The sequence below is a fragment of the Podarcis melisellensis genome, assembly GCF_964234715.1.
Source record: "Podarcis melisellensis genome assembly, chromosome: W".
NCBI lineage: Eukaryota > Metazoa > Chordata > Lepidosauria > Squamata > Lacertidae > Podarcis > Podarcis melisellensis.
This window is the reverse complement of record NC_138535.1, coordinates 27251960-27540317: the sequence shown is the minus strand read 5'-3', so window position 1 is coordinate 27540317 and position 288358 is coordinate 27251960.

The following is a 288358-nucleotide window of genomic DNA, read 5'->3' as shown; positions in this document are numbered from 1 at the left end:
AAGGCAAAATAATAAACAACCCTAAAGAAATAGAGAAATGATTTCTCGAATTCTTTAGAGAAATCTATAAGGAAGGAAATGAAACAATAGAAGAAATTAAAGAACATTTAGAACAGAACTGTCTTCCGAAACGTACTAAAGAACAAAAAGAACTGATGAATGACCCTATCACATCGTACGAAATTCAAAGAGCAATTAAGGAAGCAAAGATAGGAATGCCACCAGGGCCAGACGGCCTACCGGCAATATATTATAAAAAAATGAGGAGTTACTGTCTGACCCATTAAGAAGTATCTTAGAAGACGGAACCATGCCGGATTCTTGGAAAGACAGCCTTATTGCATTAATTCCAAAACAGGGAACGGACAATCTACTTATTAACAACAATAGGCCTATTCTAAATAACGATTATAAATTATATGCTAATATTTTAGCCGAAAGATCAAAAAAAGTCTTCCAGATGATGATACACAATGACCAAGCTGGCTTTTTGCCTGGGAGGCACATTTATAGCTGTGATGGCCTGGGAATCCGATTTAGAGGCTCAACCGGAGGAATCCCAGCCTGCACAGGAGTCCCCGCCTCCAGGGCCGGCTGAACTGGGGCAGGGCCTTGGATCTGAAGAGCCTGCACCTGTGCCGGATCCTCAGGAGCAGGCACCAGGTGATTCCACTCTAGCTCCAGAGGTGATTAAGGACACAGTGCCTACAGGTGCGCCTCTCCCGGCCCTGCCAGAGGAAGGAGAGTCTCCCCCTGGGTCCAGTAACTCCCCAGCCTCTCCTGAACTGCAGAGGCTTAGGGCAGAGAGGCGGAGGGAACTGGTTTCTCCCAGGAGGTGTGCTCGCCTTAAGGCCAAGAGAGGCGGGTCTCCTGGGGGCCGGGGCCGCCCCTGGCCTCAGAGAAGATAAAGGCCAGTCAGCCCGGTCCCAGGTTGTGGGAGCAACGTCGTTGAGTACCTGCTCCTGCCCGGACCCAGACCTGACCCTCCAGTGTTCCTGTCCCCGCCCGGCTTCCTGCTTCGGACCTCGCCCCGCTCCTTGTGAACTGTTTCCAGGCTAGTGACCCAGGACCGGACTTTGACTACGCCAACGGTAACCTTCCCCCCGGGACCAGCAGTTTGCTCCCACCACACCCGCACTCCCCCTTCGTTGGGGTGCGTTCGGGACGAGCCAGAAGCCATGGCCGACCAGGCAGCTGCGCTGGTGGCATTGGCCCAGAAGAACCAGGCCTTGACTCACACCGTGCAGCAGCTCAGCAATGCGGTTACGGCACTTCAGCAGCGGTTGGACGCCCTACCGGCTCCTGGGGCCGACGCCCCGGCTCCTGGCAAGTACCCAGTGGCTTTGCCAGAGAAATTTGATGGGGCCCCGGCCAGCTTTCCCATGTTCCTTGCCCAGGCCAAGTTGTATATTCAGGGGCGAGCCCGGAACTTCCCTGACGACCGCACCAAGGTGCACTTTTTGATTAGTTTGTTAAAGGACCAGGCGGCCAAGTGGGCGTTGCCGCTGCTCAGACAAGACTCCCCCTTGCTGACAGACTATATGGGGTTTTGCAATCATTTGGAGGCCGCATTCGGCAACCCCCAGAAGGGGAGTCAAGCCAACCGGGCAATCAGGCGGTTGAAACAGGGCAAGTCCACTGTGGCTGCATACACCACGGAATTCCGGCTGCTGGCACAGGACTTGACCTGGAATGACTCTGCTCTTCGGGACCAGTATCTCGAGGGGCTTTCAGACGAGATACTGGACCAGCTGGCCACAATGGAACGCCCCACCACGCTAGACACCCTCATTCAACGGAGTCTACAGATAGACGATCGGCTGGAGGACCGTCGTCAGGCCCGGGGCCACCGGCACTTCCAGTTCTCGGCGCCAGTTTCTACCAGCACCTCCACGGCCACAGCCAAGTCATCGGAGGAGCCTATGCAGCTTGGGGCAGTGCGGCCACGCCTCTCCCCCGCGGAGAAGACGCGGCGTCGGGAGGGGAATCTATGTGTCTACTGTGGCGGAAGCGGACACTACGCCCGGTCCTGTCCTGAGAAACGCCAGCCACAGGGAAACCGCCAACCCCAGTAGCTGATGGCCCTGGCTACCTGGGGTCCCAAACAGCGCAGAATGGGCCCGCACCAATGAAATTGCAACACCTTATGTGTTAGGATATTTTCGTTCCACCTTAAGAGAGAGCAGGCTTGTGAGTCACAGAGCCTGCACATTTCCTTTTAGAGGATGTTTATGTTTGCTATTGCTTTCGTTTTCTCTCTCTCTGCGCCAGAACACGCTAGCAGGCGGTCATGCTTTTCTTTGTTCTGACCAACGCTGAATAAACATTCTAAATGATACCCTCCTGAGTGCAACTTTTGCTGTGTGAATTCTGCTGACAGAGTGTGCACCAGCCCAAGAATGTGGCAAGCTATTTCTTAGGCTTCGTGTCGCTAATTGCTGATACCTACAATGGATCGTCAATGGATCGTCCGGCAGCCGGCTTGGGGGCTCAGATGGACTTTATCTCCCTGGCAGTATCCCAACAACAGGTTTCGGGCCCAGATTCATGGCATTTACAGGAGGATAAGACTGTGACTGCGACAGACTGCTGAGGTATGTGGAAAAGCAAAAGAGGAGGCTTTTCTGTGAGCCGCGGAAGAGTCTCTGATGTCCGGCAGGCTTAATTGGCCTGGGAGCCGAGCCAGAAGGCTTCGTGATTAATGAGCTGCCAAGATAATAAGTCTTTGAAGGCATAGAGACTTGGGCTCACGTAAAGACGTGAGATGGATCTTTTACAATCCTCAGAAGCTGCTCCGTGTCCACCAAAGCTAAATGGCCACAACTATCAGACCTGGGCAAGGTACTGTGAGGGCCAGATGAGAAGGCTTGGAGTGTGGAATACCGTTACTGAGAATCCCCCAGCCCCTGTGACAGATGAGTGGAAGGCACAGGATTCGAGAGCCATGGGGATAATTTTGCTCTCAGTAGCTCCTGAAGAGTTAATCACCCTGGCTGGCAAGCCCAGTGCACGTGAGATGTGGAATGCTTTGAAAGCTGCCCATCTGCCAATCATCCCAGCTCAGAGTCTGAATGCCCAGGGTGTGAATGCATCGGAGGTCCTGGCTGTTTCCCAGAATGCGAGTGAATGCAGGGATGCAGAGGGCACCGGTTGCAAGCTGCAGAGGGAGCAGACTGTGATGTCAGCCCAGGCAGCATTCCAGCCTCCAGGGGGAGGCAAGGAGCTGGCAGCTGAGAGCTCTGTATCTCGTGGGAGCCAAGGTCATCGTCTTTGCAGAGGCCGGAAGGCCAGAGGTAAACAAAGACAGATGCCTGCAGATGGCCCGAAGCAGAGGGGGGGGTGAAGAGCCCACGCCAGTGGAAAACAAAGCGTTGTTTGCTGGCACTGCTTCACCAAAGGCTAAAGGCAAGTCTGATGGCCAGGAGCAGGGGGGCAAGCTGCAAAAGCCCACGCCGGTGGAAAACAAGGTTTTGCTTGCTGCAAAGACTGCTCCAAAGGCTAAAGCCAGGTTTATTGTGGACTCAGGCGCCAGGCGCCATTTATCGAAGGATAAGCACCTGTTTATCTCCTTCACACCTCAAGACGGAGAGATCCACCTGGCTGATGGAAGGACGTTGCAAATTGCAGGAGAAGGGACTGTTAAACTTGCAAGTTTGCATACAACCATCAGTAATGTACTTTATGTTACAGGAGCTGCGGACAATTTGCTCAGTGTCCCACAACTGACTGGGCGTGGTTTTGAGATTTCCTTCAAGAGAAGCATCTGTGTCATCAGGAAAGGCAAAGAGGACATTTTGCATGCAAAGTTTATGGATGGTTTATTCTGTATAACTTATGATGACAATGCTGTTGTGTCTAATGTTGATTCTTGTTGTGTTGCACAAACTAACAAGGTTCTTCATGCAGGATGTATTCATGAAGCACATCGAAGATTTTGTCACACGTCTTGGCAAGCGCTAGCCAAGATGCCAGAGTTGGTTGAGGGTTTGAACATCAAACCTTGTAAGTATCACATGAAATGTGTATCTTGTGCAGAGAACAAGGTGAAGGTTGCTCCAAAAGGCAAGGAGTCTAGCAGGCAGGCTTCCAAACCCTACCAGCTAGTGCATGCAGACCTGGTTGGTCCACTTGTGCCCTCTTTGGGAGGAGCAAGGTACTTCATGGTTCTAATTGATTCTTTTTCTAGGTACATCCATGTGTTTATGCTTGAGCAGAAATCGCAAGCATTCCCTAAGTTCAAGGCATTCTGTGCTTGGTTGGAGAATGTTCGTGGTAAACGTATCGGCTGTCTTTTTACCGATCGGGGCGGGGAGTTCACTTCTCAGCAGTTTGAAGCTTTCCTGACTGAGAAGGGAATCCAGCATGACTTGTCAACGCCTAGATCGCCATGGATGAATGGACTTGCGGAGCGAGCAAATCAGACTTTGCTTCAAGGCCTGAAAACCTTGTTGCATGATGCCAACCTCCCTGAGAAGTTTTGGGGGGAAGCTCTGTCAACGGTTGTTTATACCGTTAATCGGAGACTGTCATCGCCCATAGGTTGCACTCCGTACGAGAAGATGTTTGGTAAAAAACCGAACGTCAAGCACATGAAAATCTTTGGTTCTGACATGTGGGTACACACCCCACAAAGCAACAAGCTTGGGAAGTGTGGGGCACATGGTTTGTTCATGGGGTACGAAAAGGGTGCATACAGGGTATGGATGACTAACTCTAAGTCCATTAAGTTCACCAAGAGTGTTGAGTACAATCCTAAGTGGGGGGGAAATGTGGGAATTTTCCAGAGTTACCCAGAGCAGGATGAAGGTGATGTGAAAAAGGCAGATGATGTTGAGGAAGCTGAGGATGATGATGATGATCATCATCATCATCAGAGTTCGGATTCCAGTTCAGTTGGTGGCGCTGCTGCTGGTGTCAGTGACAGTGATGACACAGCAGACTACAAGAGCGCAAAAGCCTCAGTCAGACCATCTGATGCGTCTGACAATGAACTGGAAGAACCACTGTTCACCATTGGTCACTTTTCTCCTAAGAAGGAGAAGATGAGTCCAGAAGACTTACGTCTAGTTTGCAGGTCTGAAAGGGCGACCAAAGGCAGACCTCCAAAGAGATTTGCTGATGAGTTTGCTAAGACAGCAACTGCTGTTCTTAGTAGCTCAGAGAAGGTGTGGGAACCTTCAAGCTTCAAAGAGGTTCAGGAGTTAACCTCTAAAGATGCTGAGCCTTGGCTTAATGCCATGAAGGCTGAAGTTGATTCCTTGAATAGGAACCAAACTTGGGAATTGGTACCGGTAGTCCCAGGAATGAGACTGGTTGGCAGCAAATGGGTCTTCAAGGCCAAGACAGACCAGAATGGCAAGGTTGTCAGACACAAAGCCAGATTGGTTGCCAGAGGTTTTTCACAGGTACCAGGACAGGATTACCACGAGACCTACTCGCCCACTGTCAAATATGAGAGCATTCGACTGATGCTCAAGATCGCTGCAGAGGAGAAACTGCATGTTTCCCATCATGACATTAATACAGCTTTTTTATACGGGATTTTGGGGGAGGAGCTGTATATGCTTCCACCTGATGGAATGCAGATACAGAAGGGAATGGTCTGTAAACTGCGGAAATCCTTATATGGTCTCAAGCAGAGTGCCAGGTGTTGGAACACAAAGCTCACTGAAACATTGCTTTCTCTAGGTTTTCACCAGGGCAAAGCTGATCCATGTGTGTTTGTGTCAAGGAGGAGGGGCAAAACAAACACTATTGTTTATGTTTTGTTGATGATCTTCTGATGTTTTGGAAGAATCAGGCTTTTTACCAAAGCACCCTAGCTCAACTGAAGGAGCACTTTGACATGAAGGATCTTGGTGAGGTATCCAACTATCTTTCTCTGCAGGTGGAGAGGGACCAAGCAGGTAATTTTCTGGTACACCAAACACAGAAAATTGCTGATGTATTAACCAGGTTGAATTTGGTTGATGCAAACCCAGCAGACACACCGATGGTGACAGGTTACCAGGTAGATAGTACTGCTGAAGCGTTTTCTGACACTACGCTGTAGAGATGTATTCTAGGCAAGTTGAATTTCATTGCTAGATGCTCAAGACCTGACATTGCTGTAAGCACTAACCTGCTTAGCAGACATGCTAACAATCCTCCTGTTCAGGATTGGAAAGCTCTGAAGCGCATAGCCCGCTATCTGAAAGGGACAATGCACTACAGGCTGAGGTTCACCAGTCAGAAGACTGGAGGTCTTGAAATCTTTGCAGATGCAAGTTTTGGAAGTGACACCACGGATGGTACATGCGCTTCTGGAGTGTGCTACATGTACAACCACTGTCTGTTTGACTGGCTGTGCAAGAAGCAGACGACAGTGAGCCTAAGTTCCTGTGAAGCAGAACTCAATGCTCTGTCATTTTCACTCATGGATTGTGAATGGTTGATGCAACTGTTTAAGGACATTGGGGTTTCTGTGAAATGTCCTATACAAGTGTATCAAGACAATAGATCCTGTTTGGCTTTGCTGAACTCAGAGAGTTGCAAGCAAAGAACCAAGTACTTGCAGATTAAGCTACATCGTGCAAGAGAGTGTATTCAGAAAGGACTCATTCAAGTGTCCTACATGGCAGGAAATGAAATTTCTGCTGATCTGTTGTCTAAGGTTGTTAACAGAGAACAACTTAAGGTTTACGTACAGAGGTTGCAATTGGGTTGAACCACAGGTACTACAGGTTACACGGAAAGGGGGAGGATGTTAGGATATTTCCGTTCCACCTTAAGAGAGAGCAGGCTTGTGAGACACAGAGTCTGCGCATTTCCTTTTACAGGATGTTTATGTTTGCTATTGCTTTCGTTTTTTCTCTCTCTGCGCCAGAACACGCTAGCAGGCGGTCATGCTTTTCTTTGTTCTGACCAACGCTGAATAAACATTCTAAATGATACCCTCCTGAGTGCAACTTTTGCTGTGTGAATTCTGCTGACAGAGTGTGCACCAGCCCAAGAATGTGGCAAGCTATTTCTTAGGCTTCGTGTCGCTAATTGCTGATACCTACGGGAGGTCGATGGATCGTCCGGCAGCCGGCTTGGGGGCTCAGATGGACTTTATCTCCCTGGCAGTATCCCAACATTATGGTCCCGGTATGTCTATACCCTCCAGGTGGGCCCTGGATTCTTACCCATGCTCTGGTGGATTCGAGGGCAACCCGCTCCTATATGGACGCTGCTTTTGCTGCCCATCACCAGCTGTCGGGAAATTCAAGCCCTTCTCAGGAGAAGCTGGCAGCAGTCCCAGGCACCCGGCTTGATTCCCTGTTGACCTCCCTGGCTGCATTCCCCAGCAAGCGCAGCCAAGGTCTCGATCGGCGATTCTTCTCAAATGTGAGAAGAACACACCCCCTCTTCCCCTGGCAGGGGAAAGAGATAGACAGAAACGTATTTACATGCTTTTATTTCTGTCTTTGCAGCGTTACAAAAAACATGACTGCTCTCTCCATACTCCAGCAGTGTTGAGACAAAACACTTCCTGTACTTCCTGTACAGCTCATATTACACTCTGAGGTAATTCCGGTGCTTCGCACTGTGAAATGACTGCCCCTCTGTTCCCACAGACAGTCCCAACATTCCCATCATGTTTACTCTTCAAGCAGCATTGCTTCATTATCGTAACATACTCCCCCATAAGAATCAATGTGCGCTGCGAACATAGCTTGATCCAGAGAAGAAAACAAACAGTTGTTATACATATAACACTCCCCTGTTGTTTCAGTTCCACCCTTGGAACTACCCGCCACTGGTTTCCCCAGTGTACCTCTCTGGTTGTCTGACTTCCAAGGAATGAGTGCATCTGCATTACCTTGGTTAGGGAATGTAGTGTTACGCTTAGCAACTCCCCGTTGTAGTTACAGATAGGTAGCCGTGTTGGTCTGCCATAGTCAAAACAAAAAAAATTCCTTCCAGTAGCACCTTAAAGACCAACTAAGTTAGTTCTTGGTATGAACTTCCAGTGTATCTGAAGAAGTGTGCATGCACACGAAAGCTCATACCAAGAACTAACTTAGTTGGTCTTTAAGGTGCTACTGGAAGGAATTTTTTTTGTTTTAACTCCCCGTTGTGTCTTTGTCTCTGACTTAGACACAGCTTCAACCTGTCTTGAGTTGTCAACAATAGTAACACATGCAACAGCTGAGTTAGCAAACTCTTTTGAATACCTCTTGGGTGGTACACCCTTTGTAACTCTCTCGGACCTGTGTATGAAGTGCTGATCCTCTCTGCTCACTGGTTCAGTCTCAGGACTCTTTGGAGAACCAGTTCCAATAGTAAACAGTGGTTCGTCCTCTACCTGTGAAGGTCTAGCCATTGTGTGAGATTTCTTCTCAATGACTGTGTCAACTGAGCTCCTTGAGCTATCACTGTCACTCTCAGTACCACTATAGTCAGTAAAATCATCATCATCATCATCTGAATTTTCCTCAGTGGGAAATGTGTGAACAATTACTCTCTCCTGTTCAGGAGCACTCTCTATAAATTTTGTGAGAATCACCTGACCAGATTCAGACAAAATTACTCTGTAGAGACCCTTTTCATAACCCATAAAAATGCCTCTGGCATTCTTTACTCCACCTGGAGCTTCAGTCCTGACTTGAGACCCAAAAACCTTAAAATGGGCTACAGAAGGTTTTCTGTGAAATAGCTTTTCAAAAGGAGAACATCCCAAACCTTTTGAAACCTTTCTCAACCACGAGTAACAAAAACACAATAGCGATTCCGCCCAAAACTCATGTGGCAAATGTGAACTCAGCAATTGCGCCTTCATCCCATTTTGCAATTCTTTGTTCACTTGCACACAGACACTTTTGTTCCATGCTCCTGCAGAAACAGCAGTCTTGTGCCTTATCCCTTTCTTATCCAGGAAATCCTGAAAATCCTGTAAAAGAAAAAAACTGGCTTTTCATCTGTGAAAAGACAATCAATGTTAGCATCATGAACAGTTTTAACCTTGTCACAAAACTCTTTAAACCTTTCTAAGGCTTCTTGTAGTTTCTGCAATATGTATATCCATACATAATGAGTGAAATAATCCACACACACAAGATAATATCTTGCATTGCCTCTAGATGGGGCTAGAGGACCAATCACATCAGCATACACTCGCTGAAATGCACTGCTAACTTTGGTCGCCTTCCGGACGTCGTTCGCCATACCTGCAAGATAAATTATGTTAGATTCAGATGCATTACACTTTATGCAATCACTTTGATCAAAAGTCAACAAATACAGTCCACCTTTCTCTCTGGCGGAAAGATACAGCTCTCCATCTTTGAAGATTTTGCAGCTTTCTCTATCATAGGACAAAGTCAGTCCTTTCTTTGTGATCTGTGAAACACTCAGCAGATTGAACTTTAAATCAGGAACCAAATACACATTGTTAATAGTCAAGTTCAGACTTTCAAGATACACAGTTCCAAATCCGGTCGCTTCCAGCTCCTGGCCATTGGCCTGTTTCACAGTGAAGCTTTGCTTCTTAAACGTAGAAAACAGTCCTCGGTGCGACGTCATGTGTTGTGTCGCTCCAGTGTCCAAAACAAAAGTGTTTTCCACTTCTGGTGTGGCTTTTAGTGCCATCAAAGCCTTTGCAGGTTTCACCTGGGACTTGGTACGACTTTTGCCTGACGCCTCAGGCTTTGCAGAGCTCCCTTTAGCTCCTTTCTGTTGACGTGGCCTCTTACAGTTCCGCTGAAGATGCCCAGTCTGTCCACAATTGAAACAACGGACAACGTTCAAAGCAACAGCCTGTTCTTCACTTGCACTAGCAGTGGGGGTGTCAGAACTCCGAGCTTCTCTCCCCCTGTCTTTGACATCTATTGCAGCAAGTCTGTCTCTTTCATTGAGAATCACAGCACAAATTCTCTCCGCCGTTAGATCTCTGGCTGGTAGAGAACCCAGCTGACTTGCAACCGTTTTATAAGTCCGATTAAGGCTGTTAATAATCATGAAAGAGAATATCTCTTCCTGTAGAGGAAAATTGCGTTACGCCATCTGCTGGCGTAAGAATTTCATCTCTGTCAGATGCTCTTGTACATCTCCATCAGGCGTTAGCCTAAGATTGGTCAGCTTTTCAAAATGCAGCAACGCTGAAGAACCAGCATCTCTTTGATGTATTCTACGCAGCGTTTGCCAAATCTCACGCGCGTATTCCAAATCCTGAATATGCACAAGTTCATCATCCAAGACACATAGAATTATGGCCGCCCTGGCTTTCACATTCTGTGAATTCCAACCTGGTGTTGGTGCAGGAGGGATGGGGTTATCAATCACCCCCAAAATCCTCTGATTCTGAAGCAGGGCTTTCATCTTTACAGACCATGAGGCATAATTGTCATTAGTCAGTGGAGGTGGGTAAGGTAAGCCTCCCCCCTTCTTGGTATCCATTTTGAATCCAAGTCTGAGCTCTCACTCTCGAGCCTTCTAAAATCCAATAGCTGGCTGTTTACTCTTTGCACCTGGCAGGTAAACGCAGGCTGCTTTGGAAAGTCCCTCCAAGAGCAGTGAGATTGGCAGACAAAACAAACGTTGTTTTTCTTGCCTCTTACAGTCCCAGCCTCACTTCCGTGTTGGCTAGTAACTTTCCACTTTTCAAGCTGAAAAGACTGACGTCTCGTTGCTTAGCAACTGGACATTCCCGGCTTTGAGCAGCAAACCGTTATCAGCCCCAAGAATGCGAGGAATGTGGCACTCTCCCAGTGCTGTTTCCTTATCCAAAAAACAGCTTTTGTGAACCAGAGAAGAATCAATCTGCGTTCACTCTTTTTTTCCATAAATCAGCATACCTTGGGGGTTCCGTTGCTCCTTGCTTATCAGCAAAAACGTCTGCTCCGGTGTTCAGCCGTTCGTTGTAGCCTCCATCCGCATGCTACCACAAACTCCTTTATCTCCCTGCAGAGGATGAAGTACGATCCATCAACCTCTTTAGCTGCTTTCATGGATCGATGCCATCGGCTCGGTGCTACCATATGTCGGGAAATTCAAGCCCTTCTCAGGAGAAGCTGGCAGCAGTCCCAGGCACCTGGCTTGATTCCCTGTTGACCTCCCTGGCTGCATTCCCCAGCAAGCGCAGGCAAGGTCTCGATCGGCGATTCTTCTCAAATGTGAGAAGAACACACCCCCTCTTCCCCTGGCAGGGGAATGAGATAGACAGAAACGTATTTACATGCTTTTATGTCTGTCTTTGCAGTGTTACAAAAAACATGACTGCTCTCTCCATACTCCAGCAGTGTTGAGACAAAACACTTCCTGTACTTCCTGTACAGCTCATATTACACTCTGAGGTAATTCCGGTGCTTCGCACTGTGAAATGACTGCCCCTCTGTTCCCACAGACAGTCCCATCACGTTTACTCTTCAAGCTAGGACTTTGCAGCAGCATTGCTTCATTATCGTAACATCAGGTGCCACTTCAGAACAAGCCAGAACCGGTACAGGTGGAGGCAATTGACGGACGGCTCCTGCGTTCAGGTGCCATTACTCAGGAGACCCAGCCCTTGGTCCTGTGTCTCCAGCAGCACCGGGAGATGCAAACTTTGGACATTGCCTCCATGCCCCGGTTCCCCCTGGTGCTCGGGATGGACTGGCTGGAGGCTCACAATGTTCAGATTGACTGGGTCAAACGGACTGTGCACTTCCCAGACCCATGTTCCCATGCTCAGTCCGAGATGCTAGCAGCTGCGCCCACTGAGGAGGCTGCATCAACGCTCCCCGCCGAGTTCCGAGACTATCACGACGTGTTCGAGGAACGGGGGGCAGACCAGCTGCCGCCGCATCGGTCTTTTGACTGCGGCATAGACCTCCAGCCCGGAGCGCCCCTGCTGGTGAGTCGCTTATACTCTCTAACAGAGCCAGAGCGCGAAGCTTTGCAGGACTTCCTGCGCAAGAACCTGGAGCGTGGTTTCATTAGGCCTTCTACCTCGCCCACCGCTGCACCAGTGCTCTTCGTTAAGAAGAAATGTGGGGAGCTTCGCCTTTGCCATGATTACCGGGCCCTGAACAAAATTACCATCCCAGACCGGTACCCCTTGCCCCTTATTTCGGAGTTGCTGGAGCGGGTGCAAGGGGCGCAGGTGTTCACCAAGCTAGATCTCCGGGGGGCCTACAATTTAATTCGGATCCGAGCCGGGGATGAGTGGAAGACAGCATTCGGGACCCGGTACGGGCAGTTCGAATACCTGGTTATGCCCTTCGGATTGTGCAACGCGCCCGCTGTGTTCCAATGGTACACAACCACATGTTCCAGGACTTGCTAGACAAGTACGTGGTGGTGTCCTTGGATGACATTCTGGTTTTCTCCCGTGACCCGGCTCGCCATGAGGGTCAAGTCCGGACCGTGCTGCAGCGCTTGCGGGAGCACCGCCTGTATGCGAAGCTCAGCAAGTGCGAGTTCCATCAGCGGTCAGTGGACTTCCTTGGTCACCGACTCTCTCCAGATGGGGTGCAGATGGATCCTGGGAAGGTGGCAGCGGTTCAGGATTGGGCAGCACCTCGGAACCGCCAGGACCTACAGCGATTCCTGGGGTTCGCCAACTATTACCGGACCTTCATTGCAGATTATGCTCATCGCACCACCCCGTTGACCTGGCTACTGCGCCCCAAGATGCCGTTTTCCTGGGACAAGGAGGCAGAGGAGGCGTTTCAGGGGTTGAAGGCCTGTTTCCAGAGAGCGCCGATCTTGCAACATCCTGATCCCTCTCGACCCTTTGTGGTAGAGACCGACGCCTCCAGTACAGCTCTCGGTGCCGTCTTGTCTCAGCAGTACGGACCTGATGCGCCACTCTTACCCTGCGCCTTCTATTCCCGCCAGCTCCTTCCAGCGGAGCGTAACTATACCGTGTGGGAGCGGGAACTACTGGCCATCAAGGTGGCCTTTGAGGTCTGGTGCCACCATCTTGAGGGGGCACGACACCCGGTGGAGGTGAGAACCGACCACCGGAACCTGGAGTACCTCCAGACCACCCGCAAGCTGAACCAAAGGCAGATCTGGTGGGCGTTCTTTTCCCGTTGCCAGTTCCGGATCCGCTACATCCCTAGCTCCCAAAACCAGAAGGCGGATGCCCTGTCCCGGAAACCTGAAGACAACGCAGACACGGTACAGCAAGCAGTACCCACCACAATCCTACCACCGGCTGCATTCCTGGCCACCCAGGAGGCTGAGCCACTGCAGGCTCGGGTGCTGGAACAGCAGCGGGTTGACGCTTGGGCCCAGGAACGACTCCGGGAACTGTCCAAAGGGTCATGCCCTCAGTATCCAGGGCTGGTCTTGCATCAGGGCCTTCTGCTGCACCACGGTCGCCTGTACATCCCGCCAGGGCCACTGCGGGCTGAGGTTCTCCGGATGACCCATGATGCCCCAGCAACGGGACACTTTGGGCGGTATCAGACCACCCATCTGGTAAGCCGTGAGTTTTGGTGGCCCCGCCTGAAGGCTGACGTGGCTCGCTACATCGCTGGTTGTGATGTCTGCCGGCGGGCCAAGGGCCCTACCGGGCGACCCCCCGGCCTTCTTCAGCCGTTGCCAGTTCCACCACGTCCTTGGCACACGGTTTCTCTGGACTTTGTAGTGGACTTACCCCCGTCTCGTGGCTGTACCTGCCTTCTAGTTTTTTCCGACTATTTCACTAAGATGGTGCACTGTGCCCCCTGCCCATCCGTACCCTCAGCTCAGGAAACCGCTCAGCTGTACCTTCAGCATGTCTTCCGCCTGCATGGCCTACCTGTGCGTGTGGTGTCCGACCGGGGCGTTTAGTTCACATCCCGGTTCTGGCGAGCTTTGCACCAGACCCTCGGGACAGAGGTCTGTCTCTCATCAGCCTACCACCCACAGACCGATGGCCAGACGGAACGGGCGAACGCGGTGCTGGAGCAGTACCTCCAGTGTTACTGCAGCTACCAGCAGGATGACTGGATCGACCACCTAGCATTGGCGGAGTTCGCCTACAACAACGCGGTGAATGCGTCCACCCAGCAGACCCCATTCCAGGTCAGTTACGGTTATCATCCACAGCTGTTTCCGGATGTGCTGCCGGCATCCGCGGTCCCTGCTGTGACGGAGTGCCTACAGGAGCTCCAGTCCCAGCAACAGCTATTGATGGAGCAACTGCGCCAGGCCAAGGAGGTGTACAAGGCCCAGGCTGACCGCCACCGCCAGGTGGGGCCGGAACTCCACGTCAGTGTCCTGGTATGGCTCTCCACTCGCCACCTCCACCCCTCTCGACCTTCGCGGAAGCTGGACGCCCGTTTCACCGGCCCGTTTCCTATCGTGGACCAGGTCTCGCCTGTGGCATTCCGTCTCCGTTTGCCCACTACCCCCCTTAATTTTCATATTAACATTGGAAGTTTTATGTAAACAAATTAGGGAAGAAAAAGAAATAAAAGGGATTATGCTAGGAAATAGAAGTTACAAAATGAGGGCATTTGCTGACGATTTAATTATAACTACGGAGCAACCAAAACAGAGTTTAAGAAAGGCGTTGGAAATAATATATGGCTACGGTAAAGTTGCGGGGTTCAAAATGAATTTAAACAAGACAAAACTATTAGTTAAAAATATGTTGCCAGATGAAAAAGCAGAATTAGAACAAATAATACGCATTAAAATCTACCCCCAAATCAAGTATTTAGGATTATGGATAACACCAAAGAATATTAACTTATATGAAGATAATTATACCAATTGTTGGAAAGATATCAAAAGACAGTTGGAGACATGGACAAGGTTAAATTTATCATTCCTGGGCCGTATTTCGGTAATTAAAATGATAGTTTTACTGAAGCTACTCTTTCTATTCCAAACAATTCCAATTACAGGAAAGACCAGCAGTATCAACAAGTGGCAAAAAGAAATTTCTAAATTTTTGTGGAAGGGTAAAAGACCAAGAGTAAAGCATAAGATATTAATAGATACTGTAGAAAGAGGTGGCTACGGGTTACCGGATTTGAAGCTATATTACGAAGCCTCATGTCTTCTCTGGTTGAAAGATTGGTATTTATTAAAAAATTGGGATATTTTAGATCTAGAAGGTCATGACACCCGTTTTGGGTGGCATGGCTATCTTAATTATGGGAAAATAAAGACGCATAGGAGTTTTTCAAATCATATAATAAGAAATGCTATATATAAGTGTCAGGGAACTGCCATCGGAGCCAAGAGGAGAGGTAAGGCTCCCCAATGATGCCGCAGAGGGAACTAGCAAGGAGAGAGGGAGAGCTTCCGCTGGGGAAGGAAATCAAGGTGACACCAGGAAGAAAAGGGAGGCTGAGAGTACTTCGGAGGGAAGGCTCCGAGACTCTTCCAGTGAGATCAGCGGGGAGAGCACAGGACCTCCGCTTGGCACGCCTACGCTGCGCAGAAAGCTTCCGCGCAGAGAAGCTAGGCGGAGACTTGGAGTCAAGGAATTTTGATGTTGGAAGAAAATCAGGAAACGCCCACTGACGGATTCTGCCAGTGACTGAGACAGCCGCGTTGTAAGGGCTGTCAAGCCAGGGAAAGGTTTAGCCATACAACCAGCTTGGAGCAGTTTGTGGCTTACGCACAAGCAACCCCAATTCCCATTACAGCAATCCGTCAGTCTTCTAAGTTGTTTGTGCGCAGAGCAGAAGAGGCAGCATCATGAGTCAAACAGGAGGAGCAGGCGCCGGAGAGGGGGCCAGGGGAGGACCAACTCTGGAGGAGAGAAAAAGAGATTTGGAACAGCAACTGGCTCTACTAGCGGCGCGGCTCGATGAAAGGCGGACTCAGGATGCCCAGGGGAAGCCCACCCCCCATCGCAAGGAAGGTACCGGGACTAGTGCAGAAGTTTGGGGGCAATCCCAGAGATTATGATGCATTTAAGACAGAGGTGCAGTACGCGCTGGACCTGCAGTATGATGACTTTGTAGACGATGGGGGGAGAGTCGCTTTTGTGATAGGGCATCTGGAAGGCGGTGCCAGAGAATGGATCAGACCCTTAATGGCATCGGAGAATGCTGCCTTAAAGGATTTGAGAAAAAAATTTAGCGCCATGGACCATATGTTTTCGAGTGATGTGGAGCAGAGCGTGACGCGCAAGGAACTGATGGGGTGCAAACAAGGGAACCAATCAGTGAGAGAGTACTGGTCGCGATTTGCGATGCTTATCCACAAACTCGGTAGGGAACTGGGTTCAGAACCAGTGCAGATGTTATTTGAGGAAGGCTTATCCCCTTGGGTAAAAGACGAACTTTCCCGCTTGCCCCGCCCGCAATCGATGGACCAGCTGACTAAAATGGCGCTTGCGTGGCAAGGAATGGTGGGGGCAGCTGGTGGTGAGGAGGAGGGGAATAAGGAGCAGGGAAACGCCAATGCTTGGCTGCAGAAGAGCGGGCACAGCAGCCAGGCGAGCAACCAGTAAAAGTGCCCAAGCCAGACCCCCCCCCCCCTGGGCAGCCATAGCCATAGAGGTGGTGCTAGAACTCCCTAACGGACACCCAATTAAGGTGAAGGCATTGCTGGATTCAGGCAGCTCTTGCAACTTCTTTAGCAGGGATTTTGCACTAGAACACCAGCTCCACGTGGTGCCTCTAGAACACCCCTTGCAAGTAACGAACATTGATGGGAGAGAACTGCTTACAATTCATGAAGCTTTTCGACGCTGGAGACATTTTCTAATAGGCGCGCAACACAAGATCCAGGTGTGCACGGACCATAAGAACCTGGAATATTGGAGGACTGCACGAGTCCTCAACCAGAGACAGGTGCGATGGGCACAGGAGTTTTCCAAGTTCTTTTTTGAAATTCGGTACGTGCCGGGGAAAGAAAACGTCAGAGCAGACGCCCTCTCCCGGAAACCGGAGTACTTGGAAGGAGAGGGAGCGCCAGAACTACCACATGTGATACCGGAGGACCGAGGGGTGTGTGGGGGAGTAGTGGTAGAGAGACGAGAACTAGCCGGGTTGACGAGGAATGACGAGTACGCCCAAACAAAAATCAGGGAGATCAGAGACGCAGAAGAAAATCAGGGGGGTTTTGAGGAAAAGGAAGGGGCACTGTACTATAGGGGAGCATTGTACATACCAGAAGGGGACTTGAGGAGAAGAGTACTCAAACAACTACATGACAACCCCACGGCGGGGCATTTTGGTCAACACAAAACCATGTTGCTTGTCACCAAGCAGTTCTGGTGGCCAAGGGTGAGGGAAGATGTGCGGAAATACGTACGGGGGTGCGAACGCTGCCAGCGGGCTAAAGGGGAGAAGGCAGCACCAGCGGGGTTACTGGAACCCTTACCCACCCCGGAAAGACCATGGGAGGTGGTATCCATAGATTTTATGACCGATTTACCCAAGTCCAGGGGGAAAACAGCAGTCATGGTGGTAGTTGACTTGTTGACCAAAACGTGCCATTTCATTGCTTGCTCGCATGCAGTGACGGCAGAGGAAACAGCTAGGCTGTTTGTAGATCACGTCTTCAGGTTGCATGGCGCCCCCTTGAGGGTTTTGTCCGACAGAGGAAGGCAATTTACTTCCAGATTCTGGAGGAAGCTCGTGAGCCTGCTGGACGTCGAGGTGAGCTTCTCGATGGCCAGACACCCGGAGACCAACGGACAAGCAGAAAAAGCTAATAGCATACTCCAACAGTACCTACGCTGCTACGTCAACGAAAGGGAGAACGATTGGGTGGAAAAACTAGCGCTGGCCGAATTTGCATACAATAACGCTGAACATGTGTCCACGGGGATGAGTCCGTTCATGGCAAATTATGCGTGTCACCCAGGGCCTTCCCAGGGGAGGGGGACGGGAGGTGGAGTGTGCCGGCGGCCGAGCAGTTTGTGGAAGAAATGGAGGCTTTACACCAACAACTTAAGGTTAACCTGGAGAGGGCGAAGGAAGCGTACAAGAGGCAGGCAGACAAGCACTGCAGAGAAGGGGAGACAATAAGGGTTAGGGACCGGGTGTGGTTGTCAACCCAAGGGCTACCGTTCAAAGGGGGTTGTAAGAAATTACGGCCAAGGCGACTGGGACCTTTCGAGGTAACACAACAGGTGAATCCTGTGGCCTTTAGACTCAACTTGCCCACCAACATGAAACTGCACCCGGTGTTCCACAGGTCATTACTCTCACCGTACCGGGAAGGGAGGGAATTTCTGGGGCAAGAAAGAGAAATCCCCATGCACCCACAGGTGGAGGAAAGGGAACTCAGTGGTCAAGCCGCGGAAATTCTCGATTCAAGGTGGAGAGGGAGACGGGTGGAATATTTGGTGTCTTGGGAGGGGGAGCCCGAGTCGGAAAACACTTGGGTTCCTGCAGAAGAGATCAAGGATGAGTATCTGCAGGAGGAGTTTCATCGCAGGTTCCCATGGAAGCCGAAACCACTAGGGAGGTTCTGGGAGGAGCAATTTGGCACCACGGATGATGAAGAAGAGTTTATGGGATTTCCAGCCTCTGAAGAGGAGGAAGGGGGGGTATCCGAGGGAGAGGAATCCGACTGGGGAGATTGGGCAGCGGAAAGAGACAGCAGCAGGTGGAGAGCGGTGTTTGAATCATCTGAGGAAGGGGATAGTTCCTTCCAGGGATTCCCCGCATCACTGTCCAAGGAACGGACGGGGGGAGAGGAGGGCCCTGGGGGGGGGAGGTGGATGTCAGGGAACTGCCATCGGAGCCAAGAGGAGAGGTAAGGCTCCCCAATGATGCCGGAGAGGGAACTAGCAAGGAGAGAGGGAGAGCTTCCGCTGGGGAAGGAAACCAAGGTGACACCAGGAAGAAAGGGGAGGCTGAAAGTACTTCGGAGGGAAGGCTCCGAGACTCTTCCAGTGAGATCAGCGGGGAGAGCACAGGACCTCCGCTTGGCACGCCTACGCTGCGCAGAAAGCTTCCGCGCAGAGAAGCTAGGCGGAGACTTGGAGTCAAGGAACTTTGATGTTGGAAGAAATTCAGGAAACGCCCACTGACGGATTCTGCCAGTGACTGAGACAGCCGCGTTGTAAATGCTGTCAAGCCAGGGAAAGGTTTAGCCATACAACCAGCTTGGAGCAGTCTGTGGCTTACGCACAAGCAACCCCAATTCCCATTACAATAAGGTATGGGGAAAATACAAAAGAAAACCCCAAGATGGAACTCTCCACTAGAAGCAATTGCTGTTAAAAAAAGGAACAACATCAAAGAGAACTGGATAACGTATAACACAATATTAAGGGGGGAGGAGGAGGGTCAAATAATATTGATAAGTTAAGAGAAAATAAAAGATCACTTTTCTAGTTGGCTAGATTACGTCCAGGTGAATGAAGTGTTCAGACAGGATAAGCAGATAGGTTTTGAAAAGGAGCCTTCAATATTTCATAGAGAACTACTGAATAGTAAAACCAAAATAATCGCAAAAATCTATAGACTTCTTTTAGACTACGAAGTAATGGATGAGGAGGTTAAGGCTTCAATGATAAAGTGGGCCCAAGATGTGGGCCGTCCAATTATGCTAAAAGATGGGGAAAACTGATGGAATGTAAATTTGAAATTTACAGCCAGCTATAATATAAGAGAGAACATAATGAAAATGGCTCATAGGTGGTACCTCACTCTGAAACAGTCTGAAACAGTCCTTGATAGAGTGCCAGAGCCAGAGCCAGAGCGAGACCCTGAATCAGTGCCAGAACCAAGCCCTCATTCAGAACCAGAGCCTGAGAAAGAGCCAGAGCCAGAACCAGAGCAACAGCCACAGCCACAGCCTGAGTCTGAAACAGCCCTTGATAGAGAGCCAGAATCAGAGAATCAGAATCAGAGTCAGAACCAGATCTTCGGTAAAGACGTGGTCTGGTCTTAGCGCAACTGCTCCTCCCACCCGCGATAACAGAGATTGGGTGTTCCAATACATCCCCCCGTAGGGAACCTGCCCCAGCCATTCTGTTGGCTGAGGCCCCCTCCCAGGCAGCCCTGACCCTTTCCCCTTAAAAAGCAAAATACAAACTATACAATAACCTAAAAAAATAGTAAAAGAAAAACAAAGCAAGAAACAATTATGCTAAACTTAAAATAATCCCCGCCCCAACTAAACATTTGTCCCACCCCAGAAAGAAAATAACAACAACAACAACAACAACAAACCACCGTTTGTTTGTTTGTTTTATAATAATATTTTATTAAGTTTAAGGAATAGTAACAAGCAGAAAAAGGAAAAAACACATACGCAAAAATATAAAGTTACAAAATACAAAAAATACAGACATTTAACTTATAGAAAAAGAAGAAAAGCAGAAAAAAACACTAAAAAGAAAAAACAAAAATCCCTCTTTTTAATTTCTCATCTTCGATTCACTTATTTTCCTGACTTCCTCACGTCTCCCTTTTTTGTATCCCTTTTGAAAATTAATTCAGCAAATTCATATCCAATTAATTTATCTATTATCAATCCAATCTTATTTTTAACCTTGTTGCTAGAACCCCTTCAGTTCATTTCAATGTCATCAACATTCAAAAATTTTGCAATATTTCTGTAAATAAATTTTAAATTTCCTCCAATCTTCTTCCACCAACTCTTCTCCCTGGTCTCGGATTCTGCCAGTCATTTCCACCATTTCCATGTAGTCCATTACTTGCATCTGCCATTCTTCCAGAGTGGGTAGGTCTTGTGTCTTCCAATGCTTTGCAATAAATATTCTTGCTGCTGCTGTAGCGTACATAAAGAAAGTTCTATCCTTCTTTGGCACCAATTGGCCGGCTATGCCCAGGAGAAAGGCCTCTGGTTTCTTAGGGAAAGTGTATTTAAATACCTTTTTCAATTCATTATAGATCATCTCCCAGAAAACCTTAATCCTTGGGCACGTCCACCAAAGGTGAAAGAATGTACCTTCATTTTCTTTACATTTCCAGCATTTATTATCGGGCAAATGATAAATTTTTGCAAGCTTGACTGGGGTCATGTACCACCTGTACATCATTTTCATAATATTCTCTCTTAGGGCATTACATGCCGTAAATTTAATCCCGGTGGTCCACAACTTCTCCCAGTCAGCAAACATGATATTGTATCCTATATCTTGTGCCCATTTTATCATTGCCGATTTTACTGTTTCTTCCTCAGTGTTCCATTTCAGCAGCAAATTATACATTCTTGATAGAATCTTAGCATTGGGTTCTAGCAATTCTGTCTCTAACTTCGATCTTTCCACCTGGAAACCCACTTTTTTGTCCTGGTTGTACACCTCTCTTATTTGAAAATAGTGTAACCAGTCTCGCACCTTCTCTTTAAGCTTCTCATAACTCTGCAATTTCAATTTGCAACAAACCACCGTTTGAGGTGCAACAGAGACACAACCAGAGACAGAGCGAGACCCTGAATCAGTGCCATAACCAAGCCCTCATTCAGAACCAGAGCCTGAAAAAGAGCCACAGCCCGAACCAGAGCAACAGCCACAGCCTAGAGCCACAGCCTGAGTCTGCAACAGTACTTGATACAGTGCCAGAGCTGGAGCTGGAGCCAGAGCCAGAGACACAGCCAGAGCCAGAGCCAGAACAAAACCCTAATTCAGAACCAGAGCCTGAAAGAGAGCCAGACCCTGAAATATAGCTGGGTCAGAGGCAGAGGAAGAGCCATCATGAGACCCTGAATCAGAGTCAGAACCAGATCTTCATTCAGAACCAGACCCTGAAACAGAGCCAGAGCCACAGCCAGAACCACAGACGGAGCCTAGAGCCACAGCCGAGATCCACAGCCTGAGTCTGAAATAGTGCTTGATAGAGTGCTGGATCCTGAAACAGAGACACTATCTGAAACTGAGCCTGACGCTTAAACGTAGCCAGGGGCAGAGGGAGAGGCAGAGCCTGATACAGTGCTTGATACAGCATAGGAGCCTGCAGCAGAGACACAGCCAGATCCAGAGACACAGCCAGAGCCAGAACAAAACCCTACTTCAGAACCAGAGCCTGAAAGAGAGCCAGAGCCAGAAACAGTGCTTGATAGAGTGCCAGAGCCTGAAACAGAGGCAGAGGCAGATACAGGGCTTGAAACAACGTCGGAGGCTGAAACAGAGAGCCACATGTGGTGGACCTGTGAAAAGATTAAGATTTGGGGGGGGTGGATATACGATGAAATTAAAAAGATGATGGGGATAACTTTTACGAAAAAAACGGAGGCATTTCTATGAAGTATTTTAGATAAAGAGATCCCAAAAAATCTAAGAGAGGTATTCTTGTATGCAACCGCAGCAGCTCGTATACTTGTGGCCAAGGGATGGAAAGATCACGAGGCTCCAAAAATAACAGATTGGCAAATCAAATTACAGGAATTGGTGGAGACGGCTCAATTGACTAGCAAACTCAGAGGAATCTCAAAGCAAAAATTTGCAGAAAAATGGGATGGTTATACAAGATATGTTAAAAAATACGATAATAGTTTTGACTCCGTGCTAGCATTTGAGTGATAGAGGACCTAAAAGGAGGTGGACAACAATTAGGGATTTATTATGTTTTCAGAATGTATTGGAAAATTTATATAGAAAGGATTATTGTTTTGTGTACATTCCATTGTAAGAATGGAAACAGAGCCAGAGCCACAGCCACAGCCTAAGTCTGAAACAGTCCTTGATAGAGTGCCAGAGCCAGAGCCAGAGCGAGACCCTGAATCAGTGCCAGAACCAAGCCCGCATTCAGAGCCAGAGCCAGAGCCAGAGCCAGAGCCAGAGCCAGAGCCAGAGCCAGAGCCAGAGCCAGAGCCAGAGCCAGAGCCAGAGCCAGAGCCAGAGCCAGAAATAGGGCTTGATACAGAATCAGAATCAGAATCAGGGCCAGGGCCAGATACAGGGCTTGATACAGGGCCGGAGCGCAAAACATAGCTGCAGCCACAGCCTAGAGCCACAGCCTGAGTCTGCAACAGTACTTGATACAGTGCCGGAGCTGGAGCCGGAGCCATAGACACAGCCAGAGCCAGAACAAAACCCTAATTCAGAACCAGAGCCTGAAAGAGAGCCAGAAACAGTGCTTGATAGACTGCCAGAGCCTGAAACAGAGGCAGAGGCAGATACAGGGCTTGGAACAGCGTCGGAGACTGAGACAAAGCCTAATAAAGAGCAGAAGCCTGAGCCTGAGCCTGAAACAGTGCTTGATACAGTGCCAGAGCCTGAAACAGAACCAGAGCCACAGTGACAGCCATAGCGCCACAGCCTGAGTCTGCAACAGTGGTTGATACAGCGCCGGAGCCTGAAACAGAGACACAGCCTGAAACAGTACCTGAGCCTGGTTATTAGCATGGCAATTAAAGAAGAGAGAGGCAGAAAGGCTTATAAATAGAGTTAAGTGCGAAGGCAAAATAATAAAGAACCCTAAAGAAATAGAGAAACGATTTCTCGAATTCTTTAGAGAAATCTATAAGGAAGGAAATGAAACAACAGAAGAAGTTAAAGAACATTTAGAACAGAACTGTCTTCCGAAATTTGCTAAAGAACAAAAAGAACTGTTGAATGCCCCTATCACATCGTACAAAATTCAAAGAGCAATTAAGGAAGAAAAGATTGGAAAGCCACCAGGGCCAGACGTCCTACCGGCAATATATTATTAAAAAATTAACAACTTCCGGCGAACCGCAGCCACAGGAAAGGAGTGTGAGGCTGCCCTCCGGGGGGGGGGGGGGTCTCAAACAATGCGGGGGTCTAGAGGTGTCACGAAGGCTCCGTGGACCTCGAAACCCCAAGAGGGTTATCTTGGGGGACAGGTACCTGGTGGTGCTGCTGGCGCACCCCTGTTTTTCGGACATTTTAAATCAAGTTTGAGAACAGGATTGGAGCTGCAGCACGAAAGGGAAGCAACAGACCCCGTGTTGTGAAGCCTCAGGCTTCGAGTGAAAGCGGCAAGCCTCCAACAACAATTAAGAAGCTGGGTCATAACTAAATCAATAACAGATTGAATTTAAGTTAAAGAAACCAGCGGAACAAAGATACTATGATATGAAAGAAGAAGGAATTTGCTTCAGCGGTAAGAGTAAACGGCGTGTGACGGAAGACTGAGAGAGGAGAGGGAGTAAGACTGTAACTGCTGAGTGGGCGTTGTGGAGAGACCTCAGATACAAAGTGTAAAAATCTGAGGCAATGGACTGATTGAAAACAGTTGAATATTTGAAAAGCGGATAGAAACATTTCTGCTCTGTCCTGGTCGGAGCGCGCTATGCCAGCGACCGAAAGGGACTGTAATTTTTTACCCAGTCTAGGATATATAAGTGAGACTTTGTTCCGAGTTACTGTATTTTCTATATACCTCCCCCGCCTAATGTGTTCAAGCTGAAACTGTTTCTCTTTATTATTTGGGGTGCTTAATTGACTGAAAGCTGAGTTTGTTATTGAGAGGAGCGGATACGACGAGAGGTCTGGGAGGAGAAAGTGAACTGTAAGAGGAGAACTTTGGAAAACAGCGGAACCTCTCGCCGCCATTGTGTGCTCCATTTCCTGTTTTTCTCTTAAAGCGGCACACAGCTGTAATCATTTAGGAGAAGATAATCTTGGCGCCTTAAACATTTAATCTATTGCTACAGAAAACGGGGAGTAAACGGCTAAGTCGAAAGAAAAGAAAAGAAGACTTAAACACAGTACCTTGGCAAGACTTTACGTTCTCTCTAGACCCTGCTGCCTTCCCGTGGCAATCTGTTGGTGTAATTTTGACTCTCCCCCCCCCCCCCACCTTTTCTGTTCCGGCTTCGAAACCTGCCCCGTATTTCATCCCTACTTCCTGGAAAGTATTGAGCTGGATGTTCCCCACCTCCTTTTCTCCCCCCCCCCCCCTGTGTCTTGATGTTCCCTACTTTATTTACTCTCTAGGACTTAAATCTCGAGAACTTTCTTCCTCCTTCATTTGCTTTTTGTGACTGTAAACGATCCATCTAACTGGTCCCCTAGCTGTGCGTGGAGAGAGACTTCATACTGAAGAACTAAAAGGGTGAATGCAAGTAAAGCGCCACCGTGTGGGGCCAGAAAGGAACTACATTGGGAAAACAAAGAAATTTTTTAAACTACAGTTGAGCGACCCCTGGGGTGGGGAAAAACGTTTTTTTCTCTTTTGTTTCATTTTTATTTTTTATTTTTAGTTAATTAAGACAAATAGAAATACAAAATGAAAAAGGGGGCGGGAACGCCTGCTGACAGGAGACCATCCAGACAAGAAAATGGGAAAGAGGGGAAGGAAATTAAGGACTATGATAATTTGATGGCTGAAATAAGGAAAGAATTTAAACATAATGAACAGTATATTGAGAAAAAATTATTGGAAGTACTCATTGAATAAGAGATTAGAGGGGGGGGGTGGGAGAACTAACAGGAAAAGTAAAAGATTTATCTCTAAGATCCAAAGTACTTGATGACTCAATGAAAAGGGTTCAAAAAGATATCAAAGAAAATAGGAAAGATATGGACAGGATTAATACAGAGGTGAAGGAGATAAATAAAATACAGGAAGAGTTACTGGATAGTGTGGCGATGACTCAAATGAGACAGAAGCAATCAAACCTGAAATTTAGGGGAATCCCTGAGGAACCAAATGAAAATATACGATCTAAATTGGTTAGAGAATTGGCAGTTTGGTTAGATATGAAGGAAGAAGACATAGGATATTCAGTTGCAAATATTTTTCGGATAAAAACAAAATCAGCCAAAGCCAGAGGGAAGAAACTGCCAGGAGATGTCCTGGTCATGTTTAACTCTCTGGATATGAGAAATGAAATACTAAAGCTAAACTATAATCAAAAACTATGTATTGAAGGAAAGCCAATTATTATATTTAAAGAGATTCCTTCGAGATTTCTTTGTAAGAGAGATGTTTATAAAAAACTAACTAACTAACTGAAGAAGAACAGGATCCAAAATAGATGGGAATTCCCGGAAGGGATTTCATTCTATTTCAAGGGGGAAAGATTCGAACTATCCAGCTCTCTGGAATTGGATAAATTTGCAAGAAGATATGAGAAGGAACTGGGAAGGTTGGGAGGGTGGGAACCAGAAGGGGAGCAGATGGGGGAAGAGAGGGTGGAGGTGAAGGAAGTGGAGAGGGAGAAGGGGAGGAAAAATTAGACGAAGAAAAAGAAGAGGAAGAGACAGATAACAAAGAACAGTAGATTTAACTTAGATTCGACCACTTACTGATTGTACATTAAAAATGACTTTAAAAATTACCTTGTGGAATGTGAATGGGCTAAACAATAAAAATAAAAGGAACCAAATTGCTCATGTATTGCTTAAAAAGAACTTTGACATAATCTGTCTACAAGAAACTCATGTAACAAGAAAACATAAAAGAATTTTAAGTAATAAGAGATTAGGGTTAGACTTTGTAGCATCGGATAATGTCAAGAAAAGAGGAGTGGTATTATATATAAAAGAAAAACTTGATCCAAAACTAATACATAAAGACGAAGAGGGGAGAACGATAGTAGTACAGATCACCCAATCAAGGAGAAAAGATAAATGTGGTTGGGATATATGCACCCAATGACAAAAAGTCAGCATTCTATTCTGAACTAGGTAACAAATTGTTAGAATGGATGGACCAACAATTGATATTGATGGGGGACTTTAATGGAGTGGTTCTCCCAAACTTGGATAGATCAATAAGAAAACAGGAAGTGAGGGAGGGCAAATTACCGAAAGCCTTCTTCGAATTAGTGGAAAATTTGGGACTAATTGATGCTTGGAGATTTAAAAACCCCACGATAAAACAATTTACCTTCTTTTCAAACCCAAATCAAAGCTGGGGGAGAATAGACCATATTTGGATTTCGAAGGAATTGGCGCAAAGAGTAATTAAGACGGAAATCCTCCCACAAACCCTATCTGATCACAATCCAGTATATATGGAGGTAAAAGGAAAAGACTTTAGGACATTAAGATGGAAAATGAATGAAAATCTATTCAATGATCAAAAGATAGTAAATAAAGCAAAAGAGACAATTGAGGAATACTTTAAGTGGAATTTGAATAAAGAAACATCTCTAGAAATGGTGTGGGGCGCTGGGAAGGCCGTCATGAGGGGTTTCCTAATCCAGAAAAATAGCATCTTAAAAAAGAAAAAAAGAGAAAAGGAAAGAAGAAATCTTATTGCATCTCATGGAGAATGAAAGACAATTAACCATTAAACCAGGAGATGAAATAATAAAACAAAACATAAGGATGCTACAAGCTCAATTTTCTATGATAGTGAACCAGGAGATTGAATGGAGGATCAAAATGATGAAACAAAAGAACTTTGAATCAGCAAATAAGATAGGGAAATACCTGGCGTGGCAATTAAGAGAGAGGAAAAAACAAAACACGATATGTAAGATAAGGGATGGAGAAAGGATAGTGGAGGACCCAAAAGAGATAAAGAAGATATTTCAGAAATACTATAAGGAATTATACAAAAGAGAAAAAGAGATAGATAATGAGATAGAAGATTACTTAAAAAAATACCAATTGCAACAGATCACGACTGAAGAAAGAGAATATCTAAATCAGACAATTACAGAGGAAGAAATTAGGAAAGCAATAAAAAAAAATGAAAAGAGGAAAAGTGCCAGGGCCAGATGGTATCTCGGCTAAATATTATAAAATATTAAGTGATCAACTTTCCCCAGTGCTATGTGAAGTCATGAACAATGTACTAAAAGAAGGGAGAATTCCAAACACCTGGAAAGAAGCGTATATTACCTTAATCCCTAAAAAAGATACAGATGGCTTAGAGGTAAAAAACTATAGACCTATCTCATTATTAAATAATGACTATAAACTATTCGCAGACGTATTGGCGGAAAGGTTAAAAAAAGGTCTTAAATAAGAGAATCCATAAAGACCAAACGGGTTTCCTCCCGGGGAGACAATTGAAAGACAATGTAAGAAATGTGATAGACATTATTGAATATCTGCATAGTAGAATAGACAAGCAGGCGGCGCTGATCTTCATTGATGCCGAGAAGGCATTTGACAACGTCTCCTGGCGTTTCATGAAGGAAAATTTAAAAATGATGGGAATTGGTGAAGGATTTAAAAAAGGTATTGAGGCTATTTGTCAAGAGCAAAAAGCCAAACTTATAATAAACAACAATATATCAGAGGCCTTTGATATTACCAAAGAGAATAGGCAAGGCTGTCCCTTATCCCCTTTGTTATTTATAACAGTGTTGGAAGTGTTTAATAAAAGGTTAAGGGAAACACCGGAGGTTAAAGGAATTAAGGTAGGAAGCAAGGAATTCAAAATAAAAGCATTTGCAGACAACCTGATATTAACACTGGAAGATCCTAAGAACAGTTTACAAGAAGCCCTACAGAAACTAGAAGAATTTGGAAAAGTGGCAGGTCTCAAGCTCAACAGGAATAAGACTAAAATGATAACAAAAAATATAACCAAGGAAGATATAGTAGAGATAGAACAAAGGACGGGAATTATGGTTGCTAAGAAGGTAAAATATCTAGGAGTGTGGATCACAGCAAAAAATATAAACTTATACAAAGATAATTAATAGACTACTTGGAAGGGTGTCAAAAAAGATTTAGAAATCTGGGAGAGATTGAAACTTTCCTTCTTAGGGAGGATATCGGATATTAAAATGAATGTCCTGCCCAGAATGTTATTTTTGTTTCAAACTATACCAGTAATGAAAGGACTAAAACAGTGTAAAGATTGGCAAAGGATCTTAGTGAGATTCATTTGGCAGGGGAAAAGATCACATATAAAAATGAAAATTGTGCTGGTCCCGGGGGGAAGGTTACCGTTGGCGTAGTCAAAGTCCGGTCCTGGGTCACTAGCCTGGAAACAGTTCACAAGGAGCGGGGCGAGGTCCGAAGCAGGAAGCCGGGCGGGGACAGGAACACTGGAGGGTCAGGTCCGGGTCCGGGCAGGAACAGGTATTCAACAACGACGTTGCTCCCACAACCTGGGACCGGGCTGACTGGCCTTTATCTTCTCTGAGGCCAGGGGTGGTCCCGGCCCCCAGGAGACCCGCCTCTCCTGGCCTTAAGGCGAGCACTCCTCCTGGGAGAAATCAGTTCCCTTCGCCTCTCTGCCCTTCGCCTCTGCAGTTCAGGAGAGGCTGAAGGGTTACTGGGCCCAGGGGGAGACTCACCTGTAGGCACTGAGTCCTCAACCACCTCTGGAGCCAGAGTGGATTCACCTGGTGCCTGCTCCTGAGGATCCGGCACAGGTGCAGGCGCTTCAGAATCAAGGCTCTGCCCCAGTTCAGCCGGCCCTGGAGGCGGGGACTCCGGTGCAGGCTGGGATTCCTCCGGTTCAGCCTCTGAATCGGATTCCCAGGCCATCACAAAATTACTTGTAGATAAAAAAGAAAGAGGGGGTTTTTTATTACCAGATTTGAGTTTATATTACGAAGCGGCTTGTTTAACGTGGGTGAAAGACTGGCTAAAGCTAGAGAATACTGATATCTTGGATTTAGAGTGCTTTGATAACAGGTACGGGTGGCACTCGTACCTGTGGTACGAAAAGGTGAAAGTTCATAGAGGCTTTCTAAATCATATAATTAGAGGACCATTATTTCAAGTATGGGAAAGAAATAAGAACCTGCTGGAAAAGAAAACCCTGTGGTGGATCTCACCAATAAATGCCTTAACTGTCAAAAAAAACTAACATGGAGGGGGGGAAAGCTACCTATGAAGATCTTATCAATAAAACTGATCAGGGCATAAAACTTAAGCCCTATGAGGAGGTAAAGAATGTACTCACAGGGTGGCTGCAATACCATCAAGTGAATGATCTGTTAAAAGATGTTAAAAAGAAACTGGGATTTGAAGATACAAAATCTAAATTTAATGTGGAAGTCATAGAAGGTAAAAACAAAACATTATCTAGGATGTATGACCTCTTACTGGATTGGTATACAAAAGACGAAGAGGTGAAGGAGGCCATGATAAAATGGGCCATAGATATTGGTTACAAAATTGACTTTGTGAAGTGGCAAGAATTGTGGAATGTAAATATGAAATTCACGGCGTGTACGGCACTAAGGGAGAACCTCTGGAAGATGATTTATAGGTGGCATCTCACACCAGTGAAATTGGCTAAGATTTATAAACCGAAGATTAAGAAATGCTGGAAATGTGGAGAGGGGGATGGTGAGTTCTATCATATGTGGTGGACATGCAGTAAAGTAAAAGGCTTTTGGGAACTGATTTACAACGAACTTAAAAAAAAAATTAAGTATACTTTTCCCAAAAAGCCTGAAGCTTTCCTGCTAGGAATAGTTGGCAAGGAAATCAAAAGAGGACAAAAATCTTTTTCTATATGCCACAACGGCCGCTAGAACTATGTTAGCCCAAAGCTGGAAAATGGAATTAATACCTACTATAAATGACTGGCAGATCAAGATGATAAATTATGCTGAACTAGCTAGAATAACAGGAAGAATAAGAGACCAGGATGACCAGAAGTTTCATGAAAATTGGAACAAATATCTGACGTATATAAGAGATAGGTATAGAACTTCGATGACTCTGGCAGGGCTGGAACAACTCTAACAGTGTTTGGCAAATATGTAAAGGAGATAAAACACCTAACTTTAGAAATTATCTGATACTTACCAATGAAGTGAAGAGACGTCCGAGGCTCGGCGGAGCCCAAAATAACGGTGTACTATATAAATGATTCTTGTAACAGCTATTTATATAGAAAGGATTATTGTTTTGTGTACATTCCATTGTAAGAATGGAAACAGAGCCAGAGCCACAGCCTGAGTCTGAAACAGTCCTTGATAGAGTGCCAGAGCCAGAGCCAGAGCGAGACCCTGAATCAGTGCCAGAACCAAGCCCTCATTCAGAACCAGAGCCTGAGAAAGAGCCAGAGCCAGAACCAGAGCAACAGCCACAGCCTGAGTCTGAAACAGCCCTTGATAGAGAGCCAGAATCAGAGAATCAGAATCAGAGTCAGAACCAGATCTTCGGTAAAGACGTGGTCTGGTCTTAGCGCAACTGCTCCTCCCACCCGCGATAATAGAGATTGGGTGTTCCAATACATCCCCCCGTAGGGAACCTGCCCCAGCCATTCTGTTGGCTGAGGCCCCCTCCCAGGCAGCCCTGACCCTTTCCCCTTAAAAAGCAAAATACAAACTATACAATAACCTAAAAAAATAGTAAAAGAAAAACAAAGCAAGAAACAGTTATGCTAAACTTAAAATAATCCCCGCCCCAACTAAACATTTGTCCCACCCCAGAAAGAAAATAACAACAACAACAAACCACCGTTTGAGGTGCAACAGAGACACAGCCAGAGACAGAGCAAGACCCTGAATCAGTGCCATAACCAAGCCCTCATTCAGAACCAGAGCCTGAAACAGAGCCACAGCCCGAACCAGAGCAACAGCCACAGCCACAGCCTAGAGCCACAGCCTGAGTCTACAACAGTACTTAATACAGTGCCGGAGCCTGAAGCAGAGACACAGCCTCAAACAGAGCCTGAGCCTGAAACAGAGGCAGAGCCACAGCCACAGCCTGAGTCTGAAACAGTCCTTGATAGAGTGCCAGAGCCAGAGCCAGAAATAGGGCTTGATACAGGGCCGGAGCACAAAACATAGCTGCAGCCACAGCCTAGAGCCACAGCCTGAGTCTGCAACAGTACTTGATAAAGTTCCGGAGCTGGAGCCGGAGCCAGAGACACAGCCAGAGCCAGAACAAAACCCTAATTCAGAACCAGAGCCTGAAAGAGAGCCAGACTCTGAAATATAGCTGGGTCAGAGGCAGAGGAAGAGCCATCATGAGACCCTGAATCAGAGTCAGAACCAGATCTTCATTCAGAACCAGACCCTGAAAGAGAGCCAGAGCCACAGCCAGAGCCACAGACGGAGCCTAGAGCCACAGCCGAGATCCACAGCCTGAGTCTGAAATAGTGCTTGATAGAGTGCTGGATCCTGAAACAGAGACACTGTCTGAAACTGAGCCTGACGCTTAAACGTAGCCAGGGGCAGAGGGAGAGGCAGAGCCTGATACAGTGCTTGAAACAGCGTAGGAGCCTGAAGCAGAGACACAGCCAGATCCAGAGACACAGCCAGAGCCAGAACAAAACCCTAATTCAGAACCAGAGCCTGAAAGAGAGCCAGAGCCAGAAACAGTGCTTGATAGAGTGCCAGAGCCTGAAACAGAGGCAGAGGCAGATACAGGGCTTGAAACAGTGTCGGAACCTGAAACATAGAAACAGCGTGAAACAGAGACAAAGGCTGAGACACAGGCCAAGCCTGAAATAGAGCTAGAATAGACTAAGAGGTTAAATCGGTAATGATACAGTGGGCAAAAGATTTTGGGTATAATATCCAATTTGATGAATGGGGAAACTTGTGGAAAGAGAATATAAAATTTACTGCATGCACGATATTGAAAGAAAATGTTATGAAAATGTTTTACAGATGGTACATCACACCTGTAAAGTTAGCAAAGATGTATAAGACGTGTAACAAATGTTGGAAATGTAAAGAAAAAGAAGGGACGTTTTTTCATGTGTGGTGGGAATGTAAGAAAGTGAAAAGCTTTTGGGAAATGATATATAATGAAATGAAAAAAATGTTAAGATATACTTTTGTAAAAAACCCGGAGGCCTTTCTTTTAGGGATTGTAGGAAAGGATATAAGAAGAAAAGACTGTAAACTCTTCCAATATGCAGTAACGGCAGCCAGAATCTTGATGGTCCAGAAATGGAAACAAGAGGAAATAGAAGAATGGAGACTGAAAATGACAGACTATGCGGAATTGGACAAATTAACTGGGAAAATCAGATACACCAAAGACCAAAAGTTCATCGAAGACTGGGGAAAGTTTGTAGATTATCTGAAAAACATATGTGGCGTGAACACAACGCTAGTGGGATTTCAAGAGGCACTGTAAAAATGGAGAAGTATTGTTAATATGAAATAGTGGGAGAAGGGAAGTATAATGGCAATACGAAAGAAGGGAATGTGTAACCAAAGTTATAAATACGGATGATTGTCAGAGACGCTGAAGGAAGTTCAAAAAAGAAACAATTTGTTGTATTTTGGGTAAAATTGTATAACTGTTTGGAAAATCAATAAATTTATTTATATATATATATATATAAAAGAAATAGAGCTAGAATAAGACTTCCGGATATAGCGCCATCGGTAATGGCGGAATCCTTCTGACTAGGGGGGATTTGCCTCGGGGGAATCGGGTCTTACAGCTACGGCGAAACCGGAGACCCTTCAAAAACCACAGGCAGGCGAAGCCTGTGAGCGTGGGATTCAGCGGGCACCCTTTGCGCCCCCCAAATTCGCGGGGAACCTCGACTACGGGTTCCGGAGCGAAGCGGGTGAGCGGCGCGGTGCTGTGAATTGATTGCTTCTTCCCCGGAGTGAAGCCACACAGCCGTTACTGGAGAGCGCTGACTTCTTCTTGTGAAAATTATAAAAGCAACTACCTGTGAGTAGGGGAAATTTGGAAGTATAAGAGAGACTTAATTTGACACCGAAGTGGGGAAGGTTTAAACAGGAAGTCCGCCTTCCTCTTTTGTAAATAGATCAAAGCAAAGAGAAAACAAGCTAAAGCCTGGGAAAACTGACTGGAAAGGACTAAATTTCTAACACTAAAATATCGTAACCCCCCCCCCCCCAAGGAAGCAGGGGCAGGAGGGGGGAAGTTTTGGACCGTATATACCTACAAGAGAGAGGGGAAAAACCTAAAATTCACCGCTCTAAACTTGGGAACGGCTGCCAATAGACAAAGACTGCCGTGCTTTGAACTGAGCTTTGACTGTGAACAGGGGACTTGCTGACAGTTAGTTCAGCAAGAGAGATACATTGTGGCCAGTTTCCTCTGCTGCTGCTAAGAAAGAGGGAAAGTAACTGAAAAGAGGGAAAGTAACTGAAAAGTAACAAAAATTTGAACTGTTTATTTCTTTTATTGCTTGAGTTTAAAAAGAGTTTTTCCTGGATTATTGCAACTGTTTCCCCCTAGAGGAAGATTCTGAAACTGTTAAACTGTTACCAGGGGAATTTTCCACTTGTAAAGACAAACTGCGTAGCTGGGATTGACCTTAGCCTCTCTATTGTTTAAGTGTTATGGCAGATGGGAGAGAAAAAGTAGATTCACAATTCCCAGACAAAACAACAAGATCTGGGAAGAATTGGGCACGAAGACAATCAGTTGCTGGCCTTCCCACTTCATCAGTGACTGTACCATCACAACCTAAACCTAGTGGAATGTCATCAGAAGATACTCTGGCGGCTGCATTGGCTAAGATTAATGAATCTTTGGAGAGACTTAATAAAAGGGCTGAAGAGACAAATAAGAGGGTCGAAGAGACAAAGGTGATAGTGGATGAGACAAAATCGAAGGTAGATGCAGCAACTACTAAAATTGATTTAAATACAGAAAGCTTAAATAGTTTGGGACAAAAGGTGAACACCAACACATAATCTATTCAGAAATTGCTGCAGGAATCAACTCTGACCCGACAGACCGCAGAGGAAGCCAAGAAGAAAGCTGATGCCGTGGAATTCAAGACAACTCAATTGGAAACGGAGAAAGTCCCAGATTTGGAGAGGCAAATTAAGGATCAGAAATTGACGCTTTCTATGATTGAACTCAAGGGAAAACAGACGAACTTAAGGATTAGAGCAGTACCTGAATTGGAGAAGGGCAGTTTGATAGACTTTTTGACACAGGAATTTGCAGAGTTTTGGAAGTCGGATTTGAAACAAGAAGACTTTAAAATCGTGAGGGCCTTCAGACTGGGAAGAGGAGGAAAGAAGATTAAAATAAGAGATTGTCTGATTACTCTCCGATCTAAGGAAGAGAGAGATAAAATCTTGGGTCTGCACTTTCAGACTCCTTTGACAATTCTGCAGTAAAGAGTGGAAATCTTTAAAGATATACCGAAACATCTTTTGGATCTTAGGTCCAACTTTGGAGATTTGGTTGCCCTTCTGAGAAGGAACAAAATTATCTTCAGGTGGGAATTCCCCCAAGGCCTATTCTTTAGCTTTAAAGGAAGGAAGATAAAAATAAGATCAGTTGAGGAAAAATACAAGTTTTTGAGAGACCACGGAGAAGATCTGCAGAAAGAACTTGGAAAAGAGCCAGGAGTTTTGGACAGAAGCCCACCAAAAGGAGGGAAACCAACATCATTGTTAGAACTAAAGCAACTACTAGGTGCTGAAGGAGGAGAAGCAAAGTAACTACATCATGGCACTGCAAGTATTAAGCTGGCATGTGAATGGACTTAACTCCCCAGAAAAGAGACGGAGAGTCTTTCATTTTTTAAAAAATGAACAATTGGACCTGATTTGTTTACAAGAAACACATGTGATAAGGCTACACAGGAAGATTCTAAGTAATAAAAGATTAGGACATGAAGCCTATCACCGAAATTTTTATTTAAAGATGATCAAGGAAGATTTGTTGCAATTGAAATTCAATCACAGGGAGAGAAATTTTTGATATTAGGTATTTATGCACCAAATGAGGGGAAATCGGAGTTTTTCAAGAAGCTACACGAGATTCTGATGGACTATTTGGACTATAATATGATTTTGATGGGAGATATGAATGGAGTAGTGTCCACTAATATGGATAAGGCACAGAGACAGGTAGTAACAAAAGATGGTAGACTACCAAAGATGTAATTTGATATGACTGACAATATGGACATAGTTGACATTTGGAGAACTAAGAACCCCATGGGAATAGAAGGAACTTTCTATTCTGAGGCCAAAATGACATGGACAAGAATTGACCAAATTTGGCTAACTAGGGGGCTGGCCCCGAAGATTAGAAAAGTGGAAATTTGCCCTAAAACTTGCTCCGACCACAATGCGGTGAAGATGGAAATGAAACTAACACCAATTGGTTCCTTTAGATGAAGGATGAATGACACATTGTTTAGGAATGAAGAAGTGACTAAAAAGGCTCAAAAGAACTTGAGAGACTATTTTGGGATAAATTTGAACACCACAGTTGAAAAAAGAGTAATCTGGGACGCCAAGTAAAGCAGTCATGAGAGGGTTTTTGATACAGCAGAACGCAATTAAGAAGAAAACCCAAAATGAAAAAAAAGGATAAAATTCTGGAGAAAATAAAGGAAGGAGAAAAGAGACTGAGAGCAAAACCAAAATCACAGGAAATCCTGAAAGAGATAAAGTTATATCAAGTACAATACACGAAACTGATCAATCAGGAAATCAAATGGAAGATCAAACAGATGAGACAAAAGACATTTGAATCGGCAAATAAATGTGGGAAATTGTTGGCCTGGCAAATGAAAAAAAGACAAAAGCTTAATACTATTACCAATTTGGAAGTGGAGGGAAAGAATATACAGAATCCAGTGGAGATTAGGACGTGCTTTCAGAAGTATTTTAAACATTTATAGACACAAGAGACTCAGAAAGAAATTGACATTGACCGATTTTTGAAAACAAATGGATTACAAAAAATCTCTCAAGAAAATAAGCTAATGCTGAACTATAAAATAACAGACCAGGAGGTTGAAGGAGCCATTCAGAACATGCAATTGGGCAAATCCCCAGGGCCGGACGGCTTGACCTCAAGATATTACAGATCCTTGAAAGAATGGTTAGTACGGCCTTTAAATGATATCTGCAATGAAATACTGGAAGGGGAAAAGGCACCAGAGTCGTGGAAGGAAGCATATATTACACTTATACCGAAAACGGAGTCTGAGAAGACACAGCTTAAGAACTACCGCCCTATATCATTGCTCAATGTGGATTACAAAATTTTCGCTGATATCATGGCTAAAAGGTTAAGAAAGATATTGGTAGAAGAAAGCCATAAAGACCAAGCGGGCTTTCTCCCGGGGAGACACTTGTCTGACAATACGAGGAATATAATTAACATCTTAGAAAAATTACAAGTGAATATCAATACAAAAGCAGTTTTGATATTTGTGGACGCGGAGAAAGCCTTCGGCAATATTTCTTGGAGTTTTATGAAGAAAAATTTACAGGGAATGGGGGTAGGCCAAGGTTTTGAAAACGGTATAGGTGCAATTTATTCAGAACAAAAAGCTAAATTGATTGTGAATAACGTAGTTACAGAAGAGTTTAAGATTGAGAAAGGAACACGACAGGGGTGCCCATTCTCTCCATTGCTTTTTATATCGGTCCTGGAGGTTTTGCTAAATATGATTAGAAAGGACCAATTGGTTAAAGGTATACAAGTCGGAGCTAAACAGTACAAATTGAAAGCATTTGCGGATGATTTGGTATTGACATTACAGGAGCCAGAATCTAGTACTAAAAGAGTATTGGAATTGATTCAAGAATTTGGTCAGGTAGCAGGTTTTAAGTTGAATAACTTGAAAACTAAGGTCTTAGAGAAAAATCTAACACCGGTTGAGAGAGAGAGGTTTCAGAAAGAGACAGGATTAACATTGGTTAAGAAAGTGAAATACCTTGGGGTTAACATGACTGCTAAGAATGTGAACCTATTTAAAGATAATTATGAAAAATGTTGGACGGAAGTGAAAAAGGACTTAGAAATATGGTCAAATTTGAAGTTTTATTGCTAGGCCGAATTGCAGCGATAAAAATGAATGTATTGCCAAGGATGTTGTTTTTGTTTCAAACATTGCAAATTTTGGACAAAATGGAATGTTTCAAGAAGTGGCAGAAAGATATTTCTAGATTTGTCTGGCAGGGCAAGAAGCCCCGAATAAAATTTAAAATACTAACTGATGCTGAAGAAAGGGGTGGTTTTGCCCTGCCAGACCTTAAACTATATTATCAGTCAGCCGCATTTTGTTGGCTGAAGGAATGGCTATTTCTTGAAAACACTGATGTATTGGATTTGGAAGGGTTTAATAATGTATTTGGTTGGCATGCATACTTGTGGTATGATAAGGTCAAAGCACATAAAGTGTTTAAAAACCATATTGTCAGGAAAGCTTTGTTTATTGTTTGGATAAGATTGGTTGTCACCAATGGAAGCAAAGGCTCTGAAAAAGCTCAATATGGAGGCCAATTGGCCGAAATATTGGGAGATATTGGAACAAGAAGGATACAGGTTAAAGCTGTAGAGTTTTGAAAAATTAAAAAACAAAGTATGGGATTGGCTTCATTATTATCAAATAACGGAGGTTTATAATTTGGATAAGAAAATTGGGTTTCAGGTGGAGAAATCAAAATTGGAAACAGAATTGTTAGATCCTAAAACTAAGAATTTGTCAAGAATGTATAACTTGCTGTTGAAATGGAATACTCAGGATGAAACGGTGAAATCAGCTATGATTAAATGGGCTCAAGATGTTGGACATAACATTATGATGGCTGACTGGGAACAGTTATGGACCACAGGTATTAAGTTTACGGCATGTATTTGTTGATTGTGCAGAGTCCTTTACACAGCAGAAGAATGAGTAGTACATGCTACATGCTTAAGTTTTAGTTTATTTACACTTCAATGCTGAGAGATTACAAGCAGGCATCTTGCCTCTGCTAGAGCAGAGAGGCAACCCCTCTCTCCTCGGAAAACAAAGAACTCCGAGAGAACTGTGAAAAACAGGAAACCAGTGTACGTCACATCCAGTCTCCTCTTCCCGTGGGAAACCAACAGTGCATTTACTGTGGAATGTAAACAACCTGTCTCGTGACAAGCACTTCGCTGCACAGAGAAGAAAGCAGAAACCAACATCCTCCCCCTTTCTGTGAACATCACTGGGCAGCGTGTTCGTACAATATCAGTACAAACCCAACTTCTGCACATAGGTACAGTGTTGATCCCTTGATACAATCTTGGACAATACATCAGCAGGAATTTCATTACCTGGCATATAGGACACCGTTACGAGTCCCTTCTGAATACGTTCCCTAGCATGTTGCAACTTCAATTGCAAGTGCTTCGTGCTTTGCTTACAACCTTCAGAATTCAGCAAAGCCAAACATGCTTTGTTGTCCTGGTAAACCTGGATTGGACATTTGACAGGAATTTTCATATCTTTGCACAATTGTAACAACCATTCACAATCCTTACGTGAATAAGATAGTGCATTCAGTTCAGCTTCACAAGTACTTAAGCTAACTGTTGTTTGCTTCTTGCATGACCAATCAAAAAGACCCTGATTGTACATATAGCAAACTCCAGACGTACTTTTCCTGTCTGTAGTGTCACTTCCAAAACTTGCATCTGCAAATATCTCAAGACCACCAGACTTCTGATTGTTAAATCTCAGTCTGTAATGCATAGTGGCTTTCAAATAGCGCGCTATGCATTTCAGAGCTTTCCAATCCTTAACACTAGGATTGTTGACTTGTCTGCTTAGCAAATTACAGCTAACAGCAATGTCAGGTCTTGAACATCTGGCAATGAAGTTTAGCTTGCCTAGCACACTTCTGTACAGTGTAGTGTCAGAAAATGCTTCTTCAGTGTCTTCTACCTGATAACCTGTTGTCATTGGTGTGTCTACAGGGTTAGCATCCATCAGGTTTAGTTTGCTTAACACATCAGCAATTTTCCGTGACTGGTGTACTAGAATGTTACCATCTTGATCTCTCTCTATTTCCAGAGATAGGTAGTTGTTTACCTCACCAAGATCTTTCATGTCAAAGTGCTCTTTCAGTTGAGCTAGGGCGTTATTGTACATTGTGACATCTTTCCAAAAGAATAATAAATCATCAACATAAAACAAACAATACAGTTTCTTTTGCCCCTCCTCTTTGACAAATACACATGGATCAGCTTTCCCTTGCTGAAAACCTAGAGAAAACAACACTTCAGTGAGTTTTGTGTGCCAACACCGTGCACTTTGTTTGAGACCATAAAGGGACTTCTTCAGAGCACAAACAAATCCCTGTTTTACCTGTACGCCATCAGGTGGAAGCATATAAAGTGATTCACCTAGAGATCCGTACAAAAAAGCTGTATTCACATCATGGTGACTAATGTGTAGATTTTCCTCTGCAGCTAGCTTGAGCATAAGCCTAATGCTCTCATACCTCACTGTGGGTGAGTAGGTCTCGTGATAGTCTTCACCTGGTACCTGTGCAAAACCTCTGGCTACCAATCTGGCTTTGTGTCTGACTATCTTGCCATTTTGATCTGTCTTCGCTTTGAAGACCCATTTGCTTCCAAGCAGTTTCATTCCTGGAACTACTGGAACTAGTTCCCAAGTCTTGTTCCTTTCTAAGGAATCAAGCTCAGCCTTCATGGCATTTAACCATGGCTCAGCTTCCTTTGAATCCAAATCCTGGATTTCTTGGAAACTTGAAGGTTCAAATACCTTCTTGGAGCTTTTAACAGCTGTTACTGCTATCTTAGCAAACTCATCAGCAAATCTCTTTGGAGGTCTGCCTTTTGTGGCTCTCTGTGACCTACGAATTAGCCTTAAGTCCTCAACACTTTCCTCTTCCTTCTTAGGAGAAAAGTGACCTATTGTGAACAATGGTTCTTCCAATTCTTGATCAGAGCTTTCAGAGGGTCGCATAGAGGCTTTCGCACTCTTGAAATCCTCTGAATCACCCGATTCAGTTTCAGACTCAGAATCAGAACCTTCATCAGTGGGTGTGGGTTGTTGTGGCTGCTTTTGACTATCCTCAGTCTCATTACTGTCATCAGGATAACATTGAAAAATTCCCACATTCTCCCCCACTTTGCATTGTACTCAACACTTCTTGTGAGCTTAATTGTCTTAGAGTCAGACATCATTATTCTGTAAGAACCTTTCTGATAACCTAGAAAGATACCATGCAATCCACGCTTGTCTAACTTGGAGTTTTGTGGTGAGTGAACCCACATGTCAGAACCAAAAATTTTCATGTGTTTGATGTATGGTTTCTTGCCAAACATCTTCTCATAGGGGGTACAACCAATCGCTGAAGATAACCTGCGATTGTAACTGTAAACAAAACACGAGAGAGATTCGGCCCAATAACTCTCTGGAAGATTGGCATCATGCAGCAAGGTTTTTAACCCTTGAAGCAATGGTTGAATTGCCCTCTCGCAAAGTCCATTCTGCCATGGCGAGCGAGGACTAGACAAATCGTGTTGAATTCCTTTCTCAGTCAGAAAAGCTTCAAACTGCTGAGAAGTGAATTCCCCCCCCCCCCCCGCGATCAGTGAAAAGAATCTTTATCTTCTTACCATGCACATTTTCCAACCAAGCACAGAATTCCTTGAACCTAGGAAAAGCCTCTGATTTCTGCTTGAGATTGTACACATAAATATACCTGGAAAATGCATCAATGAGAACCATGAAGTACCTATTTCCACCCAAAGAGGGCGCTAGTGGTCCAACCAAATCAGCATGAACAACCTGGTATGGTTCTGTAGCTTGCCTACTAGACACCTTACCTTTCGCAGCCATTTTCACCTTGTTTGCTGCGCATGCTTTGCACTTCATGTGGTACCTGCAGGGTTTAATAGTCATACCTTCAACCAAGGCAGGCATTTTAGATACTGCCTCAAAATGCAAATGACCAAATTTTCGGTGAAAATCGTGAATACATTCTGCATGCAAACTTTTGTTAGAACCTGCAATGCAACAAGTTTCATCCTGCACAACATCATCATAATACAAAACAAACAAACGATCAACATATTCAGCATGCAATACATAATCGTTTTTCTTTGTGATGGTGCACTTCTTGTTCTTGAAGGAAACGTCAATGTTCCGTTCATTCAGCTGCGCAACGCTGAGTAGATTATGTTTGGCATCTGGTACATAAAGCACATCTCGTATCGATAAGTCCAAACTGTGAAGAACAACAGTTCCGTAGCCTTTACTGGGGATCGTGTTGCCATCCGCCTGGTGAATCGCACCTTCCTGCGGTGTAAAAGACACAAACAGTCGCTTATCGTTGCACATGTGATGCGTTGCAGCCGAATCCACCACGAAGAAAGATCTAGACGTCTTCTGGACCTTTGCAACCTTTGGTGTGAAGCGTGAGACCATTGCCTTGTGCTGCGTTGTCCTGGACACCGGACCTTTGCCTTTGCTCTGGCCTTTTCCACGCGATGAGCTTCCGCTGCGCTGCTCTGTCTTGGCCCTGAGATATCTGCATTCCCTCTTCATATGGCCTAGACGTCCACATGAGTGGCATTTCACTGCCTTCAAAGCTTTGGCGCCATCTGGTGGTTCCACTGCACTCTGGGATGACGTCTGTGAAGACTTCCCCTTACCCATGCAGCTATCACCCTGGCGGTCTGCTTCATTCAGAATCACGGCAGTATCACAGGCTACTCTGAGCTGAGCATGTGGCTGATTGGCATCAGATTCCCCACTTGCATCAGCCAGCCTTCTGCAGCTAGCCATCATGACTCTGGCATTAGCCTTCTGCATCATCTCTGCTGCTTTAAATCAAGCTGCTTTATACAAGCTGCTTCTCTGCTGCTTCAAACCTCATTCCAAAGGCACTTTTAAACGTTACTTTCGCTTTCCCCCAAGCCTCTACGCTTGTGCCGTGGCAAACGGCCTTAAAAAGTTCAAAGTCCAGCCATAAAGCCATTAATTAGGAGCTGGCAGGCTGCCCAGAGCATGAGCACATACCTCTCAATCAATCAACTTGACGCAGAGAAGATAAGACCGGTCCGTTTCTCTGTTCCTTTGCCGGAACTCCCACTCGACCCACGGAGTCCATCCGTCAGATTGATCGCGTTTTTCTGGGCCCAGGACCAAAAATGTTGATTGTGCAGAGTCCTTTACACAGCAGAAGAATGAGTAGTACATGCTACATGCTTAAGTTTTAGTTTATTTACACTTCAATGCTGAGAGATTACAAGCAGGCATCTTGCCTCTGCTAGAGCAGAGAGGCAACCCCTCTCTCCTCGGAAAACAAAGAACTCCGAGAGAACTGTGAAAAACAGGAAACCAGTGTACGTCACATCCAGTCTCCTCTTCCCGTGGGAAACCAACAGTGCATTTACTGTGGAATGTAAACAACCTGTCTCGTGACAAGCACTTCGCTGCACAGAGAAGAAAGCAGAAACCAACAGTATTGGCTTAAGAGAGAATATAATGAAAATGGTGCCAAAGAAGGATAGAACCTTTTTTATGTATGCAACAACAGCAGCAAGAATACTCATCGCAAAGTATTGGAAGACACAAGATTTACCCACCCGGGAAGAATGGCAGATGAAAGTGATGGACTATATGGAACTGGCGGAGATGACTGGCAGAATCCAAGACCAAGGTGAAGAGTTGGTGGAAGAAGATTGGAAAAAAATTAAAGTTTATCTACAGAAACATTGTAAAATTCAGGAATGTTAGAAGGATGTTGGAATGAAGTAATGTGGTATTAGCAGAAATGATACAAAAGATTAGGTAAAAATTGATTTTTTAACTGTTGAAAGATCAGAATGTAATATTATACTACATTAGGATAAACTATTAGGATAAAAACCAAGTTGGAAAGGATTTGCTGGAATACTTAAGTGAACTAGAGTACAAAAAAGGGAGGTGTGAGAAGGTCAGGGAAATAAGTCAATGAAAGATAAGACATGGAAATGTTTTTAACTGCTTTTATTTTTCTGTATTTTGTATCCTTTTTTCTTTTTTCTTTTTTTCTTTCTCATTTTTGTAACTTTTTTGAAACTTTAATAAATATTTTTTAAAAAATGAAATAGAGCTAGAATAAGTGCTAGAGCCAAAGACTGAGACAAAGCCTAATAAAGAGCAGAAGCCTGAGCCTGAGCCTGAAACAGTGCTTGATACAGTGCCAGAGCCTGAAACAGAACCAGAGCCACAGCTACAGCCATAGCGCCACAGCCTGAGTCTGCAACAGTGGTTGATACAGCGCCAGAGCCTGAAACAGAGACAGAGCCTGAAACAGAACCTGAGCCTGGTTATTAGCATGGCAATTAAAGAAGAGAGAGGCAGAAAGGCTTATAAATAGAGTTAAGTGTGAAGGCAAAATAATAAACAACCCTAAAGAAATAGAGAAACGATAAGGATAAATCTATAAGGAAGGAAATGAAACAAGAAGTTAAAGATGTTCTGTTAATTGATTCTCATGGGAAACTTGCAGATTCTGGCTTCAAACAATTAACTCAAGGCAGTGTCAATTTACTCTTGGCAGAAAGCCCAGGTCAGCTTGACCTAGAAACTGCTTACTCTGATTGGTTAACGACCAGCATTCAACTCTTAACTAGGGATTGCTAGCTCAGTTTGATGTGAGGTGTGTTAGGAGTAGAAGTGCTGTGTATGCTTTTGAGAGAGAGAGAAAGAGAGGATTTATTTTGCTTTTTTTGTATGCAGAAACTCTGCTGGTTTTATTTTCTCCTTTTTAATAAATCCTGTAAATAGTTATTCTGAGTCTAGCTGACTAGTCATTACTGCCGCAACTAGCTTCTTCGCTGTGCAGGAAAACTCTGCTACGTTTGGGCTAAAGCCAATAGGGCTATGCCTGACACTTCAAAGTTTCCAAGAGGTTATGGGCATTGTGCTGCCATCCTGAGTTGCGGTGGTGTCAGCATCAACGGCGTTGGTTCCAGTAGTTCCAGAAGTTGTTGTTCCTGGCTGGTTCCTGACCGTGGTGAGCTGGTGACGCAGCGGACAGAAGGACAACAGCTGCAGCGTGTGAGTGCTGGGTGCTGTGGTTCCTGTTTTCTCTCTCGGTGGTCGTGAGTAGCTGGTTCCGGGTTCCAGGGACATCGCTCTCAAGATGGCCTCACAACCAGTTCAGATGGCTTTTGAGCGTCTGAATGACACCAATTACTTGCTGTGGTCGGAACGCATGCAGGCAGTGCTGCAGAGGGATCGTCTCTGGCAAGTGGTGAGTAAGTTTCCTGTGAAGCCTGATGATGAAGACCTCGATAAAGACCAAAGAGCAAGGGCCACAATTGTCTTGGGGCTGGAAGATTCCCAGTTGCCGTATGTGAGGGGAATCAAGACAGCTAGAGGTGTGTGGCAAGCACTTAAAGAACTCCATGTGCGTGAGACAGCGGTCTCTAAGCTGTTCATTCGCAAGGCATTGTACAAGGCAATGTTACAGCCTGGGGTTACAATGCAGGAACATCTACACAGTTTACAGTTAAAGTTTACTGCGCTACAGGAAAGAGACTGTGCGTTAGACCAGCAGGAGAAGGTGGCTATTATTTTGAGCTCTCTCCCGGAAAGCTGGGATAATTTAGTTTTGTCTCTAGAAGGCATACAGGAGAGTGATTTATCAGTCAGTTACGTTACTGGGCGTTTGATTGAAGAATGGCAGAAGAGGCAAGAAAGGTCGGTTGCTGCAGAGGCTTCTACAGGCAGGCGGTTTGGAAGGAGTTCTCATGCCGTGCCAGAGGTGAAGCAAAAGCAGCGTACCGGTGAGGAGTCAGCGTTTGCTGTTAGGCGTTGTTTCCGATGTGGGTCCTCAGCGCATCTAAAACGACAATGTCCGGAGTTGGTCAAGTCTCAGTGGCCGGTGCAGGAGCAGAGACGAGATCAGCAGCAGCGGAAAAAGAAATTCTTCAAACGAAAACAGTCGGCTCAGCTGGTGACCGGCGAGGTCAAGATTGCTGATGAGAAACAAGCGGTCTGGGTGGTCGATTCGGGAGCATCTCGCCACATCGTAAACTCAGATGAATTGTTTGTTTCTAAGAACTCAGCACAGCGCAGCCAGGTGGCTCTAGTAGACGGAAGTACTTCCGAAGTGATTTCAGGGGGTGCAGTTTTTGTTCCTTGTCTTCGTGAATGTCTGCAAAATGTACTTTGTGTGCCTTCATTAAGGAGCAATCTGATGTCTGTAGATTGTTTGCTAAAAGCTGGGTTTAAAGTGTATTTTGAAGGAGACAGTTGCATTATTAAGAAGGCTGGTGAGATTTTAGGCACTGCTAAGTCAGAGGGAGGCTTGTTTTGGCTTAAAGCAGGATCTCAAGTTGCAGCAGTAGTCAGTAAATCTCAGCCTGCAGTGAATAACAAAGCTATACATGACAACTGTGTGCACTTATTGCATAGGAAACTGGGGCATGCTGGCTGGAAAAGTGTACTAAAAATGTCTGAATTGGCTGATGGGGTTGATTTAAAGAGTTGTAACAAGTACCTTGATTGTAATGTGTGTAAAAAGGTTAAAACCCACAGAGTCTCTTACCCCAGAAGTGACAGAGTTAGTGAGTCACCGCTACAGCTGGTTCACATGGACGTAATTGGTCCATTTGCTGTAAGCAGGGGTGGATCGCGTTTTTCACTAACAATTGTGGATGACGCCACACGTTATTCTTGGGTTTTTCCCATGAAGAACAAGGGTGACGTGTTCACTAAGTTTAAAGGCTGGGTGGCATCTGTGGAAAGATTTCTGTCCACTAAACTTAAAAGGATTCAGACGGACAGAGGTGGCGAATTTATGTCAAATGCCTTTAGAGATTGGTTACAGAAGCGTGGCATTGGGCATAGAAAAACAAACGCTTTTTCCCCAGAGGAGAATGGCGTTGCAGAGCGAAAAAACAGATCTTTACAAAATATGATGTTTGCCATGCTTGATGATGCTGATTTGCCCATGTCTTATTGGGGGGAGAGCATGCTCACCGCGTGTTATCTCCAAAATAGGCTCTTTCATCAAACAATAGGTACAACTCCATACTTTAAATTGTTTCAGAAAAAACCCAAAATTGACCATTTGCATGTGTTTGGATCAAAAGTCTGGGTATTAATTCCAAAACAAATGAGAAAGAAGGGAGATCCTAAGACCAAACAGTTAGTGTTTGTGGGCTACCAGGAGCTGGGAAAAGGTTTCCGCTTTGCTGAAGGGACAAATGGCATTGTGATCTCCAGGAATGCCAGTTTTTGTGAACATAGTGGCTGGGAGAGACTACATGCCAATACTGAGGTTTGGTTTGAACCTTCCCAGGAGCTTCATGACTCTGAAGGTAGACACAGGGAGTCAGAGTCTGAGGGGGAGGAAAGTTCAGATAAGAGCTCTCAAGAAAGTGGAGTTAGCCAGAGACCAGTTGCTAAGCAACAAAAGAGAGGTCGTAGTTCTGAAGAGGAAAGTGGGTCAGAAGAAAAATTTTCTCCCAGAAGATCTAAAAGACAAAACAAAGGAGTGCCTCCAGTGCGTTTTTCTCCTGATACTGCAAATGTTTTTAGTGTGATTGCAGAACCCAAGAGTTTTCAGGAGGTGTTAAAGTTACCAAAAGAGGAGGCAGAGCGCTGGAAACAGGCAATGGAGGAAGAGATGTCCTCTCTGAATGAGCACAAGGTTTTTACACCAGTAGCAGCGCCTGAGGGGGCAAAGATTGTAGGCTGCAGGTGGGTGTACAAACTTAAACCTCTGGTGACAGGAGAGTACAAATACAAAGCTCGTTTAGTGGCACAAGGATACTCTCAGAGGCCTGGAAAAGATTATGACGAGACTTTTTCCCCTACTGCTAAGGCGGACAGTGTAAGGCTGATTCTAACGCTTGGAGCAAAGAGAAAACTCCTGTTAAACCATTTTGATATCCAGACTGCATATTTACATGCATCAATATCAGAAGACCTGTATCTAGCCGAACCGCCTGGTTATGAGACAGGTTCCAATAGAGTGTTAAAATTAAACAAAGCTCTATATGGTCTCAAACAGGCTGCAAGATCTTGGAACAAATGTTTCCATGAGGCCTTAGTGTCATTTGGTTTCAAGCAGAGTACAGCTGACAATTGTGTTTATGTACGTGGTACAGGCAGTGATCAAGAGTTTTGTCTGATCTATGTAGATGATGTATTGTATGCTTGCAAAACAGATAAACAAACTAAGAGGTTTGCCAAACAATTGTCCAGTAAGTTCAAAGTGAAAGACTTAGGCCCGGTTAGGACATATCTAGGGTTGGAAGTGTGCTGGGCCCAAGATGGCAGCTGCCTAATTAGTCAGCAGAACAAAGTTAAACAACTACTGACTACATACAGAATGCAGGATTGCAAAGGGGCAGTGGTGCCTATGGATCCAGGTTTCATAAAAACACTTCATACAGATGAGAGTCCTGAATTTGAACATCCTGATGTATATCACTCTGTAATTGGAAGTTTATTGTATCTAGCACAGTGGTCCAGACCTGATATTAGTTATGCAGTAGGCATATTAAATAGATTGGTCTCAAAACCCACACTAAATGCCTGGAAAGGGGTAAAACAAGTTCTGAGGTATCTCAAACAGACAATTGGCTATATGTTACAATTAAATTCTTCAGAGGATGAAATGTTGAGTTGCTTCTGTGATAGTGACTGGGGAAATTTGCCGGATAGAAAATCTGTCACAGGACTGGTCATAATGGTCGGTGGAGCTTTAATCAGCTGGCGGTCACGCAAGCAAGACGTTGTAAGTGTGTCATCAACGGAATCAGAGTACGCCGCATTGAGTGAATTGTGCAACGAGGTGATTTATTTCAAGCATTTGTTAGCAGATTTAAATGTAAATTATGGAGAACCAGTACAAGTTTACATTGATAATCAAGCTTGTATAACTTTAAGTAAAACAGAGGGTTTCAAATCACGTTCTAAACATATCTCTGTAAAATACCAAAATGTGCGTTGCTGTGTACAAGACAATATAATCACCTGTACTTATGTATCAAGTGAAGAAAATGTAGCAGATGTGTTAACTAAACCATTGGCAAAGGTAAAGAACAAGCGAATGTGCAAGGGTTTAGGATTGCTGGAAAAATGATCTTCTACATAGGTGTATTTGATGTTAATTGTCCAGCAGAATCTGTGAGGGGGTGTTCTGTTAATTGATTCTCATGGGAAACTTGCAGATTCTGGCTTCAAACAATTAACTCAAGGCAGTGTCAATTTACTCTTGGCAGAAAGCCCAGGTCAGCTTGACCTAGAAACTGCTTACTCTGATTGGTTAACGACCAGCATTCAACTCTTAACTAGGGATTGCTAGCTCAGTTTGAGTGAGGTGTGTTAGGAGTAGAAGTGCTGTGTATGGTTTTGAGAGAGAGAGAAAGAGAGGATTTATTTTGCTTTTATTTGTATGCAGAAACTCTGCTGGTTTTATTTTCTCCTTTTTAATAAATCCTGTAAATAGTTATTCTGAGTCTAGCTGACTAGTCATTACTGCCGCAACTAGCTTCTTCGCTGTGCAGGAAAACTCTGCTACGTTTGGGCTAAAGCCAATAGGGCTATGCCTGACACTTCAAAGTTTCCAAGAAAAGAACATTTAGAACACAACTGTCTTCCGAAACTTACTAAAGAACAAAAAGAACTGTTGAATGCCCTTATTACATCGTACGAAATTCAAAGAGCAATTAAGGAAGCAAAGATAGGAAAGCCACCAGGGCCAGACGGCCTACCGGCAATATATTATAAAAAAATTGAGGAATTACTGTCTGACCCATTAAGAAGTATCTTAAAAGACGGAACCATGCCGGATTCTTGGAAAGACAGCCTTATTGCATTAATTCCAAAACAGGGAATGGACAATCTACTTATTAACAACTATAGGCCTATCACACTTCTAAACAACGATTATAAATTATAGGCAAATATTTTAGCCGAAAGATCAAAAAAAGTCTTCCAGATGATGATACACAATGACCAAGCTGGCTTTTTGCCCGGGAGGCACATTTATAGCAATACTAGAAACATTATAAACTTATTAGCGTATTTAGACTTAAGAATAGAAAAGAAGGCTGTCTTAATGGCTATAGATGCAGAAAAGGCTTTTGACAGGGTATTCTGGAAATTTATGAAAGGTCTATTACACCATATGGATTTTGGTATACAGTACAGTATATAAAAGGGATTGAAGCAATATAATCAAAACAAAAAGCTAAAATCATAATCAATGGAAATTTATCACAGGAGTGTGAAATCAGTAAAGGGGTCAGACAAGGTTGCCCACTATCCCCCTTAATTTTCATATTAACATTGGAAGTTTTATGTAAACAAATTAGGGAAGAAAAAGAAATAAAAGGGATTATGCTGGGAAATAGAAGTTACAAAATGAGGGCATTTGCTGACGATTTAATTATAACTACGGAGCAACCAAAACAGAGTTTAAGAAAGGCGTTGGAAATAATATATGGCTACGGTAAAGTTGCGGGGTTCAAAATGAATTTAAACAAGACAAAACTATTAGTTAAAAATATGTTGCCAGATGAAAAAGCAGAATTAGAACAAATAATACGCATTAAAATCTACCCCCAAATCAAGTATTTAGGATTATGGATAACACCAAAGAATATTAACTTATATGAAGATAATTATACCAATTGTTGGAAAGATATCAAAAGACAGTTGGAGACATGGACAAGGTTAAATTTATCATTCCTGGGCCGTATTTCGGTAATTAAAATGATAGTTTTACCGAAGCTACTCTTTCTATTCCAAACGATTCCAATTACAGGAAAGACCAGCAGTATCAACAAGTGGCAAAAAGAAATTTCTAAATTTTTGTGGAAGGGTAAAAGACCAAGAGTAAAACATAAGATATTAATAGATACTGTAGAAAGAGGTGGCTACGGGTTACCGGATTTGAAGCTATATTACGAAGCCTCATGTCTTCTCTGGTTGAAAGATTGGTATTTATTAAAAAATTGGGATATTTTAGATCTAGAAGGTCATGACACCCGTTTTGGGTGGCATGGCTATCTTAATTATGGGAAAATAAAGACGCATAGGAGTTTTTCAAATCATATAATAAGAAATGCTATATATAAGGTATGGGGAAAATACAAAAGATATTTGGAACAGAAAACCCCAAGATGGAACTCTCCACTAGAAGCAATCGCTGTTAAAAAAAGGAACAACATCAAAGAGAACTGGATAATCTATAACACAATATTAAGGGGGGAGGAGGAGGTGAATTACTTCCAGGTTGCTTCCAGGTGAATGAAGTGTTCAGACAGGATAAGCAGATAGGTTTTGAAAAGGAGCCTTCAAGATTTGATAGAGAACTACTGAATAGTAAAACCAAAATAATCGCAAAAATCTATAGACTTCTTTTAGACTACGAAGTAATGGATGAGGAGGTTAAGGCTTCAATGATAAAGTGGGCCCAAGATGTGGGCCGTCCAATTATGCTAAAAGATGGGGAAAACTGATGGAATGTAAATTTGAAATTTACAGCCAGCTATAATATAAGAGAGAACATGATGAAAATGGCTCGTAGGTGGTACCTCACTCCTTCCAGATGATCAAGAATGTATAAAAATTTGGCGAATGCTTGTTGGAGATGTGGAGGAAGTAACGGTGACATGAGTATTTTAGATAAAGAGATCCCAAAAAAATCTAAGAGAGGATTATTGTTTTGTGTACATTGCATTGTAAGAATGGAAACAGAGCCAGAGCCACAGCCACAGCCTAAGTCTGAAACAGTCCTTGATAGAGTGCCAGAGCCAGAGCCAGAGCCAGAGCGAGACCCTGAATCAGGGCCAGAGCCAAGCCCTCATTCAGAACCAGAGCCTGAGAAAGAGCCAGAGCCAGAACCAGAGCAACAGCCACAGCCTGAAACAGCCCTTGATAGAGAGCAGTCTGAAACAGCCCTTGATAGAGAGCCAGAATCAAAGAATCAGAATCAGAGTCAGAACCAGATCTTCGGTAAAGACGTGGTCTGGTCTTAGCGCAACTGCTCCTCCCACCCGCGATAACAGAGATTGGGTGTTCCAGTACATACCCCCGTAGGGAACCTGCCCCAGCCATTCTGTTGGCTGAGGACCCCTCCCAGGCAGCCCTGACCCTTTCCCCTTGAAAAGCAAAATACAAACTATACAATAACCTAAAAAAATAGTAAAAGAAAAACAAAGCAAGAAACAATTATGCTAAACCGCCCCAACTAAACATTTGTCCCACCCCAGAAAGAAACTAACAACAACAACAACAAACCACCGTTTTTGGCGCAACAGAGACACAGCCAGAGACAGAGTGAGACCCTGAATCAGTGCCATAACCAAGCCCTCATTCAGAAACAGAGCCTGAAAAAGAGCCACAGCCCGAACCAGAGCAACAGCCACAGCCTAGAGCCACAGCCTGAGTCTGCAACAGTACTTGATACAGTGCCGGAGCCTGAAACAGAGACACAGCCTCAAACAGAGCCTGAGCCTGAAACAGAGGCAAAGCCACAGCCACAGCCTGAGTCTGAAACAGTCCTTGATAGAGTGCCAGAGCCAGAGCCAGAGAGAGACCCTGAATCAGAGCGAGACCCTGAATCAGAGCCAGAGCCAGAGCCAGAGCCAGAGCCAGAGCCAGAGCCAGAGCCAGAGGGGGTCAACCTTGTGTCGGAACCAGTGACCTTCCCAATGCCCAGAATTGATGACATTTTGAGCAGGGTAAGGAAGGGGAAGGTTTTTACCAAGCTGGACCTTCGGGGGGAGTACAATTTGATAAGGATGAGGGAGGGGGATGAATGGAAAACCACCATGTTCACCCCTCTGGGGGCCTTTGAGTACTTAGTTATGCCCTTCGGATTACAATCAGGCTCGGCCTGCTTTCAAGCTTTCATGCACCACGTGTTGGGGTCCCTGCTGTACAAGAATTGCGTGGCTTTCCTAGATGACGTGTTAATCTACTCGGAGAACGAGGAGCAGCATGTTAAGGACGTCAGGGAAGTGCTGAAAAGGCTGCAGGAGCACCAGCTGTGGGTCAAACTGGAGAAATGCCAATTCCACGCCCGAGAGGTTGAGTTCCTGGGCTACAGGTTGTCGGACAAAGGCTTAGCCATGGACCCAGGCAAGGTGCAGGCGGTGCTAGAATGGAAGACTCCCAAGAACCGGAAGGACGTGCAGAGGTTCCTGGGGTTTGGGAACTTCTATAGGAAGTTTATCAAGAACTTCGCCCACTTAACTGCACCCATCACCGATTGTCTCAGCAGCAAAAAGAAGTTTGAATGGACAGAAGAGGCACAGCAGTCCTTTGAAAGGCTAAAGAGGGCGTTCGCTTCGGAAGAGCAGCTCTTACACGTGGATCTGCAGAAGGCTATGAGGCTGGAGACCGACGCGTCAGACAGAGCGGTGGGGGCCATACTGCTTCAGACGGGAAATCAGTCCGAGTGGAGGCCGTGCGCTTTTTTTTCAAGGAAGCTGAACAAGTCAGAACAGAACTACACGGTGTATGACCGGGAACTGCTTGCAATTCATGAAGCTTTTCGACGCTGGAGACATTTTTTTAAAAAAAATATTTTTTATTGCTTTTTAACATACATATCATACATATCACAAACATACTTACTGTGCTGGTCCCGGGGGTAGGTACTGTGGGTGTAAGCAGAGTCCACACAAAGAGGGGCGAGGTCCAAGGCGGAGAGCCGGGCGGGGAACAGGAACGCTGGAACAGGAGGCTGAGCAGGGAACAGGAGCACCGGATAGTCAGGAACAGGAGGCCGAGCAGGGATCAGGAACACCGGATAGTCAGGAACAGGTGGCCGAGCAGGGATCAGGAACACAGGAAGGTCCGAAGCCAACAACGACGTTGCTCCCGCAACCTGGGGCCAAGCTGACTGGGCTTTTATCCTCTTCTAAGGCCGGGGGCGGTCCCGGCCCCCAGGAGCCCCGCCTCCTTTGGCCTTAAGGCGAGCACTCCTCCTGGGGGCAACCAGTTCCCTTCGCCTCTCTGCCCTAAGCCTCTGCAGATCAGGAGAGGCCGAAGGGTTACTGGGCCCTGGAGGAGGCTCACCTGTGGCCACTGAGTCGTCAAGCCCCTCTGGGGCCAGAAGGGCTTCACCTGGGGCCAGCTCCTGAAGCTCTGTCACAGGTGCAGGCTCTTCAGCATCTAGGCCTTGCCCCAGTTCAGCCGGCCCTGGAGGCGGGGACTCCAGTGCAGGCTGGGATTCCTCTGGTTCATCCTCTGAATCGGAATCCCAGGCCATCACACTTACACAGCCAAGAAAAAAGAAAAAAAGAAAAAAAAAAGAAAAACGAAACATGTAATACATAAAAACATAGGCAACTCAACTTACATTGACAAACACTCATCGACTTCCCTTTATCTCGATTTCGGAATAAAGTTATCATATTTTTTATCTGCAGTGTCTCATTTTACAAGCAATTTTTACGTAGTAAGCGTTATCTCATACCTACTGTGAATTTTTCAAATATATATTTTTATCAACATTTTTATTTTCCTTTTATTTCTGATTCCATATATAACTTAAATTTATCCCATTCATTATTAAATTTTGTACTTTTTTTATTTCTTATTTTCTGTGTCAATTTTGCCAGTTCTAAATAGTCAAATAGTTTAGATTGCCACTCTATTATCGTTGGGATTTTAGACGTCTTCCAATACTGTGCTATGAGGGTTCTGGCAGCCACTGTTGCATATTGAAAAAATGTTTTATCTTCCTTTTTAATTTCTTCGCCAATTATCCCCAGGAGGAAAGCTTCAGGTTTTTTGCTAAAGGTGTATTTGAGGACTTTTTAAAATTCATTATAGATAGATTCCCAAAATTTTTAAAGTGTCTCACATGACCACCACATATGTATAAAGTCGCCCTCCTTACTCTTGCATTTCCAACACATTTTATCACCTGTTTTATAAATTTTATCCAATTTTACCGGCGTCATGTACCATCTGTACATCATCTTATACATGTTCTCCTTGAGTGTTGTACATGCCGTGAAGTTCATACCTTTACACCATAAAGCCTTCCATTTGTCAAATTCTATATTATAACCCAAGTCCACTGCCCACTTCACCATCACCTCCTTCACTTCCTCATCTTTGGTGTCCCACTCAAGTAACTGGTTATACATTTTTGATAATAATTTTGTTCTTCCTTCTATTATTTCAATCTGAAATCTAGATTTCTTCTCATTTATCCCAATCTTTTTATCTTCCGTCCACATGGAGTTAATTTGGTGATATTGAATCCAGCCAGTCAACTTGTTTTTTATTTCTTCATATGGTCTGATTCTCCACCCGGATTCATTTCTAACTAATAGATCTTCATATGTCCATCTTTCCCCTTCAGTGTTTATTTTCTTTTTTGTCAGTATATCGATTGGTGATAACCACCAGGGGGTTTTCTGTTCCAATAATTTTTTATTCCTTTCCCACACTTCTAACAGTGGCCCTCTAATAATATGGTTAGAAAAATCTTTATGTTTCTTTCCATTATCCTGCCACAGATAGTCATGCCATCCAAATCTTAAGTTAAAACCCTCTAGATCTAACAAATCTTTATTTTTAATGACAATCCATTCTTTTACCCAACAAAGGCATGCTGCTTCATAATATAACTGTAAATTTGGGACAGCAAATCCCCCCCTGTCTTTTTGGTCTGTGAGCAATTTGAATTTAATCCTTGGTCTTTTTCCTTGCCAAATAAATTTAGAAAGTAGTCTCTGCCAATCTTTAAATAGTGAAACTCCCCTAATTATCGGTAAATTTTGGAATAAAAAGAGTAATTTTGGTAATAGATTCATTTTGAGCTCAGCCATTCTCCCCAACCAAGAGAGGTGTATTCTGTTCCAAGTATCCAAGTCCTTTGTTATTTCTTTCCATGTGTTCTTGTAGTTATTTTCAATCAGATTTATGTTCTGCCTCTAGGTCCCAGCTCACAGAGGGCTGCCTCTAGGTCCCAGCTCACAGAGGACCAACGCTAGTCAGTAATAACGTACAAAAGTCTTTATTGATGATTAGTTTCCATTTCCAAACCGCAGCGTGCAGCTCTACGTCTAGAAGCTAGACCGGCGAAGCTCCATCTGAGTCTCCGCCCCCTGTACACCAGTTTAAGACTCTAGCCTTACTCCACCTCTTCCGTTGCTCTTTCCTCCTCTGGGTCCTTCTGCCCCCTGGGGTTTCCTCCTTTCTGGACTCTTCTGACGCTGACCCCCCTGATTCTTGCCCCTCCTTTCGGCGGGCTTTAGGACCTGGCTCCCTATCCGGGCTATCTGCTGTGCCGCTCGCCTGTACATTTGAACTTGGCGCGCGCGCCCAGCCGGCAACCTTCCTCTCGACCGTTTCCCCGCTCTCCGATGGAGGCGTGGTCAATCCTGACTCATCTCCTCTCGCTGGTGGTGGGAACACTGATCCCGATGCCTGGGATTCCTCCCCCCCACTGCGCTCTGGTGGGGAAGCTGGTCCTGATTTCCAACTGCTGCTCTGGGAGTCCCCGCTGGCCCCTTCCTTCTGGGGTGTCCCCCTTGGCACCCCTCTTGCCCTGGCCATCGGCGCTCCCTTCTGCGAGTCTTCCGATTCGCTGGACAGACTCCAGGAATCCCTCGGGCCACTGTCACCCCCTACACTGCCCTCGGATTCCTCCCCCTCGCTCTCCATTTCCTCCCTCTCCTGTGCCTCTGCTCCTGAGCCCCTGACAACCAGATTCCGAGATATTTTACTTTTTTGGCAATTTTAATCCCTGTTTGAGTTTCAAGATCATTTTTTGTCTTTTCTTCCAGATTTTTGGTCATTATTTTGGTTTTTGCTCTGTTCAATTTAAAACCGGATAGTTTTCCAAATTCCTCTAGTAGTCCCACTACTTTACCAACACTCTTTTTTGGGTCTTCCAGCGACAACATAAGATCATCAGCATATGATTTCAATTTGTGTTCTTTCACTCCTATTTTTATACCCCGAATATCTTGAGTTTTCCTTATCTTATTTGTAATTATCTCTAGCACCATAATGAACAGTAACGGGGACAGAGGGCACCCCTGTCGGGTACCTTTCGCTATCTTTAACGGATCTGTCAAATTGTTATTTATGATTAGTCTAGCACTTTGTTGTGTATAAATCGCTTTAATTCCTTCCAGGAATGTGCCCTCTATCCCCGACCTTTCCAAACATTTTATCATGAAAACCCAAGACACATTATCAAATGCCTTTTCGGCGTCAACGAACATTAAAACTGCTGGAATTTCATTATGACATTCTAGATATTCAATGATGTCTATTGTATGTCTTATGTTGTCTTTAATTTGTCTATTGGGTAGAAAACCGGCCTGGTCAGTATGGATGAGATTACTCAGACACTTTTTAAGTCGGTGTGCCATTATATCGGCAAAGATCTTATAATCATTATTCAATAATGAGATCGGTCTGTAGTTCTTGATGTTAAGTTTGTCTGAATCTGGTTTCGGAATCAACGTGATGTATGCTTCTTTCCAAGATATTGGTGTTTTTCCTCCTCTTAAAATCTCATTCATTACATCACATAATACCGGTGTTATATATTCTTCTAGGGTCTTGTAATACTTAGCAGATAACCCGTCTGGGCCTGGGGCTTTCCCCAGTTTCATCCTCTTAATTGCCTCTCTAATTTCCTCTACTTTTATAGGTTTATTTAAATCGTTTCTTTCCTCTTCTGATATGTTATTTGGGCTGTTTTCTTCTAAATATTTTTCTATACTTGTTAAGTCTTCTTCCTCTATTTTATATAACTTTTCATAGAATTTAAGGAAGTTCTTTTTTATTTCGTTGGGGTCCTCTAGCACTTGCTCTTCCACTTTTATTTTGTTGATAAGACTGAGTTTTCTCCTTTTTCTCAATTGCCACGCCAGGAACTTTCCAGTTTTGTTTGCAGATTCAAAAAACTTTTGTTTCATTAACTTGATTCCCCATTCCACTTCTTGATTTATTAATATTGAGTATTGTGTTTGGAGCATCTTATATTCTTGTTTATAACCATTGTTGTTCGAATTTTTTATCATGTTTTTCTCACATATTCTCATTTTATTAATTACTTCTTCTTTTTTCTGTTCTTTGGCCTTTTTTCTTTGAATATTTTGCTGTATCAGGAGGCCTCTTAACACTGCCTTGCTAGCGTCCCACACTACATCTATGTCTGTCCCTTTATTCATATTTAGGTCAAAATAGTCTTTTATAGTAGTTTTTGCTTTTTCAATCACTTCTTCTGTTTCAAATAAGTAGTCATTCATTCTCCATCTGTATAGCCCCTGGGTGTTCCACTTTAGTTGTAGTGTTATTGGGTTATGGTCCGACAGAGTTCTGGGTTGGATCTCACAATTCACCACTCTTGTTGTTAATTCTCTTGAGATCCAGATCTGATCCAACCTACTCCAGCTCTGGTGTGGTTCAGAGAAGTGGGTGAATTGTTTTGTCGTAGGGTTTTTGTATCTCCATATATCTATTAGATCTAAATTTTCCTCAAGGTCATTGAAGGATTTTGGTAATTTCCCTTGATTTAACTTCTTTTTTCTTACACTTCTATCTAGTTCTGGTGTCGGTACTCCATTTAAATCTCCAAGTAAGACCAATTTGTTGTTATCTAAGTCTAATAAGATTTGCTCCAATTTTTTAAAAAACTCCAGTCTATTTGAGTTTGGGGCATAAACTGTAACCACATTTATTTTTTCTCCCTGGTATTTAATTTGTACTCCTAGGATTCTTCCTTCCTCATCCTTACATATTTGCTTGGGTTCTAATTTTTCTTTCACATAAATTGCTACCCCTCTTTTCTTTTTTGAGTCTGAGTTGATAAATTCTATTCCAAGCTTCTTATTTATTAAAATATGCTTGTGTTTTTTGGCAACATGAGTTTCTTGGCAACAAATGACATCAATATTTTTTTTCTTTATAATTTTTTCAAATTTATTCCTCTTGGACTTATCGTTAAAGCCATTCACATTCCACAATATAAACTTAATGGTCATTTCAAGTTATGACTAAGTACACTTTATCCTACTTTCTGATTTAAAGTCTGGCGCTTCCCTTTCTGTTGAACTCTCTGTCTTCTCCCTCCTCCTCTTCCTCCGATCTAAAATCCTCCATTTCCTCCTCTGACTCCCCCCCTCCTCGACTCCACCCCCTCCACTCCCCCCTGTGACCAAGTCGCCTCCTCGCTGTCCTACTTCTTCTTTACCCAGGTCTTTCTCGTATCTTCTCACGAACTTTTCTGCTTCATGAATATCTGTCAGCTTGAATTTTTTATTTTTATGATAGAAGGAAACCCCCTCTGGGAATTCCCATTTGTATTGTATTGCGTTCCTCTTCCAAACACTTGTTAACTGTCTGTATCCTTCCCTTTTGCGCAGGATCCTAATTGGAATTTCTTTAAAGATGGTGATTGGACGGTCTCCAATCATCAACTTTCTTTTAAAACTATTTCTTAATATTATATTTTTCATTTCAATGGAGTTGAATATTACTAAACAGTCTCCGGGGATTCTTTTGGACTTAAATTGTTGTGGTTTTCCTCTTATTCTAAACGCGTTCTCTATTGTATATGCTATTTGTTCTTCTTTCATCTCCAACCATTTTGCAAGTTCCTGAACTATTTTTCCTCTTATGTTTTCATTTGCTTCTTCGGCGATCCCTTTAAATTTTAAATTAAGATTTTTTTGACGCATTTCTGTCATAGCTAAATTGTCCAATAATTGGTCTTGTGTTTTATTTAATTTTTTTATTTCTTCCTTCAGCTTTTCTGTTTCCTTCTTTTGGTCCCTCAAATCTTTTTGTGTTTTTTTTATTGGAGTTTTCAATTATTTTTGATTTAACTGTCAAATCTTGTATCTTTTTCGAGAGTTCGCCTACAGCACTTTCTATTTTCCTATCAATTTGCTCCTGTATTTCTCCTAGTTTGTTTTCCATGTGTGTTTCCCTTTGCTTAAATTCCTCTTTAATCTTAAACCACAAAAAGTCTAAGTCTTTAATTTCCTCTTGTCGAGATGTTTTTCTTTCTCCCGGGGTCCCTCCAGCTTTTTTACCATTTTTCCCCGACATCCTGTGGTTTATATTTCTCTCCCCTAGAGGGCTCACAATCTGTTTTCCCCCCTTTTTTATGTTTTCCAAACCATAAACACCTTAAACTGTATTAGTTTAAAACTCTTGCCCTCCTGACCTCCTATCCTCTTTTGTTTTCTTAATATCAAGGGGGCTTCCAATACCTTATTTCAGTTTACTTACATCAATTATTCACACAATATTAACCAGTCCCACTTATATTTCCAGAAACTTTTTGTTGTTAAATATTTGCTTTGTATTAGTATATTAGTATAATTGTTTCAGAGACAGAGGGGGGATGAGCAAAAAATAAGAAAGCGTAAACAAAAATCGGTGTCTTTCTGTTATATTCCAGGGGGGGGAAAGAAGAAGTTGTATAGTCTCTATATATTCAGTAGTTTCAGCCACTTGTATAATCCTGTAATTTTCAGCCACTTATTTATTTAGTCCAGTTCGCGGGGGCTGTGCAAAGTTTTATTGCACTCTGGGGGCTGTGCGAAGTTTTATTGCACTCTGGAATTTCCAGTTCCAAATTCCAATGCGTCTCTTTGTTCGGTCTTGGTGAGGTGTAGTTATATCCAGGAAACCACACTGGGTGCCTCAGATGTTAGCTGTTATCCCATTGGTTGTGTTTTCAGGAGATAAGGGATCATCCTAAATTAAATGTTATGATTCCGATGATTTAGAGTTCCTCCAAAAATTGGTGAGTAGAAAATAGGTTGGATAAGTTGTTAGTTATGTTATTAAAATAAAGAGGAAAGAGAAACAGACAGTAAAACAGAGTTGGAGGGGAGGGAGGAGGGAGAGAGGGGACAGGAGAGGGGAAGGAAAAAAATATAGAGTAACCAATTTTTTTTTTGACTTAACGCAAAAATGTAAATGTCATAAATGGTATAACAGAACGTGGGATAGAAGGGGGGACCAGGGGAGGGGAAAAGAATGATAATCACGAACTTATGAGCATGGTATATGTACAGTTTTGACAGAGGTAGGCTGGAGGAATATATTTTAGCTTCGTATGGTTTTTAGTTTCAGTCGTAGAGGCCTTGAGCAAACCTCCAGCGTGTCCACGAGAGCCAACAAGTTAGGGAGAGTTCTTTTTATTAATATTTCCGACGGTTTTCTCGAGCCGTTTTTTCTGTGCCCTTCTACATAGAGTTCCATAGGCAGCTCTTCTCTCCTGATCTGCAAAGCTCCATTTCAAACTGCTCTGCAGCCTTCCGATTTTACACTCTCTTTTTAGATTTTAGATTTAAGCCGCTCCTCTCCAAAGAGGCTGGCTGTCCAGGGTTGAAGAATGTTTCAAATTTTTACGTTCGTTACATTAGAAGTCCAAGACAGTTACTTAGTAACTCACACAGTCGGGCGGAAAGAAAAAAAACTTCCTGTCGACGCTGGAGACATTTTCTAATAGGCGCACAACACAAGATCCAGGTGTGCACGGACCATAAGAACCTGGAATATTGGAGGACTGCACGAGTCCTCAACCAAAGACAGGTGCGATGGGCACAGGAGTTTTCCAAGTTCTTTTTTTGAAATTCGCTACGTGCCGGGGAAGGAAAACGTCAGAGCAGACGCCCTCTCCCGGAAACCGGAGTACTTGGAAGGAGAGGGAGTGCCGGAACTACCACATGTGATACCGGAGGACCGATGAGTAGTGGTAGAGTGACGAGAACTAGCCGGGTTGACAAGGAATGACGAGTACGCCCAAACAAAAATCAGGGAGATCAGAGATGCAGAAGAAGAAGAAGAAGAAGAAGAAGAGTTTGGATTTGATATCCCGCCTTTCACTCCCTTTAAGGAGTCTCAAAGCGGCTAACAATCTCCTTTCCCTTCCTCCCCCACAACAAACACTCTGTGAGGTGAGTGGGGCTGAGAGACTTCACAGAAGTGTGACTGGCCCAAGGTCACCCAGCAGCTGCATGTGGAGGAGCGGAGACGCGAACCCGGTTCCCCAGATTAGAGACTACCGCTCTTAACCACTACACCACACTGGGGGGGTTTTGAGGAAAAGGAAGGGGCACTGTACTATAGGGGAGCATTGTACATACCAGAAGGGGACTTGAGGAGAAGAGTACTCAAACAACTACATGACAACCCCACGGTGGGGCATTTTGGTCAACACAAAACCATGTTGCTTGTCACCAGGCAGTTCTGGTGGCCAAGGGTGAGGGAAGATGTGCGGGAATACGTACGGGGGTGCGAACGCTGCCAGCGGGCAAAAGGGGAGAAGGCAGCACCCGCAGGGTTACTGGAACCCTTACCCACCCCGGAAAGACCATGGGAGGTGGTATCCATAGATTTTATGACCGATTTACCCAAGTCCAGGGGGAAAACAGCAGTCATGGTGGTAGTTGACTTGTTGACCAAAATGTGCCATTTCATTGCTTGCTCGCATGCAGTGACGGCAGAGGAAACAGCTAGGCTGTTTGTAGATCACGTCTTCAGGTTGCATGGCGCCCCCTTGAGGGTTTTGTCCGACAGAGGAAGGCAATTTACTTCCAGATTCTGGAGGAAGCTCGTGAGCCTGCTGGACGTCGAGGTGAGCTGCTCGACGGCCAGACACCCGGAGACCAACGGACAAGCAGAAAGAGCTAATAGCATACTCCAACAGTACCTACGCTGCTACGTCAACGAAAGGGAGAACGATTGGGTGGAAAAACTAGCGCTGGCCGAATTTGCATACAATAACGCTGAACATGTGTCCACAGGGATGAGTCCGTTCATGGCCAATTACGCGTGTCACCCCAGGGCCTTCCCAGGGGAGGGGGAGGGGAGGGGGAGTGTGCCGGCGGCCGAGCAGTTTGTGGAAGAAATGGAGGCTTTACACCAACAACTTAAGGTTAACCTGGAGAGGGCGAAGGAAGCGTACAAGAGGCAGGCAGACAAGCACCACAGAGAAGGGGAGAGAATAAGGGTTGGGGACCGGGTGTGGTTGTCAACCCAAGGGCTACTGTTCAAAGGGGGTTGTAAGAAATTACGGCCAAGGCGACTGGAACCTTTCGAGGTAACACAACAGGTGAATCCTGTGGCCTTTAGACTCAACTTGCCCACCAACATGAAACTGCACCCGGTGTTCCACAGGTCATTACTCTCACCGTACCGGGAAGGGAGGGAATTTCTGGGGCGAGAAAGAGAAATCCCCATGCACCCACAGGTGGAGGAAAGGGAACTCAGTGGTCAAGCCGCGGAAATTCTCGATTCAAGGTGGAGAGGGAGACGGGTGGAATATTTGGTGTCTTGGGAGGGGGAGCCCGAGTCGGAAAACACTTGGGTTCCTGCAGAAGAGATCAAGGAGGAGTATCTGCAGGAGGAGTTTCATCGCAGGTTCCCAAGGAAGCCGAAACCACTAGGGAGGTTCTGGGAGGAGCAATTTGGCACCACGGATGATGAAGAAGAGTTTATGGGATTTCCAGCCTCCGAAGATGAGGAAGGGGGGTATCCGAGGGAGAGGAATCCGACTGGGGAGATTGGGCAGCGGAAAGAGACAGCAGCAGGTGGAGAGCGGTGTTTGAATCATCTGAGGAAGGGGATAGTTCCTTCCAGGGATTCCCCGCATCACCGTCCAAGGAACGGACGGGGGGAGAGGAGGGCCCTGGGGGGGAGGTGGATGTCAGGGAACTGCCATCGGAGCCAAGAGGAGAGGTAAGGCTCCCCAATGATGCCGGAGAGGGAACTAGCAAGGAGAGAGGGAGAGCTTCCGCTGGGGAAGGAAATCAAGGTGACACCAGGAAGAAAGGGGAGGCTGAGAGTACTTCGGAGGGAAGGCTCCGAGACTCTTCCAGTGAGATCAGCGGGGAGAGCACAGTGTTGGAATTCTGCCTGGGTCAGAGGAATGTGCCACAGCGTAGGCACCGGCAGATATTCCTTGTCGACCTCCCTGCTGCGCCACTCTGCTGATAAGCAGGCGAGGTCTCGGCGATTCATCTCAGATGTGTGAGAGGAACACACCGTTCTTCCTCTCTCCCCTTTGGTGTCCCCCAGGGAGGGGTGTAGGAATGAAAAGCACGGGAGACGAGTAGTAGGTGTCATGTGAGAGGCGTCTGCCGGGGAAGTCCCGGGAACTCTCTTTTATTGAATATCACAAACATTGCCACAGGTGTACTTGTGGTTGATTGGTTGATACAAACACAAAGAAACTCATTGCCTATTGGTTAATGCAAATGCAAGGCGGGAATTACATGTGAGGGGTAGGAATTACATGTGAACATTAATCACTGGTAGATTAAAGGCTGGGAAAGATTGATCATAACATATAACAATCGAGTTCCGTAGATGTGGTCAGCTATGCATTGAGAACAGGTCATCATGAACCTAAGATGAACTGGGCAAGGAGGGAATGTCTTGGTGTTTGGAACAGGTTCGTACAGTGTGTGCAAAAACAGAGAGAAGATTATAAGCGAGACTTCCCAGAATGCAAGAGGAAAGAAGCAAGACTTCCCATAAGGCCACAGTTATGTGCAGAAGGAAAACTTCCCTTTATCTCCCCCTTTCTTTTCTTTTTTGCGAGGCGTTCTGGGTAAATAAGGCAAAAATATTTCGGGATTAGTGGTGTGCCAGCGAATGCCCAAAATAAATCCGCCAGGGAGGATGGGACAAAAAATACTACGAGATACGTGGTTTGCCAACGCATGCTCGAAATAAATCTGCCCATATCTCCCCTTTGGTTTACTGTTGGTGTTGCCATTTCGCAAAATAAGCAGCAAGGATTTTATTGGGTGGCTGAGGGGGAGAGAGAAGTCGAGAGAAAAGACTTATGAGGCCAGGAATGCATTGGAGGAAGCAGCATAGTAGAATCAATATACAAATTATGACAATAGCATATTGAAAGAGATTACGAAGCCAAGTAAGGTTTGGCAGCCAAGCAGTAAGCCACTGGGTGAAAGAATCCCAGAAAGCAGGAAAACCAACATCCTGTTTGATATGATGTGTGAGATTTTGCAAATGAAAGATTTGTTTTTGAATAGCCTTAGAATTGTCAGTGATATTAAAGCAGCACATGTTTTCCACTTGTTCGCATCCGTAATGATGGAGCATCAATAGATAATCGATAGCAGCGCGGTTCTGCAGGACGCCATGTTGGAGTTCACTCTGCTCTTTATTCAAAAGATGAAGGGCTTGCGATGTAAAGTTCAGAGCCTTTGCTGCGGAGCAAGCTAAAGAGTTAATATTCCTGCTATTCCGGACAGCCAGTCCAGGGACTCCTAGAAGAGATACAGCTAGAGAAATATATTCAGATCTGCTAGGGAGAGAGACAAAATCGTTATAATCATTAGTCAATTGCACAGGGCGTCAATATCGAGAGCGGGACAAATGATGCTTTTTTGGTAAAATAATAGACATACGGCTTAAGCAGCAGGGCGTGCCATGGCTAATGTTTGCAGGAATATAATTAAACGTGAAGCCTGGACACGACCAAAACCAGCCGTCAGGCATATATATATGAAATATTTACATAATCAGAACAATTGAAGTTATCCTTGCCCATTTTTACACTGTTGGTTTTTGTGCAGCTCACCATACGGGCACAAGTAACATTAAAGGAAGCCACGTATGGGGTCATGGAATTGGCTGCGTGGAGAAATGATGCAAAACTTTAACAGCAGCTGCCAGCTCAGAATGCTGGGCAAACTTCTGTGGAAGAATGTAGAGGCTGTGCCATTTATCATTTTGTAGCCATGCAATGACCCCCCTGGAGGGGGCTCCATTAGTAAACACAGTAAGGGCATCCAACAGGACAGAGCTACTGCGCTATGCTTAAATTCACTTTGGTTGGCTGCCAAATTTGGATTGGCTCTGGCAAGCAAGGACATGGCATGGCTCTGGCTGCCAAATTCCGCACAGGATTGAATCCTCTGAGCCAGATCGTATTTAGGACGGTTAATGATTGACTGCAAAGCCTTCTTACAGTAGGTGTTTGCATTTTCAAAAGGCAATTTTTCCATCAGTTCATTCTGGGCTGTAGTATTATCAACCTGCCTGGTGACTGCTTCTTTCAATCTATCTATAAATTGATGGTAGGGCTCTGAATGTTGTTGTTTAATATTAACAAAAGAGCTAATAGGGAAAGCAGAAGGCAATTCCCCAGCCCACACAGATTCTTCCTGCAAGGACAAAAGCCCTTTTCGTCTTGCCTGAGAAAGTGCACCACGCACGGCTCCAGGAGGAGCAGGCAAAGGAGGAGGGGGGGGAAAGGGGGATGGGGGGGTGGAAGCAGGTTGAGATGAGTGAGAAGCAGGAGGAGGTTGGCCGGGCTGTGAAGGAGAAGGAGGCAGGAGCAGTGGATAGGGGGGATAAGGGGGGGGATTGTCTTTTGCAGGCAGGAGAGCAGGGGCCGAAGGAGACGCCTGTGGGACCTGGGGTCCAAACTTTGCAACGGCCTCTGCACATTTCTGCCAGGTGAGCAGACAATGAATTGAAGCCCTCGGTTCTGCAAAGAGGGTCTTCCCGATCTTTTGCCAAGTCCCCACCTCAAGGGACCCCCTTTCGGGGTAGGAGGGACATTGGCAAGCAATCTCACCAAGGAGCTGTTCAATTTCTTTTAAGGAAACATTAACACCCACAACTCGCTGTCTAACTAGAGAAAACAATTCCCTGGCATGTTCTTTCTGTAATTTTGTCAAATCGCCCCCCATACTCACGAAGTAAGCGCGCTGAGACTTTTCCAGTCGAGTGAAGTACAGGTGCTAGGCTGCGTAAGGGATCTGGCACGTCCGGGGTCACCAGATGTAGGAATGAAAAGCACGGGAGACGAGTAGTAGGTGTCATGTGAGAGGCGTCTGCCGGGGAAGTCCCGGGAACTCTCTTTTATTGAATATCACAAACATTGCCACAGGTGTACTTGTGGTTGATTGGTTGATACAAACACAAAGAAACTCATTGCCTATTGGTTAATGCAAATGCAAGGCGGGAATTACATGTGAGGGGTGGGAATTACATGTGAACATTAATCACTGGTAGATTAAAGGCTGGGAAAGATTGATCATAACATATAACAATCGAGTTCCGTAGATGTGGTCAGCTATGCATTGAGAACAGGTCATCATGAACCTAAGATGAACTGGGCAAGGAGGGAATGTCTTGGTGTTTGGAACAGGTTCGTACAGTGTGTGCAAAAACAGAGAGAAGATTATAAGCGAGACTTCCCAGAATGCAAGAGGAAAGAAGCAAGACTTCCCATAAGGCCACAGTTATGTGCAGAAGGAAAACTTCCCTTTAGAGGGGAAAGATTCAGACAGAAATCTATTTACATCCTTTATTTCTGTCTCTTTACATCAGTACAGAGAAACATGTCTGCACTCCACAGCAGTAAGAATAAACTCCACCCATGCACTTCCAGTACGGGTCATCTGACACACACACTGAGCTAACATCCGGTGCTCAGTACAGAATGGACTGCCCCTTTGTTCCCATGGCAACAGTCACAAACATCCTGTTTGGCTTTCCAGCCACAAGCAGCTGACTGAGCTGCTAGAGCCTTTGCTTGCTGCAGCTTTGGTGCTTTATGGTAACATACTCCCCCTAAAGTATCAATGCGTGCTGCGAGCAAAGCGTCATCCAGAGAAGAAAACAAACAGTTGTTATACTTATAACATTCCCCTGTTGTTTCAGTTCCACCCTTGGAACTACCCACCACTGGTTTTACCAATGTACCTCTCTGGTTGTGTGACTTCCAAGGAATGAGTGCTTCTGCATTACCTTGGTTAACAACTTTCTGTTGTGCCTTTGTCTCTGACTCAGACACAGCTTCAATTTGTCCTTGGTCGTTTACAACAGCAACACATGCAATAGCTAGGTTGGCAAATTCCTTTGAATACCTCTTGGGTGGTACACCCTTCGTTGCTCTCTCAGACCTACGTAAGAGTTGCTGCTCTTCTTTGCTTTCTGGTTCAACCTTTGAACTCTCTGGAGAACCAGTACTAAGCTTAATCAGTGGTTCATCCTCCTCTTCTGAGGGTCTTGTCATTATGTGAGATTTCCTCTCAATGACTGTGTCAACTGAGCTCCCTGAGCTATCGCTGTCATCATCAGTACTACTGAACTCAATAAGATCAAACTCATCATCATCATCATCATCATCATCATCAGAATCATCTGCAGTGAGAAATGTGTGATCAATCACTCTCTCCTGTTCAGGAGCACTCTCTAGAAATTTTGTGAGAATCACCTGACCAGATTCAGACAAAATTACTCTGTAGAGACCCTTTTCATAACCCACAAAAATGCCTCTGGCATTCTTTACCCCACCTGGAGTTTCTGTTCTCACATGAGACCCAAAAACCTTGAAATGGGCAACTGAAGGTTTTCTATGGAACAGTTTCTCAAACGGAGAACATCCCAACTCTTTTGAAACCTTTCTCAACCACGGGTGCAGAATGCCGCAGCGAGACTCCTTACGGGGTCTTCGCTTAGAGATCACATTCATCCGGTGCTATACCAGCTGCACTGGCTCCCGGTGGAGTACAGGATCAGGTTTAAGGTGCTGGTTTTAACCTTCAAAGCCCTATACGGCCTAGGGCCCTCGTACCTACGGGACCGCCTCTCCTGGTATGCCCCACAGAGGAACTTACGGTCTTCAAACAAAAACACCTTGAAGGTCCCAGGCCACAGAGAGGTTAGGCTGGCCTCAACTAGAGCCAGGGCCTTTTCGGCTGCGGCTCCAACCTGGTGGAATGCTCTGTCACAAGAGACAAGGGCCCTGCAGGACTTGACATCTTTCCGTAGGGCCTGCAAGACAGAGCTGTTCCGCCAGGCCTTTGGTTAGGGCGCAGCCTGACGCCCTCCTTTGGCAACCTTTACAAAACTTTATGGCTGCCATCAATCTTGATTTTAATTAATTTTTATAATGTTTTTATAATGTCGCACTATTTTGGTGTTGTTAGCCGCCCTGAGCCCGGCTTCGGCTGGGGAGGGCGGGATATAAATAAAATTTATTATTATTATTATTATTATTATTATTATTATTATTATTATTATTATTACAAAATGACATTAGCGACTCCGCCCAGAATTCATTTGGCAGATGCGAACTAAGCAATTGCGCATGCATTCCCTTTTGCAATTCTTTGTTCACCCTAACACAGACACATCTTTTCCAAGATTCTTCGGAACTAGCAATTTTGTGTCTTATCCCTTTCTTCTTCAGGAACCTCTGGAAATCCTGTGAAAGAAAAATTGGTATCTTATCTGTGCAAAGACAATCTATGTCAGCATCATGCATATTTTTAACTTTGTCACAAAACTCTTTAAACCTTTCTAAAGCTTCTTTAGGTCTCTTCAAAACATAAATCCAGACATAATTTGTGAAAGAATCCACACACACAAGGTAATATTTTGCATTGCCTCTAGATGGTGCTAGAGGACCAATCACATCAGCATACACCCGCTGAAATTCTCTGTCGACCCTCGAGGTCACCTTCTTGGTGTTCTTCTTGGTCAGACCTGCAAAAGAGATCATGTTAGAATCACAAGAATTACATTCCATGTAATCACTTTGATCAAAAGTCAACAAATATAGTCCATCTTTCTCTTTGGCAGAAAGATACAACTCTCCATCTTTGTAGATCTCGCAGTTCTCATCATCATAGGACAGTTTTAGTCCCTTCTTGGCAATCTGCGAAACGCTGAGCAGATTGAACTTCAACTCCACTTTTGGCGTGGTTCCTTTCGACATCAAAGCCTTTGCAGTCTTTGCCTTTGGGATGGTATGACCTTTGCCTGACGCCTCAGACTTTGTAGAGCTCGCCTTGGCTCCTTTGTGCTGACGTGGCTTCTTGCAGTACCGCTGAAGATGCCCAGTCTGGCCACAATTGTAACATCGGACAACGTTTAAAGCTACAGCATTTTCTCCAGTAGCAACAGCAGTGGGGGCGTTAGAACTCCGTTCTTCCCTCCCCCTGTCCTTGACCTCCAGGGCAGCAAGTCTGTAATGTTCATTCAGAACCACAGCAAAGACCCTCTCCGAAGTTAACTGCGCCGCCAGTAGCGAACCAAGCTGACTGGCAACGGATTTGTAAGTCCGATTCAGGCTGTTTATCACCATGAAGCAAAACACTTCCTCCTGCAGACGGAAATTACGTTCCACCATCTGTTGACGCAGATATTTCATTTCCGTCAGGTGCTCTTGAACATCTCCATCAGGCGCAAGCCTCAGATTGGTCAGCTTCTCAAAATACAGCAACGCTGAAGAACCTGCATCTCTCTGATGTGTCCTTCTCAGCATGTCCCAAACCTCTTTCGCGTGCTCTAAATCCTGAATATGCACAAGCTGCGAGTCTGACACACACAGAATTATAGCCGTTCTGGCCTTCACATTCTGTGACTCCCAAGCACGTGTTGGTGCTGCAGGGATGGGGTTCTCAATCACCTGAAACAGTCTCTGATTCTGCAACAGGGCCTTCATCTTAATAGACCAAGATGCATAATTGTCATTGGTCAGGAGGGGTGGAGAAGGCAAGCCTCCGCCCTTCTTAGCATCCATTTTTGAGTCCTTGCATTAACTCTCAAACACAAGCCTCTAAAATCCAAAAGCTTGTTTGTTTGCACTCTTGTGCACCTGGCAGCTCTTAACGCTAGCTGCTTTGGAAAGTCCCTTTCCAAAGGGACTTCATGAGAGCCTAGTCACAACAAACTTTGTTTTTGCCTCTCTGAGGCATAGCCTGACTGTCCAGCCCTCTCGAGTAACTTTCCACTTGACTGGCGGGCGTTGCTTAGCAACAGTGCATTTCTTCCCTTGTACAGGAAACCACAAGAATCTCTGGAATGCAAGCCTCTTCCCACTCGGAGCTGTTTTTCCTAAACGCTGCTCCCCGTGAAGCAGAGAATAACTCAATCTGCGCTCACTCTTTTAAGCCCGAAAATCTCATACCTTGGGCTCCGTGGCTTTGGCTGTCAGCTTCTTCTGGTCAGCTTCTGGCTGCAGAGGATCAGCTTTCTCACCTCAGGCTTCCATGGAGTGATGAAAACAGCAGCTCTGCTACTCTTTTTGCAGACTTCCATGGATCGAGGAAACCAGCAACCGGCATTTGCTACCACTGTTGGAATTCTGCCTGGGTCAGAGGAATGTGCCACAACGTAGGCACCGGCAGATATTCCTTGTCGACCTCCCCGCTGCGCCACTCTGCTGATAAGCAGGCGAGGTCTCGGCGATTCATCTCAGATGTGTGAGAGGAACACACCGTTCTTCCTCTCTCCCCTTTGGTGTCCCCCAGGGAGGGGAAAGATTCAGACAGAAATCTATTTACATCCTTTATTTCTGTCTCTTTACATCAGTACAGAGAAACATGTCTGCACTCCACAGCAGTAAGAATAAACTCCACCCATGTACTTCCAGTACGGGTCATCTGACACACACACTGAGCTAACATCCGGTGCTCAGTACAGAATGGACTGCCCCTTTGTTCCCATGGCAACAGTCACAAACATCCTGTTTGGCTTTCCAGCCACAAGCAGCTGACTGAGCGGCTAGAGCCTTTGCTTGCTGCAGCTTTGGTGCTTTATGGTAACACACAGGACCTCCGCTTGGCACGCCTACGCTGCGCAGAAAGCTTCCGCGCAGAGACTAGGCGGACTTGGAGTCAAGGAATTTTTATGTTGGAAGAAATTCAGGAAACGCCCACTGACGGATTCTGCCAGTGACTGAGACAGTCGCGTTGTAAGGGCTGTCAAGCCAGGGAAAGGTTTAGCCATACAACCAGCTTGGAGCAGTTTGTGGCTTACGCACAAGCAACCCCAATTCCCATTACAATAAGGTATGGGGAAAATACAAAAGATATTTGGAACAGAAAACCCCAAGATGGAACTCTCCACTAGAAGCAATCGCTGTTAAAAAAAGGAACAACATCAAAGAGAACTGGATAACGTATAACACAATATTATGGGGGGAGGAGGAGGGTCAACTAATATTGATAAGTTATGAGAAAATAAAAGATCACTTTTCTAGTTGGCTAGATTACGTCCAGGTGAATGAAGTGTTCAGACAGGATAAGCAGATAGGTTTTGAAAAGGAGCCTTCAAGATTTGATAGAGAACTACTGAATAGTAAAACCAAAATAATCGCAAAAATCTATAGACTTCTTTTAGACTACGAAGTAATGGATGAGGAGGTTAAGGCTTCAATGATAAAGTGGGCCCAAGATGTGGGCCGTCCAATTATGCTAAAAGATGGGGAAAACTGATGGAATGGAAATTTGAAATTTACAGCCAGCTATAATATAAGAGAGAACATGATGAAAATGGCTCGTAGGTGGTACCTCACTCCTTCCAGATGATCAAGAATGTATAAAAATTTGGCGAATGCTTGTTGGAGATGTGGAGGAAGTAACGGTGACATGAGTATTTTAGATAAAGAGATCCCAAAAAAATCTAAGAGAGGATTATTGTTTTGTGTACATTGCATTGTAAGAATGGAAACAGAGCCAGAGCCACAGCCACAGCCTAAGTCTGAAACAGTCCTTGATAGAGTGCCAGAGCCAGAGCCAGAGCCAGAGCGAGACCCTGAATCAGGGCCAGAGCCAAGCCCTCATTCAGAACCAGAGCCTGAGAAAGAGCCAGAGCCAGAACCAGAGCAACAGCCACAGCCTGAAACAGCCCTTGATAGAGAGCAGTCTGAAACAGCCCTTGATAGAGAGCCAGAATCAAAGAATCAGAATCAGAGTCAGAACCAGATCTTCGGTAAAGACGTGGTCTGGTCTTAGCGCAACTGCTCCTCCCACCCGCGATAACAGAGATTGGGTGTTCCAGTACATACCCCCGTAGGGAACCTGCCCCAGCCATTCTGTTGGCTGAGGACCCCTCCCAGGCAGCCCTGACCCTTTCCCCTTGAAAAGCAAAATACAAACTATACAATAACCTAAAAAAATAGTAAAAGAAAAACAAAGCAAGAAACAATTATGCTAAACCGCCCCAACTAAACATTTGTCCCACCCCAGAAAGAAACTAACAACAACAAACCACCGTTTTTGGCGCAACAGAGACACAGCCAGAGACAGAGTGAGACCCTGAATCAGTGCCATAACCAAGCCCTCATTCAGAAACAGAGCCTGAAAAAGAGCCACAGCCCGAACCAGAGCAACAGCCACAGCCTAGAGCCACAGCCTGAGTCTGCAACAGTACTTGATACAGTGCCGGAGCCTGAAACAGAGACACAGCCTCAAACAGAGCCTGAGCCTGAAACAGAGGCAAAGCAACAGCCACAGCCTGAGTCTGAAACAGTCCTTGATAGAGTGCCAGAGCCAGAGCCAGAGAGAGACCCTGAATCAGAGCGAGACCCTGAATCAGAGCCAGAGCCAGAGCCAGAGCCAGAGCCAGAGCCAGAGCCAGAGCCAGAGCCAGAGGGGGTCAACCTTGTGTCGGAACCAGTGACCTTCCCAATGCCCAGAATTGATGACATTTTGAGCAGGGTAAGGAAGGGGAAGGTTTTTACCAAGCTGGACCTTCGGGGGGAGTACAATTTGATAAGGATGAGGGAGGGGGATGAATGGAAAACCACCATGTTCACCCCTCTGGGGGCCTTTGAGTACTTAGTTATGCCCTTCGGATTACAATCAGGCTCGGCCTGCTTTCAAGCTTTCATGCACCACGTGTTGGGGTCCCTGCTGTACAAGAATTGCGTGGCTTTCCTAGATGACGTGTTAATCTACTCGGAGAACGAGGAGCAGCATGTTAAGGACGTCAGGGAAGTGCTGAAAAGGCTGCAGGAGCACCAGCTGTGGGTCAAACTGGAGAAATGCCAATTCCACGCCCGAGAGGTTGAGTTCCTGGGCTACAGGTTGTCGGACAAAGGCTTAGCCATGGACCCAGGCAAGGTGCAGGCGGTGCTAGAATGGAAGACTCCCAAGAACCGGAAGGACGTGCAGAGGTTCCTGGGGTTTGGGAACTTCTATAGGAAGTTTATCAAGAACTTCGCCCACTTAACTGCACCCATCACCGATTGTCTCAGCAGCAAAAAGAAGTTTGAATGGACAGAAGAGGCACAGCAGTCCTTTGAAAGGCTAAAGAGGGCGTTCGCTTCGGAAGAGCAGCTCTTACACGTGGATCTGCAGAAGCCTATGAGGCTGGAGACCGACGCGTCAGACAGAGCGGTGGGGGCCATACTGCTTCAGACGGGAAATCAGTCCGAGTGGAGGCCGTGCGCTTTTTTTTCAAGGAAGCTGAACAAGTCAGAACAGAACTACACGGTGTATGACCGGGAACTGCTTGCAAATATAGCTGGGTCAGAGGCAGAGGAAGAGCCATCATGAGACCCTGAATCAGAGTCAGAACCAGATCTTCATTCAGAACCAGACCCTGAAAGAGAGCCAGAGCCACAGCCAGAGCCACAGACGGAGCCTAGAGCCACAGCCGAGATCCACAGCCTGAGTCTGAAATAGTGCTTGATAGAGTGCTGGATCCTGAAACAGAGACACTGTCTGAAACTGAGCCTGACGCTTAAACGTAGCCAGGGGCAGAGGTTCAGCAACTTCTACCGGAAGTTCATCAGGAACTTCGCCCACTTGACAGCGCCTATCACAGATTGTCTCAGTAGCAAAAAGAAGTTCGTCTGGACAGAAAGTGCCCAGCAATCCTTCGAAAGGCTGAAGAAGGCGTTCGCTTCGGAAGAGCAGCTCCTGCACGTGGATCTGCAGAAGCCAATGAGGCTGGAGACCGACGCGTCAGACCGGGCCATCGGAGCGGTACTGTTGCAGCCGGGGCCCCAGCAGAGCTGGAGGCCGTGCGCCTTTTTCTCGAGGAAGCTGAGCAAGTCGGAGCAAAACTACACGGTGTATGACCGCAAACTGCTTGCAATTTATGCAGCATTTTGACGATGGAGACATCTGCTAATAGGGGCGCAGCACGAGATCCAGGTGTGTACGGATCACAAGAACTTGGAATACTGGAGGACTGCGCGAGTACTCAACCAGAGACAGATTCGATGGGCACAGGAGTTCTCCAAGTTTTTCTTCGAGATCCGGTACGTGCCGGGGGAGGAGAACGTAAGAGCAGATGCTCTCTCCCGGAAGCCGGAGTACATGGAAGGAGAGGGACCGCCGCAAGTCAGACACGTGTTCCCCGAGAACCGATGGGTGTGTGGGGGGGGGGAGTGTTGGTTGGGAAACGAGAACTAGCCGGGCTTACTAGAAACGACGAATTCGCTCAAACAAAAATCAGGGAACTCCGGAACGGAAGGGAAAACCAGGGAGGGTTTGAGGAAAAGGAAGGGGTACTGTACTACAAGGGAGCGCTGTACGTACCAGGGGAGACCTTGAGGGGAAGGGTACTCAAACAACTCCACGACAATCCAACAGCGGGACATTTTGGTCAACACAAAACCATGTTGCTTGTCACCAGGCAGTTCTGGTGGCCAAGGGTAAGGGAAGATGTACGGGAATATGTACGGGGGTGCGACCGCTGCCAGAGGGCAAAGGGGGAGAGGGCTGCACCCGCAGGGTTACTGGAACCCTTACCCACGCCGGGAAGACCCTGGGAGGTGGTATCCATAGATTTTATGACAGATTTGCCCAAATCAAGGGGGAAGACAGCAGTCATGGTAGTAGTCGATCTGCTAACAAAAATGTGCCATTTCATAGCTTGCTCGCATGCGGTAACGGCAGAGGAAACAGCCAGGTTGTTTGTAGATCACATCTTCAGGCTGCATGGGGCTCCCTCGAGGGTCATCTCGGATCGCGGGAAACAATTTACTTCCCGGTTCTGGAGGAAGTTCATGGGCTTGCTACAGGTCGAGGTGGGCTTCCACGGGAATGAGCCTGTTCATGGCCAATTATGGGTGTCACCCCAGGGCCTTCCCGGGGAGGGGGGAGGAAGGGGGGAGCGTACCTGCGGCAGAGCAGTTTGTGGAAGAAATGGAGGCCTTGCACCAGCAACTTAAGATGAACTTGGAACGGGCCAAGGAAATTTACAAGAGGCAGGCAGACAAGCACCGTCGGGAAGGGGAGACCATAAGGGTGGGAGACTGGGTGTGGTTGTCAACCCAAGGGTTACCCTTTTAGGGGGGGTGTAAGAAGTTGCAGCCAAGGCGGCTGGGACGTTTTGAGGTAACACAGCAGGTGAACCCCGTGGCATTCAAGCTCAAGTTGCCTGACAGCATGAAAATACACCCGGTGTTCCATAGGTCCCTACTCTCACCGTACAGGGACGGGAGGGAATTCCCGGGGCGAGAGGGAGAAGTCACCACACACCCGCAGGTAGAGGAGAGGGAACACCACAACCAAGCCACGGAAATACTCGATTCAAGATGGTGAGGGCGCCAGGTGGAGTACTTGGTAGCTTGGGAGGGAGAACCCGAGTCAGAAAACACGTGGGTTCCAGCGGAGGCTATCAATGATGGGTATCTTGCGGAGGAGTTCCACAGCCTGTTCCCAGATAAACCTAAACCACTAGCGAGATTCTGGGAGGAGCAATTTGGAACCACAGATGATGAAGAGGATTCTGTGGGTTTTCCTGCCTCCGAAGAGGAGGGAGGAGAGGCGTCAGAGGAATCGGACTGGGAGGGCCACCCGGCGGGAAGAGATCGGAGCGGGTGGGAAGCGGAGTTTGAATCATCAGGGGATGGCGACAGCTCCTTCCAGGGATTCCCCGCAACGTCGGCTGAGGAAAAGGACGTAGTTGGGTCAAAAGGTCCTGCCGGGGGTGGAGGGGGTCCTGGGGAGGGTGGATGTCAGTGAACTGACATCGGAGCCAGAAGTGGAGGCAGGGCTCCCAAGCGCAACCCCATATAATCATTAAACACAATATTAAGGGGGGAGGAGGAGGGTCAACTAATATTGATAAGTTATGAGAAAATAAAAGATAACTTTTCTAGTAGGCTAGATTACTTCCAGGTGAATGAAGTGTTCAGACAGGATAAGCAGATAGGTTTTGAAAAGGAGCCTTCAAGATTTGAAAGAGAACTACTGAATAGTAAAACCAAAATAATCGCAAGAATGTATAGACTTCTTTTAGACTACGAAGTAATCTAAGAGCAGAGTCAGAGTGAGACCATGAGCCTGAGCCTGAGCCTGAGCCTGAGCCAGAGCCAGAGCCAGAGCCAGAGCCAGAGCCAGAGCCAGAGCCAGAGCCAGAGCCAGAGCCAGAAATAGGGCTTGATACAGAATCAGAATCAGAATCAGGGCCAGGGCCAGGGCCAGATACAGGGCTTGATACAGGGCCAGGGCCAGATACAGGGCTTGATACAGGGCCGGAGCGCAAAACATAGCTGCAGCCACAGCCTAGAGCCACAGCCTGAGTCTGCAACAGTACTTGATACAGTGCCGGAGCTGGAGCTGGAGCCAGAGCCAGAGACACAGCCAGAGCCAGAACAAAACCCTAATTCAGAACCAGAGCCTGAAAGAGAGCCAGACCCTGAAACAGTGCTTGATAGAGTGCCAGAGCCTGAAACAGAGGCAGAGGCAGATACAGGGCTTGAAACAGCGTCGGAGACTGAGACAAAGCCTAATAAAGAGCAGAAGCCTGAGCCTGAGCCTGAAACAGTGCTTGATACAGTGCCAGAGCCTGAAACAGAACCAGAGCCACAGCTACAGCCATAGCGCCACAGCCTGAGTCTGCAACAGTGGTTGATACAGCGCCAGAGCCTGAAACAGAGACACAGCCTGAAACAGAACCTGAGCCTGGTTATTAGCATGGCAATTAAAGCAGAGAGAGGCAGAAAGGCTTATAAATAGAGTTAAGTGCGAAGGAAAAATAATAAACAACCCTAAAGAAATAGAGAAACGATTTCTCGAATTCTTTAGAGAAGAAGGAAAGAAATGAAACAACAGAAGAAGTTAAACAACATTTAGAACAGAACTGTCTTCCGAAACTTACTAAAGAACAAAAAGAACTGTTGAATGCCCCTATTCAGTGGCGTAGCGTGGGGGTGCAGGGGGGGCCGGCCGCACCGGGCACAACACCTGGGGGTTAGGGTTAGGGGGCGCAAATCCACGGGTTAGGGGGCGCAAATTACTTGCCTTGCCCCGGGTGCTGACAACCCACGCTACGCCACTGCCCCTATTACATCGTACGAAATTTGAAACCACAGATGATGAAGAGGATTTTGTGGGTTTTCCTGCCTCCGAAGAGGAGGGAGGAGAGGCGTCAGAGGAATCGGACTGGGAGGGCCACCCCGCGGGAAGAGATCAGAGCGGGTGGGAAGCGGAGTTTGATTCCTCAGGGGACGGCGACAGCTCCTTCCGGGGATTCCCCGCATCGTCGGCTGAGGAAAAGGGCGTAGTTGGGTCAAAAGGTCGGGCCGGGGGTGGAGGGGGTCCTGGGGGGGTGGATGTCAGTGAACTGACATTGGAGGCAGGGCTCCCAAGCGATGCCGGAGAAGGGACAAGCAGGGAGAGAGGGGACTCAGCAGCTGGGGAAGGAAATCAGTGTAAGACCAGGGATAAAGGGGGGCGGATGGGGGAATCGGAGAGAGGGCTCCAGGACTCTTCGCTGGAGACCAGCGGGGAGAGCACAGGTCCTCCGCTATCCACACCCACCCTGCGCAGAAGACTTCTGCGCAGGGAAAGTAGGCGGAGACTTGGCGTCAAAGAACTTCTTTGCTGGAAGAAGTTCAAGAAACGCCCACTGACGGATTCTGCTAGCGACTGAACAGCCACGAAGTGAAGGGCTGTACAGCCAAGAAAGGTTTAACCAGGCTACCTAGCCAGGAGTGGTGGCATCTTACGCACGAGCAACCCCATATAACCATTACACACAATATTAAGGGGGGAGGAGGAGGGTCAACTAATATTGATAAGTACATCCCCCCGTAGGGAACCTGCCCCAGCCATTCTGTTGGCTGCGGACCCCTCCCAGGCAGCCCTGACCCTTTCCCCTTAAAAAGCAAAATACAAACTATACAATAACCTAAAGAAATAGTAAAAGAAAAACAAACCAAGAAACAATTATGCTAAACTTAAAATAATCCCCGCCCCAACTAAACATTTGTCCCACCCCAGAAAGAAAATAGCAACAACAACAACAACAACAACAACAAACCACCGTTTGAGGTGCAACTGAGACACAGCCAAAGACAGAGCGAGACCCTGAATCAGTGCCATAACCAAGCCCTCATTCACAACCAGAGCCTGAAAAAGAGCCACAGCCCGAACCAGAGCAACAGCCACAGCCACAGCCTAGAGCCACAGCCTGAGTTTGCAACAGTACTTGATACAGTGCCAGAGCTGGAGCTGGAGCTGGAGCCAGAGCCAGAGACACAGCCAGAGGCAGAACAAAACCCAAATTCAGAACCAGAGCCTGAAAGAGAGGCAGAGGCAGAAACAGTGCTTGATAGAGTGCCAGAGCCTGAAACAGAGGCAGATACAGGGCTTGACACAGCGTCAGAGCCTGAAACAGAGAAACAGCGTGAAACAGAGACAAAGGCTGAGACACAGGCCGAGCCTGAAATAGAGCTAGAATAAGTGCTAGAGTCAAAGACTGAGACAAAGCCTAATAAAGAGCAGAAGCTTGAGGCTGAGCCTGAGCCTGAAACAGTGCTTGATACAGTGCCAGAGCCTGAAACAGAACCAGAGCCACACCTACAGCCATAGCGCCACAGCCTGAGTCTGCAACAGTGGTTGATACAGCGACGGAGCCTGAAACAGAGACACAGCCTGAAACAGAACCTGAGCCTGGTTATTAGCATGGCAGTTAAAGAAGAGAGAGGCAGAAAGGCTTATAAATAGAGTTAAGCGTGAAGGCAAAATAATAAACAACCCTAGAGAAATAGAGAACTGTCTTCCTCAACTTACTAAAGAACAAAAAGAACTGTTGAATGCCCCTATCACATCGTACGAAATTCAAAGAGCAATTAAGGAAGCAAAGATAGGAAAGCCACCAGGGCCAGACGGCCTACCGGCAATATATTATAAAAAATTGAGGACTTACTGTCTGACCCATTAAGAAGTATCTTAAAAGACGGAACCATGCCGGATTCTTGGAAAGACAGCCTTATTGCATTAATTCCAAAACAGGGAACGGACAATCTACTTATTAACAACTATAGGCCTATCGCACTTCTAAATAAAGATTATAAATTATATGCAAATATTTTAGCCGAAAGATCAAAAAAAGTCTTCCAGATGATGATACACAATGACCAAGCTGGCTTTTTGCCTGGGAGGCACATTTATAGCTGTGATGGCCTGGGAATCCGATTTAGAGGCTCAACCGGAGGAATCCCAGCCTGCACAGGAGTCCCCGCCTCCAGGGCCGGCTGAACTGGGGCAGGGCCTTGGATCTGAAGAGCCTGCACCTGTGCCGGATCCTCAGGAGCAGGCACCAGGTGATTCCACTCTAGCTCCAGAGGTGATTAAGGACACAGTGCCTACAGGTGCGCCTCTCCCGGCCCTGCCAGAGGAAGGAGAGTCTCCCCCTGGGTCCAGTAACTCCCCAGCCTCTCCTGAACTGCAGAGGCTTAGGGCAGAGAGGCGGAGGGAACTGGTTTCTCCCAGGAGGTGTGCTCGCCTTAAGGCCAAGAGAGGCGGGTCTCCTGGGGGCCGGGGCCGCCCCTGGCCTCAGAGAAGATAAAGGCCAGTCAGCCCGGTCCCAGGTTGTGGGAGCAACGTCGTTGAGTACCTGCTCCTGCCCGGACCCAGACCTGACCCTCCAGTGTTCCTGTCCCCGCCCGGCTTCCTGCTTCGGACTTGCTCCTTGTGAACTGTTTCCAGGCTAGTCACCCAGGACCGGACTTTGACTACGCCAACGGTAACCTTCCCCCGGGACCAGCACAAAAGCAACACTAGAAACATTATAAACCTATTAGCGTATTTAGACTTAAGAATAGAAAAGAAGGCAGTCTTAATGGCTATAGATGCAGAAAAAGCTTTCGACAGGGTATCCTGGAAATTTATGAAAGGTCTATTACACCATATGGATTTTGGTGTACAGTATATAAAAGGGACTGAAGCAATATAATCAAAACAAAAAGCTAAAATCATAATGGAAATTTATCACAGGAGTGTGAAATCAGTAAAGGGGTCAGACAAGGTTGCCCACTATCCCCCTTAATTTTCATATTAACATTGGAAGTTTTAGGTAAACAAATTAGGGAAGAAAAAGAAATAAAAGGGATTATGCTGGGAAACAGAAGTTACAAAATGAGGGCATTTGCTGACGATTTAATTATAACTACGGAGCAACCAAAACAGAGTTTAAGAAAGACGTTGGAAATAATATATGGCTACGGTAAAGTTGCGGGGTTCAAAATGAATTTAAACAAGACAAAACTATTAGTTAAAAATATGTTGCCAGATGAAAAAGCAGAATTAGAACAAATAATACGCATTAAAATCTACCCCCAAATCAAGTATTTAGGATTATGGATAACACCAAAGAATATTAACTTATATGAAGATAATTATACCAATTGTTGGAAAGATTATCAAAAGACAGTTGGAGACATGGACAAGGTTAAATTTATCATTCCTGGGCCGTATTTCGGTAATTAAAATGATAGTTTTACCGAAGCTACTCTTTCTATTCCAAACGATTCCAATTACAGGAAAGACCAGCAGTATCAACAAGTGGCAAAAAGAAATTTCTAAATTTTTGTGGAAGGGTAAAAGACCAAGAGTAAAGCATAAGATATTAATAGATACTGTAGAAAGAGGTGGCCACGGGTTACCGGATTTGAAGCTATATTACGAAGCCTCATGTCTTCTCTGGTTGAAAGATTGGTATTTATTAAAAAATTGGGATATTTTAGATCTAGAAGGTCATGACACCCGTTTTGGGTGGCATGGCTATCTTAATTATGGGAAAATAAAGACGCATAGGAGTTTTTCAAATCATATAATAAGAAATGCTATATATAAGGTATAGGGAAAATACAAAAGATATTTGGAACAGAAAACCCCAAGATGGAACTCTCCACTAGAAGCAATCGCTGTTAAAAAAAGGAACAACATCAAAGAGAACTGGATAACGTATAACACAATATTAAGGGGGGAGGAGGAGGGTCAACTAATATTGATAAGTTATGAGAAAATAAAAGATCACTTTTCTAGTTGGCTAGATTACTTCCAGGTGAATGAAGTGTTCAGACACGATAAGCAGATAGGTTTTGAAAAGGAGCCTTCAAGATTTGAAAGAGAACTACTGAATAGTAAAACCAAATTAATTGCAAAAATCTATAGACTTCTTTTAGACTACGAAGGAGGTTAAGGCTTCAATGATAAAGTGGGCCCAAGATGTGGGCCGTCCAATTATGCTAAAAGATGGGGAAAACTGATGGAATGTAAATTTGAAATTTACAGCCAGCTATAATATAAGAGAGAACATGATGAAAATGGCTCATAGGTGGTACCTCACTCCTTCAAGAATGTATAAAAATTTAGCGTATGCTTGTTGGAGATGTGGAGGAAATAACGGTGACATGAGCCACATGTGGTGGACGTGTGAAAAGATTAAGATTTTGGGGGGGGGAATATACGATGAATTAAAAAAGATGTTGGGGATAACATTTACGAAAAAAACGGAGGCATTTCTATGAAGTATATTCCATTGTGTACATTCCATTGTAGGAATGGAAACAGAGCCAGAGCCACAGCCACAGCCTAAGTCTGAAACAGTCCTGGATAGAGTGCCAGAGCCAGAGCCAGAGCCAGAGCCAGAGCGAGACCCTGAATCAGGGCCAGAACCAAGCCCTCATTCAGAACCAGCGCCTGAGAAAGAGCCAGAGCCAGAGCCAGAGCAACAGCCACAGCCACAGCCTGAGTCTGAAACAGCCCTTGATAGAGAGCCAGAATCAGAGAATCAGAATCAGAGTCAGAACCAGATCTTCGGTAAAGACGTGGTCTGGTCTTAGCGCAACTGCTCCTCCCACCCGCAATAACAGAGATTGGGTGTTCCAATACATCCCCCCGTAGGGAACCTGCCCCAGCCATTCTGTTGGCTGAGGCCCCCTCCCAGGAAGCCCTGACCCTTTCCCCTTAAAAAGCAAAATACAAACTATACAATAACCTAAAAAAATAGTAAAAGAAAAACAAAGCAAGAAACAGTTATGCTAAACTTAAAATAATCCCCGCCCCAACTAAACATTTGTCTCACCCCAGAAAGAAAATAACAAGAACAACAACCCACCGTTTGTTGTGCAACAGAGACACAGCCAGAGACAGAGCGAGACCCTGAATCAGTGCCATAACCAAGCCCTCATTCAGAACCAGACCCTGAAAAAGAGCCACAGCCCGAACCAGAGCAACAGCCACAGCCTGAGTCTGCAACAGTACTTGATACAGTGCCGGAGCCTGAAGCAGAGACACAGCCTCAAACAGAGCCTGAGCCTGAAACAGAGGCAGAGCCACAGCCAGAGACTGAGTCTGAAACAGTCCTTGATAGAGTGCCAGAGCCAGAGCCAGAGAGAGACCCTGAATCAGAGTCAGAGTGAGACCAAGAGCCAGAGCCAGAGCCAGAGCCAGAGCCAGAGCCAGAGCCAGAGCCAGAAATAGGGCTTAATACAGGGCCGGAGCGCAAAACATAGCTGCAGCCACAGCCTAGAGCCACAGCCTGAGTCTGCAACAGTACTTGATACAGTTCCGGAGCTGGAGCCGGAGCCAGAGCCAGAGACACAGCCAGAGCCAGAACAAAACCCTAATTCAGAACCAGAGCCTGAAAGAGAGCCAGACCCTGAAATATAGCTGGGTCAGAGGCAGAGGAGGAGCCATCATGAGACCCTGAATCAGAGTCAGAACCAGATCTTCATTCAGAACCACACCCTGAAAGAGAGCCAGAGCCACAGACGGAGCCTAGAGCCACAGCCGAGATCCACAGCCTGAGTCTGAAATAGTGCTTGATAGAGTGCTGGATCCTGAAACAGAGACACTGTCTGAAACTGAGCCTGACGCTTAAACGTAGCCAGCGGCAGAGGGAGATTCAGAGCCTGATACAGTGCTTGATACAGCGTAGGAGCCTGAAGCAGAGACACAGCCAGATCCAGAGACACAGCCAGAGCCAGAACAAAACCCTAATTCAGAACCAGAGCCTGAAAGAGAGCCAGAGCCAGAAACAGAGGCAGATACAGGGCTTGAAACAACCCCCAAGAAGTGCTTCCTCTGCCAACGGCCAGGACATTTTGCCAGGGTCTGCCCTCAAAGAAAGGCATGGTAAGGGATGGTGGGAGCCGCTGGCTGTGAGGAGGAGGGGGAAAATCCCTCGAGGGTCATCTCGGATCGCGGGAAACAATTTACTTCCCGGTTCTGGAGGAAGCTCATGGGCTTGCTACAGGTCGAGGTGGGCTTCCACGGGAATGAGCCCGTTCATGGCCAATTATGGGTGTCACCCCCATATAGTTTGCAAAATACAAACTATACAATAACCTAAAGAAATAGTAAAAGAAAAACAAAGCAAGAAACAATTATGCTAAACTTAAAATAATCCTGGCCCCAACTAAACATTTGTCCAACCCCAGAAAGAAAATAGCAACAACAACAACAACAACAAACCACCGTTTGAGGTGCAACTGAGACACAGCCAAAGACAGAGCGAGACCCTGAATCAGTGCCATAACCAAGCCCTCATTATAATAATAATAATAATAAATTTTATTTATATCCCACCCTCCCCAGCCGGAGCTGGGCTCAGGGCGGCTAACAATCAAATAATCCGACATTCTAAAAACATTCAGAGCCTGAAAAAGAGCCACAGCCCGAACCAGAGCAACAGCCACAGCCACAGCCTAGAGCCACAGCCTGAGTCTACAACAGTACTTGATACAGTGCCGGAGCTGGAGCTGGAGCCAGAGCCAGAGACACAGCCAGAGCCAGAACAAAACCCTAATTCAGAACCAGAGCCTGAAAGAGAGCCAGACCCTGAAATATAGCTGGGTCAGAGGCAGAGGAAGAGCCATCATGAGACCCTGAATCAGAGTCAGAACCAGATCTTCATTCAGAACCAGATCCTGAAAGAGAGCCAGATCCACAGAGAGAGCCACAGAAGGAGCCTAGAGCCACAGCCGAGATCCACAGCCACAGCTGAGATCCACAGCCTGAGTCTGCAACAGTACTTGATACATTGCCAGAGCCTGAAACAGAGACACAGCCTCAAACAGAGCCTGAGCCTGAAACAGAGGCAGAGCCACAGCCAGAGCCTGAGTCTGAAACAGTCCTTGATAGAGTGCCAGAGCCAGAGCCAGAGAGAGACCCTGAATCAGAGTCAGAGTGAGACCATGAGCCAGAGCCAGAGCCAGAGCCAGAGCCAGAGCCAGAGCCACAGCCTGAGTCTACAACAGTACTTGATACAGTGCCGGAGCTGGAGCTGGAGCCAGAGCCAGAGACACAGCCAGAGCCAGAACAAAACCCTAATTCAGAACCAGAGCCTGAAAGAGAGCTAGAGCCAGAGCCAGAGCCAGAGCCAGAAACAGTGCTTGATAGAGTGCCAGAGCCTGAAACAGAGGCAGAGGCAGATACAGGGCTTGATACAGCGTCAGAGCCCGAAACAGAGAAACAGCGTGAAACAGAGACAAAGGCTGAGACACAGGCCGAGCCTGAAATAGAGCTAGAATAAGTGCTAGAGCCAAAGACTGAGACAAAGCCTAATAAAGAGCAGAAGCTTGAGCCTGAGCCTGAGCCTGAAACAGTGCTTGATACAGTGCCAGAGCCTGAAACAGAACCAGAGCCACAGCTACAGCCATAGCGCCACAGCCCGAGTCTGCAACAGTGGTTGATACAGCGGCGGAGCCTGAAACAGTGACACAGCCTGAAACAGAACCTGAGCCTGGTTATTAGCATGGCAATTAAAGAAGAGAGAGGCAGAATGGCTTATTAATAGAGTTAAGTGCGAAGGCAAAATAATAAACAACCCTAAAGAAATAGAGAAACGATTTCTCGAATTCTTTAGAGAAGAAGGAAGGAAATGAAACAACAGAAGAAGTTAACATTTAGAACAGAACTGTCTTCCGAAACTTACTAAAGAACAAAAAGAACTGTTGAATGCCCCTGTCACATCGTACGAAATTCAAAGAGCAGTTAACGAAGCAAAGATAGGAAAGCCACCAGGGCCAGACGGCCTACCGGCAATATATTATAAAAAATTGAGGACTTACTGTCTGGCCCATTAAGAACTATCTTAAAAGGACTTCCTGGCGTGGTGCGCTCAGCGTCGGGTCAGGGAAAGCGCTCTGCTGCAGTAAGAACACTCCCAATCACGGCTACGGGATAAAAAGGCGGGGAAGCGAGGGCGACGCAAACCCTGAAGAGGTCTGAGAGGAGGTCCCAGACTGAATTCAGAATTCAGTTAGAATTCAAGCCCAGTCAGAGGTATGTGCCTATCTGTTCAGGCACCGGCTGAATTCCTTAGACCTCCCTCCGGCGACTCCCGGCTGGATAAAACATACGAGGTCCGTTCCGGCGATTTTCCTCAGGCTGTGAGGAAAACACACCAACTGCTTCTCCTCCTTCTCCTCCTCCCTGCATATCCCCAGGGAGGGGAATCAGACACAGACAGAAACGTATCTACATGTCTTTATTTGTGTCTTTTAGCAGTCATACAGTAAAGATGTCTGCTCTCTTCAACAAACAGAGAGAAACTCAAACCTCAAAACTCCACCCATGTACATCCTGTACAGGTCATATGACAAACCCACTGAGCTAACATCCGGTGCTCAGTACAGAATGGACTGCCCCTTTGTTCCCATGGCAACAGTCACAAACTTCCTGTTTGGCTTTCCAGCCACAAGCAGCAGACTTGGCTGCTATAGCCTTTGCTTGCTGCAGCATTGGTGCTTTAGAATAACATACTCCCCCTAAAGTATCAATGCGTGCTGCGAGCAAAGCGTCATCCAGAGAAGAAAACAAACAGTTGTTATACTTATAACATTCCCCTGTTGTTTCAGTTCCACCCTTGGAACTACCCGCCACTGGTTTTACCAATGTACCTCTCTGGTTGTGTGACTTCCAAGGAATGAGTGCAACTGCATTACCTTGGTTAGCAACTCTCTGTTGTGCCTTTGTCTCTGACTCAGACACAGCTTCAATCTGACCTTGGTCGTTTACAACAGCAACAGCTATGTTAGCAAACTCTTGTGAATACCTCTTGGGTGGTACACCCTTCGTTGCTCTCTCAGACCTACGTAAGAGGTGCTGCTCTTCTCTACTTTCTGGTTCAGCCTTTGGACTCTCTGGAGATCCAGTACTAAGCTTAATCAGTGGTTCATCCTCCTCTTCTGAGGATCTAGTCATTATCTGAGATTTCCTCTCAATGACTGTGACAACTGAGCTGTCTGAGCTATCGCTGTCATCTTCAGTAGTACTGAACTCAATAAGATCAAACTCATCATCATCATCATCATCATAATCATCATCACCTGTGGGAAATGTGTGAACAATCACTCTCTCCTGTTCAGGAGCACTCTCTAGAAATTTTGTGAGAATCACCTTTCCAGATTCAGACAAAATTACTCTGTAGAGACCCTTTTCATAACCCACAAAAATGCCTCTGGCATTCTTTACTCCACCTGGAGCTTCTGTTCTCACATGAGACCCAAAAACCTTGAAATGGGCAACAGAAGGTTTTCTGTGGAACAGTTTCTCAAAAGGAGAACATCCCAACCCCTTTGAAAACTTTCTCAACCACGTGTAACAATATGACATTAGCGACTCAGCCCAGTACTCATGTGGCAGATGTGAACTAAGCAATTGCGCTTCCATTCCCTTTTGCAATTCTTTGTTCACCCTAACACAAACACATCTGTTCCAAGCTTCTTCGGAACTAGCAATTTTGTGTCTTATCCCTTTCTTCTTCAGGAACCTCTGGAAAACCTGTAAAAGAAAAATTGGCTTCTCATCTGTGCAAAGACAATCTATGTCAGCATCATGCATATTTTTAACTTTGTCACAAAACTCTTTAAACCTTTCTAAGGCTTCTTTCGGTCTCTCCAAAAGATAAATCCAGACAAAACCTGTAAAAGAATCAACACATATTAGGTAATACTTTGCATTGCCTCTAGATGGTGCTAAAGGACCAATCACATCAGCATACACCCGCTGAAATGCCCTGTTGACCCTCGAGGTCACCTGCTTGGCGTTTTTCTTGGCTACACCTGCAAAAGAAATCATGTTAGAATCACAAGAATTACATTCCATGTAATCACTTTGATCAAAAGTCAACAAATACAGTCCATCTTTCTCTTTGGCAGAAAGATACAACTCTCCATCTTTGTAGATCTCGCAGTTCTCATCATTATAGGACAGTTTTAGTCCCTTCTTGGCAATCTGCGAAACGCTGAGCAGATTATACTTTAACTCTGGAACCAAATAAACATTGTTTATAGTCAAGTTCAGACTTTTAAGATGCACAGTCCCAATTCCGGTGGCTTCCAGCTCTTGACCGTTGGCTAGTTGCACAGCGAAGCTTTGCTTCTTAAACGTAGAAAATAGTCCTCTGTGTCCTGTCATGTGAACTGTGGCTCCCGTGTCTAGGACAAAGAAATTCCCCGCTTCTGGTGTGGCTTTTAGCGACATCAAAGCCTTTGCAGTCTTTGCCTTTGGGATGGTATGACCTTTGTCTGACGCCTCAGACTTTGCGGAGCTCGCCTTGGCTCCTCTGTTCTGACGTGGCTTCTTGCAGTACCGCTGAAGATGCCCAGTCTGGTCACAATTGTAACATCGGACAACGTTCAAAGCTTCGGCGCTTTCTCCAGTAGCAACAGCAGTAGGGGCGTTAGAACTCCGTTCTTGGCTCCCCCTGTCCTTGACTTCCAGGGCGGCAAGTCTGTCATGTTCACAAAGAACCACGGCAAAGACCCTGTCCGACGTTAGATCCGCTGCTGGGAGAGACCCCAGCTGACTGGCAACCGTTTTGTAAGTCCGATTCAGGCTGTTGATTACCATGAAGCAAAACACTTCCTCCTGCAGACGGAAATTGCGTTCCACCATCTGTTGACGCAGAAATTTCATTTCCGTCAGGTGCGCTTGAACATCTCCATCAGGCGCAAGCCTCAGGTTGGTCAGCTTCTCAAAATACAGCAACGCTGAAGAACCTGCATCTCTCTGATGTGTCCTTCTCAGCGTGTCCCAAACATCTTTCGCGTGGTCTAAATCTTGTATGTGGATCAGCTGCGAATCTGACACGCACAGAATTATAGCAGTTCTGGCCTTCACATCCTGTGACTCCCAAGCACGCGTTGGTGCTGCTGGGATGGGGTTCTCAATCACTTCAAACAGTCTCTGATTCTGCAGCAGGGCCTTCATCTTAATAGTCCAAGATGCATAATTGTCACTGGTCAGAAGGGGCGGAGAAGGCAAACTGCCCTTCTTTGCATCCATCTTGAGTCCTTGCATTGACTCTCAAACACAAGCCTCTAAAATCCAATAGCTGGCTTGTTTACACTCTGTGCCACCTGGCAGCTCTGGACGCTAGCTGCTTTGGAAAGTCCCTTTCCAACAGTTCGTTTTGGGCCTAAGTCATAACAAAACCTTGTTTTTGCCTCTCCGAGGCAAAAGCCTGACTTGTCCAGCCCTCTCGTGAAACTGGCCTTCGTTGCTAAGCAACAGCATTCCTTTTCCTTGAACAGGAAACCACAGGAATGTTTGGAATGCAGAGCTATTGTCTCTCGGAGCTGTTTTTCCCAAACGTTTCTCCCTCGAAGCAGAGAATGAATCAATCTGCATTCACACTTCTAAGCCCGAAAATCTCATACCTGGGCTCCGTTGCTTGGCTTTCAGATTCTTCTGGTCAGCGTCTGGCTGCAGAGAATCAGCCTTCTCACCTCAGGCTTCCATGGAGGCCATTTCTTCTGCAGAGGTCGATGAAAACAGCAACCATCCTCTGCTACCACTGTTAGAATTCAAGCCCAGTCAGAGGTATGTGCCTATCTGTTCAGGCACCGGCTGAATTCCTTAGACCTCCCTCCGGCGACTCCCGGCTGGATAAAACATACGAGGTCCGTTCCGGCGATTTTCCTCAGGCTGTGAGGAAAACACACCAACTGCTTCTCCTCCTTCTCCTCCTCCCTGCATATCCCCAGGGAGGGGAATCAGACACAGACAGAAACGTATCTACATGTCTTTATTTGTGTCTTTTAGCAGTCATACAGTAAAGATGTCTGCTCTCTTCAACAAACAGAGAGAAACTCAAACCTCAAAACTCCACCCATGTACATCCTGTACAGGTCATATGACAAACCCACTGAGCTAACATCCGGTGCTCAGTACAGAATGGACTGCCCCTTTGTTCCCATGGCAACAGTCACAAACTTCCTGTTTGGCTTTCCAGCCACAAGCAGCAGACTTGGCTGCTATAGCCTTTGCTTGCTGCAGCATTGGTGCTTTAGAATAACAGAAAACAGATCCAAGCAGCGCATAAAGGGGTTTTCTGCCGTCCCAGCACAAAAAGTGCAGGGAGGTGGAAGAACTTCAGCGCAGAAAAGATCGCACACCCGACCGTGAGACGCCCCTGAGACCCGAATGAGAAAGCACCAGGCTGCTCCAAACTAAAACTGCAAAATCAAGAGTACTCCTGAAGGAACAAGGTAATAATGCTGGCTTAAATTAAAATAAAAGGAGTACGGACTAACTTAATATTATAAAGGACAGTAAAGCTAATGGAGAGAGGAGCTTCAGCGTTCTGAGACTTATCAAGTTGTGGAAAATAAGCCTTGTAAAGAGGCAGAAAATAAAAACTGAGACATACTGAGTACCTGCTTCTACAGGGGGACGCTCTGTTGAGAGAGACAAGGAGCTGAAATAGCAAGCAGCAGCAGCAGCAGCGGTGACAACAAAGCAGCGGCCATTAAGAAGGAGATCAGCGTAAAACAAAGGGGTGAGTGGAAAAGAAAAAGGAGGGGGAGAAACGTGGAGGATACAGTGGAAAAAGAGAAGGAATAGAAAAGATTTGAAGACCAGGCAGCGGTGGGAAGATAAAGATTAAGATAAAGAAGTGAAAGGGAAGAGGAAGAGGAAGAGATATACAAAGGGAGAGAAAGAAGGAGGAAAAGACTGGAATAGGGAAGAAAGCAGCTGGCGAAAATGGCGCTGGGAGGGGAAGAGTGAGTCATCGCCCTCAGAAGGGAAAAAGCCGGAAGAAGAATAGTGGCGGAAACCGTCACTGCAACAAAGAGAGGCTAGAGAAACAAAACAAGAAGGACCACCTCACAAGTAAATTGGAAAATTGCGCCACCTAGTGGCGGAAAATAAAATTACTCCCATAATTTAAAAAACGCTGCTAAGACACAGGCTTGAAGTACAACCATAAAGAAAACTAGCTATACACGAAAGGACATTTGAAATACCAAGTTCAGCTTCTGGAAAATAAGTTCTTAAGACGGATGTTAAGTACTTCGAAGGATTTTTTCTCTGATCATTGCCAAAGTAATTTAAAATTGCCAAAGTAATTAAAAAGACTTAACTATTTTTTAAAAAAAACTTGGACTTTTTTTTTTTTAAATTAAATATTTGAGATGAACTGATAACAACATAGGGTAAAACCACCGGAATCTTAACTGACTTTCAATCCCATCAGGCAAAAGGACCAAATTATAGACTATAAACAGAGCATTTTCAAAGTTTAGGAATATATATATTCTTGGTTTGAAATAAAGACATCTAGATCAGAACCAAAAGGAAGAATGACAAATATGGGTTCTAAAAAATACCAAACTACACTGACATCTGGGTCAGGTCTACAAGTGAGAAGACAATCAACAGCTGAAACAGACCCCAATGCTGACATAAAAGACCCTATAATGGGGATGGAAAAGAGCCTAAATGATAAGTTGGACATACTAACTGGCAACATCCAACAAAACTCAAAGCTAATAATAGACCTAACAACACAAATAAGTGACCTCTCACTTAAAAACAAAGAACTGGATAAATCTGTACAAGAACTTAAGAGTAAATCTACCAAACAAGAGGAAATGACGAAGAAATTTCAGATGGAAAATAAGGACATTAAAAAATCACAAGACTCAACGAAGGAAGAAATAAACGACCTAAAGAGAGCCCATGAAGAGCTGCTAGATGATATATCATTGATGGAGATGCGTCAGAAGGAGATGGTCCTTCGCTTCCGAGGCGTCCCACAAACTCATGATGAACAAATTCAAGAGAAACTATCACAGGAGATTGCAAACTGGTTGGGAGTAAAGGTAGAAGAGATGCTATTGGATATTGATAAAATTTTCAGGATCAAATCAGAAAGATCGGACACTTATAAAGGGCCAGGAGATTGCTTAATTTTTTTCTACTCAAGACTTTTAAAGGATAAAATATTACATCAAAAAGGACAAGTGAAGTTAGTAATAGATGATAGGCCTATCAAAATATTTAAGGAAATTCCAAAAAGAATTCTGAAGAAAAGGCAGAATTATAAGACAGTAACAGAAGCACTCAAGAAGAATTCAATTAGATTCCGGTGGGAATTTCCCGAGGGTATCACCTTCACATATAAGGACAGAAGAAAAACTTTTAAATCAGTAGATGAGCTGGGAAAATTCTGGAGGAAGTACAAAAAAGAATTAACTGGAGAGCCAACATTGGAGCGAGAGGAAACAACGCAGACAACCACAAGAAGCATAGAGAGACAAGCGCGTATTAAGGGGGGGGGGAGTGGAAGAAGCAGATTATCAAAATCCTAAAATTTCTGAGTTTTTTCTCTTTTTTTCTTTTCTTTTTTTTACTTACCCAACGAAACTACTGTAGATAATAAATAAAAATTAATGAATCTAAAAATTATATCTTGGAATGTTAACGGTCTAAATGATAAGAGGAAGAGAAATAAAATAGAACATGTATTGAGGAAAGAACAATGGGATATTATATGCTTGCAGGAGACCCATGTGACTAGAAACCATAGAAGGGTTTTAGAAAATAAGAGATTGGGTCAAGAATTTATATCCTCAGATGTAAAAACGAAAAGGGGAATTGTGATCTATGTGAACCCTAAACTAGATGCAAAAAAAATCTTCAAGGATGATGAGGGTAGAATACTAGGGGTAAAAATAACAAAAGGTAAAGAACATTTAATTATAGTAGGAGTTTATGCACCGAATGGTAACAAAACAGAATTTTTCAGAAAAGTAGAAGCTAATTTACTGGAATTTATAGAAGAGGGAATGATTTTGACGGGAGACCTAAATGGTGTCACATCAATAGAATTGTCACATCAATAGACAGAGAGAGAAAGAAAATCCAAAAAAGGCAGACTCCCAGACACCTTCTTTCAGATGGTAGAAAACTTAAATTTGATTGATACATGGAGATATAAAAACCCAGGAGAAAGACAGTATACACATTTCTCGGAAGTTAAAAAATCAGCCGGCAGAATTGACAGCATATGGGTATCAAATAACTTAACAACTAAAATTAAAAAAGCAGAAATACAGACCAAAATTATTACAGATCACAACCCAGTCACATTAGAATTAAAGGAACACAAGAAAACTAATACAAGATGGAGACTTGATGAAAGATTATTAAATGACGAAAAGATTGTGAAAAAAGCGCAAGAACTATTGAAATAATTTTTTGAATTAAATAAAGAACAGGATACAGACTTCAGGACAATATGGGATGCAAGTAAAGCTTTCATAAGAGGCTTTTACATACAACAAAGTGCAATAAGGAAAAGAAACAGAGAGCAAAAACTGGAACAAATAAGGAAGGAAATAGGAATAAATGAAAAATTATTAGCAAAACAACCAAAAAATGAATTAATAAACCAAAAACTAAAAATATTACAAACTCAGGCTTCAGCAATATTAAATAGTGAAATTGAGGACAATATTAAATGGATGAAACAAAGGTCGTTCGAATTTGCAAATAAACCCGGAAAGAGGCTACCCTGGCAACTGAAAAAGAGACAAAAGGAAAAACTGATTGATAAAATAGTGGAAGAGGGGAGAACTTTAGATAACCCTGAGGAAATTAAAAAGTGTTTTACAAAATATTATAACAAGCTATATGAAGCAGGAAATGAGACAGAGGTTGAAATAAGAGAGTATTTATGTGGAAAGGATATACCTAAAATTAAGAAAGAAAAGATTCAAGAGCTAAACTCCCCAATAACCACGACAGAGCTTCATCAAGCGATAATTAAGATGAAACTGGGAAAATCCCCAGGCCCAGATAGTCTTACCGCAATACATTACAAAAAATTAGAGGAACCATTATTATCACCTATGAAGACACTCTTAAATAAAATATTAGAAGACGGGAAGATTCCCAACACCTGGAAACAGGCGCACATAGTAGTAATCCCAAAACAAGGACGAAATAAAGAGTTTATAACCAATTATAGACCAATATCATTACTAAATAATGATTACAAGATCTATGCACAAATATTGGCAACAAGATTAAAGACAGTTTTGCAGGATTGTATAAATAAAGAGCAGGCAGGGTTCTTGCCGGGCAGGAAAATGAGTGACAATATAAGAACAGTGATTGATATGATCAAGTATTTAGACATGAAACCAAGTAAGAAGGTAGCCTTTGTTTTTGTGGACGCGGAAAAGGCGTTTGACAAAGTATCATGGAAATTTCTAAAAATATTATTAGACCAGATGGACATGGGAGACCAAATCACAAGAGGGTTAAAAGCAATTTATGAACAACAAGAAGCAAATATAATAATAAATAATGACACGACTGATTATTTTAAAATACAGAAGGGCACCAGGCAAGGGTGCCCACTTTCACCTTTGTTATTCATTTTGGTTTTGGAAATATTAAATCAAGAAATCAGATTGGATCAAGAAATAAATGGAATATCCCTAGGAGAGAAAATATACAAAATAAGGGCATTTGCAGATGATTTAGTTTTAATGGTGGAAAATCCAAAGGAAAGCATAGCAAAGGCTCTAGAAAAAATGGAAAACTTTGGATGGGTATCAGGTTTTGCCTTGAATAAAGAAAAAACGAAACTAATGGTAAAAAACATGGGAGATCAAGAGAAAAAGGAACTGGTAGAAAAATTTGGATTACAAATTGTAAAAAAAGTGAAATATTCAGGTATACAAATAACAATGAAAAATATAAATTTGTTTGAAGATAATTATAAAAAAATTTGGGAAGTAACAAAAAGAGAAATGGAAACTTGGACAATATTGAAATTAACACTCTGGGGTAGAATTTCGGCTATTAAAATGAATATCTTACCAAAACTTCTGTTCCTTTTTCAAATGATTCCCATAATAGGTAAAGATGATTGTTTTAAAAAATGGAAAATGGACCTAACAAAGTTTATATGGCAAGGCAAAAAGCCACGGATCAAACATGGAACTGTTGGAATCAAGCCTTGTCAGAGGAATGTGCCACTCTTCAGGCACCCGGCTGATTTCCTTGTTGACCTCCCCGTCTGCGACTCCCGGCAGGAAACAGGCGAGGTCTCTAATCGGCGATCCTTCTCAAACGTGAGAAGAACACACCACTCCTTCACTCTCCTCCCTGCTATCCCCAGGGAGGGGAAAGAGACAGACAGAAATGTATTTACATGCCTTTATTTCTGTCTTTTGCAGCAGTACAGAGAAACATGTCTGCACTCTCTTAACATCAACAGCAGAGAGAGATTAGACTCCACCCATGTACTTCCAGTACAGGTCAGATGACACACTGAGCTAACATCCGGTGCTCAGTACAGTGAATGGACTGCCCCTGTCTTCCCATGGTAACAGTCACAAACATCAACATCCTGTTTGGCTTTCCAGCCAGCTGCTGAAGCTGCTGCTCGCTGCTGCATTGCTCCTTTTTGGTAACAGGAACAACAGATATGGTTGGCATGCCTATCTAATTTATAACAAAGTGGCAGTCCATAAAGAATTTCTAAGCCACGTAATTAGAAATGCATTATACAAGGTCTGGGTGAGACATAGAAGGTTGTTAGAACCAAAAACCCCATGGTGGGTCTCACCGCTAGAAGTAATATCGGTTAAAAAGAAAAATACTATAGGAAGAATGGCAACTTACCAGCAGCTCCTAAAGGAAGAACAGGGCCAATTAAAACTGAGACCATACGATGAGGTGACCCAATACTGTACCACATGGTTACAATATCACCAAATTGCACAAATATTCAACCAGGATAAAGTAATAGGATTTGAAAAAGAAGAATCAAAATTACAAAAAGTATTATTACAAAACTCAAAAAAATATATATCCAAAATGTATAATTTATTATTAGAATGGGAATTAAAGGATGAAGAAGTAAAAGAAGTTATGATCAAATGGGCATGTGATATAGGATATGTAATTCGGCTGGACCAATGGGAGAAATTATGGAAATATGACATTAAATTCACGGCATGTTATACAATAAGAGAAAATTTTATGAAAATGGTGTACCAATGGTACTTAACTCCAGTAAAATTGGCTAAAATTCACAAATTAAAATCGAATACCTGTTGGAGATGTAAAAAAGAAATAGGAACAATGTTTCACATGTGGTGGGAATGCCGACCTATTAAACAATTCTGGAATGGAATCTATGAAGAACTCAAAAAGATGTTTAAAATATCTTTTAGTAAAAAACCGGAGGCATTCCTTTTAGGTTTAATTACAAATGATATCCCCGAAAATCAAAGGAAAGTATTCCTTTATGCAACAACAGCTGCCAGGATGCTTATAGCTAAAAACTGGAAAGGCAGAAAAATTCCATCAGTGAAAGATCCGCAAATTAAATTTTGTGAATACATAAATCTGACAAGACTCACAGCTTACATAAGGGGACAATTGGACCAGAAATTATTAAAAGAATGGGGTTGTGCTAAAGAGTATATGAAAAAACATTGTTCTGGAGTTAGTATATTGGTATGTAATGAATGATGCTTTACAGGGTTAAAGAATAAGAAAACCTTCCCCCCGGGACCAGCACAATAGCAACACTAGAAACATTATAAACCTATTAGCGTATTTAGACTTAAGAATAGAAAAGAAGGCAGTCTTAATGGCTATAGATGCAGAAAAAGCTTTCGACAGGGTATCCTGGAAATTTATGAAAGGTCTATTACACCATATGGATTTTGGTGTACAGTATATAAAAGGGACTGAAGCAATATAATCAAAACAAAAAGCTAAAATCATAATGGAAATTTATCACAGGAGTGTGAAATCAGTAAAGGGGTCAGACAAGGTTGCCCACTATCCCCCTTAATTTTCATATTAACATTGGAAGTTTTAGGTAAACAAATTAGGGAAGAAAAAGAAATAAAAGGGATTATGCAGGCAAATAGAAGTTACAAAATGAGGGCATTTGCTGACGATTTAATTATAACTACGGAGCAACCAAAACAGAGTTTAAGAAAGACGTTGGAAATAATATATGGCTACGGTAAAGTTGCGGGGTTCAAAATGAATTTAAACAAGACAAAACTATTAGTTAAAAATATGTTGCCAGATGAAAAAGCAGAATTAGAACAAATAATACGTATTAAAATCTACCCCCAAATCAAGTATTTAGGATTATGGATAACACCAAAGAATATTAACTTATATGAAGATAATTATACCAATTGTTGGAAAGATTATCAAAAGACAGTTGGAGACATGGACAAGGTTAAATTTATCATTCCTGGGCCGTATTTCGGTAATTAAAATGATAGTTTTACCGAAGCTACTCTTTCTATTCCAAACGATTCCAATTACAGGAAAGACCAGCAGTATCAACAAGTGGCAAAAAGAAATTTCTAAATTTTTGTGGAAGGGTAAAAGACCAAGAGTAAAGCATAAGATATTAATAGATACTGTAGAAAGAGGTGGCCACAGGTTACCGGATTTGAAGCTATATTACGAAGCCTCATGTCTTCTCTGGTTGAAAGATTGGTATTTATTAAAAAATTGGGATATTTTAGATCTAGAAGGTCATGACACCCGTTTTGGGTGGCATGGCTATCTTAATTATGGGAAAATAAAGACGCATAGGAGTTTTTCAAATCATATAATAAGAAATGCTATATATAAGGTATAGGGAAAATACAAAAGATATTTGGAACAGAAAACCCCAAGATGGAACTCTCCACTAGAAGCAATCGCTGTTAAAAAAAGGAACAACATCAAAGAGAACTGGATAACGTATAACACAATATTAAGGGGGGAGGAGGAGGGTCAACTAATATTGATAAGTTATGAGAAAATAAAAGATCACTTTTCTAGTTGGCTAGATTACTTCCAGGTGAATGAAGTGTTCAGACACGATAAGCAGATAGGTTTTGAAAAGGAGCCTTCAAGATTTGAAAGAGAACTACTGAATAGTAAAACCAAAATAATCGCAAAAATCTATAGACTTCTTTTAGACTACGAAGTAATGGATGAGGAGGTTAAGGCTTCAATGATAAAGTGGGCCCAAGATGTGGGCCGTCCAATTATGCTAAAAGATGGGGAAAACTGATGGAATGGAAATTTGAAATTTACTGCCAGTTATAATATAAGAGAGAACATGATGAAAATGGCTCGTAGGTGGTACCTCACTCCTTCCAGATGATCAAGAATGTATAAAAATTTGGCGAATGCTTGTTGGAGATGTGGAGGAAATGACGGTGACATGAGCCACATGTTGTGGACATGTGAAAAGATTAAGATTTGGGGGGGGGGGGGAATATACGATGAATTAAAAAAGATGATGGGGATAACTTTTATGAAAAAAACGGAGGCATTTCTATAAAGTATTTTAGATAAAGAGATCCCAAAAAATCTAAGAGAGGATTATTGTTTTGTGTACATTCCATTGTAAGAATGGAAACAGAGCCAGAGCCACAGCCACAGCCTAAGTCTGAAACAGTCCTTGATAGAGTGCCAGAGCCAGAGCCAGAGCGAGACCCTGATTCAGAACCAGAGCAACAGCCATAGCCACAGCCTGAGTCTGAAACAGCCCTTGATAGAGAGCCAGAATCAGAGAATCAGAATCAGAGTCAGAACCAGGTCTTCGGTAAAGACATGGTCTGGTCTTAGCGCAACTGCTCCTCCCACCCGCAATAACAGAGATTGGGTGTTCCAATACATCCCCCCGTAGGGAACCTGCCCCAGCCATTCTGTTGGCTGAGGCCCCCTCCCAGGCAGCCCTGACCCTTTCCCCTTAAAAAGCAAAATACAAATTATACAATAACCTAAAAAAAAATAGTAAAAGAAAAAGAAAGCAAGAAACAATTATGCTAAACTTAAAATAATCCCCGCCCCAACTAAACATTTGTCCCTGTGGAGTTTGGAACAGACAGGGTTAAAACTCCGTGGTGTCCTGTATCTGGGAGGAGCTTGACGAAGAGAAGTGCGTCACAGTCTGTGAGCAGACTTGCTTTTGCTTCTGCCTGAGAGACACAGCTCAGCTCCGAGGCTGCAGGCTGTGTGTGCTTTTGGCACAGAGAAATGCCGGAAAGCTCTGATGGAAAGAGACTGATTTATGGCTTGTAAATAAACGCTACTAGAGATAAGAACCGAACTGTCTCTGGACTTGATTTATCCCTTTTTCTCACACGGACGCAGGACCGCTGCTACTCTGCTATCCTGCTAGGCCAGCTTCGGAGACACAGAGGCTGCGCAGGGAAGCCTGGCTGGACGCAGGATTTATATTCACACGAACAGGTTATGGAAGTTCCGTGTTTCCTGACAAGTGTGAGAAGGGAGGAAGACTGCCAGCTTTGAGTTGCTGTGATCTCCTGCCAGGAAGGGCAGTGGGAGATGCTGGTGATCGGAGCCAAGAGCCAAGAGAGACGGCTGCTTCGGAGGTCCAGCTTGCTGGCAGAGTTAGTACGCTTTAAGCCCTGGTGGGTGGAAGATGGCTGCTCAGGCACAGCAGGGCCATGAGAGTTTCAATATCCCCCTCGAAAGATTAAATGGGGCCAATTGGGAGGCCTGGTCAAGAAGAGCCAGGGGGTGGTTTGTGGCCACAGGGCTCTGGAGTCCAGTCCAGAAGGAGCCGGCCCCACCCATGCTAGCTACTGCTCTGCTGAAGGAGAGAGAGCAGAGGCAGCTTTGCATGTTGCAAGCATCTCTGGACGCTTTGCTGTTGCCTCATCTGGAGTGCATTAAATTGGCCCAGGCTGCCTGGCAGGCGCTGAGGAGTCTGTGTGAAAGCTCAGCGGGAGCCAGACCAGAAGGGGATGGAAGCCCAGGAGGGGCTGAAGGATGCCCAGAAAGCCCAGTGGGGGCTGGCACTATGTTGGGAAGCTGTTGCAATGCTTCAACACGTCTGTGTGATGGACTGTGTACAGGAGAAAGGCTGAGAGCTGAAAAGAGGAAAGCAGTGGCAAGCTGTTCCTCAGGCAACAGTGCACCCAAGAGTGGGGGTGCAGGCCGATCCAAGAGCTCTGAGAAAGCGAAAGTCTCCAAAAGTTGTTTGTGCTTTGCTGCGACCTCCAACAGCGCTGGGAAGCATCCACTTGAAGCCCAGGCTGCCAAGGACACCAGCTGGAGTGGAATGTCAACAAAGCAGTTTCCCAAGGCCAGTTCTCAGCAGCGACGTGGGAAAGCGGCAGGCCAGGAGAAAAACAAAGACAAGGCATCTTATCACCTCACAGCTGCGACGGCGTCTCTGGGAAAAGGCAAAAGCCTTGGTCGGGGGGAGGCTGTGTCCATGGCAACCGGTGGGGGTGCGAGCAACGCCATGGCAGCTTTGGAAAACAGCCAGAGAGAGACTTTATCTCTTATTATCGACTCTGGAGCTTCTCACAGTCTAGTGCCATCTAGAGAGTTCCTGAGGAACTGCAAGACAGTTAAAACTGAACGCTATGTCAAATTAGCAGATGGGTCTCAGAGACCATTGACTGAATCTGGGTTTTTATATTGTTCTTTCTTGGATCATTGGGTGCAGGCTTTTGTGGTCCCAGAGCTTGCACACTCTCTTTTAAGTGTGCCAGCACTAAATGATGATGGGTTCGATGTTCTGTTCTCTAACAATTTGTGCTCCTTTTACAGGGATGGGAAGAAGGTCTACAGTGTTGAGCGAAAAGACAGGCTCTTTCTGGTGCAAATGCCTGTTGAAAATGGGACTGGTGGAAAAATGGGGCTGGTGGAAAATGGGGCTAGTGGAGAGTCCATTGAAGATGCCCATGTGCAGTGTGCAAACGTCCCACCACACAATTATTGTATACACATGTGGCACCGAAATTTTGGGCACGCTGGGTGGTCGCTTGTGCGAAAAGCTGCAGAAAACACCATTGGTTGTAGGTTCAAGGCTTGTGACAAATACCTAGATTGTCAAGCCTGTAAGCAGTCGAAGGTCACAACATGCACATATCCCAGGTCAGAGAGGAGAACCAGCAAACACTTTAAACTTGTGCGTGCAGATTTGTCAGGTCCCATGCCAACACCTTCTTTAGCTGGGTCAAAATGGATTCTGGTTCTGATTGACGATTTTTCAAAATTTTCTTGGGTTTTTGCGCTTAAATGTAAGTCAGAAGCAGCTGCACTGATCAGGGATTGGATCACAGCGATAGAGCTGCAGTTCACTACCAGGGTGATTTCCTTTCAATCTGATCGGGGGGGGGGGGAGTTCACAGGTTCTGCGCTGCAATCGTTTTTCAGGCAGAAGGGCATCAGTCATCGACTGACGACCCCCCACTCTCCGCAACAGAATGGGGTTGCAGAGAGAAAGTTTCTCACACTACAGGAATCTGCAAACGCTATGCTGGCAGACTCGGGTTTACCACAGCGCTTTTGGGCTGAGAGTTATAAGACAGCATGTTTTTTGCAAAACGGGGTGTACAATTCCAGTGTAGGCAACACACCGTATTTCTTGTTGCATCAGAAGAAGCCGAAAGTACACAACTTTCATGTCTTTGGTTCTCAGGCTTGGGTTCTCATTCCAAAGGCCATGCGCAGAAAGGGTGAGCCAAGGTCCAGGAAGATGATCTTTGTAGGCTATGAGCCGGGTTCAAAGGCGTGGCATTTTGCATACCCTACTGGCAACCAGTCTAAGCTGCTTATTAGTGGCAGTGCTGAGTTTTGTGAGCAGAGTGGGTGGAAACGTCTTCATGGGAACCCGGATGTTCTGTTAGACTCAGGTGAGGAAGAGGAGGAGGACGGGGCTGAACCTGTTGCTGAGATGCACGGTCCACAGCCACAGAGTCCAGAGCAGGGATCTCCAAGGGGGAGGCTCCGTATCGCTCCAAAAGGGAGTCCCAGGACCCCTCCACAGGTTTCTGTCAAGTCTGAGCTAAGGAGTGAACCATCCTCGCCAGCAGAACCAGCTGTACGCCCGAAACGGCGCAGCAAGTCAGAGGGGGATGTTTCAGACAAAGAGGATAGTAGGGCTGATCCAGGTGAATCAGGCGCAGTTCCAGAATTCACGCTGAGGAGGTCAGCAAGATCAACCAAGGGAAAGCCACCTGAAAGGTATGAAGCCACTAGAGTCTGGGTTGGTGTGGCTAGATGTGAACCTGAATCCTTTGAGGATGTTCAAAAGTTGCCTCAGGAAGAAGCCAGCAAATGGCGTGAGGCGATGCAGAAGGAGATGAACTCAATGGAGTCTCTTGGTGTGTTCTCACTCACTCAGCTGCCGGCTAACCAGAGAGCTGTTAGTTGCAGGTGGGTTTACCGTTTGAAACCCACAGAAGCGGGAGAACCACAGTATAAAGTGAGATTAGTGGCCCGAGGATTCACACAGAAAAAGGGTGTCCACTTCACGGAGGTGTATTCGCCAACGTCACGAGCGGAGACTCTAAGAACGCTTTTGGCGATAGCAGCACAGAGAGGTTGGAAGGTGAACCATTTTGATGTAGATGTCGCCTACCTGAACTCAGATCTCAAGGAGGAGTTGTACATGCTTCCTCCTCCAGGGTTTGAAGTCAGTGAGCCAGGCATCGTGTGGCGGTTGCACAAATCCATCTATGGATTACGCCAATCTGCCAGGAATTGGAATATGTGCCTACATGAAGCCTTAGAAGAGCTAGGTTTTAAGAGATCTCTTGCAGACAGTTGTCTTTACATTAGAGGTTCAGGCGTAAAACAGCAAGTGGTGCAGGTGTTTGTTGATGATATCTTAGTCATGACACAGACAGGTGAACAGGTGGAGAAGTTTGCTAAAGAGCTTGGAAAGCGGTTCAAGCTAAAGCAGCTTGGAGATGTCAAGTCCTATTTAGGCGTGCAGATCACAAAAGCAAGTGATGGAAGCTTCTTGCTTTGCCAGAAAGGTAAGATTGAACAGTTGCTTGAGAAGTTCAGAATGTCTGATTGTGCAGGTGCCAGATCACCCATGGAGACTGGATACGTGAAGGAGTGTCAGCAAGTAGAACGCGTGGTGTTCGAAAATACTGAACTCTTTCAGTCAGCTCTGGGTAGTCTGTTGTATCTGTCACAGTGGAGCAGGCCAGACATTGCATTTGCTGTCAATCTGCTCAGTAGAGAGGCTTCAAGTCCTAGTGTGCAGGTCTGGAACGGTATAAAGCGGGTGCTGCATTACCTGCAAGATACCAAAGATTTTTGTCTTAGGTTGCCAGCCCAAGGAGAAGTCAAACTGACTTGCTTTGTGGACGCAGATTAGGGTAACTCTGAGGACTGCAGATCAGTGTCAGGCCTAGTGGTGAAGTTTGGGGACTCAGTGATTGGGTGGAGGTCCCGGAAGCAAAATCTCATAGCGCTTTCGTCTACTGAAGCTGAGTTCAGTGCGCTATCAGATGCTTGCAGAGAGCTGGAGTTCTATGTGTGTTTGGTCGAGGAAATCTGTGGAGAGAATTGTCTGCCCGTTGTGGTGCATGAAGACAATCAACCGTGCCTTAAATTGGCTGAGACGGGGCAATTAAAGGTGAGGACCAAACATTTGGACATACGTTTTCAAAATGTGTGTCAGAGCGTTCGTGAGGGGCTAGTTGCTCTGAAATACTGTCCCTCAACAAAGAACCTCGCTGATGGTTTCACAAAACCATTAACCTTCCAGAAGCACGAGGAGTTCTGTGAGGGTCTGTGTATGGGGAAAGCATTGTTGGCTATTGTCCCCAGATGCAGGACAAGAGGGGGTGTGGAGTTTGGAACAGACAGGGTTAAAACTCCGTGGTGTCCTGTATCTGGGAGGAGCTTGACGCAGAGAAGTGCGTCACAGTCTGTGAGCAGACTTGTTTTCGCTTCTGCCTGAGAGACACAGCTCAGCTCCGAGGCTGCAGGCTGTGTGTGCTTTTGGCACAGAGAAATGCCGGAAAGCTCTGATGGAAAGAGACTGATTTATGGCTTGTAAATAAACGCTACTAGAGATAAGAACCGAAATGTCTCTGGACTTGATTTATCCCTTTTTCTCACACGGACGCAGGACCGCTGCTACTCTGCTATCCTGCTAGGCCAGCTTCGGAGACACAGAGGCTGCGCAGGGAAGCCTGGCTGGATGCAGGATTTATATTCACACGAACAGTCCCACCCCAGAAAGAAAATAACAACAACAACAAACCACCGTTTGAGGTGCAACAGAGACACAGCCAGAGACAGAGCGAGACCCTGAATCAGTGCCATAACCAAGCCCTCATTCAGAACCAGAGCCTGAAAAAGAGCCACAGCCCGAACCAGAGCAACAGCCACAGCCTAGAGCCACAGCCTGAGTCTGCAACAGGACTTGATACAGTGCCGGAGCTGGAGAATCAACAGTCTCTGATTCTGCAACAGGGCCTTCATCTTAATAGACCAAGATGCATAATTGTCATTGGTCAGGAGGGGTGGAGAAGGCAAGCCTCCGCCCTTCTTAGCATCCATTTTTGAGTCCTTGCATTAACTCTCAAACACAAGCCTCTAAAATCCAAAAGCTTGTTTGTTTGCACTCTTGTGCACCTGGCAGCTCTTAACGCTAGCTGCTTTGGAAAGTCCCTTTCCAAAGGGACTTCATGAGAGCCTAGTCACAACAAACTTTGTTTTTGCCTCTCTGAGGCATAGCCTGACTGTCCAGCCCTCTCGAGTAACTTTCCACTTGACTGGCGGGCGTTGCTTAGCAACAGTGCATTCCTTCCCTTGTACAGGAAACCACAAGAATCTCTGCAATGCAAGCCTCTTCCCACTCGGAGCTGTTTTTCCCAAACGCTGCTCCCCGTGAAGCAGAGAATAACTCAATCTGCGTTCACTCTTTTAAGCCCGAAAATCTCATACCTTGGGCTCCGTGGCTTTGGCTGTCAGCTTCTTCTGGTCAGCTTCTGGCTGCAGAGGATCAGCTTTCTCACCTCAGGCTTCCATGGAGTGATGAAAACAGCAGCTCTGCTACTCTTTTTGCAGACTTCCATGGATCGAGGAAACCAGCAACCGGCATCTGCTACCACTGTTGGAATTCTGCCTGGGTCAGAGGAATGTGCCACAACGTAGGCACCGGCAGATATTCCTTGTCGACCTCCCCGCTGCGCCACACTGCTGATAAGCAGGCGAGGTCTCGGCGATTCATCTCAGATGTGTGAGAGGAACACACCGTTCTTCCTCTCTCCCCTTTGGTGTCCCCCAGGGAGGGGAAAGATTCAGACAGAAATCTATTTACATCCTTTATTTCTGTCTCTTTACATCAGTACAGAGAAACATGTCTGCACTCCGCAGCAGTAAGAATAAACTCCACCCATGCACTTCCAGTACGGGTCATCTGACAGACACACTGAGCTAACATCCGGTGCTCAGTACAGAATGGACTGCCCCTTTGTTCCCATGGCAACAGTCACAAACATCCTGTTTGGCTTTCCAGCCACAAGCAGCTGACTGAGCTGCTAGAGCCTTTGCTTGCTGCAGCTTTGGTGCTTTATGGTAACACACAGGACCTCCGCTTGGCACGCCTACGCTGCGCAGAAAGCTTCCGCGCAGAGACTAGGCGGACTTGGAGTCAAGGAATTTTTATGTTGGAAGAAATTCAGGAAACGCCCACTGACGGATTCTGCCAGTGACTGAGACAGTCGCGTTGTAAGGGCTGTCAAGCCAGGGAAAGGTTTAGCCATACAACCAGCTTGGAGCAGTTTGTGGCTTACGCACAAGCAACCCCAATTCCCATTACAATAAGGTATGGGGAAAATACAAAAGATATTTGGAACAGAAAACCCCAAGATGGAACTCTCCACTAGAAGCAATCGCTGTTAAAAAAAGGAACAACATCAAAGAGAACTGGATAACGTATAACACAATATTAAGGGGGGAGGAGGAGGGTCAACTAATATTGATAAGTTATGAGAAAATATAAGATCACTTCTCTAGTTGGCTAGATTACGTCCAGGTGAATGAAGTGTTCAGACAGGATAAGCAGATAGGTTTTGAAAAGGAGCCTTCAAGATTTGATAGAGAACTACTGAATAGTAAAACCAAAATAATCGCAAAAATCTATAGACTTCTTTTAGACTACGAAGTAATGGATGAGGAGGTTAAGGCTTCAATGATAAAGTGGGCCCAAGATGTGGGCCGTCCAATTATGCTAAAAGATGGGGAAAACTGATGGAATGTAAATTTCAAATTTACAGCCAGCTATAATATAAGAGAGAACATGATGAAAATGGCTCCTTCCAGATAGAGAGCCAGAATCAGAGAATCAGAATCAGAGTCAGAACCAGATCTTCGGTAAAGATGTGGTCTGGTCTTAGCGCAACTGCTCCTCCCACCCGCGATAACAGAGATTGGGTGTTCCAATACATCCCCCCGTAGGGAACCTGCCCCAGCCATTCTGTTGGCTGAGGCCCCCTCCCAGGCAGCCCTGACCCTTTCCCCTTAAAAAGCAAAATACAAACTATACAATAACCTAAAAAAATAGTAAAAGAAAAACAAAGCAAGAAACAATTATGCTAAACTTAAAATAATCCCCGCCCCAACTAAACATTTGTCCCACCCCAGAAAGAAAATAACAACAACAACAAACCACCGTTTGTGGTGCAACAGAGACACAGCCAGAGACAGAGCGAGACCCTGAATCAGTGCCATAACCAAGCCCTCATTCAGAACCAGAGCCTGAAAAAGAGCCACAGCCCGAACCAGAGCAACAGCCACAGCCACAGCCTAGAGCCACAGCCTGAGTCTACAACAGTACTTGATACAGTGCCGGAGCTGGAGCCAGAGCCAGAGACACAGCCAGAGCCAGAGCAAAACCCTAATTCAGAACCAGAGCCTGAAAAAGAGCCAGACCCTGAAATATAGCTGGGTCAGAGGCAGAGGAAGAGCCATCATGAGACCCTGAATCAGAGTCAGAACCAGATCTTCATTCAGAACCAGACCCTGAAAGAGAGCCAGAGCCACAGCCAGAGCCACAGACGGAGCCTAGAGCCACAGCCGAGATCCACAGCCTGAGTCTGAAATAGTGCTTGATAGAGTGCTGGATCCTGAAACAGAGACACTGTCTGAAACTGAGCCTGACGCTTAAACGTAGCCAGGGGCAGAGGTTCAGCAACTTCTACCGGAAGTTCATCAGGAACTTCGCCCACTTGACAGCGCCTATCACAGATTGTCTCAGTAGCAAAAAGAAGTTCGTCTGGACAGAAAGTGCCCAGCAATCCTTCGAAAGGCTGAAGAAGGCGTTCGCTTCGGAAGAGCAGCTCCTGCACGTGGATCTGCAGAAGCCAATGAGGCTGGAGACCGACGCGTCAGACCGGGCCATCGGAGCGGTACTGTTGCAGCCGGGGCCCCAGCAGAGCTGGAGGCCGTGCGCCTTTTTCTCGAGGAAGCTGAGCAAGTCGGAGCAAAACTACACGGTGTATGACCGCAAACTGCTTGCAATTTATGCAGCATTTTGACGATGGAGACATCTGCTAATAGGGGCGCAGCACGAGATCCAGGTGTGTACGGATCACAAGAACTTGGAATACTGGAGGACTGCGCGAGTACTCAACCAGAGACAGATTCGATGGGCACAGGAGTTCTCCATGTTTTTCTTCGAGATCCGGTACGTGCCGGGGGAGGAGAACGTAAGAGCAGATGCTCTCTCCCGGAAGCCGGAGTACATGGAAGGAGAGGGACCGCCGCAAGTCAGACACGTGTTCCCCGAGAACCGATGGGTGTGTGGGGGGGAGTGTTGGTTGGGAAACGAGAACTAGCCGGGCTTACTAGAAACGACGAATTCGCTCAAACAAAAATCAGGGAACTCCGGAACGGAAGGGAAAACCAGGGAGGGTTTGAGGAAAAGGAAGGGGTACTGTACTACAAGGGAGCGCTGTACGTACCAGGGGAGACCTTGAGGGGAAGGGTACTCAAACAACTCCACGACAATCCAACAGCAGGACATTTTGGTCAACACAAAACCATGTTGCTTGTCACCAGGCAGTTCTGGTGGCCAAGGGTAAGGGAAGATGTACGGGAATATGTACGGGGGTGCGACCGCTGCCAGAGGGCAAAGGGGGAGAGGGCTGCACCCGCAGGGTTACTGGAACCCTTACCCACGCCGGGAAGACCCTGGGAGGTGGTATCCATAGATTTTATGACAGATTTGCCCAAATCAAGGGGGAAGACAGCAGTCATGGTAGTAGTCGATCTGCTAACAAAAATGTGCCATTTCATAGCTTGCTCGCATGTGGTAACGGCAGAGGAAACAGCCAGGTTGTTTGTAGATCACATCTTCAGGCTGCATGGGGCTCCCTTGAGGGTCATCTCGGATCGCGAGAAACAATTTACTTCCCGGTTCTGGAGGAAGCTCATGGGCTTGCTACAGGTCGAGGCGGGCTTCCACGGGAATGAGCCCGTTCATGGCCAATTATGGGTGTTACCCCAGGGCCTTCCCGGGGAGGGGGGAGGAAGGGGGAGCGTACCTGCGGCAGAGCAGTTTGTGGAATAAATGGAGGCCTTGCACCAGGAACTTAAGATGAACTTGGGAACACCACAACCAAGCCACAGAAATACTCGATTCAAGATGGTGAGGGCGCCAGGTGGAGTACTTGGTAGCTTGGGAGGGAGAACCCGAGTCAGAAAACACATGGGTTCCAGCGGAGGCTATCAATGATGGGTATCTTGCGGAGGAGTTCCACAGCCTGTTCCCAGATAAACCTAAACCACTAGCGAGATTCTGGGAGGAGCAATTTGGAACCACAGATGAATAATAATAATAATAATAATAATAATAATAATAATAATAATAATAATAAAATTTATTTATATCCCGCCCTCCCCAGCCAAAGCCGGGCTCAGGGCGGCTAACAACAATAAAACAGTACAAAAGTACAGCACAAACAACACTCTAAAATCATTCATTATAAAATTGGTTCAAATCAAGCCACTGGCAACCATTGTGCCAGAGCTCCATGAAGATTGCCGAGGGAGGGAGTCAGGCTGTGCCCTGGCCAAAGGCCTGGTGGAACAGCTCTGTCTTGCAGGCCCTGCGGAAAGATGACAAGTCCCGCAGGGCCCTAGTCTCTAGTGACAGAGCGTTCCACAAGATCGGAGCCACAGCCGAAAAAGCCCTGGCTCTAGTTGAGGCCAGCCTAACTTCTCTGTGGCCTGGGACCTTCAAGATGTTTTTATTTGAAGACCGTAAGTTTCTCTGTGGGGCATACCAGGAGAGGCGGTCCCGTAGGTACGAGGGTCCTAGGCCGTATAGGGCTTTAAAGGTTAAAACCAGCACCTTAAACCTGATCCTGTACGTCACCGGGAGCCAGTGCAGCTGGTATAGCACCGGGTGAATGTGGTCTCGCAGCGAAGACCCCGTAAGGAGTCTCGCTGCAGCATTCTGCACCTGCTGGAGTTTCTGGGTCAGTCTCAAGGGCAGCCCCACGTAGAGCGAGTTACAATAATCCAGGCTGGAGGTGACCGTCGCATGGATCACAGTGGCTAGGTCAGGGCGAGAGAGGTAAGGAGCCAACTGCTTAGCTTGGCGGAGATGAAAAAATGCTGCCTTTGTTATAGCTGCAGTCTGCACCTCCATGGAAAGGGAGGTGTCGAAGATTACACCCAAACTCTTAACGGATGGTGCTGGCACTAAGTGCACCCCCGCAAGAGATGGGAGTTGCCCCCCCCCAATCCCATATCGTCCCGTCCCAGCCACAGGACCTCTGTCTTCGAAGGATTTAGCTTCAACCGGCTCCCTCGTAACCATCCAGCCACAGCTTCCAAACATCTGGTCAGTGTGTCTGGGGCCGAGTCAGGATGGCCATCCATCAACAGATAGAGTTGGGTGTCATCAGCATACTGATGGCAACCCAGCCCAAAACTCCGGACAAGCTGGGCGAGGGGGCGCATAAAGATGTTGAAAAGCATCGGGGAGAGTATTGCACCCTGAGGTACTCCACACACGAAGGAGTGGCGCGATGACAATTCCCCGCCAAGCGCCACCCTCTGTCCCCGACCAGAGAGAAACGAGCGCAGCCATTGAAGGACTGTGCCCTGAATCCCCACGTCGGCAAGGCCGTGGTCCAGGAGTTCGTGATCGACCATGTCGAAAGCTGCTGACAGATCTAGAAGAATCAGCAGCCCTGACCTGCCTCGATCCAGCTGTCTACGAAGATCATCTGTTAGGGCAACCAGAGCCGTCTCGGTCCCATGACCCGCGCGGAAGCCGGACTGGAATGGATCCAGAGCCGATGTTTCATCCAGAAACCTACCAAGCTGTTCGGCAACCGCTCTCTCAATCACCTTACCCAGGAACGGAAGATTTGAAACCGGGCGGTAATTGGATAGATCTAAAGGATCTAATGATGTTTTCTTTAAGAGCGGGCGCACCACTGCCTCCTTCAGTTCTGCAGGGAATGTCCCCGTGCCAAGGGACAAATTGATGATATCCCCCAGGAGGGCCCGCACCTCGTCTGGACACGCTCTAATCGGCCAAGACGGGCACGAGTCGAGAGGACAGGTGGTGGCCTTTCCAGCTCGGAGGAGTCTGTCCACATCGGCTGGGGATATCCGGTCGAAGTGGTCCAATACTGGACCCGAGGACAGTCAAGGGGCCTCCAGTTCCTTTATTGTATCCAAATTGGCAGGGAGGTCATGGCGGAGCACCAAGACCTTCTCCGCAAAAAAGCTCGCAAATGCCTCCCAGCTATGTGCCAAATTATTATTTAAATTTGGCTGTCCCTCAAGGGACGTTAAAGACCTGATTATACTAAATAATTGTGCCGGGCGAGAGCTAGCGGATGCAATGGAGGCCGAGAAGTAAGACTTCTTAGCAGCCTTCACCGCCATCTCATAGGTTTTCATAAAAGCCCTATAAGATGTTCTTGAGGCTCCGTCACGGGCACCCCGGCATACTCGCTCTAGCCGTCTGAGGTCCCGCTTCATTTTCCGGAGCTCTTCGGTAAACCAGGGAGCCCGGCTTCTGCGGGGTCGCAGAGGGCGCTTAGGTGCGATCTCATCAATGGCTGCCAGGAGCTGGATATTCCAGCCCTCAACAAGCTCAGTCAATGAGTCGCCAGGGGGAGCAAGGTCCTGCAAGGCTTGACGGAATCTATCAGGGTCCATCAGCCTCTGCGGGCGAGCCCAAATTGGCTCGCCACCTAAGCAGGGTGGGGGTGGAAAGTCAATCCTGGCTTTCAGAGCGTAGTGATCAGGCCATGGCACTTTCATCGAAGGAGACATGATCACATCTATACCTACGCCAAAGATCAAATCCAGCGTGTGGCCTGCTTGATGTGTGGGGCCCGAAACAAACTGGGAGAACCCTAGTGTTGCCATGGAAGACACCAGGTCAAGAGCATGTGAGGAGGGAGTGGCATCAGCATGGATGTTGAAGTCCCCCAATACCAATAGGTTAGGGAACTCCAAGGCCCAGCCAGCCACCGCCTCCAATAGGCCTGGCAGGGTGGCTGCTGGTGCGCTAGGTGGCCGGTACACCAGCCAAACAGCCAAGCTCTCCTCGGAGCCCCACACTAGGCCAACACATTCAATGCCGGGGATCGATGGCGATGGTAGAGCCCTGAAAGGACAATCTTGAAGAGGATTTTGTGGGTTTTCCTGCCTCCGAAGAGGAGGGAGGAGAGGCGTCAGAGGAAGAGGAATCGGACTGGGAGGGCCACCCCGCGGGAAGATATCGGAGCGGGTCACTTTTCTAGTTGACTAGATTACTTCCAGGTGAATGAAGTGTTCAGACAGGATAAGCAGATAGGTTTTGAAAAGGAGCCTTCAAGATTTGAAAGAGAACTACTGAATAGTAAAACCAAAATACAACAACAACAACAATATTTATTACGGCCATAGGCCCATACAAGTAAAAACAACACATAAATAACAGCTTGTGTACGTGGGAAGAAAAAAAAAGCCGCTAGAACACCACAATAACAATAAAATACTATAAAATAGAATGGCATACTACGCCTTAGTTAGCTTGTAGTGCTCCTTGGTGTCGCTTTTGGGTAAGGACAGCGACCAGGAACCTTGCCACTTTCAGGGTCGTATGAGTATCCTTATCCTGCAAGATTTGGGCAAGGTGGAATTTTGGTGGGGTACCCTCTAGTTTCTGTATGATTGATCCCAACAAATTTGCCCGTGGCACATTGAACAGGGGGCAAGTGAACATGATGTGCTGGAGCGACTCCGGCGTCTCCTTATCACAAAACCAAAATAATCGCAAAAATGTATAGACTTCTTTTAGACTACGAAGTAATCTAAGAGCAGAGTCAGAGTGAGACCATGAGCCTGAGCCTGAGCCAGAGCCAGAGCCAGAAAAAGGGCTTGATACAAAGCCGGAGCGCAAAACATAGCTGCAGCCACAGCCTGAGTCTGCAACAGTACTTGATACAGTGCCGGAGCTGGAGCTGGAGCCAGAGCCAGAGACACAGCCAGAGCCAGAACAAAACCCTAATTCAGAACCAGAGCCTGAAAGAGAGCCAGAGCCAGAAACAGTGCTTGATAGAGTGCCAGAGCCTGAAACAGAGGCAGAGGCAGATACAGGGCTTGAAACAGCGTCGGAGACTGAGACAAAGCCTAATAAAGAGCAGAAGCCTGAGCCTGAGCCTGAAACAGTGCTTGATACAGTGCCAGAGCCTGAAACAGAACCAGAGCCACAGCTACAGCCATAGCGCCACAGCCTGAGTCTGCAACAGTGGTTGATACAGCGCCGGAGCCTGAAACAGAGACACAGCCTGAAACAGAACCTGAGCCTGGTTATTAGCATGGCAATTAAAGAAGAGAGAGGCAGAAAGGCTTATAAATAGAGTTAAGTGCGAAGGCAAAATAATAAACAACCCTAAAGAAATAGAGAAACGATTTCTCGAATTCTTTAGAGAAGAAGGAAAGAAATGAAACAACATTTCATTTCGGCGCCAGCGCTTAATGGCGGCTCTCTCTCTGATCTCCGGAGAGAGGGCTGCTCCACGAGTTCGGGTCTGACCGCTACGGCAAAGCGGGGACCCCTAAAATCACAGGCGCAGAAGCCTGTGAACAAGGAGACTCGGTGGGCACCATTTGCGCCCCCCCTTACTGCAAAAGAGCCTTTTTAAAGGCTCCGGAGGAGCATTGGGGGATCGCGCGGTGCTGAGAGTCGCTACCCAGCCCGTGGAGTGAAGCCGCGTCGCCACAAGCGGAGAGCGCTGACTTCTTCCTGAAATTTGGACTGAAATTCAACATCCGTAAGTAGGATTGAGAAACCTATTGGGACTATAAAATTTCTTTGAAATTCGGCTGAAAACGGGGACGGTAAATAAAGGAAGTCTGCCTCCCCCCCCCCCCCCCCGTTGCATGATCTTTAAAGCAACGGAATTTAAAGCTGCAATTGAAGGAGAAGTAATTTTGAACTTTTTAAAGTGGTTTAACCCTGGCATTGAGTTTGAACCTCCCCCCCAGCAAGCAGGAGCGAGGGGGGAAGAAAAGGGAACTTGATTTAACCTGCATGAAAGGAAGCAAAGGGAAAAACTTTCCGCTGTCTCTGACTCTGGGAGCGAGCTGCCTGGGTGAAACACTTGACAGGGACTGTCAGAAAGGATAGACTGTGACTTTATTTGATACAATCTTGGTTTTCGTGACTTTGGGATTTTGCTGAAAGATCAATTTGATAGCTTGTTGCAACTAGAAGACTCTGGTTAAAAATTTTCCTCTTTGGGGACTTTTGGCTTCTTTGTCTTTTCTCTGCCTTGTGGATACATTGAATTGCTCCCTCTAGAGGACCTAAGGACAATAGTTGCAACATAGACTGTAAAAAAAATAAAATAAAACAAGTCACTGGATTTTTCCATTCAAAGCTGCTCCTGTGGGAACGACCTTGGGACATGAGCGGCCCAGCAGAGGAGATAGCAACAAGGTCTAAAGCTAAAGCCACACAAAAGAAAAGGGGCTCTACATCAGGTACATTGTCAACAGGCGCAGCAGGACAGGAAAGAGGGACAGATATATTGATGGATTCAGTGACACAAGCTTTGCTTAAGATAAATGAATCTTTAGAAAATCTGACAAAGCAGAGTACGGAAAATACCAAACAGCTGACAGAACTTACTACAAAATTGGACTTGAACACCAAAAGTATAACATCCAACACAGCAACTATAAATAAATTAATTGAGGAAAATGCAACAACCCGAAAAATAGCGGAAGAAGCGAAATCCACTGCAGACAATACACAGGAAAAATTAGCACCAGTTTGTAAGAGGTTGGACGAACATGAGGCCGCTTTGTCTTTATGGGAGATGCAGAGGAAAGAGAGGAATTTAAGACTTAGATTGGTCCCAGAAAGTTAGGGGGACAACTTAGTGGACTTTCTCACCAAAGAACTTTCAGAATTCTGGCAGGTAAACACAGAGGAGGAAGATTTTAAGATAACGGCAGCCTTCAGATTGGGGAGAAGGCAGAATAGAAAGATTCCGAGGGATTGCCTGATAACTTTGAGATCAAAGGAGGAAAGAGATAAAATATTAGATCTACACTATCAAAGAACCCTTGAGATTGAGAAGGTTTTTGTGCAAATTTACAAGGACATCCCGAAATATATTCTGGAGGCTAGATCTCATTATAAGAACCTGGTTTACCTGCTGAAACAGAATAACATTCCTTTCAGGTGGGAGTTTCCACAGGGTTTGTCCTTTAGTTACAAAGGAAAGAAAGTCAAGATAAGAACAGTACAAGATAAAGAACAATTTCTGGACAGAAACGAAGAGGACCTACAGAAAGGAGTGGTAGAATTGACCTCTGAGACAGATCTTGGAAACCTGACATTTGGACTTAAATCACCAACGGAAGAAGAACAGCCGCAGGGAGCGGCTGGAGGTAACTAATTAATGATGTCTCTGCAATTTTTGACTTGGAACTGTAATGGACTGAACCTTCCCAGAAAAAGGCGCGAAGTTTTCCATATTCTGAAAAGAGAACAATTGGATTGGATTTGTTTACAAGAGACCCACATAACAAGGACACATAAAAAATTGCTTATAAACAAAAGGTTAGGACAGGAATTCATTTCGTCGGATAAAGTTAAGAAAAGAGGAGTGGTGATCTATGTAAAGGAGAAATTGGCCCCTAAATTGATCTTTAAAGATGAACAAGGAAGATTTTTGGCAATTGAAATACAAATCCAGGGAGAAAATTTTTTGACAGTTGGCATTTATGCACCTAGTGAAGGGAAGGCAGAATTCTTTAAGAAACTGCATGAGACATTAATGGACTATCTGGATTATAAGGTAATTTTATTAGGAGACATGAATGGTGTGGTTCCCACTAACATGGACAAAGCACAAAGACAGGTGGTCTCTAAGGATGGGAGATTACCCAAGACTTTTTTTGAAATGACAGAGAATTTGGACTTGATAGATATTTGGAGAACTAGAAACCCTCTCGAGAGAGAGGGAACGTTCTTTTCCGAGGCACAAATGACATGGACAAGAATTGATCAAATTTGGATTACGAGTGGCATGGCTCCAAGGATAAAAAAAGTAGAAATCTGCCCAAAGACATGCTCCGACCATAACGCGGTGAAGATGGAAATGAAACTAACAACAGCTGGCTCCTTCAGATGGAGAATGAATGACACCCTATTTAGAGACGATGAGATCTACAAAAAGGCCCAAAAAACTTTGAAGGATTATTTCGAGATAAATTTGAGGACGGATGTTGAAAAAAGAGTGATTTGGGATGCAAGTAAAGCCGTGGTGCGAGGTTTTTTAATACAACAGAACACTTTAAAGAGGAAAAAGCAAAATGAGAAGAAAGATAAGATTCTGGAAAAAATAAAAGAGGGAGAAAAGAGATTGAGGTCTAAACCAAAGTCTCATGAGATTCTGAGAGAAATTAAATTTTACCAGATGCAGTATATGGAACTGATGAATCAAGAGATAGAATGGAAAGTTAAGCAAATGAGACAAAGGACATTTGAATCAGCAGATAAATGTGGGAAACTACTCGCATGGCAATTGAAGAAGAGACAAAAACTGAATACAGTCACAAATTTGGAGGTGGATGGAAAGAACATCATCAAACCAAATGAGATTAGCAACTGTTTTCAGAGTTATTTCAGAAGATTATATGCACAAGGGCCGGAGAATGAACGAGATATAGAAGACTTTCTTAAGAAATATGGACTACAAAAAATTTCTCAACAAAGTATGTTGGTTTTAAATGAGAAAATAACAGATAAAGAAATAGAGGGTGCCATTCAGAATATGCAACTAGGTAAATCTCCAGGACCAGATGGATTAACCTCCAGATACTACAAAGCTTTGAAAGAATGGATAATACAGCCGTTGAAGGAGGTTTGTAATGAAATATTAGAGGGGGAAAAGGCTCCTGAATCGTGGAAAGAAGCTTTTATTACACTTATACCAAAGTCTGAAACTGAAAAAAATCAGATTAAGAACTACCGCCCTATATCATTACTTAATGTGGATTACAAAATATTTGCTGACATTTTAGCAAAAAGACTTAAGAAGGTGCTGGTGGAGGAGATTCATAAAGACCAGGCAGGCTTTCTCCCGGGAAGATACTTGTCGAACAATGTAAGGAATATAATTGATATTATGGAAATGTTGACAGTAAATATCAATACGAAGGCAGTTTTAATATTTGTGGACGCGGAGAAAGCCTTTGATAATATTTCTTGGAACTTTATGAAGAAGAATCTCCATGGGATGGGGGGTAGGCCAAAGGTTTGAAAATGGTATAGGTGCAATATATTTGGAACAAAAGGCAAAGTTAATTGTAAATAATGTGGTGACTGATGAACTTCCGATAGAAAAAGGGACACGGCAGGGGTGCCCAATATCCCCATTACTCTTTATATCAGTCCTGGAGGTTTTATTAAATATGATCAGGGGGGACCAGTTGGTAAAAGGAATTCGGGTCGGAGCCAGACAGTACAAATTAAAGGCATTTGCAGATGACCTGGTATTGACTTTACAAGAGCCAGACACTAGCACTAAAAGAGTTTTGGAACTAATTCAATTCTTTGGCCAGGTTGCAGGATTTAAACTGAATAAACAAAAAACTAAAGTCTTGGGGGAAAAATTAACAAATGGCGAAAGGGAGAAGTTTCAAAGTGAAACTGGGCTGATGGTGGCCAAGAAAGTGAAATATTTGGGGATTGACATGACATCTAAAAATGTGAATTTATTTAAGGACAATTATGACAAATGTTGGACGGAGGTAAAGAAAGATCTAGAAATATGGTCGAAATTGAAGCTTTCCTTGTTAGGCCGAATTGCGGTGATCAAAATGAATGTTTTGCCAAGAATGCTATTTTTGTTTCAGACATTACAGATTGTGGATAAACTAGATTGTTTCAAGAAGTGGCAGAAAGATATATCTAGATTTGTCTGGCAGGGCAAAAAGCCCAGAATAAAATTTAAGATATTAACTGATGCAAAAGATAGAGGGGGGTTTGCCCTGCCGGACTTAAGACTTTATTATGAAGCAGCAGCTTTCTGCTGGTTGAAGGATTGGCTACTTCTTGAGAATACTGATATTTTGGATCTGGAAGGGTTTGACAATAGGTTTGGTTGGCATGCTTACATATGGTATGACAAGGTTAAAGCTCATAAAGGTTTTAAAAATCATGTGGTTAGGAAAGCATTATATAATGTCTGGATTCGATATAAGGATTTGTTGGAAAATAAAACTCCTAGGTGGTTATCACCAATGGAGGCTAAAGAAGTGAAGAAACTTAATATGGAATCTAATTGGCCAAAATATTTTGAAATTTTAGAACAAGAAAGTGGTAAATTCAAACTAAAGAGATTTGAAGAAATAAAGTCTAAGGTAAGAGATTGGCTCCATTATTATCAAATAATGGAGACCTTTCAACAAGCAGGAAAATTGGCTTCCAGGTGGAGAAATCTAAATTAGAAACAGAACTGTTAGAACCCAATACTAAGAATTTATCAAGAATGTATAATCTGTTGCTGAAGTGGAATACAATAGATGAAACAGTCAAATCAGCTATGATTAAATGGGCACAGGACATCGGTCATGACATTATGTTTGCGGACTGGGAACGGTTATGGACCACCGGTATTAAATTTACGGCATGTAATGCCTTAAGAGAAAATATTATGAAAATGATTTATAGGTGGTACATGACTCCAGTCAAGCTTGCAAAGATCTATCATTTGCCCAATAATAAATGCTGGAAATGTAATGAAATTGAAGGTACTTTCTTCCACCTTTGGTGGACCTGCCCAAAGATTAAAGCCTTCTGGGAAATGATCTATAATGAAATCAAGAAGATACTTAAATGTACTTTTCATAAGAAACCAGAGGCATTTCTCTTGGGCATGGTTGACCAATTGGTGTCAAGAAAGGATAGGATTTTTTTTATGTACGCTACCACAGCAGCAAGGATACTTCTAGCAAAGTATTGGAAGACGCAAGAATTACCCACACTGGAAGAATGGCAGATGAAAGTGATCGACTTTATGGGATTGGCAGAAATGACCGGCAGAATCCGGGACCAAGAGAAAGAGACGGTGGAGGAAGATTGGAAGAAATTTAAAGTTTATCTTAAGAACAGTTGTAAAATTGTTGAGTGCTAAAAGGTCAAGGGGAAGGAAGATGCAGAATTGCAGCTGAAACTGTCTGATAAATTATGATGAAACTCAAAAAATAAGTCATTAATATAATGGGACCAAGGGGTTGCTGAAAAATTGTAAAATAAGGATGCAGAGAGGGGGAGGTATGGGGAAGTTCATGAAAGAAGGCTTATGAAAAGGAGGATATGAAAATATACATGTTTGTATGTGTTTGTTTGTCTTGCTTGTTTTAAAATGAAAAACCAATAAAAAAATTTATATATAAAAAAAGAAATGAAACAACAGAAGAAGTTAAAGAACATTTAGAACAGAACTGTCTTCCGAAACTTACTAAAGAACAAAAAGAACTGTTGAATGCCCCTATTCAGTGGCGTAGCGTGGGGGTGCAGGGGGGGGCCGGCCGCACCGGGCACAACATCTGGGGGTTAGGGTTAGGGGGCGCAAATCCACGGGTTAGGGGGCACAAATTACTTGCCTTGCCCCGGGTGCTGACAAGCCACGCTACGCCACTGCCCCTATTACATCGTACGAAATTCAAAGAGCAATTAAGGAAGCAAAGATAGGAAAGATAGGAAAGATAGGAAAGCCACCAGGGCCAGACGGCCTACCGGTAATATATTATTAAAAAATTGAGGACTTACTGTCTAACCCATTAAGAAGTATCTTAAAAGATGGAACCATGCCGGATTCTTGGAAAGACAGCCTTATTGCATTAATTCCAAAACAGGGAACGGACAATCTACTTATTAACAACTATAGGCCTATCGCACTTCTAAATAACGATTATAAATTATATGCAAATATTTTAGCCGAAAGATAAAAAAAAGTCTTCCAGATATATAATCTATATAATCTATATAATAATATATAATTTATATGATATAACATATATAATATATAAAATAACCGCAAAAATCTATAGACTTCTTTTAGACTACCGTCCAATTATGCTAAAAGATGGGGAAAACTGATGGAATGTACATTTGAAATTTACAGCCAGCTATAATATAAGAGAGAACATGATGAAAATGGCTCATAGGTGGTACCTCACTCCTTCCAGATGATCAAGAAAAGATTACCGTACAGGAATTGGTGGAGACGGCTCAATTGACTAGCAAACTCAGAGGAATCTCAAAGCAAAAATTTGCAGGAAAATGGGATGGTTATACAAGATATGTTCAGATAGATAATACTTTATTCGGCTATAAGCCCACAAGGTAAAACAAATCAATAGATAAAATAGCATTTTACAATCTAAAATATCAACTAAAATATTTCAACGCATAATCTCCTTCACATTACTTACAATCTCTAGATGTACCGTGTTATGGCCTTGAAGATAAAGATGGTGCATAGAGTTTACTGGATTTTTAATAGTCATGCAGCATTCCATGAAGTCTTTTATATGAAAGAACTGAAATCAGGAATCTAGCAACCTGTAATGTTCTATAAGAGTCAATGTCCTGGAGTAGATAGGCTAGATGTAATTCAGGTGGTTTAGCAGCAATTTCCAGAATGATTGAACTCAGGATCCTTGATCGGGGAACAATGTATAAGGGGCAATTAAACAAGATGTGATAGAGGGATTCTATTGATTTGTTGTCACATGCGCATAAAACAGAGGTTTTACCGTTAGAAAATCTATTGCTCAGCACATTTGAGGGGAACACATTAAATCTGGCTCTAACAAATGCGAGTCTATGCGACGCAGCCGATAAAGTACACAGATATCGAGGTATCTGGGACATAGATGTAATGCCCTGATTTATCGGGGAACATGTACCTCCACCTGTAGTAAGATTTTGTTGCAAATCTACCTCCTCCAATCTTTGTTTGATGACCTTTTTAGCAGTAATTAGATCTAAATTAAGTATATCGGAAGGAGAGATTCCATAAGACAACAGTTTGGAATGGATTTTTGTTGCCCATGGGCTGGTGAATTCATCTCTCCAAAGGCACTGAATAAGATGGTAGTTTGGCAATTTATGCCAAAGGGACAGCCAATAATTAAAGTCATGTCTCCACATCAGAATCTCTAGGGAGGGGATCTTAAGTTCTAGGCGAATGGCAGAGTTGCTTACACAGGAGGGTAGTTTCAAAAGATGTCTTAGAAAAAGATTTTGCAATGTCACCAGAGGCAAGAGGTTTACAAAGGGTTTATAAAGGGACCGCATAGGCCATAGTTGCAACCACTTTCGCACTATAAACTTTTAAGGCAGATGGAACATGCATAGCCCCCTCCGTAAAGAAGAAGCGTAATAGAGCATAGATAAGGGCTTTAACCTTATTTTGTAAATATGTGATATGCGCTTTCCATCCCATATTATACTGGAAGTAAATTCCTAGATATTGAAATTTGTAAACTTGTTCAATTGGCTTCCCCTCGAGTTCCCATCTATACAGTTTACGACTCCTGGAAAAAATTAGGACTTTAGATTTGGAATGGTTAATAGTAAGTAAATTTGTTTGGCAGTATAACGCAAAAATCTTAAGGGCCCTCCTCAAACCGATTCGAGAATAAGAGAGGATCACCGCATCGTCAGCGTACAATAATAAGGGGCAGCGATAGTCTGCAAGCCTGGGTGCATGAATGGAGGTTTGGGCCTCAGCTAGGGGCGTTCTCATGTCACTAATATAGAGGTTAAAAAGATAGGGGGCAAGGATGCACCCTTGTCGTACCCCCTTATTTATTGGTACAGGGTTTGTGAGATTGCCCTCAGGTGTTAACCTCACCCTAGCGGGTGCCTGCTCCTCACCTTTTATAGACCCTTCAGGTCTATAAAAGCGGCACATAGAAGACCATGAGTAGGGGAAGAATACTTCCGCGCCAAATGATATAGAATTATAGCAGGGTCAATAGAAGCGCGATTTGGTCTAAACCCGACCTGTTAATGACCTATCAGATTGGAATCTTCGGCCCATTGGGTTAGTCTGGTTAGCAGGAAGCGAGTATAGATTTTCCCGATGATTGATAACAAACTGATGTTACGATAGTTTCCTGGGTCCTCTGGTGGTCCTTTTTTATATATAGGAATTATGATGGACTCCTTCCATGATCTAGGTATCTGGCCCGTGGCATTGATTGCATCAAAGATTTTTGCAAGAATTTTAGCCCACCATGTTGGGTGTTGTTTAATAGCTTCCGCCGGGATCAGATCGGGCCCTGGGGCTTTATCAGTTTTCAGTTTAGCAATTAAATCTACTATTTCCTCCGGGTCAGTATCTGGCCATATGGGCAAGTGACTTGAAAGAGTATCAGATTGAGTGTTAGAGATATCTGTCTGGGAGAAATATTTTCTTAGAAATTGTTCCCATGTCGGGGCTGGGATAACCGTCAATGGGTATTTCCTCGATCTTTTGTTGATTAAATTCCCAAAACCGCGAGAGCTGCGAGGCTTAGAGGCAGCAATCAGCGCTTGCCAACGTCTTAGCTGCCACTCGTGCTTGGCTGACTTCTGTGCCTGTTTGTAAGCAATTTTGGCCTGCAAGTACTCTGGGGGGAGAGTTTCAGCTCCAGAAGATTTATATCTGTTGTAGATACAACAGAGAGAGAGTCTAGCTTGCTTACATTTGGCATCAAACCAAGGTGCACCGAACCTGGGTTGATCTCGGTTAACCGAGTCTGCAACAGTGGTTGATACAGCGCCGGAGCCTGAAACAGAGACACAGCCTGAAACAGAACCTGAGCCTGGTTATTAACATGGCAATTAAAGAAGAGAGAGGCAGAAAGGCTTATAAATAGAGTTAAGTGCGAAGGCAAAATAATAAACAACCCTAAAGAAATAGAGAAATGATTTCTCGAATTCTTTAGAGAAATCTATAAGGAAGGAAATGAAACAATAGAAGAAATTAAAGAACATTTAGAACAGAACTGTCTTCCGAAACTTACTAAGCAGAAGCTTGAGGCTGAGCCTGAGCCTGAAACAGTGCTTGATACAGTGCCAGAGCCTGAAACAGAACCAGAGCCACACCTACAGCCATAGCGCCACAGCCTGAGTCTGCAACAGTGGTTGATACAGCGCCGGAGCCTGAAACAGAGACACAGCCTGAAACAGAACCTGAGCCTGGTTATTAGCATGGCAATTAAAGAAGAGAGAGGCAGAAAGGCTTATAAATAGAGTTAAGCGTGAAGGCAAAATAATAAACAACCCTAGAGAAATAGAGAACTGTCTTCCGAAACGTACTAAAGAACAAAAAGAACTGATGAATGACCCTATCACATCGTACGAAATTCAAAGAGCAATTAAGGAAGCAAAGATAGGAATGCCACCAGGGCCAGACGGCCTACCGGCAATATATTATAAAAAAATGAGGACTTACTGTCTGACCCATTAAGAAGTATCTTAGAAGACGGAACCATGCCGGATTCTTGGAAAGACAGCCTTATTGCATTAATTCCAAAACAGGGAACGGACAATCTACTTATTAACAACAATAGGCCTATTCTAAATAACGATTATAAATTATATGCTAATATTTTAGCCGAAAGATCAAAAAAAGTCTTCCAGATGATGATACACAATGACCAAGCTGGCTTTTTGCCTGGGAGGCACATTTATAGCTGTGATGGCCTGGGAATCCGATTTAGAGGCTCAACCGGAGGAATCCCAGCCTGCACAGGAGTCCCCGCCTCCAGGGCCGGCTGAACTGGGGCAGGGCCTTGGATCTGAAGAGCCTGCACCTGTGCCGGATCCTCAGGAGCAGGCACCAGGTGATTCCACTCTAGCTCCAGAGGTGATTAAGGACACAGTGCCTACAGGTGCGCCTCTCCCGGCCCTGCCAGAGGAAGGAGAGTCTCCCCCTGGGTCCAGTAACTCCCCAGCCTCTCCTGAACTGCAGAGGCTTAGGGCAGAGAGGCGGAGGGAACTGGTTTCTCCCAGGAGGTGTGCTCGCCTTAAGGCCAAGAGAGGCGGGTCTCCTGGGGGCAGGGGCCGCCCCTGGCCTCAGAGAAGATAAAGGCCAGTCAGCCCGGTCCCAGGTTGTGGGAGCAACGTCGTTGAGTACCTGCTCCTGCCCGGACCCAGACCTGACCCTCCAGTGTTCCTGTCCCCGCCCGGCTTCCTGCTTCGGACCTCGCCCCGCTCCTTGTGAACTGTTTCCAGGCTAGTGACCCAGGACCGGACTTTGACTACGCCAACGGTAACCTTCCCCCCGGGACCAGCAGTTTGCTCCCACCACACCCGCACTCCCCCTTCGTTGGGGTGTGTTCGGGACGAGCCAGAAGCCATGGCCGACCAGGCAGCTGCGCTGGTGGCATTGGCCCAGAAGAACCAGGCCTTGACTCACACCGTGCAGCAGCTCAGCAATGCGGTTACGGCACTTCAGCAGCGGTTGGACGCCCTACCGGCTCCTGGGGCCGACGCCCCGGCTCCTGGCAAGTACCCAGTGGCTTTGCCAGAGAAATTTGATGGGGCCCCGGCCAGCTTTCCCATGTTCCTTGCCCAGGCCAAGTTGTATATTCAGGGGCGAGCCCGGAACTTCCCTGACGACCACACCAAGGTGCACTTTTTGATTAGTTTGTTAAAGGACCAGGCGGCCAAGTGGGCGTTGCCACTGCTCAGACAAGACTCCCCCTTGCTGACAGACTATATGGGGTTTTGCAATCATTTGGAGGCCGCATTCGGCAACCCCCAGAAGGGGAGTCAAGCCAACCGGGCAATCAGGCGGTTGAAACAGGGCAAGTCCACTGTGGCTGCATACACCACGGAATTCCGGCTGCTGGCACAGGACTTGACCTGGAATGACTCTGCTCTTCGGGACCAGTATCTCGAGGGGCTTTCAGACGAGATACAACAGGTTTCGGGCCCAGATTCACGGCATTTACAGGAGGATAAGTCTGTGACTGCGACAGACTGCTGAGGTATGTGGAAAAGCAAAAGAGGAGGCTTTTCTGTGAGCCGCGGAAGAGTCTCTGATGTCCGGCAGGCTTAATTGGCCTGGGAGCCGAGCCAGAAGGCTTCGTGATTAATGAGCTGCCAAGATAATAAGTCTTTGAAGGCATAGAGACTTGGGCTCACGTAAAGACGTGAGATGGATCTTTTACAATCCTCAGAAGCTGCTCCGTGTCCACCAAAGCTAAATGGCCACAACTATCAGACCTGGGCAAGGTACTGTGAGGGCCAGATGAGAAGGCTTGGAGTGTGGAATACCGTTACTGAGAATCCCCCAGCCCCTGTGACAGATGAGTGGAAGGCACAGGATTCGAGAGCCATGGGGATAATTTTGCTCTCAGTAGCTCCTGAAGAGTTAATCACCCTGGCTGGCAAGCCCAGTGCACGTGAGATGTGGAATGCTTTGAAAGCTGCCCATCTGCCAATCATCCCAGCTCAGAGTCTGAATGCCCAGGGTGTGAATGCATCGGAGGTCCTGGCTGTTTCCCAGAATGCGAGTGAATGCAGGGATGCAGAGGGCACCGGTTGCAAGCTGCAGAGGGAGCAGACTGTGATGTCAGCCCAGGCAGCATTCCAGCCTCCAGGGGGAGGCAAGGAGCCGGCAGCTGAGAGCTCTGTATCTCGTGGGAGCCAAGGTCATCATCTTTGCAGAGGCCGGAAGGCCAGAGGTAAACAAAGACAGATGCCTGCAGATGGCCCGAAGCAGAGGGGGGGTGAAGAGCCCACGCCAGTGGAAAACAAAGCGTTGTTTGCTGGCACTGCTTCACCAAAGGCTAAAGGCAAGTCTGATGGCCAGGAGCAGGGGGGCAAGCTGCAAAAGCCCACGCCGGTGGAAAACAAGGTTTTGCTTGCTGCAAAGACTGCTCCAAAGGCTAAAGCCAGGTTTATTGTGGACTCAGGCGCCAGGCGCCATTTATCGAAGGATAAGCACCTGTTTATCTCCTTCACACCTCAAGACGGAGAGATCCACCTGGCTGATGGAAGGACGTTGCAAATTGCAGGAGAAGGGACTGTTAAACTTGCAAGTTTGCATACAACCATCAGTAATGTACTTTATGTTACAGGAGCTGCGGACAATTTGCTCAGTGTCCCACAACTGACTGGGCGTGGTTTTGAGATTTCCTTCAAGAGAAGCATCTGTGTCATCAGGAAAGGCAAAGAGGACATTTTGCATGCAAAGTTTATGGATGGTTTATTCTGTATAACTTATGGTGACAATGCTGTTGTGTCTAATGTTGATTCTTGTTGTGTTGCACAAACTAACAAGGTTCTTCATGCAGGATGTATTCATGAAGCACATCGAAGATTTTGTCACACGTCTTGGCAAGCGCTAGCCAAGATGCCAGAGTTGGTTGAGGGTTTGAACATCAAACCTTGTAAGTATCACATGAAATGTGTATCTTGTGCAGAGAACAAGGTGAAGGTTGCTCCAAAAGGCAAGGAGTCTAGCAGGCAGGCTTCCAAACCCTACCAGCTAGTGCATGCAGACCTGGTTGGTCCACTTGTGCCCTCTTTGGGAGGAGCAAGGTACTTCATGGTTCTAATTGATTCTTTTTCTAGGTACATTCATGTGTTTATGCTTGAGCAGAAATCGCAAGCATTCCCTAAGTTCAAGGCATTCTGTGCTTGGTTGGAGAATGTTCGTGGTAAACGTATCGGCTGTCTTTTTACCGATCGGGGCGGGGAGTTCACTTCTCAGCAGTTTGAAGCTTTCCTGACTGAGAAGGGAATCCAGCATGACTTGTCAACGCCTAGATCGCCATGGATGAATGGACTTGCGGAGCGAGCAAATCAGACTTTGCTTCAAGGCCTGAAAACCTTGTTGTATGATGCCAACCTCCCTGAGAAGTTTTGGGGGGAAGCTCTGTCAACGGTTGTTTATACTGTTAATCGGAGACTGTCATCGCCCATAGGTTGCACTCCGTACGAGAAGATGTTTGGTAAAAAACCGAACGTCAAGCACATGAAAATCTTTGGTTCTGACATGTGGGTACACACCCCACAAAGCAACAAGCTTGGGAAGTGTGGGGCACATGGTTTGTTCATGGGGTACGAAAAGGGTGCATACAGGGTATGGATGACTAACTCTAAGTCCATTAAGTTCACCAAGAGTGTTGAGTACAATCCTAAGTGGGGGGGAAATGTGGGAATTTTCCAGAGTTACCCAGAGCAGGATGAAGGTGATGTGAAAAAGGCAGATGATGTTGAGGAAGCTGAGGATGATGATGATGATGATCAGAGTTCGGATTCCAGTTCAGTTGGTGGCGCTGCTGCTGGTGTCAGTGACAGTGATGACACAGCAGACTACAAGAGCGCAAAAGCCTCAGTCAGACCATCTGATGCGTCTGACAATGAACTGGAAGAACCACTGTTCACCATTGGTCACTTTTCTCCTAAGAAGGAGAAGGTGAGTCCAGAAGACTTACGTCTAGTTTGCAGGTCTGAAAGGGCGACCAAAGGCAGACCTCCAAAGAGATTTGCTGATGAGTTTGCTAAGACAGCAACTGCTGTTCTTAGTAGCTCAGAGAAGGTGTGGGAACCTTCAAGCTTCAAAGAGGTTCAGGAGTTAACCTCTAAAGATGCTGAGCCTTGGCTTAATGCCATGAAGGCTGAAGTTGATTCCTTGAATAGGAACCAAACTTGGGAATTGGTACCGGTAGTCCCAGGAATGAGACTGGTTGGCAGCAAATGGGTCTTCAAGGCCAAGACAGACCAGAATGGCAAGGTTGTCAGACACAAAGCCAGATTGGTTGCCAGAGGTTTTTCACAGGTACCAGGACAGGATTACCACGAGACCTACTCGCCCACTGTCAAATATGAGAGCATTCGACTGATGCTCAAGATCGCTGCAGAGGAGAAACTGCATGTTTCCCATCATGACATTAATACAGCTTTTTTATACGGGATTTTGGGGGAGGAGCTGTATATGCTTCCACCTGATGGAATGCAGATACAGAAGGGAATGGTCTGTAAACTGCGGAAATCCTTATATGGTCTCAAGCAGAGTGCCAGGTGTTGGAACACAAAGCTCACTGAAACATTGCTTTCTCTAGGTTTTCACCAGGGCAAAGCTGATCCATGTGTGTTTGTCAAGGAGGAGGGGCAAAACAAACTGTATTGTTTATGTTTTGTTGATGATCTTCTGATGTTTTGGAAGAATCAGGCTTTTTACCAAAGCACCCTAGCTCAACTGAAGGAGCACTTTGACATGAAGGATCTTGGTGAGGTATCCAACTATCTTTCTCTGCAGGTGGAGAGGGACCAAGCAGGTAATTTTCTGGTACACCAAACACAGAAAATTGCTGATGTATTAACCAGGTTGAATTTGGTTGATGCAAACCCAGCAGACACACCGATGGTGACAGGTTACCAGGTAGATAGTACTGCTGAAGCGTTTTCTGACACTACGCTGTACAGATGCATTCTAGGCAAGCTGAATTTCATTGCTAGATGCTCAAGACCTAGAGTGAAGGCCTTCTGGGAAATGATATATAATGAGCTGAAAAAGGTGTTTAAGTATACCTTTACCAAGAAACCAGAGGCCTTCCTTCTGGGCATTGTCGGCCAGAATGTGTTAAAGAAGGACAGAACATTTTTTATGTATGCAACAACGGCAGCAAGGATACTGATCGCTAAGAACTGGAAAACTCAAGATCTACCCACACTGGAAGAATGGCAGATGCAGCTGATGGACTATATGCAACTAGCTGAGATGACTGGCAGAATTCGAGACCTGGGAGAGGAGAAGGTTGAAGAAGATTGGAAGAAATTTAAGATTTACTTACAAAAGTATTGTAATTTGGCTGAATGTTAACAAGGATGTCAGAGTAGAAATAACTGTCTACCATCAAACAATATTTGAGTTAAACCTAAATTTTTGGATTTAAGATTGTAAACAAAATGATAATTTGCTTGGAAACAATTTTATAACGATACAAGTGGAAGCGGGAGGCGTGAGGGAGTCCACAGTAGTAATGAAAAGATGTTATAAAAATAATGTGGTTTGTTAAATATGCATTTGTATTAAAAAACCTTAATAAAAATTTATATTAAAAAAAAAATGAAGCGTTTTCTGACACTACGCTGTACAGATGTATTCTAGGCAAGTTGAATTTCATTGTTAGATGCTCAAGACCTGACTTTGCTGTAAGCACTAACCTGCTTAGCAGACATGCTAACAATCCTACTGTTCAGGATTGGAAAGCTCTGAAGCGCATAGCCCGCTATCTGAAAGGGACAATGCACTACAGGCTGAGGTTCACCAGTCAGAAGACTGGAGGTCTTGAAATCTTTGCAGATGCAAGTTTTGGAAGTGACACCACGGATGGTACATGCGCTTCTGGAGTGTGCTACATGTACAACCACTGTCTGTTTGACTGGCTGTGCAAGAAGCAGACGACAGTGAGCCTAAGTTCCTGTGAAGCAGAACTCAATGCTCTGTCATTTTCACTCATGGATTGTGAATGGTTGATGCAACTGTTTAAGGACATTGGGGTTTCTGTGAAATGTCCTATACAAGTGTATCAAGACAATAGATCCTGTTTGGCTTTGCTGAACTCAGAGAGTTGCAAGCAAAGAACCAAGTACTTGCAGATTAAGCTACATCGTGCAAGAGAGTGTATTCAGAAAGGACTCATTCAAGTGTCCTACATGGCAGGAAATGAAATTTCTGCTGATCTGTTGTCTAAGGTTGTTAACAGAGAACAACTTAAGGTTTACGTACAGAGGTTGCAATTGGGTTGAACCACAGGTACTACAGGTTACACGGAAAGGGGGAGGATGTTAGGATATTTCCGTTCCACCTTAAGAGAGAGCAGGCTTGTGAGACACAGAGTCTGCGCATTTCCTTTTACAGGATGTTTATGTTTGCTATTGCTTTCGTTTTTTCTCTCTCTGCGCCAGAACACGCTAGCAGGCGGTCATGCTTTTCTTTGTTCTGACCAACGCTGAATAAACATTCTAAATGATACCCTCCTGAGTGCAACTTTTGCTGTGTGAATTCTGCTGACAGAGTGTGCACCAGCCCAAGAATGTGGCAAGCTATTTCTTAGGCTTCGTGTCGCTAATTGCTGATACCTACGGGAGGTCGATGGATCGTCCGGCAGCCGGCTTGGGGGCTCAGATGGACTTTATCTCCCTGGCAGTATCCCAACATTATGGTCCCGGTATGTCTATACCCTCCAGGTGGGCCCTGGATTCTTACCCATGCTCTGGTGGATTCGAGGGCAACCCGCTCCTATATGGACGCTGCTTTTGCTGCCCATCACCAGCTGTCGGGAAATTCAAGCCCTTCTCAGGAGAAGCTGGCAGCAGTCCCAGGCACCCGGCTTGATTCCCTGTTGACCTCCCTGGCTGCATTCCCCAGCAAGCGCAGCCAAGGTCTCGATCGGCGATTCTTCTCAAATGTGAGAAGAACACACCCCCTCTTCCCCTGGCAGGGGAAAGAGATAGACAGAAACGTATTTACATGCTTTTATTTCTGTCTTTGCAGCGTTACAAAAAACATGACTGCTCTCTCCATACTCCAGCAGTGTTGAGACAAAACACTTCCTGTACTTCCTGTACAGCTCATATTACACTCTGAGGTAATTCCGGTGCTTCGCACTGTGAAATGACTGCCCCTCTGTTCCCACAGACAGTCCCATCACGTTTACTCTTCAAGCTAGGACTTTGCAGCAGCATTGCTTCATTATCGTAACATCAGGTGCCACTTCAGAACAAGCCAGAACCGGTACAGGTGGAGGCAATTGACGGACGGCTCCTGCGTTCAGGTGCCATTACTCAGGAGACCCAGCCCTTGGTCCTGTGTCTCCAGCAGCACCGGGAGATGCGAACTTTGGACATTGCCTCCATGCCCCGGTTCCCCCTGGTGCTCGGGATGGACTGGCTGGAGGCTCACAATGTTCAGATTGACTGGGTCAAACGGACTGTGCACTTCCCAGACCCATGTTCCCATGCTCAGTCCGAGATGCTAGCAGCTGCGCCCACTGAGGAGGCTGCATCAACGCTCCCCGCCGAGTACCGAGACTATCACGACGTGTTCGAGGAACGGGGGGCAGACCAGCTGCCGCCGCATCGGTCTTTTGACTGCGGCATAGACCTCCAGCCCGGAGCGCCCCTGCTGGTGAGTCGCTTATACTCTCTAACAGAGCCAGAGCGCGAAGCTTTGCAGGACTTCCTGCGCAAGAACCTGGAGCGTGGTTTCATTAGGCCTTCTACCTCGCCCACCGCTGCACCAGTGCTCTTCGTTAAGAAGAAATGTGGGGAGCTTCGCCTTTGCCATGATTACCGGGCCCTGAACAAAATTACCATCCCAGACCGGTACCCCTTGCCCCTTATTTCGGAGTTGCTGGAGCGGGTGCAAGGGGCGCAGGTGTTCACCAAGCTAGATCTCCGGGGGGCCTACAATTTAATTCGGATCTGAGCCGGGGATGAGTGGAAGACAGCATTCGGGACCCGGTACAGGCAGTTCGAATACCTGGTTATGCCCTTCGGATTGTGCAACGCGCCCGCTGTGTTCCAACGGTACATCAACCACGTGTTCCAGGACTTGCTAGACAAGTACGTGGTGGTGTCCTTGGATGACATTCTGGTTTTCTCCCGTGACCCGGCTCGCCATGAGGGTCAAGTCCGGACCGTGCTGCAGCGCTTGCGGGAGCACCGCCTGTATGCGAAGCTCAGCAAGTGCGAGTTCCATCAGCGGTCAGTGGACTTCCTTGGTCACCGACTCTCTCCAGATGGGGTGCAGATGGATCCTGGGAAGGTGGCAGCGGTTCAGGATTGGGCAGCACCTCGGAACCGCAAGGACCTACAGCGATTCCTGGGGTTCGCCAACTATTACCGGACCTTCATTGCAGATTATGCTCATCGCACCACCCCGTTGACCTGGCTACTGCGCCCCAAGATGCCGTTTTCCTGGGACAAGGAGGCAGAGGAGGCGTTTCAGGGGTTGAAGGCCTGTTTCCAGAGAGCGCCGATCTTGCAACATCCTGATCCCTCTCGACCCTTTGTGGTAGAGACTGACGCCTCCAGTACAGCTCTCGGTGCCGTCTTGTCTCAGCAGTACGGACCTGATGCGCCACTCTTACCCTGCGCCTTCTATTCCCGCCAGCTCCTTCCAGCGGAGCGTAACTATACCGTGTGGGAGCGGGAACTACTGGCCATCAAGGTGGCCTTTGAGGTCTGGTGCCACCATCTTGAGGGGGCACGACACCCGGTGGAGGTGAGAACCGACCACCGGAACCTGGAGTACCTCCAGACCACCCGCAAGCTGAACCAAAGGCAGATCTGGTGGGCGTTCTTTTCCCGTTGCCAGTTCCGGATCCGCTACATCCCTAGCTCCCAAAACCAGAAGGCGGATGCCCTGTCCCGGAAACCTGAAGACAACGCAGACACGGTACAGCAAGCAGTACCCACCACAATCCTACCACCGGCTGCATTCCTGGCCACCCAGGAGGCTGAGCCACTGCAGGCTCGGGTGCTGGAACAGCAGCGGGTTGACGCTTGGGCCCAGGAACGACTCCGGGAACTGTCCAAAGGGTCATGCCCTCAGTATCCAGGGCTGGTCTTGCATCAGGGCCTTCTGCTGCACCACGGTCGCCTGTACATCCCGCCAGGGCCACTGCGGGCTGAGGTTCTCCGGATGACCCATGATGCCCCAGCAACGGGACACTTTGGGCGGTATCAGACCACCCATCTGGTAAGCCGTGAGTTTTGGTGGCCCCGCCTGAAGGCTGACGTGGCTCGCTACATCGCTGGTTGTGATGTCTGCCGGCGGGCCAAGGGCCCTACCGGGCGACCCCCCGGCCTTCTTCAGCCGTTGCCAGTTCCACCACGTCCTTGGCACACGGTTTCTCTGGACTTTGTAGTGGACTTATCCCCGTCTCGTGGCTGTACCTGCCTTCTAGTTTTTTCCGACTATTTCACTAAGATGGTGCACTGTGCCCCCTGCCCATCCGTACCCTCAGCTCAGGAAACCGCTCAGCTGTACCTTCAGCATGTCTTCCGCCTGCATGGCCTAGCTGTGCGTGTGGTGTCCGACCGGGGCGTTTAGTTCACATCCCGGTTCTGGCGAGCTTTGCACCAGACCCTCGGGACAGAGGTCTGTCTCTCATCAGCCTACCACCCACAGACCGATGGCCAGACGGAACGGGCGAACGCGGTGCTGGAGCAGTACCTCCAGTGTTACTGCAGCTACCAGCAGGATGACTGGATCGACCACCTAGCATTGGCGGAGTTCGCCTACAACAACGCGGTGAATGCGTCCACCCAGCAGACCCCATTCCAGGTCAGTTACGGTTATCATCCACAGCTGTTTCCGGATGTGCTGCCGGCATCCGCGGTCCCTGCTGTGACGGAGTGCCTACAGGAGCTCCAGTCCCAGCAACAGCTATTGATGGAGCAACTGCGCCAGGCCAAGGAGGTGTACAAGGCCCAGGCTGACCGCCACCGCCAGGTGGGGCCGGAACTCCACGTCAGTGTCCTGGTATGGCTCTCCACTCGCCACCTCCACCCCTCTCGACCTTCGCGGAAGCTGGACGCCCGTTTCACCGGCCCGTTTCCTATCGTGGACCAGGTCTCGCCTGTGGCATTCCGTCTCCGTTTGCCCACTACCCCCCTTAATTTTCATATTAACATTGGAAGTTTTATGTAAACAAATTAGGGAAGAAAAAGAAATAAAAGGGATTATGCTAGGAAATAGAAGTTACAAAATGAGGGCATTTGCTGACGATTTAATTATAACTACGGAGCAACCAAAACAGAGTTTAAGAAAGGCGTTGAAAATAATATATGGCTACGGTAAAGTTGCGGGGTTCAAAATGAATTTAAACAAGACAAAACTATTAGTTAAAAATATGTTGCCAGATGAAAAAGCAGAATTAGAACAAATAATACGCATTAAAATCTACCCCCAAATCAAGTATTTAGGATTATGGATAACACCAAAGAATATTAACTTATATGAAGATAATTATACCAATTGTTGGAAAGATATCAAAAGACAGTTGGAGACATGGACAAGGTTAAATTTATCATTCCTGGGCCGTATTTCGGTAATTAAAATGATAGTTTTACTGAAGCTACTCTTTCTATTCCAAACGATTCCAATTACAGGAAAGACCAGCAGTATCAACAAGTGGCAAAAAGAAATTTCTAAATTTTTGTGGAAGGGTAAAAGACCAAGAGTAAAGCATAAGATATTAATAGATACTGTAGAAAGAGGTGGCTACGGGTTACCGGATTTGAAGCTATATTACGAAGCCTCATGTCTTCTCTGGTTGAAAGATTGGTATTTATTAAAAAATTGGGATATTTTAGATCTAGAAGGTCATGACACCCGTTTTGGGTGGCATGGCTATCTTAATTATGGGAAAATAAAGACGCATAGGAGTTTTTCAAATCATATAATAAGAAATGCTATATATAAGTGTCAGGGAACTGCCATCGGAGCCAAGAGGAGAGGTAAGGCTCCCCAATGATGCCGCAGAGGGAACTAGCAAGGAGAGAGGGAGAGCTTCCGCTGGGGAAGGAAATCAAGGTGACACCAGGAAGAAAAGGGAGGCTGAGAGTACTTCGGAGGGAAGGCTCCGAGACTCTTCCAGTGAGATCAGCGGGGAGAGCACAGGACCTCCGCTTGGCACGCCTACGCTGCGCAGAAAGCTTCCACGCAGAGAAGCTAGGCGGAGACTTGGAGTCAAGGAATTTTGATGTTGGAAGAAAATCAGGAAACGCCCACTGACTGATTCTGCCAGTGACTGAGACAGCCGCGTTGTAAGGGCTGTCAAGCCAGGGAAAGGTTTAGCCATACAACCAGCTTGGAGCAGTTTGTGGCTTACGCACAAGCAACCCCAATTCCCATTACAGCAATCCGTCAGTCTTCTAAGTTGTTTGTGCGCAGAGCAGAAGAGGCAGCATCATGAGTCAAACAGGAGGAGCAGGCGCCGGAGAGGGGGCCAGGGGAGGACCAACTCTGGAGGAGAGAAAAAGAGATTTGGAACAGCAACTGGCTCTACTAGCGGCGCGGCTCGATGAAAGGCTGCCCAGGGGAAGCCCACCCCCCATCGCAAGGAAGGTACCGGGACTAGTGCAGAAGTTTGGGGGCAATCCCAGAGATTATGATGCATTTAAGACAGAGGTGCAGTACGCGCTGGACCTGCAGTATGATGACTTTGTAGACGATGGGGGGAGAGTCGCTTTTGTGATAGGGCATCTGGAAGGCGATGCCAGAGAATGGATCAGACCCTTAATGGCATCGGAGAATGCTGCCTTAAAGGATTTGAGAAAAAAATTTAGCGCCATGGACCATATGTTTTCGAGTGATGTGGAGCAGAGCGTGACGCGCAAGGAACTGATGGGGTGCAAACAAGGGAACCAATCAGTGAGAGAGTACTGGTCGCGATTTGCGATGCTTATCCACAAACTCGGTAGGGAACTGGGTTCAGAACCAGTGCAGATCCCCTTGGGTAAAAGACGAACTTTCCCGCTTGCCCCGCCCGCAATCGATGGACCAGCTGACTAAAATGGCGCTTGCGTGGCAAGGAATGGTGGGGGCAGCTGGTGGTGAGGAGGAGGGGAATAAGGAGCAGGGAAACGCCAATGCTTGGCTGCAGAAGAGCGGGCACAGCAGCCAGGCGAGCAACCAGTAAAAGTGCCCAAGCCAGACCCCCCCCCCCCCGGGCAGCCATAGCCATAGAGGTGGTGCTAGAACTCCCTAACGGACACCCAATTAAGGTGAAGGCATTGCTGGATTCAGGCAGCTCTTGCAACTTCTTTAGCAGGGATTTTGCACTAGAACACCAGCTCCACGTGGTGCCTCTAGAACACCCCTTGCAAGTAACGAACATTGATGGGAGAGAACTGCTTACAATTCATGAAGCTTTTCGACGCTGGAGACATTTTCTAATAGGCGCGCAACACAAGATCCAGGTGTGCACGGACCATAAGAACCTGGAATATTGGAGGACTGCACGAGTCCTCAACCAGAGACAGGTGCGATGGACACAGGAGTTTTCCAAGTTCTTTTTTGAAATTCGGTACGTGCCGGGGAAAGAAAACGTCAGAGCAGACGCCCTCTCCCGGAAACCGGAGTACTTGGAAGGAGAGGGAGCGCCGGAACTACCACATGTGATACCGGAGGACCGAGGGGTGTGTGGGGGAGTAGTGGTAGAGAGACGAGAACTAGCCGGGTTGACGAGGAATGACGAGTACGCCCAAACAAAAATCAGGGAGATCAGAGACGCAGAAGAAAATCAGGGGGGTTTTGAGGAAAAGGAAGGGGCACTGTACTATAGTGGAGCATTGTACATACCAGAAGGGGACTTGAGGAGAAGAGTACTCAAACAACTACATGACAACCCCACGGCGGGGCATTTTGGTCAACACAAAACCATGTTGCTTGTCACCAAGCAGTTCTGGTGGCCAAGGGTGAGGGAAGATGTGCGGAAATACGTACGGGGGTGCGAACGCTGCCAGCGGGCTAAAGGGGAGAAGGCAGCACCAGCGGGGTTGCTGGAACCCTTACCCACCCCGGAAAGACCATGGGAGGTGGTATCCATAGATTTTATGACCGATTTACCCAAGTCCAGGGGGAAAACAGCAGTCATGGTGGTAGTTGACTTGTTGACCAAAATGTGCCATTTCATTGCTTGCTCGCATGCAGTGACGGCAGAGGAAACTGCTAGGCTGTTTGTAGATCACGTCTTCAGGTTGCATGGCGCCCCCTTGAGGGTTTTGTCCGACAGAGAAAGGCAATTTACTTCCAGATTCTGGAGGAAGCTCATGAGCCTGCTGGACGTCGAGGTGAGCTTCTCGATGGCCAGACACCCGGAGACCAACGGACAAGCAGAAAAAGCTAATAGCATACTCCAACAGTACCTACGCTGCTACGTCAACGAAAGGGAGAACGATTGGGTGGAAAAACTAGCGCTGGCCGAATTTGCATACAATAACGCTGAACATGTGTCCACGGGGATGAGTCCGTTCATGGCCAATTACGCGTGTCACCCCAGGGCCTTCCCAGGGGAGGGGGACGGGAGGTGGAGTGTGCCAGCGGCCGAGCAGTTTGTGGAAGAAATGGAGGCTTTACACCAACAACTTAAGGTTAACCTGGAGAGGGCGAAGGAAGCGTACAAGAGGCAGGCAGACAAGCACTGCAGAGAAGGGGAGACAATAAGGGTTGGGGACCGGGTGTGGTTGTCAACCCAAGGGCTACCGTTCAAAGGGGTTTGTAAGAAATTACGGCCAAGGCGACTGGGACCTTTCGAGGTAACACAACAGGTGAATCCTGTGGCCTTTAGACTCAACTTGCCCACCAACATGAAACTGCACCCGGTGTTCCACAGGTCATTACTCTCACCGTACCGGGAAGGGAGGGAATTTCTGGGGCAAGAAAGAGAAATCCCCATGCACCCACAGGTGGAGGAAAGGGAACTCAGTGGTCAAGCCGCGGAAATTCTCGATTCAAGGTGGAGAGGGAGACGGGTGGAATATTTGGTGTCTTGGGAGGGGGAGCCCGAGTCGGAAAACACTTGGGTTCCTGCAGAAGAGATCAAGGATGAGTATCTGCAGGAGGAGTTTCATCGCAGGTTCCCAAGGAAGCCGAAACCACTAGGGAGGTTCTGGGAGGAGCAATTTGGCACCACGGATGATGAAGAAGAGTTTATGGGATTTCCAGCCTCCGAAGAGGAGGAAGTGGGGGTATCCGAGGGAGAGGAATCCGACTGGGGAGATTGGGCAGCGGAAAGAGACAGCAGCAGGTGGAGAGCGGTGTTTGAATCATCTGAGGAAGGGGATAGTTCCTTCCAGGGATTCCCCGCATCACCGTCCAAGGAACGGACGGGGGGAGAGGAGGGCCCTGGGGGGGAGGTGGATGTCAGGGAACTGCCATCGGAGCCAAGAGGAGAGGTAAGGCTCCCCAATGATGCCGGAGAGGGAACTAGCAAGGAGAGAGGGAGAGCTTCCGCTGGGGAAGGAAATCAAGGTGACACCAGGAAGAAAGGGGAGGCTGAAAGTACTTCGGAGGGAAGGCTCCGAGACTCTTCCAGTGAGATCAGCGGGGAGAGCACAGGACCTCCGCTTGGCACGCCTACGCTGTGCAGAAAGCTTCTGCGCAGAGAAGCTAGGCGGAGACTTGGAGTCATGGAACTTTGATGTTGGAAGAAATTCAGGAAACGCCCACTGACGGATTCTGCCAGTGACTGAGACAGCCGCGTTGTCAAGCCAGGGAAAGGTTTAGCCATACAACCAGCTTGGAGCAGTTTGTGGCTTACGCACAAGCAACCCCAATTCCCATTACAATAAGGTATGGGGAAAATACAAAAGAAAACCCCAAGATGGAACTCTCCACTAGAAGCAATTAGTGTTAAAAAAAGGAACAACATCAAAGAGAACTGGATAACGTATAACACAATATTAAGGGGGGAGGAGGAGGGTCAAATAATATTGATAAGTTATGAGAAAATAAAAGATCACTTTTCTAGTTGGCTAGATTACGTCCAGGTGAATGAAGTGTTCAGACAGGATAAGCAGATAGGTTTTGAAAAGGAGCCTTCAAGATTTGATAGAGAACTACTGAATAGTAAAACCAAAATAATCGCAAAAATCTATAGACTTCTTTTAGACTACGAAGTAATGGATGAGGAGGTTAAGGCTTCAATGATAAAGTGGGCCCAAGATGTGGGCCGTCCAATTATGCTAAAAGATGGGGAAAACTGATGGAATGTAAATTTGAAATTTACAGCCAGCTATAATATAAGAGAGAACATAATGAAAATGGCTCATAGGTGGTACCTCACTCTGAAACAGTCTGAAACAGTCCTTGATAGAGTGCCAGAGCCAGAGCCAGAGCGAGACCCTGAATCAGTGCCAGAACCAAGCCCTCATTCAGAACCAGAGCCTGAGAAAGAGCCAGAGCCAGAACCAGAGCAACAGCCACAGCCACAGCCTGAGTCTGAAACAGCCCTTGATAGAGAGCCAGAATCAGAGAATCAGAATCAGAGTCAGAACCAGATCTTCGGTAAAGACGTGGTCTGGTCTTAGCGCAACTGCTCCTCCCACCCGCGATAACAGAGATTGGGTGTTCCAATACATCCCCCCGTAGGGAACCTGCCCCAGCCATTCTGTTGGCTGAGGCCCCCTCCCAGGCAGCCCTGACCCTTTCCCCTTAAAAAGCAAAATACAAACTATACAATAACCTAAAAAAATAGTAAAAGAAAAACAAAGCAAGAAACAATTATGCTAAACTTAAAATAATCCCCGCCCCAACTAAACATTTGTCCCACCCCAGAAAGAAAATAACAACAACAACAACAACAAACCACCGTTTGTTTGTTTTATAATAATATTTTATTACGTTTAAGGAATAGTAACAAGCAGAAAAAGGAAAAAACACATACGCAAAAATATAAAGTTACAAAATACAAAAAATACAGACATTTAACTTATAGAAAAAGAAGAAAAGCAGAAAAAAACACTAAAAAGAAAAAACAAAAATCCCTCTTTTTAATTTCTCATCTTCGATTCACTTATTTTCCTGACTTCCTCACGTCTCCCTTTTTTGTATCCCTTTTGAAAATTAATTCAGCAAATTCATATCCAATTAATTTATCTATTATCAATCCAATCTTATTTTTATTTATTTATCTATTATCAATCCAATCTTATTTTTAACCTTGTTGCTAGAACCCCTTCAGTTCATTTCAATGTCATCAACATTCAAAAATTTTGCAATATTTCTGTAAATAAATTTTAAATTTCCTCCAATCTTCTTCCACCAACTCTTCTCCCTGGTCTCGGATTCTGCCAGTCATTTCCACCATTTCCATGTAGTCCATTACTTGCATCTGCCATTCTTCCAGAGTGGGTAGGTCTTGTGTCTTCCAATGCTTTGCAATAAATATTCTTGCTGCTGCTGTAGCGTACATAAAGAAAGTTCTATCCTTCTTTGGCACCAATTGGCCGGCTATGCCCAGGAGAAAGGCCTCTGGTTTCTTAGGGAAAGTGTATTTAAATACCTTTTTCAATTCATTATAGATCATCTCCCAGAAAACCTTAATCCTTGGGCACGTCCACCAAAGGTGAAAGAATGTACCTTCATTTTCTTTACATTTCCAGCATTTATTATCGGGCAAATGATAAATTTTTGCAAGCTTGACTGGGGTCATGTACCACCTGTACATCATTTTCATAATATTCTCTCTTAGGGCATTACATGCCGTAAATTTAATCCCGGTGGTCCACAACTTCTCCCAGTCAGCAAACATGATATTGTATCCTATATCTTGTGCCCATTTTATCATTGCCGATTTTACTGTTTCTTCCTCAGTGTTCCATTTCAGCAGCAAATTATACATTCTTGATAGAATCTTAGCATTGGGTTCTAGCAATTCTGTCTCTAACTTTGATCTTTCCACCTGGAAACCCACTTTTTTGTCCTGGTTGTACACCTCTCTTATTTGAAAATAGTGTAACCAGTCTCGCACCTTCTCTTTAAGCTTCTCATAACTCTGCAATTTCAATTTGCAACAAACCACCGTTTGAGGTGCAACAGAGACACAACCAGAGACAGAGCGAGACCCTGAATCAGTGCCATAACCAAGCCCTCATTCAGAACCAGAGCCTGAAAAAGAGCCACAGCCCGAACCAGAGCAACAGCCACAGCCTAGAGCCACAGCCTGAGTCTGCAACAGTACTTGATACAGTGCCAGAGCTGGAGCTGGAGCCAGAGCCAGAGACACAGCCAGAGCCAGAGCCAGAACAAAACCCTAATTCAGAACCAGAGCCTGAAAGAGAGCCAGACCCTGAAATATAGCTGGGTCAGAGGCAGAGGAAGAGCCATCATGAGACCCTGAATCAGAGTCAGAACCAGATCTTCATTCAGAACCAGACCCTGAAACAGAGCCAGAGCCACAGCCAGAACCACAGACGGAGCCTAGAGCCACAGCCGAGATCCACAGCCTGAGTCTGAAATAGTGCTTGATAGAGTGCTGGATCCTGAAACAGAGACACTATCTGAAACTGAGCCTGACGCTTAAACGTAGCCAGGGGCAGAGGGAGAGGCAGAGCCTGATACAGTGCTTGATACAGCATAGGAGCCTGCAGCAGAGACACAGCCAGATCCAGAGACACAGCCAGAGCCAGAACAAAACCCTACTTCAGAACCAGAGCCTGAAAGAGAGCCAGAGCCAGAAACAGTGCTTGATAGAGTGCCAGAGCCTGAAACAGAGGCAGAGGCAGATACAGGGCTTGAAACAACGTCGGAGGCTGAAACAGAGAGCCACATGTGGTGGACCTGTGAAAAGATTAAGATTTGGGGGGGTGGATATACGATGAAATTAAAAAGATGATGGGGATAACTTTTACGAAAAAAACGGAGGCATTTCTATGAAGTATTTTAGATAAAGAGATCCCAAAAAATCTAAGAGAGGTATTCTTGTATGCAACCGCAGCAGCTCGTATACTTGTGGCCAAGGGATGGAAAGATCACGAGGCTCCAAAAATAACAGATTGGCAAATCAAATTACAGGAATTGGTGGAGACGGCTCAATTGACTAGCAAACTCAGAGGAATCTCAAAGCAAAAATTTGCAGAAAAATGGGATGGTTATACAAGATATGTTAAAAAATACAATAATAGTTTTGACTCCGTGCTAGCATTTGAGTGATAGAGGACCTAAAAGGAGGTGGACAACAATTAGGGATTTATTATGTTTTCAGAATGTATTGGAAAATTTATATAGAAAGGATTATTGTTTTGTGTACATTCCATTGTAAGAATGGAAACAGAGCCACAGCCACAGCCACAGCCTAAGTCTGAAACAGTCCTTGATAGAGTGCCAGAGCCAGAGCCAGAGCCAGAGCCAGAGCCAGAGCCAGAGCCAGAGCCAGAGCCAGAGCCAGAGCCAGAGCCAGAAATAGGGCTTGATACAGAATCAGAATCAGGGCCAGGGCCAGGGCCAGGGCCAGATACAGGGCTTGATACAGGGCCAGGGCCAGATACAGGGCTTGATACAGGGCCAGGGCCAGATACAGGGCTTGATACAGGGCCGGAGCGCAAAACATAGCTGCAGCCACAGCCTAGAGCCACAGCCTGAGTCTGCAACAGTACTTGATACAGTGCCGGAGCTGGAGCCGGAGCCATAGACACAGCCAGAGCCAGAACAAAACCCTAATTCAGAACCAGAGCCTGAAAGAGAGCCAGAAACAGTGCTTGATAGACTGCCAGAGCCTGAAACAGAGGCAGAGGCAGATACAGGGCTTGGAACAGCGTCGGAGACTGAGACAAAGCCTAATAAAGAGCAGAAGCCTGAGCCTGAGCCTGAAACAGTGCTTGATACAGTGCCAGAGCCTGAAACAGAACCAGAGCCACAGTGACAGCCATAGCGCCACAGCCTGAGTCTGCAACAGTGGTTGATACAGCGCCGGAGCCTGAAACAGAGACACAGCCTGAAACAGTACCTGAGCCTGGTTATTAGCATGGCAATTAAAGAAGAGAGAGGCAGAAAGGCTTATAAATAGAGTTAAGTGCGAAGGCAAAATAATAAAGAACCCTAAAGAAATAGAGAAACGATTTCTCGAATTCTTTAGAGAAATCTATAAGGAAGGAAATGAAACAACAGAAGAAGTTAAAGAACATTTAGAACAGAACTGTCTTCCGAAATTTGCTAAAGAACAAAAAGAACTGTTGAATGCCCCTATCACATCGTACAAAATTCAAAGAGCAATTAAGGAAGAAAAGATTGGAAAGCCACCAGGGCCAGACGTCCTACCGGCAATATATTATTAAAAAATTAACAACTTCCGGCGAACCGCAGCCACAGGAAAGGAGTGTGAGGCTGCCCTCCGGGGGGGGGGGGTCTCAAACAATGCGGGGGTCTAGAGGTGTCACGAAGGCTCCGTGGACCTCGAAACCCCAAGAGGGTTATCTTGGGGGACAGGTACCTGGTGGTGCTGCTGGCGCACCCCTGTTTTTCGGACATTTTAAATCAAGTTTGAGAACAGGATTGGAGCTGCAGCACGAAAGGGAAGCAACAGACCCCGTGTTGTGAAGCCTCAGGCTTCGAGTGAAAGCGGCAAGCCTCCAACAACAATTAAGAAGCTGGGTCATAACTAAATCAATAACAGATTGAATTTAAGTTAAAGAAACCAGCGGAACAAAGATACTATGATATGAAAGAAGAAGGAATTTGCTTCAGCGGTAAGAGTAAACGGCGTGTGACGGAAGACTGGGAGAGGAGAGGGAGTAAGACTGTAACTGCTGAGTGGGCGTTGTGGAGAGACCTCAGATACAAAGTGTAAAAATCTGAGGCAATGGACTGATTGAAAACAGTTGAATATTTGAAAAGCGGATAGAAACATTTCTGCTCTGTCCTGGTCGGAGCGCGCTATGCCAGCGACCGAAAGGGACTGTAATTTTTTACCCAGTCTAGGATATATAAGTGAGACTTTGTTCCGAGTTACTGTATTTTCTATATACCTCCCCCGCCTAATGTGTTCAAGCTGAAACTGTTTCTCTTTATTATTTGGGGTGCTTAATTGACTGAAAGCTGAGTTTGTTATTGAGAGGAGCGGATACGACGAGAGGTCTGGGAGGAGAAAGTGAACTGTAAGAGGAGAACTTTGGAAAACAGTGGAACCTCTCGCCGCCATTGTGTGCTCCATTTCCTGTTTTTCTCTTAAAGCGGCACACAGCTGTAATCATTTAGGAGAAGATAATCTTGGCGCCTTAAACATTTAATCTATTGCTACAGAAAACGGGGAGTAAACGGCTAAGTCGAAAGAAAAGAAAAGAAGACTTAAACACAGTACCTTGGCAAGACTTTACGTTCTCTCTAGACCCTGCTGCCTTCCCGTGGCAATCTGTTGGTGTAATTTTGACTCTCCCCCCCCCCTTTTCTGTTCCGGCTTCGAAACCTGCCCCGTATTTCATCCCTACTTCCTGGAAAGTATTGAGCTGGATGTTCCCCACCTCCTTTTCTCCCCCCCCCCCCCCCGTGTCTTGATGTTCCCTACTTTATTTACTCTCTAGGACTTAAATCTCGAGAACTTTCTTCCTCCTTCATTTGCTTTTTGTGACTGTAAACGATCCATCTAACTGGTCCCCTAGCTGTGCGTGGAGAGAGACTTCATACTGAAGAACTAAAAGGGTGAATGCAAGTAAAGCGCCACCGTGTGGGGCCAGAAAGGAACTACATTGGGAAAACAAAGAAATTTTTTTTTATTTTTTTTTTATAATATTTTTATTGGTTTTTACACATATTAAAGACAATACAAAACAAAGCACAAACATCAAAGACATACAACAAAAATTTGACTTCCCCATGCCTTCCCTTCGCCACAGTCTTATTTTGCCATTTTTTCGAGCAACTCATCAGTCAGTATTTAATCAAGTCCCTTTTACATTTTCTTGAAGTTTAAGATTTACAGCTGTAATTCTTTGTTTCTTACCCCTTGTCATCTTATCAGTCCACAATTTTACAATAATTTTTTAAATATATTTTAAATTTCCCCCAGTCCTCTTCCACTGTCTCTTTCCTCTGGTCACGGATTCTGCCGGTCATCTCTGCCAGTCCCATATATTCCGTCACCTTCGATTGCCATTCTTCCAGAGTAGGTAATTCTTGCATCTTCCAATACTTTGCCAACAGGATTCTTGCTGCTGTGGTTGCATACATAAAAAATGTCTTATCCTTCTTTGGTACCAATTGGCCGACCATGCCCAAGAGAAAAGCCTCCGGTTTCTTTACAAATGTCCACTTAAGGACTTTCTTAATTTCGTTATAGATCATTTCCCAGTAGGCTTTAATCTTTGGGCAGGTCCACCAAAGGTGATAAAAAGTACCTTCAGCCTCATTACATTTCCAACATTTGTTATTGGGCAGATGGTAGATCTTTGCAAGTTTGACTGGGGTCATGTACCACCTATAGATCATTTTCATTATATTCTCTTTCAGGGCATTACATGCCATAAATTTAACACCGGTGGTCCATAACTGTTCCCAGTCGTCAAACATAATGTCATGACCAATATCCTGTGCCCATTTAATCATAGCTGATTTCACTGTTTCATCCTGTGTATTCCATTTCAGCAGCAAATTATACATTTTAGATAGATTTTTAGTATTGGATTCTAACAATTCTGTTTCTAACTTTGACCTCTCCTTCTGAAAACCCAGTTTCCTGTCCTGCTTAAACATCTCATTTATCTGACGGTAGTGTAACCAATCTCGAACTTTATGCTTTAGCTTCTCAAAACTTTGTAGCTTCAGTTTCTCGCCATCATATTCTAAAATTTCACAATACTTAGGCCAATTAGAGTCCATGTTAATTTTTTTCACTGCTTTCGCTTCCATTGGTGACAACCACCTAGGGGTTTTACTTTCCAATAAATCCTTATATCTATTCCAAACATTGTACAATGCTTTCCTGACAATATGGTTTTTAAAACTTTTATAAATCTTTACCTTGTCATACCACAGATATGCATGCCAACCAAAACTATTGTCATATCCTTCCAGATCAAGAATGTCTGTGTCTTCAAGAAGTAGCCATTGCTTCAACCAGCAAAAAGCTGCTGATTCATAATAAAGTCTTAAGTCTGGCAGGGCGAAGCCCCCTCTATCTTTTGCATCAGTTAAAATCTTAAATTTAATTCTGGGCTTTTTGCCCTGCCAGACAAATTTAGATATGTCTTTCTGCCACTTCTTGAAACAGTCCATTTTGTCTAGAATCTGCAGCGTCTGAAATAAAAACAACATTCTTGGCAATACATTCATCTTGATAACAGCAATTCGGCCTAACAAGGAAAGTTTCAGCCTGGACCATATGTCTAGATCTTTCTTAACTTCTGTCCAACATTTTTCATAGTTATCTTTAAATAGATTCACATTTTTTGATGTCAGATTCACCCCCAGGTACTTAACCTTTTTTTCTATTTCCAACCCAGTTTCACTTTGAAACCTATCTTTCTCCTCTTTTGTTAGATTTTTTTCCAGCACCTTTGTTTTCTGTTTGTTCAATTTAAATCCTGCGACCTGGCCGAATATCTCCATTAATTCTAAAACTCTTTTGGTACTAGCTTCTGGCTGTTGCAAAGTTAGCACTAAATCATCTGCAAATGCCCTTAACTTATATTGTTTAGATCCGACCTGTATTCCTTTTACCAGCTGGTCCCTCCTAATCATATTTAACAAAACCTCCAGGACCGATATAAACAATAAAGGGGATATAGGGCATCCCTGTCGTGTACCTTTCTCTATTGGTATTTCATCCATTACCACATTATTCACAATTAGTTTCGCTCTTTGTTCAAAATATATTGCACCTATACCGTTTTCAAACCCTTGACCTACCCCCATCCCATGGAGATTCTTCTTCATAAATTTCCAAGAAATGTTGTCAAAGGCCTTCTCCGCATCCACAAAGATCAACACTGCCTTCCTATTGATGTCCACCTCTAGCATCTCCAAAATGTCTATAATGTTCCTCACATTCTCTGACATATGTCTCCCTGGGAGAAAGCCTGTTTGGTTCTTATGAATCTCCTCCATCAAAACTCTCTTAAATCTTTTTGCTAAAACGTCTGCAAAAATTTTATAATCCACATTCAAGAGTGATATAGGGCGGTAGTTTTTAACTTGATGTTTCTCAGTTTCTGTCTTCGGTATAAGTGAGATGAATGCGTCTTTCCACGATTCGGGAGCCTTTTTCCCCTCTAGTATCTGGTTGCATACTTCCTTCAATGGCTGTATTAGCCATTCTTTAAGATCTTTGTAGTATTTTGCAGTTAAACCATCTGGTCCTGGTGATTTCCCCAATTTTGTATTCTGAATGGCACCCTCTATTTCTTGTTCTGTAATTTTTTCATTCAAAATCCTTTTATTTTGTTCTGAGATCTTTGGTAGTCCATATTTTTTAACAAATTCTTCTATTTCTTGTTCATTTGTAGGCCCTTGTGCATAAAGTTTTTTGAAGAAACTTTGAAAACAATTACTTATTTCATTTGGTTTGTTGATGATTTTCCCATCTATTTCCAGGGATGTCACCGTGTTTAATTTTTGCCTCTTTTTCAGTTGCCATGACAGCAGTTTCCCGCATTTATCTGCCGATTCGAATGTCCTTTGTCTCATTTGCTTTATCTTCCATTCTATTTCCTGATTCATCAATTCCATGTATTGCGTCTGATGGTATTTTATTTCTCTTAAGATCTCTTGAGACTTCGGCTTAGATCTCAGTTTCTTTTCTCCTTCCTTTATCTGGTTCAAAATCTTTTCCTTCCTCTCATTTTGTTTCTTCCTTTTTATAGAATTTTGCTGAATTAGGAATCCACGCATCACGGCCTTACTTGCGTCCCATACTATTCTTTTTTCCACCTCCGTTCTCAAATTTATCTCAAAGTAATCCTTCAATATTTTTTGGGCCTTATGATAAATTTCTTCATCTCTAAATAGGGTGTCATTCATTCTCCATCTGAAGGTTCCAGCCGTTGTTAATTTCATTTCCATCTTGACTGCGTTATGGTCGGAGCAGGTTTTTGTGCAGATTTCTGTTTTTTTCACTCTTGGTGCCAGGCTGCTAGAAATCCAAATTTGGTCAATTCTAGTCCAGGTCATTTTTGCTTCCGAGAAAAAGGTTCCCTCTCTTTCCAGAGGGTTCCTAGTTCTCCAGATGTCGATCAAGTCCATGGTGTCAGTGAGTTCGAAAAAAGTCTTTGGTAGTCTCCCATCCTTGGATATTACTTGCCTTTGTGCCTTGTCCATGTTTGTGGAGACAACTCCGTTGAAATCTCCCATCATTATAATTTTAAGGTCCATAAAGTCCATTAAGGTCTCATGCAACTTCTTGAAGAACTCTGCCTTCCCCTCGTTAGGTGCATAAACTCCAACAATTAAGATCTTTTCTCCTTGAATTTGAATTTCTACTGCCAGGTATCCTCCTTCATCATCTTTAAAGATCATTTTTGGTTCCCATTTTTCCTTGGCATAAATCACCACCCCTCTTTTCTTAACTTTGTCCGAGGAAACAAATTCCAATCCTAATCTCTTATTTATCAGAAGTTTCCTGTGTATCCTGGCAATATGGGTTTCTTGCAAGCAAATTATATCTAACTGTTCTTTCTTTAATATATGAAAAACTTGATCTCTTTTTCGGGGATGGTTTAGACCATTACAATTCCAACTCAGAAGTTGCAGAGACATTTTTGTTATTGGGTACTTTTCCCACCCACTGCTCCAAGTTCTTGTTCCTCGTCAGTCGGTGCTTGGTTCAATCCAAACGATAGGTTGGTAATATCCAGTGTTCCCCCCTCTACAGTTCCTTTCTGAAAGTCCTCAAAGTTTCTCTCCAAAAAGTGTTCTTTATCTTGAATTGTTTTTATTTTAGTTTTCTTCCCTTTAAAGTTGAAGGACAGCCCTTGTGGGAATTCCCACCTGAATTGAATGTTGTTTTGTTTTAATATGTCGACTAGGTCTTTAAATTGTGTTCTCACCTCCAAAAAGTATCTAGGAATATCTTTGAAGATCTGTATTTGGGAATTTTTGATAACCAGTGCCCTCTGGAAATGTAGGTTCAATATTTTATCTCTTTCTTCCTTGGATCTAAAAGTTATTAAACAATCCCTTGGCTTCTTGCCTTGCTTTCTACCAATCCGGAAGGCTGTAGTTATTGTAAAATCCTCTTCCTCTTCCCCCAACTCTTCACTCCAAAATTCTTGGAACTTGTCTGTAAGAAATTCCCCGAGCTTGTCCTCCTCCTCCTCAGGTACCAGTCTCAATTTCAAGTTCTTGCCTTTCCTCTCCAGTTCCATAAGGGCCAGGGCTTCATCATGCTCATGTACCTTCTTTGCAATAGGAACAAATTTCCCTTTGGTTTCCTCGGCCGTGGTCCTCGCGCTTTCGGCTATTTTCCTCGTCTCTGTGCTTTCCTGAATTAAACGGTTTATAGAGTCTGTATTAGTCGATATTATTGTCGTGTTCAAATCCAATCTTGTTGTCAGTTCAGTCAGTTTCTTGGAGTTCTCTGTGGTTTGCCTAGTAAGTGATTCTAAAGATTCATTTATCCTGAGTAGAGCCTGTGTCATGGAATCCATTGATACCGTTGTTGTTCTTTCCTGTGTTGCTGTTGCTCCTGTCAAGGAGCCTCTTTTCTTTTGAGCCTGAGCCTGTTTTGCTTTGGATCTTGTTGATATTTCATCCAGTGGGCCGCTCATATCTCAAGGTCGTTCCCACAGGAACAGTTGCAGTTGGAAAATCCCACTGTTTATATCTCAATGCAGCAGTCTCTCTTTTAAGCCTCTAGAGGGAGTACATTGTATCCAATGCAAAGACAAAGAAACAGGGAAAGAAATAGCCATACAAAGTTCCAAAAGCGAAAGTCCAAATAAAGACCCTACTTTGTTGCAGTTTAAAATGTTACAGTTTTTGTCCGCTAAAGCCCCGTAATTTTATATCAGATAAATCTTACTTTGTATCCTCAATCAAGTTTGACAGCTCTCTTCAGGCGCTCACTGCCCCGGCAGCCTGGCCAGAGGTATCGGCAGTGGAAGGTTTCCCGTTCAAATCTCCTTTCTTGAGCAGATAAAATTAAGTCAAATTTCTTCCCCCCCTCTCCTGCTCGTTGGGGGGGGAGGTCCTCTTCCGATGTCAAGTTTAACAAAGTTAAAAAGCGTAAAAACGTCCCCTTTAAGCACAGCTTACTCTTTTCGTTGCTCAGTCAATCATGTAGTTCCAGGGGGGCAGACTTCCTTAATTTTTGCCTCTCCCGTTTTCAGCCAAATCTTCTTAAATTTTAAAGTCCCGTTCCCTTTATTTACTGTTCTTACTCACGGGTGTTGTTTCCAATCGGTAGTTTCAGGAAGGAATCGGCGCTCTCCGTCAATGGCGACGCGGCTTCGCTCCGTGAGCTGGGTTGCGATCCTCAGCACCGCGCTCACACCCGATGCCGCTCCGGAGCCTTTAAAAAGGCTCTTTCGCGATACCGGGGGGCGCAAAGGTGCCCACCGAATCTCCTTGTTCACAGGCTTCAGCGCCTGTGATTTTAGGGGTCCCCCGCTCGCCGTAGCGGGTCAGACCCGAACTCACGGAGCAGTCCTGCTTCGGAGCTCGAAGCAAGGACCGCCATTAACGCTGGCGCCGACCGGAAGTCAACAAAGAATTTTTTTAAACTACAGTTGAGCGACCCCTGGGGTGGGGAAAAACGTTTTTTTCTCTTTTGTTTCATTTTTATTTTTTATTTTTAGTTAATTAAGACAAATAGAAATACAAAATGAAAAAGGGGGCGGGAACGCCTGCTGACAGGAGACCATCCAGACAAGAAAATGGGAAAGAGGGGAAGGAAATTAAGGACTATGATAATTTGATGGCTGAAATAAGGAAAGAATTTAAACATAATGAACAGTATATTGAGAAAAAAATTATTGGAAGTACTCATTGAATAAGAGATTAGAGGGGGGGGTGGGAGAACTAACAGGAAAAGTAAAAGATTTATCTCTAAGATCCAAAGTACTTGATGACTCAATGAAAAGGGTTCAAAAAGATATCAAAGAAAATAGGAAAGATATGGACACGATTAATACAGAGGTGAAGGAGATAAATAAAATACAGGAAGAGTTACTGGATAGTGTGGCGATGACTCAAATGAGACAGAAGCAATCAAACCTGAAATTTAGGGGAATCCCTGAGGAACCAAATGAAAATATACGATCTAAATTGGTTAGAGAATTGGCAGTTTGGTTAGATATGAAGGAAGAAGACATAGGATATTCAGTTGCAAATATTTTTCGGATAAAAACAAAATCAGCCAAAGCCAGAGGGAAGAAACTGCCAGGAGATGTCCTGGTCATGTTTAACTCTCTGGATATGAGAAATGAAATACTAAAGCTAAACTATAATCAAAAACTATGTATTGAAGGAAAGCCAATTATTATATTTAAAGAGATTCCTTCGAGATTTCTTTGTAAGAGAGATGTTTATAAAAAACTAACTAACTAACTGAAGAAGAACGGGATCCAAAATAGATGGGAATTCCCGGAAGGGATTTCATTCTATTTCAAGGGGAAAAGATTCGAACTATCCAGCTCTCTGGAATTGGATAAATTGGCAAGAAGATATGAGAAGGAACTGGGAAGGTTGGGAGGGTGGGAACCAGAAGGGGAGCAGATGGGGGAAGAGAGGGTGGAGGTGAAGGAAGTAGAGAGGGAGAAGGGGAGGAAAAATTAGACGAAGAAAAAGAAGAGGAAGAGACAGATAACAAAGAACAGTAGATTTAACTTAGATTCGACCACTTACTGATTGTACATTAAAAATGACTTTAAAAATTACCTTGTGGAATGTGAATGGGCTAAACAATAAAAATAAAAGGAACCAAATTGCTCATGTATTGCTTAAAAAGAACTTTGACATAATCTGTCTACAAGAAACTCATGTAACAAGAAAACATAAAAGAATTTTAAGTAATAAGAGATTAGGGTTAGACTTTGTAGCATCGGATAATGTCAAGAAAAGAGGAGTGGTATTATATATAAAAGAAAAACTTGATCCAAAACTAATACATAAAGACGAAGAGGGGAGAACGATAGTAGTACAGATCACCCAATCAAGGAGAAAAGATAAATGTGGTTGGGATATATGCACCCAATGACAAAAAGTCAGCATTCTATTCTGAACTAGGTAACAAATTGTTAGAATGGATGGACCAACAATTGATATTGATGGGGGACTTTAATGGAGTGGTTCTCCCAAACTTGGATAGATCAATAAGAAAACAGGAAGTGAGGGAGGGCAAATTACCGAAAGCCTTCTTCGAATTAGTGGAAAATTTGGGACTAATTGATGCTTGGAGATTTAAAAACCCCACGATAAAACAATTTACCTTCTTTTCAAACCCAAATCAAAGCTGGGGGAGAATAGACCATATTTGGATTTCGAAGGAATTGGCGCAAAGAGTAATTAAGACGGAAATCCTCCCACAAACCCTATCTGATCACAATCCAGTATATATGGAGGTAAAAGGAAAAGACTTTAGGACATTAAGATGGAAAATGAATGAAAATCTATTCAATGATCAAAAGATAGTAAATAAAGCAAAAGAGACAATTGAGGAATACTTTAAGTGGAATTTGAATAAAGAAACATCTCTAGAAATGGTGTGGGGCGCTGGGAAGGCCGTCATGAGGGGTTTCCTAATCCAGAAAAATAGCATCTTAAAAAAGAAAAAAGAGAAAAGGAAAGAAGAAATCTTATTGCATCTCATGGAGAATGAAAGACCATTAACCATTAAACCAGGAGATGAAATAATAAAACAAAACATAAGGATGCTACAAGCTCAATTTTCTATGATAGTGAACCAGGAGATTGAATGGAGGATCAAAATGATGAAACAAAAGAACTTTGAATCAGCAAATAAGATAGGGAAATACCTGGCGTGGCAATTAAGAGAGAGGAAAAAACAAAACACGATATGTAAGATAAGGGATGGAGAAAGGATAGTGGAGGACCCAAAAGAGATAAAGAAGATATTTCAGAAATACTATAAGGAATTCTACAAAAGAGAAAAAGAGATAGATAATGAGATAGAAGATTACTTAAAAAAATACCAATTGCAACAGATCACGACTGAAGGAAGAGAATATCTAAATCAGACAATTACAGAGGAAGAAATTAGGAAAGCAATAAAAAAAATGAAAAGAGGAAAAGTGCCAGGGCCAGATGGTATCTCGGCTAAATATTATAAAATATTAAGTGATCAACTTTCCCCAGTGCTATGTGAAGTCATGAACAATGTACTAAAAGAAGGGAGAATTCCAAACACCTGGAAAGAAGCGTATATTACCTTAATCCCTAAAAAAGATACAGATGGCTTAGAGGTAAAAAACTATAGACCTATCTCATTATTAAATAATGACTATAAACTATTCGCAGACGTATTGGCGGAAAGGTTAAAAAAAGGTCTTAAATAAGAGAATCCATAAAGACCAAACGGGTTTCCTCCCGGGGAGACAATTGAAAGACAATGTAAGAAATGTGATAGACATTATTGAATATCTGCATAGTAGAATAGACAAGCAGGCGGCGCTGATCTTCATTGATGCCGAGAAGGCATTTGACAACGTCTCCTGGCGTTTCATGAAGGAAAATTTAAAAATGATGGGAATTGGTGAAGGATTTAAAAAAGGTATTGAGGCTATTTATCAAGAGCAAAAAGCCAAACTTATAATAAACAACAATATATCAGAGGCCTTTGATATTACCAAAGAGAATAGGCAAGGCTGTCCCTTATCCCCTTTGTTATTTATAACAGTGTTGGAAGTGTTTAATAAAAGGTTAAGGGAAACACCGGAGGTTAAAGGAATTAAGGTAGGAAGCAAGGAATTCAAAATAAAAGCATTTGCAGACAACCTGATATTAACACTGGAAGATCCTAAGAACAGTTTACAAGAAGCCCTACAGAAACTAGAAGAATTTGGAAAAGTGGCAGGTCTCAAGCTCAACAGGAATAAGACTAAAATGATAACAAAAAATATAACCAAGGAAGATATAGTAGAGATAGAACAAAGGACGGGAATTATGGTTGCTAAGAAGGTAAAATATCTAGGAGTGTGGATCACAGCAAAAAATATAAACTTATACAAAGATAATTAATAGACTACTTGGAAGGGTGTCAAAAAAGATTTAGAAATCTGGGAGAGATTGAAACTTTCCTTCTTAGGGCGGATATCGGATATTAAAATGAATGTCCTGCCCAGAATGTTATTTTTGTTTCAAACTATACCAGTAATGAAAGGACTAAAACAGTGTAAAGATTGGCAAAGGATCTTAGTGAGATTCATTTGGCAGGGGAAAAGATCACATATAAAAATGAAAATTGTGCTGGTCCCGGGGGGAAGGTTACCGTTGGCGTAGTCAAAGTCCGGTCCTGGGTCACTAGCCTGGAAACAGTTCACAAGGAGCGGGGCGAGGTCCGAAGCAGGAAGCTGGGCGGGGACAGGAACACTGGAGGGTCAGGTCCGGGTCCGGGCAGGAACAGGTACTCAACAACGACGTTGCTCCCACAACCTGGGACCGGGCTGACTGGCCTTTATCTTCTCTGAGGCCAGGGGCGGTCCCGGCCCCCAGGAGACCCGCCTCTCCTGGCCTTAAGGCGAGCACTCCTCCTGGGAGAAATCAGTTCCCTTCGCCTCTCTGCCCTTCGCCTCTGCAGTTCAGGAGAGGCTGAAGGGTTACTGGGCCCAGGGGGAGACTCACCTGTAGGCACTGAGTCCTCAACCACCTCTGGAGCCAGAGTGGATTCACCTGGTGCCTGCTCCTGAGGATCCGGCACAGGTGCAGGCGCTTCAGAATCAAGGCTCTGCCCCAGTTCAGCCGGCCCTGGAGGCGGGGACTCCGGTGCAGGCTGGGATTCCTCCGGTTCAGCCTCTGAATCGGATTCCCAGGCCATCACAAAATTACTTGTAGATAAAAAAGAAAGAGGGGTTTTTTTTATTACCAGATTTGAGTTTATATTACGAAGCGGCTTGTTTAACGTGGGTGAAAGACTGGCTAAAGCTAGAGAATACTGATATCTTGGATTTAGAGTGCTTTGATAACAGGTACGGGTGGCACTCGTACCTGTGGTACGAAAAGGTGAAAGTTCATAGAGGCTTTCTAAATCATATAATTAGAGGACCATTATTTCAAGTATGGGAAAGAAATAAGAACCTGCTGGAAAAGAAAACCCTGTGGTGGATCTCACCAATAAATGCCTTAACTGTCAAAAAAAACTAACATGGAGGGGGGGAAAGCTACCTATGAAGATCTTATCAATAAAACTGATCAGGGCATAAAACTCAAGCCCTATGAGGAGGTAAAGAATGTACTCACAGGGTGGCTGCAATACCATCAAGTGAATGATCTGTTAAAAGATGTTAAAAAGAAACTGGGATTTGAAGATACAAAATCTAAATTTAATGTGGAAGTCATAGAAGGTAAAAACAAAACATTATCTAGGATGTATGACCTCTTACTGGATTGGTATACAAAAGACGAAGAGGTGAAGGAGGCCATGATAAAATGGGCCATAGATATTGGTTACAAAATTGACTTTGTAAAGTGGCAAGAATTGTGGAATGTAAATATGAAATTCACGGCGTGTACGGCACTAAAGGAGAACCTCTGGAAGATGATTTATAGGTGGCATCTCACACCAGTGAAATTGGCTAAGATTTATAAACCGAAGATTAAGAAATGCTGGAAATGTGGAGAGGGGGATGGTGAGTTCTATCATATGTGGTGGACATGCAGTAAAGTAAAAGGCTTTTGGGAACTGATTTACAACGAACTTAAAAAAAAATTTAAGTATACTTTTCCCAAAAAGCCTGAAGCTTTCCTGCTAGGAATAGTTGGCAAGGAAATCAAAAGAGGACAAAAATCTTTTTCTATATGCCACAACGGCCGCTAGAACTATGTTAGCCCAAAGCTGGAAAATGGAATTAATACCTACTATAAATGACTGGCAGATCAAGATGATAAATTATGCTGAACTAGCTAGAATAACAGGAAGAATAAGAGACCAGGATGACCAGAAGTTTCATGAAAATTGGAACAAATATCTGACGTATATAAGAGATAGGTATAGAACTTCGATGACTCTGGCAGGGCTGGAACAACTCTAACAGTGTTTGGCAACTATGTAAAGGAGATAAAACACGTAACTTTAGAAATTATCTGATACTTACCAATGAAGTGAAGAGAAGTCCGAGGCTCGGCGGAGCCCAAAATAACGGTGTACTATATAAATGATTCTTGTAACAGCTATTTATATAGAAAGGATTATTGTTTTGTGTACATTCCATTGTAAGAATGGAAACAGAGCCAGAGCCACAGCCTGAGTCTGAAACAGTCCTTGATAGAGTGCCAGAGCCAGAGCCAGAGCGAGACCCTGAATCAGTGCCAGAACCAAGCCCTCATTCAGAACCAGAGCCTGAGAAAGAGCCAGAGCCAGAACCAGAGCAACAGCCACAGCCTGAGTCTGAAACAGCCCTTGATAGAGAGCCAGAATCAGAGAATCAGAATCAGAGTCAGAACCAGATCTTCGGTAAAGACGTGGTCTGGTCTTAGCGCAACTGCTCCTCCCACCCGCGATAATAGAGATTGGGTGTTCCAATACATCCCCCCGTAGGGAACCTGCCCCAGCCATTCTGTTGGCTGAGGCCCCCTCCCAGGCAGCCCTGACCCTTTCCCCTTAAAAAGCAAAATACAAACTATACAATAACCTAAAAAATAGTAAAAGAAAAACAAAGCAAGAAACAGTTATGCTAAACTTAAAATAATCCCCGCCCCAACTAAACATTTGTCCCACCCCAGAAAGAAAATAACAACAACAACAAACCACCGTTTGAGGTGCAACAGAGACACAGCCAGAGACAGAGCAACAGCCACAGCCACAGCCTAGAGCCACAGCCTGAGTCTACAACAGTACTTAATACAGTGCCGGAGCCTGAAGCAGAGACACAGCCTCAAACAGAGCCTGAGCCTGAAACAGAGGCAGAGCCACAGCCACAGCCTGAGTCTGAAACAGTCCTTGATAGAGTGCCCGAGCCAGAGCCAGAAATAGGGCTTGATACAGGGCCGGAGCACAAAACATAGCTGCAGCCACAGCCTAGAGCCACAGCCTGAGTCTGCAACAGTACTTGATAAAGTTCCGGAGCTGGAGCCGGAGCCAGAGACACAGCCAGAGCCAGAACAAAACCCTAATTCAGAACCAGAGCCTGAAAGAGAGCCAGACCCTGAAATATAGCTGGGTCAGAGGCAGAGGAAGAGCCATCATGAGACCCTGAATCAGAGTCAGAACCAGATCTTCATTCAGAACCAGACCCTGAAAGAGAGCCAGAGCCACAGCCAGAGCCACAGACGGAGCCTAGAGCCACAGCCGAGATCCACAGCCTGAGTCTGAAATAGTGCTTGATAGAGTGCTGGATCCTGAAACAGAGACACTGTCTGAAACTGAGCCTGACGCTTAAACGTAGCCAGGGGCAGAGGGAGAGGCAGAGCCTGATACAGTGCTTGAAACAGCGTAGGAGCCTGAAGCAGAGACACAGCCAGATCCAGAGACACAGCCAGAGCCAGAACAAAACCCTAATTCAGAACCAGAGCCTGAAAGAGAGCCAGAGCCAGAAACAGTGCTTGATAGAGTGCCAGAGCCTGAAACAGAGGCAGAGGCAGATACAGGGCTTGAAACAGTGTCGGAACCTGAAACATAGAAACAGCGTGAAACAGAGACAAAGGCTGAGACACAGGCCAAGCCTGAAATAGAGCTAGAATAGACTAAGAGGTTAAATCGGTAATGATACAGTGGGCAAAAGATTTTGGGTATAATATCCAATTTGATGAATGGGGAAACTTGTGGAAAGAGAATATAAAATTTACTGCATGCACGATATTGAAAGAAAATGTTATGAAAATGTTTTACAGATGGTACACCACACCTGTAAAGTTAGCAAAGATGTATAAGACGTGTAACAAATGTTGGAAATGTAAAGAAAAAGAAGGGACGTTTTTTCATGTGTGGTGGGAATGTAAGAAAGTGAAAAGCTTTTGGGAAATGATATATAATGAAATGAAAAAAATGTTAAGATATACTTTTGTAAAAAACCCGGAGGCCTTTCTTTTAGGGATTGTAGGAAAGGATATAAGAAGAAAAGACTGTAAACTCTTCCAATATGCAGTAACGGCAGCCAGAATCTTGATGGCCCAGAAATGGAAACAAGAGGAAATAGAAGAATGGAGACTGAAAATGACAGACTATGCGGAATTGGACAAATTAACTGGGAAAATCAGATACACCAAAGACCAAAAGTTCATCGAAGACTGGGGAAAGTTTGTAGATTATCTGAAAAACATATGTGGCGTGAACACAACGCTAGTGGGATTTCAAGAGGCACTGCAAAAATGGAGAAGTATTGTTAATATGAAATAGTGGGAGAAGGGAAGTATAATGGCAATACGAAAGAAGGGAATGTGTAACCAAAGTTATAAATACGGATGATTGTCAGAGACGCTGAAGGAAGTTCAAAAAAGAAACAATTTGTTGTATTTTGGGTAAAATTGTATAACTGTTTGGAAAATCAATAAATTTATTTATATATATATATATAAAAAAGAAATAGAGCTAGAATAAGACTTCCGGATATAGCGCCATCGGTAATGGCGGAATCCTTCTGACTAGGGGGGATTTGCCTCGGGGGAATCGGGTCTTACAGCTACGGCGAAACCGGAGACCCTTCAAAAACCACAGGCAGGCGAAGCCTGTGAGCGTGGGATTCAGCGGGCACCCTTTGCGCCCCCCAAATTCGCGGGGAACCTCGACTACGGGTTCCGGAGCGAAGCGGGTGAGCGGCGCGGTGCTGTGAATTGATTGCTTCTTCCCCGGAGTGAAGCCACACAGCCGTTACTGGAGAGCGCTGACTTCTTCTTGTGAAAATTATAAAAGCAACTACCTGTGAGTAGGGGAAATTTGGAAGTATAAGAGAGACTTAATTTGACACCGAAGTGGGGAAGGTTTAAACAGGAAGTCCGCCTTCCTCTTTTGTAAATAGATCAAAGCAAAGAGAAAACAAGCTAAAGCCTGGGAAAACTGACTGGAAAGGACTAAATTTCTAACACTAAAATATCGTAACCCCCCCCCCCAAGGAAGCAGGGGCAGGAGGGGGGAAGTTTTGGACCGTATATACCTACAAGAGAGAGGGAAAAAACCTAAAATTCACCGCTCTAAACTTGGGAACGGCTGCCAATAGACAAAGACTGCCGTGCTTTGAACTGAGCTTTGACTGTGAACAGGGGACTTGCTGACAGTTAGTTCAGCAAGAGAGATACATTGTGGCCAGTTTCCTCTGCTGCTGCTAAGAAAGAGGGAAAGTAACTGAAAAGAGGGAAAGTAACTGAAAAGTAACAAAAATTTGAACTGTTTATTTCTTTTATTGCTTGAGTTTAAAAAGAGTTTTTCCTGGATTATTGCAACTGTTTCCCCCTAGATTCTGAAACTGTTAAACTGTTACCAGGGGAATTTTCCACTTGTAAAGACAAACTGCGTAGCTGGGATTGACCTTGGCCTCTCTATTGTTTAAGTGTTATGGCAGATGGGAGAGAAAAAGTAGATTCACAATTCCCAGACAAAACAACAAGATCTGGGAAGAATTGGGCACGAAGACAATCAGTTGCTGGCCTTCCCACTTCATCAGTGACTGTACCATCACAACCTAAACCTAGTGGAATGTCATCAGAAGATACTCTGGCGGCTGCATTGGCTAAGATTAATGAATCTTTGGAGAGACTTAATAAAAGGGCTGAAGAGACAAATAAGAGGGTCAAAGAGACAAAGGTGATAGTGGATGAGACAAAATCGAAGGTAGATGCAGCAACTACTAAAATTGATTTAAATACAGAAAGCTTAAATAGTTTGGGACAAAAGGTGAACACCAACACATAATCTATTCAGAAATTGCTGCAGGAATCAACTCTGACCCGACAGACCGCAGAGGAAGCCAAGAAGAAAGCTGATGCCGTGGAATTCAAGACAACTCAATTGGAAACGGAGAAAGTCCCAGATTTGGAGAGGCAAATTAAGGATCAGAAATTGACGCTTTCTATGATTGAACTCAAGGGAAAACAGACGAACTTAAGGATTAGAGCAGTACCTGAATTGGAGAAGGGCAGTTTGATAGACTTTTTGACACAGGAATTTGCAGAGTTTTGGAAGTCGGATTTGAAACAAGAAGACTTTAAAATCGTGAGGGCCTTCAGACTGGGAAGAGGAGGAAAGAAGATTAAAATAAGAGATTGTCTGATTACTCTCCGATCTAAGGAAGAGAGAGATAAAATCTTGGGTCTGCACTTTCAGACTCCTTTGACAATTCTGCAGTAAAGAGTGGAAATCTTTAAAGATATACCGAAACATCTTTTGGATCTTAGGTCCAACTTTGGAGATTTGGTTGCCCTTCTGAGAAGGAACAAAATTATCTTCAGGTGGGAATTCCCCCAAGGCCTATTCTTTAGCTTTAAAGGAAGGAAGATAAAAATAAGATCAGTTGAGGAAAAATACAAGTTTTTGAGAGACCACGGAGAAGATCTGCAGAAAGAACTTGGAAAAGAGCCAGGAGTTTTGGACAGAATAATAATAATAATAATAATAATAATAATAATAATAATAATAATAATAATAATAATAATAATAATTTATTATTTATACCCCGCCCATCTGGCTGAGTTTCCCCAGCCACTCTGGGCGGCTCCCAATCAGTGTTAAAAACAGTACAGCATTACATATTAAAAACTTCCCTGAACAGAGCTGCCTTAATATGTTTTCTGAATGTCAGGTAATTCTTTATCTCTTTGACATCTGATGGGAGGGCGTTCCACAGGGCGGGCGCCACTACCGAGAAGGCCCTCTGTCTGGTTCCCTGTAGCCTCACTTCTCGCAATGAGGGAACCGCCAGAAGACCCTCGGCGCTGGATCTCAGTGTCCGGGCTGAACGATGGGGGTGGAGACGCTCCTTCAGGTATACAGGACCGAGGCCGTTTAGGGCTTTAAAGGTCAGCACCAACACTTTGAATCGTGCTCGGAAACGTACTGGGAGCCAGTGCAGATCTCTCAGAACCGGTGTTATGTGGTCCCGGCGGCCACTCCCAGTCACCAGTCTAGCTGCCGCATTCTGGATTAATTGCAGTTTCCGGGTCACCTTCAAAGGTAGCCCCACGTAGAGCGCGTTGCAGTAGTCCAAGCGTGAGATAACTAGAGCATGCACCACTCTGGCGAGACAGTCCGCGGGGAGGTAGGGTCTTAGCCTGCGTACCAGGTGGAGCTGGTAGACAGCTGCCCTGGACACAGAGTTAACCTGCGCCTCCATGGACAGCTGTGAGTCCAAAATGACTCCCAGGCTGCGCACCTGGTCCTTCAGGGGCACAGTTACCCCATTCAGGACCAGGGAATCCTCCACACCTGCCCGTCTCCTGTCCCCCAAAAACAGTACTTCTGTCTTGTCAGGATTCAACCTCAATCTGTTAGCTGCCATCCAACCTCCAACCGCCTCCAGGCACTCACACAGGACCTTCACCGCCTTCACTGGTTCTGATTTAAAGGAGAGGTAGAGCTGGGTGTCATCTGCATACTGATGAACACCCAGTCCAAACCCCCTGATGATCTCTCCCAGCGGCTTCATATAGATATTAAAAAGCATGGGGGAGAGGACAGAACCCTGAGGCACCCCACAAGTGAGAGCCCAGGGGTCTGAACACTCACCCCCCACCACCACTTTCTGGACACGGCCCAGGAGGAAGGAGCGGAACCACTGTATGACAGTGCCCCCAGCTCCCAGCCCCTCTAGACGGTCCAGAAGGATGTTATGGTCGATGGTGTCAAAGGCCGCTGAGAGATCCAGCAGAACTAGGAAACAGCTCTCACCTTTGTCCCTAGCCCGCCGGAGATCATCAACCAGCGCGACCAAGGCAGTTTCAGTCCCATGGTGAGGCCTGAATCCCGATTGGAAGGGATCCAAATGGTCCGTTTCCTCCAGGCGTGCTTGGAGTTGTTCAGCAACCACCCGCTCAATCGCCTTGCCCAAGAATGGCAGATTTGAGACTGGGCGATAGTTGGCCAAATTGGCCGGGTCTAAAGATGTTTTTTTTAGAAGCGGTTTAATGACCGCCTCTTTCAGCGGGTCTGGGAAGGCTCCCTCACAGAGGGAAGCATTCACCACCCCGCAGAGCCCATCGCCCAGCGCTTCCCGGCTCGCTTTTATCAGCCAGGATGGGCAAGGATCAAGGAGACAGGTGGTCGGTTTCACTCGTCCAAGCAGCCTGTCCACATCCTCGGAGGTAACAGATTGGAATTGATCCCATATAACAGGACCAGACAGAACTCTAGCACTCTCCCGCCCTGGCCCTGCTCCCACGGTGGAGTCTACCTCCTTCTGAATCTGAGCGATTTTATCTGCAAAAAACTTTGCAAAAGCATTGCAGGAGATCTTGGGGTCCCTACCAGGCCCCGGTGGTACAGGTGGTTCCGATAAACTGCGAACCACCTGAAAAAGTCTCCTGCTGCTGTTTTCTGCAGATGCAATGGAGGCGGCGTAGAAGGCCCTCTTCGCCGTCGCCATTGCCACTTGGTAGGCTCAACGTTGAGCTCTAACCCGTGTCCGGTCTGATTCAGAATGAGTTTTCCGCCACCGGCGCTCTAGCCGTCTCAACGATTGTTTCATCACCCTCAGCTCCGGGGAAAACCACGGGGCTGTCCGGGCTCCATGCAATCGGAGAGGGCGCTTCGGAGCCAGACAGTCAATTGCCCTGGTTAGCTCCGCATTCCAGCGTGCCACCAGGGAATCAGCTGAAAGGCCATCAACTTGGGATAAAGCATCCCCTACCACTCTCTGGAAGCCAATTGGATCCATTAAGTGGCGGGGGCGGACCATCCGAATCGGTCCCACCTCCCTGCGGAGGGGAAGGGTTGCGGAGAAGTCCAGTTGCACCAGGAAGTGATCTGACCATGGCACTTCTTTTGTTTCGCTTTTAGTTAATGTCAGATCACCAACATCCGTAGAGGTAAACACCAAGTCTAAGGCATGTCCGTGGCTATGAGTTGGGCCAGACTTATTCAGGGACAGCCCCATGGAGGCCATGCTTTCCACGAAGTCCCGAGCGGCCCCTTGTAAGGTCGTGTCGGCATGGATGTTAAAATCCCCCAGGACAACCATGCTAGGTGTCTCCAGGAGCATATCCGCCACGACCTGAAGCAGCTCGGGCAGGGAATCCTTGGTGCAGCGGGGAGGTCGGTACACCAGTAGGAATCCTGTACTGCCCCTATTGCCCAACTTCCAGAACATGCACTCAGAAAACTGGGTCTTCCCAATAGGACGCCTGGTGCAGACTAATGACTTCCTAAAAATCACTGCAACCCCCCCTCCCCGCCCACATGACCTGGGTTGCTGTGTGTAAGAGAAACCTGGTGGGCAAGCAGCGGCAAGGACAGGCCCATCTGCTTCATCCAACCAGGTCTCTGTCACACATGCCAGGTCACATCCTCCATCCACAATCTGGTCGTGGATGGCAGTGGTTTTATTCATCATTGACCTGGCATTGCACAGCAACACTTTCAGGTCATGTGGGTTTCCCTTGCTGATTACTGTATCCTTCCGGTCAGGACCAGACCTGGAGGCAGGGATAGTCCTCAAACAACGGCTAAACCTGCCTCCTCGGTAATGACATGGTCTGGTCTTAGCATAACTCCTCCTCCTGCCCGTAATCACTGAGATCGGGTGTCCCAATACATCTCCCCCTGTGGAACCTGCCCCACCCAATCTATTGGCTGAGGCCCACTCCCAGGCAGCCATGACCCTTCCCCTTAAAAGGCAAAATACAAACTATATAATAATTTAACAGAATAATAATAATAATAAAACAAAACAGAACAGAACAAAACAAAACAAAGCAAAGCAAGGAACAATAGTGCTGACTCAGTGCTTATCCCACCCCAAGCAAAAATAAAATAATGAAATAATATAATATTATAAAAAACAACAACCACCATTTAAAGTGCTGCAAATTAAAAGCGATTAAAACATTTAAAACCATTTTGTCCATTGCTGCCGGTAGCTGCTCAGGCCTCTAAACTGTAGTGGTAGTGCAGGCCCCGCCCCCTAGGCCGGATGGAGTTGGCAGGAGAGGGAGCGGTCTTCCCAACACTCACGCAAGCAGCAGCAGCAGCAGCCGTGTCCCGGAGGCCTCTCTCAGGCCTCTTATGCTGTGGCAGTGAGTGCAGGCCCCGCCCCCTAGGCCGGATGGAGTTGGCAAGAGAGGGAGCGGTCCTCCCAACACTCACGCAAGCAGCAGCAGCAGCAGCAGCCGTGTCCCGGAGGCCTCTCTCAGGCCTCTTATGCTGTGGCAGTGAGTGCAGGCCCCGCCCCCTAGGCCGGATGGAGTTGGCAAGAGAGGGAGCGGTCCTCCCAACACTCACGCAAGCAGCAGCCGTGTCCCGGAGGCCTCTCTCAGGCCTCTTATGCTGTGGCAGTGAGTGCAGGCCCCACCCCCTAGGCCGGATGGAGTTGGCAGGAGAGGGAGCGGTCTTCCCAACACTCACGCAAGCAGCAGCAGCAGCAGCCGTGTCCCGGAGGCCTCTCTCAGGCCTCTTAGCCCACCAAAAGGAGGGAAACCAACATCATTGTTAGAACTAAAGCAACTACTAGGTGCTGAAGGAGGAGAAGCAAAGTAACTACATCATGGCACTGCAAGTATTAAGCTGGCATGTGACTGGACTTAACTCCCCGGAAAAGAGACGGAGAGTCTTTCATTTTTTAAAAAATGAACAATTGGACCTGATTTGTTTACAAGAAACACATGTGATAAGGCTACACAGGAAGATTCTAAGTAATAAAAGATTAGGACATGAATTTATTTCATCATATAAAGTAAAGAAAAGAGGAGGAGTACTTTATGCAAAGGAGAGCCTATCACCGAAATTTTTATTTAAAGATGATCAAGGAAGATTTGTTGCAATTGAAATTCAATCACAGGGAGAGAAATTTTTGATATTAGGTATTTATGCACCAAATGAGGGGAAATCGGAGTTTTTCAAGAAGCTACACGAGATTCTGATGGACTATTTGGACTATAATATGATTTTGATGGGAGATATGAATGGAGTAGTGTCCACTAATATGGATAAGGCACAGAGACAGGTAGTAACAAAAGATGGTAGACTACCAAAGATGTAATTTGATATGACTGACAATATGGACATAGTTGACATTTGGAGAACTAAGAACCCCATGGGAATAGAAGGAACTTTCTATTCTGAGGCCAAAATGACATGGACAAGAATTGACCAAATTTGGCTAACTAGGGGGCTGGCCCCGAAGATTAGAAAAGTGGAAATTTGCCCTAAAACTTGCTCCGACCACAATGCGGTGAAGATGGAAATGAAACTAACACCAATTGGTTCCTTTAGATGAAGGATGAATGACACATTGTTTAGGAATGAAGAAGTGACTAAAAAGGCTCAAAAGAACTTGAGAGACTATTTTGGGATAAATTTGAACACCACAGTTGAAAAAAGAGTAATCTGGGACGCCAAGTAAAGCAGTCATGAGAGGGTTTTTGATACAGCAGAACGCAATTAAGAAGAAAACCCAAAATGAAAAAAAAGGATAAAATTCTGGAGAAAATAAAGGAAGGAGAAAAGAGACTGAGAGCAAAACCAAAATCACAGGAAATCCTGAAAGAGATAAAGTTATATCAAGTACAATACACGAAACTGATCAATCAGGAAATCAAATGGAAGATCAAACAGATGAGACAAAAGACATTTGAATCGGCAAATAAATGTGGGAAATTGTTGGCCTGGCAAATGAAAAAAAGACAAAAGCTTAATACTATTACCAATTTGGAAGTGGAGGGAAAGAATATACAGAATCCAGTGGAGATTAGGACGTGCTTTCAGAAGTATTTTAAACATTTATAGACACAAGAGACTCAGAAAGAAATTGACATTGACCGATTTTTGAAAACAAATGGATTACAAAAAATCTCTCAAGAAAATAAGCTAATGCTGAACTATAAAATAACAGACCAGGAGGTTGAAGGAGCCATTCAGAACATGCAATTGGGCAAATCCCCAGGGCCGGACGGCTTGACCTCAAGATATTACAGATCCTTGAAAGAATGGTTAGTACGGCCTTTAAATGATATCTGCAATGAAATACTGGAAGGGGAAAAGGCACCAGAGTCGTGGAAGGAAGCATATATTACACTTATACCGAAAACGGAGTCTGAGAAGACACAGCTTAAGAACTACCGCCCTATATCATTGCTCAATGTGGATTACAAAATTTTCGCTGATATCATGGCTAAAAGGTTAAGAAAGATATTGGTAGAAGAAAGCCATAAAGACCAAGCGGGCTTTCTCCCGGGGAGACACTTGTCTGACAATACGAGGAATATAATTAACATCTTAGAAAAATTACAAGTGAATATCAATACAAAAGCAGTTTTGATATTTGTGGACGCGGAGAAAGCCTTCGGCAATATTTCTTGGAGTTTTATGAAGAAAAATTTACAGGGAATGGGGGTAGGCCAAGGTTTTGAAAACGGTATAGGTGCAATTTATTCAGAACAAAAAGCTAAATTGATTGTGAATAACGTAGTTACAGAAGAGTTTAAGATTGAGAAAGGAACACGACAGGGGTGCCCATTCTCTCCATTGCTTTTTATATCGGTCCTGGAGGTTTTGCTAAATATGATTAGAAAGGACCAATTGGTTAAAGGTATACAAGTCGGAGCTAAACAGTACAAATTGAAAGCATTTGCGGATGATTTGGTATTGACATTACAGGAGCCAGAATCTAGTACTAAAAGAGTATTGGAATTGATTCAAGAATTTGGTCAGGTAGCAGGTTTTAAGTTGAATAACTTGAAAACTAAGGTCTTAGAGAAAAATCTAACACCGGTTGAGAGAGAGAGGTTTCAGAAAGAGACAGGATTAACATTGGTTAAGAAAGTGAAATACCTTGGGGTTAACATGACTGCTAAGAATGTGAACCTATTTAAAGATAATTATGAAAAATGTTGGACGGAAGTGAAAAAGGACTTAGAAATATGGTCAAATTTGAAGTTTTATTGCTAGGCCGAATTGCAGCGATAAAAATGAATGTATTGCCAAGGATGTTGTTTTTGTTTCAAACATTGCAAATTTTGGACAAAATGGAATGTTTCAAGAAGTGGCAGAAAGATATTTCTAGATTTGTCTGGCAGGGCAAGAAGCCCCGAATAAAATTTAAAATACTAACTGATGCTGAAGAAAGGGGTGGTTTTGCCCTGCCAGACCTTAAACTATATTATCAGTCAGCCGCATTTTGTTGTCTGAAGGAATGGCTATTTCTTGAAAACACTGATGTATTGGATTTGGAAGGGTTTAATAATGTATTTGGTTGGCATGCATACTTGTGGTATGATAAGGTCAAAGCACATAAAGTGTTTAAAAACCATATTGTCAGGAAAGCTTTGTTTATTGTTTGGATAAGATTGGTTGTCACCAATGGAAGCAAAGGCTCTGAAAAAGCTCAATATGGAGGCCAATTGGCCGAAATATTGGGAGATATTGGAACAAGAAGGATACAGGTTAAAGCTGTAGAGTTTTGAAAAATTAAAAAACAAAGTATGGGATTGGCTTCATTATTATCAAATAACGGAGGTTTATAATTTGGATAAGAAAATTGGGTTTCAGGTGGAGAAATCAAAATTGGAAACAGAATTGTTAGATCCTAAAACTAAGAATTTGTCAAGAATGTATAACTTGCTGTTGAAATGGAATACTCAGGATGAAACGGTGAAATCAGCTATGATTAAATGGGCTCAAGATGTTGGACATAACATTATGATGGCTGACTGGGAACAGTTATGGACCACAGGTATTAAGTTTACGGCATGTATTTGTTGATTGTGCAGAGTCCTTTACACAGCAGAAGAATGAGTAGTACATGCTACATGCTTAAGTTTTAGTTTATTTACACTTCAATGCTGAGAGATTACAAGCAGGCATCTTGCCTCTGCTAGAGCAGAGAGGCAACCCCTCTCTCCTCGGAAAACAAAGAACTCCGAGAGAACTGTGAAAAACAGGAAACCAGTGTACGTCACATCCAGTCTCCTCTTCCCGTGGGAAACCAACAGTGCATTTACTGTGGAATGTAAACAACCTGTCTCGTGACAAGCACTTCGCTGCACAGAGAAGAAAGCAGAAACCAACATCCTCCCCCTTTCTGTGAACATCACTGGGCAGCGTGTTCGTACAATATCAGTACAAACCCAACTTCTGCACATAGGTACAGTGTTGATCCCTTGATACAATCTTGGACAATACATCAGCAGGAATTTCATTACCTGGCATATAGGACACCGTTACGAGTCCCTTCTGAATACATTCCCTAGCATGTTGCAACTTCAATTGCAAGTGCTTCGTGCTTTGCTTACAACCTTCAGAATTCAGCAAAGCCAAACATGCTTTGTTGTCCTGGTAAACCTGGATTGGACATTTGACAGGAATTTTCATATCTTTGCACAATTGTAACAACCATTCACAATCCTTACGTGAATAAGACAGTGCATTCAGTTCAGCTTCACAAGTACTTAAGCTAACTGTTGTTTGCTTCTTGCATGACCAATCAAAAAGACCCTGATTGTACATATAGCAAACTCCAGACGTACTTTTCCTGTCTGTAGTGTCACTTCCAAAACTTGCATCTGCAAATATCTCAAGACCACCAGACTTCTGATTGTTAAATCTCAGTCTGTAATGCATAGTGGCTTTCAAATAGCGCGCTATGCATTTCAGAGCTTTCCAATCCTTAACACTAGGATTGTTGACTTGTCTGCTTAGCAAATTACAGCTAACAGCAATGTCAGGTCTTGAACATCTGGCAATGAAGTTTAGCTTGCCTAGCACACTTCTGTACAGTGTAGTGTCAGAAAATGCTTCTTCAGTGTCTTCTACCTGATAACCTGTTGTCATTGGTGTGTCTACAGGGTTAGCATCCATCAGGTTTAGTTTGCTTAACACATCAGCAATTTTCCGTGACTGGTGTACTAGAATGTTACCATCTTGATCTCTCTCTATTTCCAGAGATAGGTAGTTGTTTACCTCACCAAGATCTTTCATGTCAAAGTGCTCTTTCAGTTGAGCTAGGGCGTTATTGTACATTGTGACATCTTTCCAAAAGAATAATAAATCATCAACATAAAACAAACAATACAGTTTCTTTTGCCCCTCCTCTTTGACAAATACACATGGATCAGCTTTCCCTTGCTGAAAACCTAGAGAAAACAACACTTCAGTGAGTTTTGTGTGCCAACACCGTGCACTTTGTTTGAGACCATAAAGGGACTTCTTCAGAGCACAAACAAATCCCTGTTTTACCTGTACGCCATCAGGTGGAAGCATATAAAGTGATTCACCTAGAGATCCGTACAAAAAAGCTGTATTCACATCATGGTGACTAATGTGTAGATTTTCCTCTGCAGCTAGGTTGAGCATAAGCCTAATGCTCTCATACCTCACTGTGGGTGAGTAGGTCTCGTGATAGTCTTCACCTGGTACCTGTGCAAAACCTCTGGCTACCAATCTGGCTTTGTGTCTGACTATCTTGCCATTTTGATCTGTCTTCGCTTTGAAGACCCATTTGCTTCCAAGCAGTTTCATTCCTGGAACTACTGGAACTAGTTCCCAAGTCTTGTTCCTTTCTAAGCAATCAAGCTCAGCCTTCATGGCATTTAACCATGGCTCAGCTTCCTTTGAATCCAAATCCTGGATTTCTTGGAAACTTGAAGGTTCAAATACCTTCTTGGAGCTTTTAACAGCTGTTACTGCTATCTTAGCAAACTCATCAGCAAATCTCTTTGGAGGTCTGCCTTTTGTGGCTCTCTGTGACCTACGAATTAGCCTTAAGTCCTCAACACTTTCCTCTTCCTTCTTAGGAGAAAAGTGACCTATTGTGAACAATGGTTCTTCCAATTCTTGATCAGAGCTTTCAGAGGGTCGCATAGAGGCTTTCGCACTCTTGAAATCCTCTGAATCACCCGATTCAGTTTCAGACTCAGAATCAGAACCTTCATCAGTGGGTGTGGGTTGTTGTGGCTGCTTTTGACTATCCTCAGTCTCATTACTGTCATCAGGATAACATTGAAAAATTCCCACATTCTCCCCCACTTTGCATTGTACTCAACACTTCTTGTGAGCTTAATTGTCTTAGAGTCAGACATCATTATTCTGTAAGAACCTTTCTGATAACCTAGAAAGATACCATGCAATCCACGCTTGTCTAACTTGGAGTTTTGTGGTGAGTGAACCCACATGTCAGAACCAAAAATTTTCATGTGTTTGATGTATGGTTTCTTGCCAAACATCTTCTCATAGGGGGTACAACCAATCGCTGAAGATAACCTGCGATTGTAACTGTAAACAAAACACGAGAGAGATTCGGCCCAATAACTCTCTGGAAGATTGGCATCATGCAGCAAGGTTTTTAACCCTTGAAGCAATGGTTGAATTGCCCTCTCGCAAAGTCCATTCTGCCATGGCGAGCGAGGACTAGACAAATCGTGTTGAATTCCTTTCTCAGTCAGAAAAGCTTCAAACTGCTGAGAAGTGAATTCCCCCCCCCCCCCGCGATCAGTGAAAAGAATCTTTATCTTCTTACCATGCACATTTTCCAACCAAGCACAGAATTCCTTGAACCTAGGAAAAGCCTCTGATTTCTGCTTGAGATTGTACACATAAATATACCTGGAAAATGCATCAATGAGAACCATGAAGTACCTATTTCCACCCAAAGAGGGCGCTAGTGGTCCAACCAAATCAGCATGAACAACCTGGTATGGTTCTGTAGCTTGCCTACTAGACACCTTACCTTTCGCAGCCATTTTCACCTTGTTTGCTGCGCATGCTTTGCACTTCATGTGGTACCTGCAGGGTTTAATAGTCATACCTTCAACCAAGGCAGGCATTTTAGATACTGCCTCAAAATGCAAATGACCAAATTTTCGGTGAAAATCGTGAATACATTCTGCATGCAAACTTTTGTTAGAACCTGCAATGCAACAAGTTTCATCCTGCACAACATCATCATAATACAAAACAAACAAACGATCAACATATTCAGCATGCAATACATAATCGTTTTTCTTTGTGATGGTGCACTTCTTGTTCTTGAAGGAAACGTCAATGTTCCGTTCATTCAGCTGCGCAACGCTGAGTAGATTATGTTTGGCATCCGGTACATAAAGCACATCTCGTATCGATAAGTCCAAACTGTGAAGAACAACAGTTCCGTAGCCTTTACTGGGGATCGTGTTGCCATCCGCCTGGTGAATCGCACCTTCCTGCGGTGTAAAAGACACAAACAGTCGCTTATCGTTGCACATGTGATGCGTTGCAGCCGAATCCACCACGAAGAAAGATCTAGACGTCTTCTGGACCTTTGCAACCTTTGGTGTGAAGCGTGAGACCATTGCCTTGTGCTGCGTTGTCCTGGACACCGGACCTTTGCCTTTGCTCTGGCCTTTTCCACGCGATGAGCTTCCGCTGCGCTGCTCTGTCTTGGCCCTGAGATATCTGCATTCCCTCTTCATATGGCCTAGACGTCCACATGAGTGGCATTTCACTGCCTTCAAAGCTTTGGCGCCATCTGGTGGTTCCACTGCACTCTGGGATGACGTCTGTGAAGACTTCCCCTTACCCATGCAGCTATCACCCTGGCGGTCTGCTTCATTCAGAATCACGGCAGTATCACAGGCTACTCTGAGCTGAGCATGTGGCTGATTGGCATCAGATTCCCCACTTGCATCAGCCAGCCTTCTGCAGCTAGCCATCATGACTCTGGCATTAGCCTTCTGCATCATCTCTGCTGCTTTAAATCAAGCTGCTTTATACAAGCTGCTTCTCTGCTGCTTCAAACCTCATTCCAAAGGCACTTTTAAACGTTACTTTCGCTTTCCCCCAAGCCTCTACGCTTGTGCCGTGGCAAACGGCCTTAAAAAGTTCAAAGTCCAGCCATAAAGCCATTAATTAGGAGCTGGCAGGCTGCCCGGAGCATGAGCACATACCTCTCAATCAATCAACTTGACACAGAGAAGATAAGACCGGTCCGTTTCTCTGTTCCTTTGCCGGAACTCCCACTCGACCCACGGAGTCCATCCGTCAGATTGATCGCGTTTTTCTGGGCCCAGGACCAAAAATGTTGATTGTGCAGAGTCCTTTACACAGCAGAAGAATGAGTAGTACATGCTACATGCTTAAGTTTTAGTTTATTTACACTTCAATGCTGAGAGATTACAAGCAGGCATCTTGCCTCTGCTAGAGCAGAGAGGCAACCCCTCTCTCCTCGGAAAACAAAGAACTCCGAGAGAACTGTGAAAAACAGGAAACCAGTGTACGTCACATCCAGTCTCCTGGAGCAGGGAAGATGGCCGCCGAACTAGTAGCAGAGTTCTGGAGGTTATCTGAGGCAAGTTCTTAAATTTGCTTTTTAAATAGGCTCGACACCGAGCCAACCTTTGAAACCCCTTTTATAATATATTATAACTCCCCCAGAGTTTTTAAATAGTTTTAATAGTTCTTTTAGCTTGTTGCTTCTAAAAAAAAAAAAAAAAAGCCCTTCTTGTTACCTTGTTATCTTAATGGCCGGAGGGTTTACTCCCCACGCTGCCACTCTCCTCAAGTCTGACCGACAATAAGGAAAACGGGTGACAGCTGATTTATTGCCAACTCCGTGTTATGCTCTGAACTATAAGCTATCAAATTACAAACAGCTATTCCAAATCTTGCCTCAATTTGGACCTTAGTCTACAGCTGGGTGGAGTTTCCGACTCCCTAAGAGACATAGTTTTTGAAATAAGAAGAATAACCCCTGATTGGTAACAAGATTTACAAATGGTACTTACTAGAAAGAATCGTAGGGACCTGGGGATAGTGACAAGCCCGTTGCTCCAGGAGTGTTATGAGAAACAGAGTAAAATCACGCAATACTTTTCACATACAAGGGACAACGAGAATGGAAATGGAAATGAGCAAAAGATGGCTGAGATGGTTGAGTTGAAGCAGGATGAGGCCCTTCTTTTTCCCTCTGCTGCTCAAGATCACTCAACCTTCTCTAGAGGAATACAGGACTCGGAGAATAACAACCAAAATAGAAATACAATGAGCCTGGCCCATGAAATGGTCTTGGCTGAGATATTATCTTCAGAGTTACAGGAAGAAACCCGAAACTCCCAGAAATCCCAGACCTCATCTATGGGCTCCCAGACGGAAAACAATGACTGCTATCCTCAGGACTGGCTGCTCTCTATAAATCTGGATCTGGCAGCTATGAAAAAATATTTAACAATAACAAATGGGCTGCTCCTGACACTAGTGGAAAATTATCCCCTCCAAGCTAAAGGCTCAGAATTTCATGGTGTTGATCCACCAACCACCCCTCAAGAGCCAGAATATACAAAGCAACCAGCAACCAGCAAGTGCACACAAGGATCATCAGCGGAAAATCACTTACACCAAGGAAAGGACATAGGGTTGTATGTCTCTGTCCCCAAAACCGAATTTCCTATCGAAGTAAATCAAAAGAAGCGAGGCATCAATAAGAGATCCCATAAGAAGAAAGCTGAAACTAAAAAGAAAAGTAAGAACATAAAAACTGCAAGGAAATCTGTTATAAACCGACGTGCATGTAAAGTATGTTGGAAAAGACTATATAAGCTGATCCCAACAAAATCAGAAACAAACTCTAACAAACCTGCTATACATGGCAGCAGAGAGAACAACAGTGTGGATCCAGAAAAAAAGATCCAGCTGAAGTCTTTGAAAGAAACACCATTGCTGCCTAACAAAACAAGTGAGGAAATGGAATCACTACCCGGGTGCTCTATGCTGAAACCTCAAGGATCCATAAATATTAAAGAAGACTCATCCCATACCATTGATTATGGCAGATCTCAAGATGAGCCAGTAGCAGGGCAAGATCTGTCCCAGGACAAAGGATGGAAACTGATACTGGCAGATAGGAAGTTAGCTTTTCTAAACTACCCGAAGCCAAAGGGCTTCCTTACACAGGAAGAACGCTCGGTGCATTTTGTGAATACTTTAGATGATATGCTGCCAGGAAAAATAAAATTAAATGACATTACCTCAGTAGATTTCATATTCTACAATGGCTACTCTCTGCGAGTGATTGCCTCCTTCAAAGATCAAAACTTGGCTAAATATATATATATAGATCAAGACATTTGCTGTTAAAGAAAAGGATAACGGTAACAAGATATTTTGAAAACAGCACATGTTTGAATTTGTTTCCTGATGATTTTACGACAGCTGAGATAAGATTTACTTGTAAACCTAAGGAGGAGAGAGGACACTCAAAAGACAAACTGGAACATACTGAGCAAGGGTCCTTGAAACTAAGACAGGAGATGAGACTGCCTAATGAGGGGACGGATAACTTCTATCCAGAAGAAAAGGCATTAATAAATCAGTTTGGATTGTTGCCTTTCCTTGCCCAATCTGAGATCTTGAGAAGATTGGAGACCCTTAGAAATAAGCTAACAGAGATGAATGCTCAGGAAAAAGTAAGAGAGAAAGAACCGGCAACGGACCAATTAAAGAAAGAGAACCTCTCTGAAAAAGCCAAGACAGACCCCATGAAAGATTATAATACCTCTGCAACTGCAGAGATAAACCTGTTAACAACAGATCTAACACAGTGCGCAAGGGATAAACTACCATCTAAGAAGGAAACCATCCCTATGGCAACCATGAAAGACTACCTTTATAATACCCCTGCAGCTGCAGAGATAAACCTGACAGCAACAGATCTAACACAGTGCGTAAGGGACAGTAACAATCTACCATCTAAGAAGGAAACCATCCCTATGACAACCACAACGCGCTCTTGGACCAGCATGAGATACCTGGATGAGGATGAACTTGGTATCAGTCAAACAGAACGCCTCAAGGTAGATTCGCCAAAAAAAGGAGTACTGATCACTAATGTTAGCACGCTGCACCCTTCAATTGATTCCATTGAGTACCTGGGCGATAATACATCTATGGACATTGCCAAAATGAACGAAATTCAACCAATAGATAAAAAGATAGGCCCTAAAAATCTTTCAAAGGCAAATTGACTAAGATCAACTTTTGGCAAGACAACGTGCAACCTTGCCTTGCTAACTTGGAATATTGCAGGTTGGCAAAAGAGGGTTTCTGACCAATCCTTTGCTAAATATATCCAGAGACATGACATTGTGTTTCTCCAGGAGACCTGGAGCACAAGTGAAGTGGAGTTAAATGGCTTTTCTGCGTTCTCCCTCCCAGGTCTTTTAAGTACTAGAGGGGGGCGAGTTAAAGGTGGGTTAGTTACTTTAATCTCAACAAGGCTAAGGGCCATATTTAAAAAACTAGACCCACTAGACCATCTGGCCACAGCTGTGCAAGTACAGTGGAGAACCCACAGCTTGCTGCTGATTAACGTATACCTACCCCCACAAAGAGAGAAAAGACTGATAAGAAATACTTGGGCTCAGTTAGAACAGTATCTTGACAAACTATCAAATCAATTTCCTGATGCCTCTGTAGTGGTGGCAGGCGACCTAAATGCCAGAACTGGACAATCTGATGAGGCTTTGTATGCCCATTTCCATGAAACAGCCCCCATTATAGAGGAAGCCCACTCAATACCAGCTAGAATCTCAAAGGATAAAGGCTGCAATTATGCCGGCTTATGCCTATTACACTTGGTCAACAAGTTGGACTTGGTTATACTAAATGGCCGTACAGAGGGGGAGAAGGTCGGAGAATTCACATTTATATCTAACAATGGCGCCTCCACAATTGATTATATAATCGTGTCGTATGATCTTCAAAACAAAGTTCTGGAATGCAAAGTGGAGGAGCGCTTAGACAGTGACCATCTGCCATTAAGTGCACTCGTAGCTGCGGGAAAGGATTTATCCTGCGCTGAGAAAATCGAACATTCGAGCCCTACAGCTTTGGAGCGCAGATATTCTCGTATCAGATGGACAGATGAACTGCATAAGGAAATTTCAAGTAGGCTATGCTCAAAGGAATTCCTCACTAAGAGAGAAAACCTTAGAACTTCCTCAAGCCATGAATTAAAGATAAATTTATTTCAGGAGTTAATTTCACTCCTTCAAGATTCCCTGAAGGAAAAAAGGAACAGGTCAAGTAGGCAATCCTCAGTATATAAAAACTCCAAACCCTGGTTTGATCAAGAATGTCAGGACATGAAGCTAAACTTACTGAAAAAATACAAGAATTATAGATCTGCCAATTTACCCCAACTCCCCACGGTCTGGTTTGAAGATAAACGAAATTATAAAAACTTGATCAAAAACAAAAAACTCCTGGCACAGAAAAGAGAATGGAAATGCCTAATAGATGCATCCAGAGAGAGAGACTCGGCCACCTTCTGGAGACTGGTAGCAAATGGAGTGCGATCTACCTCCTCAGAAGTGGAGTATACTATACCTGCAGGGACTTGGGAGGCATTTTTCCAATCTTCATATTCAGCTCTGCCTTTGACACAGCCACTAATACAGTGTGCGGCAGGTGATGAGTGGCCTCCGGTGTCGGTTGCGGAGATCAGGAGGCTTATTCAGGCACTCAAACACAGAAAAGCCCCGGGAGCAGATAATATCTCTCCTGAGCTTCTCAAAGCCAATATTGACTGGTGGGCCCCAGTCCTTGCCACCCTATTCACTAGCATAGATCAAACAGCAATAATACCAGAGGACTGGGGATTGGCAATCATCGTTCCCATATTCAAGAAAGGCTGTAAACTTGATCCAGCCAATTACAGACCAATCAGTCTCTTAAGCATCATTAGCAAACTTTATGCAACTCACTTACGTGAAAAGTTTGCGGACTGGCTGGAACAGGAGCACATCCTAAAGGAAGCCCAGGCTGGTTTCAGGGCACATAGATCAACTCTAGACCAAGGACTGGTATTGCAACATCTAGTGGAGAAATACACCTCAAAGAAAGGAGGCTCCCTCTATGTAGCCTTTATAGATTTCAAATCAGCTTTCGATTTGATACCCCGGCACAGACTTTGGGAAAAATTAAATGCCACAAACATCGATAGACGTCTTTTGCTTCTTATCCGTAGACTACATGAAAATACTCGGATCCGTGTTAGATGCGACCGTTATGGGAACCTATCAAAGGAAATCCAAAGTTTCCATGGTGTCAAGCAAGGCTGTGTTCTTGCCCCTATTCTATTTAACTTCTATATAAACTCCTTAGTCGGAAAGATGGAGGAAGCAAGTACTCATCCCCCAAACCTAAATAATATACCAATCCCAGTCCTTTTGTACGCAGATGATGCGGCACTTATTTCCTTCTCTTGTGTGGGTCTAAGAAAACTTTTACGAGCTCTTACAGAGTATTGCGAAGCTGAACACCTAATAATAAATTACACTAAATCAAAAATTATGGTGTTCTCCAAGAGAAAACTCCGACATAAATGGAAAATTAATAACCAACCTATTGAGCAAGTAACATCTTTTAGATATCTTGGAATAATTTTTGATGAGAAGGGATCTTGGTGCCATCAGATTAAGAATTCCATTGTAAATGCGCAAAGATCTTCCAGAGCTATCATAAGATTCTTTTACAGAAAAGGAGGTCAATATGTTCCTGCTGCCTCCCAGGTCTTTGTTGCAAAAATACTTCCACAATTGATGTATGGCACCCAGATATTTAATTGTCAAAAACTCAAGTCCCTGGAATCTGTACAAACTAAATTTTACCGCTCCCTACTAGGGTTACCTACCTGTGTCTCCAACACAGCCATCAGGCTGGAGGTAGGTCAACTCCCTATTAATGCCAGGATATGGATCCTGAAGATTCACTTCTGGCTAAAACTCATATTTTTCCCAGTGGGAGTGGCTCCATTGACTCTACTAGACCCGTTCCAGTCTAAATGGAGATTGTTGCTTTATGAAAAATTGAAGGGCCTGGGGCTTTCCCCACAAGAACTTATAGCCTCAGGTTTTGAAAAGGCTAAAAGGATGGTGAGCCAGCGAATAGGAGATGTAGAGCTTCAGGACCATATGAGCAAGTTAGATAAATATCCAGCTATCCAAGATTATGGAAAAGGGTTTAATCTAACACCATATTTGCTGGATCTACAAATCGCAAAATACAGGCGGGCGTTTACCCTTACCAGATTTGATGTACTGCCATCTGCCTTACTAAAGGGCAGATACGAGGGCACACCCTATGCTGAACGAGTTTGCCCATGTGGTCTGAAAGAGGTGGAAACGGCTTCACATGTGTTGTTACACTGCGACCTTTACGGGGATATTAGGTCACTGTTTATCTCCCCTATCGTTCAGAAATTTCCAGGTCGATCTGAATCTCAGCGGCTGAAAATCCTAGTAGGAGATAAAAACCCAGAAGTAACACTGAAAGTGGCCAAATTTTCTGCGGCTGCGATCAAGCGGAGGGCATTAGCTGTAAAAAAGTAAAAGACTTGACCCCTGGACAAGCCCCCCCCCTTTTAAGTCTATACATATACTGTAGTGCATATATGTGTGTGTGTGTGTGGGTGTGTGTGGGTGTGTGTGCATATGTGTATTGCTTTTATGTATAATTTTACAATTTTTAATTGACACCATTATTCCCTTTGTAAACTATTGTTGTTTTTATGTTTTTTTCTGGTCTATGACCGTAATAAATTTATTCATTCATTCATTCATTCATCCAGTCTCCTCTTCCCGTGGGAAACCAACAGTGCATTTACTGTGGAATGTAAACAACCTGTCTCGTGACAAGCACTTCACTGCACAGAGAAGAAAGCAGAAACCAACAGTATTGCCTTAAGAGAGAATATAATGAAAATGGTGTCAAAGAAGGATAGAACCTTTTTTATGTATGCAACAACAGCAGCAAGAATACTCATCGCAAAGTATTGGAAGACACAAGATTTACCCACCCGGGAAGAATGGCAGATGAAAGTGATGGACTATATGGAACTGGCGGAGATGACTGGCAGAATCCGAGACCAAGGTGAAGAGTTGGTGGAAGAAGATTGGAAAAAAATTAAAGTTTATCTACAGAAACATTGTAAAATTCAGGAATGTTAGAAGGATGTTGGTATTAGCAGAAATGATACAAAAGATTAGGTAAAAATTGATTTTTTAACTGTTGAAAGATCAGAATGTAATATTATACTACATTAGGATAAACTATTAGGATAAAAACCAAGTTGGAAAGGATTTGCTGGAATACTTAAGTGAACTAGAGTACAAAAAAGGGAGGTGTGAGAAGGTCAGGGAAATAAGTCAATGAAAGATAAGACATGGAAATGTTTTTAACTGCTTTTATTTTTCTGTATTTTGTATCCTTTTTTCATTTTTCTTTTTTTCTTTCTCATTTTTGTAACTTTTTTGAAACTTTAATAAATATTTTTTAAAAAATGAAATAGAGCTAGAATAAGTGCTAGAGCCAAAGACTGAGACAAAGCCTAATAAAGAGCAGAAGCCTGAGCCTGAGCCTGAAACAGTGCTTGATACAGTGCCAGAGCCTGAAACAGAACCAGAGCCACAGCTACAGCCATAGCGCCACAGCCTGAGTCTGCAACAGTGGTTGATACAGCGCCAGAGCCTGAAACAGAGACACAGCCTGAAACAGAACCTGAGCCTGGTTATTAGCATGGCAATTAAAGAAGAGAGAGGCAGAAAGGCTTATAAATAGAGTTAAGTGCGAAGGCAAAATAATAAACAACCCTAAAGAAATAGAGAAACGATAAGGATAAATCTATAAGGAAGGAAATGAAACAAGAAGAAGTTAAAGAACATTTAGAACACAACTGTCTTCCGAAACTTACTAAAGAACAAAAAGAACTGTTGAATGCCCTTATTACATCGTACGAAATTCAAAGAGCAATTAAGGAAGCAAAGATAGGAAAGCCACCAGGGCCAGACGGCCTACCGGCAATATATTATAAAAAAATTGAGGAATTACTGTCTGACCCATTAAGAAGTATCTTAAAAGACGGAACCATGCCGGATTCTTGGAAAGACAGCCTTATTGCATTAATTCCAAAACAGGGAATGGACAATCTACTTATTAACAACTATAGGCCTATCGCACTTCTAAATAACGATTATAAATTATAGGCAAATATTTTAGCCGAAAGATCAAAAAAAGTCTTCCAGATGATGATACACAATGACCAAGCTGGCTTTTTGCCCGGGAGGCACATTTATAGCAACACTAGAAACATTATAAACTTATTAGCGTATTTAGACTTAAGAATAGAAAAGAAGGCTGTCTTAATGGCTATAGATGCAGAAAAGGCTTTTGACAGGGTATTCTGGAAATTTATGAAAGGTCTATTACACCATATGGATTTTGGTATACAGTACAGTATATAAAAGGGATTGAAGCAATATAATCAAAACAAAAAGCTAAATTCATAATCAATGGAAATTTATCACAGGAGTGTGAAATCAGTAAAGGGGTCAGACAAGGTTGCCCACTATCCCCCTTAATTTTCATATTAACATTGGAAGTTTTATGTAAACAAATAAGGGAAGAAAAAGAAATAAAAGGGATTATGCTGGGAAATAGAAGTTACAAAATGAGGGCATTTGCTGACGATTTAATTATAACTACGGAGCAACCAAAACAGAGTTTAAGAAAGGCGTTGGAAAGAATATATGGCTACGGTAAAGTTGCGGGGTTCAAAATGAATTTAAACAAGACAAAACTATTAGTTAAAAATATGTTGCCAGATGAAAAAGCAGAATTAGAACAAATAATACGCATTAAAATCTACCCCCAAATCAAGTATTTAGGATTATGGATAACACCAAAGAATATTAACTTATATGAAGATAATTATACCAATTGTTGGAAAGATATCAAAAGACAGTTGGAGACATGGACAAGGTTAAATTTATCATTCCTGGGCCGTATTTCGGTAATTAAAATGATAGTTTTACCGAAGCTACTCTTTCTATTCCAAACGATTCCAATTACAGGAAAGACCAGCAGTATCAACAAGTGGCAAAAAGAAATTTCTAAATTTTTGTGGAAGGGTAAAAGACCAAGAGTAAAGCATAAGATATTAATAGATACTGTAGAAAGAGGTGGCTACGGGTTACCGGATTTGAAGCTATATTACGAAGCCTCATGTCTTCTCTGGTTGAAAGATTGGTATTTATTAAAAAAATTGGGATATTTTAGATCTAGAAGGTCATGACACCCGTTTTGGGTGGCATGGCTATCTTAATTATGGGAAAATAAAGACGCATAGGAGTTTTTCAAATCATATAATAAGAAATGCTATATATAAGGTATGGGGAAAATACAAAAGATATTTGGAACAGAAAACCCCAAGATGGAACTCTCCACTAGAAGCAATCGCTGTTAAAAAAAGGAACAAAATCAAAGAGAACTGGATAATCTATAACACAATATTAAGGGGGGAGGAGGAGGTGAATTACTTCCAGGTTGCTTCCAGGTGAATGAAGTGTTCAGACAGGATAAGCAGATAGGTTTTGAAAAGGAGCCTTCAAGATTTGATAGAGAACTACTGAATAGTAAAACCAAAATAATCGCAAAAATCTATACACTTCTTTTAGACTACGAAGTAATGGATGAGGAGGTTAAGGCTTCAATGATAAAGTGGGCCCAAGATGTGGGCCGTCCAATTATGCTAAAAGATGAGGAAAACTGATGGAATGGAAATTTGAAATTTACAGCCAGCTATAATATAAGAGAGAACATGATGAAAATGGCTCGTAGGTGGTACCTCACTCCTTCCAGATGATCAAGAATGTATAAAAATTTGGCGAATGCTTGTTGGAGATGTGGAGGAAGTAACGGTGACATGAGTATTTTAGATAAAGAGATCCCAAAAAAATCTAAGAGAGGATTATTGTTTTGTGTACATTGCATTGTAAGAATGGAAACAGAGCCAGAGCCACAGCCACAGCCTAAGTCTGAAACAGTCCTTGATAGAGTGCCAGAGCCAGAGCCAGAGCCAGAGCGAGACCCTGAATCAGGGCCAGAGCCAAGCCCTCATTCAGAACCAGAGCCTAAGAAAGAGCCAGAGCCAGAACCAGAGCAACAGCCACAGCCTGAAACAGCCCTTGATAGAGAGCAGTCTGAAACAGCCCTTGATAGAGAGCCAGAATCAAAGAATCAGAATCAGAGTCAGAAGCAGATCTTCGGTAAAGACGTGGTCTGGTCTTAGCGCAACTGCTCCTCCCACCCGCGATAACAGAGATTGGGTGTTCCAGTACATACCCCCGTAGGGAACCTGCCCCAGCCATTCTGTTGGCTGAGGACCCCTCCCAGGCAGCCCTGACCCTTTCCCCTTGAAAAGCAAAATACAAACTATACAATAACCTAAAAAAATAGTAAAAGAAAAACAAACCAAGAAACAATTATGCTAAACCGCCCCAACTAAACATTTGTCCCACCCCAGAAAGAAACTAACAACAACAACAACAAACCACCGTTTTTGGCGCAACAGAGACACAGCCAGAGACAGAGTGAGACCCTGAATCAGTGCCATAACCAAGCCCTCATTCAGAAACAGAGCCTGAAAAAGAGCCACAGCCCGAACCAGAGCAACAGCCACAGCCTAGAGCCACAGCCTGAGTCTGCAACAGTACTTGATAAAGTGCCGGAGCCTGAAACAGAGACACAGCCTCAAACAGAGCCTGAGCCTGAAACAGAGGCAAAGCCACAGCCACAGCCTGAGTCTGAAACAGTCCTTGATAGAGTGCCAGAGCCAGAGCCAGAGAGAGACCCTGAATCAGAGCGAGACCCTGAATCAGAGCGAGACCCTGAATCAGAGCCAGAGCCAGAGGCGGGTCAACCTTGTGTCGGAACCAGTGACCTTCCCAATGCCCAGAATTGATGACATTTTGAGCAGGGTAAGGAAGGGGAAGGTTTTTACCAAGCTGGACCTTCGGGGGGAGTACAATTTGATAAGGATGAGGGAGGGGGATGAATGGAAAACCACCATGTTCACCCCTCTGGGGGCCTTTGAGTACTTAGTTATGCCCTTCGGATTACAATCAGGCTCGGCCTGCTTTCAAGCTTTCATGCACCACGTGTTGGGGTCCCTGCTGTACAAGAATTGCGTGGCTTTCCTAGATGACGTGTTAATCTACTCGGAGAACGAGGAGCAGCATGTTAAGGACGTCAGGGAAGTGCTGAAAAGGCTGCAGGTTTGAATGGACAGAAGAGGCACAGCAGTCCTTTGAAAGGCTAAAGAGGGCGTTCGCTTCGGAAGAGCAGCTCTTACACGTGGATCTGCAGAAGCCTATGAGGCTGGAGACCGACGCGTCAGACAGAGCGGTGGGGGCCGTACTGCTTCAGACGGGAAATCAGTCCGAGTGGAGGCCGTGCGCTTTTTTTTCAAGGAAGCTGAACAAGTCAGAACAGAACTACATGGTGTATGACCGGGAACTGCTTGCAATTCATGAAGCTTTTCGACGCTGGAGACATTTTTTTTAAAAAAATATTTTTTATTGCTTTTTAACATACATATCATACATATCACAAACATACTTACACAGCCAAGAAAAAAGGAAAAAAGAAAAAAAAGAAAAACGAAACATGTAATACATAAAAACATAGGCAACTCAACTTACATTGACAAACACTCATCGACTTCCCTTTATCTCGATTTCGGAATAAAGTTATCATATTTTTTATCTGCAGTGTCTCATTTTTCAAGCAATTTTTACGTAGTAAGCGTTATCTCATACCTACTGTGAATTTTTCAAATATATATTTGTTTTTTATCAACATTTTTATTTTCCTTTTATTTCTGATTCCATATATAACTTAAATTTATCCCATTCATTATTAAATTTTGTACTTTTTTATTTCTTATTTTCTGTGTCAATTTTGCCAGTTCTAAATAGTCAAATAGTTTAGATTGCCACTCTATTATCGTTGGGATTTTAGACGTCTTCCAATACTGTGCTATGAGGGTTCTGGCAGCCACTGTTGCATATTGAAAAAATGTTTTATCTTCCTTTTTAATTTCTTCGCCAATTATCCCCAGGAGGAAAGCTTCAGGTTTTTTGCTAAAGGTGTATTTGAGGACTTTTTAAAATTCATTATAGATAGATTCCCAAAATTTTTAAAGTGTCTCACATGACCACCACATATGTATAAAGTCGCCCTCCTTACTCTTGCATTTCCAACACATTTTATCACCTGTTTTATAAATTTTATCCAATTTTACCGGCGTCATGTACCATCTGTACATCATCTTATACATGTTCTCCTTGAGTGTTGTACATGCCGTGAAGTTCATACCTTTACACCATAAAGCCTTCCATTTGTCAAATTCTATATTATAACCCAAGTCCACTGCCCACTTCACCATCACCTCCTTCACTTCCTCATCTTTGGTGTCCCACTCAAGTAACTGGTTATACATTTTTGATAATAATTTTGTTCTTCCTTCTATTATTTCAATCTGAAATCTAGATTTCTTCTCATTTATCCCAATCTTTTTATCTTCCGTCCACATGGAGTTAATTTGGTGATATTGAATCCAGCCAGTCAACTTGTTTTTTATTTCTTCATATGGTCTGATTCTCCACCCGGATTCATTTCTAACTAATAGATCTTCATATGTCCATCTTTCCCCTTCAGTGTTTATTTTCTTTTTTGTCAGTATATCGATTGGTGATAACCACCAGGGGGTTTTCTGTTCCAATAATTTTTTATTCCTTTCCCACACTTCTAACAGTGGCCCTCTAATAATATGGTTAGAAAAATCTTTATGTTTCTTTCCATTATCCTGCCACAGCTAGTCATGCCATCCAAATCTTAAGTTAAAACCCTCTAGATCTAACAAATCTTTATTTTTAATGACAATCCATTCTTTTACCCAACAAAGGCATGCTGCTTCATAATATAACTGTAAATTTGGGACAGCAAATCCCCCCCTGTCTTTTTGGTCTGTGAGCAATTTGAATTTAATCCTTGGTCTTTTTCCTTGCCAAATAAATTTAGAAAGTAGTCTCTGCCAATCTTTAAATAGTGAAACTCCCCTAATTATCGGTAAATTTTGGAATAAAAAGAGTAATTTTGGTAATAGATTCATTTTGATCGCAGCCATTCTCCCCAACCAAGAGAGGTGTATTCTGTTCCAAGTATCCAAGTCCTTTGTTATTTCTTTCCATGTGTTCTTGTAGTTATTTTCAATCAGATTTATGTTCTGCCTCTAGGTCCCAGCTCACAGAGGACCAACGCTAGTCAGTAATAACGTACAAAACTTGGCGCGCGCGCCCAGCCGGCAACCTTCCTCTCGACCGTTTCCCCGCTCTCCGATGGAGGCGTGGTCAATCCTGACTCATCTCCTCTCGCTGGTGGTGGGAACACTGGTCCCGATGCCTGGGATTCCTCCCCCCCCACTGCGCTCTGGTGGGGAAGCTGGTCCTGATTTCCAACTGCTGCTCTGGGAGTCCCCGCTGGCCCCTTCCTTCTGGGGTGTCCCCCTTGGCACCCCTCTTGCCCTGGCCATCGGCGCTCCCTTCTGCGAGTCTTCTGATTCGCTGGACAGACTCCAGGAATCCCTCGGGCCACTGTCACCCCCTTCACTGCCCTCGGATTCCTCCCCCTCGCTCTCCATTTCCTTCCTCTCCTGTGCCTCTGCTCCTGAGCCCCTGACATCCATCCCCCCTCGAAGCCCCCCCTTCCCCCCTCCCCCTCTTCAGGCGCGGGTTCTGGGTGCTCCAGTGTCGTGGGGGTGAGTGCAGGATAGAGTTCGTCCCCCGTGGCGTGCATCCAGCCGGATAAGTCCGGGTAGTCCTCCATGGTCTCGTCGACGGTGATCTCCTCTGCCTCCATCTCCTGGGCAGTGTGTTCGAAACCGGGATCTTCCCCCAACTCGCCCATGACCCCCTCTTCCCCTGTCTCCTGGGGTGACGCTGCGTGCAATGGCCCTCTCGGCATTTCTCTGCGCCACCCCACCTCAGGTTGATCCTCCCACCAATAGGAGCCCCCTGTGCCAAACCCCGAGAGTGATCCCTCTGGAGAGCTAGTCTCTAGCGTCGTGTCCTCAGCTGAAGAGAACCCCTGAAACGTGCTGTCAGAGAGTGTGGGTGTGAAAAGATATTCATCGAAATAATCTGCCGGCATGGGCCTGTGTGGGAAAAGTGCGTGGAACTCGTCCTTGAGGTAGTGCTCCTCCACCGCATAATACGGTACCCAGCTGTTGGCGCTGGCCGGGGTACCTTCCCTGGCGAGGAGATATTCAACCCCCTCTTCCCCCCATCTTGAGTCCAAAATCTCTGTGACCTCGTTGAGCGGCTCCGCCCTCGGCGACCCCCCTTTAGTGGGCGCGTCTCTGAGTGGGCATGGAGCCTTCCCTGGCGCCTGGAACCTGTGAGCTGCCTTGTAGGGCGTGAGCACCGATCTATGAAAGACCGGGTGCATTCTGGATCCCTCCGGGAGTGTCAGCCGGAAGGCTACTGGGTTGATCTGTGCCTCGACTTGGTAAGGGCCTAGCTGCTTGTGTCCGAGCTTCTTCTTAGCTAACGATCTGGTTGGCACTGCCTGGGCCACTAACCAGACCCAGTCCCCCACCTGGATGTCTTCCCCCACTCTTCTGTGTCTGTCTGCCTGCATTTTGTAAGCGTGTTTTGCTAGCTCTAACTGCCTTCGGAGTTGCTCGTGGACTTCCTGTAACTCCGCTGCTAAGGCCTCTGCTCCGTGTGGCTCCCCCTCCCCCGCTTTCTCTAATCCCGGGAAGGTTCTGGGATGCCGCCCATTGTTGGCGAAGAACGGTGTCACCCCCGTGGACACGTGCTTCGTGTTGTTGTAGGCAAACTCGGCCAGCGGTAGGTAGTCCACCCATGTCACAGGCTGCTGATTAGCGTAGCATCTCAGGTACTGCTGCATGATGGCGTTGACCCTCTCCGCTTGTCCGTTGGTCTGCGGGTGTCTCGCCGACGCTAGGTTAATCTTGACGTTCAGGATGCCCATCAACTTCTGCCAGAAGTTCGAGATGAACTGGCGCCCCCGGTCGGACAGGATAGACCGCGGTAGACCGTGAACCTTGAACACGTGGTCTATGAACAGCTTGGCGGTCTGCTCCGCTGTGGCCACCTTCGCGCACGGAATGAAGTGGGCCATCTTGGTGAACATGTCCACTACCACGAGAACTGCTGTTTTGTCCCGCGAACTGGGCAGATCCGTGACAAAGTCCAGGGCCACCCTCTCCCACGGTTCGAGCGGGGTCTGTAGCGGTTCCAGCAGTCCTGCCGGCGGTCTGTGTATTGGCTTGGCCCTTTGGCATGTGTCGCACCTCGTGACGTAATCTGCGACTTCCCCCCTCATCTTGGGCCACCAAAAGTCTCTGGCTACTAATTCTACAGTCTTCTCTTTGCCGAAGTGTCCAGCGCTGGGCGCGTCGTGCAACTGCTGCAGTACCTTCGCGTGGAGATCGTCTCCCGGCACGTAGAGGGCCCCTTTGCGGATGAGCAGTCCGTCGCGTATCTGGAACTCGTCGTCCTTCGCTGTCCCACTGCGCACCTCCTCCATCTTGGCTCGTGCGAAGGAGTCCGTCTGCAACGCGAGACGTACTGTTCCCTACTTTATTTACTCTCTAGGACTTAAATCTCGAGAACTTTCTTCCTCCTTCATTTGCTTTTTGTGACTGTAAACGATCCATCTAACTGGTCCCCTAGCTGTGCGTGGAGAGAGACTTCATACTGAAGAACTAAAAGGGTGAATGCAAGTAAAGCGCCACCGTGTGGGGCCAGAAAGGAACTACATTGGGAAAACAAAGAAATTTTTTAAACTACAGTTGAGCGACCCCTGGGGTGGGGAAAAACGTTTTTTTCTCTTTTGTTTCATTTTTATTTTTTATTTTTAGTTAATTAAGACAAATAGAAATACAAAATGAAAAAGGGGGCGGGAACGCCTGCTGAAAGGAGACCATCCAGACAAGAAAATGGGAAAGAGGGGAAGGAAATTAAGGACTATGATAATTTGATGGCTGAAATAAGGAAAGAATTTAAACATAATGAACAGTATATTGAGAAAAAATTATTGGAAGTACTCATTGAATAAGAGATTAGAGGGGGGGGGGTGGGAGAACTAACAGGAAAAGTAGAAGATTTATCTCTAAGATCCAAAGTACTTGAAGACTCAATGAAAAGGGTTCAAAAAGATATCAAAGAAAATAGGAAAGATATGGACAGGATTAATACAGAGGTGAAGGAGATAAATAAAATACAGGAAGAGTTACTGGATAGTGTGGCGATGACTCAAATGAGACAGAAGCAATCAAACCTGAAATTTAGGGGAATCCCTGAGGAACCAAATGAAAATATACGATCTAAATTGGTTAGAGAATTGGCAGTTTGGTTAGATATGAAGGAAGAAGACATAGGATATTCAGTTGCAAATATTTTTCGGATAAAAACAAAATCAGCCAAAGCCAGAGGGAAGAAACTGCCAGGAGATGTCCTGGTCATGTTTAACTCTCTGAATATGAGAAATGAAATACTAAAGCTAAACTATAATCAAAAACTATGTATTGAAGGAAAGCCAATTATTATATTTAAAGAGATTCCTTCGAGATTTCTTTGTAAGAGAGATGTTTATAAAAAACTAACTAACTAACTGAAGAAGAACGGGATCCAAAATAGATGGGAATTCCCGGAAGGGATTTCATTCTATTTCAAGGGGAAAAGATTCGAACTATCCAGCTCTCTGGAATTGGATAAATTGGCAAGAAGATATGAGAAGGGATGGAGAAAGGATAGTGGAGGACCCAAAAGAGATAAAGAAGATATTTCAGAAATACTATAAGGAATTCTACAAAAGAGAAAAAGAGATAGATAATGAGATAGAAGATTACTTAAAAAAATACCAATTGCAACAGATCACGACTGAAGGAAGAGAATATCTAAATCAGACAATTACAGAGGAAGAAATTAGGAAAGCAATAAAAAAAATGAAAAGAGGAAAAGTGCCAGGGCCAGATGGTATCTCGGCTAAATATTATAAAATATTAAGTGATCAACTTTCCCCAGTGCTATGTGAAGTCATGAACAATGTACTAAAAGAAGGGAGAATTCCAAACACCTGGAAAGAAGCGTATATTACCTTAATCCCTAAAAAAGATACAGATGGCTTAGAGGTAAAAAACTATAGACCTATCTCATTATTAAATAATGACTATAAACTATTCGCAGACGTATTGGCGGAAAGGTTAAAAAAAGGTCTTAAATAAGAGAATCCATAAAGACCAAACGGGTTTCCTCCCGGGGAGACAATTGAAAGACAATGTAAGAAATGTGATAGACATTATTGAATATCTGCATAGTAGAATAGACAAGCAGGCGGCGCTGATCTTCATTGATGCCGAGAAGGCATTTGACAACGTCTCCTGGCGTTTCATGAAGGAAAATTTAAAAATGATGGGAATTGGTGAAGGATTTAGAAAAGGTATTGAGGCTATTTATCAAGAGCAAAAAGCCAAACTTATAATAAACAACAATATATCAGAAGCCTTTGATATTACCAAAGGGAATAGGCAAGGCTGTCCCTTATCCCCTTTGTTATTTATAACAGTGTTGGAAGTGTTTAATAAAAGGTTAAGGGAAACACCGGAGGTTAAAGGAATTAAGGTAGGAAGCAAGGAATTCAAAATAAAAGCATTTGCAGACAACCTGATATTAACACTGGAAGATCCTAAGAACAGTTTACAAGAAGCCCTACAGAAACTAGAAGAATTTGGAAAAGTGGCAGGTCTCAAGCTCAACAGGAATAAGACTAAAATGATAACAAAAAATATAACCAAGGAAGATATAGTAGAGATAGAACAAAGGACGGGAATTATGGTTGCTAAGAAGGTAAAATATCTAGGAGTGTGGATCACAGCAAAAAATATAAACTTATACAAAGATAATTAATAGACTACTTGGAAGGGTGTCAAAAAAGATTTAGAAATCTGGGAGAGATTGAAACTTTCCTTCTTAGGGCGGATATCGGATATTAAAATGAATGTCCTGCCCAGAATGTTATTTTTGTTTCAAACTATACCAGTAATGAAAGGACTAAAACAGTGTAAAGATTGGCAAAGGATCTTAGTGAGATTCATTTGGCAGGGGAAAAGATCACATATAAAAATGAAAATTGTGCTGGTCCCGGGGGGAAGGTTACCGTTGGCGTAGTCAAAGTCCGGTCCTGGGTCACTAGCCTGGAAACAGTTCACAAGGAGCGGGGCGAGGTCCGAAGCAGGAAGCTGGGCGGGGACAGGAACACTGGAGGGTCAGGTCCGGGTCCGGGCAGGAACAGGTACTCAACAACGACGTTGCTCCCACAACCTGGGACCGGGCTGACTGGCCTTTATCTTCTCTGAGGCCAGGGGTGGTCCCGGCCCCCAGGAGACCCGCCTCTCCTGGCCTTAAGGCGAGCACTCCTCCTGGGAGAAATCAGTTCCCTTCGCCTCTCTGCCCTTCGCCTCTGCAGTTCAGGAGAGGCTGAAGGGTTACTGGGCCCAGGGGGAGACTCACCTGTAGGCACTGAGTCCTCAACCACCTCTGGAGCCAGAGTGGATTCACCTGGTGCCTGCTCCTGAGGATCCGGCACAGGTGCAGGCGCTTCAGAATCAAGGCTCTGCCCCAGTTCAGCCGGCCCTGGAGGCGGGGACTCCGGTGCAGGCTGGGATTCCTCCGGTTCAGCCTCTGAATCGGATTCCCAGGCCATCACAAAATTACTTGTAGATAAAAAAGAAAGAGGGGGTTTTTTATTACCAGATTTGAGTTTATATTACAAAGCGGCTTGTTTAACGTGGGTGAAAGACTGGCTAAAGCTAGAGAATACTGATATCTTGGATTTAGAGTGCTTTGATAACAGGTACGGGTGGCACTCGTACCTGTGGTACGAAAAGGTGAAAGTTCATAGAGGCTTTCTAAATCATATAATTAGAGGACCATTATTTCAAGTATGGGAAAGAAATAAGAACCTGCTGGAAAAGAAAACCCTGTGGTGGATCTCACCAATAAATGCCTTAACTGTCAAAAAAAACTAACATGGAGGGGGGGAAAGCTACCTATGAAGATCTTATCAATAAAACTGATCAGGGCATAAAACTTAAGCCCTATGAGGAGGTAAAGAATGTACTCACAGGGTGGCTGCAATACCATCAAGTGAATGATCTGTTAAAAGATGTTAAAAAGAAACTGGGATTTGAAGATACAAAATCTAAATTTAATGTGGAAGTCATAGAAGGTAAAAACAAAACATTATCTAGGATGTATGACCTCTTACTGGATTGGTATACAAAAGACGAAGAGGTGAAGGAGGCCATGATAAAATGGGCCATAGATATTGGTTACAAAATTGACTTTGTGAAGTGGCAAGAATTGTGGAATGTAAATATGAAATTCACGGCGTGTACGGCACTAAGGGAGAACCTCTGGAAGATGATTTATAGGTGGCATCTCACACCAGTGAAATTGGCTAAGATTTATAAACCGAAGATTAAGAAATGCTGGAAATGTGGAGAGGGGGATGGTGAGTTCTATCATATGTGGTGGACATGCAGTAAAGTAAAAGGCATTTGGGAACTGATTTACAACGAACTTAAAAAAAAATTTAAGTATACTTTTCCGAAAAAGCCTGAAGCTTTCCTGCTAGGAATAGTTGGCAAGGAAATCAAAAGAGGACAAAAATCTTTTTCTATATGCCACAACGGCCGCTAGAACTATGTTAGCCCAAAGCTGGAAAATGGAATTAATACCTACTATAAATGACTGGCAGATCAAGATGATAAATTATGCTGAACTAGCTAGAATAACAGGAAGAATAAGAGACCAGGATGACCAGAAGTTTCATGAAAATTGGAACAAATATCTGACGTATATAAGAGATAGGTATAGAACTTCGATGACTCTGGCAGGGCTGGAACAACTCTAACAGTGTTTGGCAACTATGTAAAGGAGATAAAACACGTAACTTTAGAAATTATCTGATACTTACCAATGAAGTGAAGAGAAGTCTGAGGCTCGGCGGAGCCCAAAATAACGGTGTACTATATAAATGATTCTTGTAACAGCTATTTATATAGAAAGGATTATTGTTTTGTGTACATTCCATTGTAAGAATGGAAACAGAGCCAGAGCCACAGCCTGAGTCTGAAACAGTCCTTGATAGAGTGCCAGAGCCAGAGCCAGAGCGAGACCCTGAATCAGTGCCAGAACCAAGCCCTCATTCAGAACCAGAGCCTGAGAAAGAGCCAGAGCCAGAACCAGAGCAACAGCCACAGCCTGAGTCTGAAACAGCCCTTGATAGAGAGCCAGAATCAGAGAATCAGAATCAGAGTCAGAACCAGATCTTCGGTAAAGACGTGGTCTGGTCTTAGCGCAACTGCTCCTCCCACCCGCGATAATAGAGATTGGGTGTTCCAATACATCCCCCCGTAGGGAACCTGCCCCAGCCATTCTGTTGGCTGAGGCCCCCTCCCAGGCAGCCCTGACCCTTTCCCCTTAAAAAGCAAAATACAAACTATACAATAACCTAAAAAATAGTAAAAGAAAAACAAAGCAAGAAACAGTTATGCTAAACTTAAAATAATCCCCGCCCCAACTAAACATTTGTCCCACCCCAGAAAGAAAATAACAACAACAACAAACCACCGTTTGAGGTGCAACAGAGACACAGCCAGAGACAGAGCAACAGCCACAGCCACAGCCTAGAGCCACAGCCTGAGTCTACAACAGTACTTAATACAGTGCCGGAGCCTGAAGCAGAGACACAGCCTCAAACAGAGCCTGAGCCTGAAACAGAGGCAGAGCCACAGCCACAGCCTGAGTCTGAAACAGTCCTTGATAGAGTGCCAGAGCCAGAGCCAGAAATAGGGCTTGATACAGGGCCGGAGCACAAAACATAGCTGCAGCCACAGCCTAGAGCCACAGCCTGAGTCTGCAACAGTACTTGATAAAGTTCCGGAGCTGGAGCCGGAGCCAGAGACACAGCCAGAGCCAGAACAAAACCCTAATTCAGAACCAGAGCCTGAAAGAGAGCCAGACCCTGAAATATAGCTGGGTCAGAGGCAGAGGAAGAGCCATCATGAGACCCTGAATCAGAGTCAGAACCAGATCTTCATTCAGAACCAGACCCTGAAAGAGAGCCAGAGCCACAGCCAGAGCCACAGACGGAGCCTAGAGCCACAGCCGAGATCCACAGCCTGAGTCTGAAATAGTGCTTGATAGAGTGCTGGATCCTGAAACAGAGACACTGTCTGAAACTGAGCCTGACGCTTAAACGTAGCCAGGGGCAGAGGGAGAGGCAGAGCCTGATACAGTGCTTGAAACAGCGTAGGAGCCTGAAGCAGAGACACAGCCAGATCCAGAGACACAGCCAGAGCCAGAACAAAACCCTAATTCAGAACCAGAGCCTGAAAGAGAGCCAGAGCCAGAAACAGTGCTTGATAGAGTGCCAGAGCCTGAAACAGAGGCAGAGGCAGATACAGGGCTTGAAACAGTGTCGGAACCTGAAACATAGAAACAGCGTGAAACAGAGACAAAGGCTGAGACACAGGCCAAGCCTGAAATAGAGCTAGAATAGACTAAGAGGTTAAATCGGTAATGATACAGTGGGCAAAAGATTTTGGGTATAATATCCAATTTGATGAATGGGGAAACTTGTGGAAAGAGAATATAAAATTTACTGCATGCACGATATTGAAAGAAAATGTTATGAAAATGTTTTACAGATGGTACATCACACCTGTAAAGTTAGCAAAGATGTATAAGACGTGTAACAAATGTTGGAAATGTAAAGAAAAAGAAGGGACGTTTTTTCATGTGTGGTGGGAATGTAAGAAAGTGAAAAGCTTTTGGGAAATGATATATAATGAAATGAAAAAAATGTTAAGATATACTTTTGTAAAAAACCCGGAGGCCTTTCTTTTAGGGATTGTAGGAAAGGATATAAGAAGAAAAGACTGTAAACTCTTCCAATATGCAGTAACGGCAGCCAGAATCTTGATGGCCCAGAAATGGAAACAAGAGGAAATAGAAGAATGGAGACTGAAAATGACAGACTATGCGGAATTGGACAAATTAACTGGGAAAATCAGATACACCAAAGACCAAAAGTTCATCGAAGACTGGGGAAAGTTTGTAGATTATCTGAAAAACATATGTGGCGTGAACACAACGCTAGTGGGATTTCAAGAGGCACTGTAAAAATGGAGAAGTATTGTTAATATGAAATAGTGGGAGAAGGGAAGTATAATGGCAATACGAAAGAAGGGAATGTGTAACCAAAGTTATAAATACGGATGATTGTCAGAGACGCTGAAGGAAGTTCAAAAAAGAAACAATTTGTTGTATTTTGGGTAAAATTGTATAACTGTTTGGAAAATCAATAAATTTATTTATATATATATATATAAAAAAGAAATAGAGCTAGAATAAGACTTCCGGATATAGCGCCATCGGTAATGGCGGAATCCTTCTGACTAGGGGGGATTTGCCTCGGGGGAATCGGGTCTTACAGCTACGGCGAAACCGGAGACCCTTCAAAAACCACAGGCAGGCGAAGCCTGTGAGCGTGGGATTCAGCGGGCACCCTTTGCGCCCCCCAAATTCGCGGGGAACCTCGACTACGGGTTCCGGAGCGAAGCGGGTGAGCGGCGCGGTGCTGTGAATTGATTGCTTCTTCCCCGGAGTGAAGCCACACAGCCGTTACTGGAGAGCGCTGACTACTTCTTGTGAAAATTATAAAAGCAACTACCTGTGAGTAGGGGAAATTTGGAAGTATAAGAGAGACTTAATTTGACACCGAAGTGGGGAAGGTTTAAACAGGAAGTCCGCCTTCCTCTTTTGTAAATAGATCAAAGCAAAGAGAAAACAAGCTAAAGCCTGGGAAAACTGACTGGAAAGGACTAAATTTCTAACACTAAAATATCGTAACCCCCCCCCCCCCAAGGAAGCAGGGGCAGGAGGGGGGAAGTTTTGGACCGTATATACCTACAAGAGAGAGGGAAAAAACCTAAAATTCACCGCTCTAAACTTGGGAACGGCTGCCAATAGACAAAGACTGCCGTGCTTTGAACTGAGCTTTGACTGTGAACAGGGGACTTGCTGACAGTTAGTTCAGCAAGAGAGATACATTGTGGCCAGTTTCCTCTGCTGCTGCTAAGAAAGAGGGAAAGTAACTGAAAAGAGGGAAAGTAACTGAAAAGTAACAAAAATTTGAACTGTTTATTTCTTTTATTGCTTGAGTTTAAAAAGAGTTTTTCCTGGATTATTGCAACTGTTTCCCCCTAGAGGAAGATTCTGAAACTGTTAAACTGTTACCAGGGGAATTTTCCACTTGTAAAGACAAACTGCGTAGCTGGGATTGACCTTGGCCTCTCTATTGTTTAAGTGTTATGGCAGATGGGAGAGAAAAAGTAGATTCACAATTCCCAGACAAAACAACAAGATCTGGGAAGAATTGGGCACGAAGACAATCAGTTGCTGGCCTTCCCACTTCATCAGTGACTGTACCATCACAACCTAAACCTAGTGGAATGTCATCAGAAGATACTCTGGCGGCTGCATTGGCTAAGATTAATGAATCTTTGGAGAGACTTAATAAAAGGGCTGAAGAGACAAATAAGAGGGTCGAAGAGACAAAGGTGATAGTGGATGAGACAAAATCGAAGGTAGATGCAGCAACTACTAAAATTGATTTAAATACAGAAAGCTTAAATAGTTTGGGACAAAAGGTGAACACCAACACATAATCTATTCAGAAATTGCTGCAGGAATCAACTCTGACCCGACAGACCGCAGAGGAAGCCAAGAAGAAAGCTGATGCCGTGGAATTCAAGACAACTCAATTGGAAACGGAGAAAGTCCCAGATTTGGAGAGGCAAATTAAGGATCAGAAATTGACGCTTTCTATGATTGAACTCAAGGGAAAACAGACGAACTTAAGGATTAGAGCAGTACCTGAATTGGAGAAGGGCAGTTTGATAGACTTTTTGACACAGGAATTTGCAGAGTTTTGGAAGTCGGATTTGAAACAAGAAGACTTTAAAATCGTGAGGGCCTTCAGACTGGGAAGAGGAGGAAAGAAGATTAAAATAAGAGATTGTCTGATTACTCTCCGATCTAAGGAAGAGAGAGATAAAATCTTGGGTCTGCACTTTCAGACTCCTTTGACAATTCTGCAGTAAAGAGTGGAAATCTTTAAAGATATACCGAAACATCTTTTGGATCTTAGGTCCAACTTTGGAGATTTGGTTGCCCTTCTGAGAAGGAACAAAATTATCTTCAGGTGGGAATTCCCCCAAGGCCTATTCTTTAGCTTTAAAGGAAGGAAGATAAAAATAAGATCAGTTGAGGAAAAATACAAGTTTTTGAGAGACCACGGAGAAGATCTGCAGAAAGAACTTGGAAAAGAGCCAGGAGTTTTGGACAGAATAATAATAATAATAATAATAATAATAATAATAATAATAATAATAATAATAATTTATTATTTATACCCCGCCCATCTGGCTGAGTTTCCCCAGCCACTCTGGGCGGCTCCCAATCAGTGTTAAAAACAGTACAGCATTACATATTAAAAACTTCCCTGAACAGAGCTGCCTTAATATGTTTTCTGAATGTCAGGTAATTCTTTATCTCTTTGACATCTGATGGGAGGGCGTTCCACAGGGCGGGCGCCACTACCGAGAAGGCCCTCTGTCTGGTTCCCTGTAGCCTCACTTCTCGCAATGAGGGAACCGCCAGAAGACCCTCGGCGCTGGATCTCAGTGTCCGGGCTGAACGATGGGGGTGGAGACGCTCCTTCAGGTATACACGACCGAGGCCGTTTAGGGCTTTAAAGGTCAGCACCAACACTTTGAATCGTGCTCAGAAACGTACTGGGAGCCAGTGCAGATCTCTCAGAACCGGTGTTATGTGGTCCCGGCGGCCACTCCCAGTCACCAGTCTAGCTGCCGCATTCTGGATTAATTGCAGTTTCCGGGTCACCTTCAAAGGTAGCCCCACGTAGAGCGCGTTGCAGTAGTCCAAGCGTGAGATAACTAGAGCATGCACCACTCTGGCGAGACAGTCCGCGGGGAGGTAGGGTCTTAGCCTGCGTACCAGGTGGAGCTGGTAGACAGCTGCCCTGGACACAGAGTTAACCTGCGCCTCCATGGACAGCTGTGAGTCCAAAATGACTCCCAGGCTGCGCACCTGGTCCTTCAGGGGCACAGTTACCCCATTCAGGACCAGGGAATCCTCCACACCTGCCCGTCTCCTGTCCCCCAAAAACAGTACTTCTGTCTTGTCAGGATTCAACCTCAATCTGTTAGCCGCCATCCAACCTCCAACCGCCTCCAGGCACTCACACAGGACCTTCACCGCCTTCACTGGTTCTGATTTAAAGGAGAGGTAGAGCTGGGTGTCATCTGCATACTGATGAACACCCAGTCCAAACCCCCTGATGATCTCTCCCAGCGGCTTCATATAGATATTAAAAAGCATGGGGGAGAGGACAGAACCCTGAGGCACCCCACAAGTGAGAGCCCAGGGGTCTGAACACTCACCCCCCACCACCACTTTCTGGACACGGCCCAGGAGGAAGGAGCGGAACCACTGTATGACAGTGCCCCCAGCTCCCAGCCCCTCTAGACGGTCCAGAAGGATGTTATGGTCGATGGTGTCAAAGGCCGCTGAGAGATCCAGCAGAACTAGGAAACAGCTCTCACCTTTGTCCCTAGCCCGCCGGAGATCATCAACCAGCGCGACCAAGGCAGTTTCAGTCCCATGGTGAGGCCTGAATCCCGATTGGAAGGGATCCAAATGGTCCGTTTCCTCCAGGCGTGCTTGGAGTTGTTCAGCAACCACCCGCTCAATCGCCTTGCCCAAGAATGGCAGATTTGAGACTGGGCGATAGTTGGCCAAATTGGCCGGGTCTAAAGATGTTTTTTTTAGAAGCGGTTTAATGACCGCCTCTTTCAGCGGGTCTGGGAAGGCTCCCTCACAGAGGGAAGCATTCACCACCCCGCAGAGCCCATCGCCCAGCGCTTCCCGGCTCGCTTTTATCAGCCAGGATGGGCAAGGATCAAGGAGACAGGTGGTCGGTTTCACTCGTCCAAGCAGCCTGTCCACATCCTCGGAGGTAACAGATTGGAATTGATCCCATATAACAGGACCAGACAGAACTCTAGCACTCTCCCGCCCTGGCCCTGCTCCCACGGTGGAGTCTACCTCCTTCTGAATCTGAGCGATTTTATCTGCAAAAAACTTTGCAAAAGCATTGCAGGAGATCTTGGGGTCCCTACCAGGCCCCGGTGGTACAGGTGGTTCCGATAAACTGCGAACCACCTGAAAAAGTCTCCTGCTGCTGTTTTCTGCAGATGCAATGGAGGCGGCGTAGAAGGCCCTCTTCGCCGTCGCCATTGCCACTTGGTAGGCTCAACGTTGAGCTCTAACCCGTGTCCGGTCTGATTCAGAATGAGTTTTCCGCCACCGGCGCTCTAGCCGTCTCAACGATTGTTTCATCACCCTCAGCTCCGGGGAAAACCACGGGGCTGTCCGGGCTCCATGCAATCGGAGAGGGCGCTTCGGAGCCAGACAGTCAATTGCCCTGGTTAGCTCCGCATTCCAGCGTGCCACCAGGGAATCAGCTGAAAGGCCATCAACTTGGGATAAAGCATCCCCTACCACTCTCTGGAAGCCAATTGGATCCATTAAGTGGCGGGGCGGACCATCCGAATCGGTCCCACCTCCCTGCGGAGGGGAAGGGTTGCGGAGAAGTCCAGTTGCACCAGGAAGTGATCTGACCATGGCACTTCTTTTGTTTCGCTTTTAGTTAATGTCAGATCACCAACATCCGTAGAGGTAAACACCAAGTCTAAGGCATGTCCGTGGCTATGAGTTGGGCCAGACTTATTCAGGGACAGCCCCATGGAGGCCATGCTTTCCACGAAGTCCCGAGCGGCCCCTTGTAAGGTCGTGTCGGCATGGATGTTAAAATCCCCCAGGACAACCATGCTAGGTGTCTCCAGGAGCATATCCGCCACGACCTGAAGCAGCTCGGGCAGGGAATCCTTGGTGCAGCGGGGAGGTCGGTACACCAGTAGGAATCCTGTACTGCCCCTATTGCCCAACTTCCAGAACATGCACTCAGAAAACTGGGTCTTCCCAATAGGACGCCTGGTGCAGACTAATGACTTCCTAAAAATCATTGCAACCCCCCCTCCCCGCCCACATGACCTGGGTTGCTGTGTGTAAGAGAAACCTGGTGGGCAAGCAGCGGCAAGGACAGGCCCATCTGCTTCATCCAACCAGGTCTCTGTCACACATGCCAGGTCACATCCTCCATCCACAATCTGGTCGTGGATGGCAGTGGTTTTATTCATCATTGACCTGGCATTGCACAGCAACACTTTCAGGTCATGTGGGTTTCCCTTGCTGATTACTGTATCCTTCCGGTCAGGACCAGACCTGGAGGCAGGGATAGTCCTCAAACAACGGCTAAACCTGCCTCCTCGGTAATGACATGGTCTGGTCTTAGCATAACTCCTCCTCCTGCCCGTAATCACTGAGATCGGGTGTCCCAATACATCTCCCCCTGTGGAACCTGCCCCACCCAATCTATTGGCTGAGGCCCACTCCCAGGCAGCCATGACCCTTCCCCTTAAAAGGCAAAATACAAACTATATAATAATTTAACAGAATAATAATAATAATAAAACAAAACAGAACAGAACAAAACAAAACAAAGCAAGGAACAATAGTGCTGACTCAGTGCTTATCCCACCCCAAGCAAAAATAAAATAATGAAATAATATAATATTATAAAAAACAACAACCACCATTTAAAGTGCTGCAAATTAAAAGCGATTAAAACATTTAAAACCATTTTGTCCATTGCTGCCGGTAGCTGCTCAGGCCTCTAAACTGTAGTGGTAGTGCAGGCCCCGCCCCCTAGGCCGGATGGAGTTGGCAGGAGAGGGAGCGGTCTTCCCAACACTCACGCAAGCAGCAGCAGCAGCAGCCGTGTCCCGGAGGCCTCTCTCAGGCCTCTTATGCTGTGGCAGTGAGTGCAGGCCCCGCCCCCTAGGCCGGATGGAGTTGGCAAGAGAGGGAGCGGTCCTCCCAACACTCACGCAAGCAGCAGCAGCAGCAGCCGTGTCCCGGAGGCCTCTCTCAGGCCTCTTATGCTGTGGCAGTGAGTGCAGGCCCCACCCCCTAGGCCGGATGGAGTTGGCAGGAGAGGGAGCGGTCTTCCCAACACTCACGCAAGCAGCAGCAGCAGCAGCCGTGTCCCGGAGGCCTCTCTCAGGCCTCTTATGCTGTGGCAGTGAGTGCAGGCCCCGCCCCCTAGGCCGGATGGAGTTGGCAGGAGAGGGAGCGGTCTTCCCAACACTCACGCAAGCAGCAGCAGCAGCAGCCGTGTCCCGGAGGCCTCTCTCAGGCCTCTTAGCCCACCAAAAGGAGGGAAACCAACATCATTGTTAGAACTAAAGCAACTACTAGGTGCTGAAGGAGGAGAAGCAAAGTAACTACATCATGGCACTGCAAGTATTAAGCTGGCATGTGAATGGACTTAACTCCCCGGAAAAGAGACGGAGAGTCTTTCATTTTTTAAAAAATGAACAATTGGACCTGATTTGTTTACAAGAAACACATGTGATAAGGCTACACAGGAAGATTCTAAGTAATAAAAGATTAGGACATGAATTTATTTCATCATATAAAGTAAAGAAAAGAGGAGGAGTACTTTATGCAAAGGAGAGCCTATCACCGAAATTTTTATTTAAAGATGATCAAGGAAGATTTGTTGCAATTGAAATTCAATCACAGGGAGAGAAATTTTTGATATTAGGTATTTATGCACCAAATGAGGGGAAATCGGAGTTTTTCAAGAAGCTACACGAGATTCTGATGGACTATTTGGACTATAATATGATTTTGATGGGAGATATGAATGGAGTAGTGTCCACTAATATGGATAAGGCACAGAGACAGGTAGTAACAAAAGATGGTAGACTACCAAAGATGTAATTTGATATGACTGACAATATGGACATAGTTGACATTTGGAGAACTAAGAACCCCATGGGAATAGAAGGAACTTTCTATTCTGAGGCCAAAATGACATGGACAAGAATTGACCAAATTTGGCTAACTAGGGGGCTGGCCCCGAAGATTAGAAAAGTGGAAATTTGCCCTAAAACTTGCTCCGACCACAATGCGGTGAAGATGGAAATGAAACTAACACCAATTGGTTCCTTTAGATGAAGGATGAATGACACATTGTTTAGGAATGAAGAAGTGACTAAAAAGGCTCAAAAGAACTTGAGAGACTATTTTGGGATAAATTTGAACACCACAGTTGAAAAAAGAGTAATCTGGGACGCCAAGTAAAGCAGTCATGAGAGGGTTTTTGATACAGCAGAACGCAATTAAGAAGAAAACCCAAAATGAAAAAAAAGGATAAAATTCTGGAGAAAATAAAGGAAGGAGAAAAGAGACTGAGAGCAAAACCAAAATCACAGGAAATCCTGAAAGAGATAAAGTTATATCAAGTACAATACACGAAACTGATCAATCAGGAAATCAAATGGAAGATCAAACAGATGAGACAAAAGACATTTGAATCGGCAAATAAATGTGGGAAATTGTTGGGCAAAATACAGTGGTGCAAGACGAACGCCTCGCAAGACGGAAAACCCTCTAGACGAAAGGGTTTTCCGTTTTGGAGGCGCTTCACAAAACGAATTTCCCTATGGGCTTCTTCGCAAGACGAAAATGTCTTGCGAGTTCCTGCGGTTTTTTTTACCTCCCCCCCCCCTTTTCCTAAGACGCTAAGCCGCTTAACAGCTGATCGCTAAAAGCCGCTAAACTGCTAATAGCGCTAATCCGCTAAGCTGTCAATGGGCTTGCTTCGGAAGACGAAAAAACCGCTATACGAAGAGCCTCACGGAACGGATTAATTTCGTCTTGCGAGGCACCACTGTATTGGGAGATTTTGGAACAGGAGGGTGCCAAACTGAAACTGCAGAGTTTTGAGAAACTAAAAGATAAAGTGCGAGACTGGTTTCATTATTATCAAATAAGGGAGGCCTATAACTTGGAGAAAAAAATTGGTTTCCAGGTGGAAAAATCAAAATTGGAAACAGAACTGTTAGATCCCAAAACTTCAGATTTTATCAAGAATGTATAACTTGCTGTTGAAATGGAATACTCAGGATGAAATGGTTAAATCTGCTATGATAAAATGGGCACAAGATGTTGGACATAACATAATGTTTGCTGACTGGGAATAGTTGTGGACCACAGGTATGAAATTCACGGCATGTAATGCCTTAAGAGAGAATATTATGAAAATGATATACAGGTGGTACATGACACCAGTCAAGCTTGCAAAAATATACCATTTGCCCGATAATAAGTGTTGGAAGTGTAAAGAAAATGAAGGTACATTCTTTCACCTTTGGTGGACATGCCCAAAGATTAAGGCTTTCTGGGAAATGATCTATAATGAAATGAAAAAGGTATTTAAATATACCTTCCTGAAGAAACCAGAGGCCTTTCTCCTGGGCATGGTCGGCCAATCGGTGCCAAAGAAGGATAGAGCTTTCTTCATGTATGCAACAACAGCAGCAAGAATACTTATTGCAAAGACACAAGATCTACCCACCCTGGAAGAATGGCAGATGAAAGTGATAGACTATATGGAATTGGCAGAAATGACTGGCAGAATCCGAGACCAGGGAGAAGAGTTGGTGGAAGAAGATTGGAAGAAATTTAAAGACTATCTGCAGAAACACTGTAAAATTTATGAATCTTAAAATGATGTTGGATTGAAATGAAACGGCTTCAGCAACAAAATTAAAAGAATATGTAAAAATGGATTGATCATCAGATGAAGATACGAAGTTTTAATATGTTAAGATATAGAATTAATTTAAAAACAATGAGGGTAAGGATCTGCAGAAACACTGTAAAATTTATGAATGTTAAAATGATGTAGGATTGAAATGAGATGGCCTTAGAAACCCAGTTAAAAGAATTTGTAAAAATTGGATTGATAATTAGATGAAAATATGAAGTTCAACATGTTATGATATAAAATTAAGATAAAAACAATGAGGGTAAGGATTTGCTGAATTACCATGTAAACTGGAATACAAAAAAGGGAGGCGTGAGGAGGTCAGGAAAATAAGTAAATGAACCTTAAGATATGGAAAGATTGATTTGTTTTTAATTGTGTTTTTCTACTTATTATCTATTTTTTTTTTTTTTTGCATTTTAAAATTTTATTAAATTCCATTATATATACAACAAATCCAAGTTTCAACGTTTCTCATACATTTTGGACTTCCTTCAACGTCGATGACATTCATTCGTAGTTAGATCTTAGAGTCGCATTCCATTTCTTCATATTGCCATTCATACTATTTTTATAACTTCTTTCGTTTAAACAATACCTGTTAATTCTTTACAGAGCCTCTTTAAACCCCACCAGCGTTGTGTTAACTGAACATTTATTCTCCAGGTAACCCACAAATTTCCCCCAGTCCTCTATAAACTTTTGATCTTTTAAATATCTTATTTTCCCTGTTAATTTGTCCAACTCCGCGTACTCTATCAATTTTGCTCTCCAATCTGCCACCGTTGGGATTTCCTCCTGCTTCCACCTCTGAGCTATCACAATTCTGGCTGCTGTCACCGCATACTGGAAGAGTTTGTAATCTTTTCTCTTAATCTCTTTTCCCAGTATACATAGTAAAAAGGCTTCCGGTTTTTTAACAAAGGTATAACCCAGCATCTTTTTCAATTCGTTGTAAATTTCCTCCCAGAAACTTTTAATTTTTTTGCACTCCCACCATTGATGATAGAATGTCCCTACCTTTTGTCTGCACTTCCAGCATTTATTATCTATCTTATACATCTTGGCCAGTTTTACGGGGGTCATATACCACCTGTACTGCATCTTCATCACGTTTTCCTTAAGTAGCGTACAGGCCGTAAATTTTATATTGACTCTCCAGAGCTTTTCCCAGTCTTCCATCTGGATGTTATACCCGATATCCCTGGCCCATTGTACCATCACTGACTTCACCTCCTCATCCTTCGTGTACCATTCTAGTAAAATTTTATACATTTTAGAGAGGTTTTTATATTCACTATTTACTATCTCCTTTTGGAATATTGATTCTTTCCCCTCGTAACCCCTTTCCTTTACGTCTGTTTTAAACATCTCATTAATCTGGAAGTAGTGCAGCCAGCCCTGTGTAAGCGTTTTAATCTGGTCGTATGGTTTAACTTTCCATTTCCCTCCTTCGTTGATGACCATTTCTCCATACTTCCCCCATCTTTCCTCCATGTTGACTTTCTTTACACTTGTTAACTCCTGCGGTGATAACCAATGTGGTGTTCTCGGCTCTAGTATATCTTTGTACCTGTCCCAAACCTCTATTAATGGACCCTTAAATATATGACTACAGAAGCCCCTGTGCACCCTTTTTTTATCCTTCCATAAGTACGCATGCCACCCAAATTTATTATTGTATCCTTCGAGGTCTAATAGCTCTCTGTTTTCCAACTTGACCCACTCTTTTATCCAGCACAGACACGATGCTTCGTAGTATAATCTCATGTCCAGCAGAGCGAAGCCCCCCCTTTCTGTTGCATCTGTTAGTAGCTTGAATTTAATTCTGGGCTTCTTCCCTTCCCAAACTTATCTGGAGATCGCTTTTTGCCATTCTTTAAAGTTTTTTGTTCCTTTTAATATGGGGAGTGTTTGAAACAGATATAGGAGCTTGGGTAGCAGCATCATTTTTACCATGGAGATCCTTCCCCAGAGCGATAATTTTAATCTGGCCCATACCTCCAGGTCTTTTTTAATTTTGTTCCAAACCGGGACATAGTTATTTTGGTATAAGTCGATATTTTTGTTAGTAATCCAAATTCCCAAATACTTTATCTTTTTAACTACTTCAATTTCAGTTTGTTGTTGCAGAGTAGCCACCGCATCCTGGTCCATATTTTTAACAATCATTTTTGTCTTGCTCTTATTCATTTTGAAACCAGCCAATTTCCCAAATTCCTCCATCTCGTCCAGAATCGCCTTTATACTTTCTGTAGGTTCTTCTACCGTTAGGACCACGTCATCCGCATAAGCTTTGACTTTATACTTATTTGAACCTAGTGTCACCCCTTTTATTTGTTTATTTTGTCTTATTGCGTTCAAAAGTACTTCTAAGACCACTATAAAGAGCAGTGGCAAGAGCGGACAGCCTTGCCTCGTCCCCTTACATATTTTTATATCCTCAGTCATAACGTTATTGACTATCAGTCTCGCCTTCTGCTCAGTGTATATTGACCTTATACCATTTAGAAATTCTTGTCCCACCTCCATTACTTCCAGGTTTTTTAACATAAAATCCCAGATAACATTATCGAAAGCTTTCTCCGCATCTACAAAGATTAAGCTAGCTGGTTTGTCAGAGCTCTCAGATAAATATTCAATGAGATTGATTATATGTCTTGTATTACTTCTTATTAACCTGCCCGGAAGAAAGCCTGTCTGGTCTTCATGTATTATCCTTGTTAATATCTTTTTTAATCTTTTAGCCAGGATGCCAGCGAATATCTTATAGTCTGTGTTTAATAAAGAGATGGGTCTATAATTCTTAACTTGTGTTAGGTCTGCATCTTGTTTTGGGATGATTGTAATAAAGGCCTCTTTCCACGTTCCGGGCATATCTCTTTCTTTTAGAATATTATTCATTACTTCAATTAGCGGTGTCATCAACGTATCTTTGAATTCTTTATAATAACTCGATGTGAAACCATCGGGGCCCGGTGCTTTCCCTCTTTTCAAATCTTTTATCACTTCTTCTGTCTCTAATCTATCTATTGGGGCGTTTAGCTGTTCTTTTTGCTCAGGAGACATTTTTTTGACGCTCTTTTCTTTTAAATATCTTTCTATTTTTTTCTTGTTATTCCTTTCTTTGTATCTGTATAGTTGCTCATAGAAATCCGTGAATCCTTTCCTGATTTCCTTCGAGTCGGTTGTTTCTTCTCCATTTATTAGTAATTTGTTAATTGTGTTTTGCTCTTTCCTTCTTCTGACTTGCCACGCAAGCCATTTACCTGATTTATTGGCAAATTCGAAATTTTTTTGTCTTAACCTTTTGATATTCCACTCGACCTCCTTGTTTATTATCATTGCAAATTGTGATTGAAGGGATTTTATTTCCTGCATTATTCTTTCATTATTTGGTGTTTTAATCAACTTTTGTTCATTGTCCATTATCTGTCTCAGGATCTCTTTTGACCTCTTATCTCTATTCTTTTTTTTCAAGGCACTTTGTTGAATAAAGAGGCCCCTCATTACTGCCTTACTGGCATCCCAGACCGAACTTGTTTTCACCCCTTTATCTATATTATCTAAAAAGTATTCTCCTAATTTTTTTCGGGTTCTTTCAACAAATCTTTGATCATCCAGTAGGTTATCATTTAGTCTCCATCTTTATGTTCACTCTTCCAATCCCTTCACCTCCATTTCAATTGGGTTGTGATCAGATATTACTTTGGGCTGGATTTCGATTTTTTTAATTCTTGGTGTCAGTTCATTCGATATCCATATTTGGTCTATTCTTGAAAATGATTGGTTCGGTTCGGAGTGATATGTAAATTGTTTCTCAAGGGGGTGTTTCAATCTCCATATATCGACGAGGTTACAATTTTTAACTAATGTGAAGAATGTCTTGGGTAATTTTCCTTGTTTGTTCTTTGAGTTTCTTAGTCTATCCATATCATTTGAGACCACATCGTTCAGATCTCCCATTATTATGATTTTTTGGTCTATATATTCAAATAACTTTTCTTCCAGTGCGCTAAAGAATTCTGTTTTATTCCCATTAGGGGCATAAATCCCTACTATTATCATTGTTTCACCTTGCCATTTAATGCGTACCGCAATTATCCTTCCTTCCTCATCCTTAAATAATTGGTGCGCCTCAATTTTGTTTTTAATGTAAAGTACTACACCTCTTTTTTTCCCACTATCTGAAGAAATGAATTCATTCCCTAACCTCCTATTGACCAGGATTTTCCTGTGTTTTTTAGCCATATGCGTTTCTTGTAAGCACATGACATCCGGGTTTGCCTTTTTTAAAATACGCTCAATTCCATTCCGTTTCTTCTTGTCGTTCAAACCATTAACATTCCAACTCCATAATTTTAGTGACATTTTATTTTATTTTGTTTCTTTAATTTATTTAACCTAAAGTCTCTCTGACTCTTCTCCTTCTGTATCTTCTTCCTCTTCCTCTGGCTTTCTTTCGATCAGTTCTTCCTCTTCTCCTGATTCTATGTCCTCCCTCCGTCCTTTTCCCCCTTCGGCCCCTTTCGGCTCTTCCTCTCCATGTTGGAGATCTTTATATCTTCTTGTGAACTTTCCTATTTCCTCGGGATTTGTCAGCCTTCTTTTGATTCCTTTGTAAAAGAAAGAGACGCCCTCCGGAAATTCCCAGCGAAAATCTATTCTGTTTTTCTTAAGCAGGTATACCAGTGGTTTATAGGGTTCTCTTCGCTTCAACAGTCTTATTGGGATATCTTTAAATATAATTATGTAATTTCCGTCGATGTACAGTCTCTTCTCTCTGTTTTTTTGCAAAATCAGGTTTCTCATCTCTTTATCTTTAAACATGACTAAGCAGTCTCCTGGGAGTTTCTTCGCTTTGCTTGTTTTAGTTCTCAGTCTATATGCATTTTGTATTGTTTCTGCCACTTCCTCCTCCGCTAACCCCATCCATTGTGCTATTTCCTTTATCAATCTCTCTTTTATATTTTCATTTTGTAGTTCCGGGATCTGTCTCAGCCTTAAATTCACTTCTCTTTGTTTGAGTTCATTCATCGCGATAGAGTCTTTTAAGTCTTCTTGCGTTTTGTGCAAGTCTGCTATCTCACCTTTCATTTTTTCTTCTTCCCTTCTCATCTCTTTCATTTCCTGTTTGGTCTTTTTTAGCCCCTCATCCATTCTTTTTGATATCTCCTTAATCTGTCCTTTAAGCTCACTTACTGTCTCTTCAATTTTTTTGTCCATTTTTCCAATTTTTTTATCTACCTGCTCTAGTTTTGTCTCTAAGTTTTTCTCACTTTGCTTTATTTCTGCGAACATCCTCAAAATTTCTGTTTTAAATTCCGTTTCCTGTTTTGAGCTTTTCCTGTCAGATGGGGTCCCCCCCTCCGCCCCTTTTTTTTGAGTATGTGACATTGTCCCGTCTGTTTAGATGTCAAATAATCCACTTGTTATTCCCTGGCAAACCGTCTTCCCGTATATCAAAACTGTTACAAAACTATTACCTTTGAGACGTCTCTTGGGTTTAGAGCTTATCCCTAAACCGCTACCCAATTTGCCACCACTAGGGGGCAGTAACAGGAGGAATAGAAGATATTCGGCCTTACCTAAGTAAACAGCAGATCGCTATAAACGGTACGGGGTACAATAGCTTTGTTTAAAACTCCCCTCCAAATATTTTATATTTAACTACAGCCCCTTCCCCTCTGAGCCTAGTAGTAAGATAGCTCAGCGTTGAGTCTCAAAATCATACAAATTATAATCTTCCTGCCCCTATTCGGGCTATTCCAACCGAGGTCTGCCGAAAAAACTGAATTTATCTCCCCAAACAGGGCTCACATCAATAGTTGGTTCCGGTCAAAATCCTAATGTCCAATTAACCTGATATCCGAGAATTTAACTTATAAATTTTTAGCAGTTCAAGTAGTCCCGGCAATCCAGACAGTATTATGGATTTGGTAGTCCAAATATTCCGAATAGTCCCCACAGTCCAGGTTTAGATGATGAGCGTCGTGAGAAGGTGGCTTCCGGAGCTATAAGGCTGGGTTCAAACTAACAGTTTAGGTAAACGGGATGGCTGTATCTTAACAATGAACGTTCATATTTCGTTGAGCCAGGAGGAGAGTTCTCTCCCTATAACCAAAGCTCAGGAGAAGTGCGAATGAGGAGGTACAAATAAAGTTCCCTTTAGTTCTAAGAGGAAAGAAAAAAAAACGCAGTGTGTGCTCCCGACCTCCAAAAAGAAATTTCTTTTAGTTGACTTCCCCAACCGGAATGGCAACGCAGTCAGACGATGGTGGATACGGGGGTAAACCCCTCCAGCAGTGAACTGCAAGTTTTTAATGTCCTATATCCCGTTGATTAAGAGTTTTAAGAATCACTTTTAGAGCTTTAAAATGGCGTCTGAGGCACCTCTTCTTATTTCCCCCACCTGAAATGGCGTTGGAGAGTCTTCTAGCTGCTTAAAGTTTCCCAGGGATATTTTAGTAAGCAGTCCCGTCTGTATTCCAACTATGCGGTAGCCCTGTTGTCTGGGTATTTTCCTCTATCTCGCCTCCTTTCTGCTCCCTCTTAGCTTTCCCCCCTTTGTAAAAGAAAAAGGGGGGTTTCTTTTTACTTTCAACTTTAGCTGCCCGAGGGAGACGGAAACAGTATCCACTGGCGGTAACTTACTTTCTTTTTCGGGCTCTGCTCGCGGCGCTGCGTCGTTCCTCCAATGAAGTCAAAACCGGCGCTGAACTCGAGCTTCCTCCACTTTTTACTCGGGGACTTCCTTGGTGTATTTTATATCCAATTTAAAGAGTAAGTCTGTTTTATGGTCCCGAGTTTCTTCGTCTCTGAGAGTGGAGCGCTATCCCTCGCAGGCTCGGGGCTTCGCTAAATCGCCATTCTAACGCCGCTGTAATGGCTGCCCGACTGCCGACCGCTCGTTCCGTCGTACTCTTCGCCTTTTCCAAAAAGACTACCTGACGACCGGACGGGCGGCTGCCTGGCACTGCCGGGTACCTGGACCTCTGGCCACCCACCAGAGGGTTAAAGGAAGGTTTTGGCGCCCTAAAGACCTCCAAAATCTGGCGAAAAAGCAAGGGTTTCCTCCGCAGAAAGAACCCTCGCCTGCAGTAGGTTCCGCGCTCCACCGGAAGTCCCTATTATCTATTTTCTATGTATTTTGTATTTTTCATTTCTATTTTTGTATTTTTTGTATTTTTATTTTTTCTCTTTTTTATTCTGTAATTTTTTCCTGTTTATAAAATTTTAATAAACATCCATTTAAAAAAAAGAGAGAGAAGCACTTGGCCCAATTTTAGCCTTTGATTCTGTGAGAGGCGCGCAGTGCTTGGTCTTACGCTGCAGCTCAACTTTAACTAGGTTTACAGCAGAGGAGCAAGTCCTGGAGGGCTGGCTTCCTATTCTGCCTCTATGGGTGAGTTGGCATTGATGAGGAAAATTGCGGGGTGTGAGGCTACTATATTTTTTCACAATATAGTCCGGCCCACCACATGCTCTTGTGGGATGTGAAACACAAGAGCAGTCAAGTACAACATTCCTAGAGTGCACATGTTTACACATGGGGAGGAATGTTTGTCCAGCCAGCAGGTAAACTTCCTGCTTCCTTCTGGGCTGGGAGAAACTTCCTCTACATGTGACTAAAGGTGGGTGTGGCCTCACCTGTGCAGGTAAGGACAAAAGCACAGGGCAGGGCAGCCATCTCTCTCTCTCTTTCACCACATGCATCGAAGAAGCAAGATCTGCTTAGCCAAAGATGCCCTCTTGGCCTCCAGCCAAGAGAGGACAAAGGGACTGTCTTCTTATGGAATAGTTTTCAAGTGTATGTTACTTTTCTAAGCTAAGTCTGCCTTCTGGGATCCGATTGTGAACAGAATGTGAGTAAACTCGTTTTATACTTTTATGGAAGACTGTGTCGTGTCTTATCTTTTATGAGGGAAAAAGGGGGAAATACCAGAACAGTTATTATAGAGGCTTTAGCGAGCCTGAGCAAAGGCATCCGCTGCCAATTTTAGAAGAGGGGAATGTTACTCTGCTAAATTGTGGAACTTGTTAAGACAAGTTGGATAAGCATATAATCAGACAATGTATCCTCTCCTGCATCCCTGAACATTCCCACAGGTCTGAGGGACGGTGGACAGGCCATAGGCAAACATGTCCAGGCACCTCTTAAGTAAAGCTAAAGGTAAAGGGAGCCCTGACCATTAGGTCCAGTCATGACCGACTCGGGGTTGCAGCGCTCATCTCACCTTATTGGCCGCCGAGGGAGCCGCCATAAAGCTTCCGGGTCATGTGGCCAGCAGGACTACGCCGCTTCTGGCAAACCAGAGCAGCGCACGGAAACACCGTTTACCTTCCCGCCGGAGCGGCACCTATTGATCTACAGTGGTGCCCCGCAAGACGAACGCCTCGCAAGACGGAAAACCCGCTAGACGAAAGGGTTTTCCATTTTGGAGGCGCTTCACAAAACGAATTTCCCTATGGGCTTCTTCGCAAGACGAAAATGTCTTGCGAGTTCCTGCGGGTTTTTTTTACCCCCCCCTTTTCCTAAGACGCTAAGCCGCTTATCAGCTGATCCGCTGATAAGCCGCTTAACAGCTGATCGCTAAAAGCCGTTAAACCGCTAATAGCGCTAATCCGCTAAGCTGTCAATGGGCTTGCTTCGGAAGACGAAAAAAACGCTATACGAAGAGCCTCACGGAATGGATTAATTTCGTCTTGCGAGCCACCACTGTACTTGCACTTGGACGTGCTTTCAAACTGCTAGGTTGGCAGGAGCAGGGACCGAGCAACGGGAGCTCAGCCCGTCGTGGGGATTCGAACCGCCAACCTTCTGATCCTCAAGCCCTAGGCCTCTACGGTTTAGACCGCAGCGCCCCCCGCGTCCCTCCTGCACATCCATACCCTGGGGCAAGTCTGGGGATGGGCTCTTGGTTTCTTTGGCCAACTAACTGCTCAGTAAGTGTCACCTTTGGGCCAACTAACTGCTCAGTAAGTGTCACCTTTGACCCTGGAGATAGAGGGGGAAATAGTCCTTTCCTTAAGGGCAAGAATGGCGTTGGAATGGAGGAAATTGATGCAGGGGGTGGATTTTCTGAAGTGAGGGGCTTTTCCTAAGCCAGCATTCCATAGGTGAAGTGGCTTGACAGATTTCTTGCAACAAAGGATCACTTTGGGCAATAGAAACCAGTTCATGGGCTTTTGATGGACTGAGTCCATTGTTCTCTCAACAGGCGGCCACTCAGGAGCTCAGTCAAGCTGGCGAAGCTCCGCTGCCCGCAGAAGGGAAACAGGCAGCAGCCCAAGACAGATTCTGTCCACTAGAGGCCGCTAAGCGCTATTGGCTAGCTGTCCAAATCCGATGCTTTTGATTGGGCTATACGCAGCAGTATGTAAATACAGAGTTCATGCCCAAGTCCCTGCTCATATTGATAGGCTTTCATACCAGAAAGAGGGAAGCAGGGTCTTTTCTTCTTAAAAAAAGATGTGGTGCTTGGTGCGACAGGGGAAGGAAAGGGCTTTCTCGAGCTCATTGTCTCGCGCCCTAGCTATGTGGAGGGGTTTCTGGGGAAGGCGAGATCCCTAGCGAATTCCCCCCTCGGAAATTCTGTGTAGCGTATTCTTAGAAAATGAAAAAAAGGAAAAAGGAGGGGGAGAGAAAAGACTGAAAGGGAAGAAAGGTTTCCTCTGTTCCCCTCCACTCTTCCAAAATAATTCTGAGCTGAGGTGCAGAGCTCTTTTCTCCCTTGTGACCTCCCCACCCTCCTCCTCCTCCCTCCCACCTAACTGGCTGTGTCACCTTGCCTGCCAATCATACCTCCCTTTGAACTGAAGCAGAGTCCCATCCCTGTTTGTGCCAGTTCTGGAGTCTAAAAGCCGTGGAACAGAAAATCCAAGTGTTAAAGATATAACCCATTACTCGGACGCAAAAAAATCTGGGGGACAAATCGACGCAATATGGCTAACAAAAAAGCTGATGTTAAGTTTAGAAAAAGCAGAAATACTAAACAGATTGATATCAGATCATAATCCGGTATCGGTAATAATGAAATTTCAAAATCATACTAAGGGAAGGTGAAAAATGAACGAGGAGGTATGGAGAGACGATCAAAGGGTTAAAAGGGCAAAGGAAATATTGAAAGAATTTTATGAAATAAATGAAAATCAGGATACGGATAAAAAAAATGATTTGGGAAGCGAGCAAAGCCTATATGAGAGGGTTTGTAATACAGTGGTGCCCCACAAGACGAATGCCTCGCAAGACGGAAAACCCGCAAGACGAAAGGGTTTTCCGTTTGCGAGTTGCTTCGCAAGACGAATTTCCCTATGGGCTTGCTTCGCAAGAAGAAAGCCCATAGGGAAATCTCCGGGGACCTCTTTTAAATGCTGGCGGTGGGGAGCAAAGCCTTTCCCCCCCCCCTCCGGCCTTCAGAAGAGGTCCAGGAAGGCCGGCGGGGGCCGAAAGGCTTTGCTCCCCACCGCCAGCATTTTAAAAGCGGTCCGGGATAGCAGGGAAGCGCTTCCCGTTATCCCGGACGGCTTTTGAAGGCAGGCGGGGGGGAGCAAAAACTTTTGCCCCCCGCCGGCCTTCCTGGACCTCTTCTGAAGGCCGGAGGGGGGCAAAGGTCTTTGCTCCCGCCTGCCTTCCTTCCCGGGAGAGCGGAGAAACGCACTGCGTTTCTCCGCTATCCCGGATGGCTTTTGAAGGCAGGCGGGGGGGAGCAAAGGCTTTCGGCCCCCGCTGGCCTTCCCCCCACCTGCCTTCCCGGGGGCTTTAAAATCGCCCCGGGACAGTGGAGTCCCGCTTTTCTTCCCACCCCCAGCATTTTAAAAAACCCCGGGACAGCGGAGAAGTCCTCTGCTGTCCCGGGGTTTTTTTAAATGCTGGGGGTGGGAAGAAAAGCCCTTGTCCCCCCCCCCCCCCAGCCTTCAGAAGAGGTCGAGGGACAGACTGTCCCCGGACCTGGTCTGAAGGCGGTTTCCATAGGAATGCATTGATTGATTTTCAGTGCATTCCTATGGGAAACCGTGCTTCGCAAGACGAAAAAACTTGCGGAACGAATTAATTTCGTCTTGCGAGGCACCACTGTACAACAAAAGGGAAAGATAAGGAGAAATAAAGATACCGGTAATAATATTATGAAAATAAATAAACAAATAAGAGAGAAAGAAAAAGACCTAGTGAAAAACCCAGAGAATGAAGATATCCTCCAACAAATAAAGAATTTACAAGCCCACCTATCAAATTTAATAAATAGGGAAGTAGAGAAAAAAATTATATGGATGAAACAATGATATTTTGAACTGGCAAATAAACCGGGTAGGATGCTGGCATGGTTTATCAAAGAAAGACAGGTAGAAAGAGTAATAAATAGAATTATTGACGAAGAAAAGGAAATCATTGACCCAAAACAAATTAAAGAAAATTTTATAAAATATTACAAAAATTTATATAAAGTAGAATTAAAAGAGGAAAAGATAATTCAAAAATACCTATCAGAAAATAGACTACCAGATATAGAAGAAGAATATGCAATATTAAATTCAAATATTGAACTTGAAGAGATTAAAAAAGTGATTAAAAATATGAAGGAGGGGAAATGCCTGGACCAGACAGAATCTCAGTAACATATTATTAAAAAATAGAGGAAATAATAACACCCAAATTGTAATTAATTATGAATGAAATTTTAGATAAAGGAGAAATACTGAGCTGGTCCAGGGGGGAGGTTACCGTGGGGCGAGGTCCAGGACCTGAGTTGAGGGTCGGCAGACAGTCCTCCTCGGCCGAAGCGGGGTCCACAGCGAGACGCTGGGCAAGGACAGGAACTCTGGGGGAACAGGACTGGATGCTGGCCAAAACAGCTCTTCAACGACGTTGCTCCCGCAACCTGGGACCGGGCTGACTGGCCTTTATCTTCTCTGAGGAGAGGGCGGTACCGGCCCCCAGGAGACCCACCTCTCCTGGCCTTAAGGCGAGCATTCCACCTGGGAGAAACCAGTTCCCTTCGCCTCTCTGCCCTGAGCCTCTCCAGTTCAGGAGAGGCTGAAGGGTTACTGGGCCCAGGGGAAGACTCACCTGTAGGCACTGAGTCCTCAACCACCTCCGGAGCCAGAGTGGATTCACCTGGTGTCTGCTCCTGAGGATCCGGCACAGGTGCAGGCGCTTCAGAATCAAGGCCTTGCCCCAGTTCAGCCGGCCCTGGAGGTGGGGACTCCTGTGCAGGCTGGGATTCCTCCGGTTCAGCCTCTGAATCGAATTCCCAGCCCCCCCCCCCAATCAAGGGTCTGGACCCGGCTTGCTGGGGTACGCCGCATGGAAGTCTCGGAGGCAGGCAGGCACGTGGACGTTGGCTGCTGGTTCCCAGGAATGGTCCTCCGGTCCATACCCCTTCTAGTCTATGAGATACTGCAGATTTCCCCTGCGGTATCGGGAGTCCAGAATGTGTTCCACCTCATACTCAGGCTCCCCCAAACCAAAACTGACTGCAGTCGGGGATGGTTCGGGTGGAACTCGTTGGGTGAGGCCACTGGACTCAGAAGGGACCTGTGGAATACCGGGTGAACCTTCAGGGTTGCGGGCATCCGGAGACGGAATGCCACAGGCGAGACCTGGTCCACGATAGGAAACGGGCCGGTGAAACGGGTGTCCAGCTTCTCCGAAGGTCGAGAGGGGTGGAGGTGGCGAGTGGAGAGCCATACCAGGTCATCGACGTGGAGTTCCGGCCCCACCTGGCGGTGGCGGTTGGCCTGGGCCTTGTACGCCTCCTTGGCCTGGCGCAGTTGCTCCATCAAAAGCTGTTGCTGGGACTGGAGCTCCTGAAGCCACTCCGTCACCGCAGGGACCACGGATGTCGGCAGCACATCCGGAAACAGCCATGGATGATAACCCTAACTGGCCTGGAACGGGGTCTGCTGGGTGGATGCATTCACCGCATTGTTGTAGACAAACTCCGCCAATGCTAGGTGGTCGACCCAGTCATCTTGCTGGTAGCTGCAGTAACACCGGAGGTACTGCACCAGCACCGCGTTCGCCCGTTCTGTCTGGCCATCGGTCTGTGGGTGGTAGGCTGATGAGAGACAGACCTCTGTCCCCAGGGTCGGGTGCAATGCTCACCAGAAACAGGATGTGAACTAGACGCCCTGGGCGGACACCACACACTCAGGTAGGCCATGCAGGCGGAAGACATGCTGAAGGTACAGCTGAGCGGTTTCCTTAGCTGTGGGTACGGATGGGCAGGGGGCACAGTGCACCATCTTAGTGAAATGGTCGGAGAAAACTAGAAGGCAGGTACAGCCACGAAATGGGGGTAAGTCCACTACAAAGTCCAGCAAAACCGTGTGCCAAGGATGTGGTGGGACTGGCAATGGCTGAAGTAGGCCAGGGGGTCGCCCGGTAGGGCCCTTGGCCCACCGGCAGACATCACAACCAGCGACGTAGCGAGCCACGTCAGCCTTCAGGCGGGGCCACCAAAACTCACGGTTTACCAGATGGGTGGCCCGATACCGCCTAAAGTGTCCCGCTGCTGGGGCATCATGGGTCATCCGGAGAACCTCAGCCTGCAGTTGCCCTGGCGGAATGTACAGGCGACCGTGGTGCAGCAGAAGGCCCTGATGCAAGACCAGCCCCGGATACTGAGGGCATGACCCTTCGGCCAGTTCCCGGAGTCGTTCCTGGGCCCAAGCGTCGACCCGCTGCTGTTCCCGCACCCGAGACTGCAGTGTCTCAGCCTCCTGGGTGGCCAGGAACGCAGCCGGTGGTAGGATCGTGGTGGGTACTGCTTGCTGTACCGTGTCAGCGTTGTCTTCAGGTTTCCGGGACAGGGCATCCGCCTTCTGGTTTTGGGAGCTAGGGATGTAGCGGATCCGAAACTGGAACCGGGAAAAGAACAACGCCCACCGGATCTCCCTTTGGTTCTGCTTGCGGGTGGTCTGGAGGTACTCCAGGTTCCGGTGGTCGGTTCTCACCTCCACCGGGTGTCGTGCCCCCTCAAGATGGTGGTGCCAGACCTCAAAGGCCACCTTGATGGCCAGTAGTTCCCGCTCCCATACGGTATAGTTACGCTCCGCTGGAAGGAGCTAGCGGGAATAGAAGGCGCAGGGTAAGAGTGGCGCATCAGGTCCATACTGCTGAGACAAGACGGCACCGAGAGCCGTACTGGAGGCGTCGGTCTCTACCACAAAGGGTCGAGAGGGATCAGGATGTTGCAAGATCAGCACTTTCTGGAAACAGGCCTTGAACCCCTGAAACGTCTCCTCTGCCTCCTTGTCCCAGGAAAATGGCATCTTGGGGTGCAGTAGCCAGGTCAACGGGTGGTGCGATGAGCATAATCTGCAATGAAGGTCCGGTAATTGTTGGCGAACCCCAGGAAACGCTGTAGGTCCTTGCGGTTCCGAGGTGCCGCCCATTCCCGAACCGCTGCCACCTTCCCAGGATCCATCTGCACCCCATCTGGAGAGAGTCGGTGACCAAGGAAGTCCACTGACCGCTGATGGAACTCGCACTTGCTGAGCTTCGCATACAGGCGGTGCTCTCGCTAGCGCTGCAGCACGGTCCGGACATGACCCTCATGGCGAGCCGGGTCACGGGAGAAAACCAGAATGTCATCCAAGTACACCACCACGTACTTGTCTAGCAAGTCCTGGAACACGTGGTTGATGTACCGTTGGAACACAGCGGGTGCGTTGCACAATCCGGAGGGGCATAACCAGGTATTTGAACTGCCCGTATCGGGTCCTGAATGCTGTCTTCCACTCATCCCCAGCTCGGATCTGAATTAAATTGTAGGGCCCCCGGAGGTCTAGCTTGGTGAACACCTGTGCCCCTTGCACCCGCCCCAGCAACTCCAAAATAAGGGGCAAGGGGTACCGGTCTAGGATGGTAATTTTGTTCAGGGCCCGGTAATCATGGCAAAGGCGAAACTCCCCACATTTCTTCTTAACGAAGAGCACTGGCTCAGCGGTGGTAGAAGGCCTAATGAAACCACGCTCCAGGCTCTTGCGCAGGAAGTCCTGCAAAGCTTCGTGCTCTGGCTCTGTTAGAGAGTATAAGCGACTCACCGGCAGGGGCGCTCCGGGCTGGAGGTCTATGCCGCATTCAAAAGACCGATGCGGTGGCAGCTGGTCTGCCCCCCGTTCCTCAAACACGTCTTGGTAGTCCCGGTACTCGGCGGGGAGCGTGGATGCAGCCTCCTCAGTGGGTGCGGCTGCTAGCATCTCGGACCGAGCATGGGGACATGGGTCTGGAAAGTGCACAGTCCGATTGACCCAGTCAATCTGAACATTGTGAGCCTCCAGCCAGTCCATCCCGAGCACCAGGGGGAACCGGGGCATGGAGGCAATGTCAAAAGTTCGCACCTCCCGGTGCTGCTGGAGACACATGACCAAGGGCTGGGTCTCCCGAGTGACGGCACCCGAACGCAGGAGCCGTCCGTCAATTGCCTCCACCTGTACCGGTTCTGGCTTGTTCTGAAGTGGCACCTGATGAGCGGCAAAGGCAGTGTCCATATAGGAGCGGGTTGCCCCCAAATCTACCAGAGCGTGGGTAAGAATCCAGGGCCCACCTGGAGGGTAGAGATGCACTGGAACCATGAGATGTCACAATTCCACTGGTGAGGGCCCCTCTTGCATGGTTTGGGACCCCAGGTTGCTAGGGCCTTCGGCTACAGAGGTTGGCGGTTTTCCTGCGACTGGCATCTTCTTGGGACAGGTTCGGGCGTAATATCCACTCCCACCGCAGTAAAGACACAGGTTCCCCTCCCGACGCCGCATCTTCTCCGAGGGGGAGAGGCGAGGTCGCGCAGCCCCGAGCTGCGTTGGCTCGTCCGGCAACTCGGCTGCGGGCATGGACCTGCTGGGAAGGACAGGAGCCAGGAGCTGGGGGTGCTGGCGGTCCCGGGCCTGGCGACGGTCCTCCAACCGATCCTCTATCTGCAGGCTCCGCTGAATAAGGGCGTCCAGCATGGTGGGACGATCCATCATGGCCAACTGGTCCAGTATCTCGTCCGACAGTCCCTCAAGATACTGGTCCCAAAGTGCAGAGTCATTCCAAGACAAGTCTTGCGCCAACAGCCGAAATTCCATGGTGTAGGAGGCCGCAGTGGACTTGCCCTGTTTCAAATGCCTAATTGCCCAGTTGGCTTGACTCTCCTTCTGGGGGTTGCCGAATGCGGCCTCCAAATGGTTGCAAAACCCCATATAGTCTGTCGGCAAGGGGGAGTCTTGCCTGAGCAGTGGCAATGCCCACTTGGCTGCCTGGTCCTTTAACAAATTTATGATCAAAACATGTGAAAGCTTAAATTTAGGTAAAAGATTTATGAATGGAATTCAAGCAATCTACAAAAAACAAACAGCTAAATTAATCCTAAACAACGAAATTACAGAAGAATTCGACATAGAGAGAGGGATGCGACAGGGATGTCCTTTATCCCCACTCCTATTTATAACAATATTAGAAACTCTATTAATAGCTCTGAGAAAGGATGAAGAAATAAAGGGCATATGTCTTGGGACACAGTGTTATAAAGTAAGAGGATTTGCAGATGATGTGATCATTACAACCGAAACACCAAAAGAAAGTATAAATAAAGCATTGGAAAGAATGAAAGAATTTGGTGAAGTAGCAGGATTCAAATTGAACAAAGATAAATCGAAATTGATAACTAAAAATATAGGCGAGAAAGGAAAAAAGGAATTAGAAGAAATAACAGGACTAAAAATAGAAAATAAAGTGAACTACTTAGGGATATGGATTACAAATAAAAATACAAATTTATTTAAGGATAATTATATTAAAAAATGGAAAGAAATTAAAGGAAGTATGGACAAATGGGGAAAATTAAAACTATCATTAGGAGGAAGAATATCTATGATTAAAATGATGATACTCCCCAAAATTCTACTTTTATTCCAAACGATTCCAATTGTAATAGGAACTAAATATTTTATAAGCTGGCAAAGAGATCTTGCAAATTTTATATGGCAGGGGGGGAAAGCAAGGATAAAATCAGAAGTAATGATGGGCCCAAAAGAAAGTGAAGGATTCGCAGTGCCAGATTTAAGGAAGTATTCTGAGGCAGTGTGTTGGTGCTGGATAAAAAAATGGATATTATTAAAAGATAATGAAGTCCTAACATTAGAGGGCTGGGACAAAATATATGGCTGGCACGGCTACTTATTCTATGATAAAAAAGAACAACACAAAAAAATTACAAACCACATAGTAAGAAAGGCTCTATTGGATGTCTGGGAAAGAACAAAAGGAAAAATTATTGAGAAAACTCCCCAATGGGTTTCACCAGTGGAAGCAAATACAACATTAAAGAGTAATGTAAAAGAGACTTGGCCAACATATAAGGAAATATTAGAGGAAGCAGATGGAAATATTAAATTAAAAACTTACGAACAATTACAAACATTTAGAATAAATTGGTTACAATATTATCAATTAAAAGCAACTTATGAAAAAGACATAAAAAGGGGGGATTTGAAAATAAAACCTCAAAATTAGAAAAGGAAATACTACAGAGCGATCAAAAAATACTTGCAAAAATGTATAGACTATTAATGAAAACCACCCTAGAACAAGAGACGAAAGGGGAAAACATGTTAAAATGGGAGCACGATTTGGGATATGAGATAGATCTGGAAAGATGGAAAACTTTTTGGGAGGAAAATATAAATTTTACTGCTTGTGATTTATTAAGGGAGAATTTCAGAAAAATGCACCACAGATGGTACCTAAGCCCTGACAGATTGTCAAAAATAAATAAAAGGAACAACGACAAATGTTGGAAATGTAACAGAACAAAAGGTACTGTCAGGGAACTGCCATCAGAGAGAGAGATGGGGGAAAGGCTCCAGGAGAATAGGAGAGACCCTACAGCAGAAGCAGGAACCAGCAGGGGGAGCGCAGGAGTTCCAGCGGAAGGGGAATCGGAGGGAAGGCTCTGGGATACTTCTAGTGAGAATAGTGCAGAGGTATCAAGACCCCCGTTAGCAACTCCCACCCCTCGCCGGAAACTGTCACGCAGAGAGTCACGAAGGCGCATGTCCGTCAAACAGCTTTTATGTTGGAGTAAATTCCGCAGACGCCCACTGTCAGATTCTACCAGCGACTGACGGAGCCATGCTTTGGGGGCTCCGTTAGTGCCTGGGTTTGGTTGACCAGCCAAACCAGAGAGGGATTAAGCTTTTACGCACAAGCAGCTCATTATCCCATCACAGCAATCTGACAGTCTTTGAAAGCGGCTTGCGCAAGATGCGGATAAGGGGAAAACCGCCCCACTTGCCAGAAAGGTGCCTGGATTGGTGCAGAAATTTGGGGGGGATCACAGGAACTATCAAGCATTTAGAACGGAGATGCAATATGCTCTCAATCTACTGTTTGATGACTTCCCCGATGAGAGCTCTAGAGTGGCGTACGTGATTAGCCATCTAGAGGGAGGGGCAAAGGACTGGGTCCGACCCCTGATGGCAGCCAATAATGATATCTTAAAGGACACGAGGAAGTTTTTTCGCGCCCTGGACCTGATGTTTTCCAGCGAGATTGAGCAGGGGGTGGTGCGCAGGCAGTTAATGGCGTGCAAACAGGGGAGCCGATCTGTACGTGAGTACTGGACTGAGTTCACTATGCTGATTCATAGACTGGGGTGGGATCTGGCAAGTGAACCTATTCATATGATGTTTGAAGAAGGGCTCTCTCCGGCAGTGAAAGATGAACTTTCCCGGGCGCCCAGGGCGGAGTCTATGGATCAGCTGACTAAATCTGCGCTGGCCATAGGAGCGCGCCTAGAAGCAAGGGCTTTTGAAAAGCGGGAAGGGAAAGGGGAACGTTGGAAGGACTTCCGCATTCCAGAGATTCCGGAGCAGTCTTTCCCGCCAGCAGAGCCGATGGAACTTGGAACAGCGCGCGCGCACACAGTTTCAAACACCAGTGAAGGGCGGAAGAAGGAGGGAAAGAGCGCCAAGAGATGTTATCTCTGCCAACAGCCAGGGCACTTTGCCAGAGTCTGTCCGCAGAGGAAGGAATGGCAAGGGATGGCGGGAACTGTTGGGGGGAAGGAGGAAGGAGAAACCGAGGAGCAAGTAAAAGCCAACGCCTGGCTGCCAACATCAGGGCACAGCAGCCAGGCCAGGGAGTAGTGAATGTGCCCACGCCGGAGCCTCCAAGACCAGCGCTTGTGATAGACGTGTTGCTGGAACTGTCAAACGGACACCCACTAAAGATAAAAGCGCTATTGGATTCAGGCAGCTCCTGTAATTTCATGAGTAAGGAGTTTGCAGCTGAACACCAGATACAGACTATTCCATTAAGTAAGCCTTTGCAGGCCATTGATGGGAGGGAACTGTTGGGAGGTGAAGTGAGCCAACAGACTGTACCAATGATTATGAGGGTGGCAAGACACACAGAACTGATAGCGTTTAACGTAGCCACCTTGGGAGGAGCTCCTATTATTTTGGGAATGAGCTGGCTGGCACTACACGATCCGCTAGTAGGCTGGCATCAGAGAGTGGTTTCCTTTGGATCAGCACATTGCCTAGAACACTGCAAGGAGGGAGAGGGTCAGGCAGGGGCCAGGGCCACTCTAGCAGGGATGGAAGTGACGGACAAGGGGAAGGTGCCACCACAATATGCTGACTTGATTGACGTCTTTAGCGAAAAGGAAGCAGATAAACTGCCACCGCACAGACCATTTGGCTGTCAAATTACCTTACTCCCAGGAGCACAATTGCCAGTGGGCAAGCTGTATGCAATGTCAGACAGTGAGATGCAGGAGTTAAGGGAATTCATTGACAAGAACCTCAAGCGAGGTTTCATCAGAGAGTCACGAGCGGTGGGGGGCAGCCCAGTGTTCTTTGTGGACAAAAAGAAGACGGGTAAACCCAGGCTGGTGTGTGATTTCAGGGCCCTAAATGCTGTGTCAGAACCAGTGACTTTCCCTATGCCTAGAATTGATGATATTCTGACACGGGTGAGAAAAGGGAAAATTTTTACCAAGCTGGACCTTAGGGGGGCATACAACTTGATACGTGTGAGGAAGGGGGATGAGTGGAAGACCACTATGTTCACCCCCTTGGGGGCTTTTGAGTATTTAGTTATGCCTTTCGGACTACAAGGGGGTTCGGCCTGCTTTCAATCATTCATGAATCACGTCCTGGGGCCATTGCTCTACAAGAACTGCGTAGCGTTCTTAGATGACGTCCTGGTGTACTCAGAGAATGAGGAGCAGCATGTGCGAGATGTAAGAGAAGTACTGAGCAAACTGCGAGAAAATCGGCTGTGGGTGAAACTGGAGAAGTGCCAGTTTCATACCAGGGAGGTGGAATTCCTGGGGTACCGGTTGTCTGACAAGGGGTTGGCCATGGATCCCAGCAAGGTTCAAGCGGTACTGGAATGGAAAACACCAAGGACCAAGAAGGACGTGCAAAGGTTCCTGGGCTTCGGAAACTTCTATAGAAAGTTCATCAAAAACTTTGCCCATTTAACAGCACAGCGCCCATCACGGATTGTCTTAGCAGCAAGAAAAAATTTGCTTGGACGGAAGAAGCGCAGCGGGCGTTCGAACGCTTAAAGGCGGCGTTTGCGTCGGAGGAGCAACTTTTGCACGTGGATCTACAGCAACCAATGAGAGTGGAGACTGACGCGTCAGACCGAGCGGTGGGAGCCGTGCTTCTCCAGCCGGGAAAAGATACATCTGAATGGAGACCATGTGCATTCTTCTCGCGGAAGTTGAACAAATCCGAGAGGAACTACACAGTATACGACCGAGAACTGCTCGCCATTCATGAAGCATTCCGGAGATGGCGGCACTTGCTGATTGGGGCGCAGCACAAGGTTCAAGTCCGGACTGACCACAAAAATCTGGAGTACTGGAGAACAGCCCGAGTGCTGAACCAGAGACAAGTGAGATGGGCCCAGGAGTTCTCCAAATTCAACTTTGAGATTCATTACGTGCCAGGCTCTGAGAACGTAAGGGCGGACGCTCTTTCCAGAAAACCTGAGTACTCAGAGGGGGAGGGCGCGCCTGAGGCAAGGCATGTAATCCCTGAAGACCGCTGGGTGTGTGGGGCGGCATTGGTGGGGCAGAGAGAACTGTTAGAGGGTACGGAGAACGACGAATACGCCCAAGGGAAACTCAGAGAGCTCAGGAGGACAGAGGAGAACACAGGGGGGTTTGAAGAAAAGAACGGGGCGCTGTATTACAAAGGGGCACTGTACATACCCGATGGGGAACTGAGGGGCAGAGTACTCAAGCAGTTGCATGACAGCCCCACAGCGGGGCATTTTGGACAGCACAAAACCATGTGGTTGGTTACCAGGGAGTTTTGGTGGCCCAAGGTGAGGGAGGACGTACGGGAATATGTCAGGGGTTGCGACAGGTGCCAGCGAGCGAAAGGGGAGAGGGCGGCGCCAGCGGGGCTCTTACAACCCTTACCCACACCAGAAAGGCCATGGGAGGCAGTCTCCATAGATTTTATGACGGATCTGCCAAAATCCAAGGGCAAGACGGCTGTCATGGTGGTGGTAGATCTACTAACTAAGATGTGTCATTTTATAGCCTGTTCACATGCGGTCACAGCGGAGGAAACCGCCAAGTTGTTCGTAGAGCATATTTTCAGGTTGCATGGCGCCCCCTTGAGGGTGGTCAGCGATAGAGGGAAACAGTTTACTTCCAGGTTCTGGAGGAAGCTTATGAGCTTACTGCACGTGGAAATCAATTTCTCCACTGCCCGGCACCCAGAAACAAATGGGCAAGCGGAAAGGGCAAACGGGATTTTACAACAATACCTGAGGTGTTATGTAAAGGACCGAGAAAATGATTGGGTAGATAAGTTACCTCTGGCAGAATTCGCCTACAACAACGCGGAGAACGTGTCCACAGGGATGAGTCCCTTTCTGGCAAATTATGGGTGTCATCCCAGGGCATTTCCAGGAGAAGGAGGGGAGAGGTGGAGCGTGCCGGCGGCGGAACATTTTGTTGAAGAGATGGAAGCGATCCACCGTCAGCTTCAACTTAACTTAGAGAGAGCCAAGGAAGAATATAAAAAACAAGCAGACAGAAACAGGAGGGAAGGTGAAACTATAAGGGTGGGAGACCGGGTGTGGCTATCCACCCAGGGACTACCGTTCAAGGGAGGGTATAAGAAACAGATACCCAAAAGATTGGGACCCTTTGAGGTCATACAGCAGGTCAACCCAGTAGCATTCGAACTCAGACTGCCCAGTCACATGAAATTGCACCCAGTATTTCACAGGTCATTACTGTCGCCGTACCGAGAGGGACGTGAGTGGGGGGAGCGTGAGAGAGAGGTCACCCAAACGCCCGTGATAGAAGAGAGAGAACGCGACATGAACGTGGCAGGAATCATTGATTCCAGGTGGAAGGGGAATCAGGTGGAATATCTGGTAGAATGGGAGGGGGAAGCAGAGTCGGAAAACACTTGGGTACCCGCGGAGGTAGTCAACGACGAGGTTTTAATAGAAACATTTCATCGGCGTTTCCCCAAAAAACCGCAACCCGTGGCACGATTTAGAAGGGAACACTTTGGGACCAACGATGAGGAAGGAGAGTTTGAAGGGTTCCCAGAGTCAGGGGTGGGTGAGGAAGCCGACTCCGACGAAGAAGAGGAAGACGGGGAGAGAGACGGTACGCCATGGCTAGAAGTGTTTGAATCCTCGGACGACGAGGAGAGTTCCTTCAGGGGCTTTCCGCCCTCACCGCCAGTGGGAGAGGAGGCGGGGGGTGAAGGGGGCCCTGGGGGGGAGGTGGATGTCAGGGAACTGCCATCAGAGAGAGAGATGGGGGAAAGGCTCCAGGAGAATAGGAGAGACCCTACAGCAGAAGCAGGAACCAGCAGGGGGAGCGCAGGAGTTCCAGCGGAAGGGGAATCGGAGGGAAGGCTCTGGGATACTTCTAGTGAGAATAGTGCAGAGGTATCAAGACCCCCGTTAGCAACTCCCACCCCTCGCCGGAAACTGTCACGCAGAGAGTCACGAAGGCGCATGTCCGTCAAACAGCTTTTATGTTGGAGTAAATTCCGCAGACGCCCACTGTCAGATTCTACCAGCGACTGACGGAGCCATGCTTTGGGGGCTCCGTTAGTGCCTGGGTTTGGTTGACCAGCCAAACCAGAGAGGGATTAAGCTTTTACGCACAAGCAGCTAATTATCCCATCACAGGTACATTATATCACATGTGGTGGACTTGCCCAAAGATTAAAATCTTTTGGGACATGATCCATGACGAAATAAAAAAATTGATAAGGACATCACATAAAAAAAAGGCAGAGGCATATTTATTAGGAATCTTAGATAAAGATATCCCCAAAGAGAAAATTAACTTATTTCTATATGCGACAACAGCGGCAAGAATTTTGATTGCTAGCTATTGGAAAGAGGAAAGCATCCCAACAAAAAGAGAATGGTTGGGGAAACTTTGCGAGTACCTGGAATTAGCAAAATTGACAGATATAATAAGGAGAAAATCCAAAACTATGGTTATGAAGCAATGGGAGTGTTTAAATTATTATTTAGAAAACCAGGGCTCAACTACAAAAATCTGGTTGTGTTTAGAATAATCTTCTGCGTAATATAAAAAAGTGAGACATTAAGGAAACCCAAAGGGAAAATATGAAGAACAGAGGCTCTGAAGAACGGATTATTAAAAACGCGTGAGGTGAACGGTGGAAGTGGTTTTTTTCTTTTCTTTTTTTCTTTTTCTTTTCCCCTTTTTTCTTTTTTCTTTCAAAAGTAACAATTTGTTTAAGGTAGATAAGGACAAGACGAAATTATACAATTGAATGTAAATATAGATGAGAAATGGCTATGTATTGTGAGTACTTATCTACTTTTAAAAAAATTTCATATATGACCTGTTTTTTTACTTTTTTATTCTCTTTTTGTTCCCTTTTTCTTTATTCTGATATCTTACATTTCATTTCACTGTGTTATCATGAATAGCATTTTATAGAGGTATAAATAACTGTAAATATGGGGGACTTCCGGGTTGGCGCCTGCAGCAATGGCTGAATTCCTCTGATCGGGAGGAATTTGCTTCGTGGAAATCAGGGCCGCCACGGCGAAGGCGGGGACCCACTAAAAATCACAGGCGGGAGAAGCCTGTGAACATGGGATTCGGCTGGCACCTTTTGCGCCTCCCCTACTCGTGGGGAAACCCGTTTTCGGGGATCCGGAGCGACGTGGGGTGAGTGGCATGGTGCTTCGAATTGACTGCTTCTTTTACGGAGTGAAGCCGCATTGCTGTTGCCGGAGAGCGCTGACTTTTTCCTGTGGACAATTTGATCTTAAAACAACTACCCGTGAGTAGAACAGAAAATTGTTCCCACTCATATTCCCAAGCAGGGCCGGACCTCTGATGAGCCAGAGTGAGGCAGCTGCCCAGAATGGCTGGGGCAACCCAGTCCGATGGACAGCATAGAAATCTCAAGGTTGAATTTGTCTGATTTCCTTTCAGAGCCATTCAAGTTGGTACTTTTCAGCACCTAGGGGTGTAGTGGCATCTGGACCATGGACCTCTCAGCTGGTGACTTGTGGGAGTCAGTCTGCAGCTCACCACACCTCAGCCAGTGGGATGTATCACCAGAGATTACAGAACCCCAGCCGAGTCTTCAGAGATGTCCTGCTCTCAGCAGTGGCGGAGCAGGGTGGGGGCGGTCCGCACTGGGTGTCATCCTGCGGGGGGGGGGACATTCACTGGTGGCTTGGGAAGCTGGGAGTCATGGGTGGGCGCTCCCGGCTGGAGGAGGCAGGCAGGGGAGAGGACGGGAAGGAGGCAGGTGAGCAAAGAACGGAGGGGGGCAGGAAGGGGAGAGGAAGGAAGCGGGATCAGTGGGTGCGCCTTTCATTCTGCCTGGAAGACCAGCGCCTACAGCTGGACTACCAAGTGGATTGAAAGGGTCACTTTGGGGACAGCGCTGCAAATGCAGAAGGGATCTTGGCCGGTTTCTAAACAGGGAAAGTGAGTTTCCCTCTGACAACTGCTTTCTGCCTCTCCTCTGCAAAGCTCCACATGTTTCTGCCCCACCCTGTCCTCAGCCAACCCCCCACTTAGAAGCCACTCTTGGGTTATTGACTTCTGTGTGCTTGTGTATCTGTGTCTCCCGTGTGGGGTTCCTCTCTGCGTAAAGTCTTCAAGCTGTGCCTGTGTGCGCCTGACAAATCGGCCCCATTGCCTTTCCCTCGTCAAAATTTATCTTTCCCCCCACCTCCAGTCTCCGTTGTTGTGTGTCCTGGCTGAGAGGAAAAACAGAAGACGGGGGGCCATCGGTCAGGGATAGTCTACTTGAGATTCCTGCATTGCCCCAGGGGGTTGGCTTGATGACCCTCAGGGGTCCCTTCTAGCTCCACTCTTCTCTGGTGCAGGCAGGCTTGTGCAGAGTTTTAGGTACAAGTTGGGTGCAAGGGGTGCAGCCCATCTTATGCACCGCCGGCTCGGGAAGAAGTCCCACTGATCATGATGAGACTCGCAGGCGAGTAGATTGCTGCTGTGCAGGCCTGCTGTTGAAATCAATGTTTTCCTTTTCAGAGCATGGTGAAATCCCCATGACTAAAACCTCCCCTTCCGTAGTTTCTGTCAGGAGTTCAGCCTACACTCGAGTAGCACCCTGGCAGAGACACGTGCCCGACTGGCATGTTCCCTCCCTCCTGGTCGATCGTTTGGGAGCTTCATAAGCTTTCTTCAGCCCGAACATCCCAGCGACCGATGCCAAGCGACACCGGCACACTTAGGGATCCGCAGAGTTTGTGCATCATGCCTGACAGACCTCAGCAACTCAGCATTTTGGCTAATCGGCTTTATTTACATATCAACATACACACGGAGCACTGCAACATGGCTCCCTCTCTCTCGAGCATCAGACAGCAAAGAGAAAAAGAACAAAGGACAATAGTCCCACTTCACGGAACACAGGAACACAAACATCCTGTCGCCGTCACTTCCCACTCTGTGGAGTCAAAACATAGACAACAATCCCATGACTGCAATCATGGAGCTGGAATTCTCACAGTTTCAAGCGCTACCACAGGTTCCGCAGAATATCTGTACTGCATGGTTTAGTGTGGCAGCACCTGCCCTTTGGAACTCCCCGCCTCTTGCAACAAAGCACGTGCCTTTGCTAGACGCTTTTCAGGCACCTGCTAAAAGCATTCTTGTTGAGGCAAGCATACCTAGAAACTTAGGAAGTTGAAGTAATTTTCATCTCTTTTAATATTTTAACTTTTGTATGTTTTAAAGTAGGATTATTGATTTTTCTTGATTTTACTGCTGTGGTGGTTTTTTTGTTTTTTGTTTTGGTAAAACACTTTGCAGGCTTTTAAAAATAAATTTTATTAAATAAAGAAGCAATACATAGAACTAAGAATAGAAATATATAGGAAAATATATATCCCCCCCTTTTCTTTATTTTTCCTTCTCCACCTGCTGCTGCTCCTCCTCCTCCTCCTCGTGTTCCTCACCTGAAGGAAAAGCCAAAGAACCACCATTAACATTGGTGCCTGGTATGTGCAACCATATGCTGTATTTTTATTCTTTTTGGCAAGAAAATGGGCACACATGGAGGCAGCAAACCTTTGTGCCCTTCAGAGGCACATGCGCAGTCTGCTACTGGCCTCTGGTTTCCTGCGCATGGGGTGGGGGTGGGGGGGAGGCCACCCCTTCCACGCAGCGAAGGCGACCCTGGCATGGCTACCAGCTGCCCACAAAGGCGCACTGAACTGGGCTCCAGACTGTGGTGGGACTCCCCTAAGCCCCAGCCAACATGGCCAGCGCTCATCAGGGATGATGGGACTTGAAACCCAACATCATTGGGAGGGAGGGCCACGTGAAGACAGGATTCTCAAAAATACCTCTGGCTTGCGGCTCCTGGAGTGTTGCTGCCAACGCCTGGAGTTTCTCTTCAAGCTCCTGGAGCTTCACACGGAACACTTGAGCTTCCTTAAATACTGTTTCAGCTGCATGCCACACCCCAGCCAAAAGAGCTGTAATCACTGAGAAAAAGAAGGGAGCATCTGTGCATGCCATTCCGGTCAAGTTGCACCAAAGTGGGACTTGTTCATCTGAGCTCCACAAGCTGGTTTTTTTTAATTGTTTGACTGGGGTTGTTTGTTGGTTTTTCTTTAATTTGGGGCAAGGCCTTTTTATGTGCCCTTTCAATCCCCAAGAGCCAGCACTGTAAATCAGTTTTAAGGGAGACTTACAACCACAGCTGCCGCCACCCCCCAACATCATCAGTAGTTACACATACAGGCTTTTAAAACCTATTTAATATCTTTTTAAAAAAGTTAACCTTGTAATTCCTAAATCATTTTAAACACTTTGAAATACTTTCTAAAATTCTGCTATTTAACATTTATGTAAATAATGTAATAAAGGAACCCAAATGGTCAGATATTTCCCTGTTTCAGTTTTATCCCATAATGTATCCATTTTGCTACATGCCAACGATACGGTGTTGTTATGTGGAGTTTGGAACAAACAGGGTTAAAACTCCGTGGTGTCCTGTATCTGGGAGGAGCCCGAAGCAGGGCCAGACGTCACAGGCTTTGTCTGTGAAAGTTCCTTTCGATTTTGCCTGAGAGTCACAGCTCAACGGAGAGGCTGTGAATCGGTGTGCTTTGGAAGCACGGAGAATGCAGGAAAACTCTGATGGAAGAGACTGATTTATAGCTTGTAAATAAACACTTCTAGAGATAAGAACCGATCTGTCTTTGGACTTAATTTATCCCTTTCTCATATGGACTCAGGACCGCTGCATTTACTCTGCTATCCTGCCAGGTCATTTTTTCCAGCAAAGTTCGCGCAGGGAAGAGTGACCGGACGGCAATTTATATTTACCCGAAGGTAAATTTATTTGCACCTGAAGAGGTTATGGATCTTACGTGTTTCCTGACAAGTGTGAGAAGGGAGGAAGGCTGCCAGCTTTGAGTTGCTGTGATCTCCTGCCAGGAAAGGGCAGTGGGAGATGCTGGTGATCGGAGCCAAGAGCCAAGAGAGACGGCTGCTGCTTCGGAGGACCTGCTTGCTGGCAGAGTGAGTACGTTTGAAGCCCCGGGGGGAGGAGATGGCTGCTGCTCAGGCACAGCAGAGCCAAGAGAGCTACCCCGGTGAAAAATTGCATGGAGCCAATTGGGAGGCCTGGTCAAGAAGAGCCAGGGGGTGGTTTGTGGCCACAGGGCTCTGGAGTCCAGTCCAGAAGGAGCCAGCACCACCCACGCAAGCTACTGCTATGCTGAGGGAGAAAGAGCAGAGGCAGCTTTGCATGTTGCAAGCAGCTGTGGACGCTGTGCTGAAGCCTCATCTGGAGGGCGCTGAATCGGCCCAGGCCGCCTGGCAGGCGCTGAGGAGTGTGTGTGAAAGCTCAGCGGGAGCCAGGCCAGAGGGGGCTGGAGGAAGCCCAGGAGAGGCTGAAGGTTGCCCAGAAAGCCCAGTGGGGGCTGGGACAGTGTTGGGGAGCTGTTGCAATGCTTCAACACGTCTGTGTGATGGACTGTGTGCGGGAGAGATGCTGAGAGCTGAAAGGAGGAAAGCAGTGGCAAGCTGTTCCTCAGGCTGCTGTGCACCCAAGAGTGGGGGTGCAAGCCGTTCCAAGAGCTCTGAGAAAGCGAAAGTCTCCGAAAGTTGTTTGTGCTTTGCTGCGACGTCCAACAGTGCTGGGAAGCATCCGCTAGAGGCCCAGGCTGCCAAGGACACCAGCTGCAGTGGAATGTCAACAAAGCAGTTTCCCAAGGCCTGTTCTCAGCAGCAACGTGAGAAAGCTGCAGGCCAGGAGAAAAAAAAAGACAAGTCGTCTTATCACCTCACAGCTGCGACGGTGGCTCTGGGAAAAGGCAAAAGCCTTGATCGGGGGGAGGCTGTGGCCATGGCAACCAGGAAGGACACTGGCAGAGGCCCCGGTGGGGGTGCGAGCAACGCCATGGCAGCTTTAGAAAACAGCCAGAGAGACACTTTATCTTTTATTATCGATTCTGGAGCTTCTCACAGTCTTGTAAAATCTAAAGAGTTCCTGAGGGACTGCAAGACAGTTAAAACTAAACGCTGCGTAAAATTAGCAGATGGGTCTCAGAGACCATTGACTGAATCTGGGTTCCTTTATTGTTCTTTCTTGGATCATTGGGTGCAGGTTTTTGTGGTTCCAGAGCTTGCACACTCTCTTTTAAGTGTGCCAGCACTAAATGACGATGGGTTCAATGTTCTGTTCTCTAACAATTTGTGCTCTTTTTACAGGGATGGGAAGATCATCTACAGCGTTGAGAGAAAAGACAGGCTCTTTCTGGTGCAGATGCCTGTTGAAAAGGGGGCTGGTGGAAAAATGGGACTAGTGGAAAATGGGACTGGTGGAAAAATGGGGCTGGTGGAAAATGGGGCTAGTGGAGAGTCCATTGAAGATGCCCATGTGCAGTGTGCAAATGTCCCACCACACAATGATTGTATTCACTTATGGCACAAGAAATTTGGGCATGCTGGGTGGTCGCTTGTGCGAAAGGCTGCTGAAAACACCATTGGTTGTAGATTCAAGGTTTGTGACAAATACCTAGATTGTCAAGCCTGTAAGCAGTCGAAGGTCACAACATGCTCATACCCCAGGTCAGAGAGGCGAACCAGCAAACCCTTTGAACTTGTGCATGCAGATTTGTCAGGACCCATGCCAACACCTTCTTTAGCTGGGTCTAAGTGGGTTCTGGTTCTGATTGATGATTTTTCGAGGTTTTCTTGGGTTTTTGCGCTTAAATGCAAGTCAGGAGCGGCTACCCTGATCAGGGATTGGATCACAGCGATAGAGCTACAGTTCTCTACCAGGGTGATTTCCTTTCAATCTGATCGCGGGGGGGGGGGGGAGTTCACAGGTTCTGCGCTGCAATCGTTTTTCAGGCAGAAGGGTATCAATCATCGATTGTCTGCCCCCTACAGTCCGCAACAGAACGGGGTCGCAGAGAGAAAGTTTCGCACATTACAGGAATCTGCAAAAGCTATGTTGGCAGACTCAGGTTTGCCACAGCGCTTTTGGGCTGAGAGTTATCGGACAGCATGTTTTGTACAGAACAGGGTGTACAATTCCAGTGTAGGCAACACACCGTTTTTTTTGTTGCATCAGAGGAAGCCTAAAGTACACTACTTTCATGTTTTTGGGTCTCAGGCTTGGGTTCTCATTCCAAAGGCCATGCGCAGAAAGGGTGAGCCAAGGTCTAGGAAGATGATCTTTGTGGGCTATGAGCCGGGTTCAAAGGCGTGGCGTTTCGCATACCCTACTGGCAACCAGTCTAAGCTGCTTATTAGCGGCAGTGCTGAGTTTTGCGAGCAGAGTGGGTGGAAACGTCTTCACGGGAACCCAGATGTTCTATCAGACTCAGATGAGGAAGAGGAGGGTGAGGCTGAACCTGCTGCTGATGTGCATGGTCCACAGCCGCAGGGTCCAGCGCCAGGCTCTCCAAAAGGGAGTCCCAGGACCCCTCCACAGGTCTCTGTCAAGTCTGAGCTAAGGAGTGCACCATCCTCACCAGCACAACCAGCTGTACGCCCGAAACGGCGCAGCAGGTCAGAGGGGGATGTGTCAGACACAGAGGATAGTAGAGTTGATCCAGGTGAATCAGGCGCAGTTCCAGAATTCACGCTGAGGAGGTCAACTAGATCAACTTTGGGAGAGGGTTTTCACCCGCAAATTACCTGGCTGATTTACAAATACCTAGGTACAGACACTCCTTTACCCTGGCCAGATTCAACGTTCTGCCCTCTGCCCTGCTGCTAGGCAGATATGAGGGCAAACCATATGACTCACGTGTTTGCCCATGTGGCTCATCGGAAGTGGAAACAAGTCTGCATGTATTGCTGCACTGTAGTTACTACGAGGATCTACGCCTGACCTTTATTGCCCCAGTTCTACAAAAGCTTAAAAATGAACCAGAACTCCAACGTATGAGAGCCTTGGTAGAAGATAAGGTTCCTGAAATTACGATCAATGTTGCCAAATTCTGTGTAGCCGCTATTAGGCGTAGGAAACAAGAGCTTCCCAATGTTAATATGCAGGCGAAGGCAAATACTTAATTTTATTTATGCTGTCTAATTTTAAATTGCTGCTATGGCCTAATCTGTATTGAAATTGCCCTTTGTTTTTCCGGTGTTATGCTTCGCTGACTAGCTGTATGAGTTAATCTGGTCTGTGACCGTTTAATAAAATTTGATTTGATTTGATCAACCAAGGGAAAGCCACCTGAAAGGTATTAAGCCACTAGTGTCTGGGTTGGTGTGGCTAGATGTGAACCTGAATCCTTTGAGGATGTTCAAAAGTTGCCTCAGGAAGAAGCCAGGAAATGGCATGAGGCGATGCAGAAGGAGATGAACTCAATGGAGTCTCTTGGTGTGTTCTCACTCACTCAGCTGCCGGCTAACCAAAGAGCTGTTAGCTGCAGATGGATTTACCGTTTGAAACCCACAGAAGCAGGAGAACCACAGTATAAAGCGAGATTAGTGGCCCGAGGAGTCACACAGAAAAAGGGTGTACACTTCACGGAAGTGTATTCGCCAACCTCAAGAGCAGAGACTCTGAGAGCGCTTTTGGCAATAGCAGCACAGAGAGGTTGGAAAGTGAACCATTTTGATGTAGATGTCGCCTACCTGAACTCAGATCTCAAGGAGGAGTTGTACATGCTTCCTCCTCCAGGGTTTGAAGTCAGTGAGCCAGGCGTCGTGTGGCGGTTGCACAAATCCATCTATGGATTACGCCAATCTGCCAGGAATTGGAATATGTGCCTACATGAAGCTTTAGAGGAGCTAGGTTTTAAGAGATCTCTTGCAGACAGTTGTCTTTACATTAAAGAGTCAGGCGTAAAACAGCAAGTGGTGCTTGTGTTTGTTGATGATATCTTAGTTTTGGCACAGACAGGTGAACAGGTGGAGAAGTTTGCTAAAGAGCTTGGAAAGCGGTTCAAGTTAAAGCAGCTTGGAGATGTCAAATCCTATTTAGGCGTCCAGATCACAAGAACAAGTGATGGAAGCTTTTTGCTTTGCCAGAAAGGTAAGATTGAACAGTTGCTTGAGAAGTTCAGGATGTCTGATTGTGCAGGTGCCAGATCACCCATGGAGGCTGGATTTGTGAAGGAGTGTCAGCAAGTAGAACGCGTGGTGTTCGAAAATACTGAACTCTTTCAGTCAGCTCTGGGCAGTCTGTTGTATCTGTCACAGTGGAGCAGACCAGACATTGCATTTGCTGTCAATCTGCTCAGTAGAGAGGCTTCAAGTCCTAGTGTGCAAGCCTGGAATGGCATCAAGAGAGTTCTGAGGTATTTGCAGGAAACCAAAGACTTGTGTCTTAGGTTGCCAGCTCAAGGAGAAGTCAAACTGACTTGCTTTGTGGACGCAGATTGGGGTAACTCTGAGGACCGCAAATCAGTGTCAGGTCTGGTGGTGAAGTTTGGGGACTCAGTGATAGGGTGGAGGTCCCGGAAGCAAAGTCTCATAGCGCTTTCGTCTACTGAAGCTGAGTTCAGTGCGCTATCAGATGCTTGCAGAGAGCTGGAGTTCTATGTGTGTTTGATCGAGGAAATCTGTGGAGAGGTTTGTCTGCCCGTTGTGGTGCATGAAGACAATCAACCGTGCCTTAAATTAGCTGAGACAGGGCAATTCAAGGCGAGGACCAAACATTTGGACATATGTTTTCAAAATGTGTGTCAGAGCGTTCGTGAGGGGCTAGTTGCTCTGAAATACTGTCCCTCAACAAAGAACCTCGCTGATGGTTTCACAAAACCATTAACCTTCCAGAAGCACGAGGAGTTCTGTGAGGGTCTGTGTATGGGGAAAGCATTGTTGGCTATTGTCCCCAGATGCAGGACAAGAGGGGGTGTGGAGTTTGGAACAAACAGGGTTAAAACTCCGTGGTGTCCTGTATCTGGGAGGAGCCCGAAGCAGGGCCGGACGTCACAGGCTTTGTCTGTGAAAGTTCCTTTCGATTTTGCCTGAGAGTCACAGCTCAACGGAGAGGCTGTGAATCGGTGTGCTTTGGAAGCACGGAGAATGCAGGAAAACTCTGATGGAAGAGACTGATTTATAGCTTGTAAATAAACACTTCTAGAGATAAGAACCGATCTGTCTTTGGACTTAATTTATCCCTTTCTCACATGGACTCAGGACCGCTGCATTTACTCTGCTATCCTGCCAGGTCATTTTTTCCAAGAAAAGTTCGCGCAGGGAAGAGTGACTGGACGGCAATTTATATTTACCCGAAGGTAAATTTATTTGCACCTGAAGAGTTAGCACAAACATTCTGAGCGTCTGCACATCATTCTGAGCGTCTGCACATGCGCGAGCAGTGAAACCTGGAAGTAACCCGTTCCGTTACTTCCGGGTCGCCGCGGGAGGCAACCTGAAAAGACGTAACCTGAACCGAGCGGAAGAAGAGGTATGACTGTATTTGAGGATTTGCTTCTCTGATAGGAGTACTGGGTCTCATCAGATGACAGCCTCGGCCTTGAAGGCATCAAGATCTGCACAAGCAATTCTTAGCTTTACCAGAACTGAAGGCGGCAATGGGATTGCCCCTGCTCCGAGAAGATATACAGTGGTACCTCGGAAGTCAAACGGAATCCATTCCAGAAGTCCGTTTGACTTCCAAAACATTCGGAAACCAAGGCGCGGCTTCCGATTGGCTGCAGGAGCTTCCTGCACTCAATCTGAAGCCGCGTAAGCCGCGTTGGACATTTGGGCTCCAAAGAACATTCACAAACTGGAACACTCACTTCCGGGTTTGTGGCGTCCGGGAGCCAAAACATTTGAGTCGCAAGGCGTTTGGGATCCAAGGTACGACTGTATTGGTAAGGCGCCCCCACAGGTAACACGGGGGGGGGGAGGAGAATGATAGGAGGGGATCGGGAGAGACAGGGAAGCCCGGAGGGAACGCCCCACCTAACCCAGCTCCGACCCCAAGCCAATATCACCAGCGGCTGGAGCAAAAGAGCAGAGGAACCGCGCACCGGGGACCGGCTGGGGGCTAGAAGAACGCGGCGTGGACCCTGCCCTGCCAGTGCAGGGGGGCACAGCAAAACCCATGCTTTATTTTATTTAGTTTATTTTCAGTCCATTTCTTATCCGTATTTTAAAGCCCTATGAACCCAGGTAAGCAGCCTGAACCATTGGAGCCCATTTCCTGGAACGGCCGCCTCAGCCCCGATCTAGGGACCCGACACCAAGCCCTGGGGGTCCCACAGGAGAATTAAAACTGCCCCTTTTTCTTGTTCCCTTCTCTCTCTCTCTCTCTCTCTCTCTCTCTCTCTCTCTCTCTCTCTCTCTCTCTCTCTCTCTCTCTCTTTTCTCTCCCTCCTCCTTCTTCTTTAGTTATACACACAACACTCCCTTTTTTATTAATACATTATTACTCATTATTCATCCATTTCTATTCACTTCTTACTCATTTACTCGTTTTCATTCTTTTTACTCATTTCTCTCTCTTTCTCCTTTTTTTACTTTTCCATCTCCACTCCCCCTTCTTTCTATTTACTTATTACAATGGTTTTTTTTTCTTTTCCTTCTCTTTTATTAACAAACAAACAAACAATTTTCAGTAGGATTTTTTGTGTTTTCTTTTTCTTTTTTCTTTTTCTCTCTATCTCTTTTCTCTCTTCCTTATCTTTTCTTTTCCATCTTGTCTTTCATCTCACATTATAACTTGAACAACCACAGCGACTTTTGATTTCTAAATAGAATTCCATTAGCCTTTACATTTTTAACTTTGGACTCTTATCTGCAAACTCCCAACCCCACCTCCCCACCTTAACACTGGGAGGGCCATGTCCCCGGAATTTGTGAAGACAGGATTCTCAAAAATACCTCTTCCTTGCGGATCCTGGAGTATTGCTGGCAACGGCTGGAGTTTTTCTTCAAGCTCCTGGACCTTCATACGCAATGCTTGATCATCCTTAAGTACTGTTTCCGCCCCCGTCTTAGGGCTATTGGGCGCCTTCTTCAGTATTTCAACATCCTGGGGAGGACAGACACTTCCTGCTAGACATTTACTCCAGACATTTACAGAAGGCACAGAGGCACTGGTTGAAGAAGTTGGGAATGAGCAGACAGTGCTATTGCTGAGAAGGAGCTCCACCCCAGGGTGCTAAAGAGCTCTTTCCCTAGCCTGCAGGTGCCAGAAGGCCAAGCGCTGGTGTTGCAGTGGTGGTACTTCAGAGGCGTATGAGAAAAGGCTGCTCTGGATTCTGGGTATATAAATGGCCTTGCCTGAAGCTGTGGATTGTGCTCTGCATTAGCAGAGAGGCTCTACTTAGTTGCAAATGAAGCACATTTCAGTTATTATAGAAACCGGTGTTTCCATGCAGGCTTGTTCAGGAACTCTGTGAACTAGACAGCCGCTGTTTTAAACTGGCCCTTTTTCTGGCAGGTTAAACGATTAAAGTTGAGTTGATTCACTTCATCCGCCAACTACCCTTCTAAGCAACCAGAGCAATTACAAATAAAAGGCTCTCCAACCGTGCGCTATCCCTATCTGCAAGCGAGCTCTCCCACAAAGTGGGTGGGGGGACAGGGGATCCCCTCTGCTGTGCTTTGCCTCAACGCCCCAAAGACAAGCCGTCCAGCTGGAGAAAAGGGGGGAGGGGTGTACGCCACAGGAACGGCCAAGAACGCTGTTTTTTGCTCAGCAATGAGGCGTTAAAGCAGACAGACCTTCCTCTGGGTCTCTTCTCTCTCGGGTCGGGCTCTCCCTCTCCTCAGCGGCGGCGGCTGCAGCAAGGTCGGGGCACCCCCCCCCCCAGCCAGCGGATTGGCTGGAATGTCCCCGGATTTAATTAATGTCCCCGGATGTAGTCGGGACCTCCGATGCTGCTTGCTACCATGGCGTCAGCCATGTTGCAGCGCAGGAAGTCCCTAGGCATAAATCCGGGGACATTCCGGGGACACATTTCTGCCGGGGACAGATTGCTGAATCCGGGGACTCTCCCTGGCAACCAGGGACGCCTGGTAAGCCTCCTTCTGGCCTTACCTGAGCAGCAAGTGCAGCTTGTCCTCGATCACCGTGGATCCCTTCAGCTGCCATCAAGCTCCCAGGTTTGGGTCTCTTGTCCTGACCTGGTTTTTAAATAGAATTCCATTAGCCTTTACATTTTAAACTTTTGACTCTTATCTGCAAACTCCCAACCCCACCTCCCCACCTGAACACTGGGAGGGCCATGTCCCCGGAATTTGGGAAGACAGGATTCTCAAAAATACCTCTTCCTTGCGGATCCTGGAGTATTGCTGGCAACGGCTGGAGGTTTTCTACAAGCTCCTGGACCTTCATACGCAATGCTTGATCATCATTCAGTACTATTTCCGCCCCCTTCTTAGGGCTATTGGGTGCCTTCTTCAGTATTTCAACATCCTGGAGAGGACAGACACTTCCTGCTAGACATTTACTCCAGACATTTACAGAAGGCACAGAGGCACTGGTTGAAGAAGTTGGGAATGAGCAGACAGTGCTATTGCTGAGAAGGAGCTCCACCCCAGGGTGCTAAAGAGCTCTTTCCCTAGCCTGCAGGTGCCAGAAGGCCAAGCGCTGGTGTTGCAGTGGTGGTACTTCAGAGGAGCATGAGAAAAGGCTGCTCTGGATTCTGGGTGTGTATGTATATATATATATATATATATATATATATGCTTTCGTAGATTTTCACGGGTACAGGAATGCAGGTTTTGGTGTCCTCGGGTGTCTTCCCGTGTAAAAGTTGGGGTGTCTAGGCGACGTTTCGACGAGGTCTCACTCGTCATCTTCAGGCTGGTGCTTTCGGCTTCTTGTTACTGGAACAGAGCAGGATCTCAGTGTTTGAGTTCCTATAAATACTGTTGAGGGGGTGTGGTGTATAGCCTCCAATGTTCTGGGCAGAGAGGAAGTTCCCAGGCTAGTGTGCCTTTTCTTCTTTTGAAAGAAGAAAAGGCACACTAGCCTGGGAACTTCCTCTCTGCCCAGAACATTGGAGGCTATACACCACACCCCCTCAACAGTATTTATAGGAACTCAAACACTGAGATCCTGCTCTGTTCCAGTAACAAGAAGCCGAAAGCACCAGCCTGAAGATGACGAGTGAGACCTCGTCGAAACGTCGCCTAGACACCCCAACTTTTACACGGGAAGACACCCGAGGACACCAAAACCTGCATATATATATATATATATATTAATAATATTTTATTAAGTTTTAAGAATAACAACAAACAGAAAAGAGAAAAAAACACAAGAAAAACATAAAAGCACAAAGCACAAAGTTACAAAATACAAAAAATACAAACATTTAACATAAGTAAAAAGGAAAAGAACAAAAAACACACAAAAAGAAAAAACCAAAAATCCCTCTTTTTAATTTCTCATCTTTGATTCACTTATTTTCCTGACTTCCTCAGGCCTCCCTTTTTTGTATCCCTTTTAAAAATTTGTTCAGCAAATTCATATCCAATTAATTTATATAATTATCAATCCAATCTTATTTTTTACCTTGTTGCTAGAACCCCCTCAGTTCATTTCAATGTCATCAACATTCAAAAATTTTGCAATGTTTCTGTAAATAAATTTAAAATTTCCTCCAATCTTCTTCCACCAACTCTTCTCCCTGGTCTCGGATTCTGCCAGTCATTTCCGCCATTTCCATATAGTCCATTACTTGCATCTGCCATTCTTCCAAAGTGGGTAGGTCTTGTGTCTTCCAATGCTTTGCGATGAGTATTCTTGCTGTTGCTGTAGCGTACATAAAGAAAGTTCTATCCTCCTTTGGCACCAATTGGCCAACTATGCCCAGGAGGAAGGCCTCTGGTTTCTTCAAGAAAGTGTACTTAAGTACCTTTTTCATTTCATTATAGATCATCTCCCAGAAAGCCTTAATCCTTAGGCACGTCCACCAAAGGTGAAAGAATGTACCTTCAGTTTCTTTACATTTCCAACATTTATTGTCGGGCAAGTGATATATTTTTGCGAGCTTGACTGGGGTCTGTTCGGATAGATATCGATCCTCCCTGATCGATAGGGCCGCGATCTCAGACAGCTTTACGATCCCAATCAATCACTTACAGCGGTCCGGCACGCTTCCTCCCAAGCTGCGCAATAACTCCTGCTGTCTCTTCTCAGTCACGGCTTTTAGCAGAGTAGAACACAGCGTGTAAAGCAGACTTTCTTCCTTTTAAGCACACATAGACAGGTTCGTCTATTTACAGCTCTTTATTAAAACATTACAGCATCAAAGACCAGGGCTTCTTTCAGCCATGTCTCTCTCACAGATACACAGAGAGAACGTCTTTCTCCCCTCAGGAACACAGGGGAACTGAACAATACAGGGATTGTCTCTCCTTAGCTCCTCCCTAGCTTCGAAAGCTTCTGTCTCCGCCCAGCTGTAAGCTGACGTCAGCAGGTGACACACACCAGGGAATTTAACCAGATAAATTCTGAACCATAACACCCCCCCCTTGTGTCCCTGCGTGATACCTGTGCAACATCTTCAGTAACACCTTGTGAGATCAATTCCTTCCCCAATGCCTTGCGCCTTCCCTTGGCAAACCTGTTTGGCATTTGTGGAACCACCTCACAACTCTCAGAATCGCACTGTGCGAAACTTACCCACGCACCTGTGGCCTGGTACCTCTCTGGTGGGATACCCTTAGTTGTGCGACTGGACCTCCTAGGCACAAACTCAGGTGTTCCCTCTGACTCACTTTGATCAGCAGGTGTGTCCTCTGCATCATGGGACTCTCCTTCTGACTTAAAGCGTCTTCGAATCCTCTCCATTACACTCACAGGAGAACTAGGCGCACTCTTGGGCTGTCTCTTAACAACTTGTGGAGATGCCACATCCTGCTCTTGACCCTGGTCAGTGACCTGGTCGTCATCAGTAGCCTCAGCCTCTTCTTCCGCCTCATCAGAACTGTCTTCTGGATCAGAGAGACATTCTGAGAGAACATCACGCCTGACAGGAGTCTTTGACTTTACAACCTCCTCTAAGAACTCAGCATGCTTACTGATCAGCACCTTACTCTGATCACCTGACGGGTAGGCAAATCGCCATGCACGGGCTTCTGGCTCATACCCACAGAAGATCATTTTCTGGACTTTGGCTCCATCTGGCCCTTGCAAAGCCTTAGGCAAAGAGACAAGCGCAGGAGTCCCAAAAGTCCGCAGAAAGTGAACCTGGGGTTTTCGGCCATTTAACAGAGAAAACGGAGTGTCACCTACCAATGAGTTGTAGACACGATTCCAGGTGAATGACACAGCCCTAGCAGCCTCCAACCAAAACTCAGGAGGTAACCTGGCTTCTTTCAGCATCACCTGTGCAGCCTTAACCAGAGCTCCACTCCTCAGCTCTGCCACCCCCCCTTGCTGGGGTGAAGTAACTGTGTGTCGTATCCCTCTCTTCTGAAAGAACTTCTGCAAAGCAGAACCAGTGTACTCAGCATTTCTGTCACTGATGATCGCTTGAACCCTGGTGGAGAACCTCTGTTCCACCCCCTCAATCCAGCTCTTGATCAGCTGTGCTGCATCCTCCCTGGATTTGAGACCGTGAGCCCAGGAATTCTGCGAGAAATCATCCAGAAAAGTTAGCAGAAATCTGGCCCCCCCTAGACTTGGTTCCTTGACAGGACCGGCCAAATCTATGTGTACCAACTCAAAAGGTTTAGTGGCCACACGTTCCACCTTTGGGTAACTGCACCCTCTCACCTTTGCCTGCTTGCAAGTGTCACAATTAATGGCACTTTGACAATTTCTAATCTTACAACCTGTAACAACTTCAGGTAACACCTGCAAATCCTCTAAAGGATTGTGAATCGTTCTCTGATGCCATACGCATGCACATGTAACATTATGAGCGGGAATTGTAGCACGCTGGTTGGGAACTGTAGCACGCGACGCTTGTGCTTTCTCAACCTTCCCCTCACCCCCAAGAGACGTTTTAAGAATGAAAAGATCATTCTGTCCCTTCCGCACTTTGGCCAGTAACCTCCCCTCTCTGGAGATTGTGCAGACATCATTTTCAAAACAAACTTTGAACCCCTTACTTAACAAATAAGGCACAGATAACAAACAGTGATGAATCTCCGGAACAATACACAAATCCACCGACTCCTGTAAAACAGAAAGAAAGGCATTAGTGCACTTGGAAACTCTAGTTTTCTGTCCATTCGCGAACTTAATAGTCTGTCCCTTCGGAACTGCCGTGCAATTCCACCTCTCGACTGCAGGGGTCTCTGGAACCATGTTGCGGTTAGCTGCAGAGTCTATTACAAAGGCCATCTCGGAATTTTCCACTCGGCCGTCTTCAAACACTGCCATACTCGCAGAAACTTGATAAGACTCTTCCTGTTGTTTACCACGACCACCTGGCTCAGTTCCACGCCTGCCTGTCTTCCCAGGCCTGTTACCATGGAAACCTGCCTGATTCCCATGGGAAAAGTCTTTGCAAACATCCTGCATCGGCTCTCTGCTCCGGTGGGGGCAACTGCCACGCCGACGTTGAACTCCAGTGGAAAAACAATGCCCGGGGCTCCTCCCAGCTGGCCTGGCCTTCCTCCTTCTGGAACGGCGCCTTCCACCAGCCTGCCCCCCCCTGAAGCTCCTCTCTGCTTCAGCACAAAGCGAAAGCTCTTTAAACTCGCCTTTGGAACTCTTCGCCCCCCCGATCTGCTCACTAGCGCTCCTAGAGGCCAAGACATCGGGAACAGGGCCTGCCAGTCCAGCCTCTCCAGGACTCAGTCCATCACACAGACGTGTAGAAGCATTACAACAGCTCCCCAACACTGTCTCAGCCCCCCTTGGGCTTTCTGGGCATCCTTCTGCCTCTCCTGGGCCTCCTCCAGGGCTCTGGCCTTTCGCTGACGCCTCACACAAGCCCTTCAGCAAATTCCAGGCAGCCCACGCTGTAGTTATGCCCTCCAAATGAGGCCTCAGTGACGCATCAACACATGCTTTGAGCATCTCTAGCTCTTGATGCAGCCTCTGGCTATCTTCAGCCAACACAGCCCCACAGCTTGCATCTCCTGCTCCAGCTGCTGGCCAGCTAAGGGGTGATTTTGGCTCCCATTGGTTTGCTTCCCAGAGCCCTTCAACCAAGAACCATCCCCTTATTCTTCTGGACCACGTTGCCCAACTCTTTAGAGTTAGAGGCTCCACCGGTATATTCTGGCTTTCAGCCATCTTCTCCCGTTCTCCCAAGGTGCCCCAAGCTGTACTTACTCCGTACCAGCTGCTTGGCTCTCCCTTCCGTGGAGAAACGTTATCGGCTGCGTCCCAGCCTCCAGCTCTTAGCTGCTTTTTAGCTCCAGCTCTCTGTGTATCAGAAGCTCTCATTGCCTCTCGGAAGCAGGCAATTAATCATTCTTGCTCTCCGGCACCCAGTCAGCTCCCGTTGGCCTCCGACGGCCCCTCAGCCTCAGAACGCTAACTTCAAAGACATTCCTGGAGCTCACACCGACTGCTTTACGAGCGTTGGCTGACCTTCCATAACCTGTTCGGATAGATATCGATCCTCCCTGATCGATAGGGCCGCGATCTCAGACAGCTTTACGATCCCAATCAATCACTTACAGCGGTCCGGCACGCTTCCTCCCAAGCTGCGCAATAACTCCTGCTGTCTCTTCTCAGTCACGGCTTTTAGCAGAGTAGAACACAGCGTGTAAAGCAGACTTTCTTCCTTTTAAGCACACATAGACAGGTTCGTCTATTTACAGCTCTTTATTAAAACATTACAGCATCAAAGACCAGGGCTTCTTTCAGCCATGTCTCTCTCACAGATACACAGAGAGAACGTCTTTCTCCCCTCAGGAACACAGGGGAACTGAACAATACAGGGATTGTCTCTCCTTAGCTCCTCCCTAGCTTCGAAAGCTTCTGTCTCCGCCCAGCTGTAAGCTGACGTCAGCAGGTGACACACACCAGGGAATTTAACCAGATAAATTCTGAACCATAACAGGGTCATGTACCACCTATACATCATTTTCATAATATTCTCTCTTAGGGCATTACATGCCGTGAATTTAATCCCGGTGGTCCACAACTTCTCCCAGTCAGCAAACATGATATTATTGTTGGGATACTGCCAGGGAGACAAAGGCCATCACTGCCTTCCACGTCGTCTCCGGATGATCTGTTGATGTCCCGTAGTCACGCAGTATCAGCAATTAGCGGCACCAAGCCTCAGAAACAGATTGCCACATTCCTGGGCTGATGCACACTCTATCAGCAGAATTCACACAGCAAAAGTTGCACTCAGGAGAGTATCATTTAGAATGTTTATTCAGCGTTGGTCAGAACAAAGAAAACATGACCGACTGCTATCGTGTTCTGGCGCAGAGAGAGAAAACGCAAGCAATAGCAAACATAAAACATCCTGAGAAACAGGAAACACCCAGACTCTGACTCACACAGCCTGCTCCCTTTTAAGGTGGAACGGAAATATCCTAACATCCTCCCCCTTTCCGTGTAACCTGTAGTACCTGTGGTTCACCCAATTGCAACTTCTGTACGTAAACCTTAAGTTGTTCTCTGTTAACAACCTTAGACAATAGATCAGCAGGAATTTCATTTCCTGGCATGTAGGACACCTGAATCAGTCCTTTCTGAATACACTCCCTTGCACGATGTAGCTTAATCTGCAAGTACTTGGTTCTTTACTTGCAACTCTCTGAGTTCAGCAAAGCCAAACAGGATCTATTGTCTTGGTATACCTGTATAGGACATTTCACAGAAACCCCAATGTCCTTAAACAGTTGCATCAACCATTCACAATCCATGAGTGAAAATGACAGAGCATTGAGTTCTGCTTCACAGGAACTTAGGCTCACTGTTGTCTGCTTTTTGCACAACCAGTCAAACAGACAGTGGTTGTACATGTAGCACACTCCAGAAGTGCTTGTACCATCCGTGGTGTCACTTCCAAAACTTGCATCTGCAAAGATTTCAAGACCTCCAGTCTTCTGACTGGTGAACCTCAGCCTGTAGTGCATGGTCCCCTTCAAATAGCGGGCTATGCGCTTCAGAGCTTTCCAATCCTGAACAGTAGAATTGTTAGCATGTCTGCTAAGCAGGTTAGTGCTTACAGCAATGTCAGGTCTTGAGCATCTAGCAATGAAATTCAACTTGCCTAGAATGCATCTGTACAGCGTAGTGTCAAAAAACGCTTCAGCAGTACTATCTACCTGGTAGCCTGTCACCATCGGTGTGTCTGCTGGGTTTGCATCAACCAAATTCAACCTGGTTAATACATCAGCAATTTTCTGTGTTTGGTGTACCAGAAAATTACCTGCTTGGTCTCTCTCCACCTGCAGAGAAAGATAGTTGGATACCTCACCAAGATCCTTCATGTCAAAGTGCTCCTTCAGTTGAGCTAGGGTGCTTTGGTAAAAAGCCTGATTCTTCCAAAACATCAGAAGATCATCAACAAAACATAAACAATACAGTTTGTTTTGCCCCTCCTCTTTGACAAACACACATGGATCAGCTTTGCCCTGGTGAAAACCTAGAGAAAGCAATGTCTCAGTGAGTTTTGTGTTCCAACACCTGGCACTCTGCTTGAGACCATATAAGGATTTCTGCAGTTTACAGACCATTCCCTTCTGTATCTGCATTCCATCAGGTGGAAGCATATACAGCTGCTTGTCCAAAATCCCGTACAAAAAAGCTGTATTAATGTCATGATGGGAAACATGCAGTTTCTCCTCTGCAGCGATCTTGAGCATCAGTCGAATGCTCTCATATTTGACGGTGGGATAGTAGGTCTCGTGGTAATCCTGTCCTGGTACCTGTGAAAAACCTCTGGCAACCAATCTGGCTTTGTGTCTGACAACCTTGCCATTCTGGTCTGTCTTGGCCTTGAAGACCCATTTGCTGCCAACCAGTCTCATTCCTGGGACTACCGGTACCAACTCCCAAATTTGGTTCCTGTTCAAGGAATCAACTTCAGCCTTCATGGCATTAAGCCAAGGCTCAGCATCTTTAGAGGTTAACTCCTGAACCTCTTTGAAGCTTGAAGGTTCCCACACCTTCTCTGAGCTACTAAGAACAGCAGTTGCCGTCTTAGCAAACTCATCAGCAAACCTCTTTGGAGGTCTGCCTTTGGTGGCCCTCTCAGATCTGCGAACCAGACGTAAGTCTTCTGGACTCATCTCCTCCTTCTTAGGAGAAAAGTGACCAATGGTGAACAGTGGTTCTTCCAGTTCATTGTCAGACGCATCAGATGGTCTGACTGAGGCCTTTGCGCTCTTGTAGTCTGCTGTGTCATCACTGTCACTGACAGCAGCAGCAGCGCCACCAACTGAACTGGAATCCAAACTCTGATCATCATCCTCATCCTCAGGATCATCATCATCCTCTGCCTTTTTCCCATCACCTTCATCCTCCTCTGGGTAACTCTGGAAAATTCCCACATTTCCCCCCCACTTAGGATTGTACTCAACACTCTTGGTGAACTTAATGGACTTAGAGCTAGTCATCCACACCCTGTATGCACCTTTCTCGTACCCCATGAACAAACCATGTGCCCCACACTTCCCAAGCTTGTTGTTTTGTGGGGAGTGTACCCACATGTCAGAACCGAAGATTCTCATGTGCTTGACGTTCGGTTTCTTACCAAACATCTTCTCGTACGGAGTGCAACCTATGGGTGATGACAGTCTGCGATTAACGGTATAAACCACCGTTGACAGAGCTTCCCCCCAAAACTTCTCAGGGAGGTTGGCATCATGCAACAAGGTTTTTAGGCCTTGAAGCAACGTTTGATTTGCTCGCTCAGCAAGTCCATTCATCCATGGCGATCTAGGCGTTGATAAGTCATGCTTGATTCCCTTCTCAGTCAGGAAAGCTTCAAACTGCTGAGAAGTGAACTCCCCGCCCCGATTGGTAAAAAGACAGCCGATACGTTCACCAAGAACATTCTCCAACCAAGCACAGAAAGCCTTGAACTTAGGGAATGCTTGCGATTTCTGCTCAAGCATAAACACATGAATGTACCTGGAAAAAGAATCAATTAGAACCATGAAGTACCTTGTTCCTCCCAAAGAGGGCGCAAGTGGACCAACCAGGTCTGCATGCACTAGCTGGTAGGGTTTGGAAGCCTGCCTGCTAGACTCCTTGCCTTTTGGAGCAACCTTCACCTTGTTCTCTGCGCAAGATATACATTTCATGTGATACTTACAAGGTTTGATGCTCAAACCTTCAACCAACCCTGGCATCTTGGCTAGCACTTGCCAAGACATGTGACAAAATCTTCGATGTGCTTCATGAATACAACCTGCATGAAGAACCTTGTTAGTTTGTGCAACACAACAAGAATCAGCATTAGACACAACAGCATTGTCATCATAAGTTATACAGAATAAACCATCCATAAACTTTGCATGCAAAATGTCCTCTTTGCCTTTCCTGATGACACAGACATTCCTCTTGAAGGAAACCTCAAAACCACGCAGAATCAGCTGTGGGACGCTCAGCAAATTGTCCGAAGCTCCTGGAACAAAAAGTACTTTACTGATGGTTGTATGCAAACTTGCAAGTTTAACAGTCCCTTCTCCTGCAATTTGCAACGTCCTTCCATCAGCCAGGTGGATCTCTCTGTCTTGAGGTGTAAAGGAGATAAACAGGTGCTTATCGTTCGATAAATGGCGCGTGCACCCTGAGTCCACAACAAATTTGGCTTTAGCCTTTGGAGCAGTCTTTGCAGCAAGCAAAACCTTGTTTTCCTCCAGCGTGGGCTTTTGCAGCTTGCCCCCCTGCTCCTGGCCATGAGACTTGCCTTTAGCCTTTGGTGAAGCTGTGCCAGCTAACAAAGCTTTGTTTTCCACTGGCATGGGCTTTTCACCCCCCCTCTGCTTCGGGCCATCTGCAGGCATCTGTCTTTGTTTACCTCTGGCCTTCCGGCCTCTGCAAAGACGATGACCTTGGCTCCCACGAGAAACAGAGCTCTCAGCTGCCGACTCCTTGGCTCCCCCTGGAGGCTGGAATGCTGCCTGGGCTGACATCACAGTCTGCTCCCCCTGCAGCTTGCAACTGGTGCCCTCAGCATCCCTGCATTCACTCGCATTCTGGGAAACAGCCAGGACCTCCGATGCAGTCAAACTCTGGGCTGGGATGATTGGCAGATGGGCAGCTTTCAAAGCATTCCACATCTCACGTGCCGTCACGTTGCCAGCAAGCGTTTTTATTTCCTCCAAAGAGACGGACAGGACGCTTATGTCAATGGCCCTCGAATTCTGGGCCTCCCATTTCTCTGTCAGAGGAACTGGGGGGGCTTGAGACACAGTTTGCCACACTCCGTACTGACGCAGCAAACTCTCACACCATTTTGCCCAGGTCTGATAATTTCCCCCTTTTAACTTTGGGCATTCAGCAGCTTCAGACACTTGGAAAAACTCCATTCCAGGTCTTTACGTGAGCCCGAGTCTCTTTCTTTACTTCAAAGACTCCTTATCTTGGCAGCCCATTAATCACGAATTCTCTGGCGCCGCTCCCGGACCAATTAGTTTTGCCGGACATCAAAAGCTCTTTTCCGCGGCATTCAGAAAAGCCTCTCCTTTAGCTTTTCCTCCACATACCTCAGCAGTCTGTCGCAGTCTTACTCTCCTGTAAGTGCCGTGAATCTGGGCCCGAAACCTGTTGTTGGGATACTGCCAGGGAGACAAAGGCCATCACTGCCTTCCACGTCGTCTCCGGACGATCTGTTGATGTCCCGTAGTCACGCAGTATCAGCAATTAGCGGCACCAAGCCTCAGAAACAGATTGCCACATTCCTGGGCTGATGCACACTCTATCAGCAGAATTCACACAGCAAAAGTTGCACTCAGGAGAGTATCATTTAGAATGTTTATTCAGCGTTGGTCAGAACAAAGAAAACATGACCGACTGCTATCGTGTTCTGGCGCAGAGAGAGAAGACGAAAGCAATAGCAAACATAAAACATCCTGAGAAACAGGAAACACGCAGACTCTGACTCACACAGCCTGCTCCCTTTTAAGGTGGAACGGAAATATCCTAACAATTATATCCTATATCTTGTGCCCATTTTATCATTGCAGATTTTACCGTTTCTTCCTCAGTGTTCCATTTCAACAGCAAATTGTACATTCTTGATAGTATTTTAGCATTGGGTTCTAACAGTTCTGTCTCTAACTTTGATCTTTCCACCTGGAAACCCACTTTTTTGTCCTGGTTGTAAACCTCTCTTATTTGAAAATAGTGTAACCAGTCTCACACCTTCTCTTTAAGCTTCTCATAACTCTGCAATTTCAATTTGCCACCTTCCTGTTCTAAAATTTCCCAGTATTTTGGCCATTTGGCCTCCATATTAAGTTTTTTCAGAGCTTTCGCTTCCATGGGTGAAAGCCACCTTGGGGTTTTACTCTCCAAAAAGTCCTTATATCTAATCCAAACATCAAACAATGCTTTCCTGACAATATGGTTTTTAAATGCCTTGTGCGCTTTTACCTTGCCATACCACAAATATGCATGCCACCCAAATACATCGTCATACCCTTCAAGATCTAACACATCCGTATTTTCCAGAAGTAGCCATTCCTTCAGCCAGCAGAAAGCTGCTGATTCATAATAGAGTTTAAAGTCTGGCAGGGCAAACCCCCCTCTATCTTTAGCATCAGTAAGTATCTTAAATTTTATTCTGGGCTTTTTGCCCTGCCAGACAAATCTAGATTTATCTCTTTGCCACTTCTTGAAACAGTCCATCTTGTCAATGATTTGTAGTGATTGAAATAAAAATAACATTCTCGGCAATACATTCATCTTAATAACAGCAATTCGACCCAGCAAGGAAAGCTTCAAATTCGACCAAGTTTCTAGATCTTTCTTCACTTCTGACCAACATTTCTCATAATTATCTTTAAATAAGTTCACATTCTTAGCGGTCATATTCACCCCCAGGTATTTTACCTTCTTTACCAATGTTAGTCTGTCTCCTTATGAAACCTCTCCCTCTCTATTGGTGTCAAATTTTTCTCCAAAACCTTGGTTTTTAACTTATTCAACTTAAAACCTGCTACTTGACCAAATTCCTGGATTACTTCTAAGGCCCTCTTGGTGCTAGGTACTGGCTCCTGTAATGTCAGTACTAGGTCATCTGCAAAGGCTTTAAGTTTATATTGTTTAACTCCGACCTGAATACCTTGAATCAACTGGTCCCTTCTAATCATATTCAGCAGAACCTCCAGAACCGAAATAAAGAGCAGTGGGGAAATTGGGCAGCCTTGTCGTGTCCCTTTCTCTATTTTAAATTCCTCTGTCACCACGTTATTAACTATCAATTTGGCCTTTTGTTCAGAATAGATCGCACCTATACCATTTTCAAAATTTTGTCCGACTCCCATCCCCTGAAGGTTCTTCTTCATGAAACTCCAGGAGATATTGTCAAAGGCTTTCTCCGCGTCTACAAATATCAACACTGCTTTTGTGTTGATATTCACCTGCAATTTTTCTAGGACGTTAATTATATTCCTCATATTGTCCGATAGATGTCTTCCAGGGAGAAAGCCTGCCTGATCTTTATGTATAGCCTCTGCCAATACTTTTTTCAATCTTTTAGCCAAAATGTCTGCAAAAATTTCATAATCCACATTAAGCAGGGATATGGGACGGTAGTTCTTAAGTTGTGTCTTTTCAGACTCAGTTTTCGGTATAAGTGTGATATAAGCTTCTTTCCACGACTCAGGCGCTTTTCCCCCCTCCATAATTTTGTTGCACACCTCCTTTAGTGGTTGAATTAAATAGTCTTTCAAAGTTCTATAGTATTTAGAGGTTAATCCATCAGGCCCTGGAGATTTGCCCAATTGCATGTTCTGAATCGCACATTCCACCTCTTGTTCAGTTATTTTGTGGTTCAATAACAATTTATTTTCTTGAGGAATTTTTTGTAATCCATTGGTTTTCAAAAATTGGTCATTTTTTGTCTCAATCTGTGGCCCTTGTGTATAAAGTTGTTTAAAGTATCTCTGGAAACAATTTCTGATCTCCTGTGGGTTCTGTATGCTCTTTCCTTCCACCTCAAGATTTGTAACCGTATTTAACTTTTGTCTCTTCTTCAACTGCCACGCTAGCAGCTTCCCACATTTATTGGCTGATTCAAAGGTCTTTTGTCTCATCTGTTTGATTTTCCATTCAATATCTTGATTTATCATTTTCATATATTGTACTTGGTTTAATTTAATTTCTCTCAGAATCTCTTGTGACTTTGGTTTAGCTCTAAGCCTCTTCTCTCCTCTTATCTTCTCCAAAATCTTTTCTTTTTTCTCCTCTTGAGTTCTCCTTTTTATTGCGTTCTGCTGTATCAGGAACCCTCTCATTACAGCTTTACTTGCGTCCCAGATTACTCTTTTTTCCACAGAGGTCTTCAAATTAATCTCAAAATAGTCTTTCATCATTTTTGGGGCCTTCTTGGTAATTTCTGTATCTCTAAACAAGGTGTCATTCATCCTCCATCTGAAGGAACCAGTCGGTGTTTCCATTTTCACAGGATTATGGTCGGAACAGGTTTTTGGACAGATTTCCACCTTTTGAATCTTGGGAACCATTCCTCTGGTTATCCAGATTTGGTCAATTCTTGTCCAGGTCTTTTGGGCTTCAGAAAAGAAAGTCCCCTCTCTACCTAGGGGGTTCTTAGTTCTCCAAATGTCAATCAGGTCCATATTGTCTGTCATTTCAAAAAAGGTTTTCGGTAGTCTTCCATCTTTTGTCACCACCTGTCTTTCTGACTTATCCATGTTTGTCGATACCACCCCATTCATATCTCTGAGCATGATGATATTGTAATCCATAAAGTCCAACAATGTCTCGTGCAGTTTCTTAAAAAATTCTGATTTTTCCTCATTTGGTGCATAGACCCCTACTATCCAGAGTCTCTCTCCTTGAAATTGTATCTCAATTGCCACAAATCTTCCTTGGTCATCTTTAAAAGTGAATTTTGGTGATAAACTTTCTTTTGCATAGATCACAGCTCCTCTCTTTTTAACTTTATCTGATGAGATAAATTCTTGGCCTAATCTTTTGTTGATTAATACTTTCTTGTGTATTCTGGTCACATGGGTTTCTTGCAAACAAATCAAGTCCAATTTTTCCTTTTCCATAGATGAAAGATTCTTTTCCTTTTGTCAGGGGAATTCAAACCTCGAATATTCCAACTTAGTACCTGCAGAGACATTGTATAAATTATTCTATATTCCCTCCAACAGCTCCCAACAATTGTTCTTGATCTGTGGGTGGTATCACTTTCTCTGATTTATCCACTCCCAGTGGTGGCTTCCCTGGGTCCAAAGCTCCTGGTTCAGCCGGCCCTGGAGGCGGGGACTCCAGTGCAGGCTGGGATTCCTCTGGTTCATCCTCTGAATCGGAATCCCAGGCCATCACACCATCCCCCCTCCCTGGCCCCCCCCTCAACCGAGGGTCCGGACCCGGCTTGCCGGGGTACGTCGCATGGAACTCTCGGAGGCAGGCAGGTGCGTGGACATTGGCCGCTGGTTCCCAGGAACGGTCCTCCGGTCCGTACCCCTTCCAGTCAATGAGATACTGCAGCTTTCCCCTGCGGTATCGGGAGTCCAGGATGCATTCCACCTCGTACTCAGGCTCTCCCTGAACCAACACTGGCTGCGGTTGGGGACGGTTCGGGTGGAACTCGTCGGGTGGGGCCACCGGACTCAGAAGGGACCTGTGGAAGACCGGGCGAACCTTCAGGGTTGCGGGTAACCGGAGGCGGAATGCCACAGGAGAGACTTGGTCCACGATAGGGAACGGGCCGGTGAAGCGGGCGTCCAACTTCCGCGAAGGTCGAGAGGGGTGGAGGTGGCGAGTGGAGAGCCAAACCAGGTCACCGACGCGAAGCTCCGGCCCCCACCTGGCGGTGGCGGTCGGCCTGGGCTTTGTACGCTTCCTTGGCCTGGTGCAGTTGCTCCACCAAAAGCTGTTGCTGGGACTGGAGCTCTTGAAGCCACTCTGTCACCGCCGGGACCGCGGATGCCGGCAGCACATCTGGAAACAGCCGTGGATGGTAACCGTAACTGGCCTGGAACGGGGTCTGCTGGGTGGACGCATTCACCGCGTTGTTGTAGGCGAACTCCGCCAATGCCAGGTGGTCGACCCAGTCATCCTGCTGATAGCTGCAGTAACACTGGAGGTACTGCTCCAGCACCGCGTTCGCCCGTTCCGTCTGGCCATCGGTCTGTGGGTAGTAGGCTGACGAGAGGCAGACCTCTGTCCCGAGGGTCTGGTGCAATGCTCGCCAGAACCGGGATGTGAACTGAACGCCCCGGTCGGACACCACGCGCTCAGGTAGGCCATGCAGGCGGAAGACATGCTGAAGGTACAGCTGAGCGGTTTCCTTGGCTGTGGGTACAGATGGGCAGGGGGTGCAGTGCACCATCTTGGTGAAATGGTCGGAGAAAACTAGAAGGCAGGTACAGCCACGAGACGGGGGTAAGTCCACTACAAAGTCCAACGAAACCGTGTGCCAAGGGCGCGGTGGAACTGGCAATGGCTGAAGTAGGCCGGGGGGGTCGCCCGGTAGGGCCCTTGGCGCGCCGGCAGACTTCACAACCAGCAATGTAGCGAGCCACGTCAGCCTTCAGGCGGGGCCACCAAAACTCACGACTGACCAGATGGGTGGTCCGATACCGTCCAAAGTGCCCCGCTGCTGGGGCATCATGGGCCATCCGGAGAACCTCCAGCCGCAGTGGCCCTGGCGGGATGTACAGACGGCCGTGGTGCAGCAGAAGGCCCTGATGCAGGACCAGCCCCGGATACTGTGGGCTGGACCCTTCAGCCAGCTCCCGGAGTCGTTCCTGGGCCCAAGCGTCGATCCGCTGCTGTTCCCGCACCCGAGCCTGCAGTGGCTCCGCCTCCTGGGTGGCCAGGAATGCAGCTGGAGGTAGGATCGTGGTGGGTTCTGCTTGCTGTACCGTGTCTGCGTTGTCTTCAGGTTTCCGGCACAGGGCATCCGCCTTCTGGTTCTGAGAGCTAGGAATGTAGCGTATCCGGAACTGGAACCGGGAAAAGAACAACGCCCACCGGATCTGTCTTTGGTTCAGCTTGCGGGTGGTCTGAAGGTACTCCAGGTTCCGGTGGTCGGTTCTCACCTCCACCGGATGTCGTGCCCCCTCAAGATGGTGGCGCCAGACCTCAAAGGCCACCTTGATGGCCAGTAGTTCCCGCTCCCACACAGTATAGTTACGCTCCGCTGGTAGGAGCTGGCGGGAATAGAAGGCGCAGGGTAAGAGTGGCGCTTCAGGTCCATTCTGTTGAGACAAGACGGCACCGAGAGCCGTACTGGAGGCGTCGGTCTCCACCACAAAGGGTCGAGAGGGGTCAGGATGTTGTAAGATCGGCGCCCTCTGGAAACAGGCCTTCAACCCCTGAAACGCCTCCTCTGCCTCCTTGTCCCAGGAAAACGGCGTCTTTGGGCGCAGTAGCCGGGTCAACGGGGTGGTGCGATGAGCATAATCTGCGATGAAGGTCCGGTAGTAGTTGGCGAACCCCAGGAAACGCTGTAGGTCCTTGCGGTTCCGGGGTGCCGCCCATTCTCGAACCGCTGCCACCTTCCCAGGGTCCATCTGCACCCCATCTGGAGAGAGCCGGTGACCAAGGAAGTCCACAGTCCGCTGATGGAACTCGCACTTGCTGAGCTTTGCGTACAAACGGTGCTCACGCAAGCGCTGCAGCACGGTCCAGACATGTCCCTCATGGCGAGCCGGGTCACGGGAGTAAACCAGTATGTCGTCCAAGTACACCACCACATACTTGTCTAACAAATCCTGGAACACGTGGTTGATGTAGCGTTGGAACACAGCAGGCGCGTTGCACAAACCGAAGGGCATAACCAAGTATTCGAACTGCCCGTACCGGGTCCCAAACGCTGTCTTCCACTCATCCCCGGCTCGGATCCGAATCAAGTTGTAGGCCCCCCGGAGGTCCAGCTTGGTGAACACCTGTGCCCCTTGCACCCGCTCCAGCAACTCCGAAATAAGGGGCAAGGGGTACCGGTCTGGGATGGTAATTTTGTTCAGGGCTCGGTAATCATGGCAAGGGCGGAGTTCCCCACATTTCTTCTTAACAAAGAGCACTGGTGCCGCGGTAGGCGAGGTGGAAGGCCTAATGAACCCACGCTCCAGGTTCTTGCGCAAGAAGTCCTGCAAAGCCTCGCGCTCTGGCTCTGTTAGAGAATATAAGCGACTCACTGGTAAAGGCGCTCCGGGTTGGAGGTCTATGCCGCAGTCAAAAGGCCGATGCGGCGGCAGCTGGTCCGCCCCCCGTTCCTCAAACACGTCCTGGTAGTCCTGGTACACAGCTGGGAGCGTGGGTGCTGCCTGCTCCGTGGGCGCGGCCGCCAGCGTCTCGGATTGAGCATGGGAACATGGGTCTGGGAAGTGCACAGTCCGTTTGACCCAGTCAATCTGAACGTTGTGAGCTTCCAACCAGTCCATCCCGAGCACGAGGGGGAACCGGGGCATAGAGGCAATGTCCAAAGTTCGCAACTCCCGGTGCTGCTGGAGACACAGGACCAGGGGCTGGGTCTCCTGAGTAACGGCTCCCGAACGTAGAAGCCGTCCGTCAATTGCTTCCACCTGGACCGGTTCTGGCTTGTTCCGAAGTGGCACCTGATGATGGGCAGCAAAAGCAGCGTCCATATAAGAACGGGTTGCTCCTGAATCCACCAAAGCATGGGTAAGAATCCAGGGCCCACCTGGAGGGTATAAACGTACCGGAACCATAAGATGTTGCAAGTCTATTGGTGCGGGCCCATTCTGCGCTGTTTGGGACCCCCGGTAGCTAGGGCCATCAGCTACTGGGGGTTGGCGGTTTCCCTGCGGCCGGCGTTTCTCAGGGCAGGACCGAGCGTAGTGTCCACTTCCGCCACAGTAGAGACATAGATTCCCCTCCCGACGCCGCTCCTTCTCTACGGGGGAAAGGCGTGGCCGCACTGCCCCGAGCCGCATAGGCTCCTCCGATAACTTAGTTGTGACCGAGGGGCTGCCGGAAGAAACTGGTGCCGAGAACTGGAGGTGTCGTCGGCCCCGGGCCTGGCGACGATCCTCCAGCCGGTTGTCTATCTGTAGACTCCGTTGAATGAGAGTGTCTAGCGTGGTGGGGCGTTCCATCGTGGCCAGCTGGTCCAGTATCTCGTCCGAAAGCCCTTCGAGATACTGGTCCCGCAGTGCCGAGTCGTTCCAGGTCAAATCCTGTGCCAACAGCCGAAACTCCGTGGTATATGCGGCTACCGTGGACTTGCCCTGTTCCAACCGCCGAATCGCCCGGTTGGCTTGACTCCCTTTCAGGGGGTTGCCGTACGCGGCCTCCAGGAGATTGCAAAACCCCGTATAGTCTGCCAGCAAGGGGGAGTCTTGCCTGAGTAGCGGCAACGCCCACTTGACCGCCTGGTCCTTTAACAAACTAATCAAAAAGTGCACCTTGGTGCGGTCGTCAGGGAAGTTCCGGGCTCGCCCCTGAATATACAGCTTGGCTTGGGCGAGGAACATGGGAAAGCTGGCCGGGGCCCCATCAAATTTCTCGGGCAAAGCCACTGGGTACTTGCCAGGAGCCGGTGGGGCTTCCAAGCGCTGCTGAAGAGCCGTCACCGCATCGCTGAGCTGCTGCACGGTGTGGGTCAAGGCCTGGTTTTCCTGGGCCAAAGCCTCCAGCGCAGCCGCCTGGTCAGCCATGGCCTCTGGCTCTTCCCGAACGCACCCCAACGAAGGGGGAGTGCGGGTGTGGCGGGAGCAAACTGTGCTGGTCCCGGGGGTAGGTACCGTGGGTGTAAGCAGAGTCCACACGAAGAGGGGCGAGGTCCAAGGCGGAGAGCCGGGCGGGGAACAGGAACGCTGGAACAGGAGGCTGAGCAGGGAACAGGAGCACCGGATAGTCAGGAACAGGAGGCCAAGCAGGGATCAGGAACACCGGATAGTCAGGAACAGGAGGCCGAGCAGGGATCAGGAACACAGGAAGGTCTGAAGCCAACAACGACGTTGCTCCCGCAACCTGGGGCCAGGCTGACTGGGCTTTTATCCTCTTCTAAGGCCGGGGGCGGTCCCGGCCCCCAGAAGCCCCGCCTCCTCTGGCCTTAAGGCGAGCACTCCTCCTGGGGGCAACCAGTTCCCTTCGCCTCTCTGCCCTAAGCCTCTGCAGATCAGGAGAGGCCGAAGGGTTACTGGGCCCTGGAGGAGGCTCACCTGTGGCCACTGAGTCGTCAAGCCCCTCTGGGGCCAGAAGGGCTTCACCTGGGGCCAGCTCCTGAAGCTCTGTCACAGGTGCAGGCTCTTCAGCATCTAGGCCTTGCCCCAGTTCAGCCGGCCCTGGAGGCGGGGACTCCAGTGCAGGCTGGGATTCCTCTGGTTCATCCTCTGAATCGGAATCCCAGGCCATCACACCTTTAGTCAGTTTATCTATTAGTTCCCTTTCATTAAATTTCCTTAAACTTATTAGTTACAGCTGTAATTCTCTACTTCTTACCCCTTGACATCTTTACACTCCTCAATTTTACAACAGTTTTTAAGAAATATTTTAAATTTCTTCCAGTCCTCTTCCACTGTCTCTTTCCCCTGGTCTCGGATTCTGCCGGTCATCTCTGCCAGTCCCATGAAGTCTGTCACCTTTGTCTGCCATTCTTCCAGAGTAGGTAGTTCTTGCATCTTCCAATACTTTGCCAGAAGAATTCTTGCTGCTGTGGTAGCATACATAAAAAATGTCCTATCCTTCTTTGGCACCAATTGGCCAACCATACCCAGGAGAAAAGCCTCAGGTTTCTTAGGAAAAGTCCACTTAAGGACCTTCTTAATTTCATTATAGATCATTTCCCAAAAGGCTTTAATCTTTGGGCAGGTCCACCAAAGGTGGTAAAAGGTACCTTCAGTCTCATTACATTTCCAGCATTTATTACTGGGCAAATGGTAAATTTTTGCAAGCTTGACTGGGGTCATGTACCACCTGTAAATCATTTTCATTATGTTCTCTTTTAAGGCATTACATGCCGTGAACTTAACACCAGTGGTCCATAACTGTTCCCAGTCAGCAAACATAATGTCATGACCTATATCTTGTGCCCATTTAATCATAGCTGATTTCACTGTTTCATCCTGTGTATTCCATTTCAACAGCAAGTTATACATTCTAGACAAATTCTTAGTATTGGGTTCTAACAGTTCTGTTTCTAATTTTGACCTCTCCTTCTGAAATCCTATTTTCCTGTCCTGCTTAAATGTCTCATTTATCTGATGGTAATGTAACCAATCTCGAACTTTGAACTTTAATTTCTCATAACTCTGAAGTTTAAGCTTCTCACCATCTTGTTCTAGGATTTCACAGTATTTTGGCCAATTTGAATCCATATTAAGTTTTTTCACCGCCTTAGCTTCCATTGGTGACAACCACCTGGGAGTTTTACTTTCCAACAAGTCTTTATATCGAGTCCAAACATTGTGTAATGCTTTCCTGACAATATGGTTTTTAAAACTTTTATACACCTTTGCCTTGTCGTACCATAGATATGCATGCCAACCAAAGTTATTATCATACCCCTCCAAATCTAAAATGTCTGTGTCTTCAAGAAGTAGCCAGTGTTTCAACCAGCAAAAAGCTGCTGCTTCATAATAGAGTCTTAAGTCCGGCAGGGCAAAGCCCCCTCTATCTTTTGCATCAGTTAAAATCTTAAATTTTATTCTGGGCTTTTTGCCCTGCCAGACAAATTTAGATATGTCTTTCTGCCACTTCTTGAACCAGTCCATCTTGTCCAAAATCTGTAGGGTCTGAAATAAAAATAACATTCTAGGCAATACATTCATCTTAATAACAGCAATTCGGCCTAACAAGGAAAGTCTCAACTTAGACCATATTTCTAGATCTTTCTTTACTTCTGTCCAACATTTTTCATAATTGTCTTTAAATAAATTCACATTCTTAGATGTTAAGTTCACCCCCAGGTATTTCACTTTTTTCGTTGGTATCTTCGGTTCTCTTTCCTCTGCCTCTTTTTGTAGATTTTCCTTGTGATCTTTCAAAAATCTCTCTTTATCCTCCTCTGATCTTATCTTCACCTTTTTCCCTTTATAGGTAAAAGACAGGCCTTGAGGAAACTCCCACCTAAAAATGATACTGTTTCTTCTTAACAGATACACTAGATCTCCGTATTTAGCTCTAAGGTCCAATAGGTGTTTTGGAATATCTTTAAAAATTTCAATCCTTGAGTCTTCTATCTCCAATGATTTCTGGTAGTGGAGGCTCAATATTTTATCCCTCTCTTCTTTAGATCTGAGTGTAATCAGACAGTCTCTTACCCTGTTTTTTCTTCCCCCTTTGCCGCCTTTACCGAGTCTGAAGGCAGTCACTATCTTAAAATCTTTGTCCTGATCAAGGCCCCAGAATTCTTCAAATTCCTGTGTCAGAAATTCACTCAAATTATTTTGTTCCAATTCTGGTACCGACCTGATCCTTAAATTGGTCTGTTTGTCTCTTAGTTCAATCAAGGACAATTGCACCTTATGATCCTCAAGTTGTTTATTAATTGGCTGTATCCTTTCTTCTACCGCCTGCGCCTTCTCTTTTGCTTCCTCAGCAATTTTTCTTGTCAATTTAGATTCCTGCAGCAGCCAATCAATGGCCTGTGTGTTGGAGCTGATAGTTGTGGTGTTTAAGTCGATTTTAGCTGACAATTTTTCCAGAGCTCCAAATATTTTATCTAATGATGCATTTAATGTCTCTTCAGAGCCCCCACCTTTTGCTCCAGACTGTCCAATTTCTTCTTTTTCTAAAACAGGTGGGGCTACTACTGATTGTCTTCATTGCTGCAGCCTGGTTTTTATCTTTGAGGATTTTTCCTGGGATTTTCCCTGAGGTTGAAGCTGATCCATTACTTTATCTTTGAAACTCAAGGTCACTCTCACGGTTCAGATTCTTTAGTAATGGGAAAATTTCCTGGCCAGCTGTAATGGAAAATCCCCAGTTATATCACAAGCCTCCTCTAGGGGAGCTCCTTGGCAACAATGTTCTTTTCAAAGTAACTTATTTCTATAGGCAGTAGTATACTTCAGTCAAAAGCAACAATTACAAAGAGGGTCCTTCAATAATGTCAGTTCAGTTACAGAGTGATCTCATGTAGTAACAATGTCTTTAAATGGTGCAGAACTTTCCCTGCTGTCTCTGGCAGTCCAATATCAGGGATTAAGTGGTGGTCTTTATTTTTCCCTCACCCTTTTTCCTTCAATCAAGAGGTTTCTTCTCCTCCCCCCCGCTCTGAGAGGGGGGTACTTATTTCAGACATTAAAATTTAGCTCCTTTTAGCTCAACTTCCCGAATTCTTAGCTTCAAAAAAAAAAAAAAAGCGTCTTTGCTTTAGTCCTATTTACAAAACCGGAAGACGGACTTCCTTTTTGCGCCTTCCCGCTTCAGTGCCAAATTCAAGTTTGTTGCGTTGATCAAAGCAAACAAATCCTTTGATCTCTCACTTTTAACGAAATCTTACTCACGGGTTGTAGTTTAGAAGCCGAATTTTCAAAGGAAAAAGGTCAGCGCTCTCCGGCATCACCTATGCAGCTTCACTCCGCAGAAGTAGCGATTAACTCTAAGCACAGCGCCGCGCACCCCCGTCTCGTTCCGGAGCTTTTTACCAAGCCCCTTTGCCAAACGGGGGGGGGGCGCAAAGGTGCCCGCCGAGTTCCACGGTCGCAGGCTTTGCTCTCCTGCGGTTTTTGGAAGGGTCCCCGCTTCGCTGCAGCGGGTAGACCCGATTTCTGCGGAGCTTCTCCCACCTATTCAGATGGATTCCGCCATTGCCGTTGGCGCCGCCTCCGGAAGTCCTGGATTCTGGTTATATAAATGGCCTTGCTTGAAGCTGTGGATTGTGCTCTGCATTAGCAGAGAGGCTCTACTTAGTTGCAAACGAAGCACATTTCAGTTATTAGAGAAACCGGTGTTTCCATGCAGGCTTGTTCAGGAACTCTGTGAACTAGACAGCCGCTGTTTTAAACTGGCCCTTTTTCTGGCAGGTTAAACAATTAAAGTTGACTTGATTCACTTCATCCGCCAACTACCCTTCTAAGCAAACAGAGCAATTACAAATAAAAGGTTCTCCAACCGTGCGCTATCCCTATCTGCAAGCGAGCTCTCCCACAAAGTGGGTGGGGGGACAGGGGATCCCCTCTGCTGTGCTCTGCCTCAACGCCCCAAAGACAAGCCATCCAGCTGGAGAAAAGGGGGGAGGGGTGTACGCCACAGGAACGGCCAAGAACGCTGATTTTTGCTCAGCAATGAGGCGTTAAAGCAGACATACCTTCCTCTGGGTCTCTTCTCTCTCGGGTCAGGCTCTCCCTGTCCACAGCGGCGGCTGCAGCAAGGTCGGGGCACCCCCCCCCCAGCCAGCGGATTGGCTGGTTGGAATGTCCCCGGATTTAATTAATGTCCCCGGATGTAGTTGGGACCTCCGATGCTGCTTGCTGCCATGGCGTCAGCCATTTTGCAGTGCAGGAAGTCCCCAGGCGTAAATCCGGGGACATTCCGGGGACACATTTCTGCCGGGGACAGATTGCTGAATCCGGGGACTCTCCCTGGCAACCGGGGACGACTGGTAAGCCTCCTTCTGGCCTTACCTGAGCAGCAAGTGCAGCTTGCCCTGAATCCCCATGGATCCCTTCAGCTGCCATCAAGTTCCCAGGTGTGGATCTGTTGTCCTGACCTGATTTTTAAATAGAATTCCATTAGCCTTTACATTTTAAACTTTTGACTCTTATCTGCAAACCCGCAGCCCCACCTCCCCACCTGAACACTGGGAGGGCCATGTCCCCGGAATTTGTGAAGACAGGGTTCTCAAAAATACCTCTGGCTTGCGGCTCCTGGAGTGTTGCTGGCAACGCCTGGAGTTTCTCTTCAAGCTCCTGGAGATTCACAAGGAATGTTTGAGTTTCCTTAAATACTGTTTCAGCTCCATGCCACACCCCAGCCAAAAGAGCTCCTATCACTGAGAAAAAGAAGGGAGCATCTGTGCATGTCATTCCGTTCAAGTTGCACCAAAGTGGGACTTGTTCATCTGAGCTCCACAGGCTGGTTTTTCTAATTGTTTGACTGGGGTTGTTTGTTGGTTTTTCTTTAATTTGGGCAAGGCCTTTTTATGTGCCCTTTCAATCCCCAAGAGCCAGCACTGTAAATCAGTTTTAAGGGAGACTTACAACCACAGCTGCCGCCACCCCCCAACATCATCAGCAGTTACACATACAGGCTTTTAAAACTTATTTAATATCTTTTTTAAAAAGTTAACCTTGTAATTCCTAAATCATTTTAAACACTTTGAAATACTTTCTAAAATTCTGCTATTTAACATTTATGTAAATGATGTAATAAAGGAACCCAAATGGCCAGATATTTCCCTGTTTCAGTTTTATCCCATAATATATCCATTTTGCTACATGCCAACGATACGGTGTTGTTAGCACAAACGCAAGTGGGTATGAGGCGATTGCTAAAGAACTTTGGGAGACTGTGTCGTAACAAAGATTTGAATACAAATTATTCCAAGACAAAAGCCGTAGTATTGGGGGCACAGCCCAGGAAGCAGAAATGGCTCCTAAATGGACAAGCCATTGAACAAGCCAGGCATTTCAACTACAGTGGTACCTCTGGTTGCGAAGGGCCTCCGTTCCGGAGGCCCGTTCGCATCATGAGCAGAACGCAACCCGCGTCTGCGCCTGTGTGGGTCGCGATTTGCCGCTTCTGCGCATGCGCATGACGTCATTCTGAGCGTCTGCACATGCGCGAGCAGCGAAACCTGGAAGTAACCCGTTCCGTTACTTCCGGGTCACCGTGGGACGCAATTCTCAAAAATACCTCTTGCTTGCGGCTCCTGGAGTATTGCAGGGAATGGCTGGAGGTTTTCTACAAGCTCCTGGACCTTCAGATCAAATGCTTGATCATCCTTAAGTACTGTTTCTGCCCCCGTCTTAGGGCTATTGGGCACCTTCTTCAGTATTTCAACATCCTGGAGAGGACAGACACTTCCTGCTAGACATTTACTCCAGACATTTACAGAAGGCACAGTGGCACTGGTTGAAGAAGTTGGGAATGAGCAGACAGTGCTATTGCTGAGAAGGAGCTCCACCCCAGGGTGCTAAAGAGCTCTTTCCCTAGCCTGCAGGTGCCAGAAGGCCAAGCGCTGGTGTTGCAGTGGTGGTACTTCAGAGGCGTAGGAGAAAAGGCTGCTCTGGATTCTGGGTATATAAATGGCCTTGCCTGAAGCTGTGGATTGTGCTCTGCATTAGCAGAGAGGCTCTACTTAGTTGCAAATGAAGCACATTTCAGTCATTATAGAAACCGGTGTTTCCATGCATGCTTGTTCAGGAACTCTGTGAACTAGACAGCCGCTGTTCTAAACTGGCCCTTTTTCTGGCAGGTTAAACCATTAAAGTTGACTTGATTCACATCATCCGCCAACTACCCTTCTAAGCAACCAGAGCAATTACAAATAAAAGGTTCTCCAACCGTGCGCTATCCCTATCTGCAAGCGAGCTCTCCAACAAAGTGGGGGGGCAGGGGATCCCCTCTGCTGTGCTTTGCCTCAACGCCCCAAAGACAAGCCGTCCAGCTGGAGAAAAGGGGCGAGGGGTGTACGCCACAGGAACGGCCAAGAACACTGTTTTTTGCTCAGCAATGAGGCGTTAAAGCAGACAGACCTTCCTCTGGGTCTCTTCTCTCTCGGGTCTGGCTCTCCCTCTCCTCAGTGGCGGCGGCTGCAGCAAGGTCGGGGCACCCCCCCCAGCCAGCGGATTGGCTGGAATGTCCCCGGATTTAATTAATGTCCCCGGATGTAGTCGGGACCTCCGATGCTGCTTGCTGCCATGGCGTCAGCCATGTTGTAGCGCAGGAAGTCCCCAGGCGTAAATCCGGGGACATTCCGGGGACACATTTCTGCCAGGGACAGATTGCTGAATCCGGGGACTCTCCCTGGCAACCGGGGACGCCTGGTAAGCCTCCTTCTGGCCTTACCTGAGCAGCAAGTGCAGCTTGTCCTGGATCACCGTGGATCCCTTCAGCTGCCATCAAGCTCCCAGGTGTGGATCTCTTGTCCTGACCTGATTTTTAAATAGAATTCCATTAGCCTTTACATTTTTAACTTTGGACTCTTATCTGCAAACCCGCAGCCCCACCTCCCCACCTTAACATTGGGAGGGCCATGTCCCCGGAATTTGTGAAGACAGGATTCTCAAAAATACCTCTGGCTTGCGGCTCCTGGAGTGTTGCTGGCAACGCCTGGAGTTTCTCTTCAAGCTCCTAGAGATTCACACCGAATGCTTGAGTTTCCTGAAATACTGTTTCAGCTGCATGCCACACCTCAGCCAAAAGAGCTGCTATCACTTAAAAAGTTTAAAAAGTTTTTTTTTAATTTCTCATTAAAGAATTATATATATATATCTACTTTTCCATCCCCACTCACCCCTTTTTCTATTTACTTATTACAATGGTTTTGTTCTTTTCTTTCTCTTTTCTGAACAAACAAACAATTTTCAGTAGGATTTTTTGTGTTTTCTTTTTCTTTCTTTCTTCTTTTTCTCTCTATCTCTTTTCTCTGTTCCTTATCTTTTCTTTTCCATCTTGTCTTTTCTCTGACACTATAACTTGAACCACCACAGCGACTTTTGATTTTTAAATAGAATTCCATTAGCCTTTACATTTTTAACTTTGGACTCTTATCTGCAAACTCCCAACCCCACCTCCCCACCTTAACACTGGGAGGGCCATGTCTCCAGAATTTGTGAAGACAGGATTCTCAAAAATACCTCTTCCTTGCGGATCCTGGAGTATTGCTGGTAACGGCTGGAATTTTTCTTCAAGCTCCTGGACCTTCATACGCAATGCTTGATCATCCTTAAGTACTGTTTCCGCCCCCGTCTTAGGGCTTTTGGGCGCCTTCTTCAGTATTTCAACATCCTGGAGAGGACAGACACTTCCTGCTAGACATTTACTCCAGACATTTACAGAAGGCACAGAGGCACTGGTTGAAGAAGTTGGGAATGAGCAGACAGTGCTATTGCTGAGAAGGAGCTCCACCCCAGGGTGCTAGAGAGCTCTTTCCCTAGCCTGCAGGTGCCAGAAGGCCAAGCGCTGATGTTGCAGTGGTGGTACTTCAGAGGCGTATGAGAAAAGGCTGCTCTGGATTCTGGGTATATAAATGGCCTTGCCTGAAGCTGTGGATTGTGCTCTGCATTAGCAGAGAGGCTCTACTTAGTTGCAAATGAAGCACATTTCAGTTATTATAGAAACCGGTGTTTCCATGCAGGCTTGTTCAGGAACTCTGTGAACTAGACAGCCGCTGTTTTAAACTGGCCCTTTTTCTGGCAGGTTAAACGACTAAAGTTGACTTGATTCACTTCATCCGCCAACTACCCTTCTAAGCAACCAGAGCAATTACAAATAAAAGGCACTCCAACCGTGCGCTATCCCTATCTGCAAGCAAGCTCTCCCACAAAGTGGGGAGGGACAGGGGATCCCCTCTGCTGTGCTTTGCCTCAACGCCCCAAAGACAAGCCGTCCAGCTGGAGAAAAGGGGCAAGGGGTGTACGCCACAGGAACGGCCAAGAACACTGTTTTTTGCTCCGCAATGAGGCGTTAAAGCAGACATACCTTCCTCTGGGTCTCTTCTCTCTCGGGTCGGGCTCTCCCTCTCCTCAGCGGCGGCGGCTGCAGCAAGCTCGGGGCACCCCCCCCCCCCAGTAATGTCCCCGGATGTAGTCGGGACCTCCGATGCTGCTTGCTGCCATGGCGTCAGCCATGTTGTAGCGCAGGAAGTCCCCAGGCGTAAATCCGGGGACATTCCGGGGACACATTTCTGCCAGGGACAGATTGCTGAATCCGGGGACTCTCCCTGGCAACCGGGGACGCCTGGTAAGCCTCCTTCTGGCCTTACCTGAGCAGCAAGTGCAGCTTGCCCTGGATCACCGTGGATCCCTTCAGCTGCCATCAAGCTCCCAGGTGTGGATCTGTTGTCCTGACCTGATTTTTAAATAGAATTCCATTAGCCTTTACATTTTTAACTTTGGACTCTTATCTGCAAACCCGCAGCCCCACCTCCCCACCTTAACACTGGGAGGGCCATGTCCCCGGAATTTGTGAAGACAGGATTCTCAAAAATACCTCTGGCTTGCGGCTCCTGGAGTGTTGCTGGCAACGCCTGGAGTTTCTCTTCAAGCTCCTGGAGATTCACACCGAATGCTTGAGTTTCCTGAAATACTGTTTCAGCTGCATGCCACACCTCAGCCAAAAGAGCTGCTATTACTCAAAAAAAGTTTTAAAAGTTTTTTTTTAATTTCTCATTAAAGAATGCTATATATATATATATACTTTTCCATCCCCACTTCCCCCCTTTTCTATTTACTTATTACAATGGTTTTTTTTCCTTTTCCTTCTCTTTTCTGAACAAACAAACAAACTATTTCCAGTAGGATTTTTTGTGTTTTCTTTTTCTTTCTTTCTTCTTTTTCTCTCTATCTCTTTTCTCTCTTCCTTATCTTTTCTTTTCCATCTTGTCTTTTGTCTCACACTCTATTTTGAACCACCTCAGCGACTTTTGATTTTTAAATAGAATTCCATTAGCCTTTACATTTTTAACTTTGGACTCTTATCTGCAAACTCCCAACCCCACCTCCCCACCTTAACACTGGGAGGGCCATGTCCCCGGAATTTGTGAAGACAGGATTCTCAAAAATACCTCTTCCTTGCGAATCCTGGAGTATTGCTGGCAACAGCTGGAGTTTTTCTTCAAGCTCCTGGACCTTCATAGGCAATGCTTGATCATCCTTAAGTACTTTTTCCGCCCCCGTCTTAGGGCTATTGGGCGCCTTCTTCAGTATTTCAACATTCTGGAGAGGACAGACACTTCCTGCTAGACATTTACTCCAGACATTTACAGAAGGCACAGAGGCACTGGTTGAAGAAGTTGGGAATGAGCAGACAGTGCTATTGCTGAGAAGGCGCTCCACCCCAGGGTGCTAAAGAGCTCTTTCCCTAGCCTGCAGGTGCCAGAAGGCCAAGCGCTGGTGTTGCAGTGGTGGTACTTCAGAGGCGTATGAGAAAAGGCTGCTCTGGATTCTGGGTATATAAATGGCCTTGCCTGAAGCTGTGGATTGTGCTCTGCATTAGCAGAGAGGCTCTACTTAGTTGCAAATGAAGCACATTTCAGTCATTATAGAAACCAGTGTTTCCATGCAGGCTTGTTCAGGAACTCTGTGAACTAGACAGCCGCTGTTTTAAACTGGCCCTTTTTCTGGCAGGTTAAACGATTAAAGTTGACTTGATTCACTTCATCCGCCAACTACCCTTCTAAGCAACCAGAGCAATTACAAATAAAAGGCACTCCAACCGTGCGCTATCCCTATCTGCAAGCAAGCTCTCCCACAAAGTGGGGAGGGACAGGGGATCCCCTCTGCTGTGCTTTGCCTCAACGCCCCAAAGACAAGCCGTCCAGCTGGAGAAAAGGGGGGAGGGGTGTACGCCACAGGAACGGCCAAGAACGCTGTTTTTTGCTCAGCAATGAGGCGTTAAAGCAGACAGACCTTCCTCTGGGTCTCTTCTCTCTCGGGTCGGGCTCTCCCTCTCCTCAGCGGCGGCGGCTGCAGCAAGGTCGGGGCACCCCCCCCCCAGCCAGCGGATTGGCTGGAATGTCCCCGGATTTAATTAATGTCCCCGGATGTAGTCGGGACCTCCGATGCTGCTTGCTGCCATGGCGTCAGACATGTTGCAGCGCAGGAAGTCCCCAGGCGTAAATCCGGGGACATTCCAGGGACATATTTCTGCCAGGGACAGATTGCTGAATCCGGGGACTCTCCCTGGCAACCGGGGACGCCTGGTAAGCCTCCTTCTGGCCTTACCTGAGCAGCAAGTGCAGCTTGCCCTGGATCCCCGTGGATCCCTTCAGCTGCCATCAAGCTCCCAGGTGTGGATCTCTTGTCCTGACCTGAATACAAAAGAAGTGATTTTACATCTCTATTCCAACACGAAACCCAGAGCCTGGCTTCATGCTCCCCCTCATCTGGAATATGGTCACTTCTAGCCCCCTCCCAGCCCAAGGATCTCCTTGTAGAGGACTGCTTGCAGGAAAAGAATATAAGAGCAGTCAGAGATTTTGTAGTCCAGCCTATTCACATAAGCAGACCAGTCCCCTGCAGCGCACACCCTCCTACTCAAAACCAAGTCAGCTCACCACCATAAACTGGGCCTCTTTCTCCTGCTTCACTTCTGAGATATTTCAGGGCAGGCTGGATTAAAGTCGGCTCACATTCCTGGCAAGGCTGTTTTCGTCCACGGAGTTTGTTCTATGAGACACATGAGCCAAATACCCGAGGAGACAGTTTTTTAGCTGCCTGTCATTCATACACTTTATACTGAAAGGATTTCAGGGGCAGATGCTCTTTTTCTGCATGGAGGGTGGGGGTTTCCAAAGGGGCACTATTCAGACCTGCATTCATGGCTTATGAGTCGTAGCCGTGTGACAACTGCACATCATGCTGATGTGTTGAAGGGCTGATGTTGCACTTCCAGGTAGAAGAGCTCGTTGGCATTATTTTAGGCTCTGTGTCAATTGACCTTGTAACATGATGGGGGGGGGGTTCTTATTTTTAGAGTATTTACCTGCAACCTATTATGTGGGAATCTCAAGGTACTTTACAACTAGGTCCGAAAATAGGCAAACATTGAAATGCAGCAGAATAAACAGGCCTACAGTAAAAAAATATCCTTCAAAGCCCATATTGGCTGGCAGCAGCATCCCCCCAAGTCCATGATGGATAAACACTTTCCCCCCATGGAGCAGAATTGCACCCATGTTGGCAAAGGCCTCCTTTCTAGAAGGGGGAGCAGAGGCTGCCCCCACCCACTGCTCTCTTCTCCCAGGCATCTGAAGAGACAAACGGCTCCCCTTCTCTACCTGTGTGCCACAAGCCTGAATTGCAAGACAGTTCCCACTTTGGGGCAACAGGGAACAAACATGCAGAGGATGAGTTCTGAGGCTCCCCCAACAAAGCCATTTCCCTGGGCCCACCTGCCAGCCTGCTGCTGGCTGGCTGCCCACCCACAGGAAAGTGGCACGATCCTCCCCACCAACAGGACATAACAAGAAGATGGGGACGATAACATAGGACTTCCTAACTTGTGAGTTCTGATGAGCTGCTGCTGCTTCCCCAGTTTAAAGGATGGCGGCTCAGGTGAGCCATTAAGCTAGAAGGAGGAAAAGGACCGACCCCGGGATGGGCTGTCTGCCTTCCTTTTGCCTTCCACCTCACGACATCCTTCCCCAGCCTGGTGCACTCCAGGTGTTCTGGGGCTCCATCTCTCACCAGGCCCAGGCGGTATGGCCAGGGGTCAGGGATGGGGGCAGTTGTCCAAAGCAGCTGGAGAGACTCAAGGAGGGCATTACAGCCTCAAAGCCCTTTCCCTACCTCTCAATCTGGACTTACCTGGCCTTGCCCCTGGTCGCCTTTAGCCAGATCAGCTGTGCTCGGAGCTGGGACAGACCCCTCTGGAGACTTAGAGGCAGAGGAAACAGCCTGGGTCCCCTGGAGAGCACTCTCAAAGGAGATGCCCGCAAAGCAGATCACACTTTTCCTACTCCCAGACTGCAGGCTAGAGAACGTCGCTGCACGCTGGTGACCCATTCCCTGGGTGGTGCACTGGGAAGAAGAAACCTCACCCAGAGATGGGAGGGAAGCACTTTGGCCAGTGCCATGGGGCCTTTCTTCGGCAAGCTGCTCGGGGACCTGCAATGGAGCACTGCCCAAGGAGGAGGAAATGTGGGAGGCCTGCTGGGAAGGCTGCTGGGACCCCGACTCTTCCTGGCTAAGGGAAGCAGCTCTTCCAGTGGTATCTCTGGGAACAGAGGGCATCGAAGTGAGCTGGCAATGAGAAGGCTCAGCCAGGTGGGAGCCGGAGGTCTCTGGGGTCGCACCCAGGGATTCGTTGGGCGAACTTTTCCTCTCCATTCTGTGGACACGAAGGCAAGTCTTCTGACCAGTGTACCAGCTGGTTTCAAAGGCTAATTTTTATGAAAGCTTGAAAAAGAAAGAAAACACAATATACAGAAATCAGTGTCAGATATCAAGCATTTTGAAAACATAAAAATGAAAAGAAACAGAAGACGAAAAGCTTTCTTCTTTGTTGCAAAGTAATTCCCAAGAATAAGCCCAGAGTAGGTAGGCCTTTTTACTCCTGGGGAAATCACCGGCAATTTCATGCCAAATGCAGCAGGGGGAAGGGGCACAGGAGCTGCTATGAAACAGGCGATCCTCAAATCACAGCTGTTTGATGCAGGGATGGAATCAATCCTTTTGCTTCAGTAAAAACCTCAAGGGTCGTAGGTTGTGGTTAAATGAACTGGATGGTGTTACAAAGGGTCTCAAAATGAAACACCGTTTTTCAATTTGAAAACTGTTGAATGATCTTTACCTATCCTGGGAACAGTACATGAAGAACTACATGAAGATGGTATACAACACTAGTGCAGTTAGGGAAAATGTACAAAACTAGTTCAAATATATGTTGGAAGTGTAAGGAAAAGGAGGGAACATTTTATCATATGTGGTGGGAGTGTAAGGTAATTAAAACATTTTGGGAAATGATATACAATGAATTGAAGAAAATGTCCCATTTATCATTTGTTTAAAAACCCGAGGCATTTTTGTTGGGGATTGTAGGGAAAGGTCTGCCAAAAAAGTTGAAAAACATCTTCATGTATGCGACAATGGCCGCGAGAGTTCTGGTTGCGCAAGGATGGAAGACTGAAGAAACCCCAACTAAAGAATCATGGCAAGAAAAGTTGATGGACTATGCAGAAGTGGCAAAATTGACATATAAGCTACAGGACAAGGAGAACTATGACTTTAAGGATGAATGGGAACCTTTCACAAAGTCTCTGAAGACGCAACAAAGTGAATTGGACTCCTTGCTAGGTTTTGAATAAGCATCCACAATTTTTTTATATGTTTTTGGATAATATGTCTTGTTATAACTTTGAATATATTTTATTTTATTTTAATATCCTGGGAACAGTACACCGCAGTGGTGGGCAGTTCCACAGACCCTCCTCCTCTGCTCAAAATGCATACAGACCCATCTTTGCGCAGGGAAGATCCAGACAAAAGGAGTCTGTTTTCAAAGTACCCGCGGAGGGGTTTAGACGGCTCCATCCTCTTGCCTCCCCCGCCCCCCCCCCGATCACTGTTTCACTCCGGAAGGCGTCTCAGACCTGGGTGGAGCAGCCACAAATGACAGGCAAAGAGACAAGGTCCTGCCCAGATTCAGGCTTCCTCATGATCGTGTGGAATCTGTACAGGTTTCTGTTGGCGCTTCCACTAGTGATTTATCTGTACAGGATCGGACTTCATTTCAGCCAACCACATCCTTCCTCTTCCCCCGACAGCATACTAGAGTTCATATGGATTTCAAAGCATGCTTTGAGAACTTGTATGCTTAGCTTTAAACTCCACAAAATTAGCCTATGGCTAGGATGCTATTTATCAAGGTCTGTGTCCATTAAGATATGGTCAGATACAAGTATGCTTTCCCCCTTGTTATACAATTATTATTTTTAAAATTGCATTCAACCATTTACTATTTAAACAGCTTATACACCACTTGACTATAATCATCTCTGAAGTGACACACGAGAAATACATTGCAGAAAAAGTTAACATGGATGACATCAGACTTCCGTTAAAAAGACCTGCTGGAATAAAAAAAGGCTTCGGTAGGTGCTGGGTGCTCTGCCTGATGCTCTCAACTGACAAGATGTAGGTGTGGTTGAATCAAATGGGAACAGTGACCACAGTGCTATCAAATTCAACATACACAGTATGGAAGTGGACAATTGCTAAGGAAATCCAGAACAGTCACATTTGACGTCAAAAGAGGAGACTTCCTCAAAATGAGGGATTGGGTAGAAAGGCAGTTGAAGGGGGGAAGTCAAGGATGGTGAGCCCTTCTGTGCTCCAGAGGGCCTGGGTGGCCTCATTCCCCTCTTGTTCTGAGCACTGCAGAGGGAGGCAAACATGTCCTTCCTGGGGGCTGGTCCCTCCCCGCCCTGTTCCTGGAGGGCAGCAGGAGGAGGGGGCTGCTGCAGCTGCCTCCTTTGGGGGCATGGCTCACCTTGCCTGCTCCTGCCCTCCTCCAACACACACAACCTTACCTGCCTCAGCCATCCATGGGGGCTTGAGAGTGTGTGAGCAGACTTTCTCATGGGAGGAGGCAGGCCTTGCAGAGGAGGAATGCTGGGGGCAGGCATTCAAACTCAGCCCTGAAGCTCACTGGGTGACCCTGGGCCAGGCACTCACGCTCAGCCTAACCTACCTCAAAGGGTTGTTGTGAGGATAAAATGCGGGGGGAGGGGAGAGAACTCTGCACACCAACTGGACCTCCTTGCAGGAAATGGGGGCTATAAATGTAATTGTGTTATTTGTACCCCACCCACCTCACTGGGTTTCCCCAGCCTCTCTGGGCGGCTTCCAACACATATTAAAACAACAAACATTCAAAGCCTCCCTATAAAGGGCTGCCTTCCAGAGGTTTGATAGTTGCTCATCTCCTTGTCACCTGTAGGGAGGGCGTTCCACAGAGAGGCTGCCACCACCGAGAAGGCCCTCCCTCTGCCTGGTTCCCTGCAACCTCGCTTCTCGCGGGGAGGGAACCACCAGAAGACCCTGGGAGGAGGACCTCCGGGCTGAAGGATGGGGGTGGAGATGCTCCTTCGGGTATACTGTGCTGAGCTTCCTGACCTAACATTTGCCTCGCTTAACATAATTAATTAGGAAGTGAAGTTTTCCTCTTCCATTCAAGCAGTACAGGAAGTAAGAACATGCAAACAGGAATACTACTTCTAGAATTCCCAACTCCTGACATAAAACAGCACAAAGGTTGCCTTTTCTTGACCATCAATCACCTGCGCAAAGTCCCTACACCCCCCCCCCCCTATTGTGCTTCAATACAGCCCCATCGGTCAGGCCGGACACTGAGGTCCAGCGCTGAGGGCCTTCTGGTGGTTCCCTCATTGCGAGAAGCGAAGTTACTGGGAACCAGGCAGAGGGCTTCTCGGTAGTGGCGCCCGCCCTGTGGAACGCCCTCCCACCAGATGCCAAAGAAATAAACAAGTATATGACATTTAGAAGACACCTGAAGGCTGCCCTGTTTAGGGAAGCTTTTAATGACTGATGTTTTAATGTATTTTTAATCTTTTGCTGGAAGCCGCCCAGAGTGGCTAGGGAAACCCAGCCAGATGGGCCAGGTAGAAATAATTTAAAAATATAATTATTAAATTATTATACGCGTTAGAAACAGAATTTGAAGGGGCAGTCTTTTCTGGCAGTGCCAAATGAAGCTGCTGACCCATTTCTAAGTCCTAAAATCCCCAATTTCTCTGAATACCTGAAAAACCCAGTGGTGCAGCCCCCCCCCCCCCGGAAAAAGAACCCATAAACAACACCCCAACCCTCTTTTATTAAGTGTAAAAGAGAAACCCCTTGTTTAAATTTTACAATCTCCCCGTTTCCACTTTAAGAACTCTCAGTAGATTAACCATTTCTCTTTATCCGTCACCCTTTTGTCTATAAAAAGGGTCTTCTGGTGAAACCCAAAATAGAGTCTTTGTGTAACTTTATATCTATTTTCAGATTCTTAATACGCCACACAGGGACACAGGTGGCGCTGTGGGTTAAAGCCTCAGCGCCTAGGACTTGCCAATGGAAAGGTCGGCGGTTCGAATCCCTGCTGCGGGGTGCGCTCCCGCTGCTCGGTCCCAGCGCCTGCCAACCTAGCAGTTCGAAAGCACCTCTGGGTGCAAGTAGATAAATAGGGACCGCTTACCAGCAGGAAGGTAAACGGCGTTTCCGTGTGCGGCTCTGGCTCGCCAGAGCAGCGATGTCACGCTGGCCACGTGACCCGGAAGTGTCTCCGGACAGCGCTGGCCCCTGGCCTCTTGAGTGAGATGGGCGCACAACCCCAGAGTCTGTCAAGACTGGCCCGTACGGGCAGGGGTACCTTTACCTTTTAATACGCCACACACATCTAATACAGTGGTTCTCAAGGTGCGCATTTACTCTGACTTGATCTACCACAAATATCCAAGCCATCTAACCCTGAAATCCTAACCTTCTAATTCCAAGTCTCTTCTTTCTCAATATCCCCATTCCGTTAACCGCACCAGGCAACAAGCTGTAAAATGCAAGTTTAAAACGCAGGCTTTCCTTTGCATCTCGCAGAACTTTATATGTAATTCGTGGGTTTTTTCACCTGTCCTCCAAACTTCGGTCTTTTTGCCATCCTTTAAATGGGAAATCAGTAGTCGAGCCTTACTTTTTGGTAAAACGTTCGTCTGGATCCCGGAAGTCCTACCTGAGAAGAACAATGGGAGTGTCCGCTTCTCCTTCTGCAAGCAGCGCCACCCGAATTCCCACCTGGGATGAGCCGCTAAACTGAGCCGCAGGAGAAAGACTGGGGCGGGCGGCAAGTGGGAGGGGGAAGTCGGGCGCCTCTGTCCCGTCAGAAAAGTGCTGCTCCTCCCCGGAGGCAGCCTGCTTGCAGAGAAGGGGGCCGGGCTGCCTCAAAGCCCATCAAGGCCACGGGCTGCTAGCATGACTCATCCCGGCTTTATCATCTGAGGGGAAAGGATGCGTGGTCTTAAATGCTTGGCAACTTGGCTTAGCAACCTTGGGTCAGCTTAGCCTCCCTCACAGAGGGTTGTTTTGAAGATACACTCAGGAAAACACCCGAGGCATGAAGAAGAAGAACGAGGAGAGTCTGGAAAGGGGGGTGGGGAGCGCTCCCCCCCCAGCCGCTCCAGGACGGGAAGTGCGTCCCGGGGGAAGCGGGATTCAGGCGGAGGAGGACGTCGGGTTGGGTGGGGGTTGCCAGGAGCAGCACGATGTCCCTCCAACCCCCTCTTCCACTCTCCAGGCAGGCGCCCAACGTGGCCAGCTGGCAAGGGCTCTTTCTTACTCCAGCCTTGGCGTGCAGATCCCGGGTTCAGCCCCAGATCTCTGGAGCGGAAAGGCTCTTGGGCGTGAATATGAAAAGCAGCATCTGTCAGAATAGGGCATACTGAGCCAGTACAGATGAACGTGACTATTGGTTCGCTTCCTCTGCTATCTGCCTTTTCGGGCACAGAGAGAGGCAGGGGAGAGACCCCTTTCCTCCATGTCCCCACCCCAACTCTTAGGACCAGAAGCAAGAGACAGCTTTGCTGAGCACGTGCCCCTTCCCAGGAAGATGCAACTCTGCACTACTGTTCCCTGAATTGCTCGCGAAGCAGCCATACTCCAGGCTCTTATTGTCACAGCCCTGCAGGATCAGACCAAGGCCCATCTAGTCCAGCTCTCAGCAGCCCAGCAGATGTCCAAGGGAAGCCCCAAGCAGACTCCAAATGCAGCCCCACTCTCCCCACTGGGGACACCCAGAACAGGTAGGCAGAGGTAGACTGCCTCTGCGGCTGGAGGTGCAACATGGTCTAACCCTTTCCCACATCATGCATACTTCTATGATGCCCCCCCCCCTCGCAAAGCCCCATAGCCTCCTACATTGTAAGCCTTCCTTACAGGGGAATCATCAGAACCACCTGTGCTGCAGAGCTTCTGGCTGAAAGGCGACTCATGGAGATTTGCAATGACTGCTGCAATGCACCCCTAATGATTCAGATTGTATTAGAGTTATTAAAAGCTTATTATATCAACAAATGCAATATTTCTGGTCTCCCTTGCTTTCCTGGTGACCTTCAGCTTAAAGACAAACTGCTCTGGAGTGAGAAAAACCCATTACACTCAAAAAGCCCAGCTGGAGGGACCTGGAAGTGTGCGGGGAAGAGCAGTTTTGTAGTGGGTTTGTTGCACAGGAGCACCAAGTTCACTAACTGGCTGATTCAGAGTGAATCCCATTCAAAAATAGTGCAATGGTGTGTGTTTCAGCCAGCCATCCGGCTGCTGCAAATAATAATAATAATAATAATAATAATAATAATAATAATAATAATAATAATAATAAATTTTATTTATAACCCGCTGGGCTCAGGGCGGCTAACAACAATAAAACAGTACAAAAGTACAGCATAAACAACACTCTAAAATCATTCATTATAAAATTAATTAAATTCAAGCCACTGGCCACCATTGGACCAGAGCTCCGCGAGGTTGCCAAGCGAGGGAGTCAGGCTGCGCCCTGGCCAAGGGCCTGGCGGAACAGCTCTGTTTTGCAGGCCCTGCGGAAAGATGTCAAGTCCCGCAGGGCCCTAGTCTCTTGTGACAGAGTGTTCCACCAGGTCGGAGCCACAGCCGAAAAAGCCCTGGCTCTAGTTGAGGCCAGCCTAACTTCTCTGTGGCCTGGGACCTTCAAGATGTTTTTATTTGAAGACCGTAAGTTTCTCTGTGGGGCAAAGCAGGAGAGGCGGTCCCGTAGGTACGAGGGTCCTAGGCCGTATAGGGCTTTAAAGGTTAAAACCAGCACCTTAAACCTGATCCTGTACTCCACCGGGAGCCAGTGCAGCTCGTATAGCACTGGGTGAATGTGATCTCGCAGCGAAGACCCCGTAAGGAGTCTCGCCGCAGCATTCTGCACCCGCTGGAGTTTCTGGGTCAGTCTCAAGGGCAGCCCCACGCAGAGCGAGTTACAATAATCCAGTCTGGAGGTGACCGTCGCGTGGATCACAGTGGCTAGGTCAGGGCGAGAGAGGTAAGGAGCCAACTGCTTAGCTTGGCGGAGATGGAAAAATGCTGCCTTTGTTATAGCTGCAATCTGCACCTCCATGGAAAGGGAGGTGTCGAAGATTACACCCAAACTCTTAACGGACGGTGCTGGCACTAATTGCGCCCCCGCAAGAGATGGGAGTTGCCCCCCCCATCCCATATCGTCCCGTCCCAGCCACAGGACCTCTGTCTTCGAAGGATTTAGCTTCAACCGGCTCCCACGTAACCATCCAGCCACAGCTTCCAAACATCTGGTCAGTGTGTCTGGGGCCGAATCAGGATGGCCATCCATCAACAGATAGAGATGGGTGTCATCGGCATACTGATGGCAACCCAGCCCAAAACTCCAGACAAGCTGGGCGAGGGGGCGCATAAAGATGTTGAAAAGCATCAGGGAGAGTATCGCACCCTGAGGTACTCCACACACCAAGGAGTGGCGCGATGACAATTCCCCCCCAAGCGCCACCCTCTGTCCCCGACCAGAGAGAAACGAGCGCAGCCATTGAAGGACTGTGCCCTGGATCCCCACGTCGGCAAGGCGGTGGTCCAGGAGTTCGTGATCGACCATGACGAAAGCTGCTGACAGATCTAGAAGAATCAGCAGCCCCGACCCGCCTCGATCCAGCTGTCTACGAAGATCATCTGTTAGGGCAACCAGAGCCGTCTCGATCCCATGACCAGCGCGGAAGCCGGACTGGAATGGATCCAAAGCCGAACTATTCCCTGGGTGCGACCACACTGTCCTGTCTGTGTGTTTGGAAGGGAATGAGAGCTATGCTCCCCCCAGAGACACGCCACTCCTTCTTCCTTAGCTGTGCTGCTCAACAGTTGAGGCAACCTTCACAGTTCTGGGATGCCGAGGAAGCGAACCAACAGTCACGTTCATCTGTACTGGCTCAGTATGCCCTATTCTGACAGATGCTGCCTTTCATATTCACGCCCAAGAGCCTTTCCGCTCCAGAGATCTGGGGCTGAACCCGGGATCTGCACGCCAAGGCTGGAGTAAGAAAGAGCCCTTGCCAGCTGGCCACTTTGGGCGCCTGCCTGGAGAGTGGAAGCCGGGGGTTGGAGGGACATTGTGCTGCTCCTGGCAATCCCCACCCAACCCGACGTCCTCCTCCGCCTGATTCCCGCTTTCCTCGGACGCAGTTCCCATCCTGGAGCGGCTGCGGTGGGAGGCTAAGCTGGCCCAAGGACTGGCCCAAGGTAGCTCAGCCAAGTTGCCAAGGCCAGCATTTAAGACCGTGCATCCTTTCCCCTCAGATGAGAAAGCCGGGATGAGTCATGCTAGCAGCCTGTGGCCTTGATGGGCTTTGTGGTGTTACAGGAAAAATCCGAGGGCTCTCTTGGACAAAACAAAGACACCAACCAGGATAACTTGGAGCAAAACAGCAGCCTGTAGGCTTGGCCTTTATTGAACTGTTGCAACAGGGTATTCCCCTCACTTGCAGGAGAGAGGAAAGACCCAGAAGAATAGTGTGCAAGGTCTTATAAAAACTTTTGAAATTCCCCTCCTCTAGATCAAGCCCACCCCCAGAAACATCATGCATACATTACAGAAAGGAGGGGTTGAGGGAGGCATACATTACAGAAAGGAGGGGTTGGGGGAGGAGTTGTGGTGGTAACCTGAGTGTCTTGTCACCTGGCTGGTTCCTCCCTTCCCCCTCCCCCTGAGTCACTTCCAGGAACTTCCAGGAGACAAAGGGAATTTTGCAGTTTCCTGCCCCCTGAGGGAAGATCTGATCAGTGTCCTTTGTTTCAGTCCATGTTGAATCCACTCCCATATGCAAGTTCTTTGTGATCTTGATTGTCTTCTGTCTGGGATCATCAGGGTTGGCATGGGCAGGGCTCCTGTGGATGTGCTGAGACGGTGAAGGGATTATGGCTGACCAGGACTAAGCCACCCCCCTTTGTTAGTTCTTGTCATATGGAGTAAAATAAAAATGGAACAGTGCAAATCCGATGTATGGTTGATTTTCTATGAATTTATAACAGAAATGTGGTGTATATAGTGTGTGAGTGTGTAGTTTATACAAACAGAATGATTGGGGTGGGGGGGGTTCCTGCTACAGTTCCCCCCTTCGGAGATAAGATTGCAAAGGTGGTTACTTTGCAATCCTTTTCTCCGCACAATTTAAGGTGGTAAATATTAACCTGCTATTCTCCGTCCCAGATGCGTGTGTCCATGTGAACTTGAAAGGGACTTGGATGTCATGAATGGTGAAACAGTGCACATAGTTAGCCATAGGATATCATGTAAAGTTAATATTTTGTTGCTCAGTTACTTGTGGTATTCTAGTACCTTGGAAGAAATATTTTTTTCTCAATAGTGGCATATGCTTTACATTTAGCAGGAAGGTCCACTAATGACTGAAAATGCAGTTTGCTTTGCCCCCCACCATTTTTGTGTTCTCAGGTGTCAAAGTAGCTCTTCTGTGGTCTCACACCGGCCTGGTGTAACAGTAGTAGCAATCCCTGGTGAATCCCCTTAGGGCTTTCATATTAACCATGTTGCCTGGCACTCACCACAGCTGGCACAGGTTTGGGCACGTCAGGAGAGAAATGTCCTTGCCTGGCCATTCTATGGGATTTTATTATTATTGGCTATGGTCTTGCAGTCATGGGACTTGCACTTAAAGGACCAAAAAGCTAATTGCAGCCTGGATACACTTGCCCAATTCAAACTGAGTCCAATTTGAATTTATCTTGCCCCATGGTTCTCAACTCTTCAAACCAATCTGTTAAAAGAAAACCATTCTTAAAAGGGCACTTGTCCAAATAAGTCAATTTAACTCTATAAGGGATTATTCCTGCTAAACCAAAGCATATTCACTTTCATGTATCTTAGAAGCTTCTCATTGGTAAAGTGAGTTTTTAGCACATTTTTTAAAATGGGTAGGGAAGTTGGCAGAGTGCCAGGTGAAACAACTAAATGTGGTTATAAATTTATCTAATTCTAAACATTGGACTACATAATAGCCTGATCTGTAAAAAAAAGCATAAAATGTATGAGAATCCTCAACTGGGGTGTAAGGAATAGGACATTAAACATAAAAACAATTACACACAAAAATAGCCACAAATAGCCCCCCCCCATTTGTGGAAATAACACACTGTCAGACACATTTCAACATTCCTACACAATAACACATAATACAAAACAAACTAATTAAGTATCAGTTACATATCTTGAGACAATTGTGATATTTTTACGCATGTATCTTGAGGTTCAAAAGTCAGAAAATGTCCTTGCAATTCAACTCCACCCCCCATTTGTCAGCCCCACTCCCCCGGCAGTCTATATCCTTTGAAAGAGATAGCTGTGGCCACTTTGAAACTTTGGTGTCTTCTTGGATCTGTAGTAACACACTTGTAGAAGTGATATCCTGTAAGGGGTTAGGGTTTTTTTGTTTTGTTTTTTAGGGACTTAAAAAGACAGTTAGAAAAGGGAGAAGCAAAAACCCCCTCCCCAAGAAAATCTCCTTGAGTTATTAGCTGCAAATCATAAAATCTTAGCATGTTAAGCATTTTACTCATTTTAATATTATTATCACATTTTCATATAATTACTGTTATTATCTGCTAAGTTTGTTTGCTTTCCTTCACTTAGTTTTTTGTTGTTGTTGTTTTTTTTCCTTCATATTATTAAAAAAATTACTCCACATGTAAAAAATACAACAAAGGTTAAAAATAAAAAAGAAAGCCAAAAATTAGATTACCAGTCAGATGAAAACAGACTTGACACAAAGATATCAGATTTAGAAAGGAATTATTATTAAATAATACAAAGATATTATCAGAACCACAGATTACTACTGGACTGAAAGAATGAGAAAACAATGGAAAAGGGCTTAAAATGACTTTCAATATGTGATGGACATGTCCCCAAAGTAAAACACACACACAATGACCTATGAGGAACCAAAAATAATAATACTCAGGCAAAAGGTAAACAAATACAATTCCACAAACAATGTTTGGTTGTGCTTCGATTAATTTCATAGACATCATGGAAAAACTGATTAAATAAATGAAAAGAGATTATTTGTAACTTAAAGTGTCCAAGCCACAAAGAGATGGAAGTCACTAATACAGCAGGGATTCAGACTTGTTTCACAGAACAGGAAAGAAAGTTGCTGTGGGAGAAAAGAAGGGACAAACACTTTGTTATCGGGGTTCACATATCCTGTTAAAAGGGAAAATTATTTCATGTGAGAAGTCTGTCAGGAGATGCTGTTCCTAAAATGCACACAAAGTCTGTGATTTTAATCCCTTGGGGGAGGGGAGTGCTCTGATATTTACCTGTGAAAAGAATTTGGCATGTTAATCATGTTAAGGTTTGAAACTACTTAACACCTTTTGTCTTACGTAGCCCCTGGAGCAAAAGAGACATTAAGGGTGATTTCCCTCAGTGGCTCCAAGTTTTTTTTTACATAAGGAAATTTGGATAAATTTTCCCGTTCAGCCCAAGCTCCTCTCACTCCCTACAGTTCCCCCTCCTTCCTCTATCTCTCTCCCCCCTTTGTTGCTGATCTAGCCTCTGTGCATGTGCAGAGTTCGTATCTCAGCAAACCTTTTATACTATTGAAAATGTTGAAACCTTTGGCTAAATTACCATTTGAATAAAGGAAATGAAGGGTAAGGAGTAGATTTAAAAATAGGGTTAGATTTTTTTTTTTAAACAAAAAAGAGAAACGGAGCAATTAAAGTATTCAATAAAGTTAGCAATTGTAGCCCAAGCAAAAAGGACTGCTTCCTTTATGTACAGGAAAGGGCTATCATTTTGTGTGATTTCCCTCTGGTCATTCACGGAACAATGCCACGCCCTTATATATGGGGAAAATGGCCAGAGAGTCAGAATTTATAGGATTTTTTAACATTCTCAGTCATTTCAGCCTTACCATTTGCAGACAAATTTTTCTGCCCTTTATTTACAGGATAAATGGTCAAGACTCATATGTATTTTATGTGGTTAAACTTTGAATTGACTTTGAAGTTTGATTTTTCTTTTTTCTTTTTTTTAATAGTAGAGAAAATGATAAACACTGTAATCACTCAAATGCTTGAAATTACCAGTTCTGCTTCAAAACATCACGGATTTTACCTCTCACTTTTTTTTTAAAGTAAAACAAAGAGCAAAGTTGGGCTGAATTTCAACTCATCACATGCTTGCAGACACATGGCCCTCCACACAGCCACAAATTGGGAAAGCTAAAAGGGACCCTTGGGTCATCTAGTCCAACCCTAAATACAGTGTTCATAGCAAGATTTCAAAGCAAGATTTACACTACCAAAAGGACATATACATTTAAGTACAGATTTTCAACTGGGAAAGGAAACATCTATGCTCGTATCATGTACTAAGGAAGAGAAAAAGAAAAGTAGCCAACTTTACACAGAACCGTTGTAGCAGATTTTGAGATAGTTTGAGTTTGCTTCCTTCAAGTTCCTAGAGAAATTATCTTTAAAGGAAGATTGAAGTGAACATTTTTCCTAAGAGGGAGAGGATCTCTTATAAAGCATAGTTAAAACAGCCATAGATTTGATTTAAAAGGAATACAAAAGTGAGTTTTTCCTGAACTTGCAGAGGAATAGTAAGCCTAATCTATGCCCCCCCTTTGCAGTTTCCTTTAAAGGAAGCTTACTTGGGAGTAAATTTACCTGGCACAGAAGTAAGAAGGAGAAGGGGAAAAAAAAAAACCCTGAAAGAAACAGAATGAAACATAGGGGCATTTTTTAAAGAAAAGAGGCTAGAAAGACTGATATCAGGACTGGACTCAGATAGACAATTTTGCTGGCTATGGAAGCTTCTACATTTAATACCAATTTTAATACCAATTTTTCTTAGAAAGAACACATTTTTATTGGCAGACGCTTAATGAATTACATACACTGCATTTTAGCTTGAGAGAGCAGTTGGCTCTACTAGGCTTTTGCAGCAGAAACATTAGTTTATTCACAGCACATTTCAAAATACTGGGAAAAAATACTGGAACACAGATATAAACTCATAAACTCAAACGTTGCAACATAACATTATCTACCATCAACTTAAAATCATGCTCCTCACTCAAGCTACTCGGAGGAAGCCTCCTTGGAGCCTCTCTCAAAGAACAAACATTTGCACACTTCATTCTAATGAGTTTTTATTTATTTTTGGTCCTGTTTAAGATTGATGAGGCCCAACATGGCTTCCTTTAGATTTAAATTTTGAAGCATGCTTGCAATTTAAAAACTATGTGCATTTAAGAACAGTCTGTGGATGCCGGAGCCAATGTAAACACAAACACTTTAAATATTTCCAAATCTTTGAGTACATCTCTTATCCTTTTTTTTTTTTTAAACTAAGATCTCAAATGCGTGGGCTCCCAGGCTGGGCTTTTATATCTACTGCCTTCTGAGCACCATTAAATTTACGGTTTCATGTTCTAGCTTTAGGTTCTAGTTTAACACCACAAATTTGATGTGTTCAGCTCTCCCTAAGGGTTCAAACCCTGATTTTGTTGAAGGATCCCTGGGGTGGCCACTGTGCCCTGGGTTCCAGGTGGTGGGCCTAAGCCACCCACTAAAAGTTACAATGGTCTTGTACTTTGTACTTGGAAAGACCATTTTGCCCCCTTATTTTTATGTTATTTTTTTTTATTCTTTTCCGATTGGAGATGACAAGCTGGAGGGGCATATTGGAATCCTCTCTGGGGCAAAAAAGGCTTCATGGAAGCTTTGTTGCCAGGAGTCCAGCTAGGGTGTTTAGTGAGTTCCCATTCTCTCATATGTTATTGTTAGGCTTTTTTTCTTTTCTTTTCATTAACGAAGTACGCTAAAGACAGAAAGAGTGGACGCACACACACAAGGGAAGAGGAGCAATGGGAAAGAAAGGGGGGACAGACAAAAGATCCTTTCCGTACTCAAAGTACCCTTGACTAACACAATTCCTACTTATCTATAAACCACAAATTAATTTCTGGAAATCTCAAACCTGAACCTGAAACAAAACCACGGGTCTCTGCCCGGAAACTAAACCACGGGTCTCTCTACCCAGAAACTAAACCACGGGTCTCTCTACCCGGAATTCCTTTACCTCAGCGCTGTTTACAAGACTAATCCTAGTGTGGGGCCCCAATTTGTGAACCTCCTGCTCTACCCTCCACGACAGCCTCCTGCCTAGCCATTGAGACTAAGTTCGGAACCCCTACTGGACGCTTGCGCAGTGCAATGCCAGATTAAGGCCCGAGAAAATGAAGGTTTGGAAAGGAAACAAACAACCTTGCGTTCTGACGTACCCGGGTCATCCCTAACAAAGGTCGCCAGGCAGCAGGGGCGGCTTTGTTTGCATAATTAGAGGAGAGAGAGAGAGAGAGAGAGAGAGAGAGAGAGAGAGAGAGAGAGCGCTTTGAAGGATGCCTCTGGACGACTCCGAAAGAGGGACGTCAGAGAAAACAGTAAAGAGCCACGCTTTTCCGGACTCAATTCCAAGACGGAAAACGGGGAGAAAGGGACAGGTAGATTAAGGCGTACCCGGACGACTCCGAAAGGTAACGCCGGAAAACAGTAAAAGGTACCACAATTTCCCCAGCCACACTCCGTGTAAGAAATTGAGGGGAGAGAAAGAGAAAGGTTTTGATGTTCCTAGACGACTCCGAAAGGCAACATCAGACAGTAAAGTTCCGCGACCTCCCTGGCCACTCTCCGAAAGGGGAGAATCGGGGGAGAAAAGAATAGAGCTAAAACGTTCCTGGCCGACCCCGAGAGGGAACGTCAGAAATGAAAGAAGGAAAGTCTGGCTGTCGTGGGGACGCTGCTTCTCCACCCCCCTCCCAATGTATTTACTTCAAACCATACTCACGTTCGAAGATGTCCCCCGCGGATCCCGGGATCCTTTTCTTTTTAGCCGGCTTGACCTCGCCTTTGCTCCCCCTGGTTGGGCTTTTGGTGACGATTGATTACCGCCCGCAAAGAAGAGGCAGGGAGAGGAAGAAGGATCCCTGGGCTAAGGTGGCCCAGTGGCGCCCGATCCCCTCTGTCTCCCCTCTCACCTCTGCAGGAGAACCAAGTGTCCCTGAGAATGGTCGCCAACTGTTACAGGAAAAATCCGAGGGCTCTCTTGGACAAAACAAAGACACCAACCAGGATAACTTGGAGCAAAACAGCAGCCTGTAGGCTTGGCCTTTATTGAACTGTTGCAACAGGGTATTCCCCTCACTTGCAGGAGAGAGGAAAGACCCAGAAGAATAGTGTGCAAGGTCTTATAAAAACTTTTGAAATTCCCCTCCTCTAGATCAAGCCCACCCCCAGAAACATCATGCATACATTACAGAAAGGAGGGGTTGAGGGAGGCATACATTACAGAAAGGAGGGGTTGGGGGAGGAGTTGTGGTGGTAACCTGAGTGTCTTGTCACCTGGCTGGTTCCTCCCTTCCCCCTCCCCCTGAGTCACTTCCAGGAACTTCCAGGAGACAAAGGGAATTTTGCAGTTTCCTGCCCCCTGAAGGAAGATCTGATCAGTGTCCTTTGTTTCAGTCCATGTTGAATCCACTCCCATATGCAGGTTCTTTGTGATCTTGATTGTCTTCTGTCTGGGATCATCAGGGTTGGCATGGGCAGGGCTCCTGTGGATGTGCTGAGACGGTGAAGGGATTATGGCTGACCAGGACTAAGCCACCCCCCTTTGTTAGTTCTTGTCATATGGAGTAAAATAAAAAATGGAACAGTGCAAATCCGATGTATGGTTGATTTTCTATGAATTTATAACAGAAATGTGGTGTATATAGTGTGTGAGTGTGTAGTTTATACAAACAGAATGATTGGGGTGGGGGGGGGGGTTCCTGCTACAGTGGCAACCCAGCCCAGCTGCTATAGTCCACCTCTGAACCGAGGAAGCGCAACTGGAGAGACAGAGCCCAGCGCTTTTCTCACGGGACAGAAGTGCACAACTTCCCCCTCCCACTTGCCGCCCGCCCCAGTCTTTCTCCGGCGGCTCAGTTTAGTGCGCCAAGCGGCTCATCCCAGGTGGGAATTCGGGTGGCGCTGCTTGCAGAAGGAGAAGCGGTTGGCGCTAGCGGACACTCCCATTGTTCTTCTCAGGTAGGACTTCCGGGATCCAGACAAACGTTTTACCAAAAAGTATGGCTTGACTACTGATTTCCCATTTAAAGGATGGCAAAACGACCGAATTTTGGAGGACAGGTGGAAAAAACCACAAATTACATTTAAAGTTCTGCGATATGCAAAGGAAAGCCTGCGTTTTAAACTTGTATTTTACAGCTTGTTGCTTGGTGCGGTTAACGGAATGGGGATATTGAGAAAGAAGAGACTTGGAATCAGAAGGTTAGGATTTAAGGTAAGGTTACCAGATTTTTTTTCAAAGAATCTGGGGACACTTTTTTTTTTTTCAAAAGAGAAAAAAATGTTATTTTTAAAAAATCATTTTTTTAAAAAATAAGAAGTAATACCTTCTCTTCTGGGTCTCCTCTGTCGCGTGGCCTTCCTCTGGGCCCCAGCCTGATCTCTTGGAGTGCTATCTGCCCTGGAGTAGGCTCGGGTCGGGCCTGGGCTCGGCCCCGTGTCCTTGCCCTCCTGGTGCTCTCCTACCTCTCTTCCTCAGCGGCCGCAAGGTCGGGGCTCCCCTCTTTTTTCTCCTTCCTCTTTCTCTCTCTTCCTTCTCCTTCTCCTTTCCTCCGTCTCCCTGGGTTGGCTCCGGGGTTTTTACTGGCCCTGGAGCGCCACTGGGCAATTGTCCACGTGGCCGGGCGCTCTCGCTCCCGCCTCGATTTGGGTCCTGGGGGGGGGGGTGTCAGCGGTTCCCCCAGTTGATGCTCCGGGCATCCCTGGTTCCCCAGTGGCAGCGGTAGCGGCAGTCTCAGCAGCCCGGAGCCAGCCTGGTAGTGCACTTGGCTCTGGCTGGCTTCAGGAGCTGCTCATTGCCGTGGCACCCGCCATTTTGCCTCGCCGGAAGTCCCCATATGATGTGTCTTGTGCCGTTGAACCAATCACGCAACATTCCTTCCCTACTAATAAATCTACAACACTTAAAATATTAATCTGGGGGCCTTATATGAAATCCAGGGACATTCCGGGGACTGATTTTGTTGGGGACAGATTTTTAAATCCGGGGACTGTCCCCGGGAGACGGGGACATCTGGCAATCATTCCGTAATAGGGCTTCTCCTGCCTTTGCCAGTATGTCAGCCTTCTCCGCCTCCTTAAAGAGGGCGTTCAGAAGCACTTGTACGTCTGGCCATATGGGATTGTGAGTGGAGAAGGTGGCGCAGTCTGGATGAGTCCCTCTGTCTTGCTCTTTGGTCACTGTGGCCGAGCACCATTTTGGGCCGATCAGGATCTATGGGGAAGGGGATCCACCCAGAAGTTGTGGAGGGAACAGGAAGAGAAGCTTGGTCAAGAGACTGGCTCATGTCAGAAGGAGGCCTGACTGCATCCTTGGCGAAGCCCAGGGCAGGGCAGGAAGGCAGCATTGCCCAGCGGGAAGGCATTCGGAGGCAAATCATCAGCAAGGAGCAGAAAATCCCCTCCCCTTCCCTCAAGAAGACTGAAGAATCTCTAGTCGGCCTTCAGGTGAGTTCAGCATCCCAGGTCTCTGGGGTGTTCCTGTCCATTACAAAGCTGACTCGAGGCTCCGTCAACTGAGCCCCTACACTCCTTGTGTACATGGAAGGGGCACATAAAGGATGGGAGGCAGCCTTTTCCTGGAGCCGTCTTACCTGCAGCAGTTCACTCGCTGGCTGCTGACCCTTTTCCTCCATCACCTGGATGATCCTCTCAAGAGAGGAGAGTTTCCTGCAGAGTCTGGCCAGCTGCTCATCCCTTCTCCCTGCAATCTCCTTCTCCACCTCTTCCACATGATTCAGCAGGCGCTTTTCTTCTTCTTCTTCTTCCAGGAACTGGCGCAGTTGTCTCAACTTCTCCACAGTCTTCAGCCTCTCCGGTTCTGAGGAGGTCTGAGTGAGGAAGATGGTCAGCCTTCAAAACATCAGCAAGAGAATTAGGATTTGAAGTGAACTGCTTCCACCCTCTCAGCTCACAAGTCCTCAGGCTTCTCCTTGACTGCTTCTCACATAATAAACAACAATGGGAAATAAACTCCATTTAGCTGCATTCAAAGGTGAACTTACCTAATTCGCAATTCTTGGGGGAAATATGGAGACCAAAACAGCAATCTTTTGAAATTCACACCTCTGAATTTCTCAAGGTTGGCCCAGCCAGGTAATGTATTTATGAGGGTAAAGCACGTATCAAACTATTTATACGAGAAGGTAGCCACCCTAGCATTTGATTCATTTTCAGAATAATAAATAAATAACAAACCAATATGGAAAAACGAGAAATGAGAGAAGTTGAAATGGGCAGATTTCCCTCTCCCTCCTCAATCCGGACTTGCTTCTTGAAGTGCTTGTTCCCTTACTAGTAACAAGAGGGACACTTCCAAGGAGGTCTTTGCATTCCTTGTCCAGGTCTGCTTGATAGGCCAGAATTCCCCCTCTCTCTTTCCTCCGAATCTCCAGGCGGCGACAAAGAGAGGAGATGAATATTCTACTGGCTTCTTGGGTCCAGTGGCCTTGCTATAATAGGAAAGGAATTGACTGGAGGAAAGAAAAGTACAGAGGTTTTCAACCTTTTGGGGTCCACGGCTCCCTGGACCAACTCCCTTCTTTCTGCGGCACCCCTGTGGGGCTCAGGAGACCAGTTAGGTCCCCCCTTGCTTGCCACCCCTCCCCCTTTCTTGAACAGCCTCCCTTGCGGAGTGCTCTCTCAGCCTCCTCTCATCTCCCCTCTCATTAGGAGTCCTCCTCTTGGTCTCTGAGCTGCCCCTGCTGCCCCCCAGGGGCCTGGGACTTGCCTGTCCATTCCCAACAGCAAGGGCCCCTCGCCAGTTGGCTTGCTTCCTCTGAGGCCGCCTCAGCTCCTGGCAGCCCACACCCCCTGGCCAGCCCCAGAGGCACCATTCTCTGGGGGAGAACAGCTGGGCAAGCCTTGGGGAGGCAGAGATGGCATCCGAGGAGGGAGGGAAGGAAAGAGGGGCAGAGGCCAGTGTCTCCCGCGGCACCCCTGACCATCATTCAAGGCACCCCAGCTGCCACAGCACACTGCTTGAAAACCACTGCAGAACTGGGATGGGAAAGGCTTCTCGTCCAACGAACTGGTCTGGAGAAGAGGAAAGGCAGCCATGCTTGCTCCTTTGTCTTCTCCGAGGAGACTTCCAGCCTGACTTCTCATCTTGAGGCCCCAGGGAGAAGTGGGA